Source organism: Cryptomeria japonica, chromosome 8, assembly GCF_030272615.1.
Source record: "Cryptomeria japonica chromosome 8, Sugi_1.0, whole genome shotgun sequence".
In the NCBI taxonomy this organism is placed as follows: Eukaryota; Viridiplantae; Streptophyta; class Pinopsida; order Cupressales; family Cupressaceae; genus Cryptomeria; species Cryptomeria japonica.
In genome coordinates, this window is record NC_081412.1 from 194,456,975 (window position 1) to 194,745,332 (window position 288,358).

Here is a 288,358-nt window from a genome sequence, read left to right on the forward strand (position 1 = left end):
TATTCTTCATGTTGGTCTCCTTCAAAGTCCTTTTACATGAAGTTGGAAAGACTTCTACGGGCCTTTCTTTGGGCCCCAGAGTCTAACCATCATGGTTTTCACAGGGTTTCTTGGGAGTAATGTTGTCTCCCTAAGGAATCTGGAGGACTCGGCCTTATTTCCACCCAGAACCAAGGGTTGGCCTTATGTGCTAAATGGGCTATCAGAGCCTTATCTAGAGACAAAGCCTAGAAATTTCTTCTTCGACATTGCATTTCTTCAGGCTTTCCTTCTAAAAGGTCATCCTGGAAGGGGATAGGCTTGCAAACCTTGCTCACCATGACAAACCTTATTCAGATACAAGGTTCTTTTGTGGTCAAAAGTATCTAGCATTATTGGGAAGCTATCAAGCCTTGGCTGCAATGGGTTAACGATGGTTTTCAGGATAGATTGTCCATGAATCAACGCAACCTCTGGTGGTCCCCTATTTTTTCAGGTGCAAGGGTTACCTTTGGCCAAAATTCAAGGTATCAGTGCTTTGCGATTTCACAAGTGCAACATTTGTACCCCTAAGGAACATTTTTCTAGATCTACTATGAGCCTTCAGTCTTGGGAGGACCTCCAGGTCCAGTTTTTCCTATCTCAGCCAGATCGACAGACTTATGACCTTTTGGTTTTGGCCCTTCCCTGAAATTTGCTTTATAAGCTTGGTATTTGGTCTGTTAGACCTTGGTGGAAAGACTAGAAGTGGTATCCTTGGACTCCTTTTACCAACTACAAACCCAAAATGGGTTATCTCTGGTTGGTTCCTCATTTTCCTATGGCTCATACTCTCAACCAGCGGTGACACTTGCAGTCTTCCAAGACTGCCTGGAGATTCAGGTTTTTGACTGTCTGGTCTGCCATCACCGAGCCTAAGATTACTCACTTTTCTTGGTGTGTTCTCTTTCAAGGTCTGACTTTGGGTTCTAGACTCAAACATTTGGGAGTGCATGACCCTCAATGCCCTTTTTGTGGTCACCCAAAAACTTTTATGCACATCTTTTGGTTCTATAGAAGTGCTCAACAGTATTGGAGTTGGATTCACGAATTTTTTTGGCTTTTTTGGCCTGAGCCATTTTCTTGGCACATGGCTCTTCTGTGTGATTCGCCTAGAATCCTCTATAAATTCTCCTAGATATGGCATTCTTTCAGACTAGAGATCCTTTTCACTCTTTGGAAGGATAGAAATACTGTTATTTTTTCTCACAACTACTTGGATATTAATGTTTTGCTTTATGCTAAAGCTTACCTTTGTAACAATGTATTAATGTAGATTCAGGTTCAAGCTGACAAGGTGGCCCTTGAGGTGGCCCAACTTTAGAAATTCCTTCAACAGTGGGGTAATGCCCCTTGTGCGATTGCCCAAGTACTGTTAGACTTTGTCTCTGTTGATCGCACTCTGCCTCGTGGGCGCCAGCGCGGTCACAACTCCTCTCCCCACCACTATCGAACCCCATGATCCCAGCCTCCTCGCTGCCCCTTGGGCGAGAGAGATGTTCCTTGGCACCACCGTGACATGGCTCCAGCTCGAGGTGGCCCTCTAATGCTCCTGTGGCCTTTGATCCTCCTGCTGCTAATTCTAGGTGGCCCTCTACCACCACCTCCAATTTTCCTCGTCTGGATTTAGCAATCCTGCCTCCAAGGTAGGAGGAAGGAGAAATTGAAAGAGATCCTGAAGATGGGTGGTCTATGCCAGACCCGACCCCTGGCCCTGCTGATGTATGGGGAAAAGAAGATGACCCCGATCCTCCTCCCTCAACTGCCACTACTTTGGCTGCCTAAGGAAGTTTTTGTTGAATAGCGTGTTGTCATTTTTTTGTATCCAGCCATTGTCCGAGTGACTCTCGCAGAGTGATCTTGTATCCCCCTACCTTTTTTTATGAATATGTACTTTAATATTTCTTATTAATAGAGAAGGCCTATTCATAAAAACTTTTTTATCATAAAATTATATTCTTCATACTTACCATAAACTAACACTTGAGAAGAGTAATGAGGAGTGAGAGAATCATAGTGCAATGGGGTAGGGTTTCAGGTGGGAGTGAGGGAGTAGAGAAATCATCCAAGGATGATGATTACTTTGACCTAGATGATGAGGAGGTGTTTTCTCCTTTTTTTCATTTGGGTACCATGTGCTTTTGATCCTTTCTCCTCTGTGTCTGTTTTTTGCCTGGTCTATTTTGCATGCTTTATATTTGAAGGTGTATGGCAAGGGTTTCAAGGACAACCCCATTTCTTATTTTGGTTGTGCTAAGGGAGATCTTTTATGAAATTATTCTGGTTTTATGCCTTCTTTTGTGGGTATTTTCTTGGAGCTCTCGCTATCATTTGGGGCTTGGTTCCCTCAATGTTTTGTTGGCTTTTTTTCTTTCCCTATTGGGCTTGGTGCATTCCTCAATGGGATTGTGGCTAGTGGGGAGGTTGTTGGTTATACATCTCTTTCTTTGTTTTTTTTCTTTTTGGTTTCTTTGCCTTCTCCTTGTTCTTGATGTTGATATTAGTTTTTCTTTTAATCGTATAGAGGAAGGTTTGGATGTTCGCATTGCATTGTGGGCAATTTTTTTTGTGGACTTCAAGCTAGACGAGTTCTTCTCTTGTGATGCTAGGCTTTTTGGTTTTTATTACTATGGTCCCTAGCTTGGGAGATTTATTATGATGGGTATTGTTACATATGTGTTCTTTGTTGTCGTTGATGTCAAACAATGTGGTTCAGATATAAACTAGTTTCGTCATTAGTTGAGTTGGATACAATGTTGATGTATTTGTAGTTATAATTTTGGACCTAAGGTTTCTTTGATTGGCTCTATGGTTTGGATGTAAATAGGTTATGTTGGCTAATCTAATTGATATCAACTTGATTTTTATGGTAACGACAGTTGGAAGCTTTATTCGTGTGGTCTAGGTGTTGCCTATTTTCGTCTGAATTCTTTCATTTAAGTAACAAAATGATTGGTACATGTGTTCTGAGTTAGATGTAACATTTTTTTTTGGTCTGGTGTTGCACGTAGGATGTTGGCTTAGGTGTAGTTTATGTTCCATGTTTTATATTTTGGCCTGGTGCTATATCTTGGGTTAGAAATGTGAATACACATTACAAACTTCCTTTTGGTCATCTTGGTGAGGATGTTTTTGTTTCAGGTTGGTATATATATATGATGAGATAGATGCGAGTAAGTTTTAATGAATATGTGAGATATGTGTGTGGAATTTGGTAGTGAGTATGTGCGACTTGATGTAAGGATGACAAAGTGATTTCAGTTGTAGAGTCAGATCGTATTGCAGTGTAGAAGTAACAATGGATGTAGATGTACTGATCTAAGAGATCTTGTGGTCCATATATTTCAATAAGGTTAGAGATTGTGCTATAACTATTGGCAATATGAAGGAATTGATTATGTGTTGCATTGATGTTTTGTCATTGATGTCAACACTAGTTGTTATGATTGGTTACCGACAGACAAACTTTGGTTACTGGTAGAAGAACTAGTGTTACCGATAGAAGGGACTATCAGTTGGATACTATCGACATGTTTGGATCAATGGAATATGTTTGGTTTTATGTTTCTGGAGTATGTTTTGGTCAGTTGGTATTGACTTGATGATTAGATGCTATCATACACTCTAGTAAGCCTATAGTGATAAGGGTTTAACATTTCACTGGCAAAGATTTTACTAAGAATCTTTGACAGGATGCATAAGTGGTGTTGGTGCGGCTTCTAGATGGAATTCAGGATGTAGAAGGTGATCCTTGATCATGCCTCAACTGATTGGAGACATTGCTTTGGTGTGGTGGACCCAAATTAGGTCCGGTACCTATCTAGGTTATGGACCGGTATCATGTTACGTGTTCTCTACATGTTACTAGGATGATTTATGGATTGGTTAATATTGTTTTGGTCTAAAGCCGACATGTCATATCATTGTAATATGGATGTATGTAATGATCTTATTATAATCTATTTTAGGTGGCTGACCTAATTGGTTTCGGCCTTAGGGTTTGCATAAATTGATGTAAGATGTCATTGTAGATCATGGTCATGGTCATGGAATGAAAAATCATATGCAAAGGATATCTGGTCGATCATAGGTGATCAAATTGGGTTTATGTAAGAGGTCAAAGGCCTCCGGTATTGAGCTTAATTGGGACTATAATCAGGCATGGTAGATGCTATCATTGGCAATTCATTCTTCTGGATTGTTGTCCAATTATATTCAGGTAATTATAACCTCTTTGTAGTCCATGAGACTCCTCTGTAATGAGTAGTACGCTCTATGTAGTGTGTCTTCCTACATGTGCAGGCCCCTTATTGTATCACATACTTTTTGCAGAAGTATTATCTGACTCTAGGTAGGCTTCACAAATAATGGTGTTATGTGGTATGGTTGCATTGTGCTAATTCTCTTTTTCATTCTTAAGTTTTATTTCTTACCGGTATCTATTTCTCCTATTCCAGTATTCAATGTTTATGTGCTCCGATTAAAGGTTATAAAGGGGTTTGATTAATATAATTTTTTGACAACTGATTCACCCACCGCCCTCTCAATTGTACACCAGTTATTCTAACATTTGGTATCAAATCTTTGGTCCTCTTTTGCAGAAGCTTAACTGCTTGAGGTAGATCCTATTACAACTAATACTTCAAATACATTGGCAACTAATTTCAGAAGAGAAATCCCTAAGATTGATAGAACAAACTATGGGATATGGAAAATACGAATAGACACTCATCTTAGATGTCTTGGAAAGGATATTTGGGAGATCACTGAGAAAGGATATACACCTTATGATCCAACATATAGCAATCCTGCTCTTGCAGACTTGGACAAAAATATTGAAAATGATAGCGGAGCTACAAAAGCCCTCCTGTGTGCACTCATTGAACAACAAATCATGGGATTGACTGATAAATCATCTACAAAGGTTATGTGGGATGAATTGCAAACTCTAAATGAAGGTGACCCTACTGTCAAAATTGCTAAACTTGATGGTTACTGGGTAAGATATGAGAACTTGAAGATGGAAGATAATGAAAGAATTGCTACATTTATGGAAAGAGTAAATGAGATTTTCATGGAAATTAAATGTTGTGGAGGATCTTTGAGTGAACATGAAATAGTTTCTAAGTTTTTGAGAGCTATACCACCAGCTTACGAGATGAAGGCTACTGTAGTTAATGAATTGAGAACAATGGAAAACATTTTAATTAACAGAGACATTTTGATTGGGAAATTATCTGCTTTTGAGCTTGAAGAATTTGGACCCTCTAGAGCTGCAAAGTCTGAACATTCTTTTCATGCATCATCATCTATGGAAAAACTGATTGGAAATACCTATATGCAAAAGAATTGGAAGATATGATGAAAGAGGATGAAAAATTTGAGCAACTTGAAGCCTTATTTGCTAGAAGAGTAGCTAAAGGACCAACAGGAAGTAAGTATGAAGGAAAAACACCTTTTAAATGTTTTGCATGTAATAAGATTGGTCATTTTGCATCTAGATGTCTTGAAAGGAATGAAAGATTTGAGTAAAGAGTTAAGAAATCATTTAAGCCTAACTAGAATAGATATAAATTCAAGAAAAGTAAACAATTCTACATAGCGGATGAGGAAAGAGTAAGTGATGACTCTGGGGATGAACCGACAAAAGAATCTACTAGTGGATCCGACAATGGAAAGGAATGGGTGTTCTATTCTTTAAAGAAAAGGCCCTGGCAGAAAAATTTGAAAATAAGGATGAATGGGTAATTGATAGTGGATGCTCACATCATATGACTGGAGATAAAAGAAAAATTTTGTTCCTGCAAGAATACAATGGCCGTCAAGTCAGATTTGGAGATGAGAAAGCATGTATGATCAAAGGTAGAGGTATTATTTCTATGGATGGAAAGCATCATACTGATAATGTCTATTATGTAGAAAGTTTAAAGCATAATATTTTAAGTGTTGTTCAATTGGTGGATAAGGGATTACAACTTGAGTTCAAAGATAGAAAATGCAAAATCATTAATAGAACTGGTTTGGAGATTGCAAATGGTACTCAGACTAGAGGTAATATGTTTCACTTGAACACTAGTAATAAGACATGTTTGATTGCACATATTGATGAGAGTTGGTTATGGCATAAGAGGTTGTGTCATGTTCATTTTAATTATATTGTTAAGATTAGTTCAACAAGGATAGTTAGAGATATACCTAAGATTTTAAAGCCTCATAATCCGGTATGTAAGGAATCTCAATTGGGAAAGAAAGTTGGAACTTCTTTTAAGAGCATACATGATAAATCTAATGATGTGCTTGATTTGATTCATACTGACTTATGTGGTCTAGCAAAGACCAGAAGCTTTCAAGGTGATAGGTACTTCATGCTAATAATTGATGATTATTGTAGAATGATGTGGTCGACTTTTCTAAGGGAGAAGTCTGAAGCTTTTGAGAAATTCAAGATCTTCAAAGGAAAGGTGGAAATAGAAACAGGATTGAAAATCAAATGTATGAGATTAGAGCAAGGTGGTGAGTTCACTTCTCATGAATTTAACATTTTTTGTGAGCTAAATAGAATTAGGAGACAATTATCTACACCCCAGACTCCTCAGTAGAATGGAGTAGTGCAAAGGAAGAATAGAACCATTTTGGATGCAGCGAGAACCATGATAATGGAAGACAAATTTATTCACATCTACTAGAGAGAAGTAGTGAATACAATAGTCTACACATTCAGTAGAGTTCATATCAAAGGTGAAACCAATAAGACTCCTTATGAATTATTGTTTGGTCATACACCTACTGTTAAATATTTCAAAAAAAATGGAAGTAAATGTTATATCAAAAGGGATTATTTAATTGGGAAGTTTGATCCTAGATGTAATGAAGGGATATTTCTTAGATATTCAATTCAAAGCAAATCAATTAGATTCTATAACAAAAGACTGTAGAAAATTATGGAGAGCACAAATGTGAAAGTGGAGGACCAATATAGAGATCAATCTATATCATATGATAGAGAACCAACAATGGAAATGATCATAACTGAACAAACAATACCTCAACCAGTACAAGACACTAAGACAGTTACACTAGTACAATCATTAAATTCAACTGTGATTGACGATCAGAACAATGAACCTGAAGTTCAGAAGACACCAAGGTATGTAAGTTTAAATCATTATGAAGATCAAATCATTGGAGATAGGAACAAGGAGTTATGACAAGAAGAAGATTGGTGAATGAAGAGGTATGTCTTATTTCTCAAATTGAACCGGTATCTGTTATTGAAGCTTGTAAAGATAAACATTGGTTAAAGGCTATGGAAGATGAATTAGATCAAATAGAGAAGAATAAAACTTGGACTTGTTCCCTAGCCTAAAAATAAGAATGTTATTGGAACTAAATGGGTTTTTAGAAATAAACTAAATGAGCATGGTCAAGTTGTAAGAAACAAGTCTAGACTAGTTTGTAAAGGATATTCTCAAATGTAAGGAATTGATAATGGTGAGACATTTGCTCTTGTAGCTAGAATTGAAGTTGTTAGACTATTTCTTGGCTATGCAGCATACAAGAACTATAAGGTCTATCAAATGGATGTTAAATGTGCATTTTTGAATGGTGAAATTGAGGAAGAAGTATACATTGAGTAACCTGATGGGTTTTCACTGACATATGACAAAGATATGGTCTGTGGGTTAAGGAAATCATTATATGGATTGAAACAAGCTCCTAGAGCTTGGTATGCAAGATTGGATAAATATATTTTGAAGCTTGGTTTTGCTAAAGGCAGCGCTGACAGTAATTTATATTACAAGATCACTGATGATGATATTCTGATTATTGAAGTATTTGTTGATGATATCATTTTTGGAGGTGAAGATAAATTGTGCATGGAATTCTCTAACAATATGAAGAATTAATTTGAAATGTCTATGATTGGTGAGATGAGAATTTTTTAGGTTTGCAAATTACTCAAACTATCAAAGGAATTTTTATCTATCAAACGAAGTATCTAAGAGAATTGTTGAAAAAGTTTGGTATGGATAATTTCAAACCAGTAAGTACTCCTATGGTGACAAGTGAGAAATTATCTATCAAAGACACATCTGCATCGGTAAATTTGACAAGGTATAAGTCTATGATTGGTGGCTTGTTATATCTAACTCAAACTAGACTAGATATTATGAATGTAGTAAGTATTGTTTCAATATCCTAAAGAAAATCATGAATGTGCAGTGAAGAGGATATTCCGGTATTTGCTATAGATAAAGAAATGCATGATTGATTTTTGTTGATCCATGAAACCAGTTTCTTTCCAAGAAAGAAAGCTCCACCAGAAGTTCTCTTCCTATCATCAGTATCTCCTACCCAATCTGAGTTAGTATATGCACATAAAGTGAAATTGTCATCTCTAGAATACCATAAGCCATATTCTGTTGTTCCTTGCAAATATCAAAATATCCTCTTTACTACACATTCATGATTTTATTTAGGATTACTTTGATATCTTGAAACAATAATTACTTGATTCATAATATTTGGTCTAGTCTGAGTTAGATATAACAAGCCACCAATCATAAACTTATACCTTGTTAGATTTACCGGTGCAGATGTATCTCTGATAGATAATTTCTCACTAGTCACCATAGGAGTACTTACCGGTTTGGAATTATCCATACCAAACTTCTTCAATAATTCCCTTAGATACTTAGTTTGACAGATAAAAATGCCTTTGTTAGTTTGAGTAATCTGCAAACCTAAGAAAAATATCATCTCACCAATCATGGACATTTCAAATTCATTTTTCATATAATTAGAAAATTCCATGCACAATTTATCTTCTCCTTCAAAAATGATATCATCAACAAATACTTTAATAATCATAATATTATCATCAGTGATCTTATAAAATAAATTACTATTAGCACTGTCTTTAGTAAAACCAAGCTTCAAAAGATATTTATCCAACCTTGCATACCAAGCACTAGGAGCTTGTTTCAATCCATATAAAGCTTTCTTCAATCTGCAAACCATATCTTTATCATCTGTTAATGAAAATCCATCAGGTTTCTCAATGTATACTTCTTCCTCAAGTTCACCATTCAAAAATGCACATTTAACATCCATTTGATAAACCTTATAGTTCTTATAAGCTGCATAGGCAAGAAATAGTCTAACAGTTTCAATTCTAGCTACAGGTGCAAATGTCTCATCATAATCAATTCCTTCCATTTGAGAGTATCTTTTACAAACCAATCCAGCCTTGTTTCTTATAACTTGACCATCCTCATTCAGTTATTCCTAAAAACCCATTTAGTTCCAATAACATTCTTATTTTTAGGTCAGAGAACTAAATTCCAAGTTTCATTTTTCTCTATCTGATATAATTCATCTTCCATAGCCTTTAACCAATGTTCACCTTTACAAGCTTCAATAACAGATGTCGGTTCAATTATAGAAATAAGACACACCTCTTCATTTGCTAGTCTTATTCTTCTTGTCATAATTCCCGTGTTCCTATTTCCAATGATCTGATCTTCAGAATGATTTAATCTTACATACCTTGGTGTCTTCTGAACTTCAGGTTCATTGCTCTGATCATCAGTTAGAGTTCAATTTTTTTATTGTACTGGTGTAGCTGTCTTAGTTTCCTGTATAGGTTGAGGCATTGCCAGTTCAGTTATGATCATTTCCACTGTCGGTTCCTTGACATATGATATATATTGATTTTTGTATTCCTCATCCACTTTCACATTAACGCTCTCCACAATTTTCTACAATCTTTTGTTATAACATTTATATGCTTTGCTTTGAATTAAATAACCAAAAAATATCCCTTCATCACATCTAGGATCAAACTTCCTAATTGAATCATCTCTTTTGATATAGCATTTACTTCAAAAAAATTTGAAATATTTAATAGTAGGTATATATCCAAACCATAATTCATAGGGGGTCTTACAGGTTTCACCTTTGATGTGAACTTTGTTGAATGTGTAGACTAATGTATGCACTGCTTCTCTCCAGTAGATGTGAGGCAATTTGGCTTCCATCATCATAGATCTTGCTGCATCCAAAATGGTTTTGTTCTTTCTTTCCACTACTCCATTCTGCTGAGGAGTCCGAGGTGCAGATAATTATCTCATAATTCTATTTGTCTTAAAATAACTGTTAAATTTATGAGAAGTGAACTCACAGCCTTGATCTAATCTTAGACATTTGATTTGCAATCCAGTTTCTATTTCAACCTTTTCTTTAAAGATCTTGAATTTCTCAAAGGCTTCAGACTTCTCCCTAAGAAAAGTCACCCACATCATCTGGTGCAGGAGCACCTTTCCTCAACACATGAAAATTCTTTGGAGATTGCAGATAGATAGCCAGTTTAGAGAGTAGAACATCATCTCAGATCCATTGTAAGACCAACTGCAAGATTTGACGATTTATAAGTCACTTGCTACGCTGTGGTCATTAGGATCACTGAGTGATTACCTTTTTAGGATAGCATAGGTTTTAAGTTTACTTTAATAAGGAAACTTAAGTTTCTTAAGTTTGTTGAGCAAAATTTGCTCTTGGATTTTCAGTAGTTATTTCAGCATAACAAAAATGATCTAACTAATACCTCTGAATGGCTGGGCGGTTTCAACACCGAATGTAAAGCCGTTTAGAGATGGAGGCCTTCATAGCCCTTACAGGCGGGTGGAAGGCACAGACAGCTTTTGTAATACTTTTCTTTGAATCAATAAAATCTATCCATTTTCCTGCAGTCTCGAGAGTTCATCCATTCTTAGATTGGCATACTGGCCCTAGTGGGAGACGACACTGTGTTGATGTTTGCAGTTTTTTTTTGGATCTGAATCTGCCGAATCCGCCTTGTTCTCCACACACTCCTCCCGCTTCATCCTGTTAGATCAAGGCACCTCCACCATGAGATTAAACTGATCTCGGGTGGAAGGTTTCATTTTCATTATGATTACAATGGTTCTACAGTCCGTTCTTATGCTCGGCTAGGGAAATGGTAAAGTGATGGTACCCTAGGCGGATTCTTCTATGTTTGCGCCAGTTCGAAGGTATATGTAGATACACCAATATCGTAATCGGGCCCCAAGACAAATCACAGCGGCCCCAAGCACTAAGTGTGATGTTTGTGTACTGTTACTGAATCAAGGAAAATATTGCGCTCGAATTAGTGTTCTTGTGGGACCTCGTAATCGGCTGTGTGCACCCCGCCGACTTCATAAGGTTCGGGTTATTGTTTTGGGCGCCCTCAAATGTGTCGAGCATTGAATGTATGAACAGGCCCGGTGCCTGGGTTTTATGCAAATGAATGCTTCTGCATTCGGCCTTTTAAACACCCTCGAACCAGGGCTCAAGAAATTGGTTACTCGGCCCATGGGAGATACCACGACGCCAGATCCGCCCGTTGGACGACAGTCCTGAGTCAACACTGCGGGCTATCCGTTGCTATTGTGCGCAACCATATGCATTTCGAGTACACGGGGATTCTGTAGGTATACATCTGACTCAGAATCCGATTGTTAACAATGCATGAGTATTTTCTGCAACCTATTTTCGTTAAATACTTCTAGAACAGGGCACGAGCCATTATTTGTTGAAGCCCATCAATGACAGCCAGTAAATGATATACATTGCCGAGGGATCGAGCATTGCTCATCTTATCAGAGATTTTGAAACCTGTTATACAATCCTCTAACATTCAAGCCAAAGGTTTGGGGTGTTTGTCAACGGTCGTGTCGAGTTTTCCTCATTCTGTAATATGACCCAAATTGTCATTTGAAGTTCTGGATTGATGGAATTGAATGGGAATGCTCACAAATAAAACCATTTCATATGCTCGGATTTTCGAATGTATTCAGACAATGATTAAGCCCCTATTCCGATTTCAAGTGTTTACCCAGGTTTTTTTTAAACTTATTTTTTAACGTATTAAAGATGTGTGGGTCAGGGATTGAGTGCACTTTATAAAGGTTTACTAAGACTGATCAAATTTTCTGTTTGCTACCTGGCCTACTTACATCATCATCCTAGAATAGTCATCAATAATCAACATGAAATACCTATCACCTTGAAAGCTTCTAGTCCTTGCAGGACCACATAAGTTAGTGTGAATCAAATCAAGCACATCATTAGATTTACCATGTATGCCCTTAAAATAAGTTCTAACTTTCTTTCCCAATTGAAATTATCTACATGTTGGAATATGAGGTTTCATAATCTTAGGTATATCTCTAACTGCCTTAGTCAAATGGATCTTAACAATACAATCAAAATTAACATGACACAACCTCTTATGCCATAACCAACTTTCATCAATATGAGCAATCAAACATGTCTTATTACTAGTGTTCAAGTGAAAGATGTTACCTCTAGTCTGAATACCAGTTGCAATCTCCAAACTAGACCTGTTAATGATTTTGCATTTTCAATCTTTAAACTAAAGATGGAAACCCTTGTCCACCAATTGACCAACACTCAAAAGATCTTTATTTAAACCTTCTACATAATAGACATTATCAGTATTATGCTTGTCATCTAGAGAAATAATACCTCTACCTTTGATCATACATGCTTTGTCATCTCCAAATCTAACTTGACCACCATTGTATTCTTGCAGGGACAAAAATCTTCTTTTATCTCTAGTCATATGATGTGAGCATCCACTATCAATTATCCATTCATCCTTATCTTCAAATTTTGCTGCCAGGGCCTTTTCTTCATTCATGATAGCCGGTTTCGGTTCATCTTCCTTTAAATAATAGAACACCCATTCCTTTCCATTGTCGGATCCACTAGTAGATTCTTCTGTCAGTTCATGCCCAGAGTCATCACTTACTCCTTCCTCATCCGCTATGTAGAATTGTTTACTTTTCTTGAATTTATATCTGTTCTAGTTAGGCTTAAATGATTTCTTAACTCTTTACTGAAATCTTTCATTCCTTTCAAGACATCTAGATGCAAAATGACCAATCTTATTACATGCAAAACATTTAAAAGGTGTTTTTCCTTCATACTTACTTCTTGTCGGTCCTTTAGCTACTCTTCTAGCAAATAAGGCTTCAAGTTTCTCAAATTCTTCATCTTCTCTCTTCATATCTTCCAATTATTTTGCATATAAGGCTTTCCAATCACTTTTGTCGGTAGATGATGATCCATGAAAATCAGGCTCAAACTTTACAGCTTCAGAAGATCCAAATTCTTTAAGGTCAAAAGAAGATAATTTCCCAATCAGAACGTCTCTATTAACTGAAGTGTTTGCCATTGTTCTCAACTCATTAATTGCAGTTGCCTTCATCTTGTAAGTCAGTGGAAGGGCTCTCAAGGCTTTGTAAACTATTTCATCTTCACTCAGAGATCCTCCACAACATTGAATTCCCATAACAATCTCATTTACTATTCCATAAACACAATAATTATTTCATTATCTTTCATATTCAAGTTTTCATATTTTACCTGGTAACCATCAAGTTTAGCAATTTTGACTATAGGATCACCTTCATTTAGAGTTTGAAATTTATCCCACATAAGCTTTACCGATGATTTATCAGTAAGTGCACACAAGAGGGCTTCTCTAGCTCTGCAATCATTTTCAATATTCTTGTCTAGGTCTGCAATAGTAGGATTGTTAGATACCAGATCATAAGATATATATCATTTCTCAGTGATCTCCCAAATATCTTTACCAAGCCATCTAAAATGAGTCTCCATTCAAATTTTCCATCTCCCATAATTTGTTCCATCAAGCTTAGGGAAATTTGTTTTGAATATAGTTGCTGGTGGATTTGAAGTGTTAGCTACCATAGGATCTACCTCAAGCAATTAAGCTTCTGCAAAAGAGGACCGAAGCTCTAATACCAACTGTTAGGATAATTGGTGAACAATTGAGAGGGGGGGGGGTGAATCATTTGTTAACAAATTATATCAACTAATCCACTTATTAACCTTAAAGTGGAGCATATAAACATTAAGCAAAAATAGATACCGGTAAGCAATGAAACTTAACAATAAAGAAGATAATCAACACAATGCAACCATACCACATATCACCATGATTTGTACATGGAAAACCTAAAAAGGGAAAAACCATGGGGGGAAGCCTACCCACAGTCAGATGATACTTTTGCAAAAAGTATGTGATACAATGAGGGGCCTACACATGCAGGAAGGAACATTGCCTAGAGCATACTACTTATTACAAAAGAGTCTCACTGACTACAGAGAGGTTATAACCACCTCAATATAAATGGACACCAATCCAAAATAATGAACTGCCAGAGATAACATCTATGATGCCTGATTACAGTCCCATTTAAGCTCAATACCAGATGCCTTTAACCTCTTCCTTAATCCGAATTCGATCACCTATGATCAACCAAATCTCCTTCACATATGATATTGCATTTCAAGACCACGACACATATTCCCCATGAGATCTACAATGAGATCTTACGTCATTTTATACCAACCCTAAGGCCTAAACCAATTAGGTCGGCCACCTAAAAGATATTACAATACGATCATTAAATAGATCCATATTACAATGATATGCCATGTCGGATTAAGACCAAAACAACAATAACGAATCCATAGAACATCCTGAAACATCCCGGTAACATGTAGAGTACACGTTAACATGATACCAGTCTATAACCTAGATAGGTACCAGACCTATTCTGGGTCCACCACGCCAAAGCAATGTCTTCAAGAAGTTGAAGCATGATCAAAGAATATCTTCATCATCTTGAAATCCATGTAGAAGCTGCACCAACACCACTTATGCATCCTGTAAATATTCCTTAGTGAAAGTTTTGCTGGTTATACCTTAAACCAATGCCGATATGGCTTTACAAGAGTGTATGATAGTATCCGATTACCAATTCAATACCAACTGAGGAAAACATGCTCTAGGAACATGTAACACATAAAATCAAACATACTCCATTGATCCAAACATATCAGAATTTTCCAACAGATAGTCTCTTCTGTCGGTAACACTAGATCTTCTACTGGTAACTAAAACCTATCTATCGGTAACCAACCATAATAGCTAGTCTTGACATCAATGACAAAACATCAATGCAACACATAATCAATTCATTCATAATGCCAACATCATCAATAAGAAACATAAATTATCTATCTACTTGGAAGCTTCTAGTCCTTGCCGAACCACATAGATCAGTATGAATAAGATCAATAATTTCTTTAGATATTAATGTATTCTTTTGAAAGAATTTTTGATATTCTTACCCATTTGACATTCTTTACATACCGGTTTATGAGGCTTGATGATCTTGGGAAAATCTCTGATAGCCTAGGTTGAAATGATCTTTGCTATGCAATCAAAATTCACGTGACACATCCTTTTATGCCATAACCAACTTTCATCAATCTGAGCAATTAAGAAAGCTTTCTCACCAGAGTTCAAATTAAAGATATTCCCTTTGGTTTGAGTTTTTGATGCAATTTCCCATCTAGATCTATTTATAATATTTCATTTTCCATCTTTGAATTGCAAATAAAATCCTCTATCTACCATCTGACCTACACTCAAAAGATTATGCTTAAAACCTTCAACATAATAAACATTGTCAGTATTGTTCTTACCATCGAGGGATATTGTTCATTTGCCTTTGATTCTGCATGCCTTGTTATCTCCAGAACTGACTAGTCTATGATCAAATTCTTGTAGAGTTAGGAATTTCTTCTTATCACCGGTCATGTGATGTGAGTAACCACTGTCTATAACCCATTCATCTTTCTCTTCAATTTTAGTAGATAGAGCTTTCTCCTTAGTATGAGTTGTATCATTGACACGTTCTAAAGATTCATCCTTTATAGCAATAAAGACCCAATCTTTACTTGAGCTTCCATTACTAGATGCACTTATAGGTTCATCATCATTAGAATCATCAGTAATACTAAAATCATCATCACTAGCATAGAAACATGATTTCTCCTTATTCCTTCTATATTTAGGTTTGATCTGATATTCTGGATTAGGTTTATAATTCCTCATAAATATTTCATCATTCCTTGCAACTCTTTCAGGACATCTAGAAGCAAAGTGACCAATCTTAATGCATGAAAAACATTTAAATGAAACTTTTCCTTCATACTTATTTCCAAATGGTCCTTTAGGGATTATTTTGGTAGTTAGGGTATCCAATTCTTCAAGTTCTTTGTTTTCTCTTTCAATGTCTTCCATCTGTTTAGCATATAACTCTTTCCAATCTATCTTCTACTTACTAGAGGAAAATGCTTTTAATGTAGTCTCTATTTTAGTAGCATTCTGATCTCCAAGCTCTTCAAGTTTAAAAGAAGTCAATTTACCAAGTACTGTATCTTTGGTAACAAGGGTATTGGACATTGTTCGAAGTTCAGTTATTGCAGTAGCTTTCATTTTGTAAGATGAAGGTAAAACTCTTAGAAAATTTGAAACAACCTCATCTTCATTTACTGTTGCACCATAGCATTTGATTCCCATGACAATCTCATTCACTCTATCCATTAAAGAACTTATCCTTTCATCTTCTTCCATCTTCAAATTTTCATATCTCACTCTTTAAGCTTCATGTTTTGCAATCTTTACTTCTTGGTCGCCTTCATATAGAGTTTCAAGATTCAACCAGATTTGCTTAGCATTTTCCAGCTCTATGACACTCAACAATTTTCATCAGATAGGGAACTTAACAATGCTTCTTTTGCTCTGACATCATTATCAGTATTCTTCTGTTCATCCATGGTGGGAAACCCTACCCACAGTCAAAAATAACTTCTACAACAATATGTGAAAACATTGCAATGGGGATTGCAGTTGCAATCAGGCCAACTACCTAGAGCTCATTGCTCAACATGAAAGAGAAGTCTCACTAACTTACATAAACATCAGACTACAATCCAGAGGAAATGAACTATGGAAATAGCATCTCCTAATGCTTGATACAGTTTTGATTAAGCACAAATGTCTATCCTACAATACCAAACTCTCCTCAAAACTTTGGTGAATGATATAAACTTGTTTGCACATAAACCACTCTCTAATAATGCATACATAACCATACCATACAAATTACATGAATATATCACCTATATATATAGATCATCAACCTTGATAAGCTAGGTCGGCTAAACCCTAAACCCATGACCCATAACTATAAAAATTATATCACATGATACCACCGGAATAATAATATGATTTAAATTACATAGAATGGACCCAATTCAAATGCCCAAACAATTATAACCACTTGAAATTCTGCCAAGACCAAATGCAACATGTTTCACCAACCAGTAGAAACCCTTAATGTTAATAACACATAATATCCAATTGGACCCAAAAAGGATCACCAAATCTACACGCCAGCCAATGCAAAACCACCAAACAATTAGGACATGATCAAGAACACCTTCAACACATTATGAACCATTTCTAGAAGCCAGACCAGAACCAATTAACCATTTCATGAAATATCACCAACCGGTATCGCCAACAGGTACCAAGAATATCAACTGGAAAACCAAAACATAAATGATAGCTTCTGCAACACCAAATTGTGAACCAACTAAATATGACATACATATAAACATCTTGAATAACCATCCAAAAGCGAATCCAACAATCTGATCATACCAGATTAAAATCTTTGATAAACTCTGCTAAAACCAAGTCCAATCGAAATAGGTTAGCAACAAACTAGGACAGTGTTGAGAACCAACTGGACCAGTGTTGACATCAAGGATAACACATAATCAATTCCTACATATTACCAACAACTTCATTATCATACTTTGATAGGGTTCCTTGTCCTTAATATAGGTATTTCATAATGAAAGAATATTTCTCTATCCTAACCTCGACCTTTCTTTTCTTCCTATTAATTTTTGGGCATTCCACCTCCACTTCTTCCCAAGAAATCTATTATACCTACAAGGTTAAGAAGCATAATTAAAATAATTAAAATGTCCCTTAAAAACATAGCATTCATTTAGATTTTACCTTCCTTACAACTTTGACTTATTTTGGGATTTCGGGTTGTTGGGAAGTTTGGAGTTCAGGGTTTAGGGTTCAAGGAATTCCCTTATCTAGAGGGTTTATTTCATTTTATCACCCAAGGTCTCAAATCTTGAATTGATGAGTCTATCAGTCAATTTTTTAGGGTCCCAAGGTTAGGTCTTTATAAGATATAAGGTTTTGAAATCTTAGTTCTTTCTAGTATTGGGGGTCCAAGATCCCAAAGAGGATCTCCTTAAGTTCACATACATACCTCAATAAGTGGTGTTTTAGGCATCTAGGATCTCAAGACACAATTAAATTTTTGGGGAGCTTTAGAGTCTAAGATCCCAAGATGAAAGCTTCTTGCATTACATTTCAAACTTCGGGGTTTAGTTTTCCATAGTTTCAAAGGGTAAAGTTCATATATAGTATCGGGTTCTAGAATCTTAAAATAATTCCATTTTGTAAAGTGATTTTGGATTTCAAGTTTCGGAGAGTTGGTAATCTAGTGTTCATTTTTTCAATAATTTGACTAGTTCCTCAAAGACTAAGGTCTCAAAAGACTTTTTCTTTTTGAACTGTGTTCAGAGTTCAAGGTTTGGAAAGCTAGATGACCAAGGAATAAGTTATGCAAAGATTTTAGAGTCCAAAATCTTAAAATTTGTTGCTTCATTCATAATTGACTGGAGACTCTAGGGATTTGAGACATTCGGTTTTTTGAAAACACACTTCTTTTATTCATTGGGTTCTTTGGGGTCTAAGAACCTGAACTAGTGGATTTGCTTGGTGAGGGACAAGGGAGATCCTAGAAACCTAATATTTTGAAGGGAAGGGACTCCAACACTTATCAATTTATTAAGCTTGGTTAGGGTTTCCATAGAGTACAAAGATCAAAAGGCGAGCCCTAGGAATTTAGTTTTCTTGGTAGGATGTACTATTGTTCACCAAAACCGATTAACCCAAATTCACCTGCAATTGATCTATGAAATAGCCAATTTCAATCTATGAAATCTTTCAAGGCTTGGACAATATAACAAGGATCCTAATTGATCCTCCTACACTTTAGGTTCTACTAGACCTAGGGGGGGACACCCTTTTCATGAATAGAATTAAACCCATTACACACTTATGACAATATCAAACAATAAGCAGATAGATCATTCCACAAGCTCAATAGGTTAGAAAAACACTACAAATTGGCTGGATCTGTATAAGTAATAGATGAATAAGATCTTAGAATGAATAGAACACAACCCCTAAACATGAAGGGAAATAGATTTTCTTTAAATTTGTATGAATCTGGAAATATCCCCAAATTCTTCAAAGACTAGTGCCTTTTTCATTGGGCATGGAGTCACACATAGAACTGCAAATGCAAATCTTAGCTACAAACTTGTTTACCTTATAGAATATTCCTGCATCAATACCTTATACCAATGCATTACTTGATTTATTCGCAAAATTATTAGATCTTAAAAACATATTCCATTATTTATGACTAATTACATAATCTAAAACCTTCATTGAAGGATACCTACAAACAATCACAACAATCTCCTAGAGGATTCAATTTGTAACAATGAAATACATGCCTAGAGACAACCTTGTGTGAAATATACTCATACCTAACATAAGTAAAACCTGCAACTAGAAAACAATTTGCAATAGTGAAATGCAACTCTATACCCTAAAAAATATCAAAGAGAGTTTTACAAACATGGGTCAAAAAATTTAGAACTGGAAACCATGAAATCTGGAGCAATTCTTCAAAATTCTGGAACCTTGCAATTTAGAAGAAATGAGAATATGAAGAAGGGGGAAAAAACCAGAATGCATCAGAGATTGCCAAGTGTCCCTATTTCCCTAACTGAAAAATATTTCTTTTTCTTCCCATGAAAACTTCTCTCAAAATATCTAATTTTTTTTGAAACAAACTACATGACTGGATTCCTCATCCTGAGAGCTTTCCAATGATATATAATACTTCTATATTTGGGCAAAAAATAACCCCTTGGGTGAATTAATCTTTTTATGCAAGCCACCATTTAAATTTTTGACTATGCATTTAATTTATATTTTTCGCCTAATTTTGGACTTGCGCCCTGCCACGTGGCAATCTATTATTCGCTCGTAGGGTCCACTATTTGCCACCTTAGATGACACCTCACCTATCTTCACCTGCCTTGCAATGTCGCAGCTAGCCGCCACCTCACTTGCCTCGTGCACCTTCAAATAGCGAATCTCTTTAACATGTCCTTTTTGCACGTGCTTTTTCATTGTTTCACGATGGGTAACTTTTGAGCACCTTCGTGCTTTTTCGCTATTTCATGATGGGTAACTTTTGAGCACCTTCTCCTTGCAAAACAAGGACCACCGTTGATCTACAATGAACTTGCCACCTTAGACGAAACCTCACCTATCTTCACCTGCCTTGTGACGTCACAGCCAGCCGCCACCTCACTTGCCTCGTGCACCTTCGAATAGCAAATCTCTTTAACATGCCCTTTTTGCACGTTCTTTTTCGTTGTTTCACGATGGGTAACTTTTGAGCACCTTCTCCTTGCAAAACAAGGACCACCATTGATCTATGATGAACTTGCAAACTCGTTAACATTATGGTTGAGTATGTTCTTAGTTTTAAAAATCAAAATATTCCTTTTCCCAGCGAATGTGGGATATATGTTATGCCTGGGATTGTGCATTTTTTGAAAATTTCTGAGACTTTTCACTGGAAGTTTCATTTGCTGAAAGGCTTTCTTTTTAAAAATTGCTTGTTCAACACCACACGTGGAGGGATGGGCATTACACCTACCAATTTTCATTTGTAGAAAACTTTAATGGCTCTTCAACGCCATTCACAGAGGATCCATGCAGGGCAGGTAAGCTATCTGGGCTTTATGCCTGTCAACTGCATTTGCTTGAAATTTTCTTTTGCCTTTACTCACGCGAGAGGATGCTAGCAAGTTTTCGTTTTCTTGAAGCTTCTTTGGTACCCCTTACCCATACTCCACGATACCATGCAGGATGAATTTGTTGGAATTTTCTATGCCCCCCAAACACCACACAGAAGGAGGATGCTGTGAAGTTTTCATTTGCTTGAAAATTTAAATTGCCCTTTCAACACACAGCGTAGAGGGAGAACTTTGGCTCACACCTGCACATTGCATTTTCTTTAAAATTTCTAAAGCCTTTTCAACGTTTGCCACAGCAAGGGAAGATGCTGGCAAGTTTTTCGAAGGTGGACAATACATCGACCAACTGCAGTTTGTCTAAATTTTAATTACCTTTTCAAACTCCTTCTCCAACTCACCCACCACTCTATCTCACGGCAGGGAGGAGAAAACTGATAACTTTCATTTTTTGAAACACTAAAAAGAAAATTAAATGCCTCCTACATCTGCATAAATGTTTCTACTGGCTTTTCCAACCAAAACGTGGCAGGAAGGAAGATGTTGGCTGGGCTTTATACCTGCCAAATACATTTGTTTAGAACTTTAGATGCCCTTTTCCATTGCTGCACGAGGAGAAGTTAAGAAGTTAATAAAGGTTATGGAATTTGGTTTTAAGCCTGGCAATCACATTTGTTTGGAAGCTTCTGTTCTTTTACTAACCACCACGCCATTAGGGAGGCACTACACAAACCAAACCATGCATTTGGTTGAAAGTTTCTTTTACCTTTTCAAAACATTGCCATGGCTCACTGCAGAGGAAGACTTCACACTTGCCAGTGCATTTACTTTAAAGTTTTGAGCCTTTTTAACATTTTCCAACCATTTGCCTAGGAGAATGCTACCAAAATTCGAAAACTTTGGTCTTACACCCTTTCAGCTATCAAATAGCCAAGCATCTGCTTCAATATACCATTAATGTCCATATTGCTCTTATAATATTCTCTAGCTTCTTCTATATCTCTTAAACCATAAGACACATGATTTAAAATAACAATTTAAACTTTTCCTGAAAATGGGTCCGGCTAAAAAATTAAAACACCTCAGGAACCTTTAACATGCCTCTAGAATCGATCGACACCCTTTTCTGATCATTATACTGAGTTTTGCAACTTTCAGGTGCTTGCGTCACATTTTCGCATTTAATCCCAAAGATGTGATTTTCAAACTGGTCAAAACACCTTTCTGGACTTTGCAAACTAACAGGCGTACTGTCTGATATATAACCATTCACTCTACAAAACCGTTTCTCAAGACGAATCCCGAGTAAAGAAATATTAATGGTCAAAGATGACCAAATGGCTCTGTCAGCACTATGAACCTGATAAAACCAATGCACAGGGACCTCAAAATGCCTTTCTTAAAAATATCAAATGATCTCTGTAGACCCCCAAATCTAAGGCATAGGTACCTTGAAGTACAAAGAAGACCTTAGAATGCTTATTTCGACCAGGAAACTGATAGGGTGCAAATAGTGAGCTCATGAAAATAGCCACTTAAAAAGATGTAACAATGAAAATGCAGAAAACTAAATGAAGTGGCTCAAGAAATCATAATGGAAAACTGATCAAACGGATTGGCTATGACTTCAAACTGGAAACACAACTTGTCTTTCATACAAGCAATACCCTAAAAGTAATATTATGATATAACACTAAACTGGGCACTTTTTACATGTGCGAAGTGGGGCTCTGACTAGCTGCTAAAATAGGGACTTATACAAACAACACAAATTGCAAACGGATTGCGCTTACCAAACTGAGCAAATAGATTCATAGGGACTTGAAATTTGGCATGAAAGCACACTTATAAGCATAGAATTCAATGCACTTTGAATTTCAATATGATAATATATTGGTCAAAAGTTATAGGCGCTCAAAGTAGGATACTTAATAAAATCTGCATTTGTACCTATGATGGACTTTTAGCTCACCAATTGAAAAGGGTACCTGATAAACTGATCCAAACTGAAATCTGAAAGTTGCAAAATACTTCATAGTCTGAATGAAAGGTACAGGACACATTTCCCAAGCCTTACCCTTTGATAATCAACTGGCTCCATTTTACCTTTCTTCAAACTAGGCCATCTAAAAGAGATTAGGTGGTCATTTGAAAGTGCAATAGCAAAATTTTGAAATGGGCCTCTCAAATTGACTCAAATTTAATGAGTCCCAACATGAACTAGGGCAGAACTTGGTGATGACAAAAAATAAAATTTTATCCAGCAATCATCAATCAAGGGGTTTTTATCCATGCAGGTTGTGCATGGAAGGTAAAATAGGGAACAAATGTAAATTGATGCTCCAATATTTGAATCTTGAAAATATTTTTTTTTATTATTAATCTAGGAAATCTAGAAAACCTAATCCTAATAACAAAAACAAGAATAAACTAGGAAACAAAATAAAAAACCAAGTAAAAAAATGAAAGAACAAGAAAACATGAGAGGAGGGGAAGGGAACCAATCTTCAAACAAAGTAACAACATGAAGGACACAACAAGGAAAGGAATCTGGAAGCATGAGTGTTTGAACATGGCAAAAATTATGAATTGAAAGGTCACAAGGTCACAAGAGGGGTTATGTGGGATCTTCCAATGCATGTTGGTTGAAATTAGCCCTTGTTGGGATTTAAAAACTTTTCTTTTAAGTGCAATAAATATAGGAAACATGGGGTCATGGGGTGTGAGGCATTGGAGGTCAAAAAGTAAACATGTGATTTTGGGGTTAGTGGTTCCAAGAACTCCAAGAAATAAGTTCCTAGGATTCTTGTGATCTTAAAGTCCAAAATCCTAAAGACACAAAGGAAAAAAAAAGATCAGAAGCTAGGGTTTGATGAACTGAACTCCAAAATCCCAAAAGACACAAAGCCACGAAAGGGAATTCAAGGTTTAGAGGACTCTGAGATTTAAGTTATTGGAACCCCATAATCCTAAAGTCTGAGATCCTAAAGACCACACAAGATGGGTAAGAGACTAGGGTCTAGGGATCCGAGGAACTTTAAAGTAAAACCCTTAAGTTCCTTGGAATTTGAACACCAAAAAGAAAAGCCAAACACATGAAAATAAATAGAAAGAAAAATGAAAATAGAATAAGAAAGCAAGGAAAATAGACGAGACCCAAACTTTGTCAAACAAAATGTAGGAACTAGTATGCATGAAATAACAAAACCCCTAATGGTCCATTGTGATATCAAGGCTTGTGCCATCACAAATCCAATATACTCCTAGGTTTGAGCCTTATAATTGTTATATGGGTATGAGATCGTAGTTTGTGATCTCACTAGTTCATAACTTTGGGTCAATCAATGGTTCATAGCTTCATAGTCAAAAAGAGTTTCATGTGGAGCTAGAGATTGTGCATGCTAATGTCACTGGTCATGTTTAAGAGTTTACCAGACACTTATTAAAGTAAAAAATAATGAGAAGGATTCTAATACCTCTAAGGTTTATTGTGACCAAGGCCTAAATATCCATGTGCCAAGGAGATTAAGTGACGAAAAGTGATGTCACCTATTGGCTTTTTTTACCTCAACAATTTCACAACTTTTGGATTGAATAGTGTTGCTTCAAATGTGATTAAAACAAACAACTTTCATAGATTTCCTTATAAATTCAAAATTCAAATTTAAATTTAATTTAAATTTGATTTTTTTTCCAAATGCGAGGATACAAGTTCTAAAGTAGAAACCCAAATTTCATGTCATTGATTAAACTTCCACCTTGTCGATTGAAGTGTTGATGTCACTAGCTGAGCTACAAATGACTCATTGGTAACTACAAACTACTTGTAGGTCATGAACTTCATTGATTAAATACACTTTTAGGTTACCAAAAATTATTCATAAAATGTTGAATTTGACTTGCAATATGTATTTCTACAAAACTTTACAGTTGACTTGTACAATTGAATCCAATTTTAAACCCTACATATGATGACACCAAAGACGAAAAATTGACATAGAAACAATTGAATTAGATTTGCAAAGATATTTCAAAATTTTCACCTTTGATCAAGCAGTGAGTTTAAGCAGAGACAATAACTATTTACAAAAACTGACAAATCATATATTTATTTGAATAAATGAATCATAAATCTACAAAATAAATGTTTGGAACAAATGAACTTTCCAAATATTCTTCAAATCAACCATAATATAATAGTTCCCAACATTATGTTGTAGTCTTCTTCAAATTCATCATAAAATTATATTCTTCATCTTTACCATAAACTAACATTTTAGAAGAGTAATGAGGAGCGAGAGAAGCATAGTGCAAGGGAGTAGGGTTTTAGGTGGGAGTGAGGGTGTAGAGAAATCATCTAAGGATGAAGATTACTTTGACCCAGATGATGAGGAGGTGTTTTCTCCTTTTGTCATTTTGGTTCCATGTTGTTTTGGTCCTTTCTCCCCTGTCTCTATTTTTGCCTAGTCTATTTTGCATGCTTTATCTTTGAAGGTGTATGGCAGGGGTTTCAAGGAAAACCCTATTTCTTCTTTTGGTTGTGTTAAGGGGGATCTTTTATGATAGTAATTTGGGTTTATGCCTTCTTTTGTGGGTATTTTCTTGGAGCTCTCTCTATCGTTTGGGGCTTGGTTCCCTCAATGTTTTGTTGGCTTTTTTGCTTTCCCTATTAGTCTTGGTGCATTCCTCAGTGGGATTGTGGTTGGTGGGGAGGTATTTGGTTATAAATATCTTTCTTTGATTTTTTTCTTTGTGGTTTCTTTGTCTTGTCCTTGTTCTTGATGTTGATATTAGTTTTGCTTCTAATCCTATAGAGGAAGGTTTGGATGTTGGCACTGTTGGAGGCATTGTATTGTGGGCAAATATTATTGTGAACTTCAAGCTAGACGAGTTCTTCTCTAGTGATGCTAGACTTTTTGGTTTTTATTACTATGGTCCCTAGCTTGGGAGATTGATTATGATGGGTATTATTACAGATGTGTTCTTTGTTGTCATTGATGTCAAACAATGTGGTTCAGATATAAACTGGTCTTGACATTATTTGAGTTGGATACAATGTTGATGTATTTGTAATTATGATTTTGGACCTGAGGTTGCTTTGAATGGCTCTATGGTTTGGATGTAAATAGGTTGTGTTGGCTAATCTAATTGATATCATCTTATTTTTTATGGTAAGGAAAGTTGGAAGCTTTATCCGTGTGGTCTAGGTGTCGCCTATTTTAGTCTGAACTCTTTCATTTGTGTAACAAAATGATTGGTACATGTGTTCAGAGTTATATGTCACATATTCTTTTTGGTTTGGTGATAACGTGTGAAGTATTATTTTGGTCCAGTGTTGCATGTTGGATGTTGGTTTAGGTCTAGTTTATGTTCCATATTTTATAATTTGGTCTGGTGCTATATATTGGGTCAGAAATGTGAATACAAATTACAATCTTCCTTTTGGTTGTCTTGTTGAGGATGTTTTTGTTTTGGGTTGGTATATATATGTGATGATTTGTTAAAAATAATAGATGAGATAGATGCGAGTAAGTTTTAATGAATATGTGAGATATGTGTGTGGAATTTGGCAATGAGTATGTACAACTTGATGTAAGGATGACAAAGTGATTTGAGTGGTAGAGTTAGATGGTATTGCAGTGTAGAAGTAACAATGGATGTAGATGCAGTGATTAAGAGATCTTGTGGTCCACATATTTCAATAAGGTTAGAGATTGTGCTATTACTATTGGCAATATGAAGGAATTGATTATGTGTTGCATTGGTGTTTTGTCATTGATGTCAACACTAGATGTTTTGACTGGTTACCGATAGACAAATTTTGGTTATTGGTAGAAGAACTAGTGTTATCGACAGAAGGGACTATTAGTTGGATACTATCGACATGTTTGGACCAATGGAATATGTTTGGTTTGATGTTTCCGAAGTATGTTTTGGTCAGTTGGTATTGACTTGATGATCGGATGCTATCATACACTCTAGTAAGCCTATACCGGTAAGGGTTTAAGGTTTTACCGATAGAGCTTTTACTAAGAATCTTTGACAAGATGCATAAGTGGTGTTGGTGCGACTTCTAGATGGAATTTAGGATGCAGAAGGTGATCCTTGATCATGCCTCGACTGATTGGAGACATTGCTTTGGCTTGGTGGACCCAAATTAGGTCTGGTACCTATCTAGGTTATGGGTCGGTATCATGTTACGTGCTCTCTACACGTTACCAGGATGATTTATGGATTGGTTAATGTTGTTTTGGTCTAAAGCTGACATGGCATATCATTGTAATATGGATGTATGTAATGATCTTATTGTAATATCTTTTAGGTGGCTGACCTAATTGGTTTAGGCCTTAGGGTTTGTATAAATTGAGGCAAGATCTCATTGTAGATCATGGTCATGGTCATGGAATGAAAAATCATACGCAAAGGAGATTTGGTCGATCATAGTTGGTCAAATTGGGTTTATGTAAGAGGTTAAAGGCCTCCGGTATTGAGTTTTGGGTCAGTGCAAGAAGATGAGTCCACTTTTTGGCCAAAAAGTGGAAGTGTTTTCCCTGATTTTCAGATTTTGTCTCATTTGAGCTTAAATTTTGAAACACTTAGAGATTGAATCTTGGAAAAAGTCAGTAATATAAAAGATAGCCCTCTGAGTGTAGTTTCCAAATATATAATTTATTTTAATACCCACATAATAAAAAATAACTTTTTAAATGGAGTTCTGAAAACTATGTTTTAAAAATGCCTGTTTCAGAACCATACCATGCATGTGTACGACCCACACTTTTTTACACAATTAAAATTATTTTCTCAAACCGTTTTGGGAAATGGTTTGTAACACACTGAAGATTGATGAGCATATTTTTTTGTATTTTTTTTTCTAATATTTTTTTTTTAATTAATTTTTTAATTGCCGTAATTATCTTTTTAAAAATTTGACGTGTACAACCCACATAATTTGATGTAAACTTAACATTTTTTTATTTTTATTTTTTTAAATACAAAAGAATTTTGTGTAGATTGATGACATATAATTTTTTTTCCAAAATTCTTTAAAATAAAAAAGTTATTAAATTAACAAAATTAGTTAATATTTCAAATTTATGGACCTGATTTAGTATAAATTAAATGAAAAATAGTTAAAATAATCAATTTTTAAATAAATTTACATATTTAGAATCTAGACAGTATAATCTGAAATGGGTTTTAATTTCGTATAAAAATTCTCTAATTAGAGGCGTGTAAACTATTTCTGAAGTTCATATTTGTGCTTTCATTCATGGAGATTTGAATTTGCAGGTCCATGTCTCAGGTGTGGCCATCCCAGGCCTATCCCGGGCCTAATCCCGAGCCAAGTGGTGGGTTGTGGAATCAACTTCCACAAAACGGGCCCCCGTTTTCAAACAAGGGTGGATTGTGGAAAAAAAGGAAAAATGCCATTTAGAAACGGGGGCCCGCTTTTAAACAACATGGGGGCCCGTTTTTAGAAACGGGCCCCCGTTTTTTAAAACAGGCCCCCGTTTCTAAAAAATGGGCCCCCGTTTTGTTTAAAAGCGGGCCCCCGTTTTATAGCAAAATGGGGGCCCGTTTTTAAACAAAACAGGCCCCCGTTACCTTTCGGCTCGGGAGCCCAAAGCACAAACGGGCCCCCGTTTATAAGAGCGCATTTTCCAATGCGCGGACTTCCGCGAATTTGTGACTCATTACCTTGCACTTGCCCTTTAATCGGGACTGTAATCAGGCATGGTATATGCTATCACTGGTTGTTCATTCTTTTGGATTGTTGTCCAATTATATTGAGGTAGTTATAACATCTCTGTATCCAGTGACACTCCTCTGTAATGAGCACTACGCTCTAGGCAGTTTGCCTTCCTGCATGTGCAGGCCCCTTATTGTATCACATACTTTTTGCAGAAGTATCATCTGACTATGGGTAGGCCTTCCACTGTGTTTTTTCCCTTTACTAGGTTTTCCACGTACAAATCATCGTGTTATGTGGTATGGTTTCATTGTGTTAATTCTCTATTTTATTCTTAAGTTTTATTGCTTACCAGTATCTATTTTTGCTATTCAAGTATTCAATGTTTATGTGCTCCGATTAAAGGTTATAAAGTGGTTTGATTAATATAATCTGTTGACAACTGATTCACCCCACCCCCCTCTCAGTTGTCCATCGGTTATTCTACCAATTGGTATGAAAGATTTGCTTCTCTTTTGCAAAAGCTTAATCGCTTAAGGCGGATCCTATGGAAACTAATATTTCAAATCCACCAACAACTATTTTAAGAAGAGAAATCCCTAATCTTGATGGAACAAACTATGGGATATGGAAAATCCAAATGGAGACTCGTCTTAGATGTCTTGGCAAGGATATTTGGGAGATCAATGAGAAAGGATATACACCTTATGATCCAGCATTTGGCAATCCTGCTCCTGCGGACTTGGACAAAAATATTAAAAATGATTGTAGAGCCAGAGAAGTCCTCCTGTGTGCAATCACTGATCAACAAATCATGGGATTGACTGATAAATCATCTACAAAGGTTTTGTGGGATAAATTGCAAACTCTGAATGAAGGTGACCCTACTGTCAAAATTACTAAACTTGATGGTTACCATGTAAGATATGAGAACTTGAAGATGGAAGATAATGAAAGAATTGCTACATTTATGAAAAGAGTAAATAAGATTGTCATAAGAATTCAATGTTGTCGAGGATCTCTGAGTGAAGATGAAATAGTTTCTAAATTTTTGAGAGCCCTACCACTGGCTTACAAGATGAAGGCTACTACAATTAATGAATTGAGAACAACGGCAAACATTTTAGTTAACAGAGACATTCTAATTGGGAAATTATCTGCTTTTGAACTTGAAGAATTTGGACCCTCTGGAGTTGCAAAGTCTGAACCTTCTTTTCATGCATCATCATCTACCGGCAAAAGTGATTGGAAAGCACTATATGCAAAAGAATTAACATATATGATGAAAGAGGATGAATAATTTGAGCAACTTGAAGCCTTATTTGCTAGAAGAGTACCTAAAGGACCGCTAGGAAGTAAGTATGAAGGAAAATCACCTTTTAAATATTTTGCATATAATAATATTGGTCACTTTGCATCTAGATGTCCTAAAAGGAATGCAAGATTTGAAGAAAGAGTTAAGAAATCATTTAAGCCTAATCAAAACAAATATAGATTCAAGAAAAAAAAACTATGCTACATAGCGGATGAGGAAGGAGTAAGTGATGACTCAAAGGATGAACCGGCTGGAGACTCTGCTAGTGGATTCGGCAATGGAAAGGAATGGGTTTTCTATGCTTTAAAGGAAGATGAACCAGAACTAGCTATCAAGAATGAAGAAAAGGCCCTAGCAGCAAAAGTTGAAGACAAGGATGAATGGGTAATTGATAGTCGATGCTCACATCATATGACTGGAGATAAAAGGAAATTCTTATTCCCACAAGAATACAATGGCGCTCAAGTCAGATTTGGGGATGACAAAGCATGTATGATAAAAGGTAGAGGTATTGTTTCTCTGGATGGCAAGCATAATGTTGATAATGTCTATTATGTAGAAGGTTTAAAGCATAATCTTTTAAGTGCTGGTCAATTGGTGGATAAGGGATTCCAACTTCAATTCAAAGATAGAAAATGCAAAATTATTAACAAAACTAGTTTGGAGATTGCAACTGGTACTCGGACTGGAGGTAATATCTTTCACTTGAATACTGGTAATAAGACATGTTTGATTGCTCATATTGATGAGAGTTGGTTATGGCATAAGAGGTTGTGTCATGTTAATTTTGATTGTATTGTTAAGATTAGTTCAACAAAGGCAGTTAGAGATATACCTAAGATTATAAAGCCTCATAATCTGGTATGTGAGGAATGTCAATTGGGAAAGCAAGTTAGAACTTCTTTTAAGAGCATACATGATAGATTTTATGATGTGCTTGATTTGATTCATACTAACTTATGTGGTCCAACAATGACGAGAATCTTTCAAGGTGATCTATGTACTTCATACTAATAACTGATGATTATTCTAGAATGATGTGGGTGACTTTTCTAAGGGAGAAGTCTGAAGCTTTTGAGAAATTCAAGATTGTCAAAGCAAAGGTGGAAATAGAAATTGGATAGAAAATCAAATGTCTGAGATCAGATCAAGGCAATGAGTTCACTTCTCATGAATTTAACAGTTTTTGTGAGATAAATGGAATTAGGAGACAATTATCTACACCCCGGACTCCTCAACAGAATGGAGTAGTGGAAAGGAAGAATAGAACCATTTTGGATGTAGCAAGAACCATGATAATGGAAGCCAAATTGCCTCACATCTACTGGAGAGAAGCAGTGAGTACAACAGTCTACACATTCAATAGAGTTCATATCAAAGGTGAAACCGACAAGACTCCTTACGAATTATGGTTTGGACATACACCTGCTGTTAAATATTTCAAAAAAGTTGGAAGTGAATGTTATGTCAAAAGGGATGATTCAATTGAGAAATTTGATCCTAGATGTGATGAAGGGATATTTCTTGGATATTCAATTTAGAGAAAAGCATATAGATGTTATAAAAAAATGTTGCAAAATTTTTTAGAGAGTGCAAATATGAAAGTAGATGAGCAATACAGAGATCAATCTATATCATATGATAGAGAACCGGAAATGGAAATCATCATAACTAAACCGACAATGCCACAACCGGTACAAGACACTGAGACAGTTACACCGGTACAATAAGAAAATTTAATTGTGACTGACAATCAGATGAGTGAACCTAAAGTTCAAAAGATGCCAAGGTATGTAAGGTTAAATCATTCTGAAGATCAAATCATTGGAGATAGGAACAAGGGAGTTATGACAAGAAGAAGACTAGCAAATGAAGAGGTATGTCTTATTTCTCAAATTGAACTGATATCTATTATTGAAGCTTGTAAAGATAAACATTTGTTAAAGGCTATGGAAGATGAATTAGATCAGATAGAGAAGAATAAGACTTGGACTTTAGTTCCCTGACCTAAAAATAAGAATGTTATTGGAACTAAATGGGTTTTTAGAAATAAACTAAATGAGGATGGTCAAGTTGTAAGAAAGAAGGCTAGACTAGTTTGTAAAGGATATTCTCAAATGGAAGGAATTGATTATGGTGAGACATTTGCACCTGTAGCTAGAATTGAAGTTGTTAGACTATTTCTTGCCTATGCAGCATACAAGAATTATAAGGTCTATCAAATGGATGTTAAATGTGCATTTTTGAATGGTGAACTTGAGGAAGAAATATACATTGATAAACCTGATGGATTTTCATTTATAGATGACAAAGATATGGTTTGTAGGTTAAGGAAAGCATTAGATGGATTGAAACAAACTCCTGGAGCTTGGTATGCAAGGTTGGATAAATATCTTTTGAAGCTTGGTTTTACTAAAGGCAGTGCTGACAGTAATTTATATTACAAGATCACTAATGATGATATTTTGGTAATTGAAGTATATTTGTTGATGCTATCATTTTTGGAGGTGAAGATAAATTATGCATGGAATTCTCTAACAGTATGAAGAATGAATTTGAAATGTCTATGATTGGTGAGATGAGATTTTTTTTAGGTTTGCAGATTAATCAAACTAACAAAGGAATTTTTAACTATCAAACTAAGTATCTAAGGGAATTATTGAAGAATTTTGGTATGGATAATTCCAAACCAGTAAGTACTCCTATGGTGACAAGTGTGAAATTATCTATCAAAGACACATCTGCACTGGTAAATTTGACAAGGTATAAGTCTATGATTGGTGGCTTGTTATATCTAACTCAGACTAGACCAGATATTATGAATGCAGTAAGTATCGTTTCAAGATATCAAAGAAATCCTAAAGAAAATCATGAATGTGCAGTGAAGAGGATATTTTGGTATTTGTAAGGAACAACATAATAGGGCTTATGGTATTCTAGAGATGATAAATTTACTTTATGTGCATATATAGATTCAGATTGGGCAGGAGATACTGATGATAGGAAGAGCACTTCTGGTGGAGCTTTCTTTCTTGGAAAGAAATTGGTTTCATGGATCAGCAAATAACAGTCATGCATTTATTTATCTACTTTAGAAACTGAATATGTTGCAACAACAACTTATTGCACTCAAGTCTTGTGGATGAAGCAAATGTTGAAGGATATCAAGGTAAATTGCAGTGAACCGATAGTTATCTATTGTGATAACTCTGCAACTATTGACATATTTAAAAATCCAATATTTCACTCTAAGACTTAGCACATTTCAATAAAATATAACTTTCTGAAGGAAAAGGTGGAAGAAAAGGAAGTCAAATTGGTTTATGTGAACACTAAAGAGAAGATTGCAGATATGTTCACTAAACCGTTGTCTAAGAAGTCATTTTAATATTTGAGAGACGGGTTAGGGGTATCTACCCCTCTAGCAGAAACTTAACTGATGGAGTAGAGCATCAGTCCAGAATGCATCATCACCTTTATCCTTTGTTCTAGATTGGTGTAGTGGTGCTACTACTCAGGGGGAGTAGTCAGCTTTGAGATTCACAGGATTTTGATATCTATGTCATATCTTTGGAATTAATGTCAAAGGGGGAGAGTTCTATGTGAAAAATAATGTCATAATATGTCATATGGGAGAGAGATTTAGATCAGTTTCAGATTGGACTGCACTCCTCAAGGGGAGTTGCTGGTTTTTTCATTTTTTCATTGTTATATCTTCTATGAGAAATATTTGGCATTTCTTGGCACTTAGATGTTATCTTTTTCACATCTAGTGTTGCCATCAATGAAAAAGGGGGAGACTGTTGGAAATATGAAGGAATTGATTATGTGTTGCGTTGATGTTTTGTCATTGATGTCAACACTAGCTATTATTATTGGTTACCGACAAATAGATTTTGGTTATCTGTAGATGAACTAGTGTTACCGGCAAAAGGGACTGTCAGTTGGATACTATCAACATGTTTGGATCAATGGAATATGTTTGGTTTGATGTTTCTAGAGTATGTTTTGGTCAATTGGTATTGACTTGATGATTAGATGCTATCATACACTCTAGTAAGCCTATATCGGTAAGGGTTTAAGGTTTTACCGGCAGCGCTTTTACTGAAAATCTTTGACAGGATACATAAGTGGTGTTGGTGTGGCCATTAGATGGAATTCAGGATGCAGAAGGTGATCCTTGATCATGCCTCGACTGATTGGAGACATCGCTTTAGCGTGGTGGACCCAAATTAGGTTGGGTACCTATCTAGGTTATGGACCAGTATCATGTTACATTCTCTCTACATGTTACCGGGATGATTTATGGATTGGTTAATGTTTTTTTGGTCTAAAGCCATCATGGCATATAATTGTAATATGGATGTATGTAATGATCTTATTGTAATATCTTTTAGGTGGCCGACCTAATTGGTTTAGGCCTTAGGGTTTGTATAAATTGATGTAAGATCTCATTATAGTTCATGGTCGTGGTCATGGAATGAAAAATCATATCCGAAGGAGATTTAGTCGATCATCGATGATCGAATTGGGCTTATGTAAGAGGTCAAAGGCCTCTGATATTGAGCTTAATCAGGACTATAATGAGGCATGGTAGATACTATCACTAGTAGTTCATTCTTTTGTATTGTTGTCCAATTATATTGAGGTGGTTATAACCTCTCTGTAGTCAATGAGACTCCTTTGTAATGAGCAATATGCTCTAGGCAGTGTGCCTTCTTGCATGTGTAGGCCCCTTATTGTATCACATACTTTCTGCAAAAGTATTATCTAACTATGGGTAGGCTTCCCACCATGGTTTTTCCCTTTACTGGGGTTTCCACGTTCAAATCATAGTGTTATGTGGTATGGTTGCATTGTGTTAATTCTCTATTTCATTCTTAAGTTTTATTGCTTACTGGTATCTATTTCTACTATTCCGGTATTCAATGTTTATGTGCTCTGGTTAAACATTATAAGGTGGTTTGATTAATATAATTTGTTGAAAAGTAATTCACTCCCCCCTCTCAGTTATCCACCGGTTATTCTAACAATAACAATAATTGTAATCGACATACTTAGATGCTCTTTTTCATATATAGTTATTTTCTTGAAAATTGTTAATCTATATCTTACCTTGTAGTTAGCTTTAGTTTTGCAAGTTCTATTTTGTATCTTTCCCCAAGAGCAGTTAGCCCTAGTCTACAAATCTAAAGTAGTGAGCTCACTTTTCTATAAATCATTTTATAAAGTGGATCATTTTCTATGAGCAAATTCTCACTACGGTTTTCCCCAGTTTGGGTTTTCCATGTATAAAATATTGGTGTTCTTGTGTGAGTATTTATGATGGCTATGCTTAATACTTCATAATGTGTATGTGTGAAATAAAGTTGTTAATTGTTAGATTGAGGTACAAAATTTATTTTATGATGATTTACCCCCCTTCTCGGCATCCAGTATGTGTTCAATAGGTATGGCAACTACTGGTAGCTTTTTTATTTATACCCATATGGGTTTATTTGTTGTGGAGTTGTGATTGTTCTTTCAAAAGGGATTTTGTGGATCCCTCTTCATCCATGTCTATAATGTTGGCCTATATGTTTTTTTTTCGCCCTTTAGTACTGATAGTTTTTTGTCAAGAGTTTTAGTTTTGCCTATTATTCATGCCTTTCTTATAGAGATTGAGTTGTGCATGAGTGATTTTTCCTATGAAACCCAAGTCTTTAGTTGGGTAGCATGTTCTTTTGCTATTTCTTTTCTTATGAGAAGATACTATCTGAGATATTTTTTCCTCCATTCCTATTCTTTCTACCTCGTGGTCTCCTATTGAGGTGGAGAATGTGTAGGTGTGCTAGAATGGGTTTCACTATTTGTATCTTCATTTTTCTCTTATGTTTCACATTGAGGTGGATCATTCTCCTATTGAGTTGGAGATTGTTGTTGGTGAAGATCTTGGAAGGTGCTTTGTGGGAGCTAAAGGAGATATTCAGTTATCTACTTTTCCTAGTTTTTCTTGAGCTCAAAAGGGTGTCTCTTTATATCAGGTTATGGGAGCTTGCTCAAAACCCAATATGATTATTTGTCTTTGGCCAAGGTTGTGCTGTAGAAAGTTTCTTTATGTTTTAATCTTTTTGGTCTACTATTTTTTGGTTGCTATTCATTGTTGGTTATTCTTTGATAGCTTGTCTTTGTGGGTTCCAAATCCCAGAAAAATTTCTTTGTAAAGGGTTTCAGGTCCCTTCAAAACCTGTTTATCCTTAATCAAAAATACTATGCTATAGTCTTCATGTTGAATTTTCTTGCAACTCATAACCAACTCGAATGCATTTCATTCACAACATATTTGTCTACGACACCATGTGAATATAAGCCAATTTTTTTTACCAAAATTGAAACATCCAATGAAAGGAAATTGTATGAAAATATAATATGATTGATTGATTGATCAAAGTAAGGTATATATATAGAAATTTGAGTGAACTAAATTACATAAAATAGATGGAAAATTATTCATTCAAATCCATGAATACTCAGAGATAAATAACTCTCCAACTAACATTTCATTTATTTGTATTAAAATATATGGTGCAAATGATTACAAATCAATATTTTACATCAACACAATGGTTCCATGAAATATATTAAAAAATTGATACAAAAGAATATCGAATATAAATAATTTTATAGTCATTACATCAAACCTTTACACCTAAAATAGATGAATAACAAAAATATTATCTTTTCTACAAATTTTGATTGCTTTATTACATAATAACATCTTCAAAGAAGGTTTTGATCCAAATTGATGATTAGGTATTTGTGTTTATGTATTTAAAATGACAAATATGAAATACTTTGATAAGATGAAAACACATTAAAATAAAGTTCTAGAAAATAATTTAATTTCAACTCTAAAAGATAAACAATGGCATATCTTTAAGCTTCATTTCTCTAATTATCCACTTCACCTAAAAAACCTATACATTGTACATTAGTTCCAATCCAAAGTTAGTGATGGAAAGTCCTACAAATAAACAAAAAATTCTAAAGAAATTTTTTTAATGTAAAGATGAAAAAGTAATCACTTCTTACAAAACTTTATAGCGTAACAAATAAAATGCTAATATCAATACAAACAACAAATAGTATGTCAATTATTTCAAATAAAATAATCGCCAATCAACACTTCAAAGTAGTGGCATTAATTATGACAACCAAATTGATATTTTGTAATTAACATATTCAATCATGTTGTCTTTGATAATGAGGTTTATCTCTTATTTTTACTACATCTTAAAGCTAAACTTGTAGTGTAACATTTTTATTTTTTTTGGTAAATCATTTTTAGGTCGATGGAAATGAATGGTTCAAAGTCTCTATGAAAAAAGTAAGGTTACATACATAATAAAGCATATGTAAATAAATATAAGAGAAATAGGAGAAATTTCAGAAATTAGGCATAACATAAGAATGTTTATTATTAATTAAAAAAAGAAAATATACTATAAACCTACAAATAAATATTTAGAGTCTAGAAAGATCCTAAAATCTACACTAAAAAACAATACACTTTTTCTTCCCTAGTTGACGATTTCTAATAATATTCCTCATAAATTTGTGCAACCATTAAGTATTTAAAGGTGTGCAAGGGATCAATGATTGGAGCCTCCAATGTAGAGTATGTCAATGGTATGCAATGATATTATATAACAAGATTGAATGGATATAAAAATAGTTCAACCATTGGTATTCAAAAATAGTGGTAAAATAAGGAGACTACTAAGTAACCCTTAATAGGATGGCTATCAAGTATTTAAAAGAGAAGATGACAATATTTGTTATAATGAAAATTAGTTTGTTGATATAGATAATATCTCAAAATATTCAATTCTTTCAATATATTTTATAATTTTTCATGATAGTATAGATTTTCATGATAGATTTAAGAAAAAAAACACAATTTGTATAATTTAAGAGATAAATTTTGTGAATATAAATATTTATAAAGTATGGAAAAAATAAATCACACTTTTTGATACTTCAAATATACAACTTAAAAATGGGTTGTTTTGTGCTCATTTCTTTTAAACTCAATTTTGACATCCTTTAATTTTGCAACATAAATGATCCAACTATAGATCATTTTCATTATTAGCATAAATTTGTCCAATTTAATTTTATGAGCTAATATGAACATGACACATAAATATGCCTATGTACTTTGATAAAGAAGAATAAGACCCAACTACATAAACATGAGTATGAATTTGAAAGAATAACTTTATAGCTTTAAATTGTGATAACAGTACCTTTTCTTGTCTAAGTTCTTCAAACTTCAACACAAACAACCCAATTTTTAATCTATAGATATCAAAATCATAAATCAAATGGTGATTTGTCCTAAGAAAAATTCTTGTTGACTTATGTAAATTGCCTAGATTTGACACATCAAAGTAGCCAACTACTAGTTCTATTTAGACATGTCCTCCTTATAATTTGATAACATATGCAAAATAATCTACCACCTAAATATATATATAAATTCTTGTAATTTTTTTTTCAATGTTAAGAATTGACAAGGCATAGAAATGATAAATTATCATGTCTTAAAAAGAAAGAGAACTTTATAAACTACTTTAATTCTACCTCACATAATTTATAATTGAACAAATATTTTTTTTTATTCTTACAAATTAAAAAACTATAAATGTTAATGTTTTTTTTTTTTTTTTATGTTTTAGGCTAGTGTGTCATTTAGACTTTAATGAATGACTCTTTCCACCAACCCCTTTTTGTGAATATGTGTAACACCATGAAAAGGTGAAAAAATAAAATATCATAAGGACTTTATTGACAAGACAAGACAACAATTGTCAATACAATCCGTTGAGTCATTATCATTACATCAAAACTCAACAAAGATAGAGCCTAAGACTGGGAATAAACATATTTAAACAGTTACTTGAATTTTACCTCACATAATTTATAATTGAATAAATATTATATTTTCTTTTTACAAATTAGAAATTTAAAAATATTAAATTTGTTTTATATTTTTAGATTTTAGACTGTGTCATTTAGACTTTACAAATATGACTATTCCCACCCATCATTCTTTTGTAAACATAAATAACACTACAATGTTGAAAAACATAAAATAAAATATCATTAAGATTTTAATGAAGACAAACAAATATCGTTAATAGATTCCATTCCTTATACTCAAGGGTAACCCTACGGTCTTTATCATTACATGACAAAGATAGAGCCTAAATGCTAGAAATAAATATGATCTAAGCAGCGACTTGACCTAAATTTTAACCAGAAGACGATAGTTTATAGGAGAAGCTCTTTGAAAGTCCAATATGCATTATTACGTCTCTTCATTCAACTATGGCGTGACACAAGTCCCATCTATACAAATCTCTTTTAAACAAATATGCAGTAATTGCTGAAATTTTCCATCTAGGTGGGGTAAGAATAGACGTCACTGCGAAGAAAATGAGACTAGAAATATTATAATGTACTATATAAATGATAGAGATGGGGGATTTTTTTCAACATAAATGATAGAGATGGGGGATTTTTTTCAACAGCGGCCAACATAGATAAAGCAACAAAAGCTACTTTGCTATCAATCAATACACACTTGAGGTCTCGCTGAAATGGGGAGATCGAAGAAGGTGAAGAAAGGTGGGAACACACCCACAATTCTTCTCACTGCAGAACCATCCAACTTCCGTTATATTGTACAACAATTTACAGGAAAGCCAAAGGCAAGTTCCATTGAAAGGTCTTTGCTATTGAAGCCTGTGCCCAAACGACCAGAGGTAAAGCAATTATCTGCTAGTACCTGTCAATGGTTTTCCTCGCTCTCTTCAACTTCTTCTGAGTCTCAGAGTTTTTCTCCACAAGTAAGATCATCTTTGCCTATGGAGTCTTCATTGAAAGATCTTCTGGAAGATGAAGAGCGGTCTGTTAGTAATTCTTCAATAATCAGAGATTTTATGGATCTCCATGAGGATATAGTTGTTAGTTTTGATTCGGGTGAGATAGAGAAAGAAATGGAAAACTTGTTGGGGTGAATATAGACTATACAAAGGGCTACCCATCTACGGAATCTAAAACCATGTCTCTTTTTTGTATGCATTTATTTAGTAATATGTTTCAGATTGGGCACTCTTTTACAGTGGTCTAAGTGCAGAGACGTGTCGATAGGATTTAGTCTAGTATGTAAATCTCATTAGGAGGACTCTATTAGTCTTTCATCAGAAAAGACGCTTCATTTTTAGGAGCTATACATCTGAATGTAACTTGTATTTATTCCTTAATTTTAAATGAATTAATACATAGTTCATCTTTCAAATCTGGTCAAGTTTTAGTTATAGTGTTGTTTATTACAGTGAAAAGTAAGGTTGCTATTTGTAGAAATGAGGTAGATTAATAGTGGCTGTTGGTCAGAATCAGAAATTCTGTTAGAACCAGAAATTTAGTAGGTTGTGATGTTGGAGAAAAGTAAGCTTGATATTTGTAGAAATCGGGTAGATTAATAGTGGTTGTTAATCAGAATCAGTAATCAGAAATTTATTAGGTTGTGATGTTGGAGAACGGTAAGCTTGCTATTTGTAGAAATGGGTTAGATTAATCGTGGCTATTAATCAGAATAAGCTTGCTATTTGTAGAAATGGGATAGATTAATAGTGGAGCCTGTTAATCAGAATCACAATCAGTAATCAGTGTGATGTTAGAGAAAAGTAAGCTTGCTATTTGTAAAAATGGGGTAGATTAATAGTGGTAGTTAATCAGAATCAGTAATCCGAAATTTAGTAGGTTGTGATCTTGGACAAAAGTAAGCTTTCTATTTGTAGAAATGGGATAGATTAATAGTGGCTGTTAATCAGAATCAAAATCAGTATTCAGAAATTCAGTAAATTCAGTAGGTTGTGATGTTGGAGAAAAGTAAGGTTGCTATTTTTAGAGACTGGGTATGTAAAGAGTGGCTCTTAATATAGTAAGAAATTTTGTAGGCTTTGGTGTTGATTACAGAGAAAAGTAAGGTTGATATTTGTAAAGATAAGGTATCTTAACGATGGCTATTAATCAATATAAAAAAAATTAGTAGATTGTGATATTGTTGGATGAAGTAATGATGGTGGAAGTCGAACTCTGAAGATGATGAAAGATTGTCACAAACTTTTTTATACAACCCAAAGACACAAATTTTTATCTCATTCAGAGGACTGCTATTACTTTTTTTATCAGAAAAGGCACTCCATTTTTAGAAGCTACACCTGAACCTAACATATATTTATTTCTATAATTAAATGAAGTAATAACATGGTTCATTTGTGACACCTATTCAATTTCTAATTTATTATAGAGATTGTTATTTTACAGAAGAGGTAGGTTAATAATGGCTCTTAATCAGAACCTGAAATTTTGTAGGTTATAATAATGCTGAACAAAGAAATGATGTTATTACATAGAAAAGTAACGTTGCTATTTGTAGAAATGAGGTAGACAAATAGTGGATATTAATCAGAATTGGAAATTTAATAGACTTGATGCTGATCACAGAGAAAAGTAAGCTTGCTATTTGTAGAGACGAGGTAGGTTAACAATGGCTGCTAATCAGAATAAAAAATTTAATAGGCAGTGATGCTGTGGGATGGAGTAATGATGCTGGAACTTGAATTATTGAATTTTCTGAAGATAATGAAAGATTATAACAAATTTTGTTATGCAACACACAAACAATTTTGTATCTAATTCATAGGACTGTTATCACTCTTTGATCAGAAAAGACACTCCATTTTTAGGAGCCATACAGCTTAACGTAACTTGAATTTAATTTTATGATTAAATGAAGTAAAAACATAGCTCATTTGTGACATCTATTCAATTTCTAGTTATTACTATGGAGATTGTTATTTTAGAATACTGTTGAATGAAGTAATGATGGTGTTACCTCTCAGAGTTGAACTCCTAGATTACGTAAAGATTGAAGATTGTTACTGATTTTCTTGTGTAACCTAAAAAATATCCAGCGAAAAACTTGCCCTAATCATCTTTTACTTCCTGTCTCAAAGAAATTTCTATTTATGGAAATCCTAATGGTGGTGATTTACAGATTGACTCAAAGATTATTAATATTATTATTTTTGAATGGTGACTAACAGATTGAGACGGAGGAGGGTGACTTATGGCCGTCATCTGTAAGTTTAATTCTTCACACCAATGCCACCATTACTGATGCTGTACCTCCAAAATTTTATAATTCGGGGAAGTATGTGCTGTCAAATTTTTTGTCGTGCTTGATCTCATCATTACGTTTGCGTTTTAATTTCAACCCGGTGTTCAAATATAAGACGTTTGTAAACTTTTGTCATGTTCATACAGATATTCTCATGGGACATCCTATTAGTTTGAATATTTTTGGATTAAGATATTAATATATAATATATTAGTTTATATAAAGGAGTATAGTATGGAATTACATTTTGAGATTTAATCGTGTTAAAATATGGATTGGACGAGAGCTTTGAAATATATAGGATTAGTCAGTTAATTTATAGTCAAATACATCATAGTTGCAAAGGTTGTCGTTAATGGCATGGATGACATAATTACATATTATTAGTATAAATAATTTCGTAAGATCAATTCATCTTAAAACATTAAGTTGGTTCTTGAGAAATATTTTTCACATTTTCCAACATGAAATATTTATCACCTGTTTGAATATGAAACGATAATTTTTAGGTTGTTGGCAATTTTATTGAATTTAATGCATTTAACTTTTGACTTTAATTGCTTTATAGTAGCTTTTTGAGGAAGATATATTTAAATGGGAATAAGATAAGTTGGTAAATATTTATAATGTGTTAAATAATAAAATTAATTAAAAAGGAAGTGATATATTAGGTATATGAGTTAATTTTTTTAGATAGATCGAATTAATATTATAAATTTAAAGTTAAATATTTGTTGAAATGGAAATATCCTAAATTGAGATTTTATTTCAAGTAGGTTCATAGAAATATAGAGTTAAAAGGGAGATTTAAATGATCACAATTTTTCTTTGAACTAACAAAAATTCAATTTTGATAGCGATAGATTAGGAATATGAGTTGAATTTAGTAAGTAGATTGATTTAGTATTATAGAGACTAAAATTATCTGTTGAAATGGAAGAAAAGTTTATGAGGTCACATTCTAAATAATTTCATGGAAATAAGGTGTGAAAAGGACGACTTAAATGGTCACTTTTTTTCTCCGAAAGAACAAAACTTGCTTTGATAAATTATTTGACATAGCTATACTCAAAATTCAAAGTTGATTTCAAACATGAACCAATGAATTTAGTAGATTGATTTAGTATAACAAGGACTAAAATTATGTGTTGAACTAGAAGAAAAACATATGAGTTTACATTCTAAATAATTTCATAGAAATAAGGTGTTAAAAGGTGGACTTGAGTGGTCCCTTTTTTTTTTTTTCCTGAAAACAGCAAAACTTGCTTTGACAAATGATTTGACATTACTATACTCAAAATTTAAAGATTATTTCAAACATGAATCAAATAAATTATTATTTTTTCAAGTATTCATATTTTTTTGTTGAAATACAACAATGGTTTACGTGTGATCCTCTTTTTCCTTGTGTGATCCTCTTTTTCTTTGTGTGTACGCACATTAACATATGTGTGTGTAAAAATGTTAAAGCTATTCTATATTTATTACTATTTAGCTGAGAATAATTAGATTAATTAATGATAATTTTTGAATTTATTTTAGATTAAAGTAATTAGTATGATTATAATTTTTGCATATATTTAATATCAAGTTTAATAAAAATATTAGGATAGATAATAATCAACCTAAGATGAATTTTCATTTTCTTTAATAAAAAAATTGTATTGCCTTCACTACTCTTCAAGGTCATAAGTAGTGAACTATTCTATCTTATTGAATTTCAAGGAAGAGGTTTACAAGTTTGAAAAACATATTTCATATTATGAATCATACATTTGGAAAGTATAACAGTTTTAAATATTAGCTCCAAATATTTCTAAGCTATGATTGTAAGGATTGAAGGGAGTTAAATCTATTAGAAAGGGGGTGTGGACTCCTTTAAAGGATTTTTCATTAATAGTAATATTATGAATGTTTTCTTAATTCCACCTTATATAATACATAAATTATTATATCTATATAGATTATACTTATTAGATAAGGTTTTGATAGTGATCCAATATTAATAACATTGTTCATAGTACCAATTTTATTAGGATGAAACCCTAAAGCTATGCAAAATTTAAGAGTTTTAATTGAAGCTAAGGGTCATAATAGTGGCCAAATTTATATTAAAAGAATGGTATAATAGTAGTGACAACCATGTAATATACTAAATTATTCAAGAACAAAGAATATGCCTGCAAGGACACCACACCGTTTACTATCTTTTGTGTCAAATTTTAGTTCAATAGAGTATGGAAGGGAGTAAAAATATTCTGAGTCCTTTTGGATTAATCTAGTTTACTTAAGCTATACGTTTATTATTTCAAGTTTTATAGTGATTTATCTTGATAAATTAATAGAAAAAGGGTTTGATTTTAAATGGTTTATTCTTTAACTATTGCTTGTTTAGGGATAGCATGGGATTTGAACTCCTTTAATTATCATTAGGCTATTATTTTTTCATAAGAGAGTGTTTAGAATGTCATATTGATTGCTCATATATATTTTTATACTCCTTTTCCTTTCTTTTTATATAAATTATTTCTTTGTCTTAGTACCAAAATTTATTATTATAATTACTAGGGGGAAGCTAGAGTTTTTGACATCTCTAATAGAGTTCATGTGATTGCCTTTGGTTAGTTTATTTTAGTATTTTAAATTATATTTAATAATATGTAAAAAAATGTCGTGTTCACTTTTAGGAATCAAAATTTTGAAAATAATTATTTCTTGATATGATAGAGAGACAATTAGAATATGTAATTATGGCTAAATTATTGATGTGTTATATATATCATTCTTAAAAATTATAATATAATATGTATACAATTATAAAATTGTAGTACATTATGAATCCATTACATGATATCCTTCCCAATAATGAACCCTTATTTCTATTTTGATTATCTCCATATACTCCTTAAATGTGTGTCCCTAATTACTCCCTACTAGATGTTCATATCTCTAAGCCCCAACAATTCTATTCTCTAGATGTTGGGCTCTTCGTTCCCACCTTGAGAAGTAATATTCCGACAAATTCATTTGCCCTTAGACTTATATACCTTTATGTTTATCCTTTTTGACACCATTTGGCTTCATTTCCTTAGTGGATCTCTATGACTAAATAGAGAGTCCTTTTTGCTAACTATTGATTTCCAAATTTGATGATGCAAGGGGATCCTTTAATCCCCTTTACTTAAAGCCCTCTTGTTTATATGCTTTCCACCAAAATCATTTGGGATAATGCTTAAATGATTTAATTGAGTCAACATTTAGGAGATCTCCTCAAGATCATTCATCATAAAATATTATAATGTACTATAATGTGCTATCGACCAGTACACACTTGAGCTCTCGCTAAAATGGGGGGATCACAGAAGGTGAAGAAAGGTGGGAACACACCCACAATTCTTCTCACTGCAGAACCATCCAACTTCCGTGATGTTGTACAACAATTTACAGGGAGGCCAAAGGAAAATTCCATTGAGAGGTCTCTTCTGTTGAAGCCTGTGCCCAAAAGACCAGAGGCTAAACAATTATCTGCTAGTACCTGCCAATGGTTTTCATCACTCTCCGCTACTTCTTCTACCTCCGAGTCTTTTTCTCCACAACTGAAATCATCTTTGCCTTTGGAGTCGACATTGAAGGATCGTGTAGAGGATGAAGAGCTGTCTGTTAGTAACTCTTTAATAGCCACAGATTTTCTGGATCTTCATAATGATATAGTTGTTAGTTTTGATTCTGGTGAACTCGAGAAAGAAATGGAATGCTTCTTAGGGTATATATAAATTGTACAAGGGCTACCACTCTACAGAAGCTAAAAGTATGTCTTTGTTTTCTTCTATGTATTCATTCAGTAATATGTTTTGGATTGGAAGCTCTTTTAAAGTGGTCTTTGTCCAGACAAGTGTAAATAAGATTTACTCTTAGTATGTAAATCTCTTTCATAGGACTTCATTGCGCTTTGATCAGAAAAGACACTTGTTTTTAGGAGCTATACATCAGAATGTAACTTGTATTTATTTCTAAATTTAAATGAAATAATACATAGTTCATCTGTGAAGTCTACTCAATTTATAGTTATAGTGCTGTTTATTACAGTGAAAAGTAAGCTTGCTATTTCCAGGTTGGTTAAATAGGGGCTGTTAATCAGAATCAGAAATTTAGTAGGCTGTAATACTATAGTGGCTATTAATCAGAATCAGAAAGTTAGCAGGCTGTGATGCTGATTACAGATAAAAGAAAGGTTTCCATTTATAAAGACAAGGTAGGCTAGCAGTGACTGCTAATCAAAATTAGAAATTTTGGTATTTTGGTAGGCGGTGATACTGTTGGATGAATTAATGATGTTAGAACTCGAACTTTTGATTAAGAAAAGATAATGAAAGATTGTAAAAAAAAATTCCTTTACCCAAAAAAAGCAAATTTGTATCTCATTCAGAGGACTGGAATTACTCTTTGATCAGAAAAGACACTCCTTTTTAGGAGCTTTACATCTGGACCTAACTTGTATTTGTATTTATTTTTATAATTAAGTGATGTAATAACCTAGCTCATTTGTTGCTAAGAAGAAAATCAACAAGTTGGAGGTGCTGGAAGAGGTTAATGCTAGAACTTTCAATTGGGAAATGGAAGATAAAGATGAAAGGGTATGGTTGGGGGCTAATGATCTTGCGGAGAGGCTTGAGAAATGAAATGATTTGGAGGAGTAAATTAAGGTTCTTAGTTACAAAGTGGACTAAAGGGAGGACAGGTAGGAGACAGCTAAGGTTATAGTGGGGATTCAGGGGAACTAGGAGACCTTGAAGAGGAAATTGGACAAAATGGTGGCTCTCAACAACGAAATGGTGAGAAAAAATTTGGCCTTCTTTTAAAGCTATCTAAGAAGACATTGAAAAAAGATATAAAAAGAGGAAGCGCTACCTGGATATGACCTCTGATAATGCTTCATAACCTATTGCTTCCATTATCAAGCCTATGCCGGTCTCTTCAGGTAAAGGATCAAACAAAAGATTGTCTTTTTCTAAGAAAGTGAAAGTGCTTTGCGAGGATTGACAAGTTGAAAAAAACACCCACGAAGTAGACCATCTATTCGTATGGGGGGTGCTGGTTTTTTTTTTTTTTTTTTTGGTGTCCTTCGGTTTTAGTTTAGTTTATGATTTAGCCTCTATTTTTTTTTGTTGTTTTTGGTTTTCAATTGATTCTAGTTCCTTTTTTGTCCGCAGGTCTGATTGTTGGGTGCTTTCACTCCTCCTGATACCCCTAGTGTTAGCTTAATGGCTTTTATGTAAAGGTTTGGAGTTATCTCATTTTATCTGATCAGAACATAATTCATTTATGACATCTATTCAATTTCTAATTACAGTGCTACTTATTATTGTGTAGATTGTTATTTTAGAGAAAAGGGATGTTATTAGTGGCTCTTTATTAGACTGTGATACTGTTGGATGAAGTAGTGATTTTGAACTCTGCAGTTAACTGAAGATAATGAAAGATTTAACAGATTTTCTTATACAACAAAAAAAGAAAATTTGTATTTCATTTACAGGACTGCTATTATTCTCTGATCAGAAAAGACACTCCTTTTTTAGGAGCAGTATATCTTAACATAACTTGAATTTATTTTTAAAATTAAGTGAAGTTCTTAGAATTAAGTGAAGTGATAACATAGTTCATTTGCGACACCTATTCAATTCTACTTATAGTGCTACTTATTATGGAGATTGTTAGTTTCGAGAAGAGGCTGATTAATAGTTGATGTTAATCAGAACTAGAAATTTCGTACGTTATAATACTATTGAATAAGAATAAGTAATGTTGTTGTTACACTTTAGAGAACAACTCCTATTTAGGTGAGGATACCCAGTTTAGAGAACCAGTATTACGGTTATTTCTTTCATTCTACACCTACTCAAACTGTTAACCCTAAAAATTATCCAGACACTAAAAAGTAACCAATGTCATGTAGACAAAAACTTGGCCTAATCATCTTTTATTTCCTGTCTCAAAGAAATTCTTATTTATGGATATCTTAATGGTGGTTATGTTTGTTTGTTTCATACTATATATATATATTTAGGGAAAAAATAAAAAATAAAAAATCCATGTCCTGCCAGAGGAGGGTGACTTGTGGCTGTCATTTGTACGTTTAATTCCTCATCCTTAATCATGCACGGCCACCTAACTTTTATATTTCGGGGAAGTATGTCATGCCAAAATTTTGGTCGTGCTTGATCTCATCTATACGTTTGCGTTTGATAAGATGTTTGCAGACCTTTGGTATGTTCATACAGATGTTCTAATGGGACAAGATTGGTATGAATATTTTATAGATTAAGATATTAATATATAATAAATTAGTTTATATTAAGGAGTTTAGAATGGAATTACATTTGAGAGTTAATGGAAGTGTTTAATGAAAAAGAAAACAATGTTAGTAGCGTGAATAATTTTAAAAGATGCATTAATTTTAAAATTTTGTGTGTCTCTTAGAAAAAATTTCAATATAGGGTAATAGTACAGACTTGTGTCGTACCTAGAGATAATTCGTGTGATCTGGTTGGAAGGGTTCCGGCTTAGAGTTTAGCGGCCGAGGAGAAAAAGGGGGCAAAAAAATTTAGTGTTAATATATTAATGTTTTAGTTTTTTTTCATAATTTTGTATAGTTTATTAGTTTTTTAGTTTTTTAATACTTAATAATATATTAATTTTTAAAAATTTAAATGCTTAATAATATACTAGTTTTAAAATTATTTAATGGTTAAAATCTTTTAATGCTTAATTATTTATAAATGTTGTACACATACAATTAGATGTTAAAATGTTATCCTATGACCCCTTAGCACATACTAGGACCTATTAAGACATCATACAACCCCTTTGTACATCCGAGGAGCTATTAAGACACGTACGACCCTTTAATAGATCCTAAAGCATCTCTTAACCCCTTTCAATATCCTAGCATGCATAACATAAGACTCCATACGACACCGTAAGACCCCTTAAGACCCCGTATGCTTGTAACAACCCCTTATGACCTTTAATGACTGCTTGAGACCTCTTATGACACCTAATGACTTGAGATAGGGATTTTTGAAGACCACCAGAGCTTGTGAGATACAAGGTTGCAATCCAATGGTGGTCGTTCATTCTTAGACCACACAAATTGATCTATTCAACTGTTTTATCAAGGCTAGTTACACTAGTAATGACGACAGAAGAGGAGTGGAGATGGAGGGCTAAAAGATGTGATAAGCAATCACACAAGGAAGGTGAAGTCTTGGTTATTTCCTTGATATCCATGCCTATGTCCAAGCCTTTAAAATGGGCAAAAATATATTTTCGAGGATTCACATTTTACAACAAAAATGGGAACTCTGTAACTCAAAATTTAACATTTTCTTTGTTTTTCATAGAAATCTAAAAATTGGACTATGCCAACTTTTGGCCTCTTCATATGTTTGTTTGTGTTTTATGAGATAATAGTCTACATCATTTTAAGAGACATTTAAAGTTTCTAGATCTATTTTGAGCTTCTTTATTTAAGCATAACTTCTGCTAGTTGAATCATGTTTCAAACTCTTTCAATTCAGTGTTAGCTATGTTTGAATTACATTATGCTACTTGTGGATTCTTTTTTTGAACAATGATTATGGTGTTTTAGCCTTAAAATTGTGCATTTTATATATCATTTACTATCCATATAGGGTTTCAAAGTTATGGTATATCACCTTAGTTAGCTTATATACTTTCGGTTCTCTTTCTCTCCCTTTTCCCTTTTTATATGAAGAGTCGGCTTCCCAAATTCTAGAGGTTATTAATTAAGGTGCAATAGGTTACCTGCTCAATGAACTTCCCATAAGGTTGTTGCCTTGAAAGAAATTTTAGGCATCAATAGGTTTCTCAACTTATCATATTTGGTGTGTGGATTCATGGGATAAGAATCACATTATTGAAATGTTATTTTAGGAGCAAATAATTTATAATTTGAAATAGATGAACTTGGTCATATTGTTTAGACTTGTTTAGATATTGGATTATGCCACACAACACAATCTCAAGTTTAAAAACCATAGAAAATTATTACATACAAAAATTAAGGATTTTTTAAAAAATAATTATGATTAGAATGCCAATGAAGTTAAATGAAAGAGTGTAACTCAATATTTATATTATTTATATAAAGCAACATAAACCAAAAGTGATTGAATGCTTCCCATCTCCACAACTAGTTTGGATTGGGAAAAGGATTCCAGTGATCATTCACCTGGTGGATATCTCGACTTCTTCTAGTTCTTCTTCACCTGCTCAATGATCTTCTTCAAAATGCATTCTTCATGGTCGGGTTTGGATAATGTTTTTTTTTTAGATTATTAGTTTCGATAGATTAGTTTTACAATCACTTTTTTAATGACATGATTATGAGAAATACTTTGTAAATTTTTGATAATTTTATGTTTATGTCGTAGAGGGATTTTGGCATAATCGAATATGATAGAACCTAGGGTAAATTTTTAGGCTGGATAAATCTATTTATTATGTATTTACTACAATTATTAATATAATCAACTTTGGCCCTTGGATGATCAAGAAAAAAACATAAACCATTTGAGTGTAAAATCATTAGCATAATGATATTAGCATTGAAATTTTATTTTTGTATCTTAGCTTAATTTTTTAATAGTCAGATATTGTTTCATGTGATTCCAAGAGTCATGGAAAGGGAACGTGAATGTCTCGCATTTGGATAAGTTTCTTAATAGTTTAATATTATCTATCTAAGGACATGGAATATTCTTTGGAAGATATATTGAATGGGAAAGCTTAATTGGGATAAAGATAACACCTTTGGACACTTGGCATGAAGTGAAGGAGAATCTCACTATATATAGTGGTGTAAAAGACATCTATATTACGTTAATAATTTTAAGAAAACATCTTTGACTATGTGCCAAGAGGTAGGTAGACATTTTTAGATATAAGGAGTTGTTAATTTATTTCTAGTGAATTAATTTTTTCCTCTAATGAAGTTGGGTGCCCAATTTAATGAGAAAATTCTTGAATCTTGTAGCAAAATGCTTGTGACTCCTAGATGAATTTCTGGAAATATATTTTGCATGTAGAATACTTAATTCATGTTTTTGTTCTTTTATATTGAAAATCATTTATGTTTTATTTGTATTACTTTTGGGTGTAAATTGAAGTTTGGAGGTATTACTTTGTTTAGTAGGTTTTAAAAGAATGAAGTGCTATAGAAATTGAAAAGGAGAAGTTCGATTGGTGCAACTCTTTTGAAGGATTAATACAATATTAAGATATCTTTGAGTGTGGATTTTTTTCTTGCATAGATTTCTTCTATGTATATATTGTGTTGTAGTTTGCATTTATTTTATGTTTATTTTATTTTCATCTATGTTTTTTCATCATTTATATACTTGGCTTCTTTGAATTTGCAACATATTTTCATTTGTAGAATATTTCATATTTCAACAAATAAAAAATTGTATGCCATGCAATAGTCCACATATAAGAATTAATTTTAAATTTTAAAAATAATTTTTTTTTTATCAAGGATTGACTTCTATATCATGCTCATAACTATAGTGGATTGCACAACATTTATAAAAGAGGATGTGTGAGGCATTTCCTTTCCTATTAAAGTTGTTATTTTGTTTTCTAGTGGGTTGTCTTTGTCATCTAGTAAAGTTGGAGGTGTAAGTTTATGAGAAAATTCTTGATGTGTTTAGAAAGATGCTTGTGACTCCTATACACATGGCCTGAGGTATTTTTTGCATGTAGAGTAATTAGTTCATAGTTTGAATCTATTAAATTGAAACAATTTATGTTTTATTATATTGCTTGTGCATATAAATTTGAGTTCAGAGTAGTACGACAAAACAAATTGTCACTTAGATGGTATAAATAGTAAAATGCTATAGAAATTCAAAAGAAAGAAATCATATTGATATAACTAATTTGAACCATTAATAAAAGATTTCAATCTTCTTAAAAGAAAAATCTTTTCTCAACTGAATTTCTTTCCAGGCTTGAATGCTTTAAGTTTTCTAGATACTTTCATTTGTAGTTTATATCATATAAAAAAAAATCTACATTTATATATCTTACAATAATCGATGTATAAGAATGATTTTATAATATTAAAATCACAAATTTTATCAACGAGCATTGACTACTATATCACGCGCAAATCTCTGGTGGATTACACGACGCTTACAAAAGTGGCATTGGCAAACATTTCCTTTTCAGTTAATTTAATCCTTAAACCACAAATAATTATTTGGTGAAAGGTAGCCATCTACTCAGTGAAATTGACGACATACATTTCTGATATTGAATATATTTTTCCATTATTTGTAACGGATCTGAGATATACGCCAACTTGGACTTAATGTAAATCAGATTGCAGGTTTCAGGTTTGGAGAAGACGATAATATTAGAAATCAAATTTCCGTTTCCCACTGTGTTTCTTAATCAAGATTTGATTACGAACAGGCCGACACAATGATGGCCCATTGTGTCCAACTGCTTCGGATTTGTACATTGAAAAAAACTGTGTTACAGTGGCCTCGATATCTTTAAAATATGCAAAGAAACCCGAAAATCAACATTTCGAACTACTTCCATTACAGACTTGTGAGAGGTCAAGTCAATCCTGGGCTTAGTCTTCACGCCATCTACACATATTTTCACCACACGCTCAATGAAAAAGACACCCATTACTACGAGATGCGACCTTGCACTCACAAATGCATACATATAAACCACTTCCGTTCCCATCATGTAACTTCAAGCTCTATATCAAACTATGTAGTTGGTAGCATATTTTACATAAAATCAGGAATCCTGACAACTCAATAGAAAATCAAGGGTTCCAATCCTACAAGCGAAAGTCAACATACTCTACAGCTGAAGAAACCAACATCAACACTATTGTGGATACCCCAATAATTGGCTCTAATCAATTCAAACCATTTGATTTCTCCACCTCCTTGTCGGGTACATTGAATGAGGAAACCAGTCTAGTGACTACAACATTAGGTGGTTTGAACAATGGGCGTTTGTAATTGGACGGAAGAAGTACAAAAGCAATATCAAAGAGAAGGTAAAGAGCATCAAAGCCAATCCATACAACTGTTGTAAGGACAGATGTCCCTAATTATAGGACTATGGTGCAGCAGTTTACCGGATTACCCATTACTCTCCTTCCACGACAAGTATTTGGCCATGAGCAAGTCATACCTACTCTTGCTTGTCTACGTTCCTCTCCTTTACCTCCAGTTCTTGGTTTTTGTCAAAGTCTAAGTCATGATGGTGTTGACCCTGATTTGACCTTGATGCCAAAAAGTATACGTAGTGGCTAATTCCTAATCATGGTTAAGTTTTTGACTCCCATCGGGCAATATGGATGGTTGCATGGCAGTAAAGGATAAATGCACATGTTATTTGACTAAGCACTTATGTCTTGGAAATAATGATCCACGTGGTGGGCAACGTAATGTGGACTTCAAATAAGTTTCTTTTTCATTTGTTACGGATGCTCAGTCTTGGTTAAGCTTGGAAAAGAAGTTTGATTGTTCGCATTTCATCTCTACATTTTTCAAACCCTAGCTATCACTGTATATTATGCGGAAAATGTGGAACGTTTCCTTGAAATCTGCATATGGGTTTTTGATATGTTTACCAGTCCAGTGCAAGCTTTCGATTGATAGTATTTTTGACTCTGTTCGTTGGCATAAAATGAAGATTATGTGGATTCGGCCATCGCTTTTCTACAGTTTTTTTATGGTCTTCAATGACAGGTATTCTCTATAACTTTATTTTGTACAAGAGCAAATTAATGGACGAAATGGAGAAAACTTGTTACTCTCTGGTGATTTTTCGAATCAGTTATGGTAAATGTTTTGTTCATTCCGGTTTTATTTTGGAAATGAAAAAGAATGAAAGAGTTATTGTTGTTTATCTTCTGTTAGTTGAAGAAGAGTTGTTTATTTAAAATGAAAGGAAAACAGTTGCTGTAACTGTGTACCGTAAAACAGTTTCTTTCTCTCAACCCTAACATGGGTTTTGCAAACTACTTCGTGAGTTTCTTATGAAGAATTGTCTGTTGTTTCTGGCATATATAAAACGTTTGATTCTTTGAACAGATGAGGTGTGAAAAACAGTGAGATACAGTGAGACAAGTGTGAAGAAAGTGATAACATTTTTTAAACAGTGCAGTAGATTACCAGTCACAGCCAAGGGGTTTCTTAAGAATCAATACTCTGTTTTTGTTACAGAGTATATGAAACTTTGTTGATGTGAAACCATATTGTTCAGGGTTTTTCGAAACCATATTGTTCAGAGCATATGAGGCTTTAATGATTTGAAACTAGATTTTTGTCAGTGATTGGATAGTGTTAATTTTATCCTTGAAGAATATTGTTGCAAAATTATTCATATGTACAGACTAGTAAAATATTCTCGCTTCAATCCCTGATGGTTTTGTGACTGCAAGAATAAAATGCATGCATAAAATCACCAGTGGTTGTAAGCTCGAGTTGAAATATTCATTGATAAGAAGAGGGGTTGGTGCTCCTTGAGGCCTTGTGGTTTCTAAAACATGTGAACTGAGTTGGTGCTCTTTTTGAATCAATATAAGGGATCTTCCGAGTGGTTTTTCTACCCCAAGAGGGTTTTCCACTCATGAAAAATATTGTGTTATGTGCATTGTCGTGTTTCATTCTGTTTTACTAGTGTATGCTCTGATACATCATATTTTTAGTCCTCTTTATCTCATACTCTGTTTAGTTGGATTTATGTAATGCAATATTGAAAGAACTGTTTTAATGTTTCAAGTTTGTGTAATATTTTAATACCATTGTTTTAAAACAAGGTCTGAATCAAATGTTTTAGTTGGTTCAATGGTATATTTCATACTGAATTAATGTGTTTCAACAATGTGTTAAGTCTCAGCCATCTGTGCACACAGTGAATTAAAATTATCAAGGTCCATAAAAGTATAACTCATTAAAATTTGTCACACTCTGATTCAGCCCCCCCTCTCAGAGTGTTTTCCACTTCCAACAAGTGGTATCAGAGCCTAGGGTCCCTCATATAGGTCTGTCCTAGGGATTGTTCCTGGTCATTTGGAAGTTTTTTTTATGGCTCAAACTCAGGAAGGTGCTTCACTTTCAAGAGCTCCTCTTTTTGATGGAACTGATTATGTGTTCTGGAAGATTAGAATGGAAACTTATCTCATTTCAGTTGATCTTAATGTGTGGAATATTGTGATTACAAAATACACAGTTCCTTCCATTATTCCTACTGATCCTGATGATAAAACCAAGTATGAGTTAAATGCCAGAGCTAAGCATGCTCTCTTATGTGGTCTCACTAAAGATGTTTTTGTTAAAGTCATGCATTGTTCTTCTGCTTATGATATTTGGAAAAAACTTGAAACCATTTATCAAGGGGATGCTAAGGTTAAGGAGTCTAAAATCCTTACACTCAAAAATCAGTTTGAATCTTTAAGAATGAAAGAAGATGAAACAGTAGCAAGCTATTTTCTTAGAGTTGATGAAATTGTAAATTCGAGAAAGGGTCTTGGTGAAGAGGTTGAAGAAAAGGAAGTTGTCAATAAAGTGATTAGAACCTTGTTACCCAAGTTTGAAACTAAGGTTTCAACCTTAGAAGAAAAGAAAAGTTTTTCTACCATGACACTTGATAACCTTCAAAGCATTCTTACTGCCTATGAGATGAGGATAGGTAATAATCCTTCTTCTTCAAAAGAAACAGCTTTTAAAGTTGAAAAGAAAGAAGAACTTGATAGTGAATCTGAACTTTCAGATGCTATAGAAGCCCTTCTTGTTAGAAAACTAAAAAAGAAATATAAGGGTAAATTACCTTTTAAGTTCTTTAATTGTGGCAAAGCTGGACACTTTTCTGCTCAATGTCCTCTAAGTGATCAAAACAGTGAAGAGGAAAAACCAGAAAAATTCTACAAAAAGAAAATGTGGAATTCTAAAAGGAGATTTAATACCTTCAAGAAAAAGAAGAGTTTTTTTACTAAAGAAGACTCTGGAAATGAATCAGATGATTCACCTTGTGAAGGTGATGAAACTCTATTTATGGCAGAATTAGAAGATGTAACTAGCAAAACAAAAAATGAATTTGAAGATCTAGATCAAGGAGAAATAGATCTTGAAGGAGAATTGTTGTGTGCCTTAAAAGAAATAAAGAGGTTAAAAAAACTTGTAGCCTCATATGAAAATTCAAATCAGATTTTACAAGTTGAGTTAAATGATGCAAATTTAGTGACTTCAAACTTGAAGTCCCTTCTTGAAGAAAGAGAAAAGAAAATTGAAACATTAGAACAACAGTCCACAAAATTTCAAAAACAAATTGAACAGTATGAAAGTACAATACATCTAAATGATATCTTGAGCAAGCAAAAGTTGCATAAAGATTTGGCTGGTTTGGGGTTTGATAAAGCTGAATCATCAAGACAGAACACTAAGTCAGCAACTAGAAAAACATTTCAGACTTATAACAGAACAAAACCTTTTAGGTTTGGCTTCTTTCATGGATACTGTTTTTATTGCAATAGGTTTGGTCATAAGGTTAATACTTGCAGATTTCTGCAACAAAGATCTCCTATGTTTGGTTATAATCAAGGGTATGACTTTCCAAACACGTTAAAGTGTAATAAGTGTAATACTTTTGGGCATACTACTATACAGTGCAAAACAAAGGCAAGTCCTAATAAAATATGGAAACCTAAGTTTGTACCTGGTATTGAGCAATCAATGATAGTGCAAACTGCACTTATCTCAAATAAGAAATCTTTATGGGTGTTGGACAGTGGCTGTTCACACCATATGACAGGAGATAGAAATAAATTTCTGCATCTTGAAGACTTTAATGGTGGCTTTGTACGCTTTGGGGATAATTCAGGAGCTTATGTACGAGGTAAAGGTACATTATTGCTAAATGATGATACTCCTATTCATGATGTGTACTTTGTTGAAGGGTTAAAGCACAATTTATTGAGTGTCAGTCAAATTTGTGATAGTGGTTACAGTGTATCTTTTAGTTCTCAAGACTGTACTATCAAAAATAAATCTGGTAAAACTGTTGCTGCTGGTTTGAGAACAATTGGCAATGTCTATAGTCTGCTTGATTCCACTGACTATGAGAATAATGAAGGCATTTGTCTTATGGGTCAAATAGAAGAAAATTGGTTATGGCATAAACGCCTAGGACATATAAATTTTGACAATCTGGTTAGAATCAGTAAAAATCAGAATGTTAGAGGTTTGCCTATTTTGAATAAACCATTCAATTCAGTTTGTAAAGCATGTTTGAAAGGAAAGCAAACAAAAGTGTCTTTAAAACCTAAAGAACATTCTTCTACTAGACCATTACAGCTTGTTCACACAGACTTATGTGGTCTTACAAGGACACAGTCTATAAATGGTGAAAAATATTTTATACTTTTTGTTGATGACTATACCAGAATGGTATGGGTCACTTTCCTTAAACACAAATCCGAAGCATTTGATAGGTTTAAGATTTTCAGAAAAATGGTTGAACGAGAATCTGATCTAAAATTGAAATGCTTGAGATCAGACAAGGGTGGTGAATTCACTTCACAAGAATTCATTGATTACTGTGAAAGACATGGTATTAAGAGACAATATGCTGCTACTCGTACACCTCAACAGAATGGAGTAGTTGAGAGAAAAAATAGAACAGTCAAAGAAATGGCTCGCACAATGCTTAATGAAGCAAATCTACCAGATAGGTATTGGAAAGAAGTTGTACACACAGCTATTTACATTTTGAATCGTGTACAAATTAGGGTAAAATCTACCTTTACTCCTTATGAACTTTGGTATGGAAAAGCTGCTTCTATCAAATATTTCAAGATTTTTGGTGCCAAATGTTATCTAAAAAGAGATGAAGAAAATCTAGGAAATTTTGAGGCTAAAACTGATGAGGGTATCTTTCTTGGATACTCTACTCATAGCAAAGCCTATAGATGTTTCAATATTAGACTGAATAAAATTGTTGAAACAATAAATGTAAGATTTGATGAACAATTTTTGTTAAGTAATGATTTGCAGGATATTGAGGAAGAGGAAATTACTTTAACAAAGGTTGATCAAGTTCCTAAACCTGCAGAAACAGAAAAGAAAAATGATTCATCAAGTTCTGATGAAGAAAATACAGAGAATTCAAATGCAGAGACAGGTACTCTTCATTATACACCCTCAAAAATTATAACAAAGAGACATCCTCAAAGTCAAGTTATTGGCAATATAGATGCAGGTATTTTGACTAGGAGAAGGGCAAAAACAACTGAACAAGCTCAACTGGCTGAACATTTTTGTTTGGTAACTGATTTTGAACCCAAAAATGTTTCTGATGCTTTATCTGATGAATGTTGGTTAAATGCAATGAAAGATGAAATCAGTCAAATAGAGAAAAACCAAACTTGGGAATTAGTACCTAGGCCAGATGATAAGAATGTGATAGGAGGCAAATGGATATTTAGAAATAAGCTTGATGAATCTGGGAAGGTTGTTAGAAATAAAGCTCGTTTTGTGTGTAAAGGTTATGCTCAGCAGGAAGGAATAGATTTTGGAGAAACATTTGCACCAGTAGCTAGATTAGAATCAATCAGAATTTTTCTTGCATACTCTTGCTATAAAAAATTTAAAGTTTATCAGATGGATGTCAAAACTGCTTTTCTGAATGGTTATCTTGATGAAGAAGTTTATATGGAACAGCCGGAAGGTTTTGAAGTTGCAGACAAATCTGATTGTGTATACAGATTAAAGAAAGCACTCTATGGCCTTAAACAGGCTCCAAGAGCTTGGTATTCTAGACTGGATAATCATCTTAAAGCAAATGGATTCACTAGAGGTGCTGTAGATAGCAACTTATATGTTAAACTCGAAGGTAATGATGTCCTAGTGGTTGTGATATATGTAGATGATATCATTTTTGGCTGTAATAATGACTCTTTATCCAAAAAGTTCTCTAAAATCATGGAATCTGAGTTTGAAATGTCTATGTTTGGGGAACTGAATTTCTTTCTTGGTCTTCAAGTGTTACAACTTCAGCAAGGTATCTTCTTGTCACAAACTAAATATGCCAAAGAGATGATTAGAAAATTTAATATGGCAGATTGTAAACCAGTCAGCACTCCAATGGAAACAGGCTGTAAATTGACCAAATCTGATGATTCACCTGCAGTAAATCTATCTGAGTATAGGTCAATGATAGGAAGTCTATTATATTTAACTGCATCTCGACCAGATTTAATGTTTGCAGTATGTCTAGTCTCTCGCTTTCAATCTGCACCTAAACAATCTCATTTGAATGCTGTAAAACGGATCTTTAGATATGTTCAAGGCACACTAGATTATGGTCTTTGGTATCCCCGTAATAATGACTTTACTCTTGTTGGCTTCACTGATTCTGATTGGGCCGGTTGTCTAGATGATCGTAAAAGCACCAGTGGAGCTGCCTTCTTTCTTGGTGATTGTCTTGTTGCTTGGCACAGTAAAAAGCAAGATTGTGTCACTCTGTCCACCGCAGAGTCAGAATATATAGCAGCCACTGCATGTTGCACGCAACTGATATGGATGTCTCATCAAATTACTGATATGGGCATTTCTACTATTAAGCCCATTTCAATCTATTGTGACAATACTAGTGCAATTGATCTTTCAAAAAATCCTATTATGCACTCTCGTACTAAACATGTTGCCATTAAACTCCATTTTTTACGAGATCAGGTGTTGGCTAATGAGTTTCAATTAGTGTTTGTTCCTTCACAAGCTCAAGTTGCTGATATATTTACAAAAGCTTTATCTAAAGACACATTTGAGAGGCTTCGCGATCGGTTGGGAGTCTTCTCTCAGTCTTCCATTCTTAGTCCCTGCACATATTAAGGGGGAGCATAGCTCTCTTCTGCGCAACAATATGTTGTCATCTGGTACTCTATATTCTTTGTCCTTGAGACAAAAAGGGGGAGAAAATTGTCATCTGGTACTTTATATCTTGTTTGCTCAGTGGTCTATATCTTGTTTGCTCAGTGTTTGCTCAGCTCAGATTTGCTCAGTGGTCTATATCTTGTTTTCTCAGTGTTTGGACAACTCAGATTTTCTCAGATTTTGATCAGATTTTTGATCATTTGGGATTCAGGCTACACAGGTTTTGATGTTACAGTTTTGTATTCATGTTACAGTTTTGGGATTAAAGGCTATATAGGTTTTGATCATGTTACAGTTTTTGTATTCAGCTCAGATTTTGGACAATTGTTTGCTCAGCACAGTTTTTGGGCTTGGTGCTATACAGGTTATCATTGCATCACAGATTTTGATATCTAACAGGTCTTATGGGCAGTATATTGTGTCATTTTTTTCTTTGACACTTGATCTTTTTAATGATTACAGTTTTCCAGATTGCCTATTCTGTTTAAATCATTGTTGGTATGGTTTTTGTCATCAAGGACAAAGGGGGAGTTTGTTGACCCTGATTTGACCTTGATGCCAAAAAGTATACGTAGTGGCTAATTCCTAATCATGGTTAAGTTTTTGACTCCCATCGGGCAATATGGATGGTTGCGTGGCAGTAAAGGATAAATGCACATGTTATTTGACTAAGCACTTATGTCTTGGAAATAATGATCCACGTGGTGGGCAACGTAATGTGGACTTCAAATAAGTTTCTTTTTCATTTGTTACGGATGCTCAGTCTTGGTTAAGCTTGGAAAAGAAGTTTGATTGTTCGCATTTCATCTCTACATTTTTCAAACCCTAGCTATCACTGTATATTATGCGGAAAATGTGGAACGTTTCCTTGAAATCTGCATATGGGTTTTTGATATGTTTACCAGTCCAGTGCAAGCTTTCGATTGATAGTATTTTTGACTCTGTTCGTTGGCATAAAATGAAGATTATGTGGATTCGGCCATCACTTTTCTACAGTTTTTTTATGGTCTTCAATGACAGGTATTCTCTATAACTTTATTTTGTACAAGAGCAAATTAATGGACGAAATGGAGAAAACTTTTACTCTCTGGTGATTTTTCGAATCAGTTATGGTAAATGTTTTGTTCATTCCGGTTTTATTTTGGAAATGAAAAAGAATGAAAGAGTTATTGTTGTTTATCTTCTATTAGTCGAAGAAGAGTTGTTTATTTAAAATGAAAGGAAAACAGTTGCTGTAACTGTGTACCGTAAAACGGTTTCTTTCTCTCAACCCTAACATGGGTTTTGCAAACTACTTCGTGAGTTTCTTATGAAGACTTGTCTGTTGTTTTTGGCATATATAAAACGTTTGATTCTTTGAACAGATGAGGTGTGAAAAATAGTGAGATACAGTGAGACAAGTGTGAAGAAAGTGATAACATTTTTTAAACAGTGCAGTAGATTACCAGTCACAGCCAAGGGGTTTCTTAAGAATCAATACTCTGTTTTTGTTACAGAGTATATGAAACTTTGTTGATGTGAAACCATATTGTTCAGGGTTTTTCGAAACCATATTGTTCAGAGCATATGAGGCTTTAATGATTTGAAACTAGATTTTTGTCAGTGATTGGATAGTGTTAATTTTATCCTTGAAGAATATTGTTGCAAAATTATTCATATGTACAGACTGGTAAAATATTCTCGCTTCAATCCCTGATGGTTTTGTGACTGCAAGAATAAAATGCATGCATAAAATCACCAGTGGTTGTAAGCTCGAGTTGAAATATTCATTGATAAGAAGAGGGGTTGGTGCTCCTTGAGGCCTTGTGGTTTCTAAAACATGTGAACTGAGTTGGTGCTCTTTTTGAATCAATATAAGGGATCTTCCGAGTGGTTTTTCTACCCCAAGAGGGTTTTCCACTCATGAAAAATATTGTGTTATGTGCATTGTCGTGTTTCATTCTGTTTTACTAGTGTATGCTCTGATACATCATATTTTTAGTCCTCTTTATCTCATACTCTGTTTAGTTGGATTTATGTAATGCAATATTGAAAGTACTGTTTTAATGTTTCAAGTTTGTGTAATATTTTAATACCATTGTTTTAAAACAAGGTCTGAATCAAATGTTTTAGTTGGTTCAATGGTATATTTCATACTGCATTAATGTGTTTCAACAATGTGTTAAGTCTCAGCCATCTGTGCACACAGTGAATTAAAATTATCAAGGTCCATAAAAGTATAACTCATTAAAATTTGTCACACTCTGATTCACCCCCCCCTCTCAGAGTGTTTTCCACTTCCAACAGATGGTTCCCAATTAGAAATACCAAGGAATTATAATCATTTCCTTGAGTATTTTAGTCAAGAGCAATCGGTCATGGCAGGGATAAAGAACCCAATTCCTTCATGGCATGGTTTGCGAGCTCCTACATTTTCACCATATACTTTCACTTATACATTTTAGGTTTAGGACAGAATCTCAGAATAAATGTAATTTGTTTTGATTACTCATGTTTCGACTTATGACTGTAATTTTTTTGGGATTTGATATCTATAAATTTTAATGGCAAAAGGTCAGAGCTCTATACTAGTATTAATATTAAAATATAAAAAAAATGAAATCATAGTAAAAGTTTGCAAGAAAATGACTCTCAGTTATAACTTAGAAATGATAAGTAGTTGGTCTATGTTGTATGACTACATTTTTGTTTGTAATCATCGATGGATGCTTACTATGACTACTTAGATACTCTTTACAGATTTACACAATTTACAAAACTTGAAAATAGGGTTTATCTCTCATTACATATGAATATAATAACAAGTCTCTGCTTATAGAAAAGAGGGAGAATGATGAAAACTTTTGGGCAAATAGTATCTAGATAATGACAAGCAAACCTAGAAGAAAACAAAATCTTTTTAAAAACTGAGTTTGCATTTGTTTGAACATAAGTAAAACCAAAACTAGAGGAGCACTTCCCATGCATTGGGAGGTTTAATCCACCATGTCTATATCCACTACAGTGTTGGAGCCCTATGCTTCTTCCTCCAAATCTACACCAAACATAGCCTCAAGGCCAAAGGCATGGCCATTGTCTATGGGTGGCACTCTAATCATATTTTCTCCCTATCCAAGAATGTCTCCATCCACTGGTGCATGTTGATCTCTAAAATTCCTCCTAGAGCCATAGTCTTATGGGAAACTCAATGTTAGGGAACTTGTGTCTTTTCACTGAGTAACCTTTGGAATTTTAGGAGTCGGCTCTTCATTCATTAAGAGGGAAAAGAGAAAGAAAGAACATAAAATAAATCTAATCTAGGGTGATGTGCCTGACTTGAATTTTTTATTGAACAATCAGCACATAAAACTTCATATACATGCAATTCTAAGGCCCATTCAACAATCTACATGCATTAGCAAATAATTCTTTAGGATACATTCAAAGATCTCTTGAAACATGAAGCAAAACATGCATGAACATATACCAAAATGAAGGAGTACACAACATAATTCAATTAGCAGAGTTTGTGCATACGTTACTAGAGTCGAGACTAGATATGTAATTGCTTAGAAAATCATTAATGTGTACCAAACAAAATAGTTTTAAAAATGCTTGAGGCATAGTTTGATTACTTAATTCAAAAAACCACAATAGCCTTGAGGCTAAATTTTTTGTCTAGAAATCCTATCTGTATTCCTGAAGAATGTAAAGTTTAGAACCCACTCTCTTACAAAACATTCTCCCCTTGAAAAAATAAAAGCCTAACTGCCTGCTACAAGGAGAAACAAGAAAGCATAATAAAAAACACCAGCTAGCACTAAGTCATCATTCTATGAGGTTATAAAAAACCACAAAGGTGATGACTTCTTCCAACTCTAGCTCAAACAAGCCCACCCTTTTGTTAATCAAATAAAAAAGGGTATCTTAACTATTCCCCTGCAACAAACTCCTTGCAATGTCTAGAACAGTGCCCCAAAAACGATTTGTGACCACTCATTACATTGCTTGTACTTCACAAGAAATGCCCCACTTTCTACTAAATGGGTGTGTTGAGCTTCCGACAATTGCTTTGGAATAACATGTGGCAGCAGGATGGGGAGTCTCACTTTGTGGAAAAATTGCAACCCAAAAACATCCCGCGAAGTTGCCATGCATCATAAAATATTTGTCTCATCAAATTGTAGGCAAGGCTTTGAGGAAAAGAAAAGACAACGACGCATGGTACTTGAATAGGGCTCCACCACTTAGAGAAAAAGAGGCCATCGAAAATGTGCTATATGCTGACACGTGGCGGGTGTGGGCAAATCTACAACCAAAAACATCTCCTTCTGAAAGGAGAACTACAAACTTAAACAAAAATGAAAAAGAGGAAACCTTTAAAGAAGTAATGTGAATTACAAATCTACAGTTCTTGGTGACTTCTGGGGTAATCCTGCCTATGGGATGTCGATACCCAAAATTTATAGTTTTGCGGACCAGGTTTATGCATCTACTCCAAATAGTCAGTCGAGGGCCTGTTGCAATGGAAACTAATCATCTTCTTAGGGAAGAACTTGGGATTTAAGAATTTGATGATTCTTATCCAGATTAATGATCTCACTGAAAGACATATCACTTAGTTCATTATGGATTAGCTCAAATAGGGCATGAAGTCAAGAGTGGATCAATTCCTCACCTTCACATGAAACAAGAGGGTTGCTCATAGCCTGGAGATATGGATGATCCAGTTGTCACTGTTCTATGAGGTCCATAACTTGCTTAGCCATCATGACTGAATTGTTAAGAAGAAAAGGTGAGGGTAGGCCAAAACTTATGAAATGTTCAAAACATTCCCTTATGTGCAAGGCTAAATATTTTAGCACTATCAAACTAGACACAACATGCATCACTGCTTTAGTGCAATTTAAGAACCCATTTTCTTTTCTAGATATTTATTTGTGATCTCCCATCCCTACTATAGCCATTTATTGATTGGAAATCATATAACAAATTAATTATCTTTTGAGAACCAACAACTTTGAGTGTGATGGATTGCAAGACCTAATAAATAGTGTTGCTTTGTTTTCTGTATAGGGACTTGGCATCTACAAAGAATTTAAGGGCTAACTGCAAAAGAAGATTGATTTATGCTTCTTTCGATTCTATTTTCTCTTACAACTCTTTCATCTTCTGGGATACATCAAGCTATAACATCCTAAAATTGCACACTTTGTGCAATTTTGACCACGTTTGGGGGCCTCACCTTAGTGTTCTCATTCTCATGCTTGATCAAGACTTGTTTATGCCTTTGCCATGCAAAAAACTTCATATTTTCACTTTGTGCTTTGTTGCGACCCCTTAGCCTGATCCAATTTGGGGTAGTACTAGGGTGTCGAGCCTTGGTCCTCATTGGGACCAGGGCACTACACCCTAGTCCTCCCTAATTGGGGGCCCAATTCAAACCCTAGTACCTATCTCAAATTTGAGTGGGAATTGCTTCATGTTGGCCTATGTCAGAAAATTAATATGTTTGATGATAGGAAAGTATATAAGGAGGTATTCCCCTCTTATTTGGATATACAATCATAAGGTGATGAAACACAAGAAGGCAAGGAAACTACATTCAAGTAATCAAACATTCAAACATTGAAGCATTCATCATCAAGCATCTCTAGAGGCCTTCAAAGTTACATATTCTTCATCCATCCATTGCAGAGCAACATTACATCATTCATTTGCAAGAATGTGTGTGTGTTAAGGTTTTTACATGTTCATACCATTTCATACAACATATGTGATTACATTCAAAAAGCCAAGAATCATCATCATTCATTGCAGATCTGAACTATACCTTTCCATTATTTACTTCAAGAATTTATAATATTTTATTCAAGGTTGATACCTCAATTGGGGTTTGACCAAAGGCAAGACCCTATTCCCAAACTTTTCCCCCTTCTTTCTGTGTGCAGGATATAGGTGCATAACTATTCTTTTGGAATGAAGCTTTATTTGTAGATCTATGGAAAAACCCTTTTCGACACGTAGAAAATTTGGAGGACCAAGAGGCAGCGCCATGGTCCCTACTTTTTCATGGCATTTTTGTAGGGCAAATACGAATCAGCTCATATTACTCAGATCTAGGTGCACAACAAAATCTTGAACCTGTAGCTCATTATTTTCTTAGTTGTCTTCAATTCCAGCAGTTAACCCTAAATCAACATTTCAACTTACAAAAGAGAGAAAAACACATCATAATCAATCAATCCGCTTAGTAGTCAATCCTTATCTAATTTTTAACTAAATCTATTGAATTCCTCCCCTCTTTTGAATGTAAAGGAATCCCACCCCCCACCAAGAGAAAATTTATTTGGTGATTTCTCCTTCTATGTTGCAAATTGCCAAATCAAATTTTCCCCTTTACATTTTGGTGAACCTGACACCTTACACCATTAATTCTGATTTTTGTTTTCAGATCTGAGTGTATGCAATATAAAATTCAATTTTTCATTTACAATTTTTTTTTCTTGCAAATTTTGAAAATTTAGAAGTTAGTTTCACTATAACCCTAATTTTTAAATTTCAAAATTGAGCTTGTGAATTGCTTAATTTGGGTTACTTATTTCAATTCTAGGCACATTTTCATCAAAATTCAAAATTTCATATACAAGTCAAATTTCATAATAAATTTAAAAATTAAGTGGTTGTAGCATCCTAAAATTGCACCCCTTGCAACTTTGATCACATTTTGGGCCCTTACCTTACCGATCTCATTCCCATGCTTGATTGGGACCTATTTATGCCTCTACTATGCAACCAAATTTCATAATTGCATCTTACAACTTGCATAACCCCTTGTCCCTATCCCAATTTGGGATAGGACTAGTGCGCCATGCCCTGGTCCTCCCTAATTGGGACCTATTCTGGCCCCGAGGCCCTATCTCAAATTTGAGTGGGAATTGATTCCTCATGTCGACCTATGTTGGAAAATTATATGTTTGACAACAAGCAAGTATATAAGGAGGTCTTACCCTCTCATTTGGATATATACATTCATGAAGGTGGAATTGGATCTCAACCATTTATGCATTCAAGCGTTCAAGCATTCATCATCAAGCATTCTTCAAGGCTGCATATTCTTCATCTATCCATTGGAGCATAATTACATCATTCATTTGGAAGTGCAGACACCCAAAATTGTCCAATCTAATTAAATAAATATCTTTATTTATTTAATTACTTTAGCCTAATTCATCTATTAATTAAATAAATCCTTATTTATTTAATTAATTCATTTATCCTCTTCTAGCCTTATTTCTCATTTAAATAAATACATTTATTTATTTAAATTATCCTTTTCCTAAATTAAATAAATATCTTATTTATTTAATTATCCCACTTCTTATATTAATTAAATAAATCTTTATTTATTTAATTAATTCATTAGCCTTTTCTACCCATGACACATGTCATTCATCTCTTAATTCATACACTACCTACCCCTTACATTATTTTATTATTTCTTTTACCTACCCTCTAATCATAGTCGAGCTCCTTTTACACCTCTCAATCTTATCCCTCCATTTCATATTGTGTCTTCTATATAAGGAGATGCTTCCTTCATTATCAAACCTTGGCTAATCAATTTATGCACTTGACTACACTACGCTTTTGAACATAGGCAATCCTACTTGCAACCACATTCCGTTCTTTGTTGAGCTCTTGTGCACATAAAATCTAAGAGAAAATATATCAAGCAAGATCAATGGAGATAGGAAGAATGGAGATCAACACCCTATTGGACATGTGATGGTATAATCTTTGCGATTTCTTTTGATTTGCATTGTCTTAGGTAATCTTCAAGTGTTATGGTGGCTCTTTGTTGTTGTTAGGCTAAGGTTTTGTGGTTGAATTCATTTAGCCTTTCAATATTGTTATTATTGTTATCCATTTTCACCATATACAAGAAGCATGTGTTTTTTTAGGGTTTTGTCATGTTCATGGCATTTCATACAACATATGTGATTACATCTAATAATCAAAGCATCATCATCATCTATTGTAGATCTGAAGGTATACCTTTCCACATTTATTTCAATCATTTGCAGTATTTCATTCAAGGTTGATTCCAAAACGGGGTTTGACTTAGGCAAACCCCTATTCCCAACCCTTTTCTTCTTCTTTCTATGTGCAAGAAGTGGGTGCACAACTGTACTTCTAGAATTAAGCTTCATTTGCAAAGACAAAAAACCCTTTTCGATGCTCAAAAAGTTTGAATGGCCGATAGGAGGGTGACCTAGTCCAGACACATAGTCCCTGCATCTTTTGATAGATTTTGCAAATCATCTCTGAATCATCTCAAACTTCTTAGATCTAGGTGCACAATGAAATTCTAAATCTGTAGCTCACTGTTTCTGCTTACTTTGTCTTCAATTTCAGCACTTTACTTATTCTACTTACAAAAGATGGTCAAACTAATTCCAAACATAATCAATATACTTTGTATTCAATCCTTTTATCATTTAGGACTAGATCTAGTAGATTTATCCCCGCTTTTGAATGTAAAGTCCTCCAAGTGAGAATTGACTTAGTATATTCTCCTTTTCAAGTGGCGAGTTTGCTAAGCCTCCAATTTTCCACTTTACATTTTAGTGAAACCGACTCCTTACACCCTTAATTATAATTTTTGTTTTTAGATATAAGTGTATGCAATTTAAAATTGAAGTTTTCATTTACAAGTTTGATTTCCTTGCAAATTTTCAAAAATTTAGAGGTTAATTTAGCTAAAACCCTAATTTTTTAATTCGAAATTGAACTTGTGATTTGTATAATTTGGATTAATTATTTGAGATTCGAGCATTCATTCAATTTTCAATTTTCAAATTCAAATTTCAATACACAAGTCAAATTTCACAATTATTATTTTTAATTAAGTGGTTACTTTCAAAAACTTTAATTTTAAGATTTTTAAAATTGAGCTTGTGGGTTGTTTAAATTTTCAATTTCTCTCTTCAAATTTAATTGCTAATTTAAAATTCAAATTCAAAATTGCAAACTTGGATAAAATTAAAATTTTAAAATTAAGAAGGTTAATTAAACAAACCCTGATTTTTATATTTAAATTAATTTTGTGCATTTTCCAATTTTTGAAATTCCAAATTCCAATCTTATATCTAGTTTCAAATTTAAATTTTCAATTAAGTAGTTCTTTCTACAAGACCCTAATTGGAAATTTAATTCTCTTGTGGACAATTTCAAATTTAAATTTTAAAAATTAATAGGTTATTTAAGCTTTAATTTTAAAATTATTTTTTTATTGGATAAATTCAAATCTTCTAGTGGGTAATTTTGAAATCTAGATTAAGAGGTTATTTTCAAGGCCCTAATTATAAATTTAAATTTTCTAGGACGTTGCATAAATTTTTAAAAATTGAATAATCATTTTTCTAAAAATTTTGAATTATTCAAATTCCAATTTTTAAATTCTCATTTCCAAAATTTCATTTCACATTCGAAAAAGAAATCATCAATTTAAATAAATTAAGTGCTTTTGTTTATAAAATCATAATTTATTTTAAAATAATTTGCTTGAACTTAAATTTCAATATTAATCATGGAAATTAATGGACTTGATCTATTTTCTATTTCACATAGGATTACATTACTTTTTACATACATTTATTATAATCATGTGTTGGATAATGGATTCTTTCACTTCATGTCACTTCTTTTCATAAGTTAGATCTCAAAGCTTTCATTTTTCATATATGTTGTATTATGGTGATAGTTTTGGGTAAATGCATTTCATACGTAGATCACCTAAAATATTTTGTAGATGCTAATCATGGAGATGACAATGAGAAACCTAATACTTGTACCTCCCCTAGGGTATCTGATGTGAATGAGGAAAGAGATAATACTCTTATCAATAATCTCTCAAATGGAGAGAAAGCATTGAAGAGCAACATGGCCCCATCTTCTACTCATACACATACCCTTGTGCAAGGGGGCCAAGGTCAGAATATTAGTGTTAACATCTCTCTATGTCCTCCTTATTCTCCTAGAGCCTATCTTAAACATCAAAACCTTTGTAGAGAAGATGATGTCATGCATCTCATTCATGATCTCTCTCCCCATATAACATTAAGAAAAGAAGATGCCTTAGATAATAAGGATCTTCCTTCCCAATCTACCAAAGAGGATATGCATGATGAAAGAAAGGAAAGTCCTTCTCCACAAGATATTCCTTCTTCATCTACTAATCCTTTCATTCCTTCTAAACATCCTTACACTACAAACTTCAAATAAATTCATTATAATGTTCCCTCACCTTCTGAATTAGAGGATTCTTATAAGAGTGGCTTCAACATAATATAAAAACAAGGTTTTAGAGGACAAGGACTTGCAAATTTTGAACAAAGAATTTGAGTCCCTATAAACCCTCTCACACAAATAACCACAGAAGGCCTAGGAAATGATAATAAATCTCCTATGGATGAACTCCTTGGGATTCGAGACTTCAAAAATCATGTTGCAAAACAACAAGCCATTAGTTCTTGCAAAAGAGCTTCTACTTCAAAAACTCCTTTTTGTCCATTTCATCAAACCCATGATCACCATACTGATGATTGTCCCAATTCTCAAAATTCAATAAAAGAACTTATCGATAGTGGAAAAGTTAAAATCATAGATGGCAATCCTTCCTCTTCTAATAATAACTCTTTTCCTTAATCTCAAAAGAATAAGCCTACATCTATTTATGATCAAGAAAGATTAGCAACTAGAATCTTTTGGAGATTAAAGTATGATAAGAATATTGTTTTTCCTTTTATTATACCTAATTACAATTATAAGCATAAGAAATATGATTCAAATTGTCTTTTTCATAATTGTTGGAAAGTGTAAAGCATTTAAGGAATTTGTTCAAGAACTATACAATTGTGCTCGTATATGTATTTCAATAGATCTTTCTCTCTTTCTAGGTGAAAAAGGTAGCGCCTTAGCACTTCTCTCCCCTCATGTTTCTCCTCACCCTATGACACAAGTAGTAAAATTAATCAAAGGGCTCTTTGTCATTAGAGGTGGTGATTTTATTTTCAATTTTAGTTATCTTGAGGTAGCAACATGATTTCCCCTTTTTCAATCCTATTTCTAGGGCTTCACTATTTTCTTTGTGATTTCATTATTTATAACTTGATGTACCTTGCATGGAATTATGCTTCATGTGAGCACATACTTGTTCCTTGGATGAAACCTATTCCTTGCTTGAAGTGGTACATGTACTATGAATAATCTCTCCTTAGAGAACTTTTGTAAACCTTATTCTTCCTCATTTTGAAAATTACCTCTTCTTTTGTGTTGTGTTATTCATTAAATGATGTCCTTTCTTGCATAGAGTTATGGGTGCCTGCAAGAAGTTGTGTCCACTTTTTGGCCAAAAAGTGGAAGTGTTTTCCCTATTGTTTAGATTTTGCCTTGTTTGACCTAAAAATTTGAAGCACTTAAAGAATGAATCTTGGAAAAGGTCAGTAATAGAAAATCTAGTGTTCAAAGTCTACTTTCCAAATATGTAATTTATTTTAATATCCAAATCTTAAAAATTAAGTTTGAACAGGCATTACTAAAACCTATAGTTTAAAAGTCACTTTTCAAGACCATACGATGCCCATGTACGACAACCATAATTTGACCTAAATGAAAGTATTTTTTTTATTAATCCTTTTGGGAAAAGATCTGTAACTCGCTCACCTTTGATGAGGATATTTTTTTGTAATTTTTTTATGTATATATTTTTTTTTGTTAATCTTTTTTGGGCATAATCACTGTTTTGAAAAATCCCAGTTTACGACAAGCATAATTTGACCTAAACTAAATATTTTTTTATTTTTATTTTTAAATTGTATACAATTGTCTCTAGTTTGATTCCACATAAAAAAAAATCCGAAAAACTTAAAGACAAAAAAGTTATTAAAAAACTAAAAAACCCTGTTATTTCAAGTTTATGGATCTCTTTCATTTGAAATTATTTTAAAAATAAAAATATTGATCCATTCTTTAAAAAAATTACATATTTGGAATCTAGATAGTCTGTACTGTAATGGGTTTCAATTGTTTAACAAAATTCTGAAAATTAGGTGTTCAGATATATTTTTGAAGTCATTTTTTAGTATGTAGATTGATTTGGCCTTCAAGTTGCAGGTGAAACCAGGTCCAAGCCTTAGGTTCAACTTTCCAAACCATTTTCCAAGCCGAATTCTGAAGCTAGATCCAGGCCCACAGTCAATTTTTTTAGAAGCAGGATCCTGTATCAAAAACAAGATCCAATTTCATTTTTTAATTAATTAAAAATAGCAAAATGAAATGGAATCCCATATGATTTTTCAATATTATTTTTAAAAAAAATGTATAAAAAGGAATTATTCGCGATGATAAATATGCCTTTTTATTTGTGACTTTTGATACAATATTTTAAGATCTAGTTGTCCTTTGGATGCTCTTTGTTGCAATTTTAGATCCATTTTTTGAAGTTGGAAATCATTGCATAATTTTTTAGTCATGGGGTCTAAACAACGTCAGAAGAAGAAATAGAGGAGGGAAATGACTTCCGAGGAAATTCAAGTAGAAAGAGAGAAGGAGTCCAAATGTAAAAGAGATAGAAGAATGAGGATTTGACAAATGAATAATCCCGATCCTTCTAGATCCACAACAATGGAAGAGACAAACATTCAAGATGATGCCTTGGGGGATAAGATGGGCGTAGATGACCCAATTATGGAGAATATTCCAAGTACTACATCCTCAAATCTAGGTACATCTTCAAATCCTTCTCAGAAAGACATGGATAATGTGATTATAGATGATATTCACGTTGATGATTTAGCAGAAGATGGATATACCAATGTTGAGATTGATACAATTGTCCACAACTCTAAAATGAAGCAAATTAGAGATATTGAAAATGAAAACCCTCATGTTGGTAAAGATGAAATTCCTTTGAATGTTGAAAATGAAAATCTTTATGAACATGGTGAAAATGAAAATCCTCCTATTGTTGAAGATTAGGAAATTTTTTTTTATAAAAATTAAAAAAAATGTTTTGGATAATCTTCTTGGTAAGATTTCATGGAGACAGATAAGAACTTATGCCAATAGAATATACAAATATTTCTTTTTTCGAAAAAAACTTGCAATTCAATGTCAACCAATGATGCAATTGATGAGAATGTGGAAAATGAGGAAAGTGATGAAAAAAATAGGCATCTTTGTGAAACCTACAAAAAAAGATGAATCAGATAAGCATGTTATGTCTACTATTGCAAGTGCCATTGAATCTATTGGAACAACGAGTCGATCTAAAGATAAGAATGTCGAATGATGATATATAACAAATTCTATAGTGAATAAATCAACCTTGAATAAAAGGATGGTAAGCAAAATTAATGGAATTTTAAAGATGCATCCTAAAACATTGGTTAGAGAAGCTAAAAGAAGAGAAAGTATTGAAAATGATCCAATCGATCAAAGTTTGAGTTTTAGTGGTAGACTTTGAAGGTCAGATATGAAATTGAATATTGAAGTAAAATATTTGGTTGAAAAGTTTTGGCATGGAAATACAAGGGTATCATCTAATGCTAGAGATGTTCTAAAATTGAGAGTGGGGTAAAAACTTCATGACCCTCATCCAAAACACTTATTAGACACAACTCAAATTGAATTTTATAGAAATTTTTTGGATGAAGTTGTATTACCTAAAAATATTACCATAAGTCAAGGATCATTTTACAAATGCATGCTCTAGTATGTGAAAATTAATAAGAAAAGAATCTCTTCTTGTTGTAAAATGCACATGTTGTTTTGTTACTATTGTGATTTTTTTCGATACATACATTGTGTTTTGCATAGTAACATGCTTGTCCAGGAATGTGGTATTGATATGCCACCTGAATCAATCAAGGAATTTGTAACAAGTTTATTTTGTGAAAGAATTGATGGGCAATTATTTTATTTATGTTCATCTATCTCTGGACAATGTTCTAGTTATGGCAATTTTTCATCACTAGTAGACTATATGCATGAGAGTAGTGAAATTGATTTTGGAAAATAACTAGTGGATGTTAGAAGTTTAAAGAGTGTTGAGTATCCCTTAAAGGATGGTAAAATAGGAAAGCGTGTCAATTTAATAAAAAAAAAGGTTAGTGTACATGCATTCATGTCAGAATTTAAAAGTAAGATTGCACCAGAATATGTGACACACTCTCAACATGCCAGATGGCTTGATGCTCAATTTTGCACATGTAGAAATTCATTTCCAGTTGGAAGTATATTATTAGTGGTGGAATTTGCAAACAACTATACTCTTAAGCCACAAGAGGAAATTGAATCTCTGTATTACAATTCCACTCAAGTTTCTATTTTTGTTCATATTGTTTATTGACATACATATGATAGCACAGAGGATGATAAAAAAATCTTAAGGGAGTACCATTTCTATGTTAGTGATAATCAGATGCAATCATCAGAGTTTGTTCAATATTGTTCCAACAAATTTTACAAAAATCTAGGAGAAAGAGGAATTTGGATGATAGAACATATTATATGGCTAGATAATTGTACATGATAAATCAAGAATGCTCGAATGTTTTATTGGTTAAGAAGGGCTCACAAGGAATAAAATATCCAACATATATGGAGTTTCTTTTAAGGTGGACATGGCAAAGGAAAACATGATGGAGTTGGTGAATTTGTTAAAATAATTTTTGCTAGAGATCAATTAAAATTTCAAGATAATGTAAAATTTAAAGATGAACGTGCAATTGTAGATTGGTGCAATAGAACATTATCTACTAAATCGGGCGTGAATTATATAATTCAGTGATTCTTTTGGTTAGTTGAAGAAGAGAACATTGTTCCTAGACTTGATTGTGAGACAATTAGCAGATCGACAAAATGGCATTCATTTGAGAGTTCAATTGCAAGCACATGGACTATATGGACAAAGGAAGTTGCATGTTTTTGTTAGTTTTATATTTTAGGTGATTATGATGTATGTGAGAATACTAAATGGGTTGAAAATTGGAATCAAAGATCGTTGACTCCTACTCAAGCACAAGATCGGATTGACATAATTGAAGCTAATGATCAACTATTTGCATCAGATGATTATGATTGTGTTTCAGACCTTGTACAAAAAGGTAAAATTTAATTAATTATTTTGTTTTATTTAAATAAATATATGTTTCTAATTCATGATTAATATGTTTTTCATTTCAATTTTTTTTTATATAATGTAAATTAAATGGTGAAATTTAATTAGAAATTTTGATATTTAAATTAATTTTGTTTGTAGGACATGTGTACGATGTTGTTACACTCAAGGACAATGATGAGGAAACATAATATGGGTTGGCTCGATGTGTTGAGACTAAACACAAATTAGTTAATCTTTGAGAAGATAATGATGGTTTTCATTATCTGACTGGTTCAGTGGTAGTTGTTGGAACTTAGCTAAGGAAATATTTGACAAGGAAGAATGATTTGATTTCTTTTGAAGATTATAAAACACATAAGAAGGCAATACACTACTCACATTTTATTTTTGCAACAAATATACAACTAGTGAGATATCGCGGGAAACCTAGTAATAAAAAAGTTGTCGACAATTTCTATGGAAGATCAAGAGACAATTATAGATGCTTTGGAAAAAAGAGAGCATGCATATGATACAATGGAATAAGTATTTTAAGAGGTATGTATGTATGTAAATGTATATTATATATAATTTATTTTTATTATAACATTTGATCTATGGTTTAAATATATTATTGTTTGATATATAGGTCCATCCCCTTATTGATCTTACACAATTGTGGTACATGTAATGGAATATGTATTTAATATCTAGAGGTATTTACATACTTTTTTTATAAATTACATGTCTTTCAATGCTAAATTGATAAGTTGCTTTTAATTTACACATTTTCATAATTAATTTAAAATGTTCAACCATTTTGTACTTCCATTTAGAATCTAATTTTATATGTCCCCTTAAGCCATTTCCATATCAGTTTGATCCCCTTAATCCACATATCCCAATTGTACACCCATCTCCTTAAGCCTCATGTCCTAATCAGTTAATTTCCCCTTAAGCCCTGTTCTAATTAATTAAAATGATCCTCTTTTAAGCCACATGTCATATTTATAGTTTGATCCTCTTTAGCCACATGTCCCAATTGTGCCCATCCTCTTAAGCCTCATGTCCTAATTAGTTAATTTCCCCTTAAGCCATGTCCTAGTTAACTTTTCACCCCCCTAGTTCCTATTTATATATATCTAACTATTTTTTTTTTGTAGTTTTATCTTAGTTTTTTGTTGTTGGTGGCATGTGAAATGAGTTCATGAATCTAATTAAATCAAGATTTCCAATGAATTGGTCACCATCATTTTTTTGTTAAATGCTTTTAATAAATTTTAACCATTTTTTACTTCCATCTAGATTCTAATTTTACATCCCCTTAAGCCATGTCCTATTTAGTTCGATCTCCTTTTTTGCCACATGTCCCAATTAGGTAGATAGATCCCCTTACTTGCCTTGTCCTAATTAGTTCAAATAATCCCCTTTTAAGCCACATGTCCTATTTAGTTTGATCCCCTTAAGCCACATGTCCCAATTATGCCCATCCCCTTTGTTGGCATATGCACACTCCAATGAGACATTATAGGTGATTGAAGGTTTTGTCATTGATGGCAACCTTACAATCCTATGACACTGACAAGGCATTCCACTAGCACTAGCAAGATTAGACTCTACACCAGCACTCTGACCACTGCCACCGGCAGTGAAAGGAAGCATATCGACACAAAAGCCAACAGGAATTTTGTTGTTAATATATTTTGTTTATTATTGTAAAATCATTGTAAGCCGACTTGGCAAGTTGTAAAATGACTCTTATATAAGAGAGATCATTGTAGAACATTTTATGAAGGATAGAGGAATATAATTAGGTGAAATAAGGTGGACCTATTATGCAAATTATAGGTTAAGGGTTTATGTAAGAAGTAGAGTAGAAACCGGTACTGGATCTGGCATTATAGATGCTATTTTCAAGCAGTACAAAACACTGGATTTATATAATCCATTTTGTAATTCAATGAGACTTCCTATTTTGTATTTGAGCAATGAGCTCTAGGCACTTGGCCTTCCTGCATGTGCAGGCCCCTCTTGTAGTAGTAATATTCCCTTATTGGCCAGTAAGCAAATATTGTGGATCACAAATCCCACCAAGGTTTTTCCTACATCGGGTTTCCTCGTTAAAATATTGTGTTATGGTGTGTTTTTAATGTGGTAGCTTTTGTCTTTGTTTATTGCATTAATTTTTGTTTAACAACACATAGTATTAATATGCTCTACATGTTTTAAGTTAAGAAAATTCTACAACCAGTTAGATACTGTGTAGGGGAAAAAGCAAGACTAGGCTAATATGCCCTAATCCTACCTTTTGACACACATTATGGAATACGAAAGAGCCTAGAGGTATCACACAATTGGCTACTTCTTTTTGTGGAAGAGAGAGCCACAGGCTACCTATTAGGATTTCTATTCCTTTGTTGTAATTGAAAGATAAAATGATGCAAGTTCAATTCCTAACCCCAAAGTGCAAGTACGAACTAATAGCAAGATTGCAGAATTGAGTTTAAACAATGAAAAGCTGTAAACACAAGGACAAGACAAGAATGCAGAAGAGTACCCAGAGTTAAAATTTGAGTGAAAATGTTCGGGATGGGGGCGTGGGCGCCACTGTCCTGATACTGCCCCAGAAACTGCTCCTGAAACTACTGTTTTGCAACCTGAAAAGATATCGAAAATGTTGAAAGTTGCTATTTGACAGAAGGACCAGGGCGCCCAGCACCTCTGTCCAAGGGACCAGGGTACCCAACGCCCCTTTCCTAGTAGGACTAGGGTGCCCCATGCCCCTATCCTGGTCTTTTTCTCTAAAACTTGGTGTGAAGTTCTGTCTTGGTCTGCTTCTGTCGAATCTGCAACTTGCGTCGTCATCCGAATCCTGAAATCTGCACATATCTAAAAAGGTATGGTGGGCGGCTATATAGGGTTTTACCTTAGTCAAACCCCCGCTTTGGTGATTTCCACCTCCACGAATAGCCAAGTTGTATAGTAAAAGTAATGTGTGTGCAGACCTTGTGTGTGTGCAAGATCCTAAAATGCAAGTAAGCAAACTAGAGCAACCTAGAAAGTAAACCCTAATTGCTTATAAATGATAATATAAATGCTCCAAATCAAGATGCAAAGTGATCTAAAGCATGAATATAAATGATATATTGAGGCTTATGCAAAGACATGAAAACAACATGAAATCATACCCAACCCTAAGGGAGGGATACAAGCCAATCTTCAGTCGGTGATCCCTTATTGCTCTTCAATGCCTTCAAAGCCCTAAATGGATGAATGCTTGATGTACGGGTGTTGAATGTTGTTGAAGTCTTCAAAGATCTTCTCTTTCGCTGCATAGAAGGCCCTTGAAACCAAAAAAATTCCATCCTTTCAAATGAAGAAAGAGAGCTCTTATATATGAAACCCTAGGTCATAATTTCAACTTTTCGCCGACCTAGAGATTGAATCTCCCGCCAATTTCTTGGGGTTAAGCTTTATTTTATGATTGGATTGTGCTCCTAAAATTTTGAGAAAAATGTCCAAGACCATGTGCACTCCGGGCGCCATGGTCCGGACAACTTTTCACCAAATTTTTAGAGCCATCGGATATGATGATTTTAGAGAGAATCCCGAAGTTACAGGTGACTTCAAGATGTTTTGACCCCCGAAATCAAGCCCCCAAGTTCAAAAGAGGACCTAATTAAGGTTTTTGATTAAATGATGTGTTGGAGGAATAAAATGAAAAGGGCACGCTTTAATGAAAGGGCCCAACTTTATGATGTAAAAGATGATGAAATAGAACCTTAGACCTAATTAATTTAATTAATTAAGTGCTAAAGGGGAAATGCAATGCAAAATGCAAAATGTGCCAAGGCGGGTGCTAAACTAGGTGTGAAATTGTACCACCTTAGCAAGTGCGTACAATTTACAACACTACATTTAGCCCCCACTTTAGCGGTTATATGAGTACTATGTGCATATGCAAGCTAAAGTACATAAAAGTAAACATTATTTTGAAAAAGGATATATCCATAAGTCTGTCGAACGAAGCCCCCAGCGGTATCTGCAGTACATAGTTATGAACCACACCCTACAAAACACACATTAGATCACAAAATCACCTAATGCTTACTAAGGAAAGTGATGAAATTTGCGAGTAGCTATATGCCCCCCCTATTTTGGCTTGCTTATTAGGGAGGTGAAACAAGATAGCATGTTTACTTACGACAAATTGTGTGAGAGATTATTGATGAGAGATGTTTACTGAAGAGGCTTCATCAGAGCATGTTTTGGAACATCCCGAGAGTAAGGGAATGAAAATACAATTCCTATGCAACAAACGGTTTGAAAATTGCATCTCCCAAACTCGAGTTATGATGAAATGAGTAATAGAGGAAAATTAGGGTTTTGAAAATAAAGGAATGAAAATATATACCTTGAAAGTGACAATTGCATTTGTCACTTTGTTGATTTCTGAGTATTGTTCATTCCAGTGGAGCCCACATAGCCATCATCATGCCTTCACAACGACCAGAGCATCCCACGAGGATGGAGATCATGCGACAGGCCGTGATCGATGATGAGCCACTGGACGAGGTGAGTTGACTGAACTTTGACTTTGACTTTCTACATTTTTGTTGACTTTGAGTTTCTGTGATCGAATGCAGGCCCTAGAATCTAACCTTGGGTCCCACCCAGGGCACCATGGTCCTATCAGGGCACCATGGTCCCTGTGGGGCGCCATGGTCCTTTCAGGGTGCCATGGTCCCTATGGGGCGCCATGGTCCTTTCAGGGCGCCACGGTCCCTGTGGGGCGCCATGGTCCTTTTAGGGTGCCATGGTCCTCTCAGGGCACCATGGTCCCTGAAGGGTGCCATGGTCCCCATCAGGACTTGGCAAGGGTCAATAGGGTTAGCTTTTGATGTTCAACAGTCTTCATTTTTTTTGAGTTGATGATTGAGTACTAATTTCACTTATGTTTTTGCATTGTAGGGTCTCCCATACATGAGAGAGCACACTGTAGGGCAGATTCTTCATAGTCTAGGAGATCAGATTCCCTGGCTGACTCAAGCAGAGAGGGATACATTATCGATCGTGGGTTTATGGTATGCGATCCTCATGCCGGCCATTCGATTCCATCCTGTGATGCTAATGGCACTTATGGAGTGATGGGATCTTGACACATATACATTCCATCTCCCAGTAGGACAGATGACGGTTACACTTGAGGATGTGTACCGCATACTTCGCCTACCTATCAGAGGAGCCACCGTGACATATGCGACCAATCGGTCAACAGAGGACTATCAGAGGGAGCAAGTATACTGCATAGGGAGAGTCATGCCAAGTGAGACTAGAGGTCGCATCATGATCCATTGGCTCTTACATCCTAAAAGAGAGGTGCCCCTTGTGAGACGTCTTATGATTGCCATCATTGCACTAGCCGTCTGCCCTAATGGGCGAGGTACACACATGCATGGTGGTCTCACATGGTGCATCAGGGCTATGGAGAGACATAGGAGAGTATATGCTTGGGGTCGGAGTATGCTTGCACATCTCTATCACGACCTTGAGGAGTATGTGTTTGGATAGTGTTGTAGCTTGATGACATGCACACTTCTGCAGGTGTGGATATTTGAGCACTTCACATGCACCAGGCCTGTCAGCTATCCGATGAGTGCGGCTAGCGACTGACCTAGGGTGTTTGCCTATCCACTTACCAGCGAGTGGAGATTTGGGGATCTATTATATTGGAGAGTGACATTCGATAGATTGATAGCTAAGGTGATAGTGTGGAGACCATATCTGCGGATGCACAAATGGGATGAAATGGAGAGGTAGCTAGCATGCTTACAGAGGAACGGCCTACTGAGAGGATGATACTCACATATCATAGTCCCATTCTACTTTGACTGAGTATGGAGGCAATTTGGGCTAGAGTAGTGTGTTCCAGCTGATGTACCTATCTATACTTGACACTCGCGAGTCCTTCCCAGACCCAGAGCAGTAGCGAGACCTACAATAGATGATATCGAGATTACAGATATAGAGGGATCCGATCAAGATGTGGTCACTGATTACTCCACAGATCTCGGAGCACAGCGCAGGTATCTCTCATGGTTTATGAGGACATACCCAAGGCCTATCTTTCCACCAGATTACCCGACAGGTCATCCAGGTCCATGGAGACATGGAGACTGAGATGAGGATCAAGGATCCAGATCGGAGGAGGCAGGAGATCCTGATCCACCCATAGGAGATCAACCTAGTGCCGAGGAGGAGGAGGAAGAAGAGGAGGATGACACCGATAGAGATGATGATGAGGAGAATGAGGATGCAAGTGAGGATGCAGATGAGGATGAGGATGATGAGGAGGAGGAGGATAGAGATGATGAGGAGGAGTCAGATGCAACTCCCCACCATTCAGGAGATGATACCATAGCCTTGGATCCTCCTCCTATTCCCCAAAAGGGGGAACCCGAGGCGATACGAAGACCTATACCCCTCGTGCACAGATAGTTTGAGCGTGGGGAGCCTAGTAGTTCCTAGTCACAGATGCTACCATATCACTATCCCTACTGGTGGGAGGGAGATCCAGGTATAGTAGGTTTATATTGATTGATTAATGTTTTGATGATATAGAATCGTACTAATACAAAAATCTATTCTACTACTACAGCTAATGTGTAGGAGTGGCATTCCTTGATTTAGCAAGCAGTGATAGATATTTCCATGATGGCACAGATCCCTAGTTCCTCACAGGTTGCTTATAGGCCTCAAGGGAACGTGGGTCGGCATGAGGACTTGTTTTCCCCATTTCAAGTACAGGTGGACATATGGAGAGAGAGAGTTCTATCAGAGAACCTTCAGCGAGCACAGCGTGACCTAGCAGTAGCTCAGGCCGAGGCTACCTTGTATTGCGTGATCCTTATGGATAGGGATCGTAGGAGTTCCTCTCAGAGTCATTCATGGTCTATATCATGCTATACACCTATGGGTCCACCTTCACGGCCAGATCAGGAGGGAGCGTCTAGTCGTCACTCTCCAGCCACTAGCCCTAGGGATAGGAGATGATCTCATGATGTAGGATAGGTCACATTTTGGATGTATAGTGACCTACTTTTGTATATGAAAACATGATCCACACACACACACACACACACACACACACACACACACACACACATATATATATATATATATATACATGCTTCTCTTTGTCTCAAACATGTTATCTTTAATTCCTAAAACAATGTATATTTTGATTAAAGTTAATACATTTGGTAGATGTACATGTATGTTCTAAATTTAATTTCCATGTGATTGATTTCTCAATGCTCCATGATTAAATTGATACATGTGTGACTTAATTAAAATAAAATATTTAATCAAGTACTACATTGATGATAAAGAAGAAATATGTGTTAAGCCTAAGAATCATATAACTAATTTGATTTAATTTTAAACTTAAACACAACATGATACGATTCTCCTTAACACATAAAGAAATTGTATAATATGCTAGCATAATGGAAATGTAAATCTTTTGCAATTTACATAAATGAATTCAAGACAAACTATAAAGTGAAGAAACATGCTTGCCAAGAACAAAGCAATATAGATTAAACACAATATCATTTAATTCTATTTTCTCTAACCAAGATATTGTAACATATTACCCAATTTTGAAGAACTGAAAAGAAGATAGATGAAATGAAAGATAAGGAATGATGAATTAAGCATAGTATCTACACAAGTGCATAGCATTTATAGGTTCTTTAAGAGGCATACCGTCTACATCTGCTATTTTGTAAGCACCTAATCCGTAATCTTCAATAACAATATACGGTCCAAGCCAATTAGGACTAAATTTTCCCTTTTCTTCAGGTAAGGTATTCACATTGCACTGATTCTCATAGAGAACTAAGTCACCTACTGAGAAGGAACATTGAATAACCTTATCATTATAGCTTTGTTGTAGAGTTTTGTGATATGCTTGAATATGCTCAAGAGCATTTATACACTGTTCATCAAGCATCTCAAGTTGTTCAAGTCTTTGTTCTCTATAAGAGTCATCATCTACTATACCTTTGAGAGAAACTCTAAGTGATGGAATCTCTAACTCTAAAGGCATAATAGCATCAACACCATAAACAAGATTATAAGGGGTAGTTTCTGTAGCAATTCGTACACTCATTCGGTAGGCCCAAAGAGCATAGATTAGCTGAGTACTCCAATCCTTACCATGCTTATTCACGGTTTTGCGAAGAATTTGTTCAATTATCTTATTGGATGATTCGGCTTGACCATTTGATTGAGGATAGTATGGTGTAGAAAAATGATGTTTGATATGATATTTCTCGAGGAATTTCTTCACGTCCTTGTTCTTAAATGATGTCCCATTATCTGAGATTATAGTGGAAGGTATCCCGAATCAAGAAATAATGTTTTCTAGAAGAAATTGACAAATCACTTCAGCAGTAGTAGAGTGAAGGGGAACAGCTTCTACCCACTTTGTAAAGTAATCTGTTGCAGTTATAATGAAAGTGTGTCCTTGGGATGAAGGAGGAGAGATTTTACTGATGAGATCCAACCCCCATGTAGAGAAAGGCCAAGAAGCTACATGAGAATGAAGTTCTTGGGCAGGAGCATGAATCAGATTATTGTGTTGTTGACATTGATGACATTTCTTAACAAAATGAAAAAGAATCCTTTTGCATAGTTTGCCAATAGTATCCCATACGAAGCAATCTTTGAACCAAGGATTTGCCCCCAAAATGCCCCCCACAGGCACCTGAATGTGCCTCTTCAAGAGCAATAGGGATTTCTGATTTGTTAAGATAGCAAAGGAGAAGACCGTTATAACCCCTTTGGTAAAGAAAATTGGAAAGAATGATATATCTAACAGACAGCTTACAGATTCTAGCCCTAGTGTTCCTATTGGTGGAATCAAGAAAGGTACCATCGGTCAAGTATCTTACGATATGTGAATACCCTTCATCTGAGTCTATAAAGTCACAACATGTCACCAAGTTAGAATCATCTATAATAGCTGGAGAAATAAGGTTGTGAATAACAAATTTAAGATCAACCACAGGGTCCTCTAGAGATACAAGAGAAGCCACACATGCCATTGCATCTGCATGTCGATTATCTTTTCGAGGAACAGGTTCCATGGTATAAGAATCGAATTTTTGTAACAAAGAGATAGCAAGGTCTTTATATTGTGATAATTTGTCTTGTTTTTCTTTATACAGTCCGGTTACTTATCTTATAATCAATTGCGAATCTCCATAAATATGTATGTGCTTTATATTCAAAGCCAAGGCTACTTTTATTCTGGCTATAAGAGCCTCATACTCAGCAATGTTATTGGTACATAGGAAATTGAGACGATAAGATAAAGGAATGGATTTCTTTGTAGGAGAAATTAGAACAACACCTGCCCCTGATCCTGTACGACACTTAGAGCCATCAAAGTATAACTCCCAAGTTTCATCTTTCTCTATAGAAAGAATGAAGTCATCGGGAAAAGACTTAGGGTTAGGGAAGGAGAAAGGTGAAGGGGCCTCAACTAAGTGATCGGTCAATGCTTGCCCTTTAATTGCTCTTTGTGAAACAAATTTAAGGTCAAATTCAGTTAACATCATAACCCACTTAGCTAGGCGTCCTGATAAATCAGTTTTAGAGAAAAGATGCTTCAAAGGATCAAACTTTACCATGACGTGGACTTCTGAATTTAAAAGATAATGTCTCAATTTCTGAGTCGCAAACACCAAGGCCAAGCATTGTCTTTCTATCGCAGAATATCAAGTCTCATAATCGAGCAAGGTATGACTTATATAATAAACCGGACATTCCTGATCATCTCTATCATGTTGTGCTAATAATGCTGCGAGAGCATGAGAGGAAGCAGCTATATAAAGAAGAAAGGGTTTAGAAGGTTCGGCAGGTTGAAGAATAGGAGGATTAGCCAAATATACTTTTAAATCTTCAAATGCTTGCTGACAATCTTTGTTCCATTGAAAAGTGATATTCTTTCTGAGAAGTTGAGTAAAAGGAAAAGTACGATCCGCAAGTTGAGATACGAACCTACGAATAGCTTGAATCTTTCCTTGTAAGCTTTTGAGTTGAGACACATTTCTAGGAGGTGGCATGTTGACAATAGCATCTATTTTCTTAGTGTCCACCTCAATCCCATGATGCGAAACTATGAATCCTAATAATTTTCCACTATCCACACCAAAAACACATTTTCAGGGATTCAAGCGCATGTGACATTTACAAATTCTTTCAAAGATTTGACGAAGGATCTTAATATGATCTATACGAAGAGTGGATTTGGCTAAAATATCATCAACATAATCTTCTAAAATCTTATGCATATAATCATGAAAGATAAGGGTCATTGCTCGTTGATAAGTTGCATGGATGTTTTTAAGTCCAAAAGGCATCATCACCCAACAAAACGTACCCCAAGGAGTGGTGAAAGCGGTTTTGAATTGATCTTGAGGATTAATGAAAATTTGATTATATCCTGAAAAACCATCCATGAAGGATAACAAAGCATGTCCTGCTGTAGAATCAACTATCATGTCAATGTTTGGGAGAGGGAAATCATCTTTTAAAGAAGCCTTATTTAAATCTCAAAAGTCGATACACATTCTTATTTTATTATCTAGTTTAGCCATAGCGACAATATTTGAAATCCACAGGGAATAATCAATAGGGCGGATAAATCCAGCCTCCAATAATTTTTCAATCTCAACCTTAACAAGGAGAGCTACCTTAGGATTCATTTTTTGAATCTTTTGTTTCACGGGCTTAGCATCGGGAACTAAGACAATATTATGAGTAACAATATTAGGATCTATACCAGGCATGTTAGAGTATGTCCAAGCAAAGATCTCAGGGAATTCATGCAATAAATCTGCATATTGTTTTTGTTCCTCTTCATCCAAACACTTTCCAATTTTAATAACTTTTTCTTCCTTGCAAGGATCCATCTTAACATCAGTGGTGTCACTTATGAGAAGATTACTTTGTTGAGGAATATCCTTTAACTGAGGGAATTCTTCCACAATCTCATCATTATCAATCTCTTTTCCAAAATAAGCTTCAGTGTTCAAACAATAAGGAAATCCCCTATTGTGATGATAACGAGGAAGAGTGTCATATGCTCCCAAGAACTTAGCTAAAGCATCATCGGTAGGGAAGACATCCAAAGCATAGGCACATGAAGGATCCCCATCAATATACTTAGGGTGTCTCATTGGTAGAGATGTAGAAATAACATTTACACTAATACAGGGCCTCTTAGAAGCTTTAGTGCACTTGTAGGGATTATAACTAGGTCCAAAGGTCTCATCACAAAGATTATTCCCTAGAGGAACCTTTATCCCTTGTTCATGAGCACCACAACCATTTCCATTATACCCATACTTAGCTAAAATATGAAAACCACGACCATAATGATCAACCATTTTAGAAAGAGGAGGTGCTTTTTCATAAGACAAAGAATCAAATTCTTCAGAATTAGATGTGTGAGGAGAAGAAGTTTGAGAAGCGGCCACAAAATTGTTGTTCATAGGTTCAGGCAAGGTTGATTGATCTTTAATTTCTTCCTTCTTTTTAACTTTAAACTCTCTAGGAGGAACCCTATACTCACCTACAAAGGTGGATTAAAGTCAAGAGATCCCCAATCGTCTTCAGCGAGAACCTTCTTAGGATCAAAAGCCTTTTCATGTGTAGATTCAAGTTGAGAAGAATCTTCTTCAAGAACTTCAGACTCATCCAAAGAATTTTGATCATCAGAGGGTGATGACTCATCCATAGGTAAAGAGTCATCACTAGAAGAGGAAGGTTCAGAAGAACTCCCTTTGGAAGTAGATGTTTGCAAACAAGCTTGAAAATTAGTATCACCTATCAAGGTATATGTCTTATTGTTATAAATAAATTTAACTTGTCTATGCAATGTAGAGGGGACAGCTTGCATACTGTGAATCCAAGGTCTCCCTAATAACAAGTTGTATGTTAAATTTCCTGAAATAACATGGAATGCAGTAGGCAAAGTAACAGGTCCCACTGTGATGGGTAAGGTGATAATACCTAATGAAGACTTAGCCACATTATCAAAGCCTCGAATGGGATGAGAGTCAGGCTCAATAAGGGATGTATCCACATTCATCTTATGCAATAGATTAATGCTACACATTTTAAGGCCAGAGCCATTATCTACCAGTGTTCATCTTATAGCAGTGTCATTTATGATAACCACAATCATCAAGGGATCATATTGATGTTGAATTTCACTAGTAGGCAATTCGTCTTGAGTAAACACAATTTGAGCTTTAGGATTCATCATAGAGTTAACCAAAGACACTATATTACTAGATGTATTAGGTGGAGGAACATTCAAATCTTTCAAGGCATCTTGTAACATTCCATGATGAGCGGAAGAAGTTTGGATCAAATCCCAAAGGGATATCTTAGCAAGGGTAATTTTAAGTTGTTCTATGAGATCATATTCCTTACCCATAACTTGTGAAATACATGGAGCTTGTGGAAGAATTGGTTGAGGATTAGGAAGAGAAACTGGAATAACAAGAGGAGGATTGGGCTGCCTATTATTTCTAGTATGATAAGTATGGGCAACCACATGATAACTCTCTCTAGTTAATTGCTTGGCATAACTATAAGGACTTATAGGTTTTCTTCCTTGCACAGTGATGATAGGTTTATTCGGAGTAAGAAAGGAATCATGACCATACCCTCCTTGGATAGTAAGGAGAGCTGATTTAGGAACTTGAAAGGTGGGAGAAGGATAAGCACCTTGGACTTCAAAGAGAGGCTTATTATGCTCATTCAGGTTTATCATGTTAACTAATTTAGAATTCTTGTTCTTGTTTAAATATTTCGATAAAGCCACAAAGTCATCAAGAGCATCATCCAACAAAGCACGATCATAGCTATTAAAAGGTTTATCTTTTGATTCAAAAGGAGACATCTCTTCATAGAGGGGATTATTGAAAACAACCATGTTACCAAATTTAGTGGAAGAGTTGATAGGAATGTACCCTTGAGAGGAATCATTCGACTTATCTTTCTCATCACACCGAAATGGCATAGTAACAATGTTTATGAGTTTTTGGTAAAATGAAGGTTTGGTATCTTTAGGGTTCAAAAACTCATCCAAAGCTTCATCTAATTCATCTTGGCTATACTCATAATCAACATAATTCCATACATCATCATAAACATGAACATCTTGCAAATAAAAATTTGACATTTTGCATTAAACTTAAACACACAATGCAAAGAAAAACACTCTTTCTTTTCCCTATTTTTTTTTTCTTTTTCTCTTTTTTCTCTTTTTTTATTTTAATGAAAAATGAAACTTAAATGAAACACACTAAATCTAGATCTAGATCTAACAAATGCAATGCAAGAGGAAGTAATGATAATTTTACGTCGGGTTCACCAAAATGTGTAGGGGAAAAAGCGAGACTAGGCTAATATGCCCTAATCCTACCTTTTGACACACATTATGGAATACGAAAGAGCCTAGAGGTATCACACAATTGGCTACTTCTTTTTGTGGAAGAGAGAGCCATGGGCTACCTATTAGGATTTCTATTCCTTTGTTGTAATTGAAAGATAAAATGATGCAAGTTCAATTCCTAACCCCAAAGTGCAAGTATGCACTAATAGCAAGATTGCAGAATTGAGTTTAAACAATGAAAAGTTGTAAACACAAGGACAAGAAAAGAATGCAGAAGAGTACCCAAAGTTAAAATTTGAGTGAAAATGTTTGGGATGGGGGCGCAGGCGCCACTGTCCTGATACCACCCCGGAAACTACTCCTGAAACTGTTGTTTTGCAACCTGAAAAGCTGTCAGAAATGCTGAAAGTTGCTTTCTGATAGAAGGACCAGGGCACCCAGTGCCTCTATCCCAGGGACCAGGGCACCCAATGCCCCTATCCTAGCAGGACCAGGGTGCCCCATGCCCCTATCCTGGTCTTTTGCTCTGAAACTTGGTGTGAAGTTCTGTCTTGGTCTGCTTCCGTTGAATCTGCAACTTGCGGCATCGTCGGAATCCTGAAATCTACACTTATATCTGAAAAGGTATGGTGGGCGGCTATATAGGGTTTTGCCTTAGTCAAACCCCACTTTGGTGATTTCCACCTCCACGAATAACCAAGTTGTATTGTAAAAGTAATGTGTGTGCAGACCTTGTGTGTGTGCAAGATCCTAAAATGCAAGTAAGCAAACTAGAGCAACCTAGAAAGTAAACCATAATTGCTTATAAATGATAATGTAAATTCTCCAAATCAAGATGCAAAGTGATCTAAAGCATGAATACAAATGATATATTGAGGCTTATGCAAAGACATGAAAACAACATGAAATCATACCCAACCCTAAGGGAGGGATACAAGCCAATCTTCAGTCGGTGATCCCTTATTGCTCTTCAATGCCTTCAAAGCCCTAAATGGATGAATGAAATTGATTAATGCTTGATGTACAGGTGTTGAATGTTGTTGAAGTCTTCAAAGATCTGCTCTTTCACTACATAGAAGGCCCTTGAAACCAAAAAAGTTCCATCCTTTCAAATGAAGAAAGAGAGCTCTTATATATGAAACCCAAGGTCGTAATTTCAACTTTTGGCCAACCTAGAGATTGAATCTCCCACCAATTTCTTGGGGTTAAGCTTTATTTTATGATTGGATTGTGCTTCTAAAATTTTGGGAAAAATGTCCAGGACCATGTGCACTTCGGGCGCCATGGTCACAACAACTTTTCACCAAATTTTTAGGGCCGTCGGATATGATGATTTTAGAGAGAATCCCGAAGTTACAGGTGATTTCAAGATGTTTTGACCCCCGAAATCAAGCCCCCAAGTTCAAAATAGGACCTAATTAGGGTTTTTGATTAAATGATGTGTTGGAGGAATAAAATGAAAAGGGCACACTTTAATGAAAGGGCCCAACTTTATGATGTGGAAGATGATGAAATAGAACCTTAGACCTAATTAATTTAATTAATTAAGTGCTGAAGGGGAAATGCAATGCAAAATGCAAAATGCGCCAAGGCGGGTGCTAAACTAGGTGTGAAATTGTACTACCTTAGCAAGTGCATACAATTTACGACACTACAGATACTGATTCACCCCCCTCTCTCAGTATCTGTGGGAATCCTAACACCCTTAAGCATCATGTCCTAATTAGTTAATTTCCCCTCAAGTCATGTCCTAGTTAACTTTTCACCCCCCTATTTCCTATTTATAATATATATCTAACTTTTTTTTGTTGTTGTAGGTTTATCTTAGTTTTTGTTTTTGGTGGCATGTGAAACCTGTTCATAAATCTAATTAAATCTAGATTTCCAATGAATTGGTAAGCATCATTTTTTTGTTAAATGTTTAGTTTTAATTTCTCTTTTTGATGTTTTTCAATGATAAATTGTTAAATTGATTTTAATAAATTTTAACCATTGTGTATTTCCATGTAGATTCTAATTTTATATCCCCTTAAGCCATGTCCTACTTAGTTCGATCCCCTTTCTTGCCACATGTCCCAATTAGGTTGACGGATCCTCTTACTTGCCTTATTAGTTCAAATGATCCCATTTTAAGCCACATGTCATATTTAGTTTGATCCCCTTAATCCACATGTCCCAATTACATCCACCCCTTTAAGCCTCATGTCCTATTTAGTTAATTTCCCCTTAAGCCATGTCCTAGTTAACTTTTTACCCTCCAATATATATATATATTTTGTTGTTGTAGGTTCATCTTAGTTTTTGTTGTTGGTGGCATGCGAAACCTGTTCATGAATCTAATTATATTAATATTTCCAATGAATTGGTAAGAATCATTTTTTCTGTTAAATGTTTGGTTAATTTGTATTTTTAATGTATACATTTAGTAACTTAATTCTAATTAAGTTCTCATTAAAAAAAAAAATTGCATGTAGGTCTCATGTACAAAACAAAATGTGTCTCTCTAACAAGGATCCAATTTATAGATCTTTCAACAACCTAATTGTCTTCGTGTAGGGATGATTTTAAAATGTTATTTTCTCTAGAGATTTAAATTGAACTTTTAATGTCTTAGATTGGATCAAACTTTTAATGTTTTAGATTGAATCTTGAACTTTAATATCTAGACCTTGAGAACTTTTAAATTTTTGATGTGGATCAAACTTTTATATTTGAGATGCATAGATTAAACTTTTATATAAGCTTTTAGTATGTTTATGTTCTAGTTAAATAAAATTGCTTCATTTATTTTTAATATAGACATGTACATGTTATTTAATATTGCTTCATATATATATATATACATATATATATATATACATATATATATATATATACATATATATATATATATATATACATATATATATATATATATATATATATATATATATATAAGTATGTATGTATGTATGTATGTATGTATGTATGTATGTATGTATGTATGTATGTATGTATGTATGTGTTTAATGCATGTGAACTTTATTCCCCTTCTAGGCTTGAATCCCCTTAAGGTCCTAATTAGGTCCATCCCCTTAAGCCAAGTCCTATAAACTTTATTTTTAACATCCCCTTAAGCCATGCCCTAATTAGCTCCATGTCCCCTTAAACCAGTTCCTAATTAGGCTTGAATCCCCTTAATCCATGTCCTAATCAGGTCCATGTCCCCTTAATCCATACATCCTAAATCTAGATCCATCCCCTTAAGACATACATCCTAAATGTAGATACATAAATTATTAAATTGATCAAGTGATTCATGTATTTATTGATTATATGTATATTTTTAATTGACCTTGTTTTAATTAAATATATATTTATTGCTTATGTGTATATTTTAATTAAATATGTATTGATTTCTTATATGTATATTGCTTAATTGATTCATGTTTTAATTAAATGCGTCCTTGTACATATTTAATTTAAATGTGTATCTTAATTATTTACTTGAGCTATGTGATTAAGTTATTTGAGAACTATGTGACTAATTTATGTACATGATCTATCTATTTAGCATGTACAAAAATTTTAAATGTCCATGTCAAAATAAATGTAATGCATTCATGCACATATGTCCTAAAATGTACTAAGCTAGGTGATATATTATATATATTTAATGTCCATGAAACACATGTACTAGCTCATAATATATAGATAGATAAATAGATAGATAGATAGATATATGCATTGTCCATGATGAAACAAGTCCATGACACATGAAATAAACAAACTACACATAAAATAAACAAGCATGATGTACTATATATATAGGTCCTAAAATGTTTTTCAAAATAAGTCCATGTGATGGAATGTTCAATAAACTGCATGAAAGACATAAATAAATCTATATATATCAAGCCCCTCAAGAGGACTCCCTAAATTCTAGACTCCTCTTCAAGCCACACGATCAAGAATGAGGAGAATTGCAGAGCTGCAAGACAAAATGAAAGTTTGTGAGAACTACAGTTCATGCAATTATAAATTTTTACTGAACGATTTCTAAATTGTTTTAAAATATTTTACACATTATTTAAGTAGTTGTACAACTAAAAAAAATTTTGTATACATATATGAGTAGGATCATCTCCTCTCTCCATTGAGTGCTCTGCATCTCTAGGTGTTATAGGGGTTGTCAATGTCTCTACTATCTCATGCTATAGTACACATAGATCAATGAAAAAAAAGAAATTTAGTAAATTTATATTTAATGTTCAATCAAATATATAAATAAAAAATTTAAAGGTCCTAGAAATTTTGCATGTATATCCTAAATTTAGTGCGTTTAAAGTAATGCACATCCACGTGCCATACATTAGCATGTCCAAGTGTTGTGGATTGGGTGGTTGTAATATCAAAAGAAAAAATACTATAATTAACAAGATCCTAAAAGGTAAAAGAAGAGTACATATATTTAACATGTCAATGTACATACATTACACATGTGTATGATTTATATTTATTTAATTATTAAATTATTAAATAAAAACTCAACTTGTATTTAAATTTAAATCAAATTGTTCACCTAAAATGTAGTCGATGTCTACATAAAACTAACAAGAGCGTCACCATGATCATGTGGGTCTAAAAAATCCATCCTAATGGTCATGTCCACCTGTTACAAAATTCAACTTTTACATTTAATTTACTTAAGATCTTGATTGAATACAAGTAATTTATTTAATATATTGATATGTACATAATTAAAAATGAATTCTACTAGTGTCAACACGTACAGTCGATGCTGGAGGCTCATCCACAACAACTGATGTTGGAGGATCACTCATCGGTCATAGGTAGATAATCCAACATGGAAGTCAATGTCATAGTCAACTTTTAAAAAGTTCATTTAAATAAATTTAAATTATATGTCAACAAACAAATAATATATATGTATGTATATACACAAGTGTACACAAATTGTAACATGTCTAGATTAATCAATTTTGAAATAAAAATTTAAATTACCCCAATAGCCATGTCGAGATCAAGAGGTGTCGACAGTGCACTAAAATGATCAAAAGATCTAATTGTCAATGTGTTTGCCCCAACCATGGCCTATAGACATGCATGTTTACTAAAGACATATACATGCATTATATATATATATATATATGTTCAATTTCAAATATAATATTAATTTTTCATTTTAAAAAATAGTATAGATGATCTATATTTAACTTAACATTTGTACATACATATCTATTTACCACGTCAATCATGATCTATCAGATGATCATCGACACATAGGAAATCAACATATGAACCAATATTATCGTGTGTTGGCATTTTTCAGATTGTTCCCATTTTGCATATAGATTGTATTAATGATATGTTGTCATTGATGTCAATTGAACCGGAGAATGATATTTATGATATTGTTGATGTTATTGTTGTTATTGCTATTGTCTTGTAACTGGTGTGATAAACTTTGAGGAAGATAGTGTAAACCAGTATATGGTAGTTTGTAAGTTGAACTAGTGTAAAGGGTTAAACCTTTCTACGTTTTGTAACTGGTAAACCCTACCATTTGTTTTCTATTAAAACCTAATCGATCAAGTTTGTTGGGTTAAGATCTAATGTTGAGCGATAATGATAGAGACATGTGTGATCATTGAATGAGGATTAGTTCAAATTGATTTCGTGTGTTTGTTATCCTAGAAAGGAGCAAAGTGGATTCCATCTAATGCATAGCGCATGATGAGTTACACATTTCGATGAAGCGGTGATCATGGAGCGGTTGGAATTTTCTTGAAGAATGTGAAGAGAATGTTATGATTTCTAATGGTCAATATTATACCGACTTGTTTGTAATCTCGATGATGAGAATTAGGTTTTTGTTGTGTTACCGACCTAGTTGATTTTTATTTAAGGTTGATGATATTGTTTTGTAAAGTTGTTGGTAAAGTTGACAAGATTGGCAAAAACTAGTTGAGTGTGTGGTTGCCTAACTGGTGGATGGATCTACAGTTTGAGTAAAAGGTAGATTGAAGCTTAAGAAGGATTTGATCAAGTAGATGTAGTGCTATTTAGACAGATCAAGAAAACTTGTTGTTTTCTAACAATTACAGCAGAAATTGAAATCCTTTAACCAGGTAAGCTCTAACAAGCTTGGTTACTTTCTAAATCCTCTAACAAGGTGGTCCATTAGTTTGGATTCTCAAATCCTCCAGCAAGGTTACTCCTAACATGGTATTGTGCTTTTCATCAAGGCATATTTGTAAATGCCTTAACTGGGTGATTCCTAACTGGAATTAGTTCTTAATAGGACTTATTGTAAAAGCTTTAACAGGCTTGGATCCTAACAGGGTGAACTTCATAAGAGTTTAGATAGCTATCTTTTTGAGTCTCATCTCACCATGGTTTTTACCTATTTGGTTTGTCCACGTATAAATATTTGTGTCAAGTGGTGAATGCTTTTGTGGTTATGATCTTATTTGTTGATTTGATTAACTACTTAACTATTTTGATAAGGCATGATATTTGGAAGCATTGAGAGAAGAATGTGTTGACATATGATTAAGCATTTTTTATGTTTACAAGATTGAAGTCGTTTACTGTTAAGTTGTCATAACAGTCAAACCAGTTGATGTTGGTTGATGTTGAGTATTGATCTTGATAAGTGAAAGTTTACTTTGTGAGTTTGAATTTGATTTTGGGAGTTTATATCAGTTTTAAGTATACTGATTCACCCCCCCCCCTCTCATTATTCTACCAGATATTTATTCTTTCATCATACCATCAATTGGTATCAGATCCTCTCAGGTCCTCTTTAACCTAAAGCCTAACAACTTGAGGACAATATCTTGTAGATCATGATGAAGAAAGAAGGTCCGAAGTTCAACAAAGATAACTATAGGATATGGAGTGGTAGAATGAAGATTTACATTAAGAGTAAGTCAGTATTGGGATCATATAGAAACTAAGTATATTGCACCTACTGGAACTCTGACTGATGATCAAAAGAAAGAACAACAAGAGAATAATCAAGCATTAGAGGCTATTATCAGTTCCATATCTATGCTAAATATGTAGATGTTCATGGTCTTGAAACTGCATATGAATTATGGAAGAAACTTAAAGAGATTTATAGCGGTGATGAACATGTTAAGATTGCCAAAGAGGAGAGTTTAAGAGGAAAATTTGATGACATGAGAATGTTTGAAGGTGAGAATATCCAGCATTATGGTCAAAGGATAAAAGAGATAGTTGGTGAAATAAAGAGTGCAGGAGGGAAAGTGGAAGATTCCACAGTGATCAATAAGGTACTGAGAACCCTGCTACCAGTCTATGTTATCCGAGTTACATCTATTCAAGAGCTGAAGTCCATTGAAAAAACAAAGGTAATTCTTGACTCTATCATTGGAAAACTTACTACTTTTGAACTATATGGCTATGATGGTAGTGTACAAAAATTAGAATCTACATTTAGAGGTTCTATTTCTAACTCATTCATGAGAAGTAGAGATACCGATCATAGCTATGAATCTAGATCCAACAGAGATATTGATGATGAAGACAATTTAGTGGAGACTGAAGCATTATTGGCAAAATGACTTCCTAGAGGCATTGGGAAATACAGAGGTAAGCTAGCGTTGAAATGTTTTGCTTGCAATAAGATTGGTCATATAGAAGCTAATTGCCCTAATGGTGAAAATGAATACAAGAGAGGAAAATTTAAGAAATATAAGGGTAAAGGCAAGAGAGATTGTCTTGTAGCTATTGACAGTGGTATTACTGATGAAGAATCTAATGATAATGCTAGTGAAGATATTGTGTTTGTAGCTATTAAGGAAGAGATATCTGATCAGAAAGCACTAGTTTCTAGGATGGATAACTTTGATGATTGGATCATTGATAGTGGTTGTTCACATCACATGACCAGTGATCGAAGAAAATTTATTTCCTTGAAGGAATTTGATGGTGGTGTTGTCAGATTTGGAAATGACTCAACCTGTATGGTTAAAGGTAAGGGAGTTATTTCTCTTAATGGGAAGAGCAGTGTTGACGATGTCTATTGGGTTGAAGGCATACAAAACTATCTTCTAAGTGTGGCACAACTTAACGACAAAGGATACCCACTGGATTTTAGAAATGGTATGTTCAAAATATTTGACAACAAAGGTGAATTAATTGCAACTAGGAAATAGACTAGAGGTAATCTATTTCATCTTAATCCTAAAGTTAGCAATTGTTTGATTGCAAAAATATATGATAGATGGCTTTGGCATAGGAGATTTTGGCATATAAACTTTGATAACATTGTTAAAGTGAGCAAGTCTAAGACTCTAAGAGGTCTACCTCAACTACACAAATCGGTTAATGCTCTTTGTAAAGAATGTCAGTTAGGAAAAATGACTTCTTCAACTTTCAAGAGCAAGTCCTTCTCAGAAGAGCAAGTCCTTCTTAGCAGAGCATTTTTTAGATTTGTTTTATACATATCTATGTGGACCAATAAGAACTAGAAGCATTTCAGGTGATAGATATTTCATGATCTTCACTAACGATTGTTCAAGGATGATGTGGGTCACATTCTTGAAGGATAAGAATGAAGCTTCTGGTAAATTCAAGGCATTCAGAGCCTTAGCTGAGAAAGAGAGTGGCAAAAAGATAAAATGTCTGAGAATAGATCAAGGCGGTGAATTTATTTCTGAGGAATTCACTAAGTATTGTGATGAGAATGGTATCAAGTGGCAACTTTCTGCACCAAGGACACCACAACAAAATGGTATAGCAGAAAGGAATAACTGATCAGTAGTTGAAGTAGCTAGAACTATGTTGATACAAGGAAATGTAGCAAAAACATTTTGGAGAGAAGTTGTAAGTATAGTGGTCTACACAATGAACCAAGTTCTAGTGAAAAGAGGTAAGGACAAGTCACCTTATGAGTATTGGTATGGAATATCACCTCATGTTAGCTATTTTAAGATCTTTGGTAGCAAATGTTTTATTAAAAGAGGTGATTACATAAGCAAGTTGGAAGCTAAGAGTGATGAAGGCATATTTCTTGGCTATTCCACCAAGAGTAAGGCCTATAAATGCTTCAACAACTAGACATAGAGAATTGTTGAGAGTGTTGATGTTCCTATAGATGAATGTCCTAAAATTTCAGAAGGAACTAGTTCAAAGAGAAAAGATGAAGATCCTTGCATTTTTCTTTTGGAATCTAAAACTGTTAAATCAGAAACCGGTAAAGCAAATCTTGATGTACTTGTTCAACCGGAACAAATAAATTCAGAGGAAGAAGACAATGAAGAAATTGAACCCGATGAGAATGATCATGTTATTCCTAGGTATGTGAGACTCAATCATAGTCCTTAGCGGATTATTGGGGACAAGGATGCCAGAGTATTAACTAGAAGGAAAATTAGAGAGAACTCTTATATGATCTCCACCATTGAACCTAGAAGTGCTAAGGAGGCATTTGGTGATGATCATTGGGTGAAAGCAATTGAGGAGGAATTGGATCAGATTAAGAAGAACAATACTTGGACCCCAGTACCCTGACCGGTAAACAAGAATGTTATAGGTACCAAATGGGTATTAAGAAACAAGTTAAATGAAGATGGTGTTGTAGTTTGCAATAAGGAAAGATTAGTTTGCAAAGGTTATGTGCAAGAAGAAGGAGAAGACTATGGTGAGACTTTTGCACCAGTAGCAAGACTTGAAGGAGTTAGAACATTACTTGCATTTGCAGCTCATAAGAAGTTCAAAGTCTATCAAATGGATGTTAAGTTTGCATTTTTTAATGGGATATTGGAAGAAGAGGTTTATATAGAGCGACCTGATGGTTATGCATTGACAAATAAGGAAGACATGGTGTGCAGATTGCATAAAGCTTTGTATGGATTAAAGAAGGCACCCAAAGCATGGTATGAATGACTTCATACACATTTGATGAAGATAGGCTTTGCAAGAACCAGTGATGATAGCAACATTTATCTCAAGTCTGAAGGAGATGAAATACTGGTCAATGAAGTATTTGTTGATGACATTATATTTGGAGGTAATGATGTCATAAGCAACAATTTTGAAAATGAAATGAAGAATGAGTTAGAGATGTCATTAGTAGGGGAAATAAAAAATTTCATAGGCTTACAGATACAATAGATGAAGAATGGTATTTTCATTACTCAATCTAAGTATGTGAAAGAGGTGTTGAAGACATTTGGCATGAGTGACTGTAAACCGGTCGGAACTCTAATGATTACAGTTTGTAAATTGTCCAAGGAAGATGCATCTAAGTCTATAGATGCAAAGGAATACAGGTCAATTATTGGTAAATTACATGATGTTGTTCACAATTGGCCTTATATTGCCCATGCAGTTGGTATAGTTGCTAGATTTTAGAAAAATCCAAAGGAAGAACATCTAATAGCAACCAAGAGAACTTTTAGATATTTGAAAGGTATAGTTGACTATGGGTTATGGTATCCATATGGAGGCAATTTGAAGGCATACATAGATGTGGATTAGGGAGGAAATATTGATGACTGGAAGAGTACTATCAATGGAGCATTCTCTCTAGGAGGAAAGCTAGTTTCATGGAGTAGTAAAAAGTAGAGTTGTACTTCACAATCTACTACTGAAGCTGAGTATGTAGTAGCTTACATGAATTGGACATAATCTATTTGGATGAGGCACATTTTGGAAGGTTTTAAGATGAATATATCAGAACCTATAAAGATTTTGTGTGATAACACAAGTGCAATAAATATTTCTAAGAATCATGTTTTGCACACAAGGACTAAGCACATTGCATTGAAGTATCACTTTTTGAGGGAAAAAGTTCAAAGTAGAGATGTTATCTTAGAGAATGTTTCTACCCAGGAGCAGCTTGCAGATATCTTTACCAAACCTCTGCCTAAGACCACTTTTGAGCATCTTAGAAGTTAGTTGACCATGATGCTAATTGCATCAGTCCCTGAATTACTTGCAGAATCTTACATGGATTGATGAGGAAGTGGATGTATTCCACAGGTGGAGCATCAAGTTGCAGTATGTTGATACATAGTGAGAATTTGGAATACATGTTTTAATTTCAATTTGGCATTGTTGTCAAAGGGGGAGAAGAATTATGTGATTGAGGAGAAGAATTATGTGTCTGATTAGGTGAACTAGTGATAGACTGAAGACAGATAAATCATGGTGAATACTTGGTAATGTAAACAAGGATTCCTATTCACTAATCACAGCAGCAATCAGAGGTGTTGATATTTGTATTGCCATCAATGCCAAAGGGGGAGATTGTTGGCATTTTGCATATAGATTGCATTAATGATATGTTGTCATTGATGTCAATTGAACTAGTGAATAATATTCATGATATTGTTGTTATTGCTATTGTCTTATAACTAGTGTGATAAACTTTGAGGAATATGGTGTAAACCCGGTATATGGTAGTTTGTAATTTGAACTGGTGTAAAGGGTTAAACCTTTCTATGTTTTGTAACTGGTAAACCCTACCATTTGTTTTCTATTCAACCCTAACCGATCAAGTTTGTTGGTTTAAGATCTAATGTTGAGCGATAATAACTATATGAAATGGAGGGATAAGATTGAGAGGTGTAAAAGATAAATGGTCAGCTATGATTAGAGGGCAGGAATTGTATGAATTAAGAGATGAATGACATGTGTCATAGGTAGAAAAGGTTAATGAATTAATTAAATAAATAAAGATTTATTTAATTAAAAGAAGAAGTGGGATCAATTAAATAAATAAGATATTTATTTAATTTAAGAAAAGGATAATTTAAATAAATAAATGAATTTATTTAAATTAGAAATAAGGCTAGAAGAGCATAAATGAATTAATTAAATAAATAAAGATTTATTTAATTAATAGAAGAATTAAGCTAAAATAATTAAATAAATAAAAATATTTATTTAATTAGACTGGACAATTTTAGGTGTCTACATTTTTTGTTGGGATTATAACAGACAAAGGGAGATTGTTGGCATTTCTATAATGATATTGAGAAGGTTGTTGATGAATATGGATATAACTGATTAAGGATGTTTACTATCTGAATATTATTATTTTATCATTGATGTCAAGAAATTGATTTTCTAATTTAGTATGATGTTGCCATATCTTAAGAAGTATGATTTGATGAGTATAAAGATGTCGGTAAAAGACACAGAAAGAATGTGATGAATAAGGGGAGGAATAAGTTATTCAATGGGCAATTGTTACCAAGTTAGACAATGATGAGATCATGATGTTTAGATTATTTTGATATCCTACATATGTTGTTGATTGTAAGGTTAATACTATACTATGTTACTGAGCAAAGAACCTAGTCGGTAAACCCTAAGGTTATCGCTATCGGTTAATGAAGGCAGAATGTCTACCGAGTGAAGTTTAGTATTTACTAAGTTGAAACCCAGTAATAATAGAATGCATTGAATGAATAAAAGCATTATTTAATGAAGGAAGCTGATGAGTTGGAATTGATTAAATGATTGGTATGTCGTGCATGAAGTTTGTTAAAGAATCTATGGTAAAGGAAAATTGGTAGGAAGATCTACAGCTCAGATTGAACCGCAATACCCTAGCACAAGTTCTAAGAAATGTATGCAAGTTCCAAGGTGGGGTAAAACATTTTCAGATCGAAGGATACATTGAACCTGGTTAAAGTTTGAAGATCTGATGGCTATGATTGATCATGGGAAATGTGATCAAGGAGATTAAGCGGTTGGTGAATTGTTTATAAATAAGGAACTATTGATAAACAATGTATGCAGGCAAGTGTATGCACAAGGATGCTACATAGTGATTACCGAGCACAGAAGCTTGAAGACCTATTTGAATAATAGAGTATAGAGCCCAATAGATGGACAAGATAAGTCCTATTGTATTGAGCAAATAAGAATCTACTTTAGCATTTTGGATGTGAAGTTGCAGATAGATTTGTATTACAATTATTTTCTGAAGTGACAAAAAATCTCTTAACTAAGTGGACTTAACAGTCTTATTTGTAAAACCCTCTAGCAAGGTGACATTCTGATTGAGTGTTTGAAATCCTTTAACAAGGTCACTTCTAACAAGGTGAAGATCCTAACAGATTTGAGGGAAATCCCTTAACTGGGTCACATCTAGCAATGTGTTTGTAATCTTTAATAGGATTTTCTTTTAACTGAGCATACTCTAGAAGAGTATATTTCTTAGTGGGTCCGAAATCCCATAGTGGTTTTTCCCTATTTGGGTTTCCACATTAAATCTAGTGTTATGAGTGTTATGATGTTTATATGCTTTTGAGTTTGCATGTTTAGCAGTTTTGGTTTTATTACTGAAGTATATGTTACCGAGGTTGAATCTATTGTTTTTTATGGAAGATTAAGTTTGTATGATTCACTCCCCCCCTCTCATCTTATTATCTTGGCATCTATACTTAACATTAAGTATCAGAACTATCAATTGGTATCAGAGTTTTGGACTCTGGAAGAAAAAGTTTAAAGGTACTTGAGGAAAAGATCCAAAGATGTATAAGAGGGATGCACCGAAGTTGAACAAGTCAAGTTTCTCTACATGGCAGAAAAGGATGAAGCTACACCTATCAAGAGTTGGAGAATATGTTGTATATTATCTGGAGAATGATTTCATTACACCGAGCACCTATACATTGACAATGGAAGAGATAAAAGAAAAGCAAGAACATATCCAAGCAATGATTAAAATAACATCTGCATCGACCGACTCAGAGTTTAATGACCTAGAAGGCTGCAATGATGCAAAGGCAATGTGGGACAAGCTCATATCTGTGTATGGTGGTGTTGAACATGTTTAAAGACCAAAAGTGGACAATCTAAGAGGACAACTTGAATCTATGAGGATGAATGAAGGTGAGAACATAACCCAGTATAGTACAAGACTAAAAGAGATTGTCAATCAAATCAAAGGAGCAGGTGGAACTATTGAAGAAAAGGATATAACAAGTAAGTTGTTAAGAACCCTTCTACCAGCTTATGCAATCTGAGTCTCTGCAATCAATGAATTGAGGTCTATACCCAATATGCCAGTTTCTTTAGATGCTACTATTGGTAATCTACATGCATTTGAGTTAAGTAACTTTGATAACAGTGGGTCATCGGTAAATAAAGTTGAATCTGCATTTAGTTCTTTTCATATTGGTGAATCTGATGATTACAATGATAGAATGAGTAAGTACACTAAAGGGGATCACAGTGGAGCAAGTGAAAGATTTCACAAGAATATGGAGGAAGTACACAAACTGTATGGGGAAATCAGAAAGTAAGAAGAGTTTGAAGCACTATTAGCTAGAAGGTTACTAAGAGGCAAAGGTAAGTATAAAGGAAAACTACCTTTGAAATGTTTCAATTGTGATAAGATAGGACATATGGCTTCTAACTGTCTTGACAAAGAATCTACTAAAAAGAGAGATTACCGAGATGACAAACAGAAAGATAATCATTACAGAGGACACCGAGACTTCAGAAGAAGAGATAGAAAGTCATGCTTAATAGCCAATGAGGAATCCAATGATGATAAATCAGATGAAACTGACACAAAGGAAGTAGTTTATGTGGCTATCAAAGATGGATCAGATTAATAAAGGTATGAAGAAAAAGCCCTAATATCTCACATAAATACTAATGATTCTTGGATCATAGATAGTGGATGCTCACTTCACATGATAGGTGATAAACACAAGTTTGTTATGTTAGAAGATTATGATGGAGGCTATGTAAGATTTGGTAATGATGCACCATGTCTGATGAAAGGTAAAGGATCTATAACACTTGTTGACAATGTAAGATGCAATGAGGTTTATTGGGTTGAAGGTTTGAAATACAATTTGTTGAGTGTAGCACAGCTAAACAATACAGGATACCGAATAGAATTTCAGAAAGGAATTGTCAAAGTTCATGACAAGCATGGAAAGTTAGCTACTATCGTGACACAAACAAAAAAAAACACATTTCACCTTGACTCAACTCAGAATAAGTGTATGTATGGAAAGATAGATGATACCTGGTTATGGCATAAAAGGTTTTATCATGTAAATTTTGATAATCTGATAAAAATAAGCAAGAAGCACTGAGTAAGAGATCTATCGAGTTTGGAAAATGCTATGTGCCAAGGATGCTAGATGGGTAAAATGAAAAGATGAAGCTTTACAAGTAAGTCCTACACTTCTAAGGGAATTTTAGATCTTGTGCACACTGATCTTTGTGGTCCTATGAAAGTTCAAAGTTACTATGGTGATAAATATTTCATATTATTTATGGATAATTACTCAAGGATGATGTCAGTTATTTTTTTAAAAGAAAAATCAGAAGCTTTTCAAATGTTTAAATGGTACAAGGCAAGAGTTGAAAATGAAACAAGAAGACAACTGAAATGTCTTAGATCAGATAGAGGAGAGTTTACATCTAATGAGTTCAACTTATTCTACAATGATCATGGTATAAAAAGACAAGTCTCTGCACCAAGAACTCCACAAAAAAATGGAATAGCTGAGAGAAGAAATAGATCTATTGTGGATTGTGCCAGAACCCTGATGATTGAAAAGAAAGTGCCACAAACATTTTGGAGAGAAGCAATAAGCACAGCAGTTTACACCTTGAATCGAGTACAACTGAAGAAAGGAAATTTGAAGACACCATATGAGATCTGGTATGACAAGAAACCTAATGTAAGTTATTTCAAAATCTTTGTAAGTAGATGCTATGTACACAAAGATGATAGAAATGGCAAGTTTGATTAGAAAAGTGAATAAGGAACATTTCTTGGTTATTCTTCTAGAAGTAAAGCATTTAAATATCTAATCAAATCATCTAACAAAATAGTAGAAAGTGCAAATGTGAAAATTGATGAATTTGCAAAAAGAAATGATGAAGGAAACTCCAAAGAACTAAAAGATTATGATGAATTTGTCTATGTTCAACCGACAAGTCCTAACGAGAAAATTGCAGAAGAAAATGAAGAGAATATCTAGTTACCGAGTGAGGAAGAAGATCATACAAAGCCTATCGAGCTTGTATTAGCCAAGTATGTTAGAAGACATCATGCATCAAGTCAGATTATAGGAGATAAGGATGATCCAGTGATGACAAGGAACAAACTGAGATAGAACACATGTTTGCTATCTGAATTTGAACCGAGAATAGTGAAAGAGGCATTTAATAGTGAAGATCGGATAAATGCTATGATAGAAGAAATTGATCAAATCAAGAAGAATGACACATGGACACTAGTCCCAAGACCGAAGGACAAAAATGTAATTGGTACAAAGTGGATTTTCACAAACAAGCTGAATGAAAAAGGTGAGGTCATTTGAAATAAAGCAAGACTAGTTTGCAAAGGTTATGCCCAAGAAGAAAGAATTGATTATGGTGAGACTTTTGCACCTGTGGCAAGACTTGAAGGAGTAAGAACATTGTTGGCATATGCTGCTTACAATAATTTCAAGGCATATCAAATGGATGTCAAATCTACATTTCTAAATGGTATATTAGAAGAAGAAGTTTGTATTGAACAACCTGAAGGATTTGTTAAAGACAAGAATAAAGATTAGGTATGTAAATTGAACAAAGCTTTATATGGTCTAAAACAAGCACCTAGAGCATGGTATGAAATATTTCACTCTTATTTAATCAAGATTGGTTTTATAAGGACAAGTAAAAATAGTAACATGTACATGAAGAATGATGAAAATGGAATACTAATCTTAGCCATATTTGTTGATGATATTATCTTTTGTGGAAATGACTCTCTATGCAAGAACTTTGGAAATGAAATGAGCAAAGAATTTGAGATGTCATTGATCAGTAAGATAAAGTATTTTATAGGTTTACAGATACTACAAATGAAATTGAGATTTTCATTACTCAATCCAAGTACATAAAGGAAATCTTGAAGAAATTTGGAATGGAGGATTCAAAACTAGTAAGTACTCCTATGACTACCAACTGTAAAATATCAAAGAATGATGAATCTGCATCTGTTGATGAGACACTTTACCGATCCATGATTGGAAAGCTACAATATGTTGTTCACAGTAGGCCAGATATAGCACATGCAGTAGGTATAGTTGCAAGATTCTCTGCAGATCCCAAGGAAACACACATGATAGTAATCAAGAGAATTTTTAGATACTTGAAAGGCACTGAAGATTATGGCTTAGTATATTGGAAAGGAAATGACTTTGATTTAAAAGTTTATACTGATGCTGATTGGGAAGGCAACATTGATGATAGAAAAAACACAAGTGGAGGATCTTTCTTTTTAGGAGAAAGACTAGTGAGTTGGCTTAGCAAGAAACAAGGATGTGTTTCATAGTCAACAGCAAAAGCTGAATATGTTGCTGCAGCATTGAATTGTACCAACATAGCATGAATCAAACAACTATTGGAAGGTATAAATGAGAAATTTATCAAGCGAATAACTATATTCTATGACAATACTAGTGCCATTAACATTTCAAAGAATGTTGTTATGCACTCTAAGACAAAGCACATCTCTATCAAATATCATTATCTTAGAGAAGAAGCTCAAGAGGAGAAAGTGGTGTTAAAGTATGTTAGCACAAAGGAACAAATAGAAAATATCTTTACCAAGCCACTACCAAGGGACACTTTTGAGTATCTCAGAAGTAAGCTAGGGGTCCTACCCCTATCTTCTACTCACTGACTGAGTTTGGTGAAAGCATCAATTCGATGAATCTATAGAATATTATGTGTGGATTGATGCTGATTTACACACTTTAGGATGTTTTCTAAAGGTGTGCAGGAAACAAATATAGGGAACAGGAATTGAAGACAAAATTCTCTGACTAAGACTAAGTTGACACACAATAGCACAAAATCACTTCATACAGGAAGAAATTATGTTTTAGTTCTTTACTTTTTTTGGCATTGCTGTCAAAGGGGGAGAAGACTTAAGAAAAGAGGAGAAGACTAATGATAGAGGAAGAGCATTTCATAATCTCACAACAATCTGAGTCGAATAAGTCAAATCAATTGGTTTTGCCATCAATGCCAAAGGGCGAGATTGTTGGCATTATAACAGACAAAGGGAGATTGTTGGCATTTCTATAAGGATGTTGAGAAGGTTGTTGATGAATATGGATATAACTAATTAAGGATGTTTACTATCTTAATATCATTATTTTGTCATTAATGTCAAGAAATTGATTTTCTAATTCAGTATGATGTTGCCATATCTTAAGAAGTATGATTTGATGAGTATAAAGATGTCAGTAAAAGACATAGAAAGAATGTGATGAATAAGGGGAGGAATAAGTTATTCAATGCACAACTATTACCGAGTTAGACAATGATGAGATCATGATGTTTAGATTGTTTTGATATCCTACATATGTTGTTGATTGTAAGTTTAATACTATACTATGTTACCGAGCAAAGAACCTAGTTGGTAAACCCTAAGGAACCTAGTCGGTAAACCCTAAGGTTATTGCTATCGGTTAATGAAGGCAAAATGTCTACTGAGTGAAGTTTAGTATTTACCAAGTTGCAACCAAGTAATAACATAATGCATTGAATGAATAAATGCATTATTTAATGAAGGAAGCTGATGAGTTGGAATTGATTAAATGATTGGTATGCCATGCATGAAGTTTGTTAAAGAATCTATGGTAAAGGAAAATCGGTAGGAAGATCTACAGCTCAGATTGAACCGCAATACCCTAGCACAAGTTCTAAGAAATGTATGCAAGTTCCAAGGTAGGGTAAAACATTTTCAGATCGAAGGATACATTGAACCTGGTTAAAGTTTGAAGATCTGATGGCTATGATTGATCATGGGAAATGTGATCAAGGAGATTAAGCAGTTGGCGAATTGTTTATAAATAAGGAACTATTGATAAACAATGTATGCGAAGAAGTGTATAAATAGGGATGCTACATAGTGATTACTGAGCACAGAAGCTTGAAGACTTGTTTGAATAAGAGAGTATAGAGCCTAGCAGATGGACAAGATTCATCCTATTGTATTGAGAAAATAAGAATCTACTTTAGCATTTTGGATGTGAAGCTATAGATAGATTTGTATTACTATTATTTTGTGAAGTGACAGAAAATCTCTTAATCGAGTGGACTTAACAGTCTTATTTGTAAAACCCTCTAGCAAGGTGACATTCTGATTGAGTGTTTGAATCCTTTAACAAGGTCACTTCTAACAAGGTGAAGATCCTAACAGATCTGAGGGAAATCCTTAACCGGGTCACATCTAGCAATGTGTTTGTAATCTTTAACAAGATTTGCTTTTAACTGAGCATACTCTAGAAGAGTATATTTCTTAGTGTGTCTGAAATCCCACAGTGGTTTTTCCCTATTTGGGTGTCCACGTTAAATCTGGTGTTATGAGTGTTATGATGTTTATATGCTTTTGAGTTTGCATTTTAGCAGTTTTGGTTATATTACTGAAGTATATGTTACCAAGATTGAATCTGTTGTTTTTATGGAAGATTAAGTTTGTATGATTCACCCCCCCCTCTCATCTTATTAGCTTAGCATCTGTACTTAACATTAAGTATCAGAACTATCACCCTAACCAATCAAGTTTGTTGGTTTAAGATCTAATGTTGAGCAATAATAATGGAGACACATGTGATCATTGAATAAGGATTAGTTCAGATTGATTTGGTGCATTTTTTATCTTGGAACAGAGCAAAGTGGATTGCATTAATGCATAGCACGTGATGAGTTAAAAAGTCTGATGAAGTGGTGATCATGGAGCAGTTGGAATTTTCTTGAAGAATGTGAAGAGATTGTTATGATTTCTAACAGTCAAGATTGTACTAGCTTGTTTCTAATCTCGATGATGAGAGTTAGGTTTTTGTTGTGTTACCAACCTAGTTGATTTATATTTAAGGTCGATGATATTGTTTTGTAAAGTTGTTGGCAAAGTTGACAAGATTTGTAGAAACCAGTTGACTGTGTGGTTGCCTAATTGGTGGATGCATCTATAGTTTGAGTAAAGGCCAATTGAAGCTTAAGAAGGATCTGATCAAGCAGATGTAGTGCTATTCTGACAGATCAAGAAAACCTATTGTTTTCTAACAATTACAGCAAAAATTGAACTCCCCTAACCAGGTAAGCTCTAACAAGCTTGGTTACTTTCTAAATCCTCTAACAAGGTGGTCCATTAGTTTGGATTCTCAAATCCTCCAATGAGGTTACTCCTATCAAGGTATTGTACTTTTCATCAAAGCATATTTGTAAATCCCTTAACCAGGTGATTCCTAACCAGAATTAGTTCTTAGCAAGACTTATTATAAAAGCTTTAATAGGCTTGGCTCCTAATAGGGTGAACTTCAGAAGAGTTCAAATAGATATACTTGTGAGTCTCATCTCACCATGGATTTTAACTATTTGGGTTTTCCACATATAAATATTTGTGTCAAGTGGTGAATGCTTTTGTGGTTATGATCTTTTTTGTTGATTTGATTAACTACTTATCTATTCTGATAAGGCATGATATTTGGAAGCATTGGGAGATGAATGTGTTGACATACGATTAAGAATCTTTTATGTTTACAAGATTGAAGTTGTTTACTGTTAAGTTGTCATAATAGTCAAACTGGTTGATGTTGGTTGAAGTTGAGTATTGATCTTGATAAGTGAAAGTTTACTTTGTGAGTTTGAATTTGAGTTTGGGTGTTTGTATCAGTTTTTAAGTATATTGATTCATCCCCCCTTCCTCTCAGTATTCCACCGGATACTTATTCTTTCATCATACCATCATCATGATCAAGGGATGCTCTAGGTCATGCAGCTAAAGAGGATGGTCGATCATGATGTGAATTGGAAGCACTTAGAGCAATGTGGGGCCCATAGCATAGTCGATAACAACTAGTACAAAAATGGGGTGTTGATGTAGGGGAATGGTTGTAATGTCAACATCATCCTCACCTCCTAAATCTCCACCAGCATCATGTCCACCTACGAAATCAAATGTCTAATGACTAAGGCTACTAGTTGGTGTAGTCAATGCGCTCAATGTGGAGATAACATAATGTTGGTAAATAGCCATAGGTATAATCAGAGCCATGTAAGAAACAAGGGGCTAGAGAGGGGTAGGTTAGTTGGGGTCAGTACGTGCCCCCAAACTATGTTGTTGCATGCCACCACAAACACCCTAGAATGATCTAAAATCAAAATAATTGGGCTTTAAACGCAAAATAAACTCTGCATATAATTTCCTCAAAAAGTATAGGGGGCACTCTAAGTTTTCATGTGGTGGCTCATCAAATACCATTTTCCACCATTCCTAAAAATTATTAGCCATTCCTTGATGTGTACAACACCTCATTTATATATGAGATTTGTTTGCAAGAATGGGTTCACCTATGATAGGATCTAAAAAATAAGGAACTAAGTGTTCTTTGGTTATTCTCAAGTCTAAAATCTCCCTATATAAGAGGCCATCATAATAGAAGAGGCATCTTGCCTCTCTCCATGTGCATTGTGAATAGAGCTCCTCATCAATGGATCTAACTACATCGAGAACATTTTGCATCTTCGATGAAAAATGCAGCATGTTTCGTGACATGAGGAGTTCTCTAAGGATCTCATTGACTCTTTCTTGTAAAGATCCAACATTCTCATCAATTATGGCTCAATATCGAGCCTCATCAGAACTAGGAGGTGGAGGCTAATGTGGGTATGGAGATGGAGTCGGTGGAGGTGGGGGTGGAGGTGGAGGTGGAGGTGGTGCACCATGAGCAAGGTCATGTGGGTGGGGGGGGTGTGTGGGATCCTCTAGTGGATTAGCAATTCATGTATATTAAATGCATCCATGTGTACAATCTAAGCTCTACATATATATACATTTATATACAAACATGAATAAAAAAATTATTCTAAAAAATTAACTTTTGAAATCGAGAATAAATAATAAAAACATGGATACATATACATACAAGCTAGAGACAAATTTCAAGATCAATAAAATACATATCTGAAATCAAGAACATGTAAATGATCACATAAGAATCCAATAACATATATATTTGAAACATTTGATCACATGTATAGATTTTTTTTTGAAACTTTCAAGCGTGTGTATATATACATGTACTAAATTCGATCACTAATTTTTAATATCTAGGAATTTTGAAATTAATACTGGGATGTACATGGCTTAAGGGGATTGGCCTAACTAGGACATGTGGCTTAAGGGGATCAAACTAAATAGGACAAGTGGCTTAAGGGGATAGGCCTAATTAAGAAAAGTGGCTTAAGGGGAAGAAATATTAAATAGTCCACACATGTGGCTTTCGGGTATCATGGGTCTATTTAGGACATATGGATTAAAAGGGGATCATTTGAAATAATTAGGACATGGCTTAAGGGGAAATTAACTAATTAGGATCAAAATTAATAGGTCACATGGCTTAAGGGGATGGTCATAATTAGGACATGTGGCTTTTAAGGGGATGGTCGTAATTAGGACATGTGGCTTAAGGGGATGCATGACCCCTTAGGACACAATGTGATCCTATATGATCACATTGGGTCCTAAGGGGTATGTTGTACACACTAGGATGTTAAAAGGGGTCATATGTGCTCTTAAGAGGTCACGCATGTGTTAGATCACATGTGTGACCCCTTACGAACACATATCACCCCTTAGGAAACAATGTGATCCTATATGGTCCTTTTAGCCCCTAAGGGGTATGTTGTACACACTAGGATGTTAAAAGGGGTCATATGTGCTCTTAAGGGGTCATGCATGTGTTATAATACATGTGAAAACCCTTAGGACCACATATAACCCCTTAAGACACAATTTGATCCTATATGGTCACATTGGATCCTAAGGGGTATGTTGTACATACTAGGATGCTAAAAGGAGGACTCCTATGTGCTATTAAGGGGTCACACATGTGTTATAACACATGTGTGACCCCTTAGGATCACATATGATCCCTTAGGACACAATGTGATCCTATATGGTCATATTGGATCCTACTTGGGGTATATGTTGTACACACAAAGATGTTAAAAGTTGTCATATGTTCTCTTAAGGGGTCAGACATGTGTTAGAACACATGTGTGACCCCTTAGGACCACATATGACCCCTTAGGAAACTATGTGATCCTATGGGGTCATATGTGGTCCTAAGGGGTCATGCATGTGTTAAAACACGTGTGACCCTTTAACACATGTGTGACCCCTTAGGACCACATATGACCCCTTAGGATACTAGGATGTTAAAAGGGGTCATATGGTGTCCTAAGGGGTCACACATGTGTTTAAAACACACGTGTGACTTCTTAGGACTATGTATCACCACTTAGGACACTATGTGATCCTATTGGTCATACTGGGTCATAGGGGGTACACTACTAGGATGTTATAATAGGTCATATGTGGTCCTAAGGGGTCATGGATGTGTTAGAACACATGCATGAGCCTTTAGGACTACATATGGCCCCCAAGGAAAGAATGTGATCCTATATTGTCATATAACGGGTCCTGAGGGGTATGTTGTGCACACTAGGATGTTAAAAGGGGTCATATGTGCTCTTAAGGGGTTGTGCATGTGTTAGAACATATGTGTGAGCCCTTAGGACCACATATGATCCCTTTAGACACAATGTGATCCTAAATGGTCATATCGGGTCCTAAGGGGTATGTTATGCACAAGTTAGGATGTTAAAGTGGTCATACATGCACTCTTAAGTGGTCATGTATGTTTTAGAACATATGGGTGACCGCTTAGGACATAATGTTATCCTATATGGTCATATTGGGTCCTTAGGGGCATGTTGTGCACACTAGGATGTTAAAAGGGGTCATATGTGTTCTGAATGGGTCACACACATGTTAGAACACATGCATGATGCCTTAGGACCACGTATGACCCCTTAGAACACAATGTAATCCTATATGGTCATAGTAGGTCCTAAGGGGTATGTTGTACACACTAGGATGTTAAAAGGGGTTGTTTGTGCTCTTAAGGGATCACAAACATGTTAGAACTCTTAGCAACAATCAAGAAGGAATACTAAGAGGGTGGTGGGGGGTGAATCAGTGTTCACCAGATCACAACAAATTAAATTTCAAACCATAAACTAATAAACTGCAGTTACAAATAGATAAGCAAATTAATAGCACAACACATAACACCAAGGTTTTGATGTGGAAAAATCGGTTAAGGAAAAAAGCATGGTGGGAACCTACCCATAGTAAGATGATACTCTGTAGTAGTATGTGAAAATATTACAATGGGGAATGCACATGCATTTAGGCACACTTCATAGATCTCACTGCTCAAAAGATTTATGCCTTGAAGGCTACAAACCTTAGGGAAGTCTCGCTAACTTACAATATGATTCAAATTACGATTCGGAAGGAGTGAACTGCAATGATAACATCTACAAACATCTGATGATAGTTTTGGTTAAGCATATTTGTCTTCTCTGCAACACCAAACACACCTCAACATTTCACTGAATGATATATCATTCTTCACATATTTACCTCTCTCTGATAATGTAGACACAATACCAACACCTAAAATACATAAATATATCACTTATATATACATATCATCAACCTTGATAACAAGGTTGACTAAACCCTCAACCCTCAACTCATAATTATAAAAATTACATTACATGATACAAAGATCGACCACTGGACCAATATTATGATTTAAATTACATAGCATGGACCTAATTCAAATTGCCAAATTATTACATCCATCAGAAATCCCACCAAGATCAACTGCAATATGCTACACCACCAAAAATACTGCATAACATGAAAATCATCGCCGATTCATATAAATCACCAAAAACTTGCACAAAAATAAATGCGGATTGCCAAAACAAATAGGAAACGACTAGGAAACAACAACAAGAACATTAGAATCACCTAGAATAGTTGCACCAATACCTATTTTTAAATCTTCATCGGTCAACATCTCAAGGCACAAGAACACAACCATTCAGCAACTATCATGAGGATAGATAAGTTGTGGATTACCAAATCATGAACCATATGAAATGAAGATACACAAGATCATCCCAAACAATAATCCAAAGTCTTAGCACAAGATCTGATAATACCAGAATATAGGTCAAAGGAAATACCAAAACAATGATCAGCACAGATAAACTACAAAACTGAACCAAATTTCTTCCCAAACTCACTGGAATAACTCACAGGAATATGTTGACATCAATGACAATGAAATATCCTAGCAGCAACAATGAACAACCAAATCTAACAATCTCCCCCTTCAGCATTGATGGCAACATATGAATGTGAAAAATAGTCAATGCAAAGAAAGAAGATATCACCAAGAAATTCCCCCTAAGATCAAGATAGATAAAGCAGTTTTCTACATGATCTCTCTCCCCATTTGATAGAAATGCCAAAGCTCACCAAAATAGAAAACCAAATAGAGATATGGATCTTTCCCCCCCTAGGATATACAACCAAATCAATAGACTACTCTAGCAGAGGATCAACACCAACTCATCAATCTGGATAAAAGAATAAGGCTCTGAATTCCACCAGATTGATGCAACTCAATGCATCTAGTTCTCATAAGGAGGGGTGGATACCCCTAAATTGTCTCTCAAATAGACAAATGTATTTGTAGGCAACGTCTTAATAAAAATATCAGCAATTTGTTCCTTTATAGATACATATTCCAGCTTCACCATCTGTTCACTGACTTGATCTCTCAAGTAATTATATTTGATTCATATATGCTTAGTTTTTTAATGTTACATCAGATTCTTAGACATGTTTATAGCATTGGAATTATCACAATATATAACAGTAGGCTCATCATAAATAACTCAGATATCTTTCAACATTTTCTTCATCCAAACTATTTGAGTGCAATTACTAGCAACAACAATGTACTCAACTTCAATAGTAGATAAAGATACCGAAACTTGTTTCTTTCTAGTCCATGAAACCAACTTCTTACCTAAAAAGAATGCTCCATTAGTAGTACTCTTCCTGTCATCAACATCACCTACCCAATTTGCATCAGTGTATGCACACAACATGAAATCATCATTCTTTAGATACCATAAACCATAATATTCAAATCCCTTTAGATATCTGAATATTCTTTTGACAATAGTGACATGACTCTCCTTTAGATCAACTTGATATCTAGCAGCCATACACACAACATGCATAATATCAGGCCTAGTCTGAGTAAGCTATAGGAGTCCACCAACCATAGATCTGTAGAAACTCTAATTAGCTTTAGGAGATTCATTATTTTTAGACAATTTACAACCAGTCACCATAGGAGTTCCAACTGGTTTGGAATCATCTAGTCCAAACTTCTTCAACAATTCCTTCACATACTTTGTTTGAGATATAAAGGTACATTTTCATGTCTATGCAATCTACAAACCTAAGAAAAATTTCATCTCACCAATCATAGACATCTCAAATTCTTTTTGCATATCATCGACAAACTTTATACCCATACCATCTTCACCACCAAACGTAATTTCATCAATAAAGACCAACAATCAAAATGTTATCATTTTCAATCTTAAAGTATAGATTACTATTAGCAACATCTTTGATAAATCCCAATTTTAGCAAGTATTTGTCTAATCTATCATACCAGGCTCTAGTTGCTTGTTTCAATCCATAAAATGCTTTCTTCAACTTACATACCATGTCTCCATCATCTGATAATGAAAATATATTTGGTTGTTCAATGTAAACATCTTCTTCTAGATCACCATTCAAAAATGTAGATTTCACATCCATCTGATATACCTTGTAATCTTTATAAGCAGCATAAGCAAGCAACAATCTAAAAACTTCAATTCTGGCAATCGGAGAAAATTTTTCTTCATAATCAATCCCTTCTTGTTGTGAATATCCATTGTAGACTACACTGGCTTTATTTTTGACTACTTCATCGACTTCATTCAATTTGTTCCTAAAAACCTATTTAGTACCAATAACATTTTTATCCTTAGGTCTAGGCAGAAGTTCCCAAGTGTTGATATTTTTAATCTGATCTAACTCTTCTTCCATGTGATGAATACTAAGATGGGGGGTTGAATTAGTATACCAAAAAATACTGAACTTAAACACTTAAACAGTTTAGCAGTAAATCAATATAATAGTTTTACTAACAAACCAGTTAACACAAATGCAAACCAAACAACAAATGAGACATTCACCCACAGAAGCACAATCACCATAACACAAGAGATTTTGACATGAAAACCCAAATGGAAAAAACTACAGTGAGATGAAACTCACAAGTAACTATTTGCAAAATAGTAACTAGACCGGTTAAGGTCAAGCTAGTTAAGGTCATACTATGTTCTTTACCAGAATAGATCTTGTTAGGAATCTCAATCTCTATTAGGAGATAAGTCCGATTAAAGACTCCCTTGTGAGAGGATTACAGATCCACAATTGTGAACCACCTTGTTAGAGGATTTACAAAGGCTTTGCCAAGCCTACCCAGTTAAGGGTTACAGACTTGTGGAAGATGTGAGTAATCAACAAGTGAGTGATCTAAATACTAGCACATTAGGCTTGGTTAGATCCTTGATATCTCATTGTTAATGCATTTCAGCATTACTTCATTCTTCAATATCTTCACACTCTATTTATTCACATAGACCTAATCTTCTTCTATGATCGCACATGCAAAAACTTCATCATCACACAAAACCCTAACACCCTCTAAAACCCTAGACATGATGTCCTTATAAAGGAGTCTGATTTCATGTTGGTCCAATAGGATTACATTACAAGTTCCTAGGTTCAATGCATCTGGACACATTTGGTAACATGACACAGAATCACTACCAAAGTGTCAGTGGATGATAACTCATCACAGGAATAATACCGATTGGTAACTCATCATAGAGAAATACTAGTTCATACATTTACCTATTACTGGTTTACATATTTTTACCGATTACCAGTTTGTCAAAATGAAGACTTGGAAAAATGATAATTGCCACTTTAGTTCCTTCATACCACTTGAGAACCTCAAACTTCTTGAGGTCTTCATACCACTTTGGATCAATAGACACTTTCTGCAAAAACTGATAGCCTAAAGGCTATAATACAGAATACTAGTTTGGAACAAATACCGGTTGAGCATAACTCATACATTCAAAAAGTGATCTCAAAGCAAGTGTGTGTCCATCAATGACAATCACAACAACATCATCAAAAATGCCAACAATCTCCCCCTTTGGCATTGATGGCAACACTTAGGAAAATTTTTGACATCTAAGTGTTTTACAACAAAAAATATGCCATAATCAAAATTACTCCCCCTAAGCATATACACTACCCCTTTTGCAGAAAATACAATGTATACTAGTCTCTTACAAAGATAAACATGAAAGTATACATAACATGCGTAAAAATTTTAAATACAGAATACTACTCGCCCTTTGCAAACAATGACAAAGTACAGCTGAATAACCTCTATTTCCATTATCATTAAAATAATAAGTGTTTATGACAATAAAGAATGAAACTTGTCAAAAAACTGATTTAAAGTCCTGCATAAATGTCTTCATGGATAAAGACCATGACTCAAGTAATGAGGTGGCAACCTCACTTTCCATTTGCATCTGGAAAACCTGTTCCTCCATGGCATCCAAGGTACTCATTTCTTGAGTTACCATTAAGGCATCCAGATTGAGATAGCACTGTTGAAGTATTTGCAATCGTGGTAGTAGAACTAGTTGAAGTTCCTGCAGATCTCGTGTCCATTTGTTGATCTCTAACTCTATTCTTGTAGTTTGGAGTTGAAACTGGTGAACAGTTTGCCCAAATGTGGTGAAGGAATCATAGGGCATCTTGAAGGTGCTTATATATGCTTGTAAATCAGATTTAAGTTTATCTTTCTAAGCAAGCACATCATCATAGAATAGATGGGGTTGGCCTATCTTATTGAGTAGTAATTTACCCTCATCCATAGCATCTCTTATGTCCTTCTATGCCTTTTGAAGTTCAGATCAGAGCTCATTTAACTTCTTCACTAAGGCAGTGTTCGGTTCCTTTTGATGCTTCTTTTGAGCATTGGCTTCAACAACATCTTCTAGGCATTGCAACTGGTCCTCTACAACTGTGCATAAGATTTTCAGTTGAGCTAGAGAGGAATCGGTACTTGGGGGGTTGGTATTGGGAATCAAACTGGTAAGAGTTTCCATAGCAGTTTGAATAACATCTTGCTCCTTCTTCCTCCTTAGTGCTTCCTGTCACTCTTGGGCAAGCTTAATGCTTTGCAACAACTCCATTTCATTTGCAGATTGGAGGTCAATGGGACTAGTAATATCAACTGGTTTGTCTTGACTACCAGTTGCCTTTGGGGTCTCTACTTGTACGATCTTTGCCACTTCCTCCTTGTCCTTGGATTTTTGCTTTTCTTCTTCTGCCTTCTTTTGCTCCTCTGCTTCTTTCTTTCTTCTTCTCTTCTTCCTTCTTCTTCTTCTCCTCTTCTTTTCTCTTCTGCTCTTCCTATTTCTTTTCTTGTTCCTTCTTCTTCTTCTCCTCTTCCTATTTTTTCTTCTCCTCTTCCTGTTTCTTCTTCTCCTCTTCCTTATTCCTCTTCTCCTCTTCCTATTTCTTTTCTTCTTCCTTCTTCTTCTCCTCTTCCTGTTTCTTCTTCTCCTCTTCCTACTTCCTCTTCTCCTCTTCTTCTCTCTTCTCCTCTTCCTCTTTTCTCTTTTTCTCCTCTTCCATTTGTTTCATATTCTCTTCCTATTTTCTCTTTTCCTCCTCTTGTTTCTTGTTCTCATTCTCTGCTTGCTCTCTGTCAACCTTTTCTTTGTCCTATTTATCCTTGTCCACTTTCTCTTTGTTATCTTTGTCCTTTGCTATATCTAGGGTGACATTTTCACCATCCAAAGCATCAACATCAATAGGGTCCATTTGTTCAGTGACCGGTTCTCCTGCACTATCATACACCTCATTAGGTTTTTCAATTTTCGATTCTTGTTCAGCTTTCTTGTTGGCTTCGGACACTTGGTGCAACCTCAGAGCGGCTTTAGCATGAGAGTGGGTATCTTTTACCACTTTAGGGGCTTTCCCTTCTAGCAACAAGAGTCTCCTTCTTCTCATGAAGAAGAGGCCTTTATATTTTTCCATAACTTCATAAAGTTCTAAATTAGACACGTCAAGAAAATATTGAGAAAACATTTCCTCTCTTATTTCTTGTTCCTTTTCTATGGCAATGCGCCATTTGTTATCTAAAGAATTGTATAAAGAATCTAGTGTCACAGATTTAATTTCTGATGGCAACTGGTCATTAATACATAAATATTAAATGACTTCCTATTCTACTTCCTCTTTCTCATTGTCATTGAAATCATCAAAACAATCTACTAAATCACTCAGTACTTTTCTCCTAATATTCTTGATAGTTCTTTGACAATGTGTCAAAGGTTTGTAAGAGGAAATATCAATATTTATTGGTGCTAATGATGATGATTCATTGCTGGTTGTCTTTGTCTTCTTCCTTGTTTGCCTAGTCTTCTTAGGCTGTTCTTCAGATTTTGTGTCCTCTAAGTCCAGTGTGTTGCCTTTTGTCTTTCGCTTCCTCTCAAATACCTTAGCAAGTGCAACTTTTGGTTTCTTCTTTGTCGGTGATCGCTTGGTCACTTTAGGACTTGCTAAAGTAACCAATGCTGATACAGATGGCACTACCTTTACCTTCTTTACTAAAGGCTCTTTAGCTAGTGTAACCCTTTCCAGATAGGTGCCAATTCTCTTCTTCTTAGAATCAAGCGGTGAGGCAAGTAGGGTAGAAGCATACCCGTCTAGCATATCATACATTACCTCATATCCAATAGGTTCCACATTTTCTTTTCTAGGCTCAACTGCCTCCATTATACACTCATCTACTCTGATGGTGAAGCAGATGTCCTCTTCATACTTCATGACAATATCACCAAATATTCTCACCGTTTGGATCATCTTGTGTCTGAACTCATCAAAGTATTTGTTCACAACTTCAGGATAACTGGTTCCAACTGCTTAAAGACTTTCTTTGAGTTGCTTGGTAACTGGTTGGTCAGCAGACCACTGAATATCATCGACTCCTGGGAAGTATCCTTGGAAGTAGAAGAACAATCCAACTAATAGTTATCCAAATTTAAATTTCAAGGTATTGTCTTGTTTAATTGACTTCAGATTCACCAAAAGTTGTCTTTGCATGCAGGTGCATAAATCAAATGAGGCATCTTCCATGATCATCTTATAGGTGGCATTTATCGCTGTAGTAGAGATAGAGTTAATTCTGCTAGCATGGGATGTCCAGTAACCTATCATCATGCAGGCATATTCGACCAGATCATCCTTGATGGTATTGACGATCATTCCATGTTGGTCGCTCACAGAACCGGTGAGCTTTGTCATTTCCATCTTAATGGCTTTCCTTAGGGTAGGCACATCTCCAACATTATAGAAACTGGTGACGACATGAATCGCTTCTGGTGTGATGTCATGTGTCCACTCTAAATACATTTTTTCACTATGCACTCTTCTTAGAATGATGCGGATGTGATCATATGTAAATTCTTTAAGGAAATAGACTATATTGTGAAGCTTCTTCTTTTCCAAGATGGTGTATTCCAGTTTGATCTTCTTGTCCTTCCCGCAGAATAGGCTTAACTGAGAATGGATAACTAGAGATCCTAGGTCTTCAATTTTATAGTCATTATAATCTGAAATATCTTCCTCAACTATAACCCCAATAGGTATTTGGGATAGGGCATTATATTTTGCCTTCCATTGGATGAAATCAACTGAATCAACGGGTGCACTAGAACTAGAGTGTGATGTAGAAGCCATGATAAACATAGAAACTCAAAAAAACCTTTGCACGTCGAGATTTAGGGCTTGTAAATTCTTCTTTGCTATACACTACTTCGGTTGCTGGATTACCACTTTGAGTTCTACACTTGACTGATTGATATTATCTTCTGATTCTTCTTCAAAGTTTTGAAATCTCTCTGAATCACAAGACAAATTGCCTTTTGTCGCTCTGCACTTGAAAACTTCCTCGCTCGCAAATTGATAAGTGAAAATGACTTGAAAATCCCTTTTAAATGAATTCTTCACCTACCATAATAAATGCTCCACAATTAGGGCATAAACCCTAATTTGCCTTTTACTATTTCCGATCTTCTGCCATTTGATAGGTATCACATACCAGTGTAAACTGGTGGTTGGAAACATTTCACTGATTTGTTTCCCCCTAAGCTTTTCTATAGCTTAGTTTGTTGGTTCAACAACTTCCACACTAGGTGCAAAAACTAGTTCTTCTTGTAACACTTCTTTAGGTTTCTTCTTCCACGTTGTCTTCATATCTATTTTAACACTTTCAACATAAATCTTTCCTTCTGAAGTGACTAGTATATCATCTGATATGTTCTTTCTCATTTTGTAGGTTCTAGTAGGGTGTCTTGGTTTGTTGCAATGATAGCAAACCATTCTAGGTGATCTCCAAGGTCCATTATTCATGTTTCCATTATTCCTCCTGCATGTTGCAGCAGTGTGACCATTTCCATGATAGATCAAACAAGTTGCTCTCCATCCGGTTGCTTCTTGATAGCCACCACTACCTGACTGATGATTATAGGTATTATACCAGTTTGGATTCCGGTTCCCAGAGGGTTTAGGAAAAACTCCTTGAATCCTTTGAGGATACCTTCAGGTGTTGTGCATGATAGACCTGCATTCAAATGATCTATGCCCAAACTTGTTGCATGCATAACAATTTTCATTGAATCTATTGGATCTAGGCTTATTGTTTAGAAAGTAAGGAAAGTTATTGTAAGCATTATTTCTACATACATTAGCAGTATGTCCTTCCTTGAGACAATTAAAGCAAACAGGTTTGAACTTTTTCTTAAACCTATCCTTTGATGTCGGTTGCATCTTTGATGCCACATCTTTTGTTCCAGAGGTCTCACCTTCATCATAACCAAAAAAACCAAGTCCACTGGTATTCTTCACCGGTTTTGCTGATTCAAGCTTTTGTTCTAGCTTAATAGTGCTCTTATTGAATTTGGCAAGTATTTCCTTTGACTTAGTGAGTTCTTTGGAAATAGCAGCATTGGACTCCTTCAAGGTTGTATTCTTAGAAATAGCCAAGTTTAGTTCACCTTGCATTTCTTCTTTTTCCACTTTACTCTCTTGGAGATGAGCAGTAAGTGCATTGATTTCTTGCTTCAACTTGGAGATCTCATGATCTTTGTCTTTTACCAGATCTTTAGCTTTTCTCCAGTTCTCAAGCTCTTGACACATCCTGATAGTCAGACCTTCATGTTCCCTTCTTAGGTTGGCATTAGACTCATTTAGTTTTTCAACTTCTTCAACTAGGGCTTCCATGTCTGCTTCATCAGAGGAACCATTTTCAGTTAGTTCCATCATTTTTTTAGCATGCTCTCTTCTTTTTGCCAAAGAGGCCTTATATTTGACTTTAAGTTCATCATAGGCTTTCTCAATCTGAGTGAGCCGATGAGTAAGTTCTCTAATAGTGTATTCCCCCATATCTCTTTCCAAGTGGTTAAACTTATAGAAAGGTTGGCTCTAATACCAATTGATGAATACTAAGAGGGGGGGTGAATTAGTATACCAAAAAATACTGAACTTAAACACTTAAATAGTTTAGCAGTAAACCGATATAATAGTTTTACTAACAAACTAGTTAACACAAATGCAAACCAAACAGCAATAAAGTCAATCACCCACAAAAGCACAATCACCATAATGCAAGAGATTTTGACGTGGAAACCCAAATGGGAAAAACCACGGTGAGATGAAACTCACAAGTAACTATCTATAGAATAGTAACTAGATTGGTTAAGGTTAGACTGATTAAGGTCATACAATATTCTTTACCAGAATAGATCCTGTTAGGAATCTCAAGCTCTGTTAGGAGATAAGTCTGATTAAAGACTACCTTGTGAGAGGATTTCAGATCCACAGTTGTGAACCACCTTGTTAGAGGATTTACAAAGGCTTTGTCAGGCCTACTCAGTTAAGGGTTATAGACTTGTCAAAGATGTGAGTAATCAACAAGTGAGTGATCTAAATACTAGCACATTATGCTTGGTTAGATCCTTGATAGCTTATTGTTAATACATTTCAGCATTACTTCAGTCTTCAATATCTTCACACTCTATTTCTTCATACAGCTCTAATCTTCTTCTATGATCGCACATGCAAAAACTTCATCACCACACAAAACCCTATAACCCTCTAAAACCCTAGACATGATGTCCTTATAAAGGAGTCTGATTTCATGTCAGTCCAATAGGATTACATTGCAAGTTCCTAGGTTGAGTACATCTGGACACATTTGGTAACACGACACAGAATCATTGCCAAAGTGTTGGTGGATGATAACTCATCATAGGAATAATATTGGTTGGTAACTCATCACAGAGTAATACCGGTTCACATATTTTACCGATTACTGGTTTGCCAAAATGAAGACTGGGAAAAATGATAACTACCGCTTCAACTCCTTTGTACTGCTTGAGATCCTCAAACCGCTTGAGGTCTTCATACTGCTTGGGATCGGTACACACTTTCTGCAAAAACTGATAGCCTAAAGGCTATAATACAAAATACCAGTTTGGAACAAATACCAGTTGAGCATAACTCATACATTCAAATAGTGATCTCAAAGCAAATGTGTGTCCATTAATGACAATCACAACAACATCATCAAAAATGCCAACACCATGGATCTAATCCAGTTATCATCTTTACATGCTTCAACAACATCTTTAGGCTCAACTTTAGAAATCAAACATATTTCTTCTACAACTAACCTTCTTCTAGTCATCATACCTTTATTCTTATCACTAATAATCTGATTCTCAGAATGATTCAATCTTATATACCTCAGAGTTTTCTGATTGTTCTGATCTTCAGGTTCCTACACATCATCACTAGCATTAGCAACATCCAGATTCAAAGTCTCTACCAGATCATTTTTCTTAGGTTCTTCAGGCTAAATAGGAGCTAAAACAACATGTTGACCTTCATCATAAGCTCTGATCTCCTTCCCAAGGTTTTCATCCACCTTCACACTCGCACTTTGAACTATATTTCGTAGTCTCTTGTTATAGCACTGGCAGACTTTGTTATTTATAGAATATCCCAAAAAGATACCTTCATGACTTCTAGCATAGAACTTTCCAATATCCTCATCTCTCTTGATATAGCATTTGCTACCAAAAACTTTGAAATATTTCACAGTAGGAAAATGACCAAACCAAATTTCATAAGGATTCTTACCTATATCATGCTTGATATGAACTCTAATTAATGTATAGACTACAGTGCTAATAGCTTCTCTCTAGTAGACATTCAAAACATTTCCTTCAATCAAAATAGTTCTTGCGATATCTAAAATAGTATGGCTCTTCCTTTCAACAATCTTATTCCGTTGTGGGGTCCTAGGAGTAGATAGTTGTCTTCTGATTCCATGCATCTCACAAAAAGAGTTGAACTCATGAGAACATAATTATCCACCTCTATCATATCTCAAACACTTCAACTTCAATCCAGACTTAATTTCAAGTTTAGCTTTGAATATCTTGAACTTCTCAAATGCTTTTTAATTTTCCTTAAAAAAGACAACCCACATCATTTTGGAATAATCATCAATTAGCAGCATAAATTATCTATCACCCCACACACTTTTGACTTTTTTAGGTCCACATAGATCAGTATGCACAAGATCTAATATTCCATTTGATGTAATCATTTACTCTTGAAAGAAATTCTTGTTTTCTTACCCACCTGACATTCCTTACATACCAGGTTAACGGGTTTAACAATCTTAGGTAGATCTCTAACAACTTGTATAGAACTGATCTTGATCAATGAATCAATGTTTACATGACACATCCTTCTATGCCACAACCAACTCTCATCTATCTTAGGATCAAACAACTTTTCTCACTAGCATTCAAATAAAAAATGTTACCTTCAGTCTTAGTCCCAGATACAATCTTTATACTGGAGGCATTCAAGATCTTGCATTTACCATCTTTGAAATATAGATCATAACCCTTATCAACCATCTGTCAAATAGTCAAAAGATTATGCTTCAATCCTTCAACATACAAAATATCATTAGTGTTATGCTTACCATCAAAATAAATTGATCCTCTTCCACAAATTAAACAGGCTTTGTCATCACCAAATCTAACTATTCCACCATCATACCTTTCCATGCTCACAAATTTTCTTTTATCACTGGTCATATGATGTGAACAATCACTGTCAGTCACCCATTCACTTTTTTTCTTCTACCTTTGCAGCCAAAGCTTTCTCCTCAATAAAATAGCAAGTGGAATCAATAGGCATAGGCCTATCTTCTTTAATGGAAATAAACACAACTTCATCTCATTCTGATTCTTCATCTATAACACCCTCATCTGTAGCATAATAGCAGTTCTTCTAGTTCCTAAACTTCCGGTTAGAATTATAAGGCTTATCATACTTCTCATGCTTCTCATATCTATCATTCCTATCAAACTTATCATGTATGTCATACTTAGTCATTCTCTTCAGACATCTAGAAGCAAAATATCCTATCTTATTACAAGAAAAACATTTCAAGGGAAACTTTCCATCATACTTATCAACACCTTTAGGCAATCTTCAGACAATCAATGCTTCAAGCTCATCTAGGTCTCTTTCTTGCTCAACTAACTCTCTCCTTTCTCTTTCATATCTGGATATCCTGTACTCATCAGGATCATATTTCTGCTTACCAAACATAGATGATGATTCCTTGAATGTTGTCTCTGACTTTCCATGTGATTCTCCAAATTCACTCAGCTCAAAAGCAACAATTTTTCCAACCAATATATCTCTTGTCACTGTAGTTACACTCTAAATTTCATCAATGGTGGCAACCTTATATTTATAAGTAGGAGGCAAAGATCTCAACACCTTAGCAGCAATCTCATCTTCTTCAATCTTTCCACCAATAGATCTAATACCAAGGACAACCTCATTCACCTTAGCCATGTATGAATGTATGTTATCATCATCTCCCATCTTCAATGTCTCATACTTTCCTTTTAAACTTTGCAACTTAGCGACTTTCTCTTGACTATTACCTTCATACAGGATCTCAAGCTTCTCCCAGATCTCATGTGTGGTCTGAAGTTCCATAACATTTGTCATTTTAGAATAAGTCATGGCACTAAGTAATTCTTCCTTCTCTCTGATGTTATACCCAGCTTCCTTAACCTCATCAAGAGTGGACGGCCCATTATGAGGAACAACATAGGAATTCTTAGTAATCTTCCAATAATCTTCTCCAAGACATTTCAAATGCACCTCCATTCGTCTCTTCCATATAGTATAATTGATTCCATCAAACCTTGGTTTTGTCCTTCTTGAAAAGAATACCTTGAGCTTCCATTTGGGATCTCCTCAATCCATTAAGTTTATACTAGAGGATCTAGATCTGATACCAATTGTTAGTAGCAATCAAGAAGGAAGACAGAGAGGGGGAGGGGGGGTGATGAATTAGTATTCATCGGATCATAGAAAATTAAATTCCAAAACAAACTGATAAACTACAGTAACAGATAGATTAGAAAATTAACAACACAACACATAACACCAAGATTTTGACGTGAAAAAAAGGAAAAAACCACGATGGGAACCTACCCACAGTAACAGGATACTTTGTAGTAGTATGTGAAAATATTACAATGGGGAATGCAAATGCATTCAAGCACACTACCTAGAGCTCACTACTCAAAAGATATATGCCTAGAAGGTAACAACCCTTAGGGAAGTCTCATTGATTTACAATATGACTTAGCCTATGATCCAAAAGGAATGAACTGCAATGATAGCGTCTACAAATTCCTGATGACAATTCTAGTTAAGCATAGTTGTCTACTCCGCAACACCAAACACACCTCAACACTTCGCTGAATGATATATCCTTGTTCACACATTTACCTCTCTCTAATAATGCAGACACAATATTGACGCCTAAAATACATAAGTATATCTAATGTAGAGCATCATGGAAAACCAGCTCACAACCAAGGATCTTACTAATCCAATTAGCATTCCAATTTGTTTATCAACAATTTCTTTATAATAGAGGCATAATCAATAGCCAATCAACCATATCAAACAACATAACTATCCCAATCCATCATTAGGATCCAATCTTCCAATAGTCACATAAAAATCCAATCAGCAATTTAACCAAACCCTTACTTCCATAAGGCATAATAAACATTCCACCAATCATTTCAATATCATTCCATCCATATGTTTCAACATCACATTCATAACTTATTTCTGATTTCAAGAATCATAAACTATTTAGCAATTTCTTACCTTCATACCCTTAAACCACATGTATCCTAATCACAAAAAGATAAATCAGATTAATTAATTCACATCCAAGTACCATTTAAAATGCCAACTCCATATCTGAATCACATCCAAGCCACAACACCTAAATTTGATCACAAACAAGAACTTAACATGCAACTTTCATTAGACCATCATTCTGTAACTTTGATAGTACAAAACTCTATTGCTCATAACTTTCTGAAAGAAAATCACGTAGCCAATCACTCTGGTGAGAGTGCAGATACCCAGGTTTACAAAAACATATACAAAATCTAGCCAGATCCAATAGTTAATTTTGGAGTTATTCCCCCCATACTGAGACCCATTTTTATTGGCATAAATAACTTAGAAAATTTCATTGATTAGCCTGCTAGGGCATCAAATTTCTCATAGAATACCAAACCATTCAATCCCAAACAAAATTAATGTTAAATTTCTCTCAATATACTTTATAATTAGCTAAGAAACATAAATTTCCATTGGTTGAAATGTAAGATATCATTAAAACTTTACCAGAGACTCCATTAATGAGGGTTTTAAAATAGATTTAGTAAAACCGAGTGGATCTCTTACCATACTCAATGGATGATGTTCAAATTTGTTCCAAAGTTTTTCTAACTCACTACTCTACACACTCCAATCTATTAGAGGGAATATCCAATCCATTTTCCAAGTAAAATATGCATAAAGCAGTAATGTAATGTGACTGTCAACATAACAATAGATAGAGTGTTACACAAAACATAATACATCTTCATTACTTCTTCCAAAACCATTACAAATATTTAATCTTCATGGTGTATACTTCCTCCCTTGCACATCATTTCATCATTCCCTGAGAAATTACATTCAAACTGGTGCCTAACACCATGATTGTCACCTTCAACCTGATACAAGTGGCTCATGTAGCCTTACATATTGGTTCAAAATACATTGAAATAAATTCAAATGACCTTTAAAGCTCAAATTTCAATGACATTGTTCATAATAGAACCTCTTACCTCCTGTAGCCTAGGTTCTCCTGCACCATACTATTGATCTTGAAAGCTTTCCAAGTCCCTTGGAAACATAGGGATAATAACTTGCCAGAAAAAAATTAGACTGAAACCTTCATCTTTGTATTCATTTCACCTTTGCCTCTGCTATCTTCATCCTAAAACAATCTCTCTTTTACTCCTATTAATGGAGTTCATAGTGGCTGCCATCTAAGTTCTTTTACCAACCATAAGTCCACCTCTCCATGCTGCATCACCTCACCAACAACCGCTATGCCTCACCTAGGAGTTCTCCTCTTTGCCTCTCTCCCTAGTCTTTTGGCAACCAATGCACCATCCCATGGCCCTGGACCATCCCTTTGGACCTTGACAAACCTTCCTTGTCTACCCATACACAACACCAACTTCCTCTTGTAGCTAGATGGACAAGAACCTACAACCAAAACTCATCTATAACACAAAACAACATCTTGCTCAACCCAAATCTTTTGCTTAGCTCTGATACCAATTTGATGTAGAGCATCATGGAAAACTAGCTCACAACCAAGGATCTTAATAATCCAATCAACATTCCAATTTATTTATCAACAATTTCTTTATAATAGAGGCATAATCAATAGCCAATCAACCATACCAAACAACATAACTATCCCAATCCATCATTAGGATCCAATCTTCCAATAGTCACATAAAAATCCAATCAGAAATTTAACCAAACCCTCACTTCCTTAAGGCATCTTAAACACTCAACCAATCATTGCAATATCATTCCATCCATATGTTTCAAGATCACATTCATAACTCATTTCTGATTTCAAGAATCATAAACTATTCAACAAGTTCTTACCTTCATACCCTTAAACCACATGTATCCTGATCACAAAAAGATAAATCAGATTACTTAATCCATATCCAAGCACTATTTAAAATACCAACTCCATATCCCAATCACATTCAATCCACGACACCTAAATTTGATCATAAACAAGAACTTGACATGCAACTTTCATTAGACCATCATTTTGCAACTTTGATAGTACAGAACTCTGTTGCTCATAACTTTCCGAAACAACATTACATGGCTAATCGCTCCAGTGAGAATGCAGATAACTAGGTTTACAAACAAATATACAAAATCTAGCTAGATCAAGCAATTAATTTTGGAGTTATTCCCCCTCTACTGAGACCCATTTTTACTGTCATAAATAACTCAAAAAATTTCATTGATTAGCTTGCTAGGGCATCAAATTTATCATAGAATACCAAACCATTCAATCCCAAACAAAATTAATGTTAAATTTCTCTCAATATACTTTATAATTAGCCAAGAAACATAAATTTCCATTGGTTGAAATGTAAGATATCATTAAAACTTTACCAAAGACTCCATTAATGAGGGTTTTAAAACAAATTTTATAAAACCAAGTGGATCACTTACCATACTCAATGGATGATGTTCAAATTTGTTCTGGAGGTTTTCTAACTCACTACTCTACACACTCCAATCTATTAGAGGGAATATCCAATCCATTTCCCAAGTAAAATATGCATAAAGCAGTAATGTAATGTGATTGTCAACATAACAACAGATAGAGGGTTACACAAAACATAATACATATTCATTACTTCTTCCAAAACCATTACAAATATTTGATCTTCATGGTGTATACTTCCTCCCTTGCACATTATTTCATCCATCCTTGAGAAATTACATTCAAATTGGTACCAAACACCATGACTGTCACCTTCAACCTGATACAAGTGGCTCATGTAGCCTTACATATTGATTCAAAATACATTGAAATAAATTCAAATGACCTTTAAATCTCAAATATCCATGACATTGTTCTTAATAGAACCTTTTACCTCCTGTAGCCTAGGTGCTCCTACACCAATATCACTTATATATACAAATCATCAACCTTGATAACAAGGTTGGCTAAACCCTCAACCCTCAACTCGTAATTACAAAAATCACATTGCATGATAAAAAGATCAACCACGGGACCAATATTATGATTTACATTACATAGAATGGACCTAATTCAAATTTCCAAACAATTATAGCCACCGAAAATCCCACCAGAAATACTGCATAACACACAAATCAATACCAATTCATAGAAAGTACCAAAAAATAGCACAATGATCAATGCGGATCACCAAAAAAAATAGAACATGACTAGGAAACACTAACAAGCATGTTAAAATCATCTGGAATAGTTGCACCAATACCTCTTTTCAAATCTTCATCAATCAATGTCTCAAAGCTTAAGAATACAACCAATCAGCAACTATCATGAGGAAAGATAATTTGTGGAGCACCAAATCATGAACCATATGAAATGAATATACACAAGATAACCCTAAACAATAATCAAAAGTCTCAGCACAAGATCTGATCATACCAACATATATCGGAGGAAATACCAAAATCTGCAAAACAGTGATCAACACAACCAAACTACAAAACTAGACCAAAAACTCTTCCCAAACTCATCGGAATAAATCACAAGAATATGTTGACATCAATGAAAACAACATATCATGTTAGCATCAATGAACAACCAAATCCAAAAAGAACACACTCGTGACCCCTTAGGACCACATATGACCCCTTAGGACACATTGTGATCCTATATGGTCATATTGGGTCCTACATGCGATATGTTGTATATTGTAGGATGTTAAAAGGGGTCATATGAGCACTTAAGGGGTCACACATGTGTGACTCCTTAGGACACTATGTGATCCTATGGGGTCATAGATGGTCCTAAGGGGTTACACATGTGTTAAAATAGATGCGTGACCCCTTAGAACCACATATGACCCCTTAGGATACTAAGATGTTAAAAGGGGTCATATGGGGTCCTAAGGGGTCATACATGTGTTTAAATGTATGTGTGACCCCTTAGGACCATATATGACCACTTAGGACACCATGTCATCCTATTTGGTCATATTCGGTCATAACGGGTACACTAGGATGTTATAATAGGTCATATGTGGTCCTAAGGGATCATGAATATGTTCTAACACATGTGTGACCCCTTAGGACCACAGATAGCCCCTATGAAACAAAATATGATCGTATATAGTCATATTTGGTCCCAAGGGGTATGTTGTACATAGTAGGATGTTAAAAGGGGTCATATGTGCTCTTAAGGGGTCACACATGTGTTAGAACACATGAGTGACCCCTTAGCACCACATAGGACCCCTTAGGACACAATGTGATCTCCTATATGGTCATATTGGGTCAGGTAAGGGGTATGTTACTCACAAGTTAGGATGTTAAAAGGGTTCATACATGTGCTCTTAAGGGGCTACACAAGTGTTAGAACACATTGTTGGCAATATTGCATTATAACAGACAATGAAAGATTGTTGGCATTTCAATAAGGATATTGAGAAGGTTGTTGATGATTATGGATATAACTGATTAAAGATGTTTTAATATCTTGATATTATTATTTTGTCATTGATGTCAATAAATTGATTTTATAATTCAGTATGATGTTTCCATATCTTGAGAAGTATGATATGAAGATTATGAAGAAGTCGGTAAAAGACACAGGAAAGAATATGATGAATAAAGGGATGAATAAGGTATTCAATGGGCAACTACTACCAAGTCAGACAATAATGAGATCATGATGTTTTAGATTGTTTTAACATCATACATATGCTGTAAAATGTAAAGGTTAATACTATACTATGTTATCAAACAAAGAACCTAGTCGGTAAACCCTAAGGTTATCGCTATTGGATAATGAAGGCGGAATGTCTATCGAGTGAAGTTTAGTATTCACCGAGTTGTTACCAAGTTGTAACCGAGCTATAATAGAAAGCATTAAATGTTTACATGTGGTATTTAATGAAAGAAGCTAATGAGCTGGAGTGGATCAATGATTGGTAAGCCGTGGAAGAAGTTTGTTAACAAATCTAAGGCAATGGAGAGTCGGCATGAAGATCTACAACTCAGATTGAACCACAATACCCTGGCACAAGTTCCAAGACTATTATGTAAGTTCCAAGGTAGGGTAAAAAAATTTTAGATTGAAAGATGCATTGAACTTGGACAAGATTGAAGATTTGATGGCTATGATTGATCATGAGAAATGTGATCAAGGAGATTAAGCGGTTACCTAATTGTTTATAAATAGGAAACTATTGATAAACAATGTATGCGGGCAAGTGTATGCACAATGATTCTACATAGTGATTACTGAGCACAAAAGCTTGAAAACCTATTAGAATAATAGAGTATAGAAGCCTAGTAGATAGACAAGATTAGTTCTATGTCTAGATTGTATTGAACAAATAAGAATCTACTTTAACATTTTAGATGTGAAGTTGCAGATAAATTTTTATTACTATTATTTTGTGAAAGTGACAAAAAATATCTTAACCAAGTGGACTTAACAGTCTTATATGTAAATCCTCTAGCAAGGTGACATTCTAATTGAGTGTTTGAAATCCTTTGACAAGGTCACTTCTAACAAAGTGAAGATCCTAACAAATCTGAGGGAAATCCCTTAACTGGGTCACATCTAGCAATGTGTTTGTAATCTTTAACATGATTTGCTTTTAACCAAGCATACTCTAGAAGAGTATATTTCTTAGTGGGTCTAAAATCCCACAGTGGTTTTTCCCTATTTGGGTTTCCACGTTAAATCTGGTGTTATGAGGTTTATATTGTTCATATGCTTTTAAGTTTGCATGTTTGACAGTTTTGGATATATGACTGATATATATGTTACCGAGGTTAAATCTAATGTTTTTATGGATGATTAAGTTTGTATTATTCACCCCCCCCTCTCATCTTGTTAGCTATTGGATTTGTAATTATATTAAGTATCAGAACTATCACACATGTGTGACCCCTCAAGACCACATATGACCGCTAAGTACACAATGTGATCCTATTTGGTCATATTGGGATGTTAAAAGGGGTCATATGTCCTCTTAAGGGGTCACGTATGTGTTATAACACATGTGTGATCCCTTAGGACCACATATGACTCCTTAAGACACAATGTGATCCTATATGGTCATATTGGGTCCTACTTGTGGTATGTTATACACAATAGGATGTTAAAAGGGGTCATATATGCTTTTAAGTGGAGACACATGTTTTAGAACACATGTGTGACCCCTTCGGACCACATATGACCCCTTAGGACACAATGTGGTCTTATATGGTCATATTTGGTTCTACTTGGGGTATTTTGTACACACTAGGATGTTAAAAGGAGTTATATGTGATCTTAAGGGGTCAGACATGTGTTAGAATAGATGTATAACCCCTTAGGACCAAATATGACCTTGTAGGACACTATGTGATCTTATGGGGTCATATGTGGTCCTAAGGCTTTATGCACGTGTTCAAAAACATGTGTGATCCTTTAGGACAACATATGACCCCTTAGGATACTAGGATGTTAAAAGGTGTCATATGGGGTCCTAAGGGGTCAAGCATGAGTTTAAAACACATACGTGACCCCTTAGGACAACGTATGACCACTTAGGACACTATGTGATCCTATTTGGTTATATTTGGTCCTAAGGGGTACTCTAGGATGTTATAATAGGTCATATATGGTCCTAAGGGGTCACGCATGTGTTAGAACACATGCATGACCCCTTAGGACCATATATGGCCCCTAAGGACAAAATATGATCCTATATGGTCATATTGGGTCCTAAGGGGTATGTTGTACACAATAGGATGTTAAAAGGGGTCATATGTTCTCCTAAGGGGTCTATTGGTCTCAAAAATGAGAAACCCAAGTTCACCTACAATTTATCTATGAAATAGCCAATCTCAATCAATGAAAAGCTCCAGGGCTTGGATAACATAACATAGGATCCTAATGATCCTCCTACACTTTAGGTTCTGCAAGACGTAGGGGGACACCCTTTGATGCATAAAATACAACTAGTTACAAACATATGGCATCAACAAAAGCAAATGAATCTCAAAAGCTCAACAACAAGGAGGTTACTGTAGATGGGCTAGATCTACATTAACATCTCAACTAGATTGGATCATGAGATAGGTGGGACAAACTAAACATACAAACATAAAAGTATATGGATATTTGATTTTAAAATCTCTAAGAATCCCCATAATCTGCAAGACCAGTGCCTTATCCAAGGGCATGGAGTCATACATCAAACTATAAATGGAAACCTCTATTGCAAATCTAATTTATAGAAATAAAGATATTCTTGTATTAATGCCTGACATTAATACATTCTTAAACTTAAACAAAGGATCATACATATCTAAACATTATCCTGAATCCAAAATGATTATTCATAGAATTTAAACTCTTCCTTGAAGAGTACCTAAGAACAACCATTACACTCTCACTTTGAGAGGACAAACCCAAACTCCCTTGAAGACTAGATTCATTGAAAATAAGAATAGGCCTAGAGATAATCCAATAAACTATATATATGTGACCTGCTATAGAAAACATCTACAACAAGAAGATACTCTATTACTTGAAAAGGGAAATTACACTGTACAAACTTGGAAAAAACTCAAAATTGGAAACCAGGATTCAGGAGCCTTTCTCACAAAAATATGGAACCTCTACAAAATGAGAAGAATCTTGAATAAGAAGGAAGGGAGGAAAAAATCAGATTGCATTCTCTGACAATGGCAACTACCCTATCTTTCAGGATTAACTATTTCGCACAACTTGACCTTCAGAAAATCTAATCTTCTTGACTAAGAAATAAATCCTAAGGTCCCAAGGTAGCTGACCCAAACATATTCATTATGGGCTACACTTGGCTATAGGAATCAATTCCTTGGCTCGAGAGCTTTCCAATGATATATAATATGTCTATATTTGGGCAAAAATTAACCCTCAGGCGAATTAATCACTCATGCAGATCCATCATTTAAATTTTTTGAATTTCCACTATAGTCTGAACTATATTAATTAACTTTGATTTTTTACTCCATTTTCCATCAACGTTCTACCATGTGGCACCTTGTGATTGGCTCCGGGGTCCCTGTCCTGCCACCTCAGCATGACCTAGACTCACTACTGGAATGGAGCTCTTCTTTGTCGCAGGGTCGCGAGGGATATGCCAACTAGCAATTTCTCATCGTGACCAAGTGACCACTGTTGGATCATCTATAGATCTGCTCGCTCATGAGGTCTCTAGTCTTTTTAGTGTTAGCATTTTATGCTAGTGAGCTAGAGACAGGGTTTAAGTCGTGAGGTCTCGAATTGGTCTTTGCCGCTCACCCCCTCTGCCGGGCCCACCACATGTCAGCCTCTGGTTCACCTTTGGATCCAACTGGGTGCCACCTCATCTTTGTCATGGGGTTGCGAGAGATATGCCAACTAGCAGTTTCTCATCACGACCTAGCGACCACCATTGGATCATCTGCAGATCTTCTTGCTTGCGAGGTCTATAGTCTTTTTAGTGTTGGCATTTTATGCTAGTGAGCTAGAGACTAGGTTTAAGTCACGAGGTCTCGAATTGGTCTTTGCCACTCACCCACTCTATCAGGCCCACCACGTGTCAGCCTTTGGTTCACCTTTGGATCCAACTGGGTGCCACCTCATCTTTGTCACAGGGTCATGAGGGATATGCCAACTAGAGGTTTCTCATCGTGACCTAGCGACCACCGTTGGATCATCTGTAGATCTTCTCACTCATGAGGTCTCTAGTTGTCAGCCTGTCCCAAAATTTCAGACACCTTGAGATGCGTGCATGCGCGTGGGGTCCACCGGGTCACTGAGCTAGCTCCTTGTCAAAAGCCTTTAATCTTTGACAGTATGATAGTGTGTAACATTGCTTTTAAATATATAAACTTTCCCACTCACCACCAATGTGGGATAAATGTTTATGCATATTCGTGTCATTTGCATTTGCCTGAAATGTTTTTATTGGCCATGTGACCCCTAGAGGAGCTAAAGAAGGTTAGGAACTTTGCATTACACCTACCAATATGCGTTTACTTGAAAATCTAATCTTTGGTAACCACACAGGGAGGAACTGACAAAGGAAAGCATCTCACATGCCAAATTGCATTTGTTGAAAGTTTCTAAAACCTATTCAACACTACGCAAGCTATTCACCTGCCAATTAAGCTTTATACCTGCCAACATATTTTCTTGAAAATTTCCTCAGCCTTTTGAACGCCATAGGCCCATGACACGGAGGAGCTGATAAAATTTATGGAATTTGGTTTTACGCCTAGCAACTAGAATTTATTTGAAATTTTCTTTGGCCCTGCTCACATCCACCTCACGCAGGGGATGGATGGCTTAACACATGCCAATTTAATTTGTTTTAAAACTTTCATTTATTGCTTGTTCAGCTGTCACATTGAATTTGGTTCAATGCCTGCCATTGCATTTGGTGAAAGCTTCATATCCCTTTAAAACCCCAATTGGTTCCCAAGAGGAAATCAGTTTACACATGTCAACTACATTTGTCAAAATTTAATGGGCTGCTCCAAACACCATGCACAACAGGGAGAATTCTACCAAATTTTGAATACTTTAGTTTTATGCCCTTTTAGCTACCAAATAGCGAGGCATCTGCTTCAATGTACCATTAATGTCCATAGTGCTCTTATAATATTCTCTAGCTTCTTCTATATCTCTTAAATCATATAACACATGATTTAAAATAACAATTTAAACTTTGCCTCAGAAGATACATGAAGCTACAAGTCAGGTTGGACCCCAAAGTGGGTTCGGCTAATTTTTTTTTCATTTTCATTCCACTGACCCTTGAAATGCCTCAAGCACCTTGAACATACCTCTAGAATTGATCGACATAGTTTTTTTATCATTAAAACTCAACCTACGATTGTTAGACAAATGTGTCACATTTTTACATTTAAACCCAAAGAGGCATTTTAAAAACTGGTCAGAACAACTTCCTAGACTTCACAAACTGATAGGTGTGTACTTTGATATGCTAACTTTCATCATGCAAAACCATTCCTCATGACGAATCTCAGGTGAAGAAATATTAATAGTTGAAGTTGATTAAATGGCTCTGTTAGCATTTGAACCTGATAAAATCAATGTGCAGGGACCACAAAGTGCACACATTAAAAAAATCAAATTGTCTTCGTTGATCCCCAAATATTTGGCATAGATACTTTGAAGTACAAAGAAGACCATGAAATGCTCAGTTTAACCAGGAAGCTAACAAGGTACAAATGGTGAGCTCATGAAAATGACAACTTTAATAGATGCAACAACGAAAGTGCAGAAAATTGAACAAAATGGTTCAAGAAACCATCTTGGAAAACTGATCAAACGGATTGGTAGAAGTTTCAAAATGGAAACATATCTTGTCTTTTATACTAGCAGTAGTCTGGAAGAAATATTCTGACATGACATTCACCGAGGAAAAATTTACACATGTGCAAAGTGGTGCTTTGACTAGCTATTGAAACATGGACATGCAAACAATACAAACTGCAAACAGATTGAGCTTATCAAACTGAGCAAGTGGATTCATAGGAACTTGAAATTTGGCATGTGGAATCAACTATATGCATAAAATTCAGAGGTATACTCCTTTTAACACAACAATCAATTGGTCATGAAATGCAAGGCCTCAAAGTAGGCCTCTTAATAAAATCTGAATTTGTGCATAGAACAACTTTCAGTCCACCCCTTGAAATGGGTATTTGATAAACTGATCCAAACTGAATTCTAAAATTTGTTGAGCACTACATAGGCCAAATGAAAGGTTTAGGACACATTTCCCAAGCCTTACCCTTTGATAATCAACTAGCTTCATTTTACTCTTCTTCAAACTAGGCCACCTTGGTTGATAAGTCAAGTACCATTCTGAAAGTGTAGATGCAAAAATTTGAAATGGGCCTCTCAAAATAATCAAATTTTTGTGAGTCCCAACAGGGTCAAGCATGTGTTAGAACGCATGCGTGACCCCTCAAGACCACATATGACCCCTTTGGACACTATGTGATCCTATGGGGTCATATGTGGTCCAAAGGGGTCGTGCATGTGTTAGAACACAAGAATGACCCCTTAGGACCACATATGACCCCTTAGGACACTATGTGATCCTATATGGTCATATCGGGTCATATGGGTCATATAGTCATATGTGATCCTATACTTTGGTTTTTCAACATTTTCATTTTTATTTTGAAAGGTTTTGGTTTTGGTTTATCTACATTTTGGTTTTGGCTTTGGTTTTTTAACAATGTTTCAATTTCATTTTTGTTGTACTTTTGGTTTTGGTTTTCATTTTGTTTTTTGTTTTGATTTTGGATTTTGTTTTTGGTTTTGATTTTTATTTTTATTTTGGTTTCATTTTTTGTTTTCGTTTCAAGGTTTTCAACATTTTCATTTTCATTCATCAACCATGAAAAAATAATTTAATAAAAAAATTAATTTCCATTTCAACCTAGATTAACATTTTAAAAAAAACTAATCTAATCAATTCAAAAAAAAATATTCTCATAATCAATTAAAAAAACAAATTTTAAACTAAAAAACTAATTTTCAAACCAAAAAACTAATTTCAATATGAAAAATTGAAAAAAATACTAAAACAGTAAAAATTATTAAAAGAAATAGCAGAGGGCATACCTGGAAGCCTTGTTGGCGGCTTGCTAGACAACTCTAATCGGGATCCCATTTGGAAAAAATGAATAGGGACTTATTTTTAAAAATAATTATATTTTTCGAAATGTGATCCCGTTTTATTTCAGAACGGGATCTCATTTCGAGCTTTAGGCTCGGGATCCTAGGGCCCATAAGATCTCGTTAATTATTTTTGGCTCGGGACCCTATGCCTAGATGAGGTCCTGTTTCATCTCTTGTGTAATCCGCCCAATTTTCACTTTTTTTCTAAGTGTAAAATTTCCACATTAAGTGGATAGAACTTCTTGCACTTACCCTTATCCTTCATGTGAGCACATGTTTGTTCCTTGGCTAGGACCTATTCTTTGTTTGAAATTATTTTTCTCTTATCAATAACATCTCTTTATAAGATGTGTAATTTTCCTCTTTGTCCTCTTGCTTGGGGGGCAAGGATGGCTTTTTCTACCTCTATTTTTCTATCTAATATATCACTATTCCCATTAGGGGTTGCATTTTTGATGTGTTGATATCCTTTCTTGTAATGGTATATCTCTTCTAAATAATCCCTCCTTAGGGTAATATGTGATATTTCTTTCTTTCTCTCTCTTTCTCTTTGAAGATTACCACTTCTTTTGAGATGCATTTTACATAAACTGATGTCTTTTATGAATTGAATATTTATTCATGTGAGTACATTGTGCATTTCCTTGCGCTTAATCTCTCCTTAGAAGATTGTGTAATTCTTGTCATTGTCCTTACACTTGGGGGGCAATGATTGATTTCTCCTCCTCTCGCTCTCCTCTCTAAGGATCTACTTTTATTTTATGGAGTGGTGTTTGTTCATGATTTGGTGTCATTCCTTGTGTGAAGTTATTGTTTTCTCAAGGATTCTCTCTTATACAAAAGGTGTAAGTCCTTGGCTACAACCTCTTCTTCACTTGGCTATGTATATCTATCATTAACTTACCCCTTACATTGGGTCAAAAGTGTGTCATCCTTCATCAAGAATCCCTTTTACCTAGCAATAGGAGGAAGGTAGGAATTCTTGTTCTTCTTCCTCTCTTTTGGTAGAAGATGTTATGCTTGTGCAAGATAGCTCCTCTTAGAAGTAGACGTCTTTTGAGAAAATATTTCTTCTCCTCCAAGGATCCCCTTTACACTTGTTGCAAGATATCTCTTTTTCAACTATCTTATCCTTGCTTTAAGAGTGTTCCCTCTCTAGCTTGGATTTATGACATTGCTGCCTAAAGGATATCTCCTTGGTTTTCAAGGTAAGGTATCCTTGTCTTTAGCTTCCTTAAGACATTAACATAAAACTATGTTGACATCTTAAGGGGGGGCACCCAAATTTCTCCCTTTGTACTATATTATACTATAACTCTTAGAGTGAGATGCTTCACACTCAAAACTAGATGAAATATTTGATATATGTCTTAGACTGGGTTATGCATTTCCCCCAAAACAACAAATTCTTAAATGGGATGGCCTTGAAACTAGGGCTATATTTGCCACTTGGAATTTACACATTCACATACACACAATTACCCATTGGCATTTGCATTTATATTACATGTCTTAAATAGGTTGAAGCACACTCAAAAATAGAGAAAAAACTCTTACATGTAATGCTATACACTTGAAACCAAATATCACTTGTACACACTATAGCGTCCTAAAATTGTGACACTTGCAATTTCGACTGCATTTTGGTCTTCACGATGGCAACGCAACACGCAACCTAAATGGAGACCCCAAAACCTGCTCACGACACTAAAAACTGCATTTTTCAAGCACCCTGGCCTGAACCTCCTTGCACCCTGCTGTCCCGGGAGGTAGGACCAGAGTGCCCAGCGCCTTGGTCCTTTAGGACCAGGGTGCCCAGTGCCCTGGTCCCCCAAGACCATGGCGCCCAGCGCCCTCGTCCCTGGGCCTATTTTGGGCTCGGTCTCCTATGAGACTTCGGGTCTTTTTGTTTGCAAATTGGAAAATAAACTTTCCTGGTCGGCCTAAGGTCGGGAAAATCAGTCTTTTAACCCTAATTGACAAGTATATAAACTACATTTTCCTCTCTCATTTGGATATAGATGGAAAAAAGGCGAAATCAAGATTCAAACATTCAAACATTCAAGCATTCAAGCATTCAAGCATTCAAGCATTCAAGCATTCCTTCTAAGTCTCCATTCAAGGCTAAGTGTTGCATTCAAGACAAGGATTCAACCATTGAAGAGGAGATCACTTACTACATGCTACATACAACATACTACATACAACAAACAACAACATCTATACCTTCGTACATAAGGATACAAACATCCTTAGAACAAGGTATTAGTACTTGTTTTACATTACAGACATTTACATTTACAGCATTTCTCATTTCTTGGTTAATTCCAAAACCGGGGTTTGACCTAAAGGCAAACCCCTAATCCCTAACCCCCCAATCATCTTTTCTTTTCTGTGTGTAGGTTGTAGGTACGCGGCTGAAATTGAAGATCTGGAATCCTTGTGCAGAGATGAACAGATCCCCCTTCGTTTCACGGATTTTTTGGAGGACCGTGGCGCCGGGTGCCATCGTCCCGACAACTTTTGCTCAAATTTGCAGGACAGCGCCGTATCAACATTTTACTGCTAATTCCAGGTCCGCAGCTTCATCCTATATCCCTAACTCAGTTTATAAGTGAATCTTTATCACTTTCTATGCATTCCTAGCTTAATTCTTCTATCAACATTCTTTACAAAAGAGGGTAGCCTTGCTGTCTTAACCCTTGAAACTCATTTAGCATCCAATCTTGCATTGTGTGGGATTGGATCTTGTGGGTTTCAACCCCTCTTTTGAATGTAAAGTCTCTCCCTTAAGTGAAAACCATCAACCCTAGCGACCTCCCTTCTCTCTCCTTGGAGTTGGAAGAGGGGAGAGCAACTAGGGTTCGATTGCAATTTTCCGCTTTACATTTTGGTGAACCCGACGTGAACATCCTTTTTGATTATTCATGGTTAGATTTGAAAATTTGATTCCTTGATTACATTTCCATGTTTGATCTTGTGCAAATTTTAGAGGTTGATTGCATAAAAACCCTAAATTTTCTTTTTGAAAATTGAACTTGTGAAATGCTTAATTATTAATGCTTGTTTCAGATCTGCCCTTCTATTACAAATTATCAATTCATGTTTGTGCTTTAATTTTGAAAATTAAGAGGTTAAGTGTCAAAACCCTAATTTTTGAAACCCTCTTAATTCAACCTTTGTCCGACAATTTCACTGATCAAAACATCTCCAAATCAGCTGTAACTTTGGATTCCGCAATAAAATCACAATATCTTTCATCCCTGAAAAATTTGGAAAAAAGTTGCGAGGGCCGTGTGCACTCCGAGCGCCATCGTCCCCAACATTTTTTTCGAAATTTCGGGAGCTAGATCTTACTGTATTTTTCTGCTAAAATCCAGAACTTTGGCTGATTTTATTAAATCTAACACTTTCAAAATTACAGTCAAAGTTGGTCTTGTGATTGCTTGGTTTAGGGCTTCTAATCATTCAAAAATCATTGAAATTGAAATTTTGTGTCAAAATTGTGTTCTTACTATCCTAAATCTGAAAAGTGTGTTTGCATTCATTCGAAATTTCAGTGCTTTATTCAAATTCTTGCAATTTGTGACTTTTGAAATTAAGTGCTTAATTACAACAACTTTGATTTCCGCTTTCAAAATTGAATTTTGCATGAAATTGAGTCAATTTTTAAATTTCAAAATTTGCATTGCTTTTGACATTCCCTCTAAAAATCATAAAATTCAAAATTTCAGTTTCCCTCTCTTTTTCAAAATTCAAATTTTGCATTTTTCGACAATCTTGGTAGGGTTCAATTTTGAGATTGCAACTTTAATTTGGCCTATCTACAGATCGTAAAATCACTCAATTTTTTCAGATTAGCTCTAAAATCATCATAACTTTCATCCCTGCAAATTTTGAAAAAAGTTGCAAGGACCGTGTGCACTCCGAGCGCCATGGTCGCGGACATTTTTTTCGAAATTTCAGGAGACTGTCGTGATTGCATTTAACAGCTTAAATCCAGAAGATTGGCTGATTTTACTGAAAATTGCTACCTCTAAATTCAAAATCTTCTCTCTCTTTCTAGTGCATGAGTTTTACAACAATAAGCCCTACTTACACTATTCCCGTTAGACGAAGCCGTAGAATTAAGTCTTTCCAAGGTTTAACTACCGAGGAGATGGAACCTAATTTGAATAGCCTTTTTAACGAGGACATGGGTAATTCCTCTAATCCTCCTAATGATGAAGAAGCTCTCCATGAGGTTTCTGTAGAACAACTTGCGAAATTGGATAATCAATTTGATGATTTTCACCAATGGATGTCTCATGAGTATCCTGATAGTCAAGCTCTTCCTTTAATTGAGGGTCTAAAACATATGCTTCAAAGTGATAAGAATGGAATTGATATTTTGTGTGGTATTGCACACATTGTGGATTCAAATGTGATGCCTATAAAGAGTTGTGCCGAAACTTTAGGTTATACACAACCTCCCACTCAAGTTAATCATTCTATTCCTTTGACAACTTCTATTGCTAGCATACCTACCTTTACATCAAACATAATGGCTACTTCTATACAAGACATTCCTCCTATGATCACCAGTCATGGGGGCAATCCTTCTTCTTCAATTAACCCTATTCCTTCATTCAATCCGACTTCTTCATTCATTCCTGCAATGAGTGTCCCTATTACATCTCCACAAATGAACATGACGCAAGGGGGCAATTCATTTAGCCATTCCATTCCTCCTTGTAGTGTTCCTCTTGTCCAATCATCCCCTATGATTGACTATCATAGGGTCCCACCACCTTACTCTCTACCTTCTTTCAATAACATAACACCTCCATCTCAATCTATTACTTCTTTCGAACAACTTGCAAATGCTTTCATTCAACAATTTCAAAACAATATAAGTCCTAAGGTTACTTTGATTGATTTAATGCATTGTAAACAAGGTGTTAAAGAAAAAGTGACTGATTTCATTGGTAGATATAAGCATTTGTATGCTCAAATTTCTTTTCCAGTGCCTAACAATGATATTCAAAGAATCTTTATTTCTAATTTACAAAAAGATATTCGAGACAAACTTCTATTTTCTGAGTTTACTTCTTTCCAACAGTTGTGTGCAACTCTTCACAATTATCAACTGACTGTGAGTCAAATGGAACAATCACATCCTATGGCTCCGAGTGATAAGGGTGATAGCATTCAACAACCATTTGGGAAGTTTAAACCGAACAGAGATTCTATCAAATTCAATGAAAACATCAACAACAATGTGAATGCAGCATCAGGTGTGCCTCCTATTTCTAAATTTTTCAAGAAAGAAAGAAAGTATACTCCTTTGAATGAATCATTGCATAGTATTATGAATAAGTTATTGGAACAAAATGTGCTTACTCTTCCTCCTATAAGGCAAATTGATCCTGCAAAGATTACTTCACCTTATTTTGATAACAAAGCTTTTTGTCAATTTCATCGTCAACCTGGGCATGATACTGAAAAATGTTTTTCTTTAAAGGGTAAAATTCAAGATTTGATTGATAATAATACTATTTCTGTTTCTGGAGTGAATGATAAAGGCAACACATCTGTAGCTCCTCCTAACCAAAATCTTCATATTTTTACTGATCCATTACCTTCTCATACTTCCCATACCTCTAATGCGATTGAGGCTAATGATTCCTCTCTCTCATCTGATGGTCTTGTGTCTATGACTCCGAATGTGATTAACTTTGTAGAGCAGAAAGAAAACCCTAAAGAACCTTCCATCACATTTGATTCTAGTGAAACCATTAGGGCACCTGATGGTCCTTTATACATAGTTGCAAAAGTCAAGAATACACCTTGCCGTGGAGTGCTTATTGATCCTTCGTGCATGGTTAATGTTATTACTGAAGAGTTTCTTTTTACTTTGCAATTGAATCAAGTGATCTATGACAAAATAGATGTGATTGTGAAATTATTTGATGCATTTTCTTCTCCTGCAATTGGTTCTATTACATTACCCATTGAGGTCCATAACAAATCTCTTGATGTGAACTTTGCTATTATTCCTTCATTCGAACAATTTCATGTGAAGCTTGGCTATCCTTGGCTATCTTCCATGAAAGCTATTGCTTCTCCTATTCATAAGTGTTTGAAATTTCCCCATAATGGTGAAGTTGTTACTGTCAATCATAGTCTCTTTAAACCAGCTGAAAGAACTTCTAGCATTCCTATTGATTATTTTTGGCCTAAACAATTCCAATCTCTTCCTCCGCGAAGTGATCATCTTTTCAAATCTTATCAAAAGTGGAAAACAGATATAATCCTATCTTTAAGTGAACCTAGAACACCTAAACTTGACATTCCTATCATTCTTGAGAAGGAAGTTCTTCCTTTGAAAGATAAAACTAATGTCTTTCCTCAAGAAGATTCCCAACCCATCCCTATGGATGTGACTCTGTCTATGCCGAATAAACCTTCTAAAAGTAGACCTATACCTCCTCATCATGATGGACTTGGTCTTCTTCCTAAACCAAAAATTCCTCCTTTATATGGAGCAGTTCCTCCTCCTTCCTTTTATAGAGAGAAGAGACCTTCTTCTTCTCCTATTATCCAGCCTAAGAGACCACAACCTAAACACCCAAGTGATAAGGATGAGAACATTCCTCCTCCTCAATCTTCTCCACTTCCTACTAAGACTAGACGAAATCATTCTGCACGTGAACGCCGATGAAAGCGTCGTCTTAGAGCTCAAGCAGCTGCTTCTCAAACTTTACAATCTCCAAAAACACCTTCAACAAGCATTATTCCATTTTCTCCTGAGCTGGAAATTGAGCCTAAATCTCCTAAACATAAGATGCATGATGGTCTTGATCTTGTGCGAGTTAAAGATCCTATTTTTATAAATCTTGATGATGATATAGATGAAAATGTTATTCATGATGAACATGTTACTCCTCTTGCTTCTGATAGTGAATATGAACTTGTTGATGTTGATAACCATTTATCTAATGAATTTTCTAAAGCACTTATCCTAGCTCCTAGACAAGAACAATGTGGCTTGGAACATGAACATAGCCCTTGTTTGGATCTTGTGATAGCTCCATCTGCTGTGTTGGATGTTCCTCCTCTAGCGTGTTCCCTGCCTTCCCGAAACATTGATCAGCAAGATCGGGGGGTAGATGACGTGCTAGACTAGTTACATTAGCATAGCAGACTCTCTCCCCCTCTCTTTTGTTACTTCTTCTATATGTTATTCTCATTCTTCTATTTGTTGTCCTTAGTATTGTCTACTTGAGGACGATGCAAAGCATTGAGATCTCTTTTGGTCTCTCTCATGTTGACTCAAAAGACACATGTGTTCCCTTCTTCTAGGTGACCTTCCTTGATTGGGGAATGAAGAACAATTATGCATACATACATGATATATATACATGAACTATCATACAGCATACTGACCCCGAGGAAAGCGAAGTCACCTCGTGCTTTGTGTTTGTGTCTATTATCCTTGGGTTTATCTCACACTTGGGGGATAAATCTTTGCGATAACGTGCTCCTTTCCTTCTTATGTGTATCACTACATTCAAACAATCACCCCCATTGAGGCGTGTGTGATCGCTTTAACGTAGGGGGGCATACACCCCGTCTATCCCTTCAAGATACTTGAAAATTTCTTGGCGAACTTAGCTTTGCCTTGAAAGTTTTTGGTATTTCTCTTGCATGACTCATAGTGAGGGAACATTACTACTGACAGTCATGGTTCTCCCTCATGATCTTCCCTTTTACTTTGTCAATCAAAGTTGTAAGATCCTTAGTCCATTGGGGGCTTGGTGTGTCTTGCCTCCTTGACGTGGTGAAAGTCTTTCAATGTTGTTTCCTTGTACTTTACCGGAAGTATGAGAATACATACTCCTGCTAAAGTGGGGGCTAAATGTAGCATCCTAAAATTGTGACACTTCCAATTTTGACTGCATTTTGGTCTTCACGATGGCGATGCAACACGCAACCTGAATGGAGACCCCGAAACTTGCTCATGACACTAAAAACTGCATTTTTCAATCACCCTGGCCTGAACCTCCTTGCACCCTGCTATCCCGGGAGGTGGGACCAGAGCGCCCAGCGCCCTGGTCCCCCAGGACCATGGCGCCCAACGCCCTGGTCCCTGGGCCTATTTTGGGCCCGGTCTCCTATGAGACTTCGGGTCTTTTTGTTTGCAAATTGGAAAATAAACTTTCCTGGTCGGCCTAAGGTCGGCAAAATCAGTCTTTTAACCCTAATTGACAAGTATATAAACTACATTTTCCTCTCTCATTTGGATATAGATGGAAAAAAGGCGAAATCAAGATTCAAACATTCAAACATTCAAGCATTCAAGCATTCAAGCATTCCTTCTAAGTCTCCATTCAAGGCTAAGTGTTGCATTCAAGACAAGGATTCAACCATTGAAGAGGAGATCACTTACTACATGCTACATACAACATACTACATACAACAAACAACAACATCTATACCTTCGCACATAAGGATACAAACATCCTTAGAACAAGGTATTAGTACTTGTTTTACATTACAGACATTTACATTTACAGCATTTCTCATTTCTTGGTTAATTCCAAAATCGGGGTTTGACCTAAAGGCAAACCCCTAATCCCTAAACCCCCAATCATCTTTGCTTTTCTGTGTGTAGGTTGTAGGTACGCGGCTGAAATTGAAGATCTGGAATCCTTGTGCAGAGACGAACAGATCCCCCTTCGTTTCACGGATTTTTCGGAGGACCGTGGCGCCGGGCGCCATCGTCCCGACAACTTTTACTGCTAATTCTAGGTCCGCAACTTCATCCTATATCCCTAACTCAGTTTATAAGTGAATCTTTATCACTTTCTATGCATTCCTAGCTTAATTCTTCTATCAACATTCTTTACAAAAGAGGGTAGCCTTGCTGTCTTAACCCTTGAAACTCATTTAGCATCCAATCTTGCATTGTGTGGGATTGGATCTTGTGGGTTTCAACCCCTCTTTTGAATGTAAAGTCTCTCCCTTAAGTGAAAACCATCAACCCTAGCGACCTCCCTTCTCTCTCCTTGGAGTTGGAAGAGGGGAGAGCAACTAGGGTTCGATTGCGATTTTCCGCTTTACACACACATATGAGGATGGGTGGAACTAGCTAGAAATAGCTAGACTATTCTTACTCTCCTGCCCACATGAATTACCTAGATAAAAACATATAGGGGTGAGTAGTGTTGGCAAGAGACACTATATTCATAGAGATTTGTGCTTAAAGATTATTCTGAGGTTGTCATTGATGGAAACTCAGATTAGATGTCATATCCAATATACGTAGAAATCATCTATGAGAAGTTTGAGAAGTTTGTTATTCATTTATGCTTAAGTATGGAAGGTGGAATACATTATGCAACAGAGTATGAGTACATTGTACAAATCTTCATTTTGGTTTCTTAGTTTTGGATGTGGTGAAAGAGTTAGTTCATTGGATGTTCGAGGAAGCTTATTTCATAATTCTAGCCTCTATTATTGATTCTCATGCAAGATAGAAGACCCGATAACCAATAATTCAGGAAGAACAAAGTTATTTTGGTGTAACATGTGGTGCAAAATCTTTGGGATGGTTTCAGTGATTTGTTTTATGTTGGAGGTGATTGAGCTGACATGTGGGAATCTTATTGTCAATTTCATTAGGTCTGCATATGGATTGGTATTCAGATTGAGTTGACTTATGATTACATTTTTCATGTCATGTGTTATGTGGTTTTTGGATGTCGACATGGAAATCAATTTATTTTATTGATGCTGATATATAAGATTAATTCATTTGAGCATTTTTAAAGATGGCATGAGTGTACGAATATTCTATAAGCAATGTGTGAAGTTTTGTGTGTGTGATTGGAAGTCTTTATGCTCATGTATATGATAGAACAACAGAACAAAGCAGAGAGACAAAATAGTGGTAGAAGACTTATTGAGCTGAACCGTGTTAGGTCTCGGAGACAACTGAGAGGGGGGGGGGTGAATCAGTTGTCAAATAAATTCAAACAAAAAACAACTTAACCAACTTAATTCTTAATACTTGTAAACCAGTTAAATATGTCGATAAATAGTTTTAACAGTTAATTGCTATACTGGTAAGGATTAGTGCATGAAACATAAAGACAAAGTCATCCACAACACATAACACCAATATTTGTACATGGAAACCCTGTAAGGGGAAAAACCAGGGTGGGAAACCTTACCCACAATCAGATGATACTATTGTAGATAGTAATTGTACATAAATGGGATCTGCACATGCAGAAAGGCCAAGCGCCTAGAGCTCACTACCCAATCACAAAATGGGAGTCACACTGACTATAGATGGATGGTTAAATCCAATAAGAATGTACTGCTCAAAATAACATCTTCATATGTTGGATTCAGTACCAATGTAGTTCTGATTGTCTTCACAAAAACCCTCCTTCAATCTTCAAATGATGTCTGCATGTATAGCTCTGCTTATTCTCGCATCTACCTTCACATAATCCTTTTTTGCATTATATCTTTGATCTTACAAATAAGATCTTACATTTATACCATAACCTAAGACCAATTTTAGTAGGTCAGCACTAAAAGATATTATAATAAAAACATTTTACAAATAATACAATATCTGATGCAATAACCAATTCAACATGTCAGTTTAATGCATTTACAACAATAATTAATCATCTCCATAGCGTGTCATGCTGATCTGGAAAAGATAAACCTACTGGTGTAGCCCTGGGCCTATTTGCTGGAACCAACAAATATGCAAATTCTAATGTACCAATAAACAAAACTCCAAGACAAAGTGTCCACATGATGTCTTCGACATAACCATGTGTTTTCCATATCATTCCAAGTGTCGGTGATCATTATATCTTGTCAGTGTACTAGATACCGGTGACTGTACATGAGTCACTTGCTTGCCAGTGAATGTTGTTGATTCTCCAAAGTGCCAGAGTTGATAAGTGTTTAGTAGATGTTGACATCAATGACAAAACCATACCAAAATACCAACAATCTCCCCCTTTGGCATTGATGGCAACACAAGATGGAAAAACCATCAAAGTGCCAAAATAGAAATGCCAAATACCAAAAAACGACAATCTCCAAAAAGAGATCATAACCAGAAATCAAAATACATATACAGAGAGTAATAATCTCTCCCAAACAATAATCTCTCCCCCTGGGAGCAACATGTGTTTTCCTTGTGTTTTTCCATACCAATCTCTCCTCCTTTGACATCAAATGCCAAAGTTACAACAAAACCAAGTTCATATACAAAATACCAATCAATTTAGTATACCAACTACTCCCCCTAAGAAGTAGCTTCCCATCAAAGCTGGAATAAAAGATTTCTCTATTAATTCTGCTGGTTGATGACAATCATCAACTTCCTAAGTCTCTACCGGTGGGGGTATGACCCCAAGCTAATCTTTGAGATATTCAAAAGTCTCCTTAGATAGAGGTTTATTAAAGATATCAGCAATCTTCTCTTTAGTATTCACATAGACTAGTTTTGTTTCCTTTGCTTCAACATTTTCCCTTAGAAAATTTAGTTTGATAGAAACATGTTTGGTTTTAGAATGTAATACCGGATTCTTAGATATATCAATTGTTGCAGTGTTATCACAATAGATAGTAATAGGTTCCTTGCATTTAACCTTTATGTCTTTCAACATTTTCTTAAGCCATAGTACTTGTGTATAGTTAGTTGTTGCTTCAATATATTCTGATTCTACTGTTGATAAAGATGTACAAATTTGTTTCTTACTGAACCAAGAAACTAGTATGTTTCCAAGAAAGAATGCTCTGCCGGTGGTACTTTCTCTATCATCCACATCTCCTGCCCAATTTGCATATGTGTATGCACATAATTCAAAGTTTTCATCTCTAGGATACAATAATCCAAGATTTATAGTGCCTTGTAAGTACCAGAAAATCCTTTTTACTATTGATTCATGATTTTCTCTAGGATTACTTTCAAATCTTGAAGCAATACATACTGCATTTATAGTATCAGGTTTGATTTGTGTCAAATCCAGTAAACCTCCTATCATAGATTTGTATCTAGTTGGATTAACAGGTGTAGATTCATCTCTTAGTGATAATTTGTCATTTGTTGTCATAGGTGTGCTTACCGGTTTAGAGTTCTCCATCCCAAATTTCTTTAGTAACTCTTTTAAGTACTTGGATTGACTCAATAATATACCTTTACTAGTCTGTGAAATCTACAATCCTAAAAAGAATTTTATTTCTCCAATCATAGACATTTCAAATTCTTATTGCATTTTAATAGAAAATTCTTTACAAAATCCATCTTCTCCTCCAAAGATTATATCATCAACGAATACTTGTATAATCAAGATGTCATCATTAGTCACTTTATAATATAAATTGTTGTCTGCATTCCCTTTAGAAAAATCAATCTTTAAAAGATACTTATCTAATCCTGCATACCAAGCTCTTGGAGCTTGTTTTAATCCATATAAAGCTTTTCTTAACCTGCAAACCATATCATTGTCATCTGTCAAAGAAAATCCATTAGGTTGTTAAATGTAGACTTCCTCTTCAAGATCTCCATTCAAAAATGCACATTTAATATCCATTTGATATAATTTGTAACTTTCTTATGTGCTACAAAAGCCAAAAATAATCTGATGGCCTCAATTCTAGCTACCAGTGCAAAGGTTTCATTGTAATCAATTCCTTCTTTCTCAAATTATCCCTTACACACTAGTCTTGCTTTATTTCTGACAACCTTACCATCTTCATTAAGTTTGTTTATGAATACCCATTTGGTTCCAATTACATTTTTATCTTTAGGTCGGGGAACTAATGTCCAAGTGTTGTTTTTCTCAATTTGTTCTAATTCTTCTTCCATAGCTTTGATCCAAAATTTATCTTCACATGCCTCATTAACTGATGATGGTTCAATTTGAGAAATAAGACATACCTCTTCATTTTCCAATCTTCCTCTTGTCATAACTCCTTTAAACTTGTTTCCAATTATTTGATCTTCAGAATGATTCAGTCTTACATACTGGGGTGTCTTTGCTTGCTGATGTTCCTCAGTTACTGTGGAATCCTCAGATGATACCAGGGTAATTGGATCTTCATTCTGTACCAGTGGATTCAGTGTAGGTTCATTTGTCAAAATTTCTGTTGCTAGTTCAGAGTCTATATACCTTGAAGTTCCTCTAATTTGTTCACCAATATTTACATTTGTACTTTCAACAATTTTATGCAATCTTTTGTTAAAAAATCTATATGTCTTGCTCTTAGATGAATAACCAAGAAATATTCCTTCATCACTTCTAGGATCAAATTTGTCAATATACTCATCTCTTCTGATATAACATTTACTTCCAAAAATTTTGAAATATTTAAGAGTAGGAATATTACCAAACCATAGTTCATGAGGGCTCTTACCGGTTTCACCTTTGATGTGAACATTTTTGAATGTATAGACCACTGTACTAGCTGCCTCTCTCCAATATACATGTGGTAGGTTTGCTTCTGATAACATACTTCTTGCTGCATCCAAGATAGTTTTGTATTTCCTCTCAACAACTCCATTCTGTTGTGGTGTCCGAGGTGTTGATAGTTGTCTTCTAATTCCATTTACTTCATAGAATGTATTAAACTCCTTCTATGTAAATTCTCCTCCTTGATTTGATCTTAGACATTTGATTTTCTTACCAGTTTCATTTTTTAGCATTGCTTTGAACAGTTTGAACTTTCCCAGTGCTTCTGATTTTTCTCTGAGAAAAGTAACCCAACACATTCTAGAGTAGTTATCAATGATTAGAATGAAATATCTATCACCTTGTAAGATTTTAGTTCTAGCTGGACCACATAAATCTGTGTGAATTAAATCAAGAGCATTATTGGATTTTTGTAGAATACTTTTGAAACTAGCTCTAACTTGTTTTCCAAATTGACATTCCTTACATACTGTATTATGAGGTTTCACAATTTTAGGTAAATCTCTAATTGCCTTAGTAGTACTAATTTTCACCATGCAATCAAAGTTTACATGATAGAGTCTCTTATGCCATAACCAACTTTCATTAATATGTGCAATTAAGCATGTCTTGTCACTATTATTCAAATGAAAGATATTACCTCTAGTCTGATTACCGGTTGCAATTTCCAAACCAGTTCTATTCATGATTTTGCATTTTCCATTTTTGAATTGTAATTTAAATCCTTTCTCAATTAATTGACCAACACTCAAAAGATTATGGTTTAATCCTACAACATAGTAAACATTATCAGTGTTATGCTTACCATCAAGAGATATTGCACCCTTACCTTTGATCAAACAAGCTTTGTCATCTCCAAATCTCACTAAGCCTCCATTGTATTCTTGAATGTTCAAGAATTTACCTTTGTCTCCTGCCATATGATGTGAGCATCCTAAATCAATGATCCATTCATCCTTTACTTCAACTTTAGCTGCCAAGGCCTGTACTACCGATTAAGTAGTAGGTGTCGGTTGATCTTTTGTTATAGCAACAAAAATCCATCCATTGTGTGTTAGATCCTCATCAGAATCATCAGTCACACCTTCATCAGCAATGTAACAAGATTTGTCTTTATTCTTCTTAAATTTGTATCTCTGATATTCAGGGTTAGGCTTGTATATTCTTCTAGCTTCTTCTCTTGGTCTAGCATGTCTATCAGGGCATCTTGAAGCCATATGACCAATCTTATTGTAGTTAAAACATTTAAAGGGTGCTTTACCTTCATACTTACTTCCAACTGGACCTTTAGGCATTTTCCTTGCAAATAGTGCTTCAAGTTCTTCAAGTTCTTCATTTTCTTTTCTACTTTCTTAAAATTCTCTTGCATAAAAGGCTTTCCAATCAGATTTGTCAAATGATGGAGTAGGTGATGTTGATGCTTTAAAGGCCAACTCTATCTTTATAGTAGCAACAAGACCAAATTCTTTAATTTCAAAAGCTGAAAGTTTCCCAATCAATGTATCCCTAGTTACTAATGTATTAGGCACTATTCTTAACTCATTTATAGCAGTGAATTTCATTTTATATGCCGGTGACAATCCTCTTAAAACTTTTGAAACAATTTCATCCTCACTTAAGGTTCCTCCACAACATTTAATACCCAAAACAATCTCATTTACTCTTTCCATAAAAGCAGAAATCCTTTCATCTTCTTCCATTTTCAGATGTTCATACCTAACCCAGAAGCTTCCAAGTTTTCCAATTTTGATTGTGGAATCTCCTTCATTTAGTGTTTCCAAATGATCCCAAATAGCTTTAGCAGTAGACCAATCTAATAGTCCCATGATTTGTTGATCTGATAATGTGCTCAAAAGTGCTTCTCTGGCTTTGCAATCATTTTCCTCATCTTTAGTCAAGTTGGGTGGAGTGGGATGACTCTGAGTAGGAGCAGTATAACCATTCTTTGTAACATCCCAGATGTCTTTTCCAATGCAATTTAGATGTGTCTCCATTCTGATTTTCCATATGCCATAATTAGTTCCATCAAGTTTAGGATTGTTCTTCCTGAAATAGTTAGTAGACATTGGATCTCCTCAAGCTGTTAAACTTAAACTTCTGCAAAAGAAGACTTAGCTCTGATACCAATTGTTAGGTCCTAGAGACAACTAAGAGGGGGGGGGGGGGGGTGAATCAGTTGTCAAATAAATTCAAACAAAAAACAACTTAACCAACTTAATGGTTAATACCGGTAAACTAGTTCAATATGTTTGTAGATAGTTTTAATAGTTAATTGCTATACCAGTAAGGATTAGTGCATGAAACATAAAGACAAAGTCATCCACAACACATAACACCAATATTTGTACATGCAAACCCTATAAGGGGAAAAACCACAGTGGGAAACCTTACCCACAGTAAGAAGATACTACTATAGATAGTAAGTGTACATAAATGGGATCTACACATGCAAAAAGGCCAAGTGCCTAGAGCTCACTTCTCAATCACAAAATGGGAGTCACACTGACTACAGTTGGATGGTTAAATCCAATAAGAATATATTGCTCAAAATAGCATCTTCATATGTTCTGATTGTCTTCACAAAAAACCTCCTTCAATCTTCAAATGATGTCTGCATGTATAGCTCTACTTATTCTCGCATCTACCTTCACACAATCCTTTTTTGCATTATATCTTTGATCTTACAAATAAGATCATACATTTATACCATAACCTAAGACCAATTTTAGTAGGTCAGCTCTACAAGATATTATAATAAAAACATTTTACAAATAATATAGTCCGATGCAATAACCAATTCAACATGTCGGCTTAATGCATTTACAACAATAATTAATCATCTTCATAGTGTGTCATACTGATCTAGAAAAGATAAACCTACCGGTGTAACCCTGGACCTATTTGCTAGAATTAGTAAATATGCAAATGCTAATGTACCAATAAACAAAACTCCAAGACAAAGTGTCCACACAATGTCTTCGACATAACCATGTGTTTTCCATATTATTCCAAGTGTCAGTGATCATTATATCTTGCTGGTGTACCAGATACCGGTGACTGTGCATGAGTCACTTGCTTGCTAGTGAATGTTGCTGATTCTCCAAAGTGCCAGAGTTGATAAGTGTTTAGTAGGTGTTGACATCAATGACAAAACCATACCAAAATACCAACAAACCAAAAATAGTTTTTTGAATCAGTGGATGTTATTCTTTAGTTCAGTCATTCTTCTAATCATTTGTACTCTCTATAAGGCACTGAGCCTTCCTCAGGGTTGTATCCCTCTTTTGTAATTGAGCAGTGAGATCTAGGAAGTGTGCTTGAATACATGTGCATTCCCCTCTAGTAATATTATTATATTCTAGATCAAAGTATTATAATATTGTGGGTTCCAATCCCACCATGTTTTTCCCTTTCTGAGTTTCCACATAAAATTCCAGTGTTATGGTTAAATATGCTTGTTTTCTTATAGTTTCTGCACTTTGATTTTATTCATTTGTATCTAATGGTTAAAGAATTAGGTTAAGAGAACTGTTAATTACAAAACACTGATTCACCCCCCTCTTAGTTTTCATTGATTCCAATGATTAGTGTTAGAGCCTAGTTCCTCTGAGGAAGCCTAATAGCTTGAGGAAGATCCAAAAGATTGAATCAATGGACTTTAGTTTGTAGAGACAACTTATTGTAGCACTTGAAGACCTAGATGCAACAAGGAAATAAGCAAGTGACCTGAGAATAAATTTGAGTGATGCAAAAAATTTCATTGAGTCATTGAAAGATCAAGTGAATACATCCAAAGAGAAGAGAAAGGAGTTGATGGATAGACTAAAGGAAAAAGAAGAGAAATGCATTGATAATGAAGACAAGATAGATGAATGCAAAAAAAATCCTAGAGATAATGTAGTCCTGAAGAATGGAATGAAATCCATTTCGATGAAGCTGTCAAAGGAGATTGAAGATAGGAAGAGGAATGAAGAAAGCCTGAATTAGTCTGTGAAGGATAGATCTGATGAATGTTGCAGATTTAATGGGGGAACTCACAATACTAGTTCCCACTTTTTGACCAACTTTGGCACTTAGATGTGCTAGGATTCCTAGAGATACTGAGAGGGGGGTGTGAATCAGTATCTGACGGGTTAGATAATTTTATTAACTTATAACATGAAAAGCATATTAAAACTATGTATTGGCAAACTAGAAATAATGCAGCAAATAAGAACAACAACCACAACATGAAAAGCACACCATAACACAATATTTTAATAAGGAAACCTGGTGTGGGAAAAACCTCGGTGGGATTTGTGACCCACAATATTCGCTTACTAGCCAATAAGGGAATATTACTATTGACAATAGGGGCCTGCACATGTAGGAAGGCCAAGTGCCTAGAGCTCACTGCTCAATTACAAAACAAGTCCCACTGACTTACAAAATTGGATTATACAAATCCAATGTCTTGTACTACTTTAGATCAACATCTTCTATGCTAGATTCAGTACCGGTTTAAGCTCTGCAATATACATAAACCCTTATCCTAATAATTCACACATTAGGTCTGCTATATTCCTTTGATACTTCACTTTTTAAATGATCTAGAATGATCTCATACATATATGAGTCATATTACAATCTGCCATGTCGGCTTACAAAATATTTTAAAATTAATTACAAAATACATTTATACAAATTTCTTGTTAGACATGGTGTCGGTAATCTTCTTTTGGTGCTGGTGATCTGTATGCCGGTGTAGAGTCTGTTGGTGCCATTGTCTGTGTTAGCGTATTAGTATCACATGATTGTAAGGTTGCCATCAATTACAATACCTTCAATCACCTACAATTTCTCATTGGAGTGTGCATTTGCCAACAATCTCCCCCTTTGGCATTGATGGCAACACTCATGAGAAAAATCAAAAAGTGTCAAAAACATGATGTCCAAAAAGAATCTGCCAAAATTGCCTTACCAAAACTGTGTGCCCAAAAAATGTATGCTCCTCCTGAGCTAATGATGTCCTATCCTAATCATTTTTCTCATTGCACTACTCCCCCTTTGACATCAATGACAAAGGTTGTCATTCATTGTCAGTGGAGTGTGGTTCTTGCCTAGATTTTTGTAACTAGTGGGTTACAATCTGGAAAATATCTACCAAAACCAAATTTAAACTGCCATTGAATCTTTTGCTATCCTGTAATGCCTCTTGTGTTCTCTGAACTGTATTGGTGAGTATGTGCATTTTCTCTTCCAGTGTGTTAAGTCCAGGAACTAGAGCCTCAGTAATTTCTTTTCTCAAAGAAATGAGGTAATATAGTTTAGGACCAAGTTTACATTTTAAGCTCTTTGCCTTATCCTTTATTCTCTCTTTATACTTTTCTAACTTCTCAATTTTCTCTTCAAGATCTGCAATTTTTTTTTCTATTTCCAAAAATGAATCTGATCTGCCTATTAGATTGTCAGCAATATTGTTAATCTTAGTTTGTGTTTTGCTGATCTCTGAATCTATGTCCTGTGTCAAGATGTCAGTTTTGGAAGTATCCCTATATAGTTTCTTGAAATCCAAAATTGTTTCTCCTAGTACCGGTAATAAGGTTTCTGTTTGTTCCTTATTCTTCTTCACTATTTCCTCAAAGAATTTCCCTTTCTCCTTATTCATCCTCTCTTTGAATGTGTCTTCATTTATTTGATCAACTATCAAAATGTTGTCGGTGATGAATTTAGACAATGTGTCTAGTTGACCTAAAGAATCTTTATTATCCACAATGTACTTGGGTGCTACCAATTTGAGAATAGGAATTGTGTCATCAACAGCCTTATAGGCTTGTGCATTACACTATGATTTTCTTTATTAAGTCCAGTAAGACCCCTGTCACATTTGTAGGCTAGAATTATGCTATTGAAGTACCAGATGTCTGCCCAATTGTTTTCACATTATCCATGGTGTCGGTTGTAGTGATAACCTTGCTTGTTTTGACCTCTAGTAGGTCAGTTTGTGTTTGCATTTCTATTAGCAAAGGTTTAGGCTTTTCAGTTTTAGCTGGTGGCACTGTCTCAGTCTGAACATGTGTCTCAACCTATTTTTGTTTTGGTTTCTCAATTTGTGTCTCAGAAGGTTTCTCTAAGCTCTCAACAACTAGTTTCCCAAATGTAGTCTCTGTATGCACTTCCAGTTTCTCAGTTTGTACCTCTGCACTATCCATTTCCGGTTCTCCTGATTGTTGTTTAGTTTTATCTACCAGTTCTTCTAATGTTTTACCAATGGTGTCTTCTACCGGTTGATCTGTTTGAGTAGGTTTTTATGTGCTTATGTTTACAATATCATTGAGCTCAACCTCAACATTTGTAGATGGTGGCTCAGTAGCCACATCTTTCCTTTTATCTTCAGTGGTTTCTCTGTCAACCATAACATTTACTTCTTATGTGTCTATATTCATAGTGTACAAAATTTTGGACTTAGGATTTGTATCCTCTTGAGGAGTCTCCATACTCAGTGTAGGCAGTTGATTGTCTGTAGTTCTACTAGTGGAGCATCCGAAGGGGGTGGGAGTAAGTTATTAGTTATCTTTAGTCTTGGAGGTCCACCTACCTTACCTTTCCCTTTATCCTTGTCCTTTTGGTATACCCTAATGGTCTGAGGTCTTAGTAGCTCTTCTTGTTTCTCTTTTTCAACAAATAATATGTCACGTTGGTCTGCAGTTTCTTCTGTTATCTCATTCACTCTCCCTGCCATCAGTGCTACATGTCAGTGAGCAGTTGAAAATACTGTCCGATTGGCCTCACTGATTAATTTGTCTATCTCATCAGGTGAGTTTACTAGATGCACTGCAAGTAATTTTTCAATTTTTATCTTCTTGTCCAGCTCAACAATGGCTACCCTTCTAGCTTCTAGTCTTCTATACAAATTATTGGGTATTTCATCAATAATTTTCATCAAAATTTTTTTGTATATATCCAAGCGTAAAATTACACTATTTTCTATGCTTTCTTTGTCATTAGCGGAAAGTGTGTTGCATAGTTTGCTAATGTTTTTCAAATTTCCATCTATTGCTATTTTACTAAGGAGTTTATCTAGTGGAGCAATATCTTGTTTTACCATCTTCTTCTTCTTCTTAGGAGTTAACTTCTTAACTAGAGGCCTCACTGCCTATTGCTTTTGTCTTGTTTTTCTAGGAGTGGGTGAGGGTATCAATGAGGGTTTTCTTTTCCTTTCTACCCTTTTGAATACCATCAGTATATCACTCTCATAGGAAATTGCAACTGGTGAAAGATGAGTTTCTGGTTGAAGTCCTTCCAACTCACTTTCTTTGATACTAGTTTGCTTAAATACATCTTCCTTAAGTGTGTTTGCTTGTCTACTACCTTTCCTTACTATTTGTACAACTTTCTTAACTCTTTTCCTAGACTGAATACCACTTTCTCAGAGGGTTCTTTTGATGCTTCAAGGAGGGCTTTTGCATAAGTTTCAATAATGTTATCATCTATTTCATATCCCATTTTAGTTACCCAGATAGTCCTAGGGACAACTGCCTCCATCCAAATTTAATCTTTCTTAATTACAAAATAGATTTCCCTTTGATATTTATCCATAATTGCCTGTGACAGTCTTATTCTTGTCTTCATTCGAGCCTTCAGTGCTTGAAAATGTTTGTTTATATTTTTCTCTTTGTTTACTCCCATGTTGTTTAATAGATCCAATAGTTGCTTTCCTACCAGTATAACAAAGCCAAAATCTTTTGTACCAATACCGGGTACTTGCTTAGTAATGTACAACATTAAACATACAAGCAAATTTCCAAATCTAAAGGTTCCTTTCTTATCTCCTTTGATCTTATTCATATTGTCTATCAATTCATCTTTGAGCCATTCACACACATCTATGCTAGCATTATCATTAACCATGTCATATTCACTTTTAATACATAGGCTAGATACTGAGTTCAACCTATTTGCATGCATAGCTTTGTAGCCTAAAATCATACTGATAAATCTAACATTGATGTCCTTCACATCATTTACCCTTAGAGACCTTTTGTCAAATGTTGCACCGATTAGATCCATCACTGTGTCATTTGAGACCCTTTTAGTTCTGTTAGGTCTGCTACCGGTGGAAGGTAACCCTGTTACTGCTTTAATGACTTCTTTGGTGATCTTATGAATTGAATCCAACCAAAAGAATTCACCATGGACTCTGCTTAGGACTATTCTTATCACATCTTTAGGAAAATCAAGAATGCTAAGAATATCCACAAAACCTAGGGTTTCTACTACCTTGTGTTCTAGTTTGATATTGCCATTTTCATCACAAATCACAGTTCTATACATTTTCTTGATTTTATCATCTCCTAATTCCTCTATATGACAATGTATGTATATTCTAGGATCTTCAGCATATACTACTCCTTTAGGAATGTGAGAGAATGCACCTATGTTATCATCTTTCTATTCTATTTCGGGAACAAGCTTGAATATGGGTCTAGGGCGCTTGATAACCTCAATTACAATAGGGTTTGCTATACATTTAGGAATAAAGGAGGATGCCATGTTTATAAATACCTCAATCTACCTTAGGGATGAGTGCTTGGATGAACTGCTTCTCTTTTTCACTAAGGATGTCTTTGCTCAGGAATTTTTGTAGTCTCAAAGATTTGAATGCTTGGTGAATAAAAAAGGAGCCAAAACACTTGCTTTATAATGTTATTTTCTCCAACTACCATATTTAATGCTTTCTGGTTAAGTCACAACTTAACTCATATGCCAGTAAAGAAGTAATTCAACTTTGCACCATCAACCGAGGGTATAATAGCATGTTTTTCAATTAGTTGCCAAACCCTCAGAGGATTTTCCTTTAGTTAGATGAAGAGTCTCCTGTTGGTGGAGTGTTACTTTGTTCTGTCGGTGGAGGAGTATTCCCATCAACATTTTGATTTGACTTTCTGATCCATTGTTTTGACAATTCTTTCTTTACCTCTTCAACCTTTTCTTTACCTTTCAAACTAGGACCTTTGTTATTTGATAGTGAAGTCTTGCTTCTACAAAATTTTGTAATATGTCCAATTTTGTTACAAGCATAACAAGTCACATTGTTTTTCTGAATATCTTTCCCATATCCTATGCTGGTATGTGTTCTGCATTGATTAGATAGGTGTCCAAATCTTCCATAGACATAACATCTTACATTCATTCTACAATTTTTTGAATTATGACCAACTTTGTTGCATTTAGAACATTGACCAGTGGGTGTATTAGTGTTTTGATCATTTCTAGATCTACACTGATTTTCTCTATGACCATACTTGTTACAGTTAAAGCATTTCCCATTAAATTTGTAAGTAGTAGTTTGTCTTACCGGTTTGCTATGATCATGTTTGTTTGCAGTACCAGAGCTTTCACCAACTTCAAAGAAAAGGCCTTTTGTATCATCATTAGGTTTCTGATTCTTCAGCATGTCATCAAGTTCCTCTAAACTTTTCTTGAATTTCTCCTTGTGTTGATTTGCAGTAGCCAATTCATTTTCCAAGAAGTCCTTCTGTCTCATGAGTTCAATTTTATCATGTTCTAAGTGAATTAGATCTATCTTTACAATATCATTCTCATGATTGAGTCTTAGATTTTCATTTGCAACATCATTGATTCTTCTAGTCAAGTCATCTTCATTTTTCTTTCTATCTTCAATTTCTTTGTAAAACCTCATAGTCATATCCCGCATCTCATTCTTTGTTGTACTAATTTCTTGTCTTAGATTGTTTACCAAATCATTAAGGGTTTCCTTTTTATCATTGTCATTCTATATCTTTTCACAAATTTCTCTTCTCTTGTTTCTTGCAATAGTGAAATTTTCTTGAATTCCTTGAATGATATCCTGTGCAGCCTTCAGATCATCTCCAAGTTTGATATTCTTCACCTTTTTTGCATCATAGTCTGAAAGAGTTGTTTCCAATTTCTTTCTCAAGTTTTCCATCTCTACCAGTGTCAAAATCTTCCTCAAGCTATTAGGATTTTGAAAATAGAGGACCAAGCTCTGATACCAATTGTTAGGATTCCCAGAGATACTGAGAGGGGGGGTGAATCAGTATCTGACTAGTTGGATAATTTTCTTAACTTATAACATGAAAAACATATTAAAACTATTTACCGGTAAAATAGAAATAATGCAACAAATAAGAACAACAACCACAACATGAAAAGCACACCATAACACAATATTTTAATGAGGAAACCTGGTGTGGGAAAAACCTCGATGGGATTTGTGACCCACAATATTCGCTTACTGGCCAATAAGGGAATATTATTGTTTACAATAGGGGCCTGCACATGTAGGAAGGCCAAGTGCCTAGAGCTCACTGCTTAGCTACAAAAGAAGTTACACTGACTTACAAAATTGGATTATACAAATCCAATGTCTTGTACTGCTTCAGATCAACATCTTCTATGCCAAACTCAGTATCAGTTTAAGCTCTGCAATATACATAAACCCTTATCCTAATAATTCGTACATTAGGTCTGCTATATTCCTTTCATGCTTTTCTTTTTAAATGATCTACAATGATCTTATACATATATGAGTCATATTACAATCCGCCATGTTGGCTTACAAAAGATTTTACAATTAATCACAAAATACATTTATACAAAATTCTTGTCGGCCATGGTGTTGGTAATCTTCTTTTGGTGCCAGTGATCTATATGTCAGTGTAGAGTCTATCAGTGTCGCTGCCTGTGTTAGCCTGCTGGTATCACATGATTGTAAGGTTTCCATCAATGACAATACCTTCATCACCTACAATTTCTCATTGGAGTGTGCATTTGCCAACAAGATGAACATTTTGAAAAAAACCTTCCCTTTTCAACACCTATAACTTTAAAACCTTTAATAATTTGAAGATGATGTAAACTATTAATTTGTAACATCTTGTTTGTAGATTCTAAATATATTTTTTTCAAATTTTTTTGAATAAAATTTTATTGATTTTTACATCTCCCTCTAAAAGTAGTTTTTTACAGCAAACAACATTTTTTAAGAGTGATGTGCATCCTGAAATGCATAATTTTTTTTCTATAAATGATAAAAAAATTAATTCTTTTGAATTTTGGTTTGTAACATCAATACCCAGGGCATGCAGTTGGTTTGATAGTGATATGTTGAATATTTTTCATTTTATTACATTTTGAAGTCTGACCTATTATAATTTAGATATAGTTGTACGTTTGAACACAAAATTTGTTCTATATATATATATAGAAAATATCAATTTAATTTTTTTTGTTAGAAATAAGACATCAATACCTAGTGCATAGATATTTTTCAGAATTTTTTTGAATTAGTTTACTATTTATCCCAATGCTTTGAACAAAGAAGTTCATGTTCAGTGAAAAACCTACATTTATAAGAAATAAAATAAAAATATATTAATGAAATTAAATATATTAAAAATTGTAGACACCTAAAAGTTGCATGATGAATTAAGCGAAGTTTATTCATTTATTTATTCTTAATTCTTCCAATTAATTAAATTAAGATTTAATTAATATCCCTATTCTTCTAATTAGCCTATTAATCAAATTAATAAGAGTTATTCAATTGTACATCAAAATTATAGCCACATTGTAGGTTAAGGAGCTCTCTTTCTCATCACCAAGCATCAACATCATCCTCAAGCATCCATAGCACATAGTTTAGCTTCATTTAGTTATATTTTAATCTTTCATCCTAGCTTAATTTCACTTCTTTTATAAGTTTTGCATCCTCATCTTAGTTTAATTAACTCACATAGCATACTTAGCTATCAATTTAGAATATACTTTGCCTCCTAATCACCTAGCTTGCGTCATTTTTCTTCATCTTCATCTCTTAGCACTCACTAGAATCCTAGTTTCATCCATTTCAATTCTAGTAGCATTTTCATATAACTCATTCTCTAGGTTGTCATCTTGAGGATCAATTGCTCTTCCAAGTGAGGGCCACCTTGAATCTTAGAGATCTTTAGAGATAGAGGAAAATGAGGTGAGTTTAGAGTTTTTAATTTATTCATGTGTTTTGATTTATAACATCTAATGCAATGCTTCATTGGTGTGTTTGAAGTGTTTTCCCTCTTGCAAGTGGAAGACAACATTTCCAGCATACATCAATTGCCGCCCACTGTGGGGCTCACGTCCTTGAATTTAATATTTTTGCAAGATTTTGTGTTGTGAGAAATTGTAGGTTTTGCTTCAACGTGAGAGCTCATATGATATTTTGTTAGTTATAGTGCGATTTTGTTTATTTTATCATAAGAGAAGTTGAGAATTGTAGTACGATGTTATTCTAGTTATCATGTAATTATGTTTCCTTTATCGTATGGGCAAGTGAGAATTGTTGTATTGTCTAGCAGGAAAGCTCATACAATTTTCTGCTTGTATGAAAAACAAAGAGGCTTTTTTAAGAGTTTTCTAATATGAATTTGTTGATGGCTTAGATGGATGGATGCAAAAGATATGATATGAACCAAGGCTTGAAATTAGGCTTGTGGAAGGACAATATATATGGAATATAACATTTAAGTATAAGTGGCATTTCATTTATACTTTAATTTATATTACATATATATTGTTAGGATGTTTCAGAGGGGTTTCAGACCTCCAAGAGTTATAATGCAAAATCTAGTTTTTGGAGGATCTTTCCAATTTTAGACAGTCAAAGTTTAGGCCATTTTAGGATCAGGAGTGAAAAAAAATTGTAACTAAGATTTGAAATTAGGCTTCTACAAGCCCACCAAGAGATTTGATATTTCACTAACTTTTTCTTCTTGGAGGTTTTAACAATTTCATGTAGGTTTGAAGGAGTTAAATAAGGATTTGATTTTGGTTTTTCTAAATTTTTTCCTAAAAGTTGGTTAAAATTGAACTCATTTTCTTTTCAAGGTAAAAATAACCTCATAGTCTTCAATTGGTGATCTAAAAAGAACCACATCTTTTCATTTGGGAAATTGAAAAGAACCACACTTGCAAGGATAAAATTTACAACAAACTTCAAACATTTCTTTTGCAAGTTAAAGTTGACATTTCAATTTGGGTTGTAAAAAGAACAAGACAAACTTTCTTCTTTCTTGCAAAGGTTGAAATTCACAATCAACATTTACTTGCAAGATTAAAAAGAACAATCCATATTTTCTTGCAAGGTAAAAGGAACAAGCCACAATTTCCAATTTTGCAAAGTGATTTACTTTCAAGCAATGTGCTTTCATTTCATTGACCAGGATTTCCATTCCTAGTCTAGAGAATCATTGCTATGAAGGATTAAAAAGAACATTATATTTGGCTGGAGAAAAATCTCCAATTAGAGGTTAGCAAACAATTGACTTGAAGGATAAAACAAACTTTAGAGTGCTTTGTCTTAAGTGGTAGGTATATGCTCTCCCCTTAATTGGGTGATACAAAAACCAAACCCACTTTTCTTTTTCATTTCTTTATTTTACTTCAAGCATTTTACAACCTTTAGAGGGCATGTCTTCCCAAACGCCTTGATGGGGCTAGTGAGAAGAGAACGACCCAAGTGAGTACAACTAAAGCCAAGTATTCTAACTCACTATAATCAAATCTCCTTTTGAGATGAAAATATTGGGGGACAGAGCATATTTGAGTTATCTCTTGTGAGTTATCTCATATCGAGCACTTTGTAGGGTGTTAAGGTCTCAATCACACTTGTGTGAGTACATCTTGTTTGGTACTTTTTTGGTCTATAGGCCTCAATTCCGCTTGCACGGCTTCAAAGGGTATCTTCTAACATAAGTCTTTACTAAAAGCCATAGTGATAGAGACTTTGAGTCAAGTTAGTTGCCAAACATTAGCAATATCATAGTGCAAGGGTGGGGAAGAATCCACCCCCAAGATTACAAATCATATATCTCCCAAGATAACTACCCAATTGTGAAGCAATTCACTTTGGGTTAATTTCTAGAAAAATGCAAAAAAATGGGAGCCCTCTAGGGGTGACAAGGTTGTTTGAGATGACGGAGTATCGAGACTAGTGGGTTACGATATTGTTAATGACCTTTGAATAAAGAGTCTATCTGATGTGTATTTATTATGATCCAAACTAGTGAAAACATCAAGGATTTGAACACATCCTCAAAAGAACATACAATCAATGTTTAGCATTCAGATGGCCATTGTTTTCAGGTGTGCTATGTATTCTTGTCATAAATGCTAAAATATCTTGCAAAAACATCCAAAATCAAACTCAAAAACTAGTTAAAATACAAGGAGAATTCATAGGTGAGAGAAGTTTTCAAATCCAACCAAGCACCTTTGGAGGTGGTTATCAATATTTTAACTATCTTTAGGCAATATTTTCATCCAATCAACATACAAGACTATTAAAACCATGTAATCAATATTTTATCATCCAACTATCTCAAACAACAATACCTAGCTAGGTATTCAAGTTAGTCAAATCAAGTTTCCATATTGGGACTTTATCCATATCATTTGATGCACTTTGTCATAGGGGCCTGTCGAAAAAATCCTCTATTCAACTTAGTAATCTTGAGTATTAGAAATAAAGTATCCATATCAACCATTAACATCAATGTTTTATGATCATTTACATGACCACTGCCCATATTTTAAGAAGAATAAGTCTTCATCAAAAGACTAAGTTGAAGAAGATACAACTTAGTCCTAAGAAACTTATGAAGAGGAGTAAATTTCTCTACATTAACCATCAACTCTTTAAATCAAATCATGTTTTCTTGCATCATATGAAATTATATTTCCAAGGAAAATATAATGAGTTTGACAAGAAACCTTTGAGAAGTAGAGCTTGCATTTAGAAAGCAGCATTCAATCAATGCCTTAATAGTGGGGGAAGGATCAATCACATTTTGTTTCCAAGAAATTGCATCACCTACCATGAAGATCATCCTGAATCACCAACCTCACCAAGAACCCCGTTAGAAGAGGATTAATTCACTACTATATAAATCTATTGATGCTCCCTATCACTCAATATCAGAAAAACAAAGGAAAGGATCCACAACCAAAATCAAGTATGAGTCAAATGGAGTCCAATCCTCTTAATATGAATATGGAAGAAGAAGAGACCACCAAGGAGATTGTCCAACAATTTCAAGAGAATTCATCTTTCCAAAAACTCATGGAAAGTCTTATAGACATAGATAAACAAAAATATTTCCACATGCTAACTAGTAAAGGAGTCAGGATTCTTGAAGATTTTGACATAGGAAATTTAAGGAATACTGTGAAAGAATCTCATGAATAAGGGAAAGAACCTATACATATAATACCTTGAATCAAGAGCACCTATGAGGAGATGACACTCAAAATCATACCCATGATCAAGACAACACTCACAATCGAGATGATACTCATAATTATGACAATGTTAGTGAACAAGGAGATGCCCATCATTGAAGGTCCAATTAAGAAAATGTTGCCTTAGCTAACATTGTGCAAAAAATTCAAGTACTCCAATGACAAAAGCAAGATCTGCAACAAGGGTCTACAATGAGGTATTCTTTGGAGGACATTTGTCATTACCCTTTTGATAGAAGGCTAAACATGATACCTTTCCTACGAAATTTGAATATACCAAATTATGATAAATACAATGGTAAGAGTGATCCCCATGATCATGTCAGGGAATTTTTTACTATGAGCATGCAGTTTACTCATAATGATACATACATGATGTAGCTATTCCCAAGAAGTTTGGGAGGAAAATAATGGAGTGGTTGTCAAAACTCACACCTCCCATCAGATCATTCGATGAGTTGGTGAATAAATTCATCACACAATATTCCTATAATATCCAACATGAGATCACCATGCTTGAAATATGCAATACGAAGAAATAGAACAATGAAACATTCATGGTATTCTTACAATGATGGAGACATATGGTCTCAAGGTACCCACGAGATGTACCTGAAAAGGAAAAGATGGAAATCTTTATAGACAATTTAAATAGTGAAATGAGTTATCAACTCAAACTATAATATCTGCCTACTTTGGCAAAGCTGATCGAGATTGGCATTAAAGTAGAGGAAGCCTCCATCAAGAAAGGGACCTTGAGGTTCTCCAACAAAGGTGTTAGTTCATCAAGAAATAAAACCTATAGCAATCAATATGATAACAACAACTCAAACAAGTCCAAGTTTTGGACTAGAAACAAAAATGTCATTAATGATGGTATAGTTGATGCCAATAATGTAAAGTCTAAGAAACCATTGTTGACTTTATAAAGTAACACACCATCCAACAATGATCAAAGAAGTGCCAATCAAGGCACTAACAATTATCAACATGCTACCAACCAAGAAAACAACAACAATAACAACAACAACAACTATCAAGACAACAACAATAACCAAGGAGGAAACACTAACACTCCACCTCCCCCATATTGAATAACATATACACCATTGGGACATACCCTAGAATCTGCATTTTGAGAACTATTGGCAAACAAGGTTATCACATTGCTAGTGATAAGCAATTTTGAACCCCAAGTCAAACCACCATGGTGGAAAGACTCACATTATTGTGATTATCATCAAAACAAGGGGAATAGAACAAATGATTGCATGAGGTTCAAAAACCTAGTTCAAGATATGATAGATAAGGGAGACATAAAGATCAGTGGATATAAAACCAATGGTGATCATGAGGCTTTCAAAAATCATCTTCCTAATTACGACAAGGGAGGAACATCAATGTCAAATAATAACAAATGATCCCACATCAATCACATATCAACAAGTAACAATCAAATAAATGTCATAAGTATCAAAGATAAACAGGGGCATGCATCAATAAATGTAACAACGAGGGCTCAAAAATTTGTCTTGAAGGGGAACACATCTAAAGAAACAACTGTCCCCAAGACTCAATATAACTTGGTCGACCAACTACAAAGGAGACCCACTCTGATATCAATACTTGAGTTTCTTAAACTCTCACCAAGGTATAAGGATATCTTGGAGCAAGCTCTTGTAGAAACAACAGTTCCAAATGATCTAGATATCGATCGGTTCCAAGACATGGTGGCACATATAATGGTGCCACATAACATTTCCTTTTTAGAACATGATGACATCTCCTTGAGTTATTCGCACAACACCATTCTCCATATCAAAGTCCTAGTCTACAAACATCGGGTGAAAAGAGTGCCAATAGATGGAGGAGTTGGTCTCAATATATGTACCTTAAATCTTATTTGTGCATTGGGCTTCTCCGAACAAGCTATTGACCCTAAAAAGAATATCACTATCAAAGCTTATGATGATGAAGAAAGGTCATCTGAAGGAACAGTGGTACTACCCATTTAGGTAGGACCTATGCAAAGAGACACATTGTGCCAAGTCTTGGACATAGACTTGACATACAACATACTATTGGGCTGTCCTTGGATCCATGCAATGCAAGCGATACCTTCCACATACCATCAATGTATCAAGTTCCCCTACAACAGACAAGAAATTTCAATATCAGTAGATACTAACCCCTGTCAGTACTACAATGCTATGGGGGCAGCTCAAAATTTCTTGGTTCCACACAACAGGGAAGCCCAATCTTCCTCATCATCCAACCATCAAGAAAAAATCAAGTCATTGTCCATAAACTTTGAGAAAAAGATGAAGATAAAGGACCAAGGTATGGGAGATTATTGTTTTGAACCCCTATGTCTATTAAAATTACTAATCTCACCAAAATCTCATGGACAACCTTCCACATCAAGACATCAAGCAGCACAACCCATCAATAAATTTGATGTTAAATTTATCCAAATGGGCAAATTGGTTGAAGAATCGAATGACAAAGACATCCTCAAGTGGCTATACAAGGATGAGGAAGAAATCAGAGCTCCTACCCTAGAAGTGGTCATTCCCATAGAACAGTATGGAAATGGGTTCAGAATCATGCAATGCATGGGATAAAAAGGAAAAGGACCTATTGGCAAGTATCAAGAGGGCATCCTCAAACCCATACAACCCCATTCACAACTGGCAAAAGACAAATCAGGACCTGGATATGGCCAACATGTTCAATCTGTGCAAAACAAATATCACCATAAAAGGCCTCGATGGAGAGAAAAATTAACACCAAATAAATAATCCTAGCAAGAGGTGCTACACCACGGAGCAGAAAAGACAAGAAAATAACAAGAGCATTAAGAAAATGAGAGGCGACAATAAGAATTAGCTATCCAAAGAGAGGAGGCTTCTTATAAAAAAATACATCATGTACAAGCACCTGGTCAGACTAAATGTGAGCCAAAATCTAAGGAGAATACTACTCAAAGAAGGGAAACTGTGTATGAGCAAATCCAAAGAGTACAAACAAGTATAGATCCTGAATAAGAATAAGATACGAAACTTGTATCGATTATCAGTGACCTTTTCTCACCCTATAACATACCTCTTAGATTCAGTGTAGTGACCTGGGACAACGATTTAGAAATAGATTCCAATGAGTATGATTGGGAGACTTGTTTTGATATTGCTGAGGATATTGAGGTGGATACAATCCATGCATACACACCCATTCCTTATGAGGGTCAAGGCTTGAGCTCTATATTATTTGAATTCGGCCCATAACATATCTATGAGGCTAGTGAGAATGAACAAATTCAATAAAAAAGAGGCAATATCAATGAGAGTACCATTGAAAACCTTGAGACTATTATAGACCTCACCCATGCAACAGACAACTATGACAATATCTCTATCATAATTGATGTAGACTGAGTTGTCTCTCACCAGTTTGTGCTACATTGTCTAGGTATCTCCTCCAAGCTACACAAGAACCAACCAATGATTCCACACCTAACACCCTCCAAGGGTCTACAAGACTTACCCTCTCTAACCTTCCGAAGATACTTAGGCTAGGATAAGCTCTTGTTGTTTTGTGATTCCTTTTTCTTTCTTCGGAGACCTTGTTTTCCTTTTTCCACTCCCTTTAACACTCAAACGGAGAGTTCAATCCCTCAACCATAGGATCTTCATTCCCACACTACACACATTAGGTTGGATTATTTTGGATGGATTCCCAACCCTATTCCTTAGTAAGGATATTTTGACAGTTACCAGTTTGATGTTTTATAATCAGTCTGTACTGTTAGGCTTAACTGGTTCTAGTAGCCCTATCAAGGAGGTATTTTGCATTCATTGGTCGAACTTCCTAAACAACCTTATGAAATATTTTACTTTCCAGACACCCTTTTGGGGTTTACATATAATATCTAAAAACCGGAGGTGAATTTTTTCACTAACATATCTAACCCTCTACTAGTTAATTAGGTCAAATTGCCCCTTTCTAGGCCTTAAAAATGGGGATTGGTTAAAACTCCTTCATTTTGATTGCTTGAGTGTATTGATGATAGTTTGGGGTTTGTGCTTCCATATGAAGTTCCAAACCTATCATACTTCTCCTTCCCCCATCGGACTCACCCAATTAGGGCTTGTTATCCATGATTCCTAACACTTGCCAACTCAATGTATCAAGGTTAGGGTATGGTGGAAAATGTCTGATTTGGCTTACCCTGACTTAAAACCAAAAAGAAAACATAAAATACATTGCAACCTAATATTACAAAAGGTTTTAGAGGGCTAATCCACCATGAAACATTAGGTTGGATCCATTTTGCTCTCAAAACCCTGGTTTTTAGGGCTCTTGAACCCACTTGCAACAAAATAGAATTCATTCACAAACTACAACACTTCAAGACTCCAAATCAAAAAAAATGAAGGTAAGACACTAGACTAATAATCCATACTCCTATTTTGGGATTCTTGATCCATACAGGTCATACAAACTTGCAAAGAACAACAAAAACTCAGAAGAACACACCAAATGGGAAACCAAAACTTGTTTATTTGCTTCAGATCTTCAACAAACTTCAACAATTGTTTGTCATCAGTCTTTCCAAGCCTTATACTAGCGTTGGATTAGTTACAAACATTCACAATTGATTGTGTCAACCAATTAACCATTAGTATATGAAAATGTCACAAAGTTTCTATGACCAAATTTTTCAACTTTTGCAAATTGTTGCATAGGTGAGAAACTTTGCTCAAACCCAATCTTGGTCACTCTTCAAAAGTCTTACATCACTAGTACATTTGGGGCTGATTTCTGACGACCTATCGTCAAAATTTTGACTATTTTTCATTGGACTGCCGATAAATGAAGCTGTCAAAAAATCATCCTTGGTAATTCTGATGGTGCCATCTAACGTCAGAATTCCAACGACATCCAAAACTCTTCTATTGATGGTCATGTTATCTCATCTAGCCAAAGAATGTCGTCAAGCATAAAGAATCCTCATTGGATGGACATCAGAATTTTGACACCTACGAGGAACTTGCAGCAATGATGATTACGATGAGCGTCTAACAATAAAGTATCATCAGACGTACAAGATCCTCATTGGATGTTTCTTCAATTGCAATCAAAATTTTGATACCTGCTAAGAGCTATACACCGATAAGGATGTTGTTTATCTGATGGTCTTGTCGTTGGTACAAAGTTGGGATGATTGCAGAATTCCAACAGTGATTTATATATATATATATATATATATATATATATATGCATGCCAATTACAATGGTGCTTGCTGGTTCCCTTTTAGCATGTCCTACTAGATGCACCCAAGTAGTTCAATTTCAAGTATACTGGGATGAATTTCAATGCCATTTGGAATCCCACATGAAGCCACATTGATATTTTATCGATAAGACTTCCTATGCACTACTTCATACAATACAAAATTGACTTGATTCTCAAATCTCTTATTCCAAATATATCTTTAACACATCAATTTCGGAGAACAAAATCAACACAAAGTCAAAATATTAGTAAATTCAAGAAGTATCAAGTCAAGTTCATCCTTGTGGTAGCTTGATTATGCTTGCACCCAAGAAAGAAAAAATATTGTGACTCTACATTGACTCTTATGTCTCAACAAGATCTCAAATAACATGTATCTCTTTCTATTCTACACATCAATAATCACTTGGGTCATCTCTAGGCACACTAAACTAAATCAACATATCATCAAGTTTGGATCCAATAATTTTTTTTTTGGAAAACTACATTCAAAATGTGAGGACTCTATGAATGGATGGCTATGCCTTTTGACAATTTCTAATGCTCTTGTGACACTCATGCTTGATAAAAAATGTTATCATTGTCTACATGGATGACATCCTAATCTTTAACAAGATCTTAAAAGAATACATGCTACATGTTGAACAAGTACTAAATACACTACATCAACACAAGCTGCAAGCTAACCTTGATAAATGCATTTTGGTACCACACAAAATTAACACCTTGGTTACATAATCAACCACACTTGCATTCATGTTGATCTAGAGAAAATCAAGGTGATTAAATACTAGCCTATCCCATACAATATTGGAAGAACATATACTATACATTGCACATGTACCACATATGCTATGTCAACACAAGTTGCAAACCAACCTCAACAAATAAAATTTTGGCACCATGCAAATTTATTTATATTATCAACCACTCTCCCATTCAAGTTGATCTTGAAAAAATCAAGGTGACATGATACTAGCATACCCATGCAAACTCAAATAATTGCACAACTTTCTCAAACTTGAGAACTTCTATAAAAGATTAGTCCTTGGATTTTCACATGTTCTTTGATCTCTCAACATTGCTATAGACTCCACAAAAAACATGCCTTTAATGGCCTCAAAGAACACCCCAACTTTGTGCTATCATTTACTCCGGTGAATATTGCAAAATAATTTGATATTTAGATTGATGCATTTGATTATGTACTAGGCATCATGCTAATTTATCATGGCCAACCTATTGCCCATCACTCAAACTCTATTAATGATACCTTGTGGTACTATTCAACTTATGAATAAGATCCTTTCACCCTCATACAAGTCATAAACCAATGGTGCCACTATATTCTTAACAAAGAGACTACCATTCAATTCATCATCGTCCACTTCAATTACTACACACAAAGTAAATTGGAAAATGTGTGGCATGTGAAGTTGATGATCTATCTACAAAAATTCTCTTTGGCCATTAAGAATTTGAAGGGGCACAACAAGGCTACAAATTAATGTAGTCATTAATGGTATTCATAATGCCAAGGGTGGTAGGTTGAGAGGGGTAATAAAAAATGACAAGAATGCGGTTTGAAGGTAGGGGTTGGAAAAAGGGATCGATGATGGCATGTACAACTGTAAAGTACCAATGAAGAGATGAGTGAAAAAGAAAGTAACATTGCAACCCTTTGGTAGAATGAGAGAGAAGAACAATATCATCAACAATTATATTAGCAATAACCCCTCATGTAATAGTGAAGGCATCCAACAAAGAGCTAAAAATAGAAAGAGAAGTATAAAAAGAAAACTCATTTGGCACCCAATAGTGAAGGCATGAAACTACCTTTAGAACAAGAAGCTATGTTCTCATTTCAAATAGATCTAAGTATAAAAGCTTCTAATTAGCTTGGCTATTTGAAAGCCATGGCTAATGCAAACTATTATGTTGTGAACATTACAAAGACTAATAAATATATAGAATTTTCTGGGGAATCTAACCTACCTTGAATGCCACCTACATTCTATAGCTTGGTATGAAAATTTTATGTTTTAATGGTGTACTTCTTGAACCTGCAACAACATTTACTTTTTCTATAAGTGTAGGCGATGGCTATCAAATGATACATAGTTAAAACAAGACACATACTAAGTAAATGATACACTACTTTATTCTCATTACCTAGTTATAGTAAGCATGAGTGAGAGAGAAAGGGAAGTATGCAGGGAAACTATGACTTAAAGCCAATAGGAAGCATTCAGACAAAAGGAGGACTATTGTGACAATACTATTCTTAAGAAAATCTTGAAAACGTAACACAAATACTAGTTTCCAAAAAAGGGATCTGCTCTGCAAGTAGCTCACAAAAGAAAATCTTTCAACTAACATCAAGATCAAGATGAAAAAATCTAGTGTTTTCCTTGGTTTCAGTAAAACTTGTGATAGACGTCAAGATCACACACAAGATGCATGTATCTAAAGGTTGTTTAATATCATTTATAACCCACAATTTGACATGGTATCGAAATCCATTCTTACACTAAGGATTAGAATGGTCATCTTCTTCACTTAGGGATTGTTTCTAATTCTTTGTGATTAGAATACTACTCATATTATGTGAGACTATGAAGCACCCTTTCTTTTGGATTTCTTCTCATTTCTTATTGGATGAGATAGATTTGTATTTATTTGATCTTACTATATGTAGTATATGAAAATAAGATTATTGGTAAAAAAAATTATAATTAACAAGAATGTGGTTTTTAATGTTATTAGATAGATATAAGTTAAAAAATGAATCTGTTAGTCTCAAATTCTAATTTCCCTATTAACCCCCTATAAGAAAATGAATAACTCTATCTGCATATGAAGAGATCAAGGAAAAAGAACCTTAGAGTAACATATAACAAGGTTTTGAGAACCTTCTACACTTTGAACTTGTCCAAAGTTCAGGCAGGTATACCTATTGTGAGTACTTTCACACTTTTAAATGAGATCCATAGTAAACCAATGTCAAAAACCATTGGATTTCATCACCTCAACATAAACTGAAATATTTGAATAATAACATATACTTCTTCAATATTGATCTTCAAGAAAATTAAAAAAGAATCGCACAACAAATACCAGTGCCTTATCCAGGCCACAGACTCACCTAAATTAAGCAATAATTTTCAACAACTGAACATTATAATATGCCTCATCATCTCAGCTTTCATGAATCTCATACATGCCTAGCATATACATATATCCTTTCCCATTTAACTAAAATAATTCATCAGATTCATGGCAACAGACAATAGATTTACTGACAGAAATATTCCTTGCACATTTGATCCCTCTCCTGAAGAGAAAAGCCATAAATAATGTCTATAAGATCGCCTTACAATCCATGCTCATTTGAATAACCCTAGATTATCCAAATGAAACCAGCAAACTATAGAATGCACACTAGAAGACAAAGAAATTTTAGGCCTAAAACTTTGATTTATCTATTTATATTCATTCTTGAAAATATTACATCATCCAGAGTCATCTCCATAAAACTAGAAAAAGAAACCTAAATATATTTTACCAAAGTTTCCTTACAAAATTCTTGTGATCCCCTTTTCACTAGTCCTGGTATCCATTTATAACATTATGGATGCATACAAGCTTCGGACATTCCTAGAAAAGTTTGTTACAAAACCACGATACTCTCCAAGAAATAGTTACAAGTCTTTTTCAATATCAACGGCCTCTTCCATTTGTTGTTCTGCTGCAATCTTTTCTATCTGCTCTAGAGTATCTTCTTTTTGTCCAACATATTTGTCCTTCCATGCCTAGAACATGTCATCGCTTGGCCAAGCAAATCTAATAATCTTCTATTTCATCCCTTCTAGCCTTTTCCAAGTGACCCTTAACTACGCAATTTCTATTTCTATGAAACCATAATGTGATTTCACCTTTTCAACCTCTTCAATTGTCTGGACAAATAAGTATGTGCCATCAGTGTTAATGATTTCATTAACCCTTTGAGAAAACTTGTGGTCTAGCTCTTCTAGCCATGCCTTCTCCTCTTTCAACTGAATTGGACCAACAAAACCCCTTGGAAACAATTCATATTTGTGATCTGAATATTCTTTTCTATATAGTTGGGCTTTTCTTTGTACACCTGCCCTTTCCTCTGAGAATATATTCATTTCTTTTATAAACTCACTAGTGGACCTAAGATTGTCATTTGCCTCTACATCTGCATGGGATGAACACATGAGCTCTAACTCCTTACCTTTAGGCATCCACTTACTAAGAATTGGTTCTAAGGTGGTTTCATCCTCTCTTAATTCAATCAAAATATTCAGGATCCTTTTCATAGAAATGTGTACAATAGAGGCCTTGACCAAACAACAAACTTCAAAATTGTGGCTTTTATCTTTTCTTCATACTTGCTTGCAAACAATGTTTGAGCTTGTTTCAACTTTTCCAACTCATGTTGGACAGTTTCAGCTAACTAGAAACCAAAAGGCATAGGAGAAGGGGGATATTATATAATGGGACTGGTATGTGGAGGTCTTGCTGGAGAGGAGGCTATCATGAGAGTAGAGGATTCACCTGGATGGTGTTGACCTGTCAACTGACTCTAAAGTCTAGCAATAATACTATCTATGTTGGCTACTCCTTCTTTGGCCTCATTGTAAGTCTTTAAGATGGTTTCCAATTTTAATTGGAGATTAGCCTTTTCTTTTGCCTCCTTTTCTACTACTGCCACACTGAACTTTGCAGTTTCCAAGACTGTGCTTGTAGCTTCCACCAACCCTATATCTTGGACTCTTTTTACAATCATGCCTTCTAGGAGACTAGAATCTAATACACCTTTCCTCCTTTTACTCTCATCCTTCTTTAGTGACCACATGACTAGAGCAGCATTATCTTTGCTGAAGGTCACTCCTTCCATGGGTTTGGTTTCCTTCCTTACTGCTTCAAGAACCAGGGCATCAGCTATATCCCATTCAAGGAGGATTAAAACACCATCCTTAGACACCATCTCTCTTCCCTTCTCAAGAGTAATAGTCTTAAACTCCTCAATCATTTCTTGCTTCACCTCTTCTTCCACTTGAGTTACATCTCTATGAGGCTATTCACTCTTCCTTTTCTCACATCTGGCTTTGAATTGTTCCATATTTTTCTTCCACACAAATTGCATGAAAACCCCTATTGTAACAAAATTACTATCAGCCAGGAACTCCTCACTGGCTTGCTTAACAATAAGGTCTAACTCTTTGCCCTTTAGCTCACCATCATTCAAGTTCATTTCAGCACTAGGTGGCTCATCTAGCATCCCCTCTTGGGTCTCCTCATATGTGTAGGCAATCTCCTGAGACTCCCTAATTGTAACAATTGTTCGGCCACCACCTACTCATCTCCTATGTGGATAGGGGACTGAGATGGAGAATACTGAGGTTCACCAATTTCAACTTCCTTCCCCACTCTTTGCCTTTTAGGGGAATCTTGGATGTCAATGACATCTTTAATTTCTCTTTTCCCTCTTGAAGTGGAAGGCTCACCTATCACTGGCATCATCACAATGTACTTTGATTTCTTATGCATCAAATAATCACCAGGTGGGACAGCCTTAGCAAAGGCAAGCTTAGCTAGGACCAATTTAAACCTGTCAGGATCATTTTGCATTATAGCCTCCCTTTTTTCTTTCAAGGTTTGCATGAGGTCTTCAAAATAAAGAATCAAGAACTTGACTTTTTCCTCAAAAGGTTTGAAGCTAGAAAGAGGGTCATAACTACTATCAAATTGATGAATAAAGTCAAGAGCCCTTTTATAAGCAACCCACTTCTCCTTCCTTAGTTCCTGCTCATCTAAATTGAATTCATTCCTAATTAAATCTTCAGGGAATTGAAATTGGTGAGGCCTACCTTTACAGACTGCCCTCTTTCTAAATATGTCATTGAAAAAGTCCTCAGGATCTGTACATCTTGAAACTATAGTTGACAACCTATATGGCTTAAAGAATTCTTCAAAATATTTCCAACCACCTTTAGTGATCACAAAATGATGGGCCATGGTAATGGTTGGGAAAATGGTCCCTTTACCCCTATTTGTCAGCTCTACCTCTTGTACACCTCCGATTTGCCTCAAGACTTCTGCAATCCCTATCTTCAATGGGACCTAATAGGGCAATAGCTAGGGACTACCTCTGAAACCATACACTCTGAAAATGGTAGAAACAGGGTACAAATACATATCTCCCCAATTGTGAATAATCTTAATACGCTCAACAAACTCTTTAGGCTTGAGGAATTCCAAGAGAGCCTTAGGAATCCTAGGGTTTTTTGTGCACAAAACAATCCTAATTTTAGATGCAAAGCATCTATCAAACTTTAGATAACTAGCATCCTCTCTATCCCAAGATAAAATAGTGCTCCAAAGTTGAACATGCATCTCTTCCTTATCTTTCACCTTAACCAAATCCATTTCCTTTTCAAAATAGTCAACACCCTTGAACAAAAACATGTGCATTAGAAGAGAATACCATCCAAACGGTTTGTCCACCTTACCATTTTTTATCCCTACTAGCCCTGCATGAATTGCATCAGTAAGGTATGGCTCATAATCAAATGTTATTGCCAGAGAGGGGTTTAGAATCTATGTAATCATCAACATGTAATGGGTTGTCATGTTTTTCTCAGCATCTTCTCCAAAAGTCTGACATAGTGCCCAATACATACCCTTAGCTCTTAGAGTAAACAGATTCAGGGAGAAGGGTTCCATTGCACTGGGACCTACAACTATTAACCCTCCTATTTTAACAAAGAACTATTTCAATGGGCCACTCCTAAGGTGATCCCTTTGTGCATCATAAACCTAAGACAATGATTCAAAATCAAGAGGCTCTAACAAATTTGAAGCCTCACTGAGCTTGAACACACGTTTGAATTCATCATCTTTAATTTCAATCAGGGCTGATCCTTTCACATTCCTGATACATCTAGCTAGAGGGTCATAATTTTGGGCAATCAAAGTCAACAAATCTACATCCATGAACACACTAGGAACAATAAGCTTCCCCACATCCAATTCCCATATTCTATTTAAAGGGGCAAGGGAATGTCTCTAACCAAAACCTACTTTGAACAATCCTAAACCTGACAGCCCTATTTGTGGATCCCTTAACCAATTATCTTTATCAAATAAGCCATCCCTAATTCTTAGACAAGGGTTCTTTGGTACCAATTCTTTAGCTTTAGCCCTGGCATTGGTTGACATAGTTAACTATTACAAAAATTCATCACAAATGTTCCTATCCTAGTAATTCACTTTTCCTGTCAACTCCCTTCTTGGTGCCATCTTGATAATGCAACTATATCAATTGAGACTTGCATAGACCTCTAATGAAATAATTTACACAACAATCATGGACTTCAGACCATAATTAGTAAGAAAAGGCACAAAAAACCTATTATTCGCTTGAACAAAACCTCTCTGCACCAATTGCTCTGCAGTAGACTCGTTGAAATGAAGCCAACATTCAAGTTGATGTAGATTATAATACAAAAAGTTGGCATTGAATTTTAGAAATTAATCCCGCATGCTTTGGCCATCACCTTGGAATTGAATTCACAAATCAAATTCAAAAATGGGCTCCAACAAATCATAAATTCTCTAAGTATTTCCTTTGTTTCGTTGTTTCACTATTTTGTAAAGCTTAAAACCTCTGCACTTTTCTTTCGTGAAACAATGACAATCACTGGATCATGGGAACTTGCATTGCTTTTATTTCATTTGGTCTTTCTGTGTTAGTGATGGGCCCTACCTTCTTTTTTCTATTTCGTGGGCCTTAAAACTCAGGTTACTTATCCTAGTGAAGTAATGTCAGCCATTAGATCATGATCTACTTGCCTGGTCTTTATTTCCTACAACGATTGTCAATCTTATTAACTAACTGCACATCACCTTGATGGCTAATGATTTTCGCCATTTCATAGAGACTAAACTGCAAGCATCTTCGGGCTATGAAAAAATGACAACTGTTGGATCAACCACTAGATGAACACCTTTTAACATGCTTTAGACCTTTCAAGTGGGCCCTTTAACTCGGAGACCACTTGCTTTATCTCATCACTGGTTAACAAATGCCACATGGCAGTCAATTACTTGCTCAGGAAGCTCCATCAGGTTCCATTCTAAAACCACCATGTGTTTTACTTTACTATTCCCCACATAACTGTTGATTGAACCAAGGCGGGCCCTCAACTACCCTTTAAAAAGCCATGCACACTTGACAGGTCACTGTTACACTCCATAGAACAAACCATCTGTCCTACCATGTCATCCATTGTGTAATTTCCACATCATTTCGCTATTTCACGAACATTAATCTCCACTTGACTTTAGGCCACAAATCCATGACAACCGTCTGATTAAATCACTTAATTGGTCTTTAACTTTATGACTTGCCTATCCTTTGGGCCCATGGGCCCCTTTTGCCATTTTGCAGAGCTTAAAACTCAGGTTACTTATCTTCGTGAAGCAGCGGTATCCATTGGATCTCAGAAACTTGCTCGTCGGTTACCCTTGCTATGATCACCTCACCCGGGCCAACCACCTTTTTGCTACTTCATGAAAGGTAGAACACATGCATCTTCTGGCCACAAATCAATGCGAGCTGTTGATATTTTCTAAACCAATCATCCTTTAACCAAAGAAGTCACTCGCATTTGGGACCCACCAAGTCTTTTGCTATTTTGCAGAACTTATATCATGTGCATCTTGGGCTAGCGAATCAACGCGAGCCTTTGGATTTAAAGCAAGATGCAGTCCTTTAATCTAATGTTCAATCCATCTGGTCAAGCCCGCCTAGCCTTTTCACTATTTTGCAATTATTAACTTGCTAGCATCTTTTCCTAGAGAAACAATGACAACCACAAGATTAACAATGAGTTGCACAATAATTAAGGGGCCCGACAAACATTAAAACAAGATAAAGGTAAAGGCACACAAATTTAAAAAATTAAAGGACCGCCTAGGGAAATAACTAATGGGGGGACACTTTTCATGATAGACCGACCCTTATCTAAGTGGTAAAAGTAACTCAGAAATAGAACATAAGGGTTTTTTGCAAACATAGGAAGGGTTAGAACTCAAAAACCTTAAACCCTCTTCTGACCCAAGAAAATCAGAGGCAACAAGGTCATACTAGACACATTTTTTTCAGACTTCTAACCAATTATGGAAAATGAATATCCAATTTTAAACAGTGATAACATAATCTAAAGTTTGAATGCCTCAAGAATATCAGGGGTCTTTTGTAAAATGCTTTACATTCAATCAATCATATATATTTGAAATAGTAGTGAATGAATATGAGTATGTAGCCAAAGAAGCTCCAACTTGTCAATGTAGATGTTATAGAGGGTTGGAGATAGGACACCCTTGTTTGACCCTAATTGTTCTCCTCATCAAGTTGAAGATATTGTAAGCATGAGCTTCCCAATAAATTTGATAAATCCTACAAGCAATGTTAATGAGAGAATCCAAAGTGCCGACATCATGTTTTTGTTGGTAAAGCGAGTGTCTCCCAATTGAGTCAAAGTCCTTCGAAAATTCTATAAACAACAAAAGAATATGGAAGAGAGGTGGTGAGCCTTCTCAACAATAGCCTAGAGTGTAAATATGTGGTCAATGATTTGATAATCTCCCTTGAAGCTAGCTTTCCCATAAGCTTGAACATTACCTTTCTCTAGGTACTCATAAAAAATTGCATGTCTAACACTGCGGCAAAAAGTTTGATAAATGTATGACCAATCATTATAGTCATATAGTTGCTAGGATTGGAGAGATTCCTAGAGCCATGAATAGAATGAATTGATATTGAAGAAGGGCTTGAGGGAGTAAGATTTTGTGAGTTGGTGTGATTGAAGGGTTGGAAGACCTCAAGATAGATTTGGGCAAGGTGAGAATGCCCTATGTGATGCATGTCAATGGTTATATGAGACTAGGGAGTAGGAGTGAGTCTTTGGGGTATTGAAGCAACTTGAGGGACTAGTAGGCTAGTGAGGGCTTGGGGTTTGTTCCCTATTGAATAGGTGAGTTGGTAGAAAGGTCTCCCTAGTTAATTGAGATTGGTGGATGCTCTGCATCACAATGCTCCAATGTTGACCTTACCTAATTCTTTCTTGCTCATTGAAGCTTACACAAATGCTACTGAGGATGTCATGGGAGCCATCTTGTTATAAGATGGTAAAATAGTATGCTACTATTCAAAGGTTTTCTTTTCAACAATGAGGGACTATCTAGATTATGATATAAATTTATGCATTAGTCTAGGTGATGAGAAAGTGTATAAAAAACAATAAGAGAAAGAATCAAATTATGGGGAATACAAATAGCAAGAAAATACATGATCATCAAGGGAAAATCTAAGATTGGTTGACAAATATAAGATAGAAACCATGTAGATCATACAACAATGATAATGAGAATGCCTAAATAAAAGTCCATATGGTTCACCAAGTAACAACAACATATAGTCATAATAATCCTCACATAGAGCAAGCATGTAGTCAAACAACATTGTCCAATGTATAGTTATAGTAGAATAAGAACTTTATATCCATCTATTCTATTGATACATTATCACTATTATCATGGATCTGAGACAATATAAAATGATCAAAATATATAGTTATTAGTAGTCGTAAACTGTCTTAGAGGATTGGTAAAGAAAAACATAGGTGTTCTCCTCATAAAATATAGAGATATGAAGCAATAACGAGATGTGAGGTAACAGTTATAAAATTTTGATGAACTCAAAGAGACATTTACAAATACAACCTACCCTTTATAATACCTAATTGAAAAAATAGATGCAATGCAAGTCCTTGTATCAATAATGTCTGGCAGATAGTAAAAAACTAGAGCAATAAATTCCATATAAAAGTGGCTAGACTTACAATAATAAGGAAAAATTAAAAATACTAAAGAAAATGTCAAGTAATAAATAAACTTACAAGGATGAGGCATATTCATAACTTTTGTAGTCCCACCATGGATATCAACACTAGAAGCAACTCATACTATTAGTGTACATACAAGACAACATGGGAGTTCATTATACCCAGCAACTTGTGGTGTTGTTGTTTGTGTTGGCTGTGTTGGACCCTGCAATTAAGATTCAATATACATTATTCAATAAGATTAACTGTGCAACATAATGAAATATTGGAAACTATGTTATCTTATTGAGCTTCGCTTGGTTTCAAGAATAGTTTAATATTCTCTACTTAATAGGGCCAACAATATGAAGGTGGAAGCTCATTTGTCCCCCCCTAACATCACTCTAAATTCCCCATTAACATCTAACATTTATTCATTCTTTCTACCATTAATAAAATATAACATTGATTCATTAATATCACATTACATTCATTAACACATAACATTGATTAACATTAAATAACACACAACATTCATAAATATTAATTAACACATATCATTCATAACCATTCATTAGCACATAATTACATTCATTAACACATAAAAATTAGTCATTATCAAATAAGGTAGATTACAATCATTTCTTTTTTTCTTTTTTCTTTGAAGCTCTAAAAAGACTAAGTGGAGCATCATTTTCTTCATCATTTCCCCCTTCAGTTGTTATGCCCTCTACTCATGATCTCGATGTATGCCTAGTCCTATACTGAGGACGAGGACAATGAAGCAAAGGGGGGTCCTCTGCAATAACAAAGAAATGGGTTAAATTCAAAACATTTTTTATTATTGTTACTAGTATTTCATTAATTTAGAGAACATAACTGTTGTGCTATTTACCCGATGGGGCCACATCATTTTGTCCAGCCTCAACCTCAACATGTTGAACACCCTCTGGATCCTATGGAGTTGAAATACTAAAGGTTACATTAATGCTGAGCACCAATTGCAATTAAATTTGTTTAAAGGAATAATAGTGGTCCTCTTTACCTGATTGGGGAACATCAAGTTTTTGACGTTGTGTACCTGGATCATGCTTCATTTGGTCACCATCGACTACATGCTCTTAAATATTAACAAAAAAGGTTACACTAATTACTACTCTAATTACAAATTAAGATGTTTAATTGTATTAATAATTACATAAATAAATTTAGATAGCAAATTAATACCTCCAATCCTGGGATGCACATCCGAACCTTCATGTGCAGGTGGTGTTTCACGATTAGCAGGCTGCATTCCAATGTCATGCACATTGTTATCATTGCTTTCTTATTTAAAACAAATATAGTCACTTTATGTTGGAACTCAACATCAATTAGATTATTGGTAAAGTATTCAATTTGAAACAATTTTCATTTAGCTTAGTTACCTATGTGACAGATGCACCAAAATCTTGTGTTTTCCCACTCAATTCTCATAGTCATTTAGCCACAACTATATAGCCTTGCTAGTAGGAAAATCTCTTGTCATCTTATATGGGTTCTCTATTGAATTTAGAGCCTACATTTTTGCTTGATATCGTGAATTTTGCTTGCATTGTTTGATAAAAACAAAAATCATTTGTAATTTATAAATATTTTGATGCGATATTTCATTTACAAATACTTACAATTCATGCGGCAAGTTTCATATAACCACCAGAGCCAAGTTTGTGTTGCCCATGCTTTTCTTGTCTTGCCTTGGTTTCCTTTGATGTGTCACTCAGTCTATGACAAGTTTGAAATATGTTAGATTATATAAATATAAAGAGTAATTAACTAGAACATAATTACATTCTTAATAGTATCCCATACCTTCTTTTGGTGTCTGGTGGTGTATTTCCTTTTTTCCTTTCAATTCTATCCTTGGCATCCAAAATAAGGTCCTTCCACTCCCTCTCTAGAATCATGCGGGGATGCTCGTACTTTACATTCTTCTCTAAATGGGTCCTGTATTGGTCCCTCACATACTTTAGATATGTGCCAACTTTTTCAAGGAGCTTGGTTTTGTCAAATGTGTCATTTGCAAACCACTCAACCATACGGTTTGTCAATTCATCTTTTAACCTTTTTTCTTGGTCATTCCACCTTTTAAAGCAAAAACAAACCTATTAGATTCAGAAATGAGCTAAAGCTAAATTTATTATAGTTCAAGAAATGGATCAAAGGAAAACTATTCTAGCAATGATATGAAATCAAAATAGTGGATTAGGGTTAGTTCACATATGATGTTCCACCTTTTACATATGGTGGGCCCAAATATCTACAATATAGTGTCATTAAGATTTTTATAAAAAATATCATTTCCTACAAAAAATTCATGGGATCATTAGTCCAAAATGAGTGATTAGAAAGTAAATTACAATTAGACTATATATAATAATAATTTTAAAGTACCTGAAACCTTCTATATCTTTGAGGGAATCATTTCTTCATTGCTCACCACCAATGTGGCCTGCAACGTTCCCATACTAGCAATACGAGAAGATCCAGAAAATGATGGTATGTTATCATCAGTAGTCACCTTGGGTGCATCCTTATGTGCATCTCCAGCTACAAAAAGTGAATCCACTATGAAATTCCCCCAAGAAAGAATGCTTGAAGGGAAATAAACACATAATAGAAGATAGAGAAAAAGTGGGATCTACCAATAGTGGTTGGGCCAATATGACATGTAGTAGAGGATGTCTGCATGTTGCTTGTTGCCGACATTGTAGTCGGCAATACAGGTGGGGCTAACCTCTGATGAGGCATTGATGACATTTTCACAAGAACATTGATAACACCTAAAGAATAATACATTAAATATATAAAACATTAAATATATGAAAAGTGCAAGAATTGTAAACAAGGATGAACCTTTATTATGAACATTGATAGTATCAAGTATGATATATTTTGGGTACTCAAAGTGATAAGCCAAGAAAATTTTCATCACCTAAACTACTTGCAATACCCTGATCATGGCCACCAAGTTGATGAGGATGCATAAATTATCGTAAAAACAACATGTACACATTTTAGTTAGTGACATAAAAGAGTATAAAATATAAACCATTATTGAACTTTTGTTATAATTAAAGCTTTCAATACTACTTACTTGCAAGTTGTTTGTTGTTCGAATCTTTTTTTTCACCCTCTCTCGTATCTCATCAATCTGAGGCTCTATGGATGCCAAAGAAACAATATCTCTACTAATTTTTCTAATAGACTTTTTTATCAATTCTATAGGGTTTATGGAATTTGCAGGGTCATCATCACTTAATCCTATTGAGTCCACATCCCTAGAGAGGTGCTTGGGCACTGCAACTCCTTTCCCTTTCCCCAAACATTCATTTGTAACAAGAATATCATTAACAATTATAAAATTACTCTAAAATAATGAAAAAAAGAATATAATAATGTAACAGTTTGCTTCTATCTAATTTGTACAATTACAATCAGGTTTACCTACTCAGTAGAAGTGTTGCAACCTACATCCCTGTATGTGCTATGTCATGGATCCATGTCACCCTATGACAAAGAAAAAATATAAAAACGTTAGAGAAATGAAACCAATAGACTTAGCAAAAAAACTTCATAATAAAATGGTATATTGGAGTCATTAATTGGAGGTTAGTTAATTTAAATGGTATATAGTACTTACCACCCCCATGATAGTAACTTTTTTTGTATCTATACGATTCAAATTGTAATCAATTAGCAGCTCTTCCCTCACACTTATTGATTTTATTGCACATACGAATACATGATTTCCCTCGCGTGCCTCAAATATGCAATTAGGTTGTTTATTAGTTGACCCAAGTCGCGTACTATTTATTAAATGTGCAATATTCCTTGTTTCTTTTGGCCTTCCATCAATGTATACATCCACTTGTTTACTTTGATCATTACCTTTCTTGTTGTATATAATTTGCTGACAGTGCATACCTACACATAACATTTTTTATATCAAACAATCTACATCCAATTATTGTAATTGTAACAAGGTTTGACAAACTCCATCAATTTAACAACTTTGTTGTAACAGACCTTTATGTCGTCCATGGAAAATAGGCCCAAACCATGTAACGATGAAGGTGCTATGCAATATATCCTATCATTAATACAAAAATTGGTGTTTATTGGAGGAAGTTCCTTGGGTACCCATTATTTCTATAGATGTTTGTACCTCAAGGGCACCTCAATGTGACCTTTGGTATCATCATCATAAGAACATGACCCCCCTTGAGCAAGGAAAAATTTCATGCGTTTATTGAATTTTCTTCTAATCTTTTGATCTCTAGTTGATCTCCCTATTGTAGACCTACTACATGTCTCACTTTCATTTTTTATTCCTGGATTTCCCTCACTTGATGAAGACACATCTAACAAATACCTATTTGGTGGTACCTGCACTCTATCCAATGAGAGAGTTAGTTGGTAATGAGAGAGATATTTTGCAAATGAGGGTAATGTTGATGAAGAAGTCATCCCTAAAGTTGATGTTGAGATTAAAATTTGAATAAGTCCAACTAGGGCCTCAAGTGTTGATAATTGTATTAGATTTGTTGCTAATGTTGAGGTTTGAAAAAATGAGGTAGTTTGTTTTCCAAGTAATTTTTTAAAAATAAACTGTTTATATAGGGTGTATTGACTTATACCTATTGATCCATGAGACTATGCAGGATCCTCGTCAAAGGGGTTCAAGTTCTTGCACATGTAATTCAATTATCTTATGTTAGCTAAAAATTACATAGTACACAACATGAACAACATGAACAACATGAACTTTGTAGATAAAAAGAGTATTAAATAAAAAAAATATGCTTTCATCATAATCATTGTAATTTTTTTAATTCCTTACCTTTACTTTATGTAGACTATGCAAGATCCTCAACTAAAGGGTTAACGATGTCTGTAGTCAATGACCTATTCTCACCAAGGGTGATAGCATCACACAAAATACATACATGAAATAAACACCATCAATTGAGCATCATAAGCATTACATTTGTAAGTTGATAAACAATAAATACATATGTATCATAAGCATCATAGGCATCACATATGTGTCATCATAAACATGTAATCCATCACATATGTATCATAAATCGCCATCCATCACATAGGTAATAAACAATCCGCATTCTATAAATAAAAAAAAAGTTCAAAAAATGTCACATGTATCATCATAAACATGTAATCCATCACATATGTATTTTAAATCAACACCTATCACATAGCTAATAAACAATTCAAATTCCATAAATAAACACAAAGCTTTAAAAATGTCACATAAATAGTCACTCTCCCTATCTCCATCTCCTTGGGGTGGCATAGTTATACTATTAGGACCTACTAGAGGTGGAACATAAATTAAAAACATTAAAAGACGCATCATGAATTAATTATGTAATGGCATTAGAATTAAAAACATAATGAATGAATTATGTAACCATATAATTCAAATAAATTTCTATCCAGAAATAAATATTAAATAGATAATATATTAATCGCATACCTCATAAATTTCATTCATGTCATTGATCTTCTTCTTCATCCAACTCATCATCATGACCATCATGATCATGATCATCATGATCATGATCATGATCATCATCATCATCATCATCATCATCATCATCATCATCATCATCATCTTTGTCATCATCATCACCATCAACCATCACCATCACCATCACCACCGCCACCACCACCGCCACCACCACCACCACCACCATCATCATCATCATCATCATCATTATCATCATCATCATCCTCATCATCATCATCATCATCATCATCATCATCATCATCATCATCATCATCATCAACAACTTCTTCTTCTTCATCAGCATTGAGTAACTGTCGATTGTGATCATCATCTACATCATCTTCTACTTATTCGGTATCTTCTTCTTCCATCACATTATACTTTATCAGCCTTCCTCTTGGATCATGTCTAACAACAAATGACCAACCCAGTTTATGTGGAAATTTTGAGTAAATTACCTACTCACATTGGCTTGGAAGAGTATAGGGCTCATCCCCAACTGGTTCAAACAACCTTGTATTAACCATTGTAAAACCATTATCATGTTTAATAACAGTTCTATTGGGATCATTTTTATTCAATCGTAGCCTATACCATTTGATGACGAACAAAACTAATTTGAAGGAATTAAATCACACTCAATTATATCATCCAAAATGCCATAGTATCAATTTTGAGAATCTTGAGGATGTATGTCGTTTCTCGATGAAATATTTGTCACCTCAAAGACTGCAGTTATCCCATAATCACAAGTTTTCTTCGTGTCATCCAACTTTTTGATGCAAAATTTATGACCATTGCAGCACATAGCGTTGTGGTGTTTGACCTGAAATATGTCAAACATGAAAAATTATTGCATCGTGAGTTGATAAACACATGGGTTATTAATAAATTTATACGTACTTTTTTATCTCTTAAACCATATGCTAAATTGATTTCCCTTTGCGTAACATTAAAATCTCCATTACGATGAGCTTCTTTAACCAATGAAGCCACACCTTCCCATGTTAATGTGTGACCAAAATGTTGACAATGTTCAATCCATACCATCATCCAATCAAGATTGTTTGCAATATACAAATGTAAGGCATCCCACTCTCGACAAATTGTATAAAAAATAAATAGACATCTTACAACCAATTTATTTTGAAGATTAAGAATTAATTAACTACAATAACATCTTATAATTACCTCTCACTTTCCTCAATCTACCTTTCCCCATCAATTAATCCCCTTCAAATTTGTTAATGGGGTTGGGATCCCAAATGCGATCCATGTGGATCTTTGCTACAAACTTAGGAAGATATTTAGAAATGTACACCATAGTCTAGTATACCATATATCCCTCAACCATAGAACCCTTAGGATGTGCTCTTTTTCGAACCAAAGCCTTCAAAAATTTCAAGTGCCTCTCAACCATCCACATTGACCTAGTGTGTATAGGTCCACACAATTCAATCTCCTCAACTTGGTGTATGAAGTAGTGTTCTTGTGCATTGAAAAAATCTTAAGGTAGACACTTTTACATTTCATAGATTAGATGAAGAATTTTTCTCTTCCAATATTTATATCTTCTTTATGGATTTCTTAACATGACAACCACCTAAAAGATATTCAAGATGCAAAAATATATATTACATAACAAGTAAAATAAATCACAAATATAATATCTATATAATGAACTGAACAAATATCACTACTTACCTCATGTATTTTCCAAGATCATATGACTTGCTTGACATTATTGTCAAAGTGGTCTGGGAGAGATAGAGGTAGAATGTACTACAACAATTATAAAATTATCTTTTCATTTTTCTAACAGAATACAATGAAAAGTACATATGCATTATACAAATATATAGTAAATACACAACAACATGAATTACCTTAATGAAGGTATGCCAATCATGCATTTTCATCCCTGGCCCAAATTCACTTTTCTTTGATATGAGATTGTTTATGTTTGTAGCAAATCCTGTGGGGAATCAAATTTTTCATATGACTTCTTTTATAACATTACTTTGCAGGTTCGTTAATAACCAAGGAAGGTCACTTATATTAATCTAGTCTCCATGGCTATTTGATTGAATGACATTTTTTATTGCATGATTGGATTTATGAATGTCACTACAAATTTTGACATTTTTTTTTTGTCACGCCTTCCATCCAATATTTTCCATAATGTCTCTATTATATTGTTTCTAATATGCATAGTATCAAACAAATGCACAATTTGTAACTTCTTGTAGTAGGGCAACCTACTAAATTGTCAGGGATAAATTTTTAGTCCCTTAGGAAGGTGGTCATTAATGCCTTGATGACCTTCACGATCATCAATCACATCATCAATAAACAAAACACAATAGAAAATATGTTTTTTGACATAAACCATTAGATGGAATGGCATTACCTTGACGATTAATTCTATTATATTCCAACTTCCACAGGTGAGGTGTCATTCTTTGTGGCTTTGATGTATTCTCTTATTTCCCATTGAAAAGATGTTTTTCAGTATTTCGATACTTATGATTTTTGTGGAGAAAGTGCCTATACTCATCAAACACTTGCTTTCCTAAACTTTTTGAATGATGAGATTTCATCTTTGGACCACAAATTGGACATACAATTTTTTCCTTTGTTTGAAGACTTACAAGATAATGTATAATTGGATTAAATATGTTAATTTTTTTAATTATAATTATCATGTGCAACTTGAACACTATAACATACCACAAAAATGTGTTAGCCCTGGGGCATCGTGTATTGTCCATACAAGAATCACATGGAATTGAAATTGTCTTTGTCCTATTGGTCTAGAGACATCATACATAGTGACACAATTCCATAACTCTAGCAACTCGTCGATAAGAGGCTCAATATATACATTCATATCTTTATCTTCGTACTTACCTAATCGAATGAATAAAAATGTTACATAATTATTATGACCATTTTATTGCAATATTTATAATTAAATGTAGACGACTATTAAATGATTAAATACCTGGAACAATCATTGCCAACATTATGTGCTCCCTCTTTATTGATATCCATGGAGGAATGTTATTGTTGATAACAAAAATAGGCCACATTGATTAATAGATCTCAACTCTCCAAATGGATTGACACTGTATGCTACCACTGAAAGCCTGAGATTACGAGGTTATTCTTTAAAGTGTGGTCATTTTACCTCTATGTCCATAAATGCTGAACCATCCGTAGGAATTTGAATAATGTCATCTAGACCTCTATTGTGTGCATGGTAATCCATAAATTGTGCCAGGCTAGTGCACTTGAATAATCATTGCATATGTGGAATAATGGGAATATAATGAAGAACCTTGCGAGGAACCTTTTTTGTTATTTGATTTATTTGATATCTACTAATATGACATTTAGGGTATTCAGTTTGAAATTCATGTTGTTTGTGATATATAATATGATCATTGGGACAAGCATCTATTACTTGATACTCCATTCCAATATCTTTCATAAAGGCAGATAATTCTTGGTATGAGCAAGGTAGAATATTTGATGGTGGTAACAAAAACCCACTTATCAATCTACAACAAAAAAATATAATTTGTTAATATAAAGAATATTAATGGTACATGATTCACCATTTATGAACTATAATGACATACATGACATACCTTAACATACATGAGATTGTTATGTTAGATAAACAATTCATAACCTTCAGGTTCACCAACAAGAATACAACGGAGAGAAGAGTTATCTGGGAGCCTTCATAAAGGGCCTCATATGCCTTCTCAAGTAGAGGTAAATCATGAACACCATCAAGGTCATCTTCATTATCATGATCAGTTGTTCTAGTACTAAATGTGTCATGGATAAATGTATTTGTACCATCATCTTCAATTATTTTTTGTGGCTCATGATCATCATCTTCCATGGGATCATTATCTTCAGCTCGATATTCACACCTCCATGTTCCTCCACTTCGAAAACCATATTCTCTGGGTTGTGTTGATCCATATCATGTTCTTTGGGGTGCTTGACCTATATAATATATAAACATAAATAAACCATGGTCATGATCTCATCATCAATTGATTTCTTATGTATATAAATTGTTGAAATGATATAATGAAAAACTTACCAATGGATGATAATCATGTCCCCCTTCAATGTGATCATGCAGCCTACAATGTTTCTCAGTTGTTTTGATTAGAAGTATTCTTTTTTTTAAACCCTTACAAATTTTGGAAGGACAATAAAATTTTCCATAACCTTTTCTTTTCAAGTTAGACCACAATCTAGCAATTGTCTCATTTTTTTGTTTGTTGATATTGTCCGACATGGTCTTTCTTCATAGGCAAAAAAATTGGGCTATAGAACTAGTTATATAGAAGTTGAAATGTTAGTTATGAAACCACATTTCGGTATAATATACCAAATTAAATTAATTGAACATAGAAATAATGAAAATTGAACCAAAACCATTTAACTCTTCTTTTTCAAATCAAAACATATCTAATGGCTTTGTGGTGATTTAGAGCAGGTGATATGCTAATGGCTTTGTGGTATGCAATCCTTGTATCATATCTTAAGTTGAATAATGTCTAATTGGGGTAATCCATGAAAGTCTAATATGAATTCATTATCAATGTTGTGAAGTCATTGAGAGTATAGTGATAGTCATCCTTATAGGATCCTCTCAATACTATCCAAATCAGTCTAAAAGGAAAGTAACTATACATTCCCATGCTCATGCATACTTACATGACTAATGATGCCCTTGTGTATCTTAAACATTAGAGAGACCTTATTTGACTTGCCTAATATGAAATATTGAGTTCTACCCTTGTCTCTACATCAAAATTCTCACCCCTCTCTCTATCATCAACCACTTCAAAATATCAATCGCTCGGTCTTCCCACTAAATTCTTCACTCTTACTGCCTTTTATTGTTTGATACATAGAGATATTAGACTATCCACATGCCCAAACATGTACCAAATATAATTTGGAGCCTTGCACACAACATAATATAGTATATAACATGGACACAGGTTTTTCCACACATTTGGGTGAATTTATATGCATGGGAGACCAAACTATACATTATTTACTCCTCTCGATAAACACTAGGATGGGTTTTGACATCTTTTTGAAAAACTATGATATCTTCTTTAAAACATAATGAAATTCAATGCCACAAAAATACAAAATGAATTTAACTCACTGCTCTACTACATCCACTTGACTCCCTATTGGCATTATAATAGAAAAGAAGAAGGTTGGCATTTTAATTACAATGAGAGATTGTTGGCATTTCAATAAGGATATTGAGAAGGTTGTTGATGACTATGGATATAACTGATTAAGGATGATTACTGTCTTAATATTATTATTTTGTCATTGATGTCAAGAAATTGATTTTCTAATTCAGTATGATGTTGCCATATCTTAAGAAGTATGATTTGATCAGTATAAAGATGTCGGTAAAAGACACAGAAAGAATATGATGAATAAGGCGATAAGTTATTCAATGGGAAACTATTACCGAGTTAGACAATGATGAGATCATGATGTTTAGATTGTTTTGATATCCTGCATATGCTATTGTTTAAAAGGTTAATACTATACTATGTTACTGAGAAAAGAACCTAGTCGGTAAACCCTAAGGAACCTAGTCAGTAAACCCTAAGGTTATCGCTATCGGTTAATGAAGGCAAAATGTCTATTGAGTGAAGTTTAGTATTTACCGAGTTACAACCGAGCTATAACAGAATGCATTAAATGTTTACATGTGATATTTAATGAAGGAAGCTGATGAGCTGGAGCGAATTAAATGATTAGTAAGCCATGTATGAAGATTGTTAAAGAATCTATGGTAAAGAAAGATCGGAAGGAAGATCTACAGCTCCGATTGAACCGCAATACCCTAACACAAGTTCCAAGGTGAAAATGCAAGTTCCAAGGTGGGGTAAAACATTTTCAAATCGAAGGATACATTGAACCTAGACAAGATTGAAGATCTGATAGCTATGATTGATCATGGGAAATGTGATCAAGGAGATTAAGCGGTTGGAATATTGTTTATAAATAGGAAACTATTGATAAACAATGCATGCGGGCAAGTGTATGCATAGGGATGCTACATAGTGATTACCAAGCATAGAAGCTTGAAGATATGTTTTGATAACAGAGTATAGAGTCAGCAGAGGGACAAGCTAAGTCCTATGAATTGATTGTATTGAGCAAATAAGAATTTTCTTTAGCATTTTTAGATGTGAAGTTGCAGACATATTTTTATTACTGTTAGTTTGAGAAGTAGCAGAAAATCTCTTAACTGAGTGGACTTAACAGTCTTATTTGTAAAATCCTCTAACAAGGCGACATTCTTATTGAGTGTTTGAAATCCTTTAACAAGGTCACTTCTAACAAGGTGAAGATCCTAACAGATCTGAGGGAAATCCCTTAACCGGGTCACATCTAGCAATGTGTTTGTAATCTTTAACAGGATTTTCTTTTAACTGAGCATACTCTAGAAGAGTATATTTCTTAGTGGGTCCAAAATCCCATAGTGGTTTTTCCCTATTTGTGTTTCCACATTAAATCTAGTGTTATATGTTTGTGATCTTATCTATTTATGGGTCTGCATGCATTAATGTTTTTCTGATAAGGTTACTAAGGTTGAATCTGTTGTTTTTATTGAAGATTAAATTTGAATGATTCACCCCCCCTCTCATATTGTTAACTTGGCATATGTACTAATCATATTTAGTATCAGAACTATCAATTGGTATCAGAGCTTTGGACTCTGGAAGAAAAGTTTAAAGGCACTTGAGTTAAAGATCCAAAAGATGTATAAGAGGGATGCATCGAAGCTAAATAAGTCAAGTTTCTCTACATGCTAGAAAAGGATGAATCTACATCTATCAGGATTTGGAGAATATGCTGTCTATTATTTGGAGAATGATTTCATCACACCGAGCACCTATCTATTGACAATGGAAGAGATAAAGGCAAAGCAAGAACATATTCAGGCAATGACTGAAATAACATCTGCATTGACCAACTTAGAGTTTAATGATCTAGAAGGATGCACTGATGCAAAGGCAATGTGGACTAAGCTCATATCTATGTATGCTAGAGATGAACATGTTCAAAGAGAAAAAGTGGATAGTCTAAAAGGACAACTTGAATCTATGAGGATGAATGAAGGTGAGAACATAACCCAGTATAGTACAAGACTAAAGGAGATTGTAAATCAAATCAAAGGAGCAGGAGGAACTATTGAAGAAAAGGATGTAACAAGTAATATGTTGAGAACCCTTCTACTTGCCTATGCAATCCGAGTCTCTACAATCAATGAATTGAGGTCTATACCCAATATGCTAGTTTCTTTAGATGCTACTATTGGTAAGCCACATGCATTTGAGTTAAGTAACTTTGATAATAGTGGGTCATCGGTAAATAAAGTTGAATTTACATTCAGTTGTTTTCATATTGATGAAACTGATGATTACAATGATAGAAAGTATAAGTACTCTGAAGGGAATCACAGTGGAGCAAGTGAAAGATTTTGCAAAAACATGGAGGAGGTACACAAACTGTGTGAGGAAATCAGAAAGTAAGAAGAGTTTGAAGCACTATTAGCCAGAAGGCTATCGAGAGGAAAAGGTAAGTATAAAGGAAAGCTACCTTTAAAAAGTTTCAATTGTGATAAGATAGGACATATGGCTTCTAACTATCCTGACAAAGAATCTAGTGAAAAGAGAAATTACCGAGATGATAGACAGAAAGATAATCATTATAGAGGACACTAAGACTTCAGGAGAAGAGATAAAAAGACATGCCTAATAGCTGATGAGAAATCTAATGATGATAAATTAAATGAAACTGATATAGAGGAAGTTGTTTATGTGGCTATCAAAGATGGATTGGATGAAGAAAGGTATGAAGAAAAATCTTGAATATCTCATATAAATACTAATGATTCTTGGATCATAGATAATGGTTGCTCACATCACATGATAGGTGATAAACATAAGTTTATTAAATTAGATGATTATGATGGAGGCTATGTAAGATTTGGTAATGATGCACCATGTCTGGTAAAAGGTAAAGGATCCATAACACTTCTTCACAATGCTAAATGTAATGATGTTTATTGGGTTGAAGGTTTGAAATACAATTTCTTGAGTGTAGCATAGCTAAACAACATAGGTTACCGAATAGAGTTTGAAAAAGTAATTGTCAAAGTTCATGACAAGCATAGAAAGTTAGCTGCTACCGGGACACAAACAAGAGGTAATACATTTTATCTTGACTCAACTTGGAATAAATGTCTATATGCAAGGATAGATGATACTTGGTTATGGCATAAAAGGTTTTGTTGTGTTAATTTTGATAATCTGATCAAAATAAGTAAGAAGCACTGCATAAGAGGTCTACCAAGTCTTGAAAAACCTAAGGATGCTATGTGTTGAGGATGCTAGATGGTAAGATGACAAGATCAAGATTTACAAGTAAGTCCTACACTTCTAAGGGAATTTTAGATCTTGTGCATACTAATCTTTGTGGTCCTATGAAAGTTCAGAGTTATTATGGTGATAAATATTTCATATTATTTGTGGATGATTACTCAAGGATGATGTCAGTAATGCTTTTAAAAGAAAAATTAGAAGCTTTTCAAATGTTTAAATGGTACAAGGCTAGAGTTGAAAATGAAACAGGAAGACAACTGAAATGTCTTAGATTAGATAGAGGAGGAGAGTTTACTTTTGATGAGTTCAACTTATTTTGCAATGATCATGGTATAAAAAGACAAGTCTTTGCACTGAGAACTCCACAATAGAATGGGATAGCTAAGAGAAGGAACAGATCTATTGTGGATTGTGCTAGAACCTTGATGATTGAAAAGAAAGTTCCACAAACATTTTGGATAGAAGCAATAAGCACAACAGTTTACACCCTGAATCGAGTACAACTGAAGAAAGGAACTTTGAAGACACCTTATGAAATGTGGTATGACAAGAAACCTAATGTAAATTATTTTAAAATCTTTGGGAGTAGATGCTATGTTCACAAAGATGATAGAAATGGTAAGTTTGACCAGAAAAGTGAAGAAGGAACATTTATAGGTTATTCTTCTAGAAGCAAAGCATTTAAATGTCTGATCAAATCATCTAACAAAATAGTAGAAAGTGCAAATGTGAAAATTGATAAATTTGCAGAAAGAAATGATGAAGGAAACTCCAAAGAACCAAAAGATTATGAAGGATTTGTCTATGTTCAACCGAGAAGTCCTACCAAGAAGACTATTGAAGAAAATGAAGAGAATATCCAATTACCGAGTGATGAAGAAGATCATATAGACCCTACCGACCCTGTATTAGCCAAGTATGTCAGAAGGAATCATGCACCAAGTTAGATTATAGGAGATAAGAATGATCCAGTGATGACAAGGAACAAACTAAGATAGAACACATGTCTAATATCTGAATTTGAACCGAGAATAGTGAAAGAGTCTTTTAATAGTGAAGATTGGATAAATGCTATGATAGAAGAGATTGATCAAATCAAGAATAATGACACATGGACACTAGTCCCAAGACTGAAGGACAAAAAAGTAATCAGTACAAAGTGGATCTTCAAAAACAAGCTAAATGAAAAAGGTGAGGTCATTCGGAATAAGGCAAGACTAGTTTGCAAAGGTTATGCCCAAGAAGAAGGAATTGATTATGGTGAGACTTTTGCACCTATGGCAAGACTTGAAGGAGTAAGAACATTGTTGGCATATGCTCCTTACAAGAATTTCAAGGTATATCAAATGGATGTCAAATCTACATTTCCGAATGGTATATTAGAAGAAGTTTTCATTGAACAACCTGAAGGATTTGTTGAAGGAGAAAATAATGATTAGGTATGTAAATTGAACAAAGCTTTATATGGTTTGAAACAAGCACCTAGGGCATGGTATGAGAGATTGCACTCATATTTGATCAAAATTGGTTTTATAAGAATAAGTGGAAACAACAATATGTACATGAAGAATGATGAAAATGAAATACCGATCTCAGCCATATTTGTTGATGATATTATCTTTAGTGGAAATGACTCTCTATGCAAGAAATTTGGAAATGAAATAAGTAAAGAATTTGAGATGTCACTAATTGGTGAGATAAAGTATTTTATAGGTCTATAGATACTACAAATGAAAAATGAGATTTTCACTACTCAATCCAAGTACATAAAAGAAATCTTGAAGAAATTTGGAATGGATGAGTCAAAACCAATAAGTACTCCTATGACTACCAACTATAAATTATCAAAGAATGATGAATCTACATCTGTTGATGAGACACTCTATAGATCCATGATTGGAAAACTACAATATGTTGTTCACAACAAACCAGACATAGCACATGCAGTAGGTATAGTTGCAAGACTTTTTGCAGATCCTAAGGAAACACACATGATGGCAATCAAAAGAATTTTCAAATACTTAAAAGGCACTAAAGATTATGGCTTAGTATATCAAAAAGGAATTTTTTTTGATTTAAAAGTTTATACTGATGCTAATTGGGTAGGCAACATTGATGATAGGAAAAGCACAAGTGGAGGAGCTTTGTTTTTAGGAGAAAGACTAGTGAGTTGGCTTAGCAGGAAACAAGGATGTGTTTCTCAGTCAATAGAAAAAGCTGAATATGTTGCTACAGCATTGAATTGCACCAATATAGCATGGATCAAACAACTGTTGGAAGGTATAAATGAGCAAGTTACTGAGCTAGTAACTATATTTTGTGATAACACTAGTGCCATTAACATTTCAAAGAATCCTATTATGCACTCTAAGACAAAGCACATCTCTATCAAATATCATTATCTTAGAGAAGAAGTTAAAGAGAAGAAAGTGGTTTTGGAGTATGTTAGCACAAAGGAACAAATTGCAGACATCTTCACCAACCCACTACCAAAGGACACTTTTGAGTGTCTCAAAAGTTACTTAGGGGTCCTACCCCTATCTTCCATTCACTGACCAAGTTCAGTGAAAGCTTCAATTCGATGACTCTACAGAATATCTTTTAGGAGTTGATGCTGATTTACACACTTTAGGAGGTTTTCTAAAGGTGTGTAGGAAACAATAAATAGGGAATAGGAATTGAAGACAAAATTTTCTGACCGAGACTGAATTAATACATAACAGCATGGAATTCACTTCTTAGAGGAAGAAATTATGTTTTTAGTTCTTTTCATTTTTGGCATTGTTGTCAAAGCGGGAGAAGACTAATGTATGGGGGAGAAGTCTACTGACCGGAGGAGAAGACTACATTTCAGAACTAGGGAGAAGACTAATGACAGAGGGAGAGCATTTCAAAATTTCACAACAATCTAAATCCGAATCAATAAAGTCAAATCAATTGGTTTTGCCATCAATGCCAAAGGGGGAGATTGTTGGCATTATAATAGACAAGAAGAAGATTGGCATTCCAATTACAATTAGAGATTGTTGGCATTTCAATAAGGATGTTGAGAAGGTTGTTGATGACTATGGATATAACTGATTAAGGATGATTACTATATTAATATTATTATTTTGTCATTGATGTCAAGAAATTGATTTTCTAATTCAGTATGATGTTGCCATATCTTAAGAAGTATTATTTGATGTGTATAAAGATGTCGCTAAGAGACACAAAAAGAATATGATGAATAAGGGGATAAGTTATTCAATGGGCAACTATTACCGAGTTAGACAATGATGAGATCATGATGTTTAGATTGTTTTGATATCCTACATATGCTATTGTTTGAAAGCTTAATACTATACTATGTTATCGAGCAAAGAACCTAGTCGGTAAACCCTAAGGTTATCACTATCGGTTAATGAAGGCAGAATGTCTACCGAGTGAAGTTTAGTATTTACCGAGTTACAACCGAGCTATAATAGAATTCATTAAATGTTTACATGTGATATTTAATGAAGGAAGCTAATGAGTTGGAGTGGATTAAATGATTGGTAAGCTATGTATGAAGATTGTTAAAGAATATATGGTAAAGAAAGATCGGCAGTAAGATCTACAGCTCAAATCGAACCGCAATACCCTAACATAAGTTCCAAGGTGAAAATGCAAGTTCCAAGGTGGGGTAAAACATTTTCAAATTGAAGGATACATTGAACCTGGACAAGATTGAAGATATGATAGCTATGATTGATCATGGGAAATATGATCAAGGAGATTAAGCGATTGGAAGATTGTTTATAAATAGGAAATTGTTGATAAACAATGCATGCGGGCAAGTGTATGCACAAGGATGCTACATAGTGATTACCGAGCATAGAAGCTTGAAGATCTATTTTGATAACTGAGTATAGAGCCCAGTAGAGGGACAAGATAAGTCCTATGAATTGATTGTATTGAGCAAATAAGAATTTGCTTTAGCATTTTTAGATGTGAAGTTGTAGACATATTTTTATTACTATTATTTTGAAAAGTAGTAGAAAATCTCTTAACCGAGTGGACTTAACAGTCTTATTTGTAAAATCCTCTAGCAAGGTGACATTCTTATTGAGTGTTTGAAATCCTTTAACAAGGTCACTTCTAACAAGGTGAAGATCCTAATAGATCTGAGGGAAATCCCTTAACCGGGTCACATCTAGCAGTGTGTTTGTAATCTTTAATAGGATTTTCTTTTAACCGAGCATACTCTAGAAGAGTATATTTCTTAGTGGGTCTAAAATCCCACAGTGGTTTTTCCCTATTTGGGTTTCCACATTAAATCTGGTGTTATATGTTTGTGATCTTATCTATTTATGGGTCTGCATGCATTACAGTTTTTCTGATAAGTTTACTAAGGTTGAATCTGTTGCTTTTATTGAAGATTAATTTTGAATGATTCACTCCCCCCTCTCATATTGTTAACTTTCCATCTATACTAATCATATTTAGTATTAGAACTATCAATACCAGCACCGACAATGACAAATTCTACACCGGCACACAAAACACCAGCAAAGGAAGGATACCGGCACCCTGGCTGACAGGAATTTTGTTTATAATGTATTTTGTAATTAATTGTAAAATCATTGTAAGCCAATATGGCGAGTTGTAATATGACTCATATATGTATGAGATCATTGTAGAACATTTTGTAATAATATGATAGGCAAAATAAGGCAGACCTAATATGCGAATTATAGATTAAGGGTTTATGTATGAAGCATAGCTAAAACCGATACTAGATCTGGCATAGCATATGCTAATTTGAAGCAGTACAAGACATTGGATTTGTATAATCCATTTTGTAATTCAGTGTGACTTCTTATTTTGTAATTGAGTAGTGAGCTCTAGGCACTTGGCCTTCCTACATGTGTAGGCCCCTATTGTAAGAGTAATATTCACTTATTGGCTAGTAAGCGAATATTGTGGGTCACAAATCCCACTGAGGTTTTTCCCACATCGGGTTTCCTCATTAAACTATTGTGTTATGGTGTGCTTTTCATGTGGTTGTTGTTATTCTTTGTTTACTACATTATTCTTTGTTTACTACATTATTCTTGGTTTACTGGTATACAATATTGATATGCTTTACATGTTTTAAATCAAGTAAATTCAATAACCGGTTAGATACTGATTCACCCCCCCCTCTCACTATCTTTGGGAATCCTAATAGGGAAATTTTCCCAGCAAGTTCATGATCTTCCAAATACTCAATAACTTTCAAATAGGCAAGATTTGCTCAACCAAAAAACCATTTAAACAATCTTGAACTAAAAACAACCAAAATTCTAAAAACTAAAACTTAAATTTTAAGAACATTCATGGATTTTTAAATTAGAATTTCATGAGGAAGAACCGAACACAATTATTTTTGATTTAACAATGGAATAAAAAGGTAAACAAGAGCCCTACCTCCTTTAGCATTCCTGGCAAGATTTTGAAGAAGAGCCCAACCTGCAGCTGTAGAAATCCTTCCCTTCCCAAAATCCCCAATGTTCTCCATCAAAAATATTTTTCTTTCAAAAAAAAAATTACCAAACCCCCAAAAACTATTTTACAACCTAGGTTAAATGGAATTAAATTTGACCTAATTTCCTAATTTTGAATTTTGAACATCTTTTAAATAAAAATGAGAAATCATTCTTTTCAACTATTCAAAAATCTAACTAGCTTGTCTAATTAAAATTAAAATGCTTCTCTCTCATTTAATTTTAATTTTCACAATTTTAACAAACCTAACATTTATATTTCACAATATTAATGAGGGCAAAATATTTTAATTAAATTAAATTCCCAAAATCAATCTTTCACACTATCTCAAATATACATATAAATTAAACTTGCTTTTCTAATAAAAATTGATTTTCTTAAATGATAAAAATCAACCTTTATATTCCAAAAAAAACAAAAGGGATTAATTATTTCTATTTTGATTAACTTTAAATCCTCTCTTATTTATTTTTTTCAAAATGCATAAACTAAATAAATTCACGATTCTAAATTAACCATTAAATTAATTTTGCTACAACATAAATAGAGCGATCTTTTTAATTAATGATTAATCACATAAAAGAACCTATTTATTTTAATTCCTCAATTACTATTGTGTAAATGAACACATTAAATCAAATTCAATACTTAAACTTGCTACAAACATAAATAGAGTGATCTTTTTTTAATTAATGATTAATCACATAAAAGAAACCTATTTATTTTAATTCATTAATTACTAATGTGTAAATGAACACATTAAATCAAATTCAATACTTAGGGTGAAATACTTATTTTTACCACATGCAAGGCACACAAACCAAGAAAGCCAGCCAAATATATGACCCGCAAACCCAAAAGAAAAGGGAAATTGATGGACCACAAGCGATGCTCACTTGAGCATGTCTAGGGTACACTGAGGGTTTTATGACCACCTAACCCAAATTCTAGGATGAAAGAGGTATACTCAACCCTGCGAATCCCAATGAAGATGAACCTCACACCTAGGCGGTGTTGTTCCTACAATCTCCTGCAACCATGAGTCACACAAGAATACATACATACATACATACATATATATATATAATGAAGGTGTTAGCTCAAGATTAATAACAAGAATTAGGAGAGCAATTAAACTTACATAAGAATCGATGCGAAAGCACATTAACAGGTACACATAGTAATTATAATACTTGACTACAATATTACATCATGATAAATCAATCATTCAAGAATGCCACATAAAAGGTCAATCAAGGTTAAACCGGTTTTACAAAGCTAACTAGGGTAGGGGCACTACACTAAGTTCCCTTATACTAGAATAAATCACATACATTAAAGATTGGTGGTATTTCCAAGTTTGGTGGTAGTTCTACCTCATAGTCATTGGTGCCAAACTTATGCACAAACTTAAGAGGTCCAATCTTCTTCATATATAGTCTGCTAGGTTGTCCCTTAGGAAGTCTTTCCTTTCTCAGATAGGCCATAACTTGATCACCTATCTTGTAGTGTACTTCTCTTCTTGTTTTGTCTACTTGTGTCTTGTACTTCTCATTATTCTACTACAATGTTTTCTTTACTTGTTCATGGATCTCCTTCATAATCTACAAATTTTTCACCTTGATCACTCCTTTTGTCCATAGAACTGAGATCTTTGAGTCCTAATATACCCCTTAGATGACATCCATATACAATCTCAAATGGACTTTGGCCTGTGCTTCTATTGATAGAGACATTGTAGGAATACTCTGCTTGTCCCAATTCTAGATCTCAAACTTGACCATGTTGTTTGGTGAGACATCTCAGTAAAATACCCAAGAACCTATTTACTACTTTAGTTTGGCCACCAAACTATGGATAGTACCAAGTTTCTTCCACAAGGTTCACCAAAAGTTACTCACAAATTTTGTATCCCTATCACTCACAATGCTAAGAGGCAAACCATGGATCCTCATAATCTCTTTGCATAACATCCCTACTATAAAGGAGACATCATTAGTGCAGTTGCAAGGCATAGAGTATGCCATCTTGTTGAATCTATCCACTATGACATAGACATTGGCATGTCCTCTTGGAGTTCTTGGCAAACCAAGAACAAAGTGCAAACTCACACACTCCCATGGACTTGTTGGTATGGCTAGAGGTTGATATAAACCTGAAATGCTAGAAGTACCCTTAGCCCTTTGACAAATAGCACATTGTTCAACAAATTATCTAACATCTGACTGTAGTATAGGCTAATGGTAGAACTTGCCAACCTTCTCTAAGGTCTTATCAAGACCAAAATGTCCACTTAGACTACCTTGACGTTTCTCCTTGATGATATTATCTCTCATAGTGCACTGTGGTATGAAAAGTAGGTGTCCTTTAAACAATAAGCCTTCTTGCAATATAAAATCAGAATAGGCAACATGACAAGCATTAGCAAACTTTGAGAAAACATCATATGCTTCACCAAAATATTTGTCACCTTGGTAGAGATCTTTGAGGTCATTTAACCCCACACTTTGTAGTTGTACTTCTTGAATGGTTAGACCCCTTCTACTTAAGGCATATGATACCTTATAGTGACTCATTTCTTGTGCTTGTTGGAAAAGGTGCAGGCCTACAAATACTCAGCCCACTTGAGATGTCTTCAATTCAATTTCTCCCACCCATTCAAAAAACTAAGTGGATGATTATAAGTTTAGACTATGAACTCTTTAGGTAACAAATAATGCTGCCACTTCTTGAGTGCTTTCGCAATGGCATATAACTCTAGATCATAGATAGAATACTTTTGTTTTGCTTCATTGACCTTCTTGGCTCAAAACAGCCCCTATAGCCAACTTGCTGGCATCACATTCCACAGTGAAGAGATGATTAAAATCAAGGAGCCTAAGGTAAGGGAGTTCTGCTACGTTTTGTTTTAACAACTCAAACCCCTTGTCCACTGCACTAGTCCACTTAAACTAACATTTTATCCCACCTTTGATGGTGTTCAAGATAGGTGCACATACATTGCTAAAAACTCTAATGAATTTCCTATAAAAAGATCCTAAACCATCAAAACTCCTTACATTTCCTATTGAATTAGTAGTAGGCCAATTCACTATTGCTTCCACTTTTGATGGATCCATTTTTAAACAACCTTGAGAAACTACAAAACCAAGATACACCAATTCATTTTTGAAAAACTCACATTTATCCAAGTTGATCATCAAATTTTCTTGATGTAACTTCCTCAAAACTTGATTCAGATGTGTGTTATGCTCCTCCTTTGACTTGCTAAAGATGAGAATTTCATCAAGGTAAACAATGACAAACTTACTAATGAACTCTACAAGAACCTCATTCATGAGTCTCATGAAGGTGCTAGGTACATTTGTGAGCCCAAAGGGAATCACCAACCATTCATATAACCCCTCTTTTATTTTAAAGGTTGTCTTCCATTCATCACTAGGTCTGATCCTAATTTGATGATAGTCTAATTTCAAATCCACTTTAGAAAAGTAACAAGCTCCACCTATGTAGTCTATTAGATCCTCAATCCTCTGCATTGGAAATGAGTATCTAATTGTGATTTTTTTTATGGCCCTTGATTGAGTGCACATCCTCCACTTACCATCTTTCTTAGGTGCCAAAATAGTAGGCACTACACATGGACTTAAACTCTTCTTTATCAATGCCTTATCTAGAAATTCTTGCACCTGCTTTTCTATTTCCTCATTTTGAGTAGGTATCATTTTGTAAGCAACTTTGTTTGGAAAAGTTGAACCAAGAATGAGGTCTATTTGATGGTTAACATCTCTCATAGGGGGTATGGCATCCAATATCTCATTGACAACTATGTCTTTGTACTAGTCTAGTAAGGTCTGCACTTCTTGCAGTATCACTAGTTTGGTTTCAGTCTTTTTCTCTTCTTTGGGTTTCACTATGAGAGCACATCCTTGGTTCCCTTTATGCTTCAACAATTTCAAGAACTCTTTCCCACTGAGCAACATAACACTTGATCCAACATGTCTTTCTTCTCCTTGATCAATCAAAGGATCCATTTGAAACTTTCTACCCTCCTTGGTGATAACATAGGAATTCTTCTCACCATCATGTATGGCTTTGACATCATACTGCCAAGGTCATCCTTATAGAAAGTGACATGCATCCATGGGTAATATGTCACATAAAAAACTATCCTTTTAATCTCCTATTTCAAAATCTACCCAAGTTTTCTCATCTACAAGCACATGCTGACCTTTACTCAACCAAGATACCTTATAGGGGTGGTATGTGGCAACCTTTTCAATTTTAGTTTGTCTACCATCTCAGCTGCTACAATGTTCTCAGTAGACCCTAAATATACTATAAATTTACAAACCTTACCATGATATCTGCAGGTGGTTTTGAAAAGTGTCTTCCTTTGAGTAGGTTCTCTGGGTTGTGTTACCTTCAATAGGGTCCTTCTTAAGATCAAGTTCTCTCCTTCTAGGACTAGTCCTACCTTGCTGATTGATGAGGTAACACTTTGACAATCTTCTTCTTGCACCAACTAAGTTCTCCTATTTCCCATGTAAGATATTGAAGTCTTTTCAAGACACCAGTTCACAGTATGCCCCACTTGATGAGAATGGTAGCATTTACCAGTGAAGACTATTGTTCCTCTTCTCAAAAAGCCAAATTTGCCTCTATAGTTATTTCTTCCTCTAGAGTTGCCTCTAAACTATCCTCCTTTGTTAGGATTATCACCACCGTTCTCTAATTGATTGCCTTCATCATTATTGGTTAGATTATAGCCCCTTCCAAAGGTTCCTCTTCCTCTGTAACCTTTGCCACCTCTGCCCCTTTGATTATGTTCACCTTTCCTTTTGATCTTATCTTCTACTACCAAGGCTAACTAAAAGAATTTATGGACCGTGTTAGGTTCTATCATGTTGATCTAATATTGAATATTTTTTCTAAGGCCATTTAAGTACCTTGCAACCTTCTCCACTTCTTCCTCTCTCTTCCTATCTCTTAGGGTAAGTTGTTTGAACTCCTCTATATAAGCACTCACATCCATTTATCTTTGTTTCAAATTATGCAACTTCTTGTGCATCTGAACCTCATAATCTACCAATAAGAATTTAGTTTTAATCCTGATCTTCATTCTCTCCCAGGACATGATCTTCTTTCTTCTGGTTTGTTCTCTTTCTTCTTGCATCATGTTCCACCACACTAGGGTTGATCCCTTTAGTCTTGACTTAGCCAAATTGACCCTCTTTTCTTATGCAACTTCCTTGTATTCAAAATGATTGCTCAAGGCTTTTATCCAATCCAATAACTCTTTGCCATTTAGGCTTCCATTATACATAGGTAAACCTTTTGTATTGTCTTTATTGAGTGACTTGAAAGCATCCAAGAAGATTTGTTGATCTTTGTCCAACTCCTTTTCTCTTATGACCCCTATCTCATTTGTATCTTCATCATTAGTTCCATCACCCCATTTAGTGACCTTGCCCTTGCCTTTCTTGGTTTCTTGCTTTCGAGCTTCACTAAGCATATCTTGGACCAACTTCCTAATGGCCTCTTGGCTCATTTCCTTTGGTGGCATGCTACTACCTTTTGACTCTACCTCTAGGTCTGACATACACCACTTTGTTCAATCAATTGGCTCTGATACCAATATGATGTAGAGTGGATTGTCTCTCACTGGTTTGTGCTACATTGTTTAAGTATCTCCTCCAATCTTCACAAGAACCAACCAATGATTCTACACCTCACACCCTCCAAGGGTCTACAAGACTTACCCTCTTTGACCTTCCTAAGATCCTTAGGATAGGATAAGCTCTTGTTGTTATGTGAGTTCCTTTTTCGTGCTTTAGAGACCTTATTTATTTTTTTGTTTCACTCCCTTTCACACTCAACTAGAGAGTTCAACCCCTCTAACACAAGATCTTCATTCCCACACTAAACACGTTAGGTTGGATTATTTTGGATGGATTCCCAACCCTATTCCTTACTCTAGAGATTTTGACACTTACTAGTTTGACGTTTTACAAATAGTCTACACTATTAGGCTTAACCAGTTCTAGTATCCCTATCAGCGAGGTATTTTGCATTCACGGGTTGAACTTCTTGAAGAACCCTATGAACTCTTTTACTTTCAAGATACCCTTTTGGGGTTTACATACAATATCTCAAAACTGGAGGTGGGTTTTGTCACTAACATATCTAATCCTCTATCGGTTAACTAGGCCTAATCATCCCTTACTAGGCCTTAAAAATAGGGATTGGTTAAAAATCCTTCTCTGTTCTGATTGTCCAAGTGTATTGATGATAGTTGGGTGTCTGTGCTTTCATATGAAGTTCCAAACCTATCATACTTCTCCTTCCCCCACCAAACTCACCCAATTAGGGCCTATTATCCATGATTCCTAACGCTTGCCAACTCAACATGCCAAGCTTAGGGTATGCTATAAAATGCCTGATTTGGCTTCCCCTAACTCAAAACCAAAAAGAAAACATAAAATACATTACAACCTAACATTCCAAAAGGTTTGAGAGTGCTAATCCACCATGGAACGTTAGGTTGGAGCCATTTTGCTTTCAAAAACGTGGTTTTTAGGGCTCTTGAACCCACGTGCAACAAAATAGAATTTTTTTCACAAACTACAACATTTCAAGACTCCAAATCAAAAAAAAATGAAGGGAAGAAACCAGAATAATAATCCATACTCCTTTTTTGGGATGCTTGATCCATACAGGTCATACAAGCTTGCAAAGAATAACAGAAACTCAGAAGAACACACCAAATGGGAAACCAAAACTTGTTTATTTGCTTCAGATCTTCAACAACCTTCAACAATCTTCAACAACTATTTTTCATCAGTCTTTCAAAGCCTTCTACTAGCCTTGGATTAGTTACAAACACTCACAACTAATTGTGTCAACCAACTAACCGTTCGTATATGAAAATATTACATAGTTGATATGAGCCACTTTTGCAACTTTTGCAAATTGTTGCATAGCTGAGAAACTTTACTCAAACCCAAATTTGGTCACTCTTAAAATGACTTTTATGACATTAACAACCTCAAAAAAACATCAACCAACCCAAAAATAACTTATCCTATTAAGAGCTCTACCTAGCATCCTTAAGAGCTCACATGCCAATCATTTGAGAACACACTCTATGGCCTCTTGGTCTTATTACAAAACTAAAAACATGATTCCAACATCCTAGAAACAAACTCAACAAAAATTACTAAGTGCCCCTGCACCATTAACCCTCATAGTGGCTGATCTTGACCCACCAAATGATTCCCTACCTCTCATATATCCTGACCTTATAGACTGGGAAGAACCTAAGAACAATATACCAATATTCCAAAATGATGAGGCCATTGTTCAATACCGTTGATCTGTTAACCTAAAAACATGCTCCACCTGTGAATCACATAATGATACCTACAATCAGGGGAGTGCCAAGTCTCTCAGTCACAAAATGAACAAAATGAATAATCGATCTAATGGTGAAAACCATCTAATGACAGTATTAGATCGCAAAAAAGTAAAACAAAGGATGCATCTAATGGTGATAAATTCTTTGAGGCACTTGAAGATGGGAGACTTGACACTCTTCCTGAACATTACTAGGAGAGATCACCAATGTTTATTGAGACAACTTAATCAATAAATATTGGTACTGAAGCAGCCACCAGAACCATACATCTGGTGGAATCACTAACAAAAAAATTAAAAAATTGACTTTGTCAAATTCTTCAAGGAGAAGCAAATCAACTTTGCTTGGTCTTATGCAAACATGCCAGGGAAAGATCCAAATCTCATCATGCATCACTTGTCAATCTCTCTTGGAGCTAAACCTATCAAACATAAATTAAGGAAGATTAACCCACATGTCACCATATTGGTCAAAGCAAGGATGAAGAAGTTACTTGATGTGGGATTCATCCGACCCATTGATTATGTGGAATGGATTTCTAACATTGTGCTAGTCTCTAAACTAGGTTAAAGCATTTTAATTTGTACAGACTTCAGGGATCTCAACAAGGCTTGTCTAAAGGATGACTTGCCTTTATTAAGCATCGACACCATCATTGATCTAACAGAAGGGAACACAATACTATCTCTCATGGATGGTTTTTCTGGATACAACCAAATTAAGATAGCTCAAAAAGATCAAGATAAAAATGCATTCACATGTCCGTGGGGTACATACTAGTGGAATGCCATGCCTTTTGGCTTGAAAAATGCTAGTGCAACCTATCAGAGAGAGATGATAACTATATTACATGATATGATGCATATTTTTATGGAGGATTATGTGGATGACTTTCTAGCCAAATCATTCATAAGAGAAGAACACCTGGACATACTGGATAAAATCTTTCAAAGACTAGAGCAATTCAATGTCAGATTGAATCCTAAAAAGTGTGTTTTCAAAGTCACATCAAAAAAGCTCTTGGGCTACATTGTATCAAAAAAAGGCATAAAGGTGGACCCACAAAGGTTCAAGCTATCATGGAAATGCCACCTCCCCAAAACATTAGCTAGCTACGATCTCTTCAAGGCAGGCTACAATCTAGGAGAAGGTTGATCGCTCAATTAGTAGACAAATGTCTCCCATTCAACCATCTACTTCATAAAAAATGTACCTTTCAGATGGGAGGCCAAGTGTGCAAAATAATTCCATTAGCTAAAGAAATATCTCATGAATCAACCTAGTTTAGTACCACCAATAGCGGGAAAGCCACTCATCGTCTATATATAAGAAACAAAAGTGTCACTGGGGGCATTACTAGCACAAGAGGACTCAACAGGAAAGGAAAGAACCATATATTACATTAGCAGGACACTGAATGGCTATGAACTCAATTACACTTTCATTAAAAAATCTTCCTTAGCTAAAGTGTTCACTTCCCAAAAGTTGCGACACTATATGTTAGTTTATACTATCAAGCTAGTGGCAAAGATCGACCCACTGAAATATCTACTCAGCAAAGCTGCTCTCATAGGGAGGTTAGAAAAATGGGTCATGATTCTAAGCGAGTTCAACATTTAGTACATAGAATGATGGGCTTTCAAAGGACAATAAATAGAAGATCAATTGGCATAAGCACCAATACCAGACAAACACCCACTACAGGTGGAATTTCTAGATACGGATGTACTCAATGTTACACCAAAGTAATGGACCCTATACTTTGATGGATCTTATACAAAATATGGATCAGGTGCCAACATCTTGTTCATCACTCCAAAAGGACACACAATTTTGCGATCCTATAGATTGATGTTCCCATGCACCAATAATATCACTAAATATGAAGCTCTAGTGACAAGTATCAAAGTAGTCATAGAATGGAAAATCACAGAATTGAAAATCTATGGGGACTCTCAATTAGTTATCAATCAGATCAATGATGATTATTAGATGAAAGATGATAAGTTGATGCCCTACAAACACATGGTGGAATATTTTAAGGAATACTTTGTATGCATCACATTTGAACAGATTCCAAGGCTAAACAACAGAGTTGCTGATACAATGGCCACTATCACCTCACTTCTACAAATTCAAATAAATAGAATCACTATGAATTTTAGGTGAAGCAATTATTTTCCCCAGCCTATAACAATTAAGAATCCCAAGTTATCTATGCCTTGATTGATTCTTATTCACCCCTATATGGGAAGCTCTATGCCTACTTGAAAGAGAATACCCTCCTACCAGACCTATCTTGTAACAAAAAAATGAAGCTTTATCTGATAAGCAGCCTGCTACACCTTAACCACTGACATGCTTTATCGCTGAGGTTTTGATAGTACTCTTCTTCTATGCCTTGATCAAAATGAATCTGACTCCACTTTACATGAGCTTTATGAAGGTATTTGTGGTACACATTCAAGTGGTCCTACTCTTGCCAATAAAATTTTGAGGATGGGATATTACTGGCCGATAATGGAGAAAGAGTCCTATCAATTTTCTAGGATTTATGTCCTAAGTGCCAAATTCATGGTAACCTGATACATGCACTAGTGCAAGAGTTGCAACCATTCACTACATCTTGGCCTTTCTGTCAATGGGGACTTGACCTAATAGGAAAGATTCATCCTTCCTCATCAAATGGACATAAGTTCATCATCATGGCCATCGAATACTTCACCAAATGGATTGAGGCAGTTCCATTGACTACAGTGACCAGCAAATAGATAACTTCCTTCATCCTAAATTACCTCATCTGTTGGTATGACATCCCTAGCTCCATTATCACAAATAACAAAAGACCTTTTGAAAAATCAAGATGTCCAAGAGCTTTGTGATAAATTCCATATCCAACATCTCTTTTCAATACCTTATTATCCATAAGGGAATGGCCAAGCAAAGACCTCAAACAAGCCAATCTTGAAAATCCTCAAAAAGTCAGTGAATGATGCTAGTAAAGACTGGCATGTCCAACTCAACCCTGCACTTTGGGCCTACAAAATGAGTATCTACACACCTACAAGAGATACACCATACTCATTGGTGTATGGATCAAAAGCTATCCTATCTATTAAGGTAGAGATTCCATCACTCCAGGTGTCATTAAAAGGCCTCATTCCAGATGAGGAATATCGAGCCAATAGGTTGCAAGAACTCAAATTGCTAGATGAACGTCACTAATTTGCCTTTGATCATCTCAAGAAATATCAAAAAGGAATGTGTATCAGCTACAATCACAAAGTCATCCCACGAGCATTCAAAGTTGGTGACCTAGTCCTAAAGGAAAATCCCCAGAATCAACAAGATCAAGAAAAGAAAGGGAAATTTGAATGCAACTAGTTGGGACCCTTTATTATCATATTAGATTATGGATAAGGAGAATACTAGTTATCAAATTCAAAAGGGGACATTCTTTATGAGCCAACCAAGAACATCCATTTGAAAAAATTCTACACTTGAGTCATCCAATGCACGGATCAAGCAAAAAAGCAAAAAAAAAAAGTATCAAAAATTGCTACTAGGTTAAAAACCTGGTGTAGTGTCATAAAGTCATGAACCTCACAATATTCAACCATATTAGGGTCCTCATGCATGAAAACTAAATCCCTAATCCTGATCGAAGACCAAAGACTTGCTCGACGCCTGAGAATCGCATCTTTCTTGCCCTCTGTACTGCCTAGACTGCATCCTAACCTACAAAAAAAGGGCAGGATAGTGGCATGGCAACCCTATCCCCTACCCCATTTTGGGGAAGGACCCTTTTCAAATGTGCTTTGGAGGTTTCACATTGAGTGGGAAGACTCCCCTAGTGTTGGCCTATGACAAAAAATTCGTCAATTAAACCTAATTAATGAGTATATAAGTTGCATTCGTCCTCTCATTTTCATAAGGGGGATAAGTTGGATGAGTGGAAAGTTTACATGAGATCAAGCATTAAAAAGAATTCAAGCATTCCTTTCTAGCATTGAGCATTCGCAAGTCTCCCTTTAAGGCTAGGTGTTGCATTCAAGTCAAGGATTCAACCAATGAAGAAGAGATTCATTACAACATCCAATTCCATAGAAGCAAATCTACCTACATTCTATCTACAACCTCACTTGAGTTGATTTACATTATAGTCTTTCATTTATGATTACTTGCAAGTACTCTCTTTCATCATTTGGTTAATTCCAAAACTAGGGTTTGACCTGAAGGCAAACCCCCAATCCCAACACCTTTCCTTCTCTTTTCTATGTGTAGGTTGCAGTTGTACAACTATACTTTCGGATTCAGGCTCCATTTATAGAGGTAGAAAAGCCCTGTTCATTTTGTGGATTTTTTAAATGACTATGTACATTCCCGCCACAGTCTAGATAACTTTTTCCCAAATTCGCAGGGCTACTTCATTTCAACAGATTATTGCCAAATCCAAGTGCACAGTTTCATTTTATGCTTTTATCTCGAGTTATAATCAGATCTTTGTCACTTGTTACACTTGATCATAGGTACACAATTCAATCAATTCAAATCTAAATCTCAGAAGAGGGGATTCACTTACCATCACTCAAAATTTAATCTCTTTCTCTAGAGGTTGAATCTAGTGTATTTTCCTGCCTCTTCCAATGTAATGTGAAAAATGTGTTTGAAGAGAAATCCAAAGTGAATCTTTTATCTCTCCTCGGAGGGGAGAAAAGCTTTCCTCTTAATATCTCCATCATTCACCATTTTTCCAACATCACATTTTGGTGAACCCGATGTCTTACATGCTTTATTCTGAAAATCATTGCATATTTTTCATTTACAAGTTTAATTTTTCTGCAAACTTAGTGGTAAACTCATTCAAAACCATAGTTTTTAAAATTGAAATTGAACTTGTGTTTTGTAAAAATTGCTTGTTATTGTCTTAGATCTGAAAATTGTTTTGCTTGTCAAATTCAATTTCTTCATTGCCTTGTTCAATTTACAAATCACATTCACAAAATTAAGAGGTTAATTGTCAAAACCCTAATTTTTAAAAATCATCTTGAAATTGTGCAAAAATTGAATTTTCACTGAATTTTCAGATTTGTGACTATTTGCAGACTTGTTTTCTACCCTACAATTCAAATTTTCAATTTACCTCCTGTTTCAAAAAATCAAATTTTAAAAATTGAGTGGTTAGGCCATAAAACCCTAATTTTGAAATTTCATTGGATTTTGTGCAAATTTCAATCAATTTCATTCAAATTCAGATTCCTAAACATTTTTCAAGGTGTCCCTATCCATTAGGTGCGACCATTTTAAAATTTGCAATTCAATTCCTCTTTTTTTGCAAAACCCTAATGGGGTCCTATTTCCCCATTTGAACCTTCATTTCTCCTATCTCGAAATTGTAAAATTCACCAATTTTTTGGGGTTAGCTTTCAAATTATCATAATATTCATCCCTAAAAAATTTTGAAAAAAGTTGGTCAGACCATGTGCATTCCCTTCATGGTCCTCATCTTTTTTCCTAAAATTTTGGGATATTGTTATGACTATAGTTAATAGCCTAAATCCAAAAGATTAGTTGATTTTGTTGATTTTTGATCCCTCTAACATCAAAAATATCTCCAAAATTCAACATTTACAATTTTAAGAAAAATTTTTAAATTAAGAGGTTAATTATAGTCTGCCCTGATTTTAAAAATTCTGATTTTAAAATTATGTGGTATTCCCTTGGCCCTAATTTTAAAATTCCAATTTCCTTTCATTTTTGGAAATTCTGTCATCCTCTTCTTCCAACAAAGTTTAAATTGTTTAATCATTATTTTCTTAAAATTTGCATTAATCAATTTTGTAAGCTTTGTTCCAAATTCAAATTTTTTATTTTTCCTCTAGTGCATGAGTTTCACCACTATTAGTCCTACCTACACTATCCCCGTTAGATGAAGCATTAGAATTAAGGTCTCCCAAAGTTTAATTACCCAGGAGATGGAACATAATTTGGGTGACTTCTTTAATGAGGATAATGCTAATGCTCCCCTTCCTAATCATGTCCCTATCTATCCAATTGATGAATCCCATGATGAAAAACAAGCTTTGACTAGAGTTTCCATAGATCAACTTTTCAAATTGGACAATCAATTTGATAACTTTCAATAATGGATGTCCCAAGAGTACCCTAATAGTGAAGCTCTTCCATTAATTGAAGGCCTTAAATGTATGATTCAAAGTGATAAAAATGGAATTAATATATTGTGTGGCATTTCTCTTATTGTTGATTCTAATGTCATGTCTATCACGAGTTGTGCTAAGAACTTAGGTTATTCACAACCTTCAAATCAAATCAATTCTTTTATTCCTTTGACCACTTCAATGGCTAGTGTTCCTACTTTCACTTCAAACATGATGGCTACATCAACTCAAAATGTTAGTCCTACAACTATTGGTCATGGGGAAAATCCCTCTCCTTTATTTAATCCTCCATCTTTACCTATGTCTTCCATAAGTAATCCTATTATTCCTCAACCAATCAATGTGACACAAGGGGGCAACTCATTCAACGATTTTATCTGTCCTTTGAGTGTCCCATTTCCTACACAATAATCACCTATGCCTACTTATCATAATGTCCCACCACCTTATTCTCAATCCATGCCTTCAATAACATTACACCACCTTCTCAATCAACCATGTCTAATATCAATTCTTCTACTGAAGAAACAATCAATAATCTTGCTCAAACCATGTCTTCCTTACAACAACAAATTGCTTCTATGAGTCAATCCAAGTTTAGTGTGCCCACCTTTAATGTTGCAAGCCCACTTTCTCTTCATATTGTTAAAGTCATGCCACCTAAGCATGTGGAGGTCCCTCAATTGGAACTTAATAATGGAAAGGGTGACCCTCTTACACATGTGAAAACATTTCAAACCTTGTGTACTGATTTTGCTTATGATCAAAGATTGCTTGCAAAACTATTTACAAGTACATTAAGAGATAAGGCTTTACAATGGTATTGCTCTTTACCTTCTTATTCTATCACTTCTTTTCAACAACTAGAAAATTCTTTCATCCAACAATTTCAAAGTAACATTAGTCTTAAAATCACTTTGACTAATTTAATGCATTGTAAACAAGGTGTTAAAGAAAAAGTGACTAATTTCATTAGTAGATATAAGCATTTGTGTGTTCAAATTTATTTTCATGTACTTGATAATCATATTCAATGAATTTTTATTTCTTATTTGCAAAAAGATTTCAAGGAAAAGCTTATTTTGTTTGAGTTTACTTCCTTTTCATAGTTGTGTGCAACACTCCACAATTATCAACTGGTTGTGAGTCAAATGGAGCAATCTACTCCTATGGCTCTGAGCGATAAGGGGGAGAGTGTTCAACAACAATTTGCGAAGTTCAAAACAATAAAAAGCTTCATCAAGTTCAATGATTCAATCAACAACAACAATGTGAATGCTACTACAGGTGTGCCTTCTATTTCTAAATTTTTCAAAAGAGAAAAACAATTTACTCCTTTGAATGAATCTTTACATAGTATTATGTCTTAGTTATTGCACAATAATGTTATCAAACTTCATCCTATAAAACAAGTTATTTTGATAACAATTCCTCTTGTCAATTTCATTGTCAGCCTGCTCATGATACTGAGAAATGTTTTACATTGCAAAATAAGATTCAAGATTTGACTGATAACAATACTATATCTATGGCAAGTGTGAATGATAAGGGAAACAAATCAATAGATCCTCCTAATAAAAATCTTAAAATATTTACTAATCCTTTGCCTTCTCATACCTCTAACGTGATTGAGACTGAGTATACTTCTTTCTCCTTTGAGGAATTCACTTCTATGGCTTTGAACTTGGTAAATGTAGTAGAAAAAACAATATACACCTAAGGATCCTAGTGTTACATCTGACCTTAGTGAGAGCATTAGAGCACTCAATAGCCCTTCATACATAGTTGCAAAGGTTAAGGATATCCCTTGTCATGGTGCTCTTGTTGATCCTTCTTGCATGGTTAACATCATTACTGAGGAGTATCTTTCACTTTACCATTGCATACACCACTATATGATGCTTCTCATATAGTGGTGAAGTTATTTGATGGATTCTCTTGTCCTACCATTGTCTCTATCACCCTTCCTTTTGAAGTTCATACTAAATCCATGGATGCTGACTTTTTTTTATCATACCTTCTTTTGAGAAATTCTATGTGAATTTGGGCTATCCTTGGCTATCTTCCATGAAGGCTATTTCTTCTCCAATGCATAAGTGTCTAAAATTTTGTCACAATGGAGTAATCATAACCATGAACCATAGCTTATTTTGTCCATCCGAAAGAAGCCTTGGCATTCTTGTTGATTTCTTTTGGTCTAAGAAATTTCAATCTCTTCCATCAAGGAGAGATGCTCATTTTCAATCTTATCAAAAATGGAAGAAAGATATGATCTTATCCTTAAGTCAACATAGATCCCCAACACTTGACATTCCTCTCATACTTGAAGATTAAGTTCTTCCCCTCATGAATAGAACTAATCTCCCTCCTAAGGAATATCTTCAATCTATTCCTATGGATGTGACTATGCCTTCTCCTAAGAAGAAGAACACTATTCCTCCTAAGGTTAGACTTGTACCTCCTTCTCATGATGTACCTTGTCTTCTTCCTACACCTAACATTCCTCCTTTATGTGGCGTAGTTCTACCATAGAGAGAAAATGTCTGCTTCTCCTTTTTTCAATCTAAAAGACCTCAACCTAAACCTTCAACTATCAAGGAGAGAAATGTTCCTACTTTTTCAAATGTTCCTCCTCCTTCTCAGCCTTCTGCTAAGACTCGACAGAATCATTGTGCAAGAGAACACTGATGAATATGTCGTGTTTGAGCTCGTGAAGTTGTCCCTCAAAATACTAAATCCCGCAAGACTCGTACAATTGACATGATTCCCTTTTCTCCTAAGCAAGATGTTTAACCTACATCTCCAAATCATAAGTTGCAAAAAACATGTGATGGTTTTACTCCTATTCATTTACTTGCTCCTCTTTCTCTAAATTTTGATTAGGAAATGGGTGAAAATGTTATTCATGATGGAAATACAACTCATGATGCTTCTAATAGTGAGTATGAATATATTGATGTGGACAAGCATTTATCAACTAAATTTTCACAAACCCTAATCCTAGCTCCTAGATTTGAACAAAGTGACTTACTAGATGAGCATAGTCCTTGTTTAGATCATGTGATAGCTCCATCTGCTGTGCTTGATGTCACTCCTCTAGCATGTTGTTCACCTTCCTGAAATAGTGATCAGAAAGATCAGGAAATGGATGTCGTGCTATATTAGCAATATTAGCAATGTAGATCTTCTCTCTCTCTCTCTCTCTTTCTCTTTTGTGTCCATTCTTCTATGTGTAACCCTATTCTTCTATTGTTCCCTTAGTGTCTATTTTGGGATGATGAAAATCATTAAGATATCTTTTGGTCTCTTTCATGTTGATGCAAAAGACATCCTTCCTTCCCTTTCTTCTAAGGTAGTGTCCTTTCTTTGGGGAATGATGATTATTATATGCACATATACATATATGATATACATGAGTTATCATACATCATACTGACCTTGAGGAAAGAGAAACTACTTCATGTTTTGTATTCATTATCCTTGGGTTTATTTCTCACTAATGGGATAAATCCTTGTGATAACTTTCTCCCTCTATTCTATCTCTCTTGGGTGTATCCTACCCGATAAGGCACACATGATCACTTTAACGTGCGCGCATATGCTCCACTCATATTTTCCTTTTCGATACCTAGAATTATATAGTGAACTTGGCTTTGCTTCATAATCTTGGTATCTTTTTCATCACTCATAGTGAGGGGAACCTTCCTACTTGCAGTCATGGTTTTCCCTTCTTGATCTTCCATTTTACTTCGTCAGTTGATGTTGTAAGATCCTAAGTCCATTGGGGGCTTGGTGCATCTTACCTCCTTGTTGTGGTAGAAGTCTTTAAATATTTTTCCTTGTACTTTACTAATAGTATTGGTGTACGCTTATACTCCCACTAAAGTGGGGGATAAATGTAGTTTCATAAAATTGTGACCATCACAATTTTCTACCACATTAGGGTCCTCATGCATGCGAATTGAATCCCTAAGCCTAATTAGAGACTAGAGACTTGCTCAACACTTGAGAACTTCATCTTGCTTTCCCTTTGTATTGCCTAGACTGCATCCTATCCTGCAAAAAAGGGCAGCATAGGGGCGTGACACTCCTGTCCTCTATCACATTTTAGGGAAGGACCCTTTTCAAATGTACTTTGGAAGTTGCACATTGAGAAGGAAGACTCCCCTAGTGTTGGCATGTGATGGAAAATTAGTCAATTCAACCAAATTGATGAGTATATAAGTTGCATTTGTCCTCTCATTTGCATAAGGGGGATAAGTTACATAAGTGGGAAGTTTACATGAGATCAAGCATTCAATAGCATTCAAGCATTCCTTTCTAGCATTGAGCATTCTCAAGTCTCCCTTCAAGGCTAGATGTTTCATTCAAGTCAAGGATTCAACCATTGAAGAGGAGATTCATTCCAACATTCAATTCCACATAAGCAAATATACCTACATTATATCTACAACCTCTCTTGAGGTGATTTACATTATAGTCTTTCATTTACATTTACTTGCAAGTAGTATCTTTTATCATTTGGTTAATTCCAAAACTGGGGTTTGGCCTGAAGGCGAACCCCCAATCCAAATACCTTTCCCTATGTATTATGAGTGTAGGTTATAGGTGGGAAGCTATACTTTCAGATTTGGGCTCCATTTATAGAGGCAGAAAAACCCTTTTTCATTTCGCAAACTTTTTGGAGGACCGTGTGCATTCCCGCCATGGTCTGGACAACTTTTTCCCAAATTTACAAGGTGACTTTGTTGAGATAGATTATTGCCAAATCCAAGTGCACAACTTCATCCTATGCTTCTATCTTGAGTTATAATCAGGTCTTTTTCACTTTTTACACTTGATCATAGGTACACAATTCAATCAATTCAATTCTCAATCTCAAAAGAGGGGATTCACTTACCATCACTCAAAATTCAATCTCTTTCTCTAGAGGCTTAATCTATTGTATTTTCCTCCCTAATGTGGAAAATGTGTTTGAAGAGAAATCCAAAGTGAAACTTTTATCTCTCCTTGGAGGGAAGAAAAAATTTCCTCTTGTTATCTCCATCGTTCACCATTTTTCCAACATCACACCTAGCAAACAGGTGCCCTATGGCACGCAAAAAAATAAAAAAGTCAAGCAATCAAGAAAAATACAAAATAATGAAAAACAATAAAAAACTGCAATAAAACAAGTGGTGAAAACTTGGCAATAGGTGCCACTTGTGAGAGAGAATCTCCTCTATCTATCAATACTCATATCCTAACCATCCGATCTAAGCCCATAGCCACCACATAACACTTATACATGCAATGTTATCCTTGACATACTTAGCATAGTCACTATCCTTGATTATCTAAATTAGTAATTTGAATCATATCCCACCATGGCTTGGTGATCAGTGTAAATATCCATATTGAAGTAGTTTCAATAAGGGGCAAAATTTGAACTCATTGGGAGTATTTCACCTTGAGATTTTTAGACATCAGATCAAACATGTAGTAAGATAACAAGTATCCAAACAACCAACAGTAACCACAACAAAGAAAAAGGGCTAGACATCAAGGAATTGAATTGATTTGAACTGAACAAAAGATTTATTTGCAAGATGTTTTTCTTGACATGAATGCATTTCAGATAGCATGCATGCTTACTTATGGTTGTTGATTTTTGCCTAGCATATCTCCTAAGCGACTCAAGGATGTCTCAACGACTAGAGAAGCAAGGAAGGAATGTGATTGTTTCTTTGCCTATTGTTTAGGAGTGAAGTCTTCTACTATACAAATTTTTCTTACGACGTAATTGGGTAACATATCACTGAAGACATTTTGGATTTCTATAGGACAAAGGTTGACTCTTATCTATTTTATGCAAGAAACACTCAGGTCATCTTGATTCAATTATACCTCGATGCTTGTGTCATCTTGCAATATCAAAATCCATGTAAGTTATACTTAGGTCATTATGGTTTAATTATACCATTATGCATGTATCAACTTTCAACAAATCAAGGCCCGATGATGAAAACAAGGGAATCACTGGCACTTTGATCATAATAGATGGAAACATTTGGGAATGAGAATGCATTAGCATCATTAGTACCATTTCATTATCATTATCATTTTAATCTTGCATTAGGTTGCATATCATTTTCAATCTAGCATTAGTATCATTTTATTATCATTATCATATTAATCTGGCATTAGGTTGTACATCATCATCATGTTAATATTGCATATAGGTGCATTCACATTATCATTTTAAAATTGCATTTGATTGCATTATCATCTCATTTCATACATCATACACATCATTTTCAAGATAAAACTCACATCATACATCTCATTTTGATGATACATCTCATATCATACATCATAAATCTCACTTTCAAGATACATCTCTTATCATACATCTCATTTTCAAGATAAATCTCACATCATACATCTCATTTTCAAGATGCATCTTGTTACCCTGTTATTTTGGCAATAGTCAAAATACTATCTTTGGTAAAATAAAGCGTAATTAATGTTGTATCCCCAAATTTGGAACATTTCATTCTTATTTATGAAGTGATCTTTCTTGTCTTTCTTTATTGAACCTATATGTTAAAACCATGTTTCGGTTCAGAGTTCAAAGCTCACTTGGAACCTTTATGTGTCTGTGGTTTTGTTTGTTGTTAAGGGATGAGCTTAAGTATGATACATTTGTTTTAAACTTGAATCATTGAACTCTTCTTGTTTGGTTCAAGGTTTGAGGTTCATCTTTGTGTTTGTCTAAAAGTCTTCACCCATTCCTATTTTAGTTTTGTGTTGAGCCGCAAGGTGGTATTTTTCACTTCAAGGTTCCTTCATTATTGTTCTCCCATGTTGAAATTGAACCTTTGAACTTTGTTAAATGGTTCATGGTTCAAAGTTCATTGTAAGTTGGTTCTAGAAAATATAATAAGGCAAGCAAGTTAATGAAAGGTGGCATGGAAAAAGGAATATTTTGAGCATGTCAAGTTTGAAAATCCCAATTATGAAAAGCAATCATGAAAGCTCGAGCCACTTGTGTGGAAGTGATTTTTAATAAAAGTGGTTGTCAAAATCCCATCAAATCAGGAGTTCCTTTGCATGATTGTATGAGTTGTTATGAAGCATGCATAGGTTTTGTATAAATTTTCTTACCTTTAATATGCAAACCCTTCAGTTGTAATTTAGTAGCTACTTATTTTTGGAGAAGAGAATGGCTCTAAAGGTAATTATAGCTCCATACTTCTGAGGGTTGCAAAGATTTCATGATAGTAACAAGTGAGTTTTGATTATCCCTTTCATGTTGTGTTACTTCCTTAGAAAGCCACTATCGTGAAATATGTGTTTTGGGTAGAATTATGTCCTTGTTTTGAGGTTGTTGATGAATTTAAGAGCGATAGAATGAGGGCAACCTTGCCAAAACATGGCCACACATCATGTTTAGTGAGTACACTTCTGAAGCTGGGAGATACCTCTTTGGATCAGGCTGACTTGGGAGATTTTCTGGAGAGAGTGGTAAACCCAAATGATAATTCAATAATGGGAAAGATTGTTAGGAGTGGGTTGATTGAAGATGCTTCTTTCCCTACTATTGCCCCTTGCCACAAATTGGTAATGGAATGCATGAGTAGATATGATACAAACAACAGGTGTATTAGAACCTATAATGCTCAGGTGTTGGTGAAAATTGATAGGGAAACGGTGATGGCTGCCATGGGCATTCCCCATAAGGAGTTGTATGAGGACTAGTCTATTGGTACTTCATATGCATTTTTATCTAAGAAAAAGGGAACCTATAAGAGCGTCATTTCGAGGAATTGGCTCCTTGAGTTGCAGAAAGGAGGTTCTAGATTACCCAGACCCCTCACAAGAGAGAACCTCATAATAGAGGTGTGAGATATTGTAGTTTTATTGAATAGACTTAAAGGAAATTCACATTCCTTCTACTAGGAGGATTGTATATATTTTTATGTTCCAATGTTGCTGGTAGGTGAAAAATATTTAGACTGGGCACAAGTTATCACTGACAGGCTTCATGAGGGTCTGCATAATTTTGTCGGTATGACCAGTTTTTATATGTCTTCTTATCTCTTTTATATTCTTTCTTGTACCAGAGAATGGAAAGGGTTGCATCATGAACCCTGGATCGACGACATGAAATTTTATGAGTATTACCCACACTTGCAATAGAAAAAGTATGCAAAGAATTTCATGAGATGGAATGATATCTTTGCAGGAAGACTTGTCTTTGAGTTGCAGGGAAATATGAATAAAAGGATGTCAGTTGAAGCTAGGGAATTAGTCAACATATATGGAAGCTACTACATCCAATTCTCTAGATTTACCTACATTAGAGTGGGGGGCTTTAAAGGTGAACCATTTAAATTTCCCAGGTATGCCCTAGACAGCCATGTGCTTATTGAAGTTTATAGACATCTTGCCCACATAGATAAGAAATTATAGGAAAAAGGTAAATCTGGGGTAATTTTTCTAGTTGAACTAAACCATTATAGTTGCAAGTCTATTTTTGGGGTAATTTTTCTAGTTGAATTCAATAAATTGAACTTACAGTCCTACATTTCTAGATGTAAGTTTGACAGTAGAGGATATGCAATTGAGAATTTGAATGTTGATGCAGATTTCTGGCACAAACATTAATTAGAGGACTATTGGGCAAATTGTTTTGATGAATTGGAGGTCAGAAGAAGACTATGGTCAATGTTCATCTTGCAACAAATAGCTACAATGGGGTTGTCAATAAATATTTGAGGAGTACGAGAGGAGGAGAGTGAAGATGTTTTGGATCCTGAGTTCAATGAGAGAGTTCAAGGGCAACCAATTCCTGAAATCAATTGGGATAGAAGAGAGAAAGACATTATTTAGACGAAGTCCTTTAATGTCATAAGGAGAACAAAGAAGTGGTTGAGGGATCATAGATTCACTCCTAAAGTGGAAAAAAATGGTCAACTTCATGCTGGTACTGAGTTTCCCACTTCATCCTCTTGTTGGCATTGTGTTATCATTGATGTCAACTGGTATAGGATGGAAACTGGTATGGGAGATTGTTGAGTAGTGTTATCATTGATGTATACCAGAAATGGTGACATTGGTGTCATCTAGCATACAAGGTCACTGGTAAGGAAGAGAAGGTCATCTAGCATAATGGACATTGAAGTAAATGGTACAAAAATTAGTGTTGACTTGTGTTGAAGACATAAGGACTACAAACTAGTAAGTGACATGTTGGTAGTGCATAGTTCCCAACCAACAAGAGAGTAGGATGTTGGGCTATTGATTGTGATGAAGAGAGGGAATGTTACCTAAATCAAATCATCGGTGATAGTGAAGTATATGTAGGCCACTAGTATGTTGTGTGGATGTCAATCAACAAGACTCCCACCAGAAGAATATGATATCATAGGTTGAAGATATGCATGCTCAAACAGGGAAGAGGCATTGGTGCATTGCAGGATGTAGATGACAAGGATCCTCTACTGCTGGTAAGTGATAATACTCTAGTATAAATCAAAGATATTAAAGGCAGATGATTGAAGGCTCACATCAGATCAACTAGTGAAACAAAAGGATACCTTAGGTGCATGAAACTAGAGATGTGCACCGGATGAGAAAGAGTTTGCATGTTGTGCCACTGAGACAGTAAAGGAAGAGTAAAGAACTGATGGGTTTGTCACCATGACAAATCGGTTGAGATGATATCCAGGCTAATGAAGAAGAATGCAAGGTCAAGCAGGTATAGATAGAGAGTACAAACTGAATGTAGATACTTCTGATGGAAACAGTTCAAGGTTGATGACATGGTGTCATCAAGGTGCCTATTGGTAAGCATGGGAACCAATAAGAGTGAAAAGAGGCTAAGTGATGTGCTCCTACCTGATGGAGATAAGCATGTGGTGGATTGATATGCTTGGTGACCGACATAACCAATCTAACTAAGGTGGATACCAATAGAAATGCCACATGGAGTTGAAGTGGCATGCATGCATGCATAGGTCGACAGGTTGACATTTATGTCGACTGCGTGATTCATGGGATGTGTAGCAAAAGTTTGCAGCTCAAGGTCAAATGGACAACAAAGATCCAAGATAGATTGATTGACCAGATCGAGGTAGTTGAAGTTATCTGCATGAATGCTTCATAGGTGTTTGCCAAGTGTAGACCAAAGAAGGAGCCATGTTTGCTAAACTTACCAAATGTGTATTGGAAGTTGTATGATTGGTGGAGTAAATTGATCCATTACAGGAGGTAAATCTCTAGAGCAAGATCTAATTGGATTTGGTTTACCTTGAGGTCAATGAAGAAACCCTAACCACCTAAAGTTTGAATTATTTTTTGGTGGGAAGACTTGTTTATAAATATGCAAGTCTAAATTGATGATTGTGTTGTTGCTAAATGATAGAGTCTTGTTGCATGTGATAGAAGAAATCAGTCAAGTGCTCAAATGAGTATCAGAGAAGAGACTATGTTACAAAGAATCAGGTTGAAGAGTTCAATCGACATTAGTGTGGCAACTAGCAGTCTATCATTGAGTCTAAGAGAGGAGTTTACCAATGGTGATAGAACCAATAGAGAAGAGGCAAAGAGGATTGCAAAAAAGAGAAGAGCACATTGAGAAAAAAAAGAGAACCAGTAAGTTGAGAACCAACAGTAATCAGAGAGTGGATATCTAACTGAGTGAAGAAGACTGGTGGTGATAAGTAGTAGTGTAACAAAGAGAAAGGAGAATCGAAAAAGAGTAGAACTAGCAAAGAGGAAGAAGAGGTTGAATCGATAAGGTTGCAGTAGTGAGAGGGCGAGTAGAGAACTGACAGTGAATTGGATAGAGGATCTGGTGGAGAGATCTGCATAAGAGTTAAAGAATTCCTTTTGTAACAAGGCTATTACTTTTGTGACTGATTCCATTCAGTTTGGATCATTGAGTTGGAGCTCGGCGTAGGGGTTGGTGCTCCTAGGGTTGGTGCCCATAAATCAGGGGTTGGTGCCCTAAATCAGGGGTTAGTGCTCTTTGGGTTGGTGCCCTAAACATTGTAATTATATTTCCATTGTGAGGCTAGATTGGAGTAGTAGACTACAACAACATTTCTCATTAAGGTTTTTCCCATCTTGGGTTTTCCTCGTATATACTAGTGTTATGTGATGTGCCCTTATGTGTGATTGCATTGTGTAATCTCTCTTTATCCTAGCAGTAGGTTAACTTAGCTTTAGTGTGTTAATCGATAATCATTCTTAGTATTAAAAGGGTAGAAATTGGATACCATTGATTCACCCCCCCTTGTTAGTCCCAACCAGTGCTAAGAGGGAAGGGGTGAATCAACACTTTATTGGTTTTACTAAATTAAAACCTTTTTACTCAAGTCTGCACTAACTTAATATTCATCAATAAAAATAATTATTTGCAGGAAAATATGCATGCATAAAAAGATACACAATAATACCAAGATTTATCTCATGGAAACCCGAATGGGAGAAAATCACAGTGTGAGTAGAAACTCACAAATTTTTGTACTCTTTTGAAGTACGCCTGGTGAGGAGCCATCCATGCTAGGAGATTACAAAGACACTCTTAGGTGCCACTTGGTTAAGGGAATTTATTTAAGGCCTGTTAGTGCCTTTACCCTATCAGCGGTAGCCTTGTTAAGCACTTAGGATCATGAATTAAGATGTCACACGGTTAAGGGATTTTACAAAGGGACCTGCTAAAGTCCACTCGACTAAGGGATTTTGAGTTGCAATGGTCAGAAAGAAATTAAAAGTTGATCGGTTGGAATAGCTACTGATAGCTTGATCAGATCATAATTAAATTCATACTCTGTCTCCACCGGTTGTGTCTTCTCTGCACTACACCGGTTCTCTACTTATACCCTTGGCTCTGCACTTTGTTGGTCTTCTTCACACACACTTTGCTCCACTAAATCATTTAGTACTTCCTCACTCTTCACCCTGCACTTTGGATCGCCTCTCATAGGATTTGTACTTTGCAAATATTTTGATCAAAATGTTTTGTATGAACTCAAAACAATTTTATACTCTCTCTATCATCACCTTCAAGTGTTTCCTTAATCCATGCAATCATAGATCTTGGTAGATTTCAAATTTAAATCTTTCCACTCTTTCTCTATGCACCCTACAACAATTCTACCTACTACTCATCCAAATCTGCCATTGCATCCCCCAAAAATAGTAACTTTTGAGTTGAGTTCAGTCTTTTAAATGTGAACTAGAAAATCTACAAGTAATCATGGCTTAGGTGCATGATTACTGAAGTTGACTTCACCAACCTTTAGTTTGGTGTAGACACAAACTCACCAAATCACCTTTTTCCATTGCAACTATGTAACCGTTCACTACTCCAAGATTTATGGTGACAACCTATCTTCCTTCTACTTTATCAGTCTACCTACATACCATTACACTCTCCACTACCGGTTCACCCTTTGATACTAGTTTGCAGTATTTCCACCAAGCCTCTTTTCTTGTTTGCCAATGAGGTTCTAGTTTGCAGAGGACTTCAAGTTTCTTGCCTAAGTCACCTTCTGTGACTTTACCATCATTAGAATAGACAACTTGAAGATCGGACCTTAACAACTATCTTCTAGAATGACAGACCGATTAGCTTAGTTTGTCTTCCCTTGAGCCAATTAAACCTTGATCATCTATCTTTGACACTGCTTCCATGTTGTCTACAAGACATCACCTTTTCTATTGAGATACACCACTCCACCAGTTAGTGTTAGTCATTAATGACAAATCTCAGCTAATATACGAGTTCACTGGATTAACTAATTTTGTCAATACCAGTAATGCCAACAATCTCCCCCTTTGGTATTGATGGAAACACTTTAGAATCTATCTTATCAGTTTCTCCTGCATGTACTTTCTTCATTTCTTTCTTTGTCTCTATACCAGTCATTACTTCTGCTCTCAGTAATGAGTATCTCCCTCTAACACTGACAATACTATGTTTCCAACAAACCACTCTAACCACTTCTAGCAACCCTCTGCTTCAACAACTTCTGCTCAACACTACTTCACACATTCTACCCACTACTCACCAAAACTCAAACACTATAATAATCTCCCCATTTGACACTAATGCCAAAGATGTATTTTAGTACACTTACAAGACTGCTCCCCCTAATCGGAGTAGTCCACACTTATCAATCTAGTCTTAGAATTTTTTCATAAAGAAAACATACCAAATTGATATAGAGCCCTTCTTCACTTACTTTAATGCAGGTAGGGGTATCACCCCTAGCTTACCTTTGAGGTATTCAAAGGTGTCCTTTTGTAGTGGCTTGGTGAAGATATCAACCAATTGTTATTTTGTTGGTATATACTCCAACCTCACTTCCTTGTCTTGAACCTATTCCCTGAGTTAGTGGTATTTAATAGCTATATGCTTTGTCTTGGAATGCATCACGAGATTCTTGGATATGTTGATAGCACAAGTGCTGTCACAATGAATCACCATAGATTCAATCACCTTTTCTTGGATACCTTCAAATAATTTCTTGATCCATACTACCTTTGTACAGTTGATTGCAACAACCACATACTCTGCCTCAGCTATGGATTGAGAGATATAATTTTTTTTCTTGCTTGTCCATGACATAATCCTATCTCCAAGAAAGAATGCACCTCCACTAGCACTCTTTCTATCATCAATGTTCCCTGCCCAATCTACACCGGTGAAGACACTTAAGTTAAAATCTCCCTTATGTGGATACCAAACACTATGCTCGTCAGTCCCCTTAATGTAACTAAATATTCTCTTAACCACCACCATATGAGTCTCTTTTGGATTTGCAAAAAATATAGCAACCAAGCCAACTACTTGTACTATATCAGGTCTACTATGTACTGCAACTTACCAATCATGGATCTATAAAGTCTCTCATTCACTTCATCAGCCTCATCATTTTTGGAGAGTTTGCGACCTATAACCATTAGAGTTTCAACAAGTTTGGAATCTTCCATTCCAAAAGTCTTCAAAATTTCCCTTATGTACTTGCTCTAGCTAATGAATATACCACTTTAGTTGAGATACTTGTAGATTGATGAAAAATTATATTTCACCGATCATGGACATTTAAAATTCTCACTTCATTTCATCTGCAAAACCTTTGTTCATCTCATCATCTTCCCCAAAGATGATTTCATCTACAAAAATCTCTTCAATCAGATGTTTTTCCTTTTCTTTAGTTTTCAAATACAAGTCGTTGTTGTCACTGGTTCTTATGAACCCTATGCTTACCAGATATGAGTGTAGCCTCTTATACCAAGCTCTAGGTGCTTGTTTTATCCCATACAAAGCCTTCTTTAGCTTGCATACCACATCTCTTATATCTTTTGATACAAACCCTTATGGTTGCTCTATGTACACTTCTTCCTCTAAAACACCATTCAAGAATGCTAATTTGATATCCATTTGGTAAACTTTGAACTTCTTGTAAGTAGCATAAGAAAGCAAGATTCTGACCCCTTCCAATTCGGCCACCGGTGCAAAGGTCTCTCCATAATCCAAACCTTCTTCCTATGCATACCCTTTGCAGACTAACCTTGCTTTGATTCTTACTACTTGACCGGTTTCATCCATTTTTTTTCTAAACACCCATTTGGTGCCTATCACATTTTTGTTCTCCGGTCTGGGCATAAGAGTCCAAGTTTCATTTTTCTCAATCTGCTCTAGTTCTTCCTCCATGGCTTTAATCTACTCTTCATCTTTTAGAGCCTCCTTTTTTCTTTTGGGCTTAATTTTGGAGAGCAAACATGTATTCTCTCTTGCTATTGTTCTAGTAAAAGCTCTAGCATCTTTCTCACCAATGATATTGTCAGCAAAGTGATTATTTCTGACATACCTTGCTAGTATCGGTTCACTTCTTGGAGCTTCTTACACTTGCTATGCAGGTTCTACTTCACATGCTTTCTCATTTTCCATCATAATAGGATTCTCTTCAGCAAGATCGACTGGTACAATGTACTCAAACCCTTGATAATCCTCTCATTCACTCTTGATGTTCTATTTGTTTTTCTCGGAGAACTCATCCACTCTGACATTGGCACTCTCCACAATCTTACTAGTCCTTTTGTTCAAACACTGATATGCTTTACTCTTTGTGGAGTAACCCAAGAAAGTTCCTTCATCACTCTTGGGATCAAAATTTATAGAGTACTCATCCCTCTTGATATAGAACCTACTTCCAAATACTTTGAAATAACTCACATTGGGTGAGTATCCACACCATAATTCATAGGGAGTTTTATTTTCCCCTTTCTCCACCTATATATGGCTCAAGGTATACACAACAGTGCTTACTACTTCTCTCCAAAAGATATATGGAATATCCTTTTCTATCTTTAGAGTCCTTGCACAATCAACTAGAGTTTTTTTCCTTCTTTCAACAACCCCATTTTGTTGAGGTGTTCAGGGTGTAGACATCTATCTCATAATCCTATGTTCTTCATAGTAATTCATGAACTCTTGTGAGGTTAACTCTCCTCCTCTATCTGATCATAAAAAATTTAGACTCTTACCGGTTCCTCTCTCCACTCGAGCCTTGAAGACTTTAAACATGTGAAAGGCTTCAGATTTTTCTCTCAGGAACACATACCACATCATTCTTGAGAAATCATCTACAAACAACATGAAATATTGGTCCCATAGAAACTCTTGGTCCTCATAGGACCACATAAGTTTGTATGAACTAAATCCAACACATTCTTAGATGAATAATAATTGCTGTTGAAACTAGACCCGGTCAACTTTCCTATTTTAATTTCTTTACACATAGCATTTTTAGGTTTCATAATATCAGGCATACCTCTGACAGACTTCATTTTACTAACTTTTTCTATGCTACCAAAGTTAACATGACACATTCTTTTGTGCCACAGCCAACTGTCTTCTATCTTTTCCATTAGAAAACTACCTATAGTGGTGTCTAGGTGAAACATATTACCTCTAGATTGTTTACTAGTAGCAATTGGACTTCCTGATTTCTCATTTATTTTGCATCTTCCTTCATTGAATTCTAACCAGTAACCTTTATTGTTAAGTTGTGCAACACTTAATAGACTATATTTTATCCCTTCTACTCAATAAACATCTTCACAATTTGTTATATCAATTAGGGCTATAGATCCCTTACCTTTTACTGCACAAGGAGCATCATTGTCGAATCTCAACATTCCTCCATTACAATCCTTCATGCTAAGAAATTTGTTTCTATCACTAGTCATGTGGTGAGTGCAACCACTATCAATTACCTAGTCTCCAGACCAGTTTGAACTAGAGATCAGTACCATATCACTTTCCTCTATTTTATCTTCCTTTACCACTACAAATGGAATTCCATCTCAATCGGATCCTTTTGATTCTTCATCGGTAACTCCTTCTTTTTCAAGATAGCACTCCTTTTTGCTCTTGTCTTTGTAGCTTCTAAAATTATCCTTCCTATCATTGTCAGGACATCTGATGCAATATGACCTATTCTATTGCAAGAGAAACACTTCAAGGGAAGTTTACCTTTATAATTTCCTTTTCCTCTTGGCAACCTTCTTACTAATAGAGATTCAATCTCATCTTGTTCCTATTCTTCAAAAAATAGGTTGTCACATTCATGAGAATGATCAGTTATTGTAGTAGAACTATTTCTAGTTTTTTTTCTTCTTCTTGTTGGTGCAGATATCATGGAAGCTTTGAAGGAAACATCAATATTTGGTACATTGTTATCATAGTTGCTCAGTTCAAATGTAGTCAACTTACTGATTAGTGAGTCAAGCAAAACACTAACTATTTCCAAGGATCTAAGTTCCTGAATTGCAGAAACCCTTATGGCATATTGTGGTAGCAAAGTTCTTAGGATTTTGCTGCCACCTCATCTTCTTCGAGCTTTCCTCCAGCACTTCTGATTGAATTTACCACATCCTTTATTCTTTTGCTATACTATTCTATATTTTCTCCTTCTTGCATACTCATCTCATCAAATTTTCCTCTTAAGTTGTCCACCTTGGCCATTTGTACATGAGGATCTCCTCCATATACAGTCTTCAACTTATTCCACATCTCATAGGCTATTTTCAGATCTTGAACCTCAACATACTCATTATCAGATAGTGTGCTAGCAATCATATCCATAATTGTAATGTTGTCTTGCCTTTCTTTGATCTGATCTATAGTGAGAACCCATGTAGCTTCATTGTACTCTATGCTTACATGATTTCAATATTGATCTCCTAGGTTTTTTAGGTAGAGCTTCATTCTACCACACCATAAAGTGTGATTCTACTTGGAAAACTTAGTACCCTCCTTTCACATCATCTTGGATCTTTCCTTAAGTTGTTAAGCTCTTCTCAATCTAAGGACCAGGGCTCTAATACCAATTGTTAGTCCCAACTAGTGCTAAGAGGGGAGGGGTGAATCAACACTTTACCAGTTTTACTAAATTAAAACCTTTTTACTCAAGTATGCACTAACATAATATTCATCAATACAAATAGTTATTTGCAGGAGAACATGCATGCACTAAAAGATAAACAATAACACCAAGATTTATCTTGTGGAAACCCAAATGGGAGAAAACCACGGTGTGAGTAGAAACTCACAAAATTTGTACTCTTCTGAAGTGCGCCTGGTGAGGAGCCATCCCTATTAGGAGATTACAAAGAAATTATTAGGTGCCACTCGGTTAAGGGATTTTATTTAAGACCTGTTAGTGCCTTTACCATATTAGAGATAGCCTTGTTAAGGACTTGGGATCATCAATTCAGATGTCACCCAGTTAAGGGATTTTACAAAGGGACCTGTTAAAGTCCACCTGATTAAGGGATTTCAAGTTGCAGTTGTCAGAAAGCAACTAGAAGTTGATATGATGGAATAGCTACTGATAAGTTGATCAGATCACAATGAAATTCATACTCTATCTCCACTGGTTGTGTCTGCTCTGCACTACACTGGTTCTCTACTTATACCCTTAGATCTACACTCTATTGGTCTACTTCACACACACTCTACTCTGCTAAATGATTTAGCACTTCCTCACTCTTCACCCTGCACTTTGGATCGCCTCTCACAGGATTTGCAGTTTGCAAATTTTTTAATCAAAATGTTTTGTATGAACTCAAAACACTTTGATACTCTCTCTGTCGTCACCTTTAGGTGTTTCCTTAATCAATGCAATCATAGATCTCAGAAAATTTCAAATTCAAATCTTCTCGCTCTTTCTCTGTGCGCCCAACAACAATTCCACCAACTACTCATCCAAATCTGCCACTGCGTCCCCCAAAAATAGCAACTTCTGAGTCGAGTTCAGTCTTTTAAATGTAAACCAAAAAATATGCAATTAATCATGGCTTAACTACATGATTACTAAAGTTGACTTCACTAACCTTTAGTTTGGCATAGACACAAACTCACCAACTCAGCTTTTGCCATCTCAACTGTGTAACAGATCACCACTCTGAGATTTACAGTGACAACCTATCTTCCTTTAGCTTCACCAGTCTACCAGTATACCACTACACTCTCCACTACCAGTTCATCCTTTGATACTAGTTTGTAGTACTTCCACCAAGCCTCTTTTCTTATTTGCCAATGATGTTCCAGTTTGCATAGGACTTCAAGATTTCTTGCCTATGTCACCTTATGTGACTTTATCACCATCAAAATAGCCAACTTGAAGATCTGACCTTAACACTGATCATCTTGAATGATAGACTAGTTAGCTTAGTCTATCTTCCCTTGAGCCAATTGAACCTTGATCATCTATCTTTGATGTTTCTTCAATGTTGTCTACAAGCCATCACCTTTGCTATTGAGATACACCACTCCACGAGTCAGTGTTAGTCATCAATGAAAGTCTTAGTTAATATTTTGCTTCACTAGATTAACTGGTTTTGTCAATATCAGTAATGCCAACACCCCTCTCAGTGGCATATTGTGTATAACACCTCTAATGTGATTGTTTATATTGTAGGTTCCACAAGACAAAGGGCAAAGGAAGTGGGAATTAAAAGGCTAAAGAAATCTCCATTGAATCTCTTGTCGGTTTGAGTCACACACTCAAAAAGAAGAAAGAAAGCAGGAAACCTATGGGGAACTAGATTGTTGTTGATCTAGACTCAGTTGAAGAGACTCGGGTAACCATGAATGAACATGTGTCAAATGATTCCCTAGTTCAAAATATGGACAAGGAAAAAGAACCTGAAAAAGACCACGACCTGGTAGGAACCATGACCATTGTTGTTCCTTCCATCTATTAGACACCTTTACCCAGAGTTTCCTCTAGTGCTCCTAGATGGATAGAGACCTCTATTATCAAAAAGCGTAGTGTGGTTCCCATCACCATTTGCATTGAGGATATGGTTAGCAAATTCCTTGGGAAAACATCTAAGTTTAAAAAGCTTAAAATGAAGGCCATGATAGATGTTGATGATAACATAGGACACTAGATAGTAGAAGTGGCTAGGTGCATTTTAGATAAAGACGTAGAAAATGCCACTAAAAAATATTATGTGGTTGAAAAGGTTGATTTAGGGGTTGCTTCAAGGTCTACGATGCTAAGCATTTTGAGTCCTCTTCTAAGAGGATGATATCTATAACTTGGAAGGATGAAAAGGACAAACAAGTGTTGAAGCAGATTATTAGATAGGTGGATGAATATATTAATACCATACACATCCCGAATCCCCAACCTTTGTCACAAATGTCGCTATCCTTTGATCCAAAATCACCAGTGAACCTAAAACTATTAGATCAAGTTCAAAGGAACCTCATGATAGCTGACATTTCTGATAAATGGCTTGAGTCTATAGCACAACAAGGCACATATTACATTGATAACTTGATAAAAGTATTTTTGGATGTCGTATTTGTGAGTAAGGAGCTAGAATTGGGAAAAAGAAAAGAATAAATGGGTAGAAGTATTGAGACAAATGAATGATGTATAGTGGTTTGGAGTTATGAAATTTCTTGTTGAGAAGCTTGTGGAAGGTTTAGATGATAACATGTTGTATGTGGCAAAGAAAAATATTGAATGGAGGAACTCAATCATCAAGAAAGGCCATGAAGAATCCATCAAATTGCTTAAGGAGTTAAAAGAACTCATTAAAATAATGCAAAAAGACCTGAAGTGCATTGATATACAACTATTGAAGGATGATGGACAAATTGTTGAAAATGCAACATAGATGATCAAGGCCTTCAAGGAAAGAGTGCAACTCATCAAAGAGATGAAATCCTTGACTATTAATGATTTTTCTCAAATAGAAAGGATTGAGTCCATGTTGACAGTTTGATTTGACCATTTTGAAGCACATAAGACAAAAGTATTGAAGGTAAGAAAGGACAAAGAAGTTTGGAAGAAACACATTATACATATTGGGCTTCCTCACTATAAGGTTGTCCTTAGCTTCTCGATGACACATCTGGAGTGGTAGAATATATGTGGTACCCTAGCAAAGAAGGATAAGCAAGAAGATTCTTTGGTTGCATCTGAATCTTGATCATTTCACTCTGTTCATGGCTCTTGACCGGTTATATTTTTTAGTTATGTTAGTCATAGGCAGGACAGTTTCTTTAACTCTTGATAGAGTTAAAATTTAATTTTGGCTACTTTTAAAAACTATAAGCTTGGAGCCTATTTATGTATCTAGGGAAGTCAATTCAAAGGTCAAAAAAACTTTAAAAAATTAGCAGACATTGTTTCTTTTGGCATTTGGTGGATTTTTCAGTGAAGACATTTTTATCTATGAATAAAATGATACATTTTCAACAGCTTTCAAATCTATGTGTTTGAATGTGAAAAGAAAGTCTCTATTGGGATATATGTACATGTGCAAAATATGTTACTTCTTTGATTATCCACTTTTTCATAAGTTTGTGAATGAATCTGATAAATAACTCTACTGTTAACTTGTTTCGATATTATGATCCCCCTTTTCCTTAGAGGAATGAGAGAGACTCGATCAGAGTCCAAGTTGTTTTGATTTCTTTAACAAGGATAGTTTTGTGAAGTGAAATTAATCTAATTGCAAGTCTATGGGCTTTGCATAAAAAGCATTTATCTTTGTAGCATTCATATGGTGATGGCTAATGAATGTAAAAATGCCTTTTCTCACTTTCTGGTTAAAAGTGAAGTTAATATTTGTGTATGTTTAAAAATTCATTGAATATCCTATGGGAAGTTGCACCCTTATGCAGAGAGTAAACCAATAATCATTTCACCCAACTGTTGGTTTCATTTGCCTTTTCAAAAAGGGCATATCATTTGACATAAAATTAAGAAAGGGCTAATCTGTTAACCAAAACATCTCATCATCATCTGGTCGCATTCATCATTGCATCCCTTGCATGCATATCTATCACATTATCATGGAATATTTCTTCGCTTTAATATCTTCATCATTCATCCAACTCTCCTCTATCATGTCTTATACATGATGTATCTTTCTTGAAACTAGACATTTTGATCAGGTCTTATATAGGATATATTGTTCTTGAAACCAGATGTTTTGATCATCTTTGTCTTATATAGGAGGTGTCATTCTTGAAACCAGACTTGATCTCAATCTTATCAATTCTATCAATCCATTTCATCTGATCCATTCTATCATGTCTTATATAGGGTGTATCTTTCTTGAAACTAGACATTTTTATCAAGTCTTATACATGATATATCATTCCTGAAACTAGACATTTTGATCATCTTTGTCTAATATAGGAGGTGTCATTCCTGAAAATAGACTTGATCTCATTCTTATCAATCCAATCAATCTAATCAATCTTATCAAACCCATGCATGTCATCAACTATCCACTCTTTTATCTTTCACATAACATTCTTCTTCTTTTGAGAGATCATTCATGCCTTTAGTGCACAAACGATCTCCCGAGGGGGCATTATCCTATCAAATCTCCATATAAGTCTCATATCAGCTCCATATCGATCAATCAATTCCATATTAGCATTATCATATCAAATATCCATATCAATTTCATATCAGTCTCATATCGACATCAGTCTCATATCAACGTTTTATATCGAATCAATTCTTCATATTTGGGGCATCATATCAAATCTCAACATCAAATTCATTTCAGTCTCATATCGACATCAGTCTCATATCAACTTTTTATATTGAATCAATTATTCATATTTGGGGCATCATATCAACAATTTTGATGACAATATTATCATATCGAATCTCCATATCAATTTCATATCAGTCTCATATCGACTTTTGATATTGAATCAATTCTTCAAATCTGGGGTATCATATTGACAATTTGACGACAACATTATCATATCAAATCTCCATATCAGTCCCATATCAAGTTCATATCGACAACTTTAGCGACAACATCATATCAAAAAATTTTGGTGACAAATTGAGCATTTTCTTTGAATCAACATGTGGTCACATGTTAACTCAAAGAGGGGCAAAATGTAGACACCTAAAAGTTGCACAATGAATTAAGTGAATTTTATTCATTTAATTATTCTTAATTATTCCAATTAAATTTAATTAATTCCTTATTCTTCTAACTAGCCTATTAATCAAATTAAAGATTTGATTAAATCCATTTCCTCTAGCCTAACCTATTAATTAAAATAAGGCTTGATTAAGCACCCTTATCCATTTAATTGAATAAATTTTATTTATTTAATTAAAATCCCCTTTGTCCCTTTATGATTAAATTCACATTTAATTAAAATCCCTTTTGCATTTAAATAAATCAAAATTTATTTAAAATTCTCCCCACTTACAAAATCCTACAAATGCAAGTTGCATCCCCTTTTTGGCTAAATTAAATCATTTAATTTAGCAAAATTACCTATTTTCCCTCACCCACTTGCAAAATCCTACATTCCCCTAATAGTTCTTCTAGAAGCCTTCTAATCCTATCCTAATCATGTCCTATTCTCCTAATAATTTCCCATCCTTAAAATTGGGGGATTCACTTCTCCAAATTTGGAAGAAAGTCTTCAAAATGCATTTAAGACTTTATCTATTTCAACAAGTTAACTTGTTGAGTCTTCCAAACATGTAAGGCTCTTACATAAACCACTAGTGGTTTTCTGCTTTGGGAAAGTTAGCCTCCAAAGTATTCAAAAGGAATTTAATGCCTCTTAAAAACCCACACCCCTTAGCCATGATGGTTGTCCCTTAACCATTTACACATGTTGCACAAGAGTTTACCTCTTGGGTAATAGCATGCCTCATTGGTTAATGACATTATCCATGATGTCACTCCTTTAGGCTATCCTTGATTGCTTGATTAGCATCTAATACTTGTTTAGAATCCCCTCAAGCCCTCTCAAGGTGACACTTGTCAACTTGGGATTGGATTTAATCTCTCCCATGGATTGATAACTTTCAATCCTAGCCCTTGTTGAGATTACTCAATCTCAACCATCCATTTTTCTATTTTCCCTATAAATAGAGCCCATTCCTTCTTCAATTCATCAAGTCTTTTGTGCATAAAAATTATTGTCACATTGTAGGTTAAGGAGCTCTCTTTGTCATCACCAAGCATCAACATCATCCTCAAGCATCCATAGCACATAGTTTAGCTTTATTTATTTGCATTTTAATCTTCCATCCTAGCTTAATTTCACTTCTTTTATAAGTTTTGCATTCTCATCTTAATTTATTTAACTCACATAGCATACTTAGCTTTCAATTTGGAATATACCTTACCTCCTAATCATCTAGCTTGCATCCTTCATCTTCATCTTCATCTCTTAGCACTCACTAGAATCTTAGTTGCTTCCATTTTTATTCTAGTAGCATTTTTTATATAACTCATTCTCTAGGTTGTCATCTTGAGGATCAAGTGCTCTTCCAAGTGAGGACCACCTTGAATCTTAGATATCTTTAGAGATAAAGGACAATGAGGCAATTTTAGAGTTTTTAATCTATTCATGTGTTTTGATTTCTAATATCTAATTCAATGCTTCATTGGTGTGTTTGAAGTGTTTTCCCTCTTGCAAGTGGAAGACCACATTTCCAGCATACAAAAATATACTATTTGGAAAGCTTATAACAAGGACTAAATACTAAAAAAAAAAAAATCTAATTGAATTCATTTGACCCCCCAAAAGATAATGTAAAATTGGTTTTTTATCAGCATTTGATAGATACAAAGGACACTCTACTACAAGTATGATTTAGAAGTAGATAGGTTCTATCCAAGAAATTTTGATATAAGTGCCTTTGATCTAACTCTCTTCAATTAATTACTTCAAATGGGACCTTTTAAATCTTAAATCATTATATTTTCTAAAAAATGTATGATTTCACTAAAAATTAGGATGTACCAAAAAGTGGGAACTAGCATTGTGAGTTCACCCTAATCATAAAAATGACCTGCTGAAGCTTGAATTGATATAGTCCTACAATAATGAGCAAGAACTTGAAATACATATCATAATTCTGAGAGAGGAACTTACCACTGCTAATGAGTACAAAGAGAAATTCAATGCTAGCATAGCTAAGCTAGATGAAATGTTGAAAAGTCAGAAGAACAAAGGTGATATGAGAGCTTGGATTTGAGAAAGGAAAAATCTCCAAATCTAGTCAAAGTAGTCATCAGAAGAACAAGAGACCTCCTATAAGACAACCTAATTCTTATAAATTAAATGGCAAATTTTTTGTTTACAATAAGTTCGGTGATATGGCAAGTCAATGAAAAAATAGAGCTAATCAGAATACTACATGATTCTCTGGTCAATGTTTCAATTGCAATAAATATGGTCATAAGTTAGTTGAATGTAGAAGTATGCTAAATAGGAGAAGTGTAAGATGCTATGCTTTTGGAAGAATTGGACATATTCCTAACCAATGTACATCAAAAGGAAATCAAGGTAATTCTAGACCTAATCAAAGAAACAACATTGTTTGTTATGCCTACAATGAAACTAGTCATATTGCAAAATACTATACAAGCAAGAATATAAGCAAGAATGCACCAATAGCCAAGAAAAAATTAGATGAAAAGGGAAAAGAAAAGGTTGAAGAGATTAGAGAGCAACACAATAAGATGTGGATTAAGAAGGAAGATTCAAATGTAGCAAATGGGTCTGTACCTAATTTTGGTGTTGGATCTTCATCTGGTAGCTAAGACATTTGGCCTTAGGGGAATATTTTCATGCAGATCCTTAAAGCCCCCTTTTCTGAGATCTATAACTAGCTACAGATGGTTACAAATGATTGTAGATGGTTGTACAAATTATCCTAAGAGATCTTTGAAAGATTCGATGTTGATATGATGCTTCAATACAATGTTCATGAGTTTTAGGGTATCCATACGGACTTTAGGGTTGAGAATTTATCACACCTTAAATTTGTTAGGATAACTAGTGAACAATTGAGAGGGGGCGTGAATATGTTGTTGATAGATTATATTAATCAAACCACTTTATAACCTTTAACCAAAGCACATAAACATTGAATACTGGAGTAGCATAAATAGAAACTAGTAACCAATAAAACTTAAGAGTGAAATAGAGAATTAACACAATGCAACCATACCACATAACACCATGATTTATATCTTGAAAACCCGGTAAAGGGAAAAACCATGGTGGGAAGCCTACCCATAGTCAGATGATAATTCTGCAGAAAGTATGTGATACAATAAGGGGTCTGCACATGCAGGAAGACACACGGCCTAGAGCGTAGTGGTCATTACAAAAGAGTCTCATTGACTACAGAGAGGTTATAACCACCTCAAGATAATTGGACACCAATCCAAAAGAATGAACTGCCAAAGATAGCATCTACCATGCCTGATTATAGTCACGGTTAAGCTCAATATCACAGGCCTTTGACCTCTTACTTAAACCCAATTTGATCACCTATGATCGACAAAATCTCCTTCACATATGATATTGCATTCCATGACCATGACAGACGATCTACAATGAGATCTTACATCAATTTATGGAAACCCTAAGGCCTAAACCAATTAGGTCAGCCACCTAAAAGATATTACACTAAGATCATTACATACATCCATATTACAATGATATGCCATTTCGGCTTTAGACCAAAATAACAATAACCAATCCATAAAACATCCCGATAATGTGTAGAGAAAATGTTAACATGATACCGGTCTATAACCTAGATAGGTACTAGACCTAATCTAGGTCCACCATGCCAAACCAATGTCTTCAGTCAGTTGAGGCAGGATCAAGGATCACCTTCTCCATTCTGAATTCCATCTAGAAGCCACACCGACACCACTTAACATTCTGTCAAAGATTCTCAATGAAAGCTCTGTTGGTTAAACCTTAAACCCTTACCTGTAACAAAAGATCTTCTACCAGTAACCAAAACCTGTCTGCCAATAACCAAACAAAATAGATAGTGTTTACATCAATGACAAAACATCAATGCAACACATAATTAGTTCATCCACATTGCCAACAAAAGATAGGCATTGGGAATATAAAAAGGCATTTTAACATTAATTATTTACATTTCAAGTGAAGTGAAAGAGAAAAAGAGTGAGACGAAGAAGTTTTTTTATTGAAAACAAAGCTTGTAAAGATTCAGCAAGATTTCTTCCATCCAGTTGAAGTCAAAAAGGTATTTTTTGAAATTCCAAGCTATTTGATCATAACCTAGATTTTGATAATTGCATCTACTGTTTCTGGTGTGGTGACTCCACTTGTTGTCAAGATAACTAATAGGGCAAGACCTTAATTCAAGAAGAATCCATACAAATCAATGGAAGATGATCTGAATGCTATATTATCAATTGTTTCATACAGGGTATTGCATGTCGAGGATATTAGAGTATACATCCACGACAATATTGAGGAGCCCCAAAATGCAAAAATGCTATCACTTTACACCAAGCACATGATTGATGATATTGGAAATCTTAAACCTGATTTCAAGTCTTTATAGGATAAGGGTTTCATACAGTTCATGAACCTTATCATTTTCAAAGAACCTAAATGGGCTAGGTATATTCTAAGAAGAGTACATGATGAATTCATATGGCTAGAAAAACCATACAAGATTACCAAGAATGCTATCCAAGTGGTTACATGTTTGAATGCTACCAATGAAGTCCTAGGTCTGAGAAATGTGAAGAACACAACTGTGATAGAGGTAACTAGTTCACAACATGACAATAGATCCATGACAATAAGGGGCATCATTTAGTATGATGTGAGATTTGCATCCATGGTGACAGGCTACAAGATACATCAATCTAACAGGGCTAACCGAGTCTCTGATATAGCTATATATGTAAAATATCAAATTCTTAAGGAGAACAAGTTATATGACTTGTGTGGAGTACTATTGGGTGAACTGAAGAATAATTTGAAGAAGATTAAAAACAATAAGAAGCACTATCTTTAAATTTGGCACTTTGATTATCTTTTTGGCCTTCTATTTCATGAATGAGATCCCCAATATAGGTAAAATTCAATGGGCATATGATAAACTAGTGGTGGTACAGATTAAGGATGATTTGGAAGGATTGGGTGATGCTCAACCCTAGAAAGAAATCCTATGGGGATATTTCAAATCTTTCCAAGGCGTGATGCAAAGTAGGGAAAGGATCCCAAAGGAGATTGTTGAGAAATATAAGGACACCATATGCTTCATGTTGGAAATTGATCAATGTCTAATGGAAGTAGTTGAGCTGAGGATAGTATGGATCATGCCCATATGCTATAAAGTTGATGTCATTACTCTTGACATGTAGGCTCAACATATTTTGAGTAAGCTGGTGGATGAGAGGGAAGATAGATTTGGTACTTATAAGGAGAAGAGTCTAAGCTTGTATTCTCAATTTACCAAGCCCAATATGTAGAAGAGAGAAAGGAAACATAAAAGCTTTCTAAAGACATAGGTACAATAAAATAAGTTGTCCACAAGGCTAGAGAATAGATCATCCTAAAGGAGGGGGACATGGTTCAACCAAAGAAGACTAAATCGGTGACCCCTTTGAACCTAAGGAAAACTAGGTTAGCACCCTCCTCTAGTGCATAAAAGCTTGTCCCTCCACCTAAGCCTCAAACCAAATCATTCAGTAGAGCAGAGAAGAGGAAGAAAGGGAAGCCTGAGAGAGTCTATGTGGCGGCCATTGCTGAGGAAGAGACAAAATCTGATGAAGTACTGAGGGAAATGAAGAAGACAACTACTTCTACTAGGGTACTAAAGAAGCCACCATCCGATGAAGCTCATCCAAGAAAGAAGCCTAAAATTATAGCTAAACAATCTGATAGACCTCACCCTAGTAGGAATCCTAAGCTTAAGCTTGATGAAGCTCTGAAGTCTGGTAAAATAGAAGGTACCTACACTATTGTGCCCCCCATTTCTCTTAGTCATATTATTGATGAATTAGTAAAGGAAGGAAATAACAAGAACACATCTGAATATTATGAGAACTATGATGAAAATTATCAAAGGGAAATAGAGGAAGTCATTGTAAAGTATATGAATGTACATAGAAAATCCTTGATAGAATTGTCATCTATGATTTCGAAGGGTTTGTATGAAATTTTGGATGCTAGAAGGCATACAACTAGCTTAGAAGATGAAAGGATAAAAGTATCTATTAGTTAATTTGTGTTCTGTGATTTCAAAGAGTGAAGTGGACAAATTAATTAAGATTACAAAGGATGGATTAAGAAGCAAAAAGAGAGTTAACAACATCATGCTTTGTAAAGTAGATGAAGTGGCTAAAGAGACAAAAACAATTTTCAAACAAGTTTGGAAGAGAACACATATGAAGTTAATCTGGCCAAAGATGACATCCCTTGGGTAGTGCATGTATAGGATAACAAAATAGAGTTGCAGATGATACTACAGATACTCAGAAGGTTAATAACTCTAGTGAAGGTGATCAAACACCTCAGGTGACAAATTAAATTTGAGAAGGCAATTGAGGATGTTGGAGTTGGAAAGGGTAAAGATGTAAAGAAAAGTGAAGAAGAAGAGAAGGTAGAGAAGGAGATAGATGGAGACAATATTGAACAGGTTCCAATAGTAAGAGACAGTGCAACTGTGGACAAGGGCAAGCAAATAATCATTGACCCAATTGATCTCACCAAAGGACCTATTGATATTAATTATTTATCTCTGGTTCAAGCACTTAAGATTGCAGCTCCTTCACAAGACAAGGTGAATGAGGAATCATTAAAGTATCACTCTGAAGATAAAGAGTTGATATCCATGGCAACAGATGTGTTGGAGAAGATTTTTCCATCTTTTAAGGAAGACACTACAAAATCACCCTTTAGTAAGATGGGGAGGATGTTGAAGGTGATTGCTACTCATTTTGTATCCTTAGAGAAAGTAGATAATGTGAAGGTCCTTAAACAATTTGATGCCATGCAACTAAGTACAATTTTTAAAATGGTTGAAGGCAATAGAGTTAGTTTGATCTTCGGTTTGAAGACTATTCACGAGGCTGTTAGGCCCAATATGGAAAGCTAATGTACTAAGAGGGGAGGGGTGAATCAGTACTTCAAATCCTTTCTTCAACAATAAATTTACTGTTAAGCATAAAGCAAAAACTATTGTAACATAACATAAAGTTAAAACAAATAAATAACAATCATACATGATTCACTCCATAACACATATATTTTGGTTACGCAAAAACTCTTTGTTACAGAGAAAAACTATGGTGGGGATGGCACCCACAACCTCACCACTGCAATAATAAAGGGTGCTTAGTTAGAGCTACATGTTTAGCTATTTCTGATAGCTTACCCTATTAGGAGTATATCATTAGATCTACCTTGATAAAGGATTTTACAACACTTATTCTAAATGTTGCACTTGGTTAAAGGCTTTACAATTTATAGACTTTGTTAGAGTCTTTTACCTTGTTAAAGGTTTCTCTTACAACTCAAAATATTACAATGAAATCTTTACAAATATCTACAACTTCACATCTGAAATGTTATAGCAGATTCTATATGCTCAAAAAGAGATTACCTTGCTTATAGCATACCTTGGTAATTCATAAAGTAACTCGGTAAACCCTTCTATTTCCTCTGTTCCTTGACTATTCTCTAAAATCCTTCTCTGTGACCTATGTGTCTCTAATAGTCACAATACTCAGTGCTTTCTTATCTATCACACGTCTTGCTTCACATATCCCTCTATATTTGATCCTTAATTCATGTTGTTTAAATAGATCTCTTATGTTGGTGATCTGGTTCATTGCTTCGATCTTACAAACATGATTTATCAAATGAATAAACATAAAAAATATTTCATTGGATAGATGACCTCAAAATCATATAAAAACTTTAGGTGCAATTTCCAATGTGATAACGGTTCCTTGTTCCTCGATCTTGTAACGTGTTTCCACACATGTGTCTAGGTTCAATGAATCTAGTAACACATTTCACTCGGTGTGTGTTAACTCGGTAGACATAGAGTGTTACTCGATAGACAGCTTGGTGTATACTAGGCTCTATGACTACATTCTTCTATAACTGACTGCTCTATACTTATCAATTGAATATTTCGGTAGTAGTAACCGACTAGAGTATATAGAATGACTTTGGACATAAAACTAATGGCAACTTAGTAAGTAGTAACAATCTCCCCTTTTGACATTAGTTGAGATGTTTGACAAAACTTCTTTCAAAGTCATAACTCAAAAATCTATATACTTACAAAATTTGACTAATCAGATAGTATATACATTTGTCAATAAAATAGTATATTCAGATATACTCCCCTTATCAATATACTATAGAAAACTCTGATTATGAATGCTCAGTGATCAATGTTCTGTATTAACTACTCGATTGTCACTGCTTGGTTCATTGCTCCCCCTATCAAAATTAACTGTGCATTTGGATACTCTATTCTGCTCGGTATACTCCCCATGTATACTACATGCCCACTTTGATACTTTGATACTATACTTTGTCATGCCCAAACTTTTGGGCATGAACGGTAAATTTTTATTTTTGAAATTCCAACTTAATAACATTTAATTAGCAATTATGAAATGCACTAACAAGTTTTGTCTTAACTACGTGGGAGTTAACTTTAACCACTAACACAAGTAGACAAAATTAAATTTAATTAATGTGGAATATTCATTCTCCAAAGAAATTAATATTGTCTCAACGATTTTAAATCACTAAATTAACTTAATTAAAATTCTCTAAAATATTTGGCGAAGGTATTATTAATCTTCAATAATCAATAAATGTTTTTAGGAACTGATGAAATTAGTCCTAGCACTCTATTTATAATGTCTAAAAATTATATTTCAATAATTAAAATGTGCTTAAATTAAACCGACCTAAGGTAAATTAATTTCACAATGAATATTTACCTATAAGTTTAAATATCTCCCCATAGTCAAAATAATCTTACCCAATTTATTATAAAGTTTATAATAGTTTAACTCCATAAATATTTAATTTAAACACCTCTATATATATATATATTATATATATGTATATGTATATATGTATGTATATATATACATATATACATATATATATATTTACATATATTTATATGTATAATATATATATGTATATATATGTATGTATAACCATACTCATATATCAAAGTAAACTTCTACAAATTTTACCAACTTTATATTTATAACCCTATATATATATATAAGAGTGTTTTTTTTTTAACATGCAAACACTAATCCTTTATTTAATATAAAACAAGCCCCTCATTTCCCTTTTTTTTATTCTTTATTATCTTTCCACATATTACCCTAGCCATGGCAGGGCGCTCGAAGGAGGGGAGGGTGAGACGACAGAAACTAGACGACGCCGCTCACTATGAGTTTCCACAGTAGCGGCGACCACTGTGGTCACCTATAGTGGTGGCCCTCGAGCCGTCCACTGTGGATGCCCATAGTGGCACTAGCCAATGTCGTCCACTGGGCTAAACATAGTGTTCGGCTCCATCGACCACTGTGTTTAGCATAGTGGTTCGGCCTGAGTCAAGCATCGCTTATTTTTTTTTTGCTTTATTATTATTAATTTTTATTTTTTTAAAATATAATATATATATATATATATATATCTATGTATATATATATATATATTTGTATAAATATATATAAGTATTTATATATATAAATATATCTATATATATAAGTATATATATATATTTGTATATATATAATTATATATGTATATATATTTTTATATATAAATATATTGTATATACAAATGTATTTTAAATATAAGTATATATTTATACACATTTGATGCATAAGGAAAAATTAGAGCTAACATTACTATGCATTTAATTTTTTATTTTTATTTTTAACATTAAAACAGATTGATAACAAAATTCTGAATTAAACCCATGTATATATATTTTTTTTAAAACCAAAAATACCTTGTTGCTAAATCATAGATGTACTATGTTAACCTTAGATTTATTTTCTACATAAAATAAATGGCAGAATTAAATAACTCCATACAGCAACTATAAAATATGTTTTTATTTAAGCTAGGAAATATTAAAATGATTCTTTAGAGAAGACTATAATATTTTAAGTCTTCTTTTCTACAAATAAATGAAATGGCAGATTTAAGTAAACTAAAACTGCACTTCCATTAATAGAGCTAATTGTTTTATTTCCAACCTTCTACATGCATGCTGCTAAACTATTTCATTATTTTCCTATTTTATTTCCTAAGCTTAAAGGAGCAAAATAAATTTCTTGTTTTTCAAAATATTATATACTCAACAAATATTAATTTCAAAACTTTAAGAAACAAAATCTGGAAATATTTAATTCATTTCTGTAGTATAACATAACAGAATATTACATTTCTTTAAAGTGCATTTAAAAGACACTATCGTCACTTTACAAATGGGTTTCTCATTTCTAATAAATGAGGACTTTTCAAAATAATAGTTACTTTTACAAATATTTTTTTGCAACAAATAAATCCAGCAAACTTCCACTTGTCCTATTATTTTCTTCCAACAACTTGCAATTTAATCAAAGTTATGACCATGGAGTTCTCACCTCCCAGCCTAAGATAACTAGTAGCCACCCCCGAGCTTGGAGAACCAGGCCCTAGACAAGTAACACACATGCAACACAAAATAAACACAAGAAAAATAATCACATACACATTCCCAACCCAGGCTACATTGCACCACACATGTGATGACTATAGACGGGTGGTAGTGGACCAAATACCCTGAGGAGACTGCAAGTATAGTAAAACTCAAGGCCACCTCATGGCAAACAATGATACATCATAAGTATACAACCCCACAACTTTGTGCCCCCCAAGGCATTCATGCCTTATTTCCCTCCTTATAACCCCCAAATGCATAAACAAGCCATGTAGCAAGGGTTACATAGGAATCCCTTGAGAACACTCTCTTAACGAGAGCCTCTCACTCGAGGGCTATCAAACTTCTACCACCCACTTGGTTACTCCCAAAACCCAGTATATACGTAAGAGTAAAATGTAGAACAAAATAAATTTTCATAAGGAAAACAAATACAAGAAACAAGCCTTATCACACATGCAATTCTTTTCAACATAACATGAAATATAAAAGCATAACAAAGGGAATTTTAACTAGCCTTTAACTGCCCAAAGGTATGCTAGGTAAGTTGAGGATGAGCAACCCAAATCCACAATCCGTTGCTTCTCTACACTTAGCCAAATTCTTAAAACCAAATCTATTTTTTCTTTCAAAAATTCTTGTCTCCAAAAATGGAGAGTGAGTGATTACCCACAAATTCTCTCATTCTTTCCTAAAAAGTCCTTAGTGAGAGTTCTCATAGGTTTCTAAAATTGTAAAAGGAAAAGTCAAAAAAATATCCAAAAGGATCTCTCATCAAAAAGGAAAGTTAACAACTTAGGTGATGCCTTGTAATTTTTAATTTTCGCTCAACTTAGGAAATCCACTTTTTAGGGTGTCTAAATGGTCACATGGGAGCTGAAACATGCCTAAAATTACTCCTAACCCTTAGGTATACCTTATGGGCTTTAGGAAACATTCTTAAACTACCCCTAGGTGTCTATTTAACCCCTTTTAAACCCCTCTGAAGTTAATTTTCGGGTCAAACCTAAGTTGACCACCCCAAAGATTCTCTTCCCAAGGCAATTATGGAATCACATTAAATTAATTGAAAAATCTATGGTTAAACAACTCCCTCCAAGAGACAATTTAAAAAAAAACCAAAACATAAATCAACAAGTGGCAAGTGACACAATAAAAATACTTTTACAAAATTATACATGAAATCTTGTCTCTTGTTGGATTTACATAAATAAATAAATTCAATCTAACACACATGCAACATCCACTTTTACAAATAAAATACTATACAAATGGGGTGTTGTCTCTCCAAATAGACAAACCCTGGTTTTACAAATGTATATAGGTCTATGTTTGGTTCTCCATAATATTTCTATGGTCACATGGATAATTTTCCTGCGCATCTCAATTACACATTAGTAATTTCAAATAACCTCATATAATATAAAACACATGAATAAGATTACACATCAAATACTCTACATATAATATACACTTAAACAAATCAATACACCTTATATCCAAATAAATCCAAATAAGCAATTATCATAATTCTCATAATTTTGATCCACACATAAAACGTGCATCCTAGTTCTATCATCATAGTAAAGTCTTGCAAATCCAATAATGATAAATATCATCTCAAATTCATCCTATTCTAGAATCATGTAGAGCTCTATATCATAAAGCATATAAATGAAGCATCAACATATAGCAATGTTATCCAAATCATGGAATCATATAAGTTCTAAATCCATAATGCATAAAAATAAAGCATCCATAATAGTCTCAACATAAAAATCACTAAAATGCTAGACTGAATTAGGGTAGGGCCTCACACCCTCCCCCTCTAGGTATGAACTTCCTCCTGGAGTTCATTAAAAAGGTGGGGGTACTCTAATCTCATACGTGTTGCATCCTCCCATGAAGTCGTAACCTCATCATAGTAATCCCACTGGACCCTAACCTGGTCCATCTCTCGATGTTGAAGGGCCAATGTTCGGCGTGCCAAAATGCGAATGGTCTCCAAAGCTAGCTGCCCGTCTGACTCCGCCTGCAAGGCATCCCAATCTAAAATATGAGACTCATCATAGATGTACTTCCTCAAAACTGATACATGAAACACATCGTGGATGCGTGATAGGCTAGGTGGCAATGCTAAATGGTAGGCAACTAGTCCTATCCTCTCAAGGATCTCAAATGGTCCTACAAAGCAAGGTGCAAGCTTAGAACCCTTTCCATAATGGATTGGACTCTTATGTGATCACACTCTCAAGAAGACTCTATCTCCAACCAAGTAGCTATGATCTATCCTCTTCGCATATGCATATTTCTTTTGTCTATCCTATGCCTCTCTAAGACATTGCCTAATCAAATCCACTTGTTGCTCCATATCCCAAACTATCTCAGGACCAATAGCAACTCTGTCCTCTATGCGGTTCCAACTCAACGGTGTCTTGCAAGGCCTATCGTATAATGCATGATAGGGTGGCATCCCCAACAAAGTGTGATGCCCATTGTTATAGGAAAAATCCACTAAGGGAAGGTACTCTTCCCATCTGGTCTGATGATCCATGACGTACATGCGAAGCATATCCTCTAACACCTGGTTAACCCTCTTTGTCTGACCATCCATTTTCAGATGATAAGTTGTACTGAAGTTGAGCTTAGTGCCCATAGCTGCCTGTAATGCCTTTCAAAAGGAAGAAGTGAAGAGGGAATCCCTGTCAGAAGTACTCTTGTGTGGAAATCCATGAAGTCTGACAATGTCTCGTAAGAACACTTGTGCTATTGCTAATGTAGTGAAGGTAGTCCAAATTGGTGAGAAGTGGGCCACTTTGGTCAACTTGTCAACTGTGACCAAGATGGCATCATGGCGACGACATGACATAGGAAGACTAATGATGAAATCCATCAATATAGTATCCCACTTCCACTCTGGTATAGCATGAGACTGGAGCAACCCATCTGGATGGCGATGCTCCACCTTTACTCTCTGACACTCGAGGCATTGGGCTACTAACTCAGCAATGAGCTGCCGCATTCCTGGCCAATGATATAACTATCTCAAGTGAGCATGCATCTTCTTAACTCTAGGATGTGCTGCATAAGGAGCTCTATGAGCCTCCATGACAATGAACTCTTGCAATCCCCCAGAAGAAGGTACATAGATGTGCCCTCTATGGCATAATAGTCCATCAGAATCTAAGGAATAATCCACATATTTTCCTTCTAAAATTACCTAAGATTGTATCACCTAACAAATCTCTGAATACCATCCATCCTCCGGTAACTATTGCAGTATATGGTCTCTCAAATGTGTGCCCATAGATATGGTGTATACCTCGTGACGTCTCCTACTCAAAGCATCAGCAACTACATTTTCTTTCCCTTTGATGTAGTGAACGTCAAAATCATACTCACACAAGAACTCTATCCATCTCCTCTATCATGCATTAAGGCTCGGCTGAGTGAATATGTACTAAAGACTCTAATGGTCTAAATGAAGCTCAAAATGATGACCCAAAAGGAAGTGTCTCCACCTCACAAGTGCATGCACTACTGCTACAAGCTCAAGGTCATGAGTAGGCTAGTTAAGCTCATGAGTCTTAAGTTTCCTAGACTCAAAAGATATAGCCCTACCATCCTGCATAAGAAATGCTCCTAAACCCTCTAGGGAAGCATCTGTACAAACCATGAAGTCAGCTGAGGGATCTGGTACTACAAGGATAGGTGCACTAGTAAGTGCCTTTTTGAGTTTCTGAAAGGCCCTCTCACGCTTCTCTATCCACTCAAATTTCTTCCCTTTATGCTAAAGAGAAGTAATAGGATGTGTGACTCTGGAGAATCCCTCTACAAAGCATCAGTAATAACATGCTAAGCCCATGAAGCTCCTGACCTCTGTCACACTAGTTGGCGCTGGCCAATCCATAATAGCTCTAATCTTGGATGGGTCTATTGAGATCCCATCACTAGAAATAATGTGCCTAAGGTACTTGACCTCTGATCGAAAGAAATCACACTTTGACAAACTGCCAAACAACTGATTGTCCCTCAAACACTGCAAAACCTGTCTCAGGTGTTCCTTATGCTCTTTCTCATTCTGAGAATATATCAATATATCATCAAGGAACACAATCACAAAGCGGTCCAGAAATGTGCGGGATACCCCATTCATGAGGCTCATGAAAATAGCTGGAGCATTCGTAAGACCAAATGGAACCATGGTGAACTCATAGTGGCCATATCTAGTGTAAAATGCGGTCTTGTGGATATCCCTTTCTACTATCCTCAACTGATGGTATCCTGACTTTAGATCAATTTTGGAAAATACTTTGGCACCCTAAAGTTGGTCGAATAAATCATCAATTTTGGGCAAAGGATATCAGTTCTTGATGGTTACTTTATTCAACTGATGATAATCCATGCATAATCAGAGAGATCCATCCTTCTTCTTCATGAAGATGACTGGTGCACCCCAAGGGGATATGCTAGGATGAATGTGACCCTTCTCTAGTAATTCCTCAAGCTGCATCTTGAGCTCATTAAGCTCATTTGTGGTCATCCTATAAGGTGCTCTGGACACTGACTCAACTCTTGGTACAAGGTCTATATGAAAGTCAATCTCTCTACGGGGTGGCATACTAGGTAGCGCTAAGGGAAACATGTCTGAATATCCATTAAGGATAGGATGGTCATCAATTGATGTTTCTTTTTCATCCTCTTCCTCCCTATTACTGATGGTGATGGCAAAAAGCTGACATCCCTTTCGTATGCTCCACTTAAGATGCATTGTGGAGATCATACGAAGAGACACGGGTCTTTGAATCCCAGTGATTACTATGGGCGAACCATGATCATCCTCACACTCAATTTCCTTCTTGCAGAAATCCATCTTGGCTCTATAGGCATAAAGCCAATCCATTCCAAGTACGATACCATAAGATCCAAGCTGTGTAACTCTAAGGTCTACTAGGGTGGTGGTATTGCCAATCTAAAGCTGACATGCCCTAACCTCTGATTCCACTGACACTCTAGCCCCTGAAGCTAACTCCACTTCCCAACTGACACCTTGTCTAGTTGCCACTAGCCTGCAACACTCCACAACTAATGGAGATATAAAGGAGTCAGTAGCTCCTGAATCAAATAATATAGATACATTGTTACCTCTGATCATACTTGTAGCCTCAATGACTATGGCCTGGTGCTCTGCCTAGTAGTTGTCAACCATTGCAAAGACTCTATGGGACCTGCTCATATCTCCAACTATAGGCTCTGATACTACCATCTACTGATTCCCTACCATCTGACCTTGAGGACAATCCCTCACCATATGCCCCATGGCTCCACATGTAAAGCAAGCACCGCATGCCTAAAACTGGGTGCCCTGAGGCCTAGAGAAAGCCTATTCCCCTATCCTGCTAGATCCACTGTACCCACCCCTGGAGGACTGCTGAGTCCTTGCCAAAGGTGTGTAAGGAACCTGAGATTGCTGATCTCGCCTCTAACCCTAAGACTACCAGTGCTTAGGCTTTGCACCCTGCTGATACTGTGGAGGCTTCTACCTCTGGTTCTATTGTGACTATTGCGGAGGAGGGGGTTTGGAGAACCCCTATGTGTTTTTGTTATTACCCTTCCAATGGGGTTTTTGAGATCCATATGTCTAGGGTGTAGGGTTTTGATTCTGGAACCAATCCCTAGTATCTTGTGGTCTAACCTAAATCTCCTCTGCTATCAATGCCTTCTCCATGGTAACCCAAAGGCTCCCTGGAGTGGACATCCTCACTAGTCCTACTATGCCAACATTTAGCCCTCTGATGAAATGGTTGACAAGAAGTTTCTTGTCCTTAAGATAGTCCATGTATGGCAAGAGCTCAAAGAATTTGCTCTTGTACTAGGTCACTAAGAGACCCTTCTACTAGAGGTCATGGAACTCGTCTATCCTATGTTGTCTGTAATGCTCTGACAAGTACCTCTCCTTGAACCTCTCTATAAAAATCTCCCATGTGAGAGTATCAACAACTAAACCACACTTGTATTCCTCCTATCTCCACCATGTGAAGGTTGTTCCTCTCAATAGGTGGACTGCTACACATGCCTTGCCTTAGCTTCTACCCCATCGGTAGATCCCCCAAAAGATGGTGGCTAGAGGTGCATAACCTCCCTAATAAGATCCCCTAGCTCCCGACGAGCTCTCTCGTAATACATTGGCTCTGCCACTGGAGGTGGTCCTAGTAGGTGCACAAACTCTGGCTCATTCCCACCCTGACTCTCTACGGGAATAGGAGGTGGACTCCTACTCCGTTCCCTATTTGCCGATCTATGACTCTCTAAGTTCTGATTTTCAACATGATGATCCTCTACTGAAAACCTATTCTGGACTATACCAATTAGGTTCTGGAGTGCTTCTAATATTTTTTTATTTGGGTCATCTGGTTGTTTAGGAGGAGCCTCTAGGTTCACTTTCAGAACTGATTCCTCCCTATCTGCCTCTTCACATGCTATGCGTACATGCCTAGGACCCCTTCCACACTTGGGAGCTTGTCGCGTAGTCAGAGGCTTCCTTAGAGATAAAAATAAAATAAAATAACTAATTTCTTTGGAAAAATATTTAATTAATTAAATTTAAATATCCTAGAAAAGTAATATAATAAAATTAATTAAATAATCAAAGTGAAATGTAATGGAGAAAGGTTCCTAGTGTTGGAAACCTTGCTCTAATACCAAAATGTCATGCCCAAACTTTTGGGCACGAACGAGATTTTTTTTTTTTTGAAATTCCAACTTAATAACATTTAATTAGCAATTATGAAATGCACTAACAAGTTTTGTCTTAACTACATGGGAGTTAACTTTAACCACTAACACAAGTAGACAAAAATAAATTTAATTAATGTGGAATATTAATTCTCCAAAGAAATTATTATTGTCTCAATGATTTTAATTCACTAAATTAACTTAATTAAAATTCTCTAAAATATTTGGTGAAGGCATTATTAATCTTCACTAATCAATAAATGTTTTTAGGAACTGATGAAATTAGTCCTAGCACTCTATTTATAATGTCTAAAAATTATATTTCAATAATTAAAATGTGCTTAAATTAAACCGACCTAAGGTAAATTAATTTCACAATGAATATTTACCTATAAGTTTAAATTTCTCCCCATAGTCAAAATAATCTTACCCAATTTATTAAAAAAGTTTATAATAGTTTAAACTCCATAAATATTTAATTTAAACACCTATATATATATATATATACGTATAACCATACTTATAAATCAAAGTAAACTTCTACAAATTTTACCAACTTTATATTATAACCCTATATATATATATATATATATATATATAAGAGTGTTTTTTTTTTAACATGCAAACACTAATCCTTTATTTAATATAAAACAAGCCCCTCGTTTCCCTTTTTTTAATTCTTTATTCTCTTTCCACATATTACCCTAGCCCTAAACGGCTAGGGTTTTATTTTTCTTTGTCTTTGGATTTTGCAGGGATGATGGACTCCTAGGTGGCGACCATGGCAGGGCGCTCGGAGGAGGGGAGGGTGAGGCGGTGGAAACCGGCAGCGCCACTCACTGTGAGTTTCCACAGTGGTGGCGACCACTGTGGTCGCCCAAAGTGGCAGCCCTCAGGTCATCCTTTGGGCTAAACATAGTGTTCGGCTCCACCAACCACTGTGTTTAGCACGGTGGTTCACCCCAAGCCAAGCATCGCTTTTTTTTTTTTTGCTTTATTATTTTTTTATTTTTTTTAATATATATATATATATATTTATATATATAAATAGTTATATATAAGTATTTATATATATAAAAATATATATATATATATATATATATTTGTATATATAAGATTATATATGTATATATATTTTTATATATAAATATATTGTATATACAAATGTATTTTAAATATAAGTATATATTTATATACATTTGACGCATAATGAAAAATTAGAGCTAGCATTACTATGCATTTAATTTTATTTTATTTTTTACTTTTAAAATAGATTGATAACAAAATTCTAAATTAAATCCATGTATATATATATTTTTTTAAACCAAAAATACCTTGTTGCTAAATCATAGGTGTACTACGTTAACCTTAGATTTATTTTCTACATAAAATAAATGGTAGAATTAAATAACTTCATACAACAACTATAAAATATATTTTTATTTAAGCTAGGAAATATTAAAATGATTCTTTAGAGATGACTATAATATTTTAAGTCTTCTTTTCTGCAAATAAATGAAATGACAGATTTAAGTAAACTAAAACTGCACTTCCATAAACAGATCTAATTGTTTTATTTACTGTCTTCTACATGCATGCTAAATTATTTCATTATTTTCCTATTTAATTTCCTAAGCTTAAAGGAGCAAAATAAATTTTTTGTTTTTCAAAAGATTATATACTCAACAAATATTAATTTCAAAACTTTAAGAAACAAAATCCGAGAATATTTAATTCATTTCTATAATATAACATAATAGAATATTACATTTCTTTAAAGTGCATTTAAAAGACACTATTGTCACTTTACAAATGGGTCTCTCATTTCTAATAAATGAGGAATTTTCAAAATAATAGTTACTTTTACAAATATTTTTCTGCAACAAATAACTCCAGCAAACTTCCACTTGTCTTATTCTTTTCTTCCAACAACCTGCAATTTAATCAAAGCTATGACCATGAAGTGCTCACCTCCCAGCCTAGGCCAACTAGTAGCCACCCCCGAGCTTGGAGAACCAAGCCCTAGACAAGTAACACACATGCAACACAAAATAAACATGGGAAAAGCAATCACATACACATTCCCAACCCAGGCTACACTGTACCACACATGTGATGACTATACACGCGTGGTAGTGGACCAAATACCCTGAGAAGACTGCAAGTATAGTAAAACTCAAGGCCACCTCATGGAAAACAATGATACATCATAAGTATACAACCCCACAACCTTATGTCCCCCAAGGCATTCATGCCTTATTTCCCTACTTATGACCCCCAAATGCATAAACAAGCCATGCAGCAAGGGTTACATAGGAATCCCTTGAGATCACTCTCTTAACGAGAACCTCTCACTCAAGGGTTATCAAACTTCTACCACCCACAAGACCATCCTACCTCACAAGAGTAGGAGGTCTTGGTTACTCCCAAAACACAATATATACGCAAGAGTAAAATGTAGAACACAAAATAAATTTTCATAAGGAAAAACAATACAAGAAACAAGCCTTCTCACACATGCAATTCTTTTCAACATAACATGCAATGTAAAAAAATAACAAAGGGAATTTTAACCAACCTTCAACTACCCAAAGGTATGCTAGATAAGTTGAGGATGAGCAGCCCAAATCCACAATCCGTTGCTTCTATACACTTAGCCAAATTCCTAAAACCAAATCTATCTTTTCTTTCAAAAATTCTTGTCTCCAAAAATGGAGAGTGGGTGATTACTCGCAAAATCTCTCATTCTTTCCTAAAAGGGCCTCAATGAGAGTTCTCATAGGTTTCTAAAATTGAAAAAGCAAAAGTCAGAAAAATATGCAAAAGGATCTCTCATCAAAAAGGAAAGTTAACAACTTAGGTGATGCCTTCTAATTTTCAATTTTCGCTCAACTTAAGAAATCCACTTTTTAGGGTGTCTAAATGGTCACATGGGAGTTGAAACATGCCTAAAATTACTCCTAACCCTTAGGTATACTTTGTGGGCTTTAGGAAACACTCTTAAACTACCCCTAGGTGTCCATTTAAGCCCTTTTAAACCCCTCTAAAGTTAATTTTCGGGTCAAACTTAAGTTGACCACCCCAAAGATTCTCTTCCCAAGGCAATTATGGAATCACATTAAATTAATTGAAAAATCTATGGTTAAACAACTCCCTCCAAGAGACAATTAAAAAAAAAAACCAAAACATAAATCAACACGTGTTAAGTGACACAATAAAAATACTTTTACAAATTTATACATGAAATCTTGTCTCTTGTTGGATTTACACAAATAAATAAATTCAATCTAACACACATGCAACATCCACTTTTACAAATAAAATACTATACAAATGGGGTGTTGTCTCTCCAAATAGACAAACCTTGATTTTATGAACATACATAGGTCTAGGTTTGGTTCTCCATAATATTTCCATGGTCACATGGATAATTTTCTTGTGCATCTCAATTACACATTAGTAATTTCAAGTAACCTCATATAATATAAAACACATGAATAAGAATACACATCAAACACTCTACATACAATATACACTTAAACAAATCAATACACCTTATATCCAAATAAATCCACATAAGAAATTATCATAATTCTCGTAATTTTGATCCACACATAAAACATGCATCCTAATTCTCTCATCATAGTAAAGTCCTGCAAATCCAATAATGACATATATCATCTCAAATTCATCCTATTCTAGAATCATGTAGAGATTTATATCATAAAGCATATAAAGGAAGCATCAATGTATAGCAATGTTATCCAAATCATGGAATCATATAAGTTCTAAATACATAATGCATAAAAATAAAACATCCATAATAGTCTCAACATAAAAATCACTGAAATGCTAGATTGAATCGAGGTAGGGCCTCACACACTCCCCCTTTTTTGACAAACATCAAAACTTAGTTACCATTCGATGGAGGCAACTGATCAAAAATGGATTTGTACTTTGTCCTTGCATCGGTGAGAGTGGCAGAGAGGGCATCCTTGACACTATCCATGAGTGAATTATGAGCTGTAATGTTAGCTAATAGTGAAATTAGTCCATCTTAGGTGCTTCCCTCTGGTTGAGTGGATAGGGACGTAGCCTTGTTGATCTGTTCTTGGATGGAGGACAAGTGTGTAATGAATAATGTTTGAAGAGTCATAATGTCCATCCTTGTTTGGTGCTCTTCATTCCTAAGTTCCAATTGTTGAGCCATGAGCTTTTGTAGCTTGGTATAGAAATTCTAAATAGAGTTTGATAACTCAATTATGAGAAAAATAGTACCAAACCGGTACTGAGATGGGGGGTGAATTAGTACAAGCAAAATACTATTTCTAAACCGGTTCAATGGCAATTACTCCAAATGACTATGAAACAATGACATCGGTTTGAAGCAAAGTAAAACCGGTAAAATCCAGAACAACTACAACAATCATAAACTAGTTACTTATCTTCCTACTCAACTCGGAACTACACTGCCATTTCACCCTTATGTATGAATAGGTAATCTATCATCATATCTTCACAATAGCTAGTTCAACATGTTTTATTGACAGGCATAAAACACAGAGCCATCATATGCTTAACAGGTAACATCAAACCATCACAAGATGAAAGCATCCCACATGACACACATATTTTTCATGTGGAAACCCAACTAGGAAAAACTTCGGTGGGGATGAATACCCACAAGCTTGCTGTTGAACTCTTTGGAAGTCTACTCTCTTAGGAGCCTTGTCCTGTTAAAGATAGATACAATAGGTTCTGTTAGGAACCAATCCTATTAGGGATCACTCGGTTAAGGGATGGCTAGAATACTGAGTTAAGGGTTAAACCTAGTTAGGGTTACCTTGTTAGAGGATTTCAAAAACTCAATAGCTAAAGGATCTCCAAAGCTCTATAGCTTCCCAGAACTCAATAACTTCAAGTTACCCTGTTAAGGGATTTTTTATCAAATCAGTTAAGGCTACACTATTAAGGGATTTCACAACTGTTGAAGTGGTTAAAGATCAAGAGGAATTAGAATGATCTAGTAACAACACTCAATGCTAATGCAGATCCATTTTGGCTCCTCTCCACCTTGTGCACATTCACTTTGCAGGTATCTCTTCTCTCCTTTGGTTTGACAAGAATTACGTATCACTTCCCTAGGATACACACATACAACTTTTGCCAACAACTTTGGAAAGAAACACAACATCGACCTTATAGGAAATAGACAGGTTGGTAGCAAGAAAACCTAAACCCTAAACCTATTAGGTTAAGAAATTCAAATGGTTGAATCCTAATCATTGAATCATATTGCATTAAATGAAACAATCTTGAATCGATCTCAAGACATTCTCCATCATCCATTATCCACCAATTTCATGGCGGCTAATAACCTGTCATGCGTTATCACCATTTGACAAACTTCGCACAATCCCAAGGTAGATAGGGATAGTCTTCTTCATGCAAGATCCTTCACACACACAGGGCTTACATGGAAACATGATCTATTCTCTATTATACTACTAACTCATCACACAAAGATCACCAATTGAGTCACATAGGTTTGAGGTACTCCAACCAGAAATCTTGAAGTGAAAACTACCTACCATTTGGTAGTCATACAGTGCTTCCATGTGTCGGTTCCCATAATTACATGTCGGTTCACCTTGACAAATATACCGCTTCACTTTGGCATATATACCGGTTCATACATATGCCAGTTCTCTCTTCTCACATATCACATGTGCTGGTTCACATCATGTCACATATTGGCATCAATGACAACATACAATATCATTATGTCTTCATACTGGTTCACATAATGCCAACAATCTCCCCCTTTGGCATTGATGGCAATATACAAAGATATCTCTCTGCTTCACATCTTCTCCCCCTTTGACAACAATGCCAAAGTGGAGGCACAAGCATCCCTATTCCATTATGCTGCTCCCCTTGAGGAGTAGCATCCTTCAACACATCAATGAACAAAAAATTGACTATGCAATACTTGACTAATGTGGAACAAATACTTTTAGTTCACCTCCTGAAGGGGCAGTACCCCCAATTCACCTCTTAAATGCACAAATGTAGTCTTTGGGAGAGGCTTAGTGAATATGTCTACTAACTGCTCCTTAATGGAAACATGTTGCAGTGCAATCTCTTTATTCTAAACCTTTTCCCTCAAGAAATGACACTTAAGCTCAAAATGCTTGGTTCTAGAATGTAAAACTGGGTTCTTTGAAATATTGATAGCACTTGTGTTATCACAGAATATACTTACCAGTTTAGATACAAGGATTTTGAAGCCATTTAAAACATGCTTCATCTAGATTGTCTAAGTGTAGTTCATGAAGGCTGCAACATACTCTGCTTCTGCTGTAGACTGAGAGATACAACTCTACTTTTTACTCATCCATGAGACCAGTCTACTGCCGAGAAAGAATGCACCACCCATTGTTCTTTTCCAGTCATCCACATTACCTACCCAATCAACATCTATGAATACTTTCAGAATGAAATCATTACTATATGGGTACCATAATCCACAGTCAATTGTTCCCTTCAGATACCTAAGAATTTGCTTGATTGCAACCAAGTGGGATTCTCTTGGACTTTTCTAGAACCTTGCAGTAATACCAATTGCATGTGCAATATCCAGTCTGCTATGCACTACATAATGCAACTTACTAATCATTGATCAATATTCTTTCTCATCAACTAGTGTGGAATCATCCTCTTTTGATAATTTACAACCGGTCACCATCGGTGTACCAACTAGTTTGCTATCTTCCATGCCAAAGGTCTTCAACACCTCTTTGACATATTTGGACTGATTGATAAAGATTCCATCTTTCATCTACTAGATCTGTAGTCCAATGAAGAACTTAATATCCCCTATGAGTGACATCTCAAATTCTTTCTTCATCTCATCAGCAAACTCATGACTCATCTTGTCATCTCCACCAAAGATAATGTCATCAACAAAAACCTCATAGATCAAGATCTGATCTCTTTTAGACTTCAAGTAGATTTTACTATCTTCACTTGTTCTCTCAAATGCAATCATCACAAGATGGGAATGTAGATGTTCATACCATGCTCTAGGTGCCTACTTTAGACCATATAAGGCTTTATGTAGCCTGCACACCATATCAATGTCTTCAAATAGGAAAAACCCATCTGGTTGCTCTATATACACCTCCTCTTTAAGTACACCATTTAGGAATGCAGATTTTACATCCATTTGATATACCTTGAATCCTTTAAAAGCTACATATGCAAGAAGCATACGAACTCCTTCCAATCTGGCTATAGGAGCAAAGGTTTCTCCATAGTCTTCTCCTTCTTCTTGAGCATATCCTTTGTACACCAATTTGACTTTATTCCTAATCACTGTGCCATCCTCATTCAGCTTGTTTCTAAACACCCATTTGGTGCCAATGACATTTTTATGCTCCAGTATGGGTACCAAGGACCATGTACCATTTTTTTCTATCTGGTCAAGTTCCTCTTCCATTGCCTTGATCCAGTCTTCATCTTTAGGAGCCTCTTTGAATGATTTAGGCTCAAATTTAGAGATCATACATGATTTTTCTCTAATCTTTCTTCTTGTGAGGATTCCTACATCCTTATCTCCTATGATCTGCTTAGGATCATGATTCAACTTGACATATCGAGGAATGGTCTTGATTGGTTCTTCTTGCTTTTCCTCTTCATCCTCATCTTCATCAGTATCAGCATTCACCAGTTGAGGAACGCTGTTACTAGTACTTGGTTGACTGACAACCGGTTCCTAGAAGGTTGCAACCGGTTCCTTTACAGCTTGCTCACTATCATTTTCTTTAGTTTTCTCAGTGGATTCATTAATTCTTACATTGATACTTTCCATAATTCTCTGAGTCCTATTGTTGTAACACTTGTGAGCTTTACTCTTGGTGGAATATCCTAAGAATATTCCCTCATCACATTTAGCTTCAAATTTGCCCTGATGTTCACTCCTCTTGATGTAAAATTTTCTACCAATACCCTAAAGTAGCTAACCATAGGTGTCTTACTGCTCCAATACTCATAAGGAGTTTTGTCGTTACCTTTCTTGATGAGTAGTCGGTTCATTGTGTAGACTGCAGTGCTCACCGCTTCTCTCCAAAAGGTGTGAGCTACCTTTCCTTGAATCAACATGGTTCTAGCTACTTCAACCATAGTAAGGTTATTCCTCTCTGCTAGGCCATTCTACTGTGGAGTCCGGGGGGTAGACAATTGCCTCTTGATGCCAAATTCTTCACAATACTTGTTGAATTCACTGGAAGTGAATTCCCCTCCTTGATCAATTCTGAGACACTTGATCCTTTTACCACTTTCCTTCTCCACTAATGGTCTGAAAGCTTTGAATTTCACAAAGGCTTTAGACCTTTCTTTCAAGAATGTGACCCAAATCATTCTTGAGCAGTCATCCGTGAGAATCATGAAGTACCTATCACCCTGCACACTTCTAGTTTTCATAGGACCGCACAAATTAGTATGCACAAGATCAAGCAAGTTGTCAGCAGTGAAGGATTTACCTTTAAAGGTTGAGGAAGACATTTTCCCCAATTGACACTCTCTACACAAGGTATTGTTTGGTTTGCTTAGCACCGACAACCCTCTAACTACCTCGATCTTACTAGCCTTCATAATGTTGTCAAAGTTTACATGGTAGAGTCTCCTATGCCATATCCAGCTATCATCAAACTTGGCCATAAGACATGTACTTATATTTGCATTCATATGAAATAGGTTACCTTTGGTCTACATGCCGGTGGCCACTAATTCACCATCATTTCCTTTGATTCTGCAAACTCTATTCTTGAATTCTAGAGTGAGGCCACTGTCATTCAGTTGGGCAACACTCAGAAGGTTGTGTGTAAGACCATCAACCCAGTACACATTTTTAGCACTACTCTTTCCATTCAGAGAGATGGACCCTCTGCCCTTGACCATGCATGGTGCATCATTGCCAAAGCGAACCACACCACCATCATACTCCTCCAAGGATAGAAACTTGCTTCGGTCACCAATCATATGGTGAGAATAGCCACTATCAATGATCCACTCATTGTAATTATCAAACCGAGAGACAAGAGCCTTCTTGTCTGACACATCTTCTTTCACAGCAACAAACACAATATCTCCATTTTCTTCATCCTCTAATTCTTCATCTGTGACACCTTCATCAACAACCACAAAACAATTTCTCTGGTTTCCTCCTTTGAATTTCCTGAACCTTTCTGGTTTGTCCTTGTTATCCCCATTAGGATAGTTTATAGCAATATGTGCTATTCAGTTACAAGAAAAGTATTTCAAAGGTAGCTTACCTTTGTATTTACTAGTTCCTTTAGGAAGCTTCCTAGCGAGGAGAGCTTTAAATGCCATAAGAATCTCCTCATCATTCATTTCTCTTCTCTGTCTAGGTTCACCACTAGTGCTAGCTTCTTTTCCTTTTCTGAATGGTATAGAAAAGGCTTTAAATGTTGATTCAGTCTTTTGAACACTACCATCAAAACTATTTAGCTCATAAGCTATAAACTTGGCTATGATGGAGTCCAAGGATACCTTAGTCTTGTCTATTGATCTCAGCTCTTGAATAGCAGCAACCTTTATTGCATAGATTGGCAATAGGGATCTCAGGACTTTGCTTACCACAGTGGAATCTTCTATTTTACCACCTGCACTCTTGATTTCTCCAACAACTATTTTGATTCTTATTCCATACTGCTAAATGGTCTCACCTTCAACCATTCACATATCTTCAAACTTCCCTCTTAGGTTTTCTTCCTTCGCCTGTTTTACATGTTCATCACCACCATAGATATTTTCAAGAGCATCCCATACCTCTTTGGGATTTACCTTGTCCTAAACATTAATAAACTCAATGTCAAATAGACTACTAATAAGGGCTTCCATGACTTGCCCATTTTCTTGTATCTCTCTCTTTTGGTCATCAGTGAGAGTACTGGTAGGGACAACATAGACATTCTCAACATAACTCTAGTGTTAAGCACCCATGCTTCTGATGATTATCTTCATCCTATCTTTCCATATACCGAAATTTTCCCTATTAAACTTTGGACCTTCCCTCTTCATCATTTGATTGTGATCTTTACCTCAAGCAGTTAAGCTTAAAACATAGAGGACCTAGAAGACGCTCTCATACCAATTGATAACTCAATGATGAGCAAATTGTACCAAACTGGTACTGAGAGGGGGGGGGGTGAATCAGTACAGGCAAAATACTATTTCTAAATCAGTTCAACAACAATTACTCCAAATGACTATGAAATAGTGACACTGGTTTGAAGCAGAGTAAAACTGGTAAAACCCAGAACAACTACAACAATCATAAACCGGTTACTTACTTATCTTCCTACTCAACTCAGAACTACATTGCCATTTCACCCTATGAGATTTTGCCAAGATCAAGAGGCAATTGAAAGCACAAATAAAAGAGAACAAAATAGATGATAGAAATAAACTGTATTCTATCAAGATGAAAAATATGATCAACTGGATCATTAAGCATTTGTTATTACATACAATGAATATGAGCCTCCTTATATAGGCAAGGCTATATGGATATGTGAGCACACAAACATGACATGTGGCTCAATAAGAAACAAGGGTAGGTAGGAAACAGGTGTGGGTAGGTAGGAGAAATAATATAATAGTCCACATGAGGTGGATCACCCACTGAATGTGGAGTGTAACAACGAGATCAACACCATAAAAGATGGAAATTCTCCTACACATACTATCCCAATGTGGCACAAACACCCAAATGTCTCATACCCAAACTACTATGAAATGCACTTCCTAAGTAAACTTAAGTAAGGTGTAATAATATCCATGATGAATAATTATTTACACCAACACCCCCCCTTAAGTGCAACTTAGGGGAATGCACTTAAGTCTACAATGCAACTAAGCAATGCAAGATGGGTCCCAGCTACGAGGCCATGTTAGGTACCCATGTACAAATGCAAATGCAATCTCCCATAAATGGGGAAAGAGAGAAAAACCCAATGGGAAAAAACCCTCCCACAAAAGAGAGATGATGAAAGCACATAATGCTCTCAATGACGAATGAGAAGAACAAAACAATGTCCCCCCCATAAGAGAGAAGAAGAGACCATGAAACCCTCCGTCAATGTCAAATCTCTTGCAAAGATGGTCCAATGATGATGACCAAAATTCCTCCCCATAAGGAAGAAAGAGAGCCAATGTTGCACGAATAATGTCAAAGTGTGACAAAACCAAGTACCAAGTCAATGACGATGAATCACTCACTGCAACAAAATGAAGATCAGGCATGGAGACAACCTGTTGTGAGCATCATCTGGATACTCAGAAATAGCAGAAATATCGGTACAATCCAAGTCTCACGGGAGCCATGCACAAATGTGTAGAATTTAAGTCTCAACTGGAGCCATGCACCAAGTCTCACAAGATATTCCTAATCTACATGTACAAGATGATTACATCAAATAGTCAACAATGACAAGATACAAAGAGGTGTGGCACTTTATGATAGTGCGAGTACAACATTGCTCATACAAGAGCATACAACATGATAGTGCAAATCTAGAAACATGAAGATGATGCCACCAAGAAGCCCTGTAGAATACTGTAGAAAAAGATGCCAACGATTGAGATGTGGCCAAGAGATATAAAGGAGAAAATCAAACCCTCCCCCCTTGACTGCCGATTGGAAGCACTGCAAGACAGGTGTGAAGTGACAAAAAAAAAGTGTTCCCAATTTGACTTATTAAATGATGTTTGTGTTTTTAAAAGATTTTAAAATTCTAAATAAAAACAACTTATTATGCCCATGCAAAAAAAACTTTATTAAAAAATAAAGAAAAAAAATATAAAAAAGGCGATAGTCATTTTTTTTTCAAAAAAATGATATTAAAAAAAACTTTAATAAAAAGTTATTAAAGAGAAAAAAAACTTTATAAAAAGCTTTATTTTTTTTTTATTAAAAAAAAACTTATTTAACTAAATAAGAAAAAAGCGATTTTTTTTATTATTATTAAAACACTTATTTAAAAAAAATAATTAAAAAGTTAATTTTTTTAAATTTAATTATTAAAAAAAACATTTAAAAAAAACAAAATAAAATGTACCCCTATGGGGTCTGCAGGGCAACCTGCGTCACCCACAGATACCTTGAATAGCAGGGCCTATGGGTGGCCGCAGGTGTACCCTGTGGTACCCACAGAGCCTGCAGTCACCACAGGTACACCTACAAACCACAAGTGGCCTACGGTACCTGCAAGTACACCTGCGAGTTGCAGGTGGCCTGTAGGCCCATACGGACCGCCCCACCCCCCATGAATTTTTTTTTTTGTGATTTAAAAAATAAAACAAAGAAAAAAATGCCCCCCCCGCCTTAATATTTAATTTTTTTTATTTTTAATTTTTTTAATTTCTGAAAAAACTTTTAAAAATTAAAAAATTAAAAAAAATATTTTCAGCCCTATACCTGCAAGTCCGTACGGTGGGCTGGGAGGGGAGATTTTTTCAACTCGGGGTGATGGAGACTGATTTTGACAAAATAAAAGTCAATCTTGGGGTTTTTGGGCCTTCTGAGCGCAATGGCGATGACGGATTTGACAAAAAATGCTCCAAAATTGTAGATCGATGTTGGGACAAGTCACCACCCTCCACCTTCAAACGGCTCTAGATTTGGCCTCAGATGTTGGATTTGGACAAAATAAAAGGGGATTCTTACTTTTTTGAACCTCCTCAATCCAATGGTGACCTCAGATTTGACCCAACAAGCTCCAATAAAAACCTACAATAGAAATCTCCAAAATGCAAACCCAAAATTTCTCTCAATTGGCAAACCAATGGCACTTATGGCTCTAATACCATGTGAGATTTTGCCAAGATCAAGAGGCAATGGAAAGTACAAATAAGAGAGAACAAAATAGATGATAGAAATAAACTGTATTCTATCAAGATGAAAAATATGATCAACTGGATCATTAAGCATTTGTTATTACATACAATGAATATGAGCCTCCTTATATAGGCAAGGCTATATGGATATGTGAGCACACAAACATGACATGTGGCTCAATAAGAAACAAGGGTAGGTAGGAAATAGGTGTAGGTGGGTAGGAGAAATAATATAATAGTCCACATGAGGTGGATCACCCACTGAATGTGGAGTGTAACAACAAGATCAACACCATAAAGTTGGAAATTCTCCTACACACACAATCTCAATGTGGCACAAACACCCAAGTGTCTCATACCCAAACTACTATGAAATGCACTTCCTAAGTAAACTTAAGTAAGGTTTACTAATATCCATGATGAATAATTATTTAGACCAACACACCGTTATGTATGAACAGGTAATCTATCATCATATCTTTAAAACAACTAGTTCAACATGTTTTATTGACAGACATAAAAAATAGAACCATCATATGCTTAATAGGTAACATCAAACCATCACAAGATGAAAGCATCACACATGACATGCATATTTTTCATGCGAAAACCCAACTGGGAAAAACCACGGTGGGGATGAATACCCACAAGCTTATTGTTGAACTCTTTGGAAGTCCGCTCTTTTAGGAGCCTTGTCCTATTAAAGATAGATATAATAGGTTCTGTTAGGAACTGATCCTGTTAGAGATCACCCGATTAAGGGATGGCTACAATACATGATTAGGGTTACCTTGTTAGAGGATTTCAAGAACTCAATAGCTAAAGGATCTCCAGAGCTCTATAGCTTCCCAGAACTCAATAACTTCAAGTTACCCTGTTAAGGGATTTGTATCAAGCCGGTTAAGGCTACCCTGTTAAGGGATTTCACAACTATTGAAGTGGTTAAAGATCAACAAGAATTACAATTATCTGGTAACAACACTCAATGCTAATGCAGATCCGTTTTAGCTCCTCTCCACCTTCTGTACATTTACTTTGCAGGTATCTCTTCTCTCCTTTGGTCTGGCAAGAATTACGTATCACTTCCCTAGGATACAAAACATACAACTTTTGCCAACAACTTTGGAAAGAAACACAACATCGACCTTATAGGAAATAGACAGGTCAGTAGCAAAAAAACCTAAACCCTAAACTTGTTAGGTTAAGCAATTCAAACAGTGCAATCCTAACTGTTGAATCATACTGCATTAAATGTAACAATCTTGAATCGATCTCAAGACATTCTCCATCATCCATTATCCACCGATTTCATGGTGGCTGATAACTCGTCATGTGTTATCACTATTTGACAAACTTCGCACATTCCCAAGGTAGTTAAGGATAGTCTTCTTCATGCAAGATCCTTCATGCGCACAGGGCTTACATGGCAACATGATCTATTCTCCATTATACTGCTAACTCATCACACAAAGATCACCAATTGAGTCACACAGGCTTGAGGTACTCCAACTGAAAATCTTGAAGTGAAAACTACCTAGCAACTGGTAGTCATACAGTGCTTCCATGTGTCGGTTCCCATAACTACATGTTGATTCATCTTGACAAATATACCGCTTCACTTTTGCATATATTCTAGTTCATACATATGCTGGTTCTCTCTTCTCACATATCACATGTGCTGGTTCACATCATGTCACATATTGACATCAATGACAACATACAATATCATTATGTCTTCATACTAGTTCACATAATGCCAACAAAGTTTGGCTCAGTGGTCAAGTTATTTGAGAGATCGGTGATCTCTTTCTCAATCACTTCTATTTTATTTTTGATATCTTTAATGAATAACGAGAATGTACAGAGTTTCTGAAATAAATGAAGAATGTGCTTGAGTTGAGGGGATAACTCAACAATAAATTTGACAAGTTTTACTTTACCAATAGCAATGGCTCTCTATACCTCTTCAATCATTTTAGCAGTGAGCTCTTTGTCCTTTAAGTTTCACAAATATTCAGATGCATCTACTCCAGATGTCTCTATTTTAGTTAGGAGTTCATCCAGTTGAATATGGATGACTGCATCTTTTGTCACTATAGCTTCAGGTAGCATATCTGTTAATAGTGCTTTCACCTTCTAAAGTACTTTGTTTTTCTTTTGAATAGCCATTTGTTTTTCCTATTTGGCTTTGGCTTTGCATAGTTCACCGAATTCAATGAGTGCTTGCCCTTTTAATTTGGATATGTCTACATTTGGCAACACTATTGGTTTTGACAAATCTAATTTGAAACTATTCTTTTTCATTTTCTTTTCTTTAGTTTTCAGCGATTGAGGTAATACAATGGCTTGGGAGGCTTGATGAAGGTTGCTCGGTAGAGGCAACACTTTTGTCAATTTCTTGAACCTCTGATGTAGCCTTCAGTGAATCCTTGCTCGGGGTCTCAGTTGTAACATTTTTAGTGCTAGAAGGAGCTTGAGAAGTTTCTTCCCCAGTGGCCTGAGAAGTAGCTTCTCCTTCTATAGACTTGTGACCCTCTGTTCCTTGTTCAGTATCTTGAGGGGCCTCAGTTGAAACAGGCTGAGTGACCAGAGGATAGGGCTGAACTTGTTCCAAAACTGACTCACTAGATACTAGTTTGACATATCCATTCCCTTCTATCATTTCCTGTTCTTGTGCCTCGGTGTCCATGATATCCTCATCAATTTCTATAGTGTCAGTAGGGTCTTGCTTGGTGATATCAAGATCTTGCTCGGTGACATCAACTATTTCAACTTCAACTTGCTCACCATCATTCTTGATTCAAAAGATTTCCTGCCATTTTTTCTTTGTCTCCTTCTCTACATCAAGATAGAGGCCATTCATCAGTTTCAAGGCTCTTTTCTTGACTAGGAAGTTTGAGTGGTAGTTTTTGAGATGTTCACTTATTTCATCTACCGACATGTCTAGAAAGAGATGTACCAGACTTCTTTCTCTCATCTTCTTTTCCGAGTCCATGGCATATTTCCACCTGTTATCAATATGCAAATACAATTCCTTTGGAAGAGAATTAGTTACTTCCAATGGGACCAATCAGAATTTCAAAAGTGTGCAGATTACGACTTCTTCAATTTGTCTCTTTTCTGTATTAGATCTGGAGTCATATTTTACATATCTAAATGATCTAAATCCACCATATTGTTTCAGATTAGCACAAAAATTATCAACACTATGTACTTCTTCTTTTTTGCTCTGAACAATCTGAAATTTACTTGCATCTTTAGATTCAGTGTCACTAGACTCTTTAGTCAAAATGAGTCTCCAAGTAGATTTCTTATAAGTTTTTGTTACCTTTGGTGCGGCAACATTCTTTGGCTTCTTACTCAGTGATGCTATAGATGATCTTGTGTTTGGGCACTTTACTGAAGGAGTCGGTGATACCTGTGATGTATCATGTTTCTTCCTTTTCAAAATTTTCCCTTTAGGCAATTCAGTGCTCAATGTAATAGCTGCCTCTTGGGCTTCAAATTCCTCCTCGGTGATGACTAGAGTGCCCTTGATAGGTATGGAGGAAGAACCTTCTCCAAATTTCTCCATTAATGCCTTGATCATTTTTGTTGCTTTCCTTGTAGCCTTGGGTACTACAATACTCATCTTAACTTTCTCTTTAACTTCTTCATATGTACCATATCTTAGCTCGGTAGCATGCCTTGGTAATGTAAGAAAAGTATTTATCTACTATTGTGTGATGTCAAAATCAATCTCATAACCCATAGGTGGCAAAGATTGAGTTCTCGGTTCCACAGTACTGACATAGCAATAGTCAGTGTCTACTTGAAAGCATATGTCATCTTTGTATTTCTCTACTAGCTAGGGTGGAATTTTATACCTGTTATGCATCTTTTCCTAAAACTTTCTAAAGTAATCATCGATAATATCATTAAAGTTATCACCTAGTCATTTGATGAAGTTATTGATTTGAGGGGTGATTGGTTGGTGTAGCTCCCAAACTACATTCTCAACTGATGGAAAGAATTTCTCAAAATAGAAAAACATGCATACTAAAAGTGATCCAAACTTTAGTGCGTTAGCCAAGTTGTTCTTCTTTGGCTTCCTTATGGTGTTTATATTCTCAAACAGGTTTTTCAACAATACTTCACATAGACCGATTTCCATTCCTTTCTTCACAATTTTATATGCAAAATTGACTGCTGCATAGGGTACACTATTTTCCCTTGCCGATTGAAAGAAACAATAACCTATGACTCTAATGGCAAACTTCAGCTCTGCATTTGTGACATTGTTTAGTTTCAGTCCTCTGTAATCAGATTCAACTTCAGTTAAAGTGATCAATTCCTTTTGTGATATCATTTTCTGAGCTCGGGCATGATCAAAAATAGGGTAACTGGTGATCAAATGAATGATTTCCTTGGTGAGTTTGAATGCTTGCTCCTCTAACCACATGGAATCATCATGAACTAAACTCAAAACAAACTTGACCCATCGGGGTTTGAAGACATGGGGATAGGTTAGGGCTTCAATCAATCCCTTGATTTTAATGTGTTCATACTTGCTATCCAATTTCTCATTGATACACAATTCATCATATGTATCCTTGATTTCAACATGACCTAGTTCCTCAACACGACACTTAGTGAAGAATTTTACATCCTCAACTAGTAAAACCCTATCCGGAATGAGTGAAAATGTAGTTTTATCATCCAGTTCAAATGCTACTTTGGGAGTTAGAGAGTTTTTTAGTGAGGGCTTTTCAATGTTCTCAACAACAACGGGCTTCTAGATCTTAGGTGTCATTTCAAATTTTGGATAATCACTTAACAAAAGATCCTTAGGGTTTGAAAACTTTTAAACAGCAGATGCTTCCCACTTAGCAAAGGTAAAATAGATATTCACAACTGATATGATCAGTAATATAGCTTGACAATGCATTGTGATTGATGTAAATACCTTGAATTTTTCTTTGGAGGAGGTTTGATCGCCTTTGAATCACTTTGCTCTGCTTTCTTGAAAACTTGGTAAGTGTAAAATGACCACAAAAAAGCTTTAAGTACACAATATACCTTATCGGGCTCCATGTAGTTAGGTCAAAAAACATTAAATGCACTTGGTACCACTTCCTTTTTATGCTTTTATCGAGTAGCCAGACTTCCTGCATTTACCAACTAGACAGGCTTCCAAAAGACTTGATAAAATTTCAAATTTCATAATGCATCTTTAGCTATGTATATTTTCAATTAAGTACATGATAAAATAGGAACTATTAAGATTTAACCTTGAGAGAATGCAGTCCCTTCATACCTTTACTGATTAATTTGGAATAGGTGCACCTAACTTGGTAGGTAAGGTGCTTTCTGCATTTGACACAATTTCCTTCTTTTTCCAAATCATCTATAATTTGCCTTTTATTTCTTCAGTGTCTCCTCTAGGTTGATCTATGCAATCTCTAGCCAAGTGTCTAACCTTGTGACAATGAAAACATGCCATACCACGATTTCTCCATGATCTTTGGTTGTTCATTCCAAACCTTATAAAGCAGTTGGCACTTATATGTCCATATCTTCCACAACATTCACACCATATCCTTGTATTGTAATCCCATGGTACTGCAAAATACTATCAGTTAGGATCTGTGTGAGTTCAGTAGCCTCCAGTATTTGCTTAGTGTGAATATCACATATAGTTCTTTTTCTTAAACCAACACTTCTCAGTACTATGTCCATATCTATAGCAATTTTTACAAAATCCTTTGAATTTTTCCTTCTAATAATTGCTAACAAACTTTTTCCTACATTGGTTAGATGTGTGACCATATTTATTGCAATTGTAACAATAACCATTACACCTAGTGACATTCGGTTGCTTACCTTTTCTGATTTGGCACATGTTGGCAATATGTCCTTGTTTTCCACAATAGTTGCAAATAGGCTTCTCTTCTTTGATGTTCTTCTTTTTTCCAAATTGCTTTGATGATTCTCCTCTCTCAGTAGTGTGGATTCCCTTCTCGGTAGAGTCTTTGCCTTTGTAATTGAGTCCTGCATCTTTGTTGGGTCTTCTTGTATTCAGTTGCTCATCCAACATCTTTGATGCTTCATAATTCTTCTTCAATGTTTCTTTGGATTTCTTCTCTATTTCAAGTTCATCAGTCAACCTTGATACTTCAAGTTTCAATGCTTGATTCTCATCATCTTTTAGATTTGCTTCATGATGTGCATAACCCAATTGATCTGATAGATTTTGTTGAATTCAAGTCAACCTTGTGATTTCATCATTCTTTTCAGATACTAATGCTTCAAGCTATTGTTTTTCTCTTTCTAGATCTTTTACTTTATCCTCATCTATCCTCAATGCATCAAGATTTTCAGTCATCTGTGTGCTGAAATGTTCATGTCCTCTTTTCATTTCTTTTAGTTGATCAGTTAGTGCTTTGTTCTTTTCTTTCAGCTCTCCAATCATCTTTTTAGTCTCTTCAGATATACTGTTCTTAGATGATGTCTCAATTTGTTCCACTAACTCTTGAGAGTCCTGTAGATCATCAAATAACCTTCTTCTGACTTTCAATCATTTTTGCATTTGTCTTTGCATGTCTGCAATCACTTGATTAGCATGATCCAACTCTTCTTGCAAATACACAATTCTCTGAGATTGTTTATAGCCTTCCATTGATAAGATCTTTTTCTTTAGGTTGTGAAACCCTTTTCCAAGATTGAAGCTTTGATACCAATTGTTAGGCCCAATATGGAAAGCTAATGTACTGAGAGGGGAGGGGTGAATTAGTACTTCAAATCCTTTCTTCAACAATAAAATTTAACAATCATACATGATTCACTCCATAACACATATATTTTGATTATGCAGAAACTCTTGGTTAGAGAGAAAAACTGCGGTGGGGATGGCACCCACAACTTCACTACTGCAATAATAAAGGGTGCTCAGTTAGAGCTACATGTTTAGCTATTTCTAATAGCTTACCCTGTTAGGATTATCAAGATCGTTAGATCTACCTTGCTAAAGGATTCTACAACACTTATTCTAAATGCTGCACCTAGTTAAAGGCTTTACAATTTATAGACTTTGTTAGAGTTTTTTACCCTGTTAAAGGTTTCTCTTACAACTCAAAATATTACAATGAAATATTTACAAATATCTACAACTTCACATCTAAAATGTTATAGTAGATTCTATATGCTCAAAATGAGATTACCTTACCTATAGCATACCTTGGCAAGTCATAAAGTAACTCGGTAAACCCTTCTATTTACTCTGTTCCTTCACTGTTCTCTAAAATCCTTCTCAATGACCTCTGTATCTCTGATAGTCACAATACTCGGTGCTTTCTTATCTATCACACATGTCTTACTTCACATATCCCTCTATATCTGATCCTTAATTCATGTTGTATAAATAGATCTCTTATGTCAGTGATCTGGTTCATTGCTTCGATCTTACAAACATGATTTATCGAATGAATAACCATACAAAATATTTCATTGGATAGATGACCTCAAAATCATACAAAATCTTTAGGTGCAATTTCCAATGTGATAACGGTTCCTTTTTCCTCGATCTTGTAACATGTTTCCACACATGTGTCTAGGTTGAATGAATCTAGTAACACATTTCACTCTTTGTGTGTTAACTCGGTATATCATTATTGCTACTTGGTAGATATAGAGTGTTACTCTGTAGACAACTCGGTGTATACTAGGCTCTATGACTACTTTATTCTATAATCGACTACTTTGTGCTTACCAACTAAATATTTCGGTAGTAGTAACCAACTAGAGTATATAGAATGACTTTGGACATAAAACTAATGGCAACTTAGTAAGTAGTAATAGAGGCACTAGATGAAGGCGGTAAAATGTATGTCATGTCTTCTTTTTCCCAAGTTTATAGTTGAAATTGATAAGATTAAGGAGTGTGAAGGGTAGTTAGTTGACATATCTCAATCTTATGCCCCTTAATTAGTTTTTACTAGTAACTATGAAGTAGAGGTGATAGCTCTACTGGACAAAATCAAGAGCCTTAATCAAGAAAAGGATAGAGTAGTTGGCAACCTTGTTGAGTAGTCAGCATGATGTCATGAATGCTCTGAATAAGATTGTTCTGGAAAATCTTAGAGGAGAAGAGATGCATGCATATATTTTTAGTTCTCTAATCAAAATTTTGGAGAATTTGAAAAAAGGTTGGGGTGACCACTTGTAGTCCCTAAAAAATAAATTTTGCAAATATTTTCAATTTTTTTTAAGTAACTATGTATACCCTTGTATATAAATTTTGGCAGATTCCTATCTTTGTAATTGTTGTTAAAGGGGAAGAGAGAGGTATGAAAAATGATGTACATTCTCAAGGTGAGCTTAATGAGTTTTTGAGTTTTTGAGTTTTTTAAGTGGTAGCGTCATTTTTCATCAATGTTGCCATCAATGCCAAAGGGTGAGATTGTTGGCAAGAGACACTATATTGTTAGCTATTTGTGCTTAAATATTGTTTTGAGACTTTCATTGATGGCAAATCAGATCATATATCATATCAGGTATATGTAGAAGTGATCTACCAGAAGTTTGAGAAGTTTGTTACTCATTTATGCTTAAGTCTAGAAGGTGGAATAGAGTATGAGTACATTATGCAGATCTTCATTTTGGTTGTAGTAAAAGAGTTAGTTGGTTGGATGTTCAAGGAATATTATTTCACAATTCTAGCCTTCGGTATTGATTCTCATGCATGATACAAGATCTGATAACCGACAATTCAGGAAGAACAGAGTTATTTTGTTGTAACGTGTGGTACAAAATCTTTCGAATGGTTCCAGTGATTTGTTTTGTGTTCGAGGTGATTTAACTGACATGTGGGAAGCTTATTATCATTTTTTTAGGTCCATATATGGATTGGTAATTGGATTGATTTGAGTTATGTTTACATGTTTCATGTTCCGTGTTATGTGATTTTTGGAAGCTGACATGAAAACCAATTTATTTTGTTGATGCAGATATATAAGATTGATTCATTTCATAATTTTGGGAGATGGAATGAGTGTGTAAAGATTGTGTAAGAGATTATGAAAATTTTTGTGTCTTTGACTGGAAGTCCTTGTGCTCCCGTATGTGACAAAACAACAAAATAGAGTAGAGAGACAAAACAGTGGCAGAAGACTAATTGAGCTTAACTGAAACTATTTTTTGGCATTAGTAGAGGATATTCTTTAGTTTAGTCAGTCTTCTAATTATTTTCAATCTCTATAAGGTAGTGAGCCTTCCTTAGGGTTATATCCCTCTTTTGTAATTGAGCAATGAGCTTTAGGCAGTGTGCTTGAATGCATGTGCATTCCCCTCTTGTAATACTATTATACTCCTGATCACAATATTATAATATTGTGGGTTCCAATCCAATCGTGGTTTTTCCCTTCCTAGGTTTCCACATAAAAATTTTGGTGTTATGGTTTTATGCTTGTTTTCTTTTAGGCTATGCACTTTTCTTTTATTCATTTGTATCTGGTGGTTAAAGAATCAAGTTAAGAAAATTGTTAATTATAGAACATTGATTCATCCCCCACTCTTAGTATTGTTCATTGATTCCAAAAAGTAGTCCAAGCCCACTCTCATCATTCATCTGATGGATCACATAGATAAACACATCTTGTGTATAGTCATGCTCTCTCTCTTCTTCCTCTCATGGACTCATAGTTTTTGCTATTGATAGTTCATGGATGATGTTTTATTTGTTCTTTTATGTGATCATTTGTGTTCATGAGATGCAATTTTCAAGAATGATATTTGTTTTTGAAAATTTTTGATATCGAGGTCTCTTCAACTAGTTGACTTGAGGTCTTGTTTTTGGTCTTTAGATTTTGGGTCATGTGTTCCTTCGTGTCTTTGCCTTTGTTTTTATTTTTGTCTTTATTCATCTTTTTGGTTTTTGTCTTGTTTTATGTACTCTTGCATATGTTTGAATGAGTTAAGATCCTAAAATTGGGGCCTTAGTTCCTCAAAATTAGTGATATCTTATACTCTTTGTGATTTTGATCCACATTCCTCATCTCCTTGTACTTTACAGTGAGTATTTGTGTAAGCTGATTCTCCCACTAAAGTGGGGGCTAAATGAAGCATCCTAAAATTGTACCCCTTGCAATTTTGACCACATTTTGGGCTCTCACCTTACCGGTCTCATCCCCATACTTGATCGGGACCCTTATTATGCCTCTTCTATGTAACCAAACTTCATAATTACATCTTACAACTTGCACAACACCTTGTCCTTGTCCCAATTTGGGGTAGGACTAGGGCACCACACCTTGGTCCTCCATAATTGGGACCTATTTTGGCCCCTAGGCTCTATCTCAAATTTGAGTGGGAATTGATTCCTCATGTTGGCCTATGTCACAAAATTCAATGTTTGATGATAGGAAGGTATATAAGGAGGTTTTCCCCTCTCATTTGGATATATACATTCATGAAGGTGGAATTGAATCTCAAGAATTCAAGCATTCAATCGTTCAATCATTCATTTGCAAGCATGTGTGTGTGTTAGGGTTTTGTCATGTTCATGCCATTTCATACAACATATATGATTACATCTAAGAAGCAAAGCATCATCATCATCGATTGCAAATCTAAAGGTATACCTTTCCATCATTTATTTCAAGCATTTGTTGTATTTCATTAAAGGTTGATTAAAAACTAGGGTTTGACTTGGGAAAGCCCTATTCCTAACCCCTTTCTTCTTCTTTCTGTGTACAGGAAGTAAGTGTGTATTTTTACTTCTTTAATTAATCTTCATTTCCAAAGAAGGAAAAACCCTTTTCGACATGCGAAAGTTTAGAGGACCAATAGGAGGAGGACCTGGTCCGGACACACGGTCCCTACAACTTTTGGCAGATTTCATTGAGCAGCTCCAAATCATCTCAAACTTCTTAGATCTAGGTGCACAACAAAATCCTAAATCTGTAGCTCACTGTCTCTACTTACTTTGTCTTCAATTTTAGCACTCTACTTATTCTACTTGCAAAAGAGGATTAAATACATTCCAAACATAATAAATCTACTTTTTATTCAGTCCTTGTATAATTTAGGATTCGATATACTAGATTCATCCCCTCTTTTGAATCTAAAGTAATCCAAGTGAAAATTGACTTAGTAAATTCTCCTTTCCAAGTGGTGAAATTGCTAAGCCCCCAATTTTCCACTTTATAGTGGTTAATTTCAAAAACCCTAATTTTAAAAAAAATGAGCTTGTGGGTTGTTTAAATTTTGAATTTATCATTTTAGAGTGGCTTCAAATTCAAATTTACAATCTTGGATCAAATTTCAATTTCAAATTTAAATTTTAAAATTAATTGGTTAATTAAAAATAACCTAATTTTTAAATTTAAATTTAACCTAATTTTTAAATTTAAATTAATCTTGTGTGTTTCCAACTTTTCAATTTCTAAATTTCAATCCTAGATCTAATTTAAAATTTTAAAATTAAGAGGTTCTTTTTATAAGGCCCTAATTTTAAATTTAATTTGCTTGTGGATAACTTTAAAATTAAATTTTAAATTTAAGAGGTTATTTAACAAAGTCATAATTTTAAATTTAAATCTTTAGTGGGTAAATTTAAATCTTCTAGTGGGTAATTTTAAAATTAAATTAAGAGGTTATTTTGAAAACCTCAATTATAAATTTAAGTTTCCTAGGAGGTTGCATAATTTTTCAAAAATTGAATAAGAATTTTCCTAAAATTTTGCATTATTCAAATTCCAGTTTCCAAATTTCAACTTTCAAGTTCTCATTTTAAAATTTCATTTCACATTTTTCAAAATTTAATCTTAAAAAGAAAAAAGAAAAAATTGTGAGTCTCATCAATTTCCATAAATTAAATGGTTTTATTTATAAAATCCTAATTTATTTCAATTAATTTGCTTTGATTTAAATTTAAATATTCATCATGACACTTAATGGATTTTATCTATTTTCTATTTCACATATGATTACATTGCTTTTTACGTACATTTATTATAGACATGTTTTGGATAATGTCTTATTTCAGTTCATGTTCTTTTCATTCATAGCACTTGGACATATTGCATTTTTTGGAGTTCCAAATTGATTCCTTTTCATAAATTAGATCTCAAAGCTTTCATTTATCATGTATGTTGTGTTATGGTGACGTTTTTGGGCAAATGCATTTCATACGTAGATCACCTAAATGCTTTTGTAGGTCCTAATCCTAGAGATGACAATGAGAAACTTAATACTTGTACCTCTCCTAGGGTGTCTAATGTGAATGAAGAAAGAGCTAATACTCCTATCAATGATCTCTCTAGTGGAGATCAAGCATCAAAGAGAAACACGGACCCATCTTCTTCTAATACACATACCCTTGCGCAAGGGGGGCAACATTAAAATATTGGTGTTTCTATCTCTCTAGATCCTCCTTATTCTCCTAGAGCATATCTTAATCATCAAAACATTTGTAAAGAAGATGATGTCATGCAATTCATTCATGATCTCTCTCCTCACATAGCATTAATTAAAGATAGATCCTCACATAAGATTAAGTGAAGATGATGTTATGTTTGTTTAAGATAGCTCCTCTTAGAGGTAGATTTATTTTGAGCAAAAATCTCTTCTTCTCCAAGAATCTCCTTTACACTTGTTGCAAGATATATATTTTTCAACTATCTTATCCTTACTTAAAGAGTATTCCCTCTCTAGGTTGTATTTATAACATTGTTTCCTAAAGGATATCTCCTTAGTCTTAAAGGTTGGTATTCTTGTTTCTAGCTTCCTTAAGACATCAACACAGGACTATGGTGACATCTTAAAGGAGGGGGGGCACCAATATCACTCCCTTTGTATCATATTGTACTATATCTTTTGCATATAAATTTTGCATGTCTTAAATGGGGTGTTCATTCTACAAACCCGAGTTAAAACTCTTAGATTGAGATGCTTCACACCTAAAACTAGATGTAACATTTGATATATGTTTGAAAAGGGGTTACACATCATCAAAAACAATAGTCTTACATGAGATGTCCTTGAAACTAGGCATGTATCTTTGCCAATTGGCATTTACACATTTGCACATATAGTCGCCCCCATGCATTTGCATTTACATTACATATCTTAAATAGGTTGAAACACACTAAAAAATAGAAAAGTCTTAAATGGGGTCCTATACTGATGATATGATGAATCAATAAGGATCCGGTCAACTACTAAGAGGGGGGGGTGAATCTATAGATATAAAACAAAATAAAATTTCACCAAACATAATCCCAACTCATAAACAACTTGCAAAACTAACTGGTTCAAACACTGTATCAAAATTGCAACTGTACTATCAAGATTATTGTTTGACTAGAATACTAAAGTACAATGTAATAGATCTGAAACTCACATACTATTTAACCAAAACATCAAACCACTTTACTAAAATTAGTAATAGAAAATTTTAGATCACTTCCAGTCATCTAAACATATCTAAGTGGCTTTACCAATTAAACATATTAACCTTATAAAAACATATAACCACAAAATCATTCACCACTTGACATAATGATTTTTGATGTGGAAACCCAAATGGGAAAAACCATAGTGTGGATGAATACCCACAAGTATTATGAACTCTTTTGAAGTTCTCCTTGTTAGGAGCCAAGCCTTGTTAGAAGCTTTACAAATATGTCTTGTTAGGAGCAGATCCAGTTAAGGACCATCTGGTTAAGGGATTGACTACAATACCCTGTTAGGAGTAACCTCAATAGAGGATTTAGAAAGAACCAAGCTTGTTAAAGCTTACCCGGTGAGGGGATTTAACTATTTTAGTTGTTAGAGAATAATAGGGTCTTTTTTGATTTGGTAATAGCACTACTCTTTTTGACCAAATCCTTTTATGCTCCTATATGTCTTCAAAACATTCAGAAGATACTCCTTCTGGTTCTGCAATCAATCACTCTACCACACTTAACCAAATTTCAACACAATTATAAACAACTCATTGACCTTAAAAATAAATACAATAGGTCGGTAACACATCACAAAACCTAAGATCTCATAGAGATTACAAACAAATCGGTTCAAACATGACCGTTGGATTACATAGCAATCAGTTGCACATTGTTCAAGACAACTTTGACTACTCCTCAATCACCACACACTATATCCTGTAACTCATCACATTTTATTCACTTCATGCTATGCATTTGTTCATTCCCAAGATAAAATAATTATCTCTACGTGATAAAACCACTTTGAAACTCATCACATGCATCATGCATATGTTGCATAATCATGTCCAATCACCATTCGATCATAGATCAACATAACCAATTCACCAAGATCCATCAGTTATGGTTCAACATATCAATGGGTTAGGGTTACTGGATGATCACTCTGCTTGAAATACCAATACCGGTTTCCTTTACTGCTCAACTACCAGTTGCATTACTGCATCACTACTGGTTACAATACATCTTCATTACTGGTTACAATTGACATCAGTGACAACACCTATACTTCATTAATGCAATCTTCATGAAATACCAACAATCTCCCCCTTTGGCATTGATGGAAATACAAATATCAATACCCTTTGATTATGATGATTGAGAGTAATGCACATACATAGGTATAGGAATCTTGGTTTATAATTTTCCATGTACTCTCCTTCAACTGTGTCTCCATGTCTTCAGCTAGGAACTGGCTAGAGTTCTTCTCCCTATCAATCATAGACTTATTCTCCTCCTTTTACAACAAGGCCAAAGCGAATACCAATAACAACTAGTAACCATTCCATGCTTCGCTGATCTGCAACAACAATTTGCAGCTTGTTGTTCCCCTTATAGAATAGCTCCACTTTACACCATTCTCGCTTGAAGATTTTTAGTAAGCTCTGGGATTGATGTCTTCCACATCTTCTTAATTGACCTCATGTAAGGGTACAACCCCTAGCTGACCTCTAAGCTATTCAAAAATAGTAAATATATACGCTAGTTGTTCCTTAGTAGATACATGCTCTAGTGACACATCTTTACTCTACACTTTCTCTCTTAAGAAATGATTCTTTAGCTCAATATGCTTGGTTCTTGCATGCAAAACTGGGTTCTTTGCAAATGTTTATTACATTGGTGTTATCACAAAAAATCCTTACCGGTTCTAAGGTCTTCAACTTGAAACCTTCCAAAATGTGTTTCATCCATATTGTCTGGGTACAATTCATATAAGCTGCAATATATTCATCTTTCGCAGTTGATTGTGATATATAACTATGCTTCTTGCTGCTCCAAGATACAAGCCTTCCTCCAACAAAAAATGATCATGTGGTTGTACTCTTCCTATCATCAACATTTCCTATGCAGACTGCATCTATATAGACTTTCAATTCAAAGTTACCTGCATATGGATACCATAATCCATAATCAATTGTGCCTTTCATATATCTGAATAATATTTTAGTTGCTACCATGTGTGTCTCTTTTGGGATCTTCTCAAATCTAGCAACTAATCCAATTGCATAAGCAATATCCAGTCTACTATGAACAACATAATGTAGTTTCCCTATCATAGACCTATACTTCTTTTCATCCACTGATGCAGAATCATCCTCCTTAGTTTATAGCCTGTAACCATTGGTGTTCCAACTAGTTTACAATCTCCCATTCCAAATGTTTTCAATACCTCTTTCACATATTTGGACTACGTGATAAAGATATCATTTTTCATCTGTTGAATTTACAATACTATAAAGAATTTTATCTCTCCTACCAGAGACATCTCAAATTCACTTTTCATCTCATTACCAAAGTCATCACACATGTCATCATTGCCTCCAAAAATAATATCATCTACAAATACCTCACCAACCAATATCTTGTCTCCTTTAGTCTTGAGATATATATTGTTGTCCTCACTGGTTCTTTAAAAACCAATCTTCACTAAGTGAGAATGTAGTCTTTCATACCATGCTCTAGGTGCTTGCTTCAAACCATATAGTGCCTTATGTAGTTTGCACACCATATGTTTTGCTTCAGTCAAAGTATAACCATTTGTCTATTCAATGTAGACTTACTCTTCCAGTATTCCATTTAGAAATGTTGACTTCACATCCATCTGATATACCTTGAATCCTTTATATGCTGCAAATGCAAGTAGACTCTTAATACCTTCCAATCTTGCAACTGGTGCAAATTTCCCACCATAGTCTTCACCTTCTTCTTGTGCATATCCTTTGCGTACCAGTCTAGCTTTATTTATGACTACTACTCCATCTTCATTTAGCTTATTTTTGAGTACCCATTTAGTACATATTACATTTTTGTTCATCAGTCTAGGTACTAGGGTTCATGCATCATTCTTCGCAATCTAGTCAAGCTCTTCTTCCATAGCCTTTATCTAGTGATCATCACCAAAAGCTTCCTTTGCTATTATAGGCTCAATAATAAAGATCATACGAAAATTCTCTCTTATTCTTTTTCTGGTTAACACACTAGCATCTTTACTTCGAATAATCTGATCAGGATTATGATTGAGTCTAACATACCTTGGAATAACATGGTCATGGTCTTCAGGTTCTTCTTCTTCTTCACTTTCTTCACCTTCTACAGAATCTACCTATATAGGTTGAACTGGTGCTGCAATATTCATTTCACCAACTTCTGGCTTCACCTGTTCTAGTTCCAAAGCTAGAAGGTAAGGTTCATCTTCCTCCTTCTCTTTACTGATTTCTTATGAATCTTCAAGACACTCATCCACTCAGACATTAGAAATTTCAATGATCTTCTTTGTCTGGTTGTTTTAACATTTGTAGGCTTTTCTCTTGGTGGAGTAACCAATAAATATGCCTTCATCACTCTTAGCATCAAACTTACCAACATAATCACCTTTTGATAAAACATCTGCTACCCAAAATCTTAAAGTAACTAACATTATGTGATCTACCATACCAATTTTCATAAGGAGTTTTATCCTTACCTCTTTTAAACAATATCCAGTTCATTGTGTAGATAGTTGTGCAAACAACTTCTCGCTAGAATGTCTTAGCTACACCTCCTTGTATTAGAATAGTCCTTGCAACTTCAACAACTGACTCGTTGTTCTTTTCTGCAATACCATTCTTCTATGGTGTCCTAGATGCAGAAAGTTGCCTCTTAATTCCATTGTCTTCATAGTATCTGTAAGGATAACCGGTGAACAACTAAGAGGGGGGTGAATTAGTTGTTAACAAATTATATCAATTAACCCACATAATAACCTTAAACCGGAGCACATAAACATTAAGTACTAGAATAGGAGAAATAGATACCGATAAGCAATGAAACTTAACAATAAAACAAATAATCATCACAATGCAACCATACCACATAACACCATGATTTGTACGTGGAAAACCCAAAAAGGGAAAAACCATTGTAGGAAGCCTACCCACAGTTAGATGATACTTTTGTAGAAAGTATGTGATATAATGAGGGGCATGCACATGTAGGAAGGCACACTGCCTAGAGCATGCTCATTAGAAAAGAGTCTCCTTGACTATAGAGAGGCTATAACAACCTCAAGATAAATGGAAAATAATCTAGAGTAATGAACTGTTGTACCATGCCTGATTACTATCCTAGTTAAGCTTAATACTCGAGGGCTTTGACCTCTTCCTTAATCCCAATTTGATCACCTATGATTGACCAAATCTCCTTCGCATGTGATATTGCATTTCAAGACCTTGACACTTATTCCCCATGATCTACAATGAGATCTTACATCATTTTATACCAACACTAAGGCCTAAACCAATTAGGTCGGCCACCTAAAAGATATTACAATAAGATCATTACATAAATCGATATTACAATAATATGCCATGTCGACTTAAGACTAAAACAACAATAACCAATCCATAGAACATCCCAAAACATCTCGATAACATGTAGAGTACATGTTAACATAATACCGGTCCATAACCTAGATAGGCACCAGACCTATTCTAGGTCCACCATGCCAAAGTAATGTCTAGACCTAGTTGAAGCATGATCAGAGAACATCTTTAGCATCCTAAAAGCCACACCAACACTACTTATGCATCTTGTCAAGATTCCTCAATGAAAGCTTTGTCAGTTAAACCTTAAACCAATGTCAGTAAGGATTTAAAAGAGTTTATGATAGCATCCGATCACCAAGACAATACCAATTGAACAAGTAACACATAAAGTCAAACATACTCCATTGATCCAAACATGTCAGAGGTATCCAACAGATAGTCTCTTTTGTCTGTAACACTAGAACTTCTACCGGTAACCAAAACATGTCTGCTAGCCAATCATAATAGATAATGTTGACATCAATGACAAAACATCAATGCAAAACATAATAAATTCATCCATAATGCCAACAGTATCCCCCTTTGGCATTGATGGCAATACTAGATGTGAAAAACCCCTAAGTACCAAGAAATACAAAACAAGTCTCCCCCTGTGTAAGACAACCAACAATCTCCTAAATATCAATAACTCTCCCCCTATGAATGATATCTGTGTAAAGTTGTGAATTGATTTTTCACATCACTATCTCTGCCCCTTTGACATCAATGCCAGAAATCTAACACAAATATCAAAGAAAGAATGTAAAGCTCTGAATCTCAAAGTTGACTACTCCCCT